The sequence below is a fragment of the Lagopus muta genome, chromosome 4 (genome assembly GCF_023343835.1).
Source record: "Lagopus muta isolate bLagMut1 chromosome 4, bLagMut1 primary, whole genome shotgun sequence".
NCBI lineage: Eukaryota > Metazoa > Chordata > Aves > Galliformes > Phasianidae > Lagopus > Lagopus muta.
In genome coordinates, this window is record NC_064436.1 from 48,986,405 (window position 1) to 49,274,762 (window position 288,358).

General features: G+C 41.3%; 3 protein-coding genes and 1 long non-coding RNA gene across 31 annotated transcripts; 3 read left to right on the plus strand and 1 right to left on the minus strand.

Moving 5' to 3' along the window:
• Window positions 1-2,210: 2,210 nt before the first annotated feature.
• APBB2 (amyloid beta precursor protein binding family B member 2) lies at window positions 2,211-151,516 on the plus strand. 16 transcript variants are annotated; one of them, XM_048941313.1, is made up of 19 exons: window positions 2,211-2,321; window positions 15,739-15,880; window positions 45,484-45,580; window positions 54,182-54,286; window positions 59,408-59,480; window positions 63,096-63,165; window positions 67,555-68,355; window positions 91,574-91,782; window positions 96,173-96,235; window positions 96,642-96,727; window positions 96,833-96,893; window positions 110,990-111,136; window positions 114,558-114,685; window positions 144,206-144,320; window positions 146,344-146,431; window positions 147,502-147,585; window positions 148,060-148,175; window positions 149,134-149,313; window positions 149,857-151,516. In XM_048941313.1, the coding sequence occupies exons 6-19, from the start codon at window positions 63,147-63,149 to the stop codon at window positions 150,022-150,024; spliced, it is 2,265 nt and encodes a 754-aa protein (XP_048797270.1). In that variant the 5' UTR covers window positions 2,211-2,321; window positions 15,739-15,880; window positions 45,484-45,580; window positions 54,182-54,286; window positions 59,408-59,480; window positions 63,096-63,146; the 3' UTR covers window positions 150,025-151,516. The 16 variants fall into 16 exon arrangements, with proteins under 16 accessions (XP_048797270.1, XP_048797269.1, XP_048797272.1 ...); XM_048941312.1 differs by lacking the exon at window positions 59,408-59,480; XM_048941315.1 differs by lacking the exon at window positions 59,408-59,480 and having other exon boundaries at window positions 91,577-91,782.
• Window positions 151,517-151,632: 116 nt separating this feature from the next.
• Window positions 151,633-184,696, minus strand: NSUN7 (NOP2/Sun RNA methyltransferase family member 7). Of its 5 annotated transcripts, none has more exons than XR_007376225.1 (14): window positions 184,615-184,680; window positions 168,491-168,616; window positions 167,098-167,450; window positions 166,636-166,694; window positions 165,234-165,364; window positions 163,846-163,998; window positions 162,335-162,518; window positions 161,348-161,558; window positions 160,573-160,716; window positions 159,738-159,839; window positions 159,131-159,245; window positions 157,580-157,697; window positions 154,875-156,652; window positions 151,633-154,783 (listed from the first exon to the last, which is right to left on the minus strand). XR_007376225.1 is itself a non-coding variant. In XM_048941325.1 (14 exons), exons 3-13 carry the CDS (start codon window positions 167,294-167,296, stop codon window positions 156,008-156,010), a joined length of 2,061 nt encoding a protein of 686 aa, XP_048797282.1. In that variant the 5' UTR covers window positions 167,297-167,450; window positions 168,491-168,616; window positions 184,615-184,680; the 3' UTR covers window positions 151,633-155,053; window positions 155,974-156,007. The 5 variants fall into 5 exon arrangements, 4 of the variants coding, with proteins under 4 accessions (XP_048797282.1, XP_048797281.1, XP_048797283.1 ...); XM_048941325.1 differs by having other exon boundaries at window positions 151,633-155,053; window positions 155,974-156,652; XM_048941324.1 differs by having other exon boundaries at window positions 151,633-156,652.
• Window positions 184,697-184,801: 105 nt separating this feature from the next.
• Window positions 184,802-186,087, plus strand: LOC125692191 (uncharacterized). Its single transcript, XR_007376517.1, has 3 exons — window positions 184,802-184,904; window positions 185,039-185,320; window positions 185,413-186,087. It is a non-coding gene; the product is annotated as an uncharacterized LOC125692191 (long non-coding RNA).
• Window positions 186,088-205,082: 18,995 nt separating this feature from the next.
• On the plus strand, window positions 205,083-278,718 carry RBM47 (RNA binding motif protein 47). Of its 9 annotated transcripts, none has more exons than XM_048941579.1 (6): window positions 236,987-237,069; window positions 237,530-237,727; window positions 272,090-273,249; window positions 274,585-274,791; window positions 276,915-277,117; window positions 277,948-278,718. In XM_048941579.1, exons 3-6 carry the CDS (start codon window positions 272,121-272,123, stop codon window positions 278,200-278,202), a joined length of 1,794 nt encoding a protein of 597 aa, XP_048797536.1. In that variant the 5' UTR covers window positions 236,987-237,069; window positions 237,530-237,727; window positions 272,090-272,120; the 3' UTR covers window positions 278,203-278,718. The 9 variants fall into 9 exon arrangements, with proteins under 9 accessions (XP_048797538.1, XP_048797534.1, XP_048797535.1 ...); XM_048941583.1 differs by having other exon boundaries at window positions 237,530-237,668; XM_048941585.1 differs by having other exon boundaries at window positions 237,052-237,069; window positions 237,669-237,727.
• The last annotated feature ends 9,640 nt before the right edge of the window (window positions 278,719-288,358 follow it).

The following is a 288,358-nucleotide window of genomic DNA, read 5'->3' on the forward strand; positions in this document are numbered from 1 at the left end:
AAATATTTTGTTATGAACCAATAATATAGAAAGGTCTCTTTACTTTCTGTTATGTTTACAAATGTGTTACTAAATGGTTGTCATAGGCATGGAGGTAGCAACTGCTCTGTATCAATTCCTTAATTAATTCCCAAAACTACAGGCACTCTCCTTAAGTCTTCCTTTCTCTGACTCCTTCTTTGAGACCTGACCTTGAATGCCTCCAGGGATGGAGAATCCACAATCTCCATAGGCAACCTGTTCCAGAGATGAAGAGGTGCAGAGGTAATAACTGCTCTATATCAATTCCTTAATTAATTCCCACAACTACTTGGAAAGTTAACACAACAGATTGCTCTAAAAGAAGGCATCTATATTTGATGAGACTGGCTGAGCCTATGCAGGCAGCATATCCACCTGGAAATGTTGCTGAGAGTCTGAGTGTATTGAGCAGCTGTCCATTTAGGATGTATACAAAATTTGTTATTTAGTTTCCTCAACACTTCACTTTTATGACTCTGCTTACTACATTACAAACCAAAGTACATTACATGGACCATGTAACTAAATGTTAATCATAATTTTAACCGCATAACAAAACCACAATGCAGTGCAGATACACTTCTCATCAAAGGAATGTGAGTATATGAGTATCTTGCCTGGCCACTGCTGCAGGAGAACATATTAATAGGGTATTCAATAATAATCTTGGGCAACTCAATAGTTGTCTTGCATCTCTTGAACAGAGGAAGTGCAAATTCCAGGGAGAGTTCGGCTCCAATATGCCTTCAAAGTCTCTTTGCATGAAAGCTTTCCCTCCTGCTGGATGATGTGCTCTGTTGAAGAGGAAAGCACCCTGATTTGCAGACAGTGGAATCTGATGAGTCACCTTTGGGTGTCTCAGAACCTCGTCAGTCCTTCCTGAATTGAGCAGTGATACATTTCAATTGCAGATAATTAGAATTATTTGGAAGGTTTTCTTTGGATATTCACCATAGTTAAGGATAGTGAAGTAATGAATTAAAACATGAGTCTTAGCATATAGAAGTATTGTTCCTTTTATGCAAGCCTAGACTAAATCATGTCCCCGTTTGATATAAATGTCAGTACTGCCATGAACAAGAAGAATATATTTAGGAGTAATTATTAAATTCCAAGTAATTATTGAAGTATAATTTCCAAGCGCTTTGCTCTGAACTATCACACCTTTATCTAATTGCTGCTTTTCCTTTTTCACTGCTGCAGTGCTTATAATTGCATGTTCTTCCCTGTTCTTTAGGCTGACAGATGTCAGTGTGGTCTTCTAAAAACACGAATATTTCAAATTAAAGATTCTATATTCCTATTCATCTTAATGGTCCATTAAATTGTAATTAGATCCTCAAAGCTCTGCTGTTACAAGGAGCATAGTTATAAACTCATGAAAGAAAATACCAAAGGCTCAGGGACGCATGGGAAGAATCACTATCCCTTCTAGATAAATAGATTTACCATTAGAAACACTGCCATAAGTTTTGAAGCAGACTTGGGCACTCTAATAGGATCGCTGAGCGTGTTTTCATTTAAGAGAAAATCAGACTGGCCATTTTACTATTGTAATGGTTTTCTTTGGCCTCTTAGTGCACGTTTGGTTTCTCTGATAACAGCACTGTATTATAACACGGACTGCTTTGCATCTGCTGTTCCACAGCCTTCATGAGTTTATCAGGAGGTGCTGGAGTGAAAGATGTGCTCGTGGTTGCATGCTTTCCACTCAAATATTACTCCATGTTAAAATCTTTGCTTCAGCACTGAGCAGTTTCTTCCCCCTAACGTCAAAACCTTGACAGGACAACCCCCCCAAATAATTGCTAAGGTTTTAAACAGTTTCCCACGAGTGTACTCATTTAAGCCCCACTATTAGCTACTCGCTGCGTCGCTGTGAATCCTACTGCTGCATCTCAAGATTTGCCCAGGGACTCACAGCCCTATTCTGTTATACTGCAAGCGTGTTTAGAGCAGGGAGGCTCAGGACTGGCCCTCCTGGCCGTTCTCCGTGCTCGGAACGCAGCCCGCACCGCTCCTCCGTGGCCGGGAGCGCCCCGAGGCGTTTCCTTGCAGGTGGGAGCCTCGGGCACCCAACGTGGCGCCGCCGCCCCCAGCCCGAGCGCCTCCGGCGGCCGCCCCGCCCGCCCGGTCCCCTGCGGCCCGCGGCGCTGGGCGGCGGCCAGGGAGGAGGGAGAGGAGGGGCGGTGGCGGCCGGCGGCCGGAATCGTTTCCTGGGTAAGGCTGGGAAGCGTTTCCGGCAGGCTGGCTGCATCCCGCTGCGGGCTTCGAGCGCCCCGGGAGCGGAGCGGCGTCAGGTGCGTTCTCCCCGCGGCAGGGCTGGGATGGCTGGGTAGCGCAGCGTAGCGCGTCTCGCGGGGTCGGAGGGGCTTCAGGTACGCGGCCGCCCGCGGTGCCGCGGCTCCGCTCTGCTCGGCGGAGCCCCACAAAAGGAGGGCCCGGCCGGCGGGCGCTGCTCGAGATCCGCTGCCCGTGCGGGGCCGCATCCCTACCCGCAGGCGGTGTGCTGCAGCCCGCGGCTCTCTGCCGGCGGGGCGAGGGCGGAGCGGGAGCGCGGAGCTGCTGCTGTTCTTGCTGAGGCTGCTGGCGGCCCGGGCGGCAGCGCGGTGCCGGCGTTCCCTCCTGCATAGCTAGGGAGCTGCGGTGGATCTCGCTTTGTTGGATGTGGGGAGGTAAAACGACATGGGAAGTGGGTAAAGTGTCTATAGAAGTAGTTAGTGTAGTTGTTATTATAAGTCATAGAATGTTAGACTGCGCTTTTTGCAAGTTCGGCTCCGGTTAAATAATACTTGAGGTTTGTATGCAGGATTGTGAATGGGAGTATGTAAAGAAACAGTCCTCAGAACAAAATGTGGACCTGGTGTAATTCCTCTGAACTTCTTAGCTTAGGTCTCATGACAATAGTGAAGCTGCTTCCATTGCGGCCCGAGAGAGAATTTGGGCAGATGAAATAAAACGAGAAATATCGTGGTTTGTATTTGTACTTGCTTGCTTTGCCTGCTTGATCACTGTGCTTTAGGTTCTTGGCGGGGCTCCTGCTTGTTAGGGAGAATGGCTGCGATTCTGTGCTTTAAATGAAAACCAGGCTGCATTCATAGTGTAGGTTTGCTAGTAAGCATTGTGCAAGCTGCTGGTAGTTTTGTGGGGTGATGATGTCTGCAGCAAGTTGTGTGGGATGTCAGTACCTGCAGCAAGTTACAGGGCTTTGTGTGAGACCCTCTGAGTTATCCCAGAGCAGAGATACAAGCTGCTGACTGCAGGCTTGCTGTGTCCTCTGGCTTGCTGATGTGTGTCTCCAGTTCATTCTAGATTATGGCACCATTCTGCCATCTCATGCTGTAGCACTTTTGAAAAGCCTGAATGAGTTGACTGTCTTGTATCTCAAACTATTTTCTGCCAGCCTTAAGTAAGTTTAGTTGAAATGTGTGCAGATGTTTTGGCACTTAAAAGGAGAGACATCCTCCTGTGATGATGACCTTGTGACAAAATCTTGGCTGAGTAACTTCTTTGTGTAGAGCAGCCACATTAAGTGTGTGGGTATTTTGTTTTTTTCCTTTGCAGCAATGAGTGTTTGATGGAGTATTTCTGGGTTCTCTTCTTGTTTTTCTGCTGTTTTAGAGAAATGAAGGTTCGGAGAGGACTCTTCAGGGGGAACGCAGGGATGCATACTGTGGAAACTTGGATTACTTCTTTTTCCTGTTTTTCCATTTTTGCAAATATGCCAGGGATCAGTGACCCAAAATGTTCATTTTTATTGGCTCCTGGGTGGATTCTGCTGTCCTTTCTTATCAGGAGGGCAGTACTTTCCTTAGGAAATACTTAAGCAGTACTGCTGAGCGTTGCAGCTGCAGGGAGTTGTGATTTGGGGGGCTGGTTAGGAGAGATTTGTACTAGAGAATGCCTGCTGTAGGGATTTCTTACTAGAGGCTGGGCAATGACTGAAACAAATCCTAGTAGCTGGTAGGTGATGGTGAGTAATCAGTGGATGACATCTCAGCCAGATAAAAAAATCCATACTGTTCAGAAGCTCTATATTAGGATGTGCAATTACACTTGGAATCCATGCTGAAAACACACAATGCTGTATTGTATTTGTACTGCATTGTATATAGATCTCCTGTGGGCAAAGATGAGATTTTGCCTTTGTCTGCTCTACTGTGAGTGGAACTTTGCAGCTGGGAGCAGCATAGCAGGAGGAGGCTTGCTGGGTGTGTTAGCTCCTCTCAGGCCACACTGCTGCCATCCTACTGCTGTGAGCAGGTGAATGTGGTGGTGAAGGACTGGTGGGATAGGTGAGAGCTCTTAGGGAATGCTGGGTGCTTCAGGTGGAACAGGTGCAGAGGGTGACTGGGGAGGAGAAGCAGCAGTGTTACCAGAGGAGGTGAGAAAAGCCAGGCCTTTTAGCCAAGCAAATGAGGCCTGAGAGAGGGGATATGATTCCAATCTGCAAATACAGCAGGGATATAAACATTAGAAGAGGAGAGGAGCTATTTAAACTAAAGAACAATGTTGGCATAGGAACAAATGGATGTAAACTGGCATGAGTAAACTTAAGCAGGAATTGAGACGGTTACTTCCCTAAATGGAGTGAGGTTCTGGAATGACCTTCAAATGGGAGGAATGGAAGCAGGACCCCTGACTGCCTCTTAAAGATATATCGAGGAAGTTTGTCATGTGCTTGGCTGTAGTATTAAAAGAGAGACTTGGTGACTCAGGAAACCTTTTCTGTACGCCTGTGCTAACTGGATATACATTTTCTGTGCCAGTGTTTCTTATTTTAAAAATCTGACATTCAGAAATGACATTAAAGTAAAATGCTTGCTTTACGGATTGTATCACTGCTTAGAAAGCATTGCAGTATGCTTAGTGGATGCTTTCTGAAATAGTTTTGCAAGTTTAGGCTTTTTTCCTCCAAAATGCTATGTGTTGACTTAGAGTAGTATCTGATCAAGTCAAAACTTTTTTTTTTTTTACATCAAAACTGTGCAAAAAGAGACAATTCTTTAGTCTATGTGTGACCTGTTTGAGCTTATCCTTCAGGTTAAAAAATAAAATTCAGAAAACATTTTTATTAGCTGAAGTAATTCACAGATTCTCAAAAACAGAAATTGAAAGGGGTGGCAGATCCAGATGGTGTGAACTGAGAGCAGTGCTCTAAACTATGCTGTGGTTAGAGGACTGAGATGAATGAAATGTGAAGTAACTTTGAAGATAGGTCTAGTGTATGTCATTGTGCATGGGATTTGTTTCACTTACTGTTTTGCAGAACAGCTGAGAGTTATCTTAAGTAGTGGTTGCAACAGTTCCACTTGTTCAGAAGCCTGTAGACCATTCTAAAAATATTGTGTGTGCAATACTAAGTACAACCAGCTGCAGATGCTATGCACTAGGTCCTATGACTCTCATAAGTACATGACAGCTTCTAGAAGATGTAACAAATGTAAAAATGGAAGAGCAGCTGCAATGAACGTACCAAGGATTAGTCCAGTGCAATGGCCACACAGGATGTGATGCTGCCACAGGGCGCTCAGCTGGTCGCACCTCTGAGCAACACCTCTGAGATGCCTCTGAGTGCTCCTGCATGCTCCCCTTCCCTTCCTGTGTGCTGTGACAGAAAGCAGCCTTGTGCCATTGCAGAGAAGACCTCTTGCAGGTTGACTTATACTTTAGGCTGATTTGTGGCCCACTGAAATCAAACATGAAAATTCCCTGAGGAAGAGTGAAGATGGGTGCATTTATGCTTTTCTGACTTACATCCCTTGCAGAAGACCCTGGGACACGTATATCTATATCAGTTCTTCTCCTGGCTCCTCCAAACCCTCTTCCCAAGCATAAGGGTGCTTTTTGCTGTGTAACATTCCGGTCTACCACCCCACCAAAAGCAGAGATCTTCTCATTGACCTCCTGCTGCCCCTCTGAGCTGCTCTGTAGGCTGATGGGCTCCATACCTCATGGGCAGCCACCCCAGCACTACTGGGCCTGTTATCCTGTCCTTGTCTTGGTATGGATCTGAACAGAACATTGCTATCCTCAGAGCTTTAAGAAACAGGGGTTACTATTGAGAATGCTTTGTGTGGTGTCCTGCTTGAGTCGCCCTTTTTAAAAAATATATGTTCTGCAGGGAAAAATAGGAACAGGATGACCTTATGCAGAACCTCCTCTATATGTGCTCTCAGAGGCTCTGGTTGTTCTCAGCTGGGGATTGCTGGAGCTGGGTACACCCTCTGCTGTTCTCAGAACGTCTGGTGGCTTTCTATCCCAAATGCTAATCTGATCTGTCTGCAGCCCCCCTGGGACCTTATTGCAGGCACCGTGACCTTTGGTCAGGTGTGCTGCATGTCTGTAGGCCTTTTTTGGGTTGTTTGAGATTTCCCTCATTCTCTTTGTTCTTGTCTGGGCTCCTTTATTTGGAGACTTAGTTTTCAACAGTAGATGAGCTTTGGTGTTATGTAGTTGCTTTGTTTTCTTAACGATTTGTAACATTTTATTAGCTTTCTGGATTGCTACCAAGGTAGTTTCCTGAATATGTCAATTTGTAACATTAAGATGTGCTGGTGTGTGATCATTTTGGAGTCCATTAGTTGTGTGAAATCGTGGTTGTACCTTTCTCTCGTACATCTTTTGCCGCTTATGTTTATTTGTTAGTTCACAGCTCAGTCTCACAGGATTATCTGGAATTCCTCACATCCCCTCCTTGTTACCCAGATAGCTGTTCCATGAGCAGTGTCCTCAGCCCACTGCTCAGACTCCTTCCTGATCTCAGGTGTGTGTCACAGGGCTCAGGTCTGAGCACAGATGGCTGCGGAACTTCATGGTGACTCCTGCTCACTGCAGGAAGAGACTGGGTACCCTTATTCTTACCGTTTCCATTTTTCAGCCCTCTTATCTGTCCACACAGGACCTTTCCTCTTATCTCTCTCACCTGAGTTCCCTTAAGAAACCCCTCACCTTTTGGGGAGGGGAATTTGAAGTCCTTTTGGAAATCCATGTAGGTTGAAGCATATGGCTGCATCCTATCCGTGTTTGGTACCTTTGAAGAACTTCGATAGTTCCAGGCCTTGTGCATCTGCAGGCTGCTGCTGAGCCTGGTGGTCCTCTGTGTGTTTAGAATGAAAAAATGAGGCTCAGTTTAGTTGAAGATCTAGGGTGGATCTCTAAGTTCTGTCTCCTGCAGTTACATGGATTTTCTTTTTTTAAACCGAAATGTGCTGAGCTTCTGTCTCCCCTGAAAATGTGGCATTTGTTTGAGTAAGTGTTCAGATTTTTCATTTCTGCTGAAGAAACACTGCATCTTGTATAACGCTGATTAGTGCCTTTTAAAGCATTCTGCATAACTGTTAGCATGATTAAAAAGATGCAGATTTCTGCTTTTATCAGTAGCCTGTGTGCTGCGGTTGATAGAAATCTAAAACAGGTCTGAGATGAATGGAGTCAGACATGGTTTACTCTTGGGTATTTCTTCATGAATGTAAACTGTTAGCTTCAGTAATAGTACAGTAAGAGTAATGCTGCTTGACAGAGAAAGGTTTGGTACAGAATGTGCAGGTTTTCACTTCTGATCTCAATGCTAGATAGCCAACGTTTCTAATTCTGGTTTATGTTGCTTTACGAATAGTGCTGGTGCTGCTGAAATACTCCTCAGCAAACTTACGTCAGGCTTCTTCTTGACAGCTTAATCATTTGGACTTCAGAATTTAAAAACCTCTGCTGAAATCTCAGTGGTGTCCCTCTGTAACAATGCCAGAATAGAGTTGTAACCTTCTGATTCAGTCATCTAGCTCTTACTGTTTCCCTGTCTTTTTCTTTCTTTTATTTTTTTTTTTTCCTTTAGAAATCTTTCTTTCCTTTGTCTTCCTTGCTGGGTTGTGTTGCACCCCAGGTAATGTATCCCATCAGACAAGCATCAGCTCTGCCTGCCCTTGGGAAAACCCTTGTTTTGGAAGCGTAAGGCATGCTCGGCTATGATATGCTTTTAAGCAGTTCTGCAGTGTTTAGTTTCTTTGTTGAAGGGTGTGGGGTTCTTTTTTTTTTCTTCCCTTTTTTTTTTTTTTTCCTTTAATGCACAGTTTAATTTTCACAGGGAGCAAAAGAAACATTTCTAAACATCTGCAGATATCCAGTGTAGAACACATGTTTAAAAAAAAACACCCGTAGGCTTGTTATAGGCACTAAAATGTGGTTCATACAGGACTGTTTTAAAACTAATTTTTCTTGTGTTCGTTAGTTGGCTGTGGGGAGAGGTTTCCTGGTATAATTATTGTGTGTAAAGGACAGATTCCAAAGGGAGAGAAACTGGCAGGCACAAAATGTTCTTTACCTTTATGAATCAACTTGTTAGAACAGAATAAGCCACCCTAAAGTTTTCCTATTTTGTTGTTGTCTGTTTATAGAAACATATAGCTTCTTTGTAGCATTTTCAGGATAGGATGTATTCCAGTCATTGAATTACAGTAACTTGGTGTGACTAATATTGGCACAAATTAGTTCAGCCTTTATTGGAAACATCTTAAGTATAATTTCACAAATGGGATGGAGGGAGGTGCTGCAGGGTACTTACTGGCTAGCTGCCTAATTTAGAAAAGTAGGAGCTTGACATTAAGCCATCCTATGTATTTAATACAGAATTTCATTATCTGGAAGCAGTAGCTTAGGTAAATATGACAACTAGTTCATTGCTACAGTGTTTACATTTGCCTTGTTAATTCTATTTGCAAAGAGGATTATTGTCAGGAAAGGATGTTTCTCTGCAAGGTATGAAATTGTGTGGCTATGGAAGATGAAAGGAAATCACAAGGCAGAGGAATATGGAGGAGGTGTTCTCTCATAAGGAGAATTCAGTGCTATCCTGATTAAATAGGGATTTAAACACAGCATAATGGAAAGATAGTTTAATTTGGTTATTTACACAGTGCAAAGATATATATACATGTGGAATGTGATGTACAGACTTATGGAGCTATTTGTCTGAAAGTAAATGCAGTAGGAAACCTAGATGATTTTGGCATGCATAGTACTTAGAAAACCTTAAGCATTATGCCATCGTGTCGCCTTACAAAGTATCCTGGGTGCCCTGGATCTAGTTTCCATGGCATACACAGAGGTGTAGGGCCAATACTCTTGGAACAGGAAGGAGGTCTTGCTGGTTGCTCTGCCTTCTCCATCCACCACCAGGGAACACCAATGGAGCTCCTGCAAGCCCTGTGATCTCCAGTGGAGCTGGGAATGTGTATTGGGTGTTAGTCCCCTAATTCTCCCAGAGTGCCACATCAGCTTCAGGTTTTTGCAGAAGACAGAGCTGGTAGGCACTTGGGTGTTAACATGAAATTGAATCAAAATTTGAAGCCTGGTTGATTCATGGACAGCTGCTGGAGTAGTGTGAGATGGCAGTGAGAGATCTCTTTGTTAAGTGGAACAAGCAGAAATAATTTCCAAAAGATAGGCTGGCTATCCTGTGGGTTGAGTCTGGAGACCTCTGCCACTGTAGATGGTGCCCATGGTTTTGCTGCAGGGAATTCTTGTTGGACGCATCACTGGGCTGGCTGATCCTGAAAGAAACAAGTATAGGGATAAAACATGTTCATGTTTCTATTGAAGTGTGTTAGGACAGAGTTAAATTCTGGTAACCCTTTTTTCTTAGAATGCTGTAAAATAATTCAAGGAGAAGTTATATAAATATCTCTTGCTGTTTTCACTAAAAAAAGTCTCATCAGCCATTGGTGCTCTCCTTCCCATTGCTGGGATGGGCGCAGGGTTGATCCCGATGGCTGCAAGATGGAAGCCTCTTTGTCTGCCTGTTGGAGATGCTGAGGAATTGGAAACATGTGCAGAGATGTAGAACTTCACAAGATAGCAATGTGCAGAGGGTGTGTGCTTCTACAAAACACAATTCCCACCAAGATTTTCTGTTCATCCAGGCTAACAGAATGAAATCATGCTTTTCATTACTTACCGTCAAGTTCTTATTAAGCTGTGAAACTTGAGAAGAAAATGAAACAGTATGAAACAAACTTTGCCCTTCAGGAAATTAAATTTTATTTTGATATTAGTTTTTCCCAAAGGTACAGATATGAGGGTCAGCTTAAAAAACAGTAGAAGTGACATGTATGCTGATGGGTAAAGAAGAAGGGAACGGTGGTGAAGATTATGTCACTTGAATCTGAATAGTGGTGAGAGCTGTGTACCTGAGAAATAAGTCATATTTTTAAAGTCCAGTGAGAACCTGCTTGCGTGGTTTTGCTATTTTTTTGTTTTTCTTTGTTTTGTGTTTTCACCGCATTTCTGGAAAACAGTGCAACAATGTGAGGCCGTCAGTATAAGGAGGGGTTTAGCTAACATTCCTGGATGTGGAAAGCTTTGTGTTTTCTGGCAAATAAGATTTTTTTTTTTTTTTTTTTTTTTTTTTTTTTTTTTTGAGGAATTTGAAGTCTGTTAGCTTAAAAGGCCATCAGAAATAAGAAAAATGTTTGAAAGCACTTGTGTATGTGACACAGAAGCAAAATAACTTCAAATATTCAATCTTTCTGCCTCAGAAATATTTGAGATTGGATGTATTGTTATATAAGTTTGTGGGCTGGTGAGATGACTACCCAAGGAGATTAAAATAACTTGGTGAGAAGACAGTATTTGCTTTAAACATGTGCTGTTACTTAAACATGTGCAAGAACTGCTAGCAAACAATGCTTGGCTGTATCAATGTGTTCTAACCTTATTTTTATGATCTTTCCATGCTGTTACATCAGGTGTTTATCTAACTGCATTTTTTGCCAATTCCTGTTTCTCCTTAGCTTCGTTTTCGGTGAATTCTCCTATATATTTCTCTTTGACACAGGGATATGTTTAAAAAAAAAAAAAATAAGCTTAATGATCAGTATATTTTATATACCAAAACAATATACAGGAAGCAGGTTGGGGTAGATATACAGGCATTCAGAAGCTAAAAGATCTCTCTTGAAGACCTACGAGATACACTCTAATGTGATAACACTGGGTGCAGATCATCAGGCAGTCACATAAGTGGTCCTGGGAGTTGGGTCTGTGAGGTCTGGCAGTGTACTGACAGCCTTGCAGCAAAATATAAGCCTGATGGAGGGATATGCAATGAATTGAAAGCAACCACAGAATCACAGAATGGCTTAGGTCTTGAAGATCATCTAGTTCCAACCCCCTGCCATGGGCATAGTTGTCACCCACTAGATCACTCTGCCCAGGATCACATCCAACCTCACCTGGGTGTTCCTAGCTTGGGGAAGGTGATTAAGGTGGGAGAATTGTTAGTCTCCTAGGGACATCAGAGCACTGTAGGAGATGTGGAGCCAAGGCAGACCAGGAGTGATGGGAAACTCAAAGTATCACTGATGCTTTTGTACCTCACGTGGGAGTTGCATTTTAGCTGTTTCCTGGCCTTTGTTGAGGGTCACCAGCACTGCCACATCTTGGCTGTGAAACACAGGTATGGCTTGTGGTTTTTCCAGTGTCTTTATTCTGGGTTGGGCAGCCAGTGGGTAGCCACAGATGCAGTGGTGTTGTGTGAACTTTTTTTTTTTTTTTATAGATAAAGTTCTTCCTAACTCAAGTTTTTTGTGAATGTGTTGAATGAAATGGTTATTCTCCTAAATTTAAAGCTTGGGTTCTCCTTCTTTGAGTTCTTGTGGCTAAAACTGTGCTACACTGTAGATCCGTTTGAAGACAGATAGCTCAAGCAAAAGATTCACTTTGAGGGATTTGGCCTGCTCCTCTGCTTCTGCTGTGTGCTTCTGAACAATCTGGAAGTGTAAGTGTGGGCCTGGAAAAAGTAACAATGAAGCTGGTTGACAGTATTCGAGCTCACATTAGGACTTAATTTGAGAAACATGAGCTTGTGCTATAAATCTGAGATTTGGGCTTGTAACCCCTTAATTTTTGACCTGATAAATCCTGTCACTCCCAGCAAGCTGTTAAGGTTCATCTCACTAAGTGCCAAGGATGTTTTAAATCCACGGATTATTTAAGTTATGCCCGTGCCAAGGTTTAAAATAAGACTGCTAATACACGGAACACGCCAGCAGTAAAACCAGGAGTGGATGGTGTGGGATCAGTTCAGGAGGCATAGTGAAACTGGGCTTTGACAGCATTGGGGTTCTTTGAGGTTACAGGAAAATATTTTTGATGTAGGTAAACACCATGGCGGGATAAGATTCTTTGCAGGAGGAGGTGTGGAAACTGGAGAAGAAAGTATTAAGCTGAACTTAGATTTTAAAAAAGACAAAGATACTCTAAGGATAGTGTGTAGTGATGCATGTACTTGTGACTCCAAAATGAAGGTACTCGTGCTCCCAAACACTGGCTCGAGGAGGATACTTGCCAGTGCTCAGGTGGAGGCAGTAGCCAGCATATAAATTGATTAATTTTAATTACACAAAGGGGCTGGATGATGAAATGAGCTGCAAGGCTCAGGAGTGAAATAAGCCAAACTTCCACACGCAGAACTAGTTGCTAACCTTGAGATAAAACTGCACTATGGAGCATTAGGAAGGCATGCTTTATACTGAGTACATTATAAGCCCCCTAATGATGTTTTGTGTGTATGTATATACACATGGATAGTTTTAAAACTATGCATTTAGTTTTTTGTTTTAAGACCTTATTTGTTTTAAGGCCTGTATTTGTCCTGAAAGATTCTAAAAGTAGCTAAATTTGATAATAAATATGATTTGTTTTCTCAGAAAAGTTTGGGTTTAGGAATGTCAAGCTATACTCCTTTGCATTTTCCTTGCAATTCCTAATGTAGAGGTGTCTGTAACTTTTATTTACTGTTTGTAACTCAGAAATGTAAGATAACTCAAATGCTTTCATGGCACAGCAGAAAGTTTAAGAAGGTCTGGAGAGATGCAGTATAAAGCTAGTAAAACAGGCAGAGCTGGATGATAACAATGAAAACAAAACCCAACATTTTCCAAGATGTTGTCTAAATGTGGCAGGCTTGGGGATGAGCAGCATTTCTGCCTTTCTCAAAAGCTTTTCATGAAAGAATCCTTTTTTCAAGCAGATGCAAGTACATGCATAAAAACTTGGCTCCTCTAGAGCAGCTTTCTATAATATGATGCAGAAAGTATTGGCATACTGTATGGAAATAGGTGGTAAAATTACTGTGCTTTTGAAATGGATGATTTGATAGTTGTGAGTCGTAGCTGCTTCGAAGGCACCACGTTATCATCTCAAGTTCAATAAAAAGCTTAAACTTAAAACAGAACAGTTACTCTCAGGAGCTCCAGCTGGGGAGAACTTCTCAGTTTTGCAAGGTGAGAGCAATGCAGCTGAAGCAGGTTGGTGCCATGGAGTGGCCACAGGAGATTAATGGGGTTAACCATTGTACTGAAATAACAGTTCAGGTCTGGACCAGTGGTGTGACCTCCACTAATAAAAGCTTACAGGGACCAAACAGCTTGCAAAAATGGGATTAGAAGTGGTCAGCCAAAGCTGTAGCTCGCTGCCTGCCTGCCCTGCTCAGCTCTCAGGAGGCACCAAGTGGTGGCTACCTGGGGTGGTTCCTGCCTCCCTGGTGAACCTGAAGTACATCATGATGAAGTTGCCCCCAGATGGGAAGATAGTTTTTTTTGTTTTTGTTTTTTTTTTTAACTGCATTAAGGCACTGAACTAAAATGTTGGATGTAGATTGTATGTTAATAGTGGTTATATTACCTGTTGCAGCAGCTGCTTGGACAAGTGGCACAGTGAAGTGGTAGGAATGCCATTGCTCTAGGTATCGTATGGCAGAGAAAAATTGATGCATGCCTTCTGTTTAAAAAAAAGTAGATGTTTAATTTTTCTTCTTTTGGAGGGAAAACACAAACTAAATTTCCATTTCTTAGCAAACTACTATGTTTTGGGATTATTGAATGAGAAGCTCTAAAAAAAGCTTGTGTTTGCTTGGGTGACCTTAACATGTTGTTTATTCTTCACTTGTACATCAGCCCTGTCTGTACTGAAGAAGTTTTGTGGATTTTCTGTGTTCCATGGTTGGCTGTTGTGTGTTTTTTTTTGTTTTTACCTTGAAACAATTTTTAAACTTCTGCATTGCTCATTGAAGTGCTGAGTTTTCATTCTTTGCTATTTCTTGATTTTTGTTTCTAATAGAACACGAACTTGTGCAGAAGTGATTTATTGCCCTAAATGGCAGCAGTTGGTGTGTTGGAGGCATGATGCTGTGTGTTTACAGAAGGAACAGGAATGTGATATGTAAGGTTTTAAAACAAATGTTGAAGGAAAGAGTAATTAAAAGCCCAAGGGGCGAATTGCAACGTAAGTTTATCCATAGGTAGGCTATGTTAGAGTGACTTTCTTTAACCTTGAAATGTGAGTTAAAATGCATGCACTGAGTTTATCAGGTCTTTATTCAAGCAGTTGTTATGGCTTGAGGTGGAAAGAGCAGCATAAGAAATATGTTTTTCATCTATAAAGGGATTCGTCACCGCTGTTAATGATGCCAACTGTGTTACTTGAAAGGTAACAGAGTTGGGGTAAGACAGGGCTGGCTGTGACGAGTGCTGTAGCCATGGCTTACCTATGGTCACTTATGGTCTCTTGTGACTGTGACTTAACCATGGCACTGAGCATACTCAGTTCTGTGAAAGACATTGTTTCAGCATCCTCAGGGCTATGGGTCCCAATGGTTTGGGATACTGCTAAGTCACCACAGGGATTTTGCTTGTCTGGGAAAATGGCTTTACGTGCCAAAAAGAGCTTGTTTATTTTACTTATCAAGGTGTAATTCTTCTGCCTTGTTTTTGCATTTTAAGCAATGTCTTAACGCCTGTAGGACTTTGATTTGTGGCCAGCTTATTTTCCTGCTGATGCTGATGGGATAGATGGGCTGAACTACTTCTCTCTGATGCTCCTGAGGCCTGGTTCACGTTTCAAAAGCATGTCGCTTAGTCCACGTGAATGTGTGCCTTTTTCCCACCTCTACTACAGGGTTTATGGACTGTGCTGCCTTTTCCCCAGAGGGGCTGTGAAGGGGGAGCTGTGTTTGGATTAATGTCTCACAACTGTGCACTGGCTGTAGTGTATGTGATGCAGCACAGCTGTCAGAATGGAGACAGAGCTGAAAGCAGTTACAAGGCATCCAAACAAAGGGATGCAGACGTGGATCTATGCTGTGAAGGTGCCCATCTCTGCTCTCTGCATAACCGCATTGTGCTTAATCACAAAAGTATCTGCTTGAATTGGCAATGCAGAAGAATTCAAGGCATGTTCTAATGTCTCATTTATGTCAGGATTCCTGCATACATTAAATATTTGGTAACTCTGCTGGTGTGTTTGGGGGAAAAGCTGGAGGGATGTGGCTTGAGTAATGCTGTGTAATTGGCAGTAAAATAGATATGCATCTGTCTGTCCTTACTGAGCTGTAACAGGAGTGGAGACATAGGCATCTCCAGGCATAGCTCCTGGGGAGACTTCTTCAATGCACATGCCTTCTGTGAGTGAGAAATTGCCTATGTAGACAACAACTAATGCATCAGTGAGTGCGTCACTGGAGGTGGTGGCACATCCAGGAGTGGGGACAAGTGGAATTCATATGGCTGGTTCTTCATTTCAGCTCTTAATGTAGATCATGTAAGATGAAGGAAGACTTCATAAATGACCTGGAATCACTGGCAGAAAAAGCTGACTAGAAGATAACTTTCTAGCCCCTTTTGAAGTAACTTACATGTTTAATCATTGTTTTTTCCCCATCAGCAATTGCTTTGTTCAGTGAGGAGGGTGAAGCCCAGCAGCTCATTGGCCATTCAAGCAGCTGCACTGATCTGGAGGCCTGCTTCTGGCATTCTGCACTGAACTGAGGCTCTTCATGTTGAAATGAAGAAACTTTCTTGGAAATGTAAGTTTCAAGGCATTTTTGGAATAAAAAGAGACTTTTTTTTTTTTTCTTTTATGTTCCCTCAGATATGTGCTGTTAGAAGTATGGTCAACATTGTGATACATCAGCATGCTTAAATGTGATCCAAAAAATGTATGTGGCTAAGTACACCTGCTTTTCATTAGTTTCTTGCTCAACTCTTGAAAAGCATTAATATTGAGATACTCTATTCCAACAACTTTACTCTCCTTAACACAAAAGTTCAAAATATGTGGAGAAGTGAAATGAAGAATAATGTGCATCATGCCAGAGCAGAGCAGAACACAATGAAGGTACTGCAACTCCTGGCACCTATTTCTGCCTTTTGAGCCAAAGTTGGCATGGGTGGTGGCGTGGTTGCTGGAGAGGGTGGCACTGGAAAGTGTTTTAACATAATAGCAAACCAATGAGCTGTATTTATAAACATAAGTATGGTAAATACGTACAAGATCATATAATATGTATATGCATGTGGTATTAGTTACTGATGATGTTAAACTCTTATTGTTAGAAAATCAATGTGTGGCACACTTGATTGTAGAAGGGTTCCTTTCTGCTTAGTGCTGCTAACTGAGGACATGTATATTGAATAATTAAAATAGTGTGGGAGAAAAAGCTTGCTTGCATTACTTTTGTGCTGTGCAGTGTTGGGATGGCTGCAGTTTATCTCTGTTGAATATGGAGATGCTAATGGCCTTCTTGACTCAAACAGAAGTTGTATAAATGAGTCCTTCAAAAGCTCTTATCGGCTGTTAAGATAAAAGTTATGCTATGGTTAATGTGAATTGCTGCTGAAGGAATAATGAAGAGAAGAAAAATGGAACATAAGATATTGTTTTAGCTCAGCAGCTGTGGTCTCTGTGATAAAGGCACATAAATCCCTTCACATGAAAAAAAACACAGTTTAGGAATTCTTTTAAATATTTTAGCCTGTTTTGATTATATATTCCTATTAAAATACTTTAAACTCTGAAAGGACGTTTTCTTCACTCTTCCCAATGCTTTGTGAAGTCCTCTGAGGGAAAAGGAAGGGAGTGTTCAGAAAACTATTTCTGACATTAAATGGCTTCTGAAATGCTGAGTAGGTAAAACCTTGAATTTATGTTTTGGGAGTAGGTGTTTGCAGGGCAGGAAAGGTTTTATTTAGAAGTGTCTGGTCCATGCAGGGCCGTGGAAGTGTGCGTGGGTCTGGGGTGTCCATCAGACTCCAGCATGGATCCCTGGCCTCGCTCTGTGCTAATGGTGGGATTGGCAGGGTGCTGTTGCCTAGCTTGGCACTGACTGCTCAGCCACAACCCATCTCCTGTGCTCCTTTCTCACCCCGTGTGCTGTCAAGCTGAACAAATTCCAGTGTTAGTGGAGCTTGTAATCAATTAGGCACAAGGTGAAAAGGATAAGAAAGAAATACAAAGGCAATAGCTGAGTGTGAAGCATCATCAGGAATTCATTAAGGGCCATGTGATTGATGGCTGCCCAGCATCTTGTTTGTGTCTGAGCAAGTTGTGCCAAAGCCATCCGTAGCGTGCGCTGCACACATTAAATTTGTTTTTATCCCCACATCTAACTATTTGCACATCCAAGGATGTTCTCTACTTCTATAATAACCCAACCTGTGTCACTGCTCTCACCCATGTAGAGGTTTCTTTTACTCTCACGCCCCAAGAATTTCTGGTCTGAAAAACCAAGTGTAGTCTGAATTTTTAGGTCTTTTAACTTCATCCTCATTTAGTTTATATCAGCAGTTTTGTACAGCTGTCTGAGGAGTTGTGAACACCTCTCACAGTTTGCACTCAGTAAGCTTTTTCTTCAAGTTTTTAAAGAAGAAAAATGTGAAGTGTGTGAATCAGACTCCAGAAATGCTTCTGTAGTGCTTGCTGTGGCTCAGTGTGATAGGGGAAACAGAATTCTGGAGGGGAAATCTGTCATTATGGCAGCAGGAATAATTTCTCATTGAGACTTGCTATTCACATGCTGCTTTTATGCTTCCTATTTCGGTCTCTAAAAGAGTCTGTGTATTATATGGTGAACTAAATGGCTTTTTAATAAGCTCGTAACTACTGTCTCCCAAACTCTGTAATTTAGACACTTAAGTGAATAATAGCACATGATGTATAATAGCATGTTGCCTTCAGTTTTCCATACTCTATTAGAGGGCAATGATGCATAAATGTATAGTTAATTAGGTCTTAATTTTCAGTTCTTTGCAGTCCACTTTGTACAGATATCTTTATTTGTATTGCACTGCAGTTGAATCACTGGAATAATCTGAGCAGTTAGACTATCCAATTATGATTGCAGTGAGGTTAATAAATGAAACTCCTCCTCCAGACTTTGGTTTTGTTTTGATTAAGGCATACAATCGCAGTAGGGAAGAGCCCTCTGTTTTTAATGTATCCTTCAAATTGGTTTAGTATATGAAAGTACATCTAATAAATCTCTGATGGAAGCCGGATTCCAAACATGGCTTGTATCTGAATGGGGATGCTGGCTCCTAGCACCTGCCGAAAACAGTTGTGTAAGGTCACCCTGGTGTAATGTAGAGAACAAATTGCATTTGCTTCTGGACAGGACTAACCTGGCACCTCAGTAGAGAGGATTTGCCGATGTCTTGGGTCCTTATGGTGGATGGGATTTCATGTTCTCAATTTTAGTGCTTTTCTTCATTCTTCCTTTTTTTTTTTTCTTTCTTTTTTTTTTTTTTTTTTTCCTCTCCCAAGATTCTTCTGCAGTGAAATGTTGAATAGATATCAGATACCTCTTTTCTTATTGATGTCCCATTTGGTTTCCCATTGTCCTGCTTCTTGCAGGCATAGCCTTTCATTAGAGCTGATGGGTAGATTTTCTGCTTGGACTATATTGTGCTTTCATATCCTCATTTTGCAAGTGCCTGCTCTTTGTTTTTTGTGTTTTGTTTGTACAAGTCCACTTGGCACCTGCATCCTGAGGACAGGCCTAGGGCTGTTCTGAAAGAATTGAAATTGAGCTGAAAGGATTACTGTTTTCATCAGCAGTCCATTCATCTTAGATTCGAGACAAGCAACTCCATTTTATGTTTGAGTATAGGTAGCTGTTTTTAAGAATTGATCTTTTTACACACAAACTATTCCTGTCAAATCTTTATTTTGTTCCAGTCTTGTAAGTTTTAAGTGGCCTGGGAAACACTTAGATCTGAACAAGCCATCTTTTACTACAAGCAGTTGTCTAAAGAGTTCTTATGATAGGGAGCAAAATCTAATGCAGCCTAGAAGTGACTGTGGAGAGGATCAGCAGGCAGTGGAGCTGATGAGAGGAAACAGTGGAGGATTTTCAATTGCATCTTCTTTACTGATGACACTTGCATCTTCCAACCACACAGATCTATTGAGTGCTGGTAATTTACTGTTGTGCAGGGACAAGTAGAAAAGAAGGAAATTGCAAGGTATTTTACATATGCACACAGTATTCTTGTTGGCACTGAACTTCTCTAGCGTCTGTACTGAAATAATTACTGGTGAATTATTTATTGATTGATATTATATCCCTCCCTATGGATTGTCTTCATGTTTTGGTGAATTAGTGAGGGTTTTTTTTCTAAGTATGGAGTGGCTTTCATCATGTTTAAATGTTTAATCTCAATGGAATTGGTATCAGGAAGGAGAGGGAACCTGGTCATCATCTTTCTGTTGGTAAAGAGGTAATGTCTGGCTTTTTAGTAGTGAAAAAATATGGATAGGGACATGCTTTTCCCAAGCCAATGTCTCAAACCAAAGGGGCTTTTAAAAGGAAATCCTGTGAAGAAGATGGGATGTTGATGACCTGGAAGATATTATGCACTGGAAAAGAGAGCAGCCTGAAAATGCAGCGATTTGGACAACAGTACTGGTTCTCTTGTAGGTGAAAGGAGCAGATATTTGGACTTGTCATGAGCATTAATACTATATAAGGAAAAGTAAGAATTTTCCTATCCGGAAAGCTGAAGGCTGGAGGCTGAATGACTTTAGTGGTCTGCTTGGTGAAACACAAAGATACAAAGTTCACTTGAGAAATGTAACAAATCTTGATGGTTTCAGCAAATCTTGGCCTTCAGAGAGAACTTTTTTTTTTCCGTGTTGAAAGTTGATAATGTTTTCTTTAATTCTGAAAGGCAGAAAAAGGCTTAGAGTTTTATTTTTCTTCAGCTTGAAAGAAATTCTTGTGGACTCCTCCCAGAGAGCAGTGAAGTGCTTTAATCCATGGGGTATTGATCTATATAAGCTTCAAGCCAGGACATTAGTTCTCTGAGAAAACAGATCTTCGCCCACTAAACATGCCTTAAATATGTACTTCCTGAGGTGAAAAGGTTGAGATGTCTTTAGCAGGATGTGCACTACTGAGAGAATTAGTAAGGAAATCATACATTCCCAAAGGCTTAATATTCAATTTTTAAAACAATTTAAGCTTCTAGTGATTTACGTAGGGGATTCTGTTGTGGAGTAACAAAAAGAGGGGGAGAACTCTGCAGTTTGAGTAGATGGTCTGTCAAATCTCCAGATAGGAGGTGTACCAAAATGTCATAAAAATCCAAATTCTAGAGCTATGTAAGAAGTGAGTCAGTGATCAGACAGCATTCAGTGGTAACAGTTTCTCTATGCAGCTCTTGGGTGCTGTTTAAGTTGCACTGTCTTCCCACATGCATGGATGTTGGAGGTTCTGACAGGCTGTGTTCTGCATGAACACCATCTCACAGATTATCTCTGGTTAAAATTTGCATTTTAAGTATCTGATTGTGGCTATAATTTTTCTGGGTCCTTTCCCAGAGCTAGACATATTTCTTGTTTCTGGAACCAGAATGGGTTTAGTAGCATCTTTTGGAGTGGTTGCACACCACATTACTCTATATGAGTTTGCCATATTGTCTTTTAGAAGGCATTTATTAGAACTTCATTAGAACATTCATTCATAGAACTTCATAGTGTCAGTTCTGTTCATGCAAGGGTGTGGAATTCGTGGTTCTGTTTTCTTTTGTGTGGTAGGGTTTTTTTGTCTGTTTTAAAACCACGGCTGCATATTTGAGCATTGATTTTTATTTTAATTTTTTTTTTTGCTGAGCCATTCCATGTCCCTTTCTAGAATTTATGGTTTAATTAAAAATCCTGTAAGGTTTTATAACTTATGTAAAAGTTAGCATTTCATGTGTATTAATTTACATTTGGTAATACTGAATTTCATTGATGTTATATTCCTTGTCCATCTATATCACTTAATTCTCCGAGAACTCCTGACAGTCCTGTCAGATCTTGCTTTACATCAGCATGTCATCTGCTGATGCTACTACCCTTCATCTCTCCCCTCACAGCCTTGCTTTCAGTTCACTGATCTGTGAAATATTCTGTAGCACAGGGGTATGGGAGACTGCTGCTCAACTCAGTTACCATGCATATTAAGCCCTTATTTTTCTCACCTTTGCCCATCTCTTGTGTGCCCTTCCCTCTTAACTGATCATCCCTTGGGAAAACACACACGGCAGTCCTTGTTTCCATCCTCTCTTGACTGAGCAGGCAGCACAGAATGTGCCTTGTTCGAAATGCTTCAGGAAATACCGAATGTTAAAGCTGCTCTAAAAAATGGTTGGTGCGTTGTGGCTCACCAGAGTTATTAGATGTGGTGACCAGAAAAGTTTGGGCTCATGTTACAGTTCTTGGTGGCACTCAGAGCAATCCAATTCCTTTGGGTTCTTTTGTGAATTCATCTTGTAAAATACATCTGCACTGATAATCATATGAGTAATGCAGTGTTGGAGGCAATGCAACATTGCAGTAGCTCAAAGAATGAAGGCAGGGTCCTGCCTTGATGACAAGAATTAGGGAAAAAAATATTTTAACTAAAATTAATTGGCTTTTTTTCTTTGGCCAGTGCTTCTCAATTGCTCTGGAAGCACTGAAAACTTGCGTGTATTCCAATCTCAAGACTTCCTTTTACTTCCTTACCAAACGTCATGCCGAGAAATACACCAACTCTGATGACTCAGGCATGAGAACTCTATTTCCTTCCATTTTTAGTTTACCTCTCATATACGTGTGCATATTCTATTTTTTTTTTAAAGTCACTGTTTGGTGTTAACACTGGGCAATAGAGATGAAAGTGTGCAGTCCATTCCATGGTGTGGAGCATTGCCTTTATTTGCTGGTTGCCATCCTCTGGTCCAAAACTGATGGGTAGGGCTTCGGTAGTTTTAGTTACATGATCAAAAAGTATATGCTTTAAAGTACAGCTTTCTGAGCATTTCTGTGCATTGTAGTTAAACTCTTGAGTGCTGAGGGCATATCAATATTAAATTTTAATGATTGACAATGGCATTTTTTAACTCAAAATGTAGAATCACTATCCTGAGGAACCAAGGCTCTGTGGTTTCATTAAATATCACAGCAGAATCCATAGAACTTGATGTTAGGATGGCAAAAGTCTGATTTAATAAAAGCACCAGTTTGTGTATAGCTCTGATTTTGGTGTGTATGAACTTTAATCTTCAAAGGTTCATAACTATTCTCTGTTCAAATGTTAATAGAAAATTTGGGGTAGCTTCCAACAATAAAATTAAACTGGCTAGCTTTCCTGTGAGACTTCCTGTGTTTCCTGCTTCTGTTTTGGCTTAAAGTTAATAGTGTTAAAAAAACACCCTTTCTTGTATTGCTTCTTTAGCCAAAATGCAAAAGCAAGAAAGCATTGCAGCAGGTTTTAAAAAAAAATAGCACTATTATGAACAAGTAAACAAATGAAAAACAAAAAACCACCTTCAGCACAATCACTTTTTTTTTTAATGATATTGGTCAGAATTTCAGGTTTCTGCCATTGTGTTTAAATAAAAACGCGTTTCTGTGCCTGCATGTTAACATCTCAGCACTTACATGTGCAGAGAAAAGGCTGAGTTTGTAAGAGAAAGGAGGTATTCAAAAGAAGACGTTCTCTATAAAAAATTTCTTGACTTGAGGAACAGCTGGAAGATTAGCCCAGGTAATGGCATGTGTGTTACTTCAGGGAAGTTTATCAAGCAGCATGTGAGCACTATGCTGAGATCAAATGGTGATTGAGTGTTAATCAATAATTCTATTCATGTGGGTCCAGTATTTTCCAGCTTTTAACTTGTTTCTGTATATAGTACTCTGATTGGATCCATTATTTCTGTTGCTGTCCAAGATAGTAGCCACTTTCTTCTTAATTTAATTTGTCTTGTCTTTGGACAGTCGATGTCAATTACTTTAGAAGCATTGAAAATGTGATGCGTTGCATCAGATTGATTCTGGCTTTTATCTGTGATCCTCTGCGTACAGTTGAGTGGTGCTCGCTCAGGGTAATTATTTCTTTCCTTTGCTTGAAAATCTTGCCACCTCACATGTTTAGCATTAGGTGATGAGTTGCAGTGTAGGTGGTGGTGTGGAGATGTCTGAAAAAGAACAGCACTTCAATTTTTGTTATAATAGCATATGCTGAATGAGAGGAAGTCCTGCAAGCAGACTCACAAAAGGAAATGTTTCATTTTATGAAGCTGGTACGCTGAAGGAAGAACTAGGATTCTACAGATTTTATTTGCTAAACCAGTACCCAGCACCTACCCAACTAAAACACTTCAGGGCAGGATTCCACGTGCTGCTTGAGATCACTTTGTCTTGTTCAGATACGTGTTGCTGGAATTTTCCTGCATTGCTCAGCCCACCCACTCTGTGTTATTGTGGGAGGATTATCAGCGTTGCACACAACGGTGCGATGGGTGCAGAGGAGGTCGGAGCTGGTTCCATGTAATTGAGTTCAGGCTAGAAGCACTGTGCTGCAGATTGGGTGGCTCCAAGCAGCCTTAAGCAGTCTGGGCCAGTGCTGCACTGGGGGTGTACGTCTGTGTTCTAAAATCAACATCAGTGTGCTCCTGTACATTAGCTGACGTTAGCTCTCCTTTTGCATTTACTGTTTAAAAGAAAAGGCTTTATAGTTTAAAAATAAAAAAGAAAAGAAAGAAAGAAAAATCACTTGTTAAGGCTTTCAGTCCTTACTATCTTTACGTTTTGACTCCAGTATGTTATAGCACTTAAATACCTGAAGGTATGTAAGCCCTACTGTTTTATAAATTTTGAGTTTCAATGGGGTAAACCTGCTGATATAGTCATCAAATTTAGGTTAACATGAGAAGGAAGCTAAGTCTCCTGAACAGAAATACAGACAATTGTATGTAAAACGTTAGGAAGCAATGTGTTCTCTGTTACAGTTTCAGAGATCTTCAATGAAAGACAGGACTTATGGTTTTTGCAGGCTCTGAGGAATGCATTCCCATATAGGTGGGGTACCTTTGAATGCTTCTAACAGCTTAATCAGTGCATAAAAACCACCCCAAAGGCTGCTTTGTTAGTGGAACAACTGTGCTTCTGTGGTATGTGTTTCTGGCTGAGTCCAGGTAGGGGTTTTCTGGAGGCCTTTTGCATTTTTTGTGGTAACCTGATGAACAAAATATTCAGACAGCACACCCATGCTGTGTTCCCAGCCCTTCAGTTTTGTCAATGATCAGCAGTCTAGAAGAAAGTATGTTACTTTCTTTTTTCAAGATATGTCTTTGACATGTGTTTTTATGCTCTGCAGTTTGTAATGTAAAGAAAAATAATGGCAGTGTGCTCTTAAAGCATTACTCAACAGCAGTGTAAACCAGATTATACTGACATTTGTGGTGGTGATGCCTTTTAGGCAAGCTGCTAGATTTGGGCTGCAGTGTTAGCAGTGTGGGTTGCTGCCTAATTGGACGTCTGTGCTAGAAGCAACTGGATGTGTTTCATGATTCCTGGAGAAGCAAAGCGTTCAGTTCCCTGGGGTGAATTTCCTCTGATTAGCTGTCAGACTCTTCGCTTTCAAAAGCTGGTTCTTATCTGATAGTACAAAACAGTCTGACTTGTCAGGTTGGTGCTGAGAAGCAAGGAAGATCCTGTTCCTGCTTGTGCCTTGAAGAAGCTGGGCACACAATTTATGAAATGCTTCTGGGAGGTGCCTGAATCCAGTTTGTTTCCCTGCAGATCAGGGACAGATGATCTGGACCTGTTGCTGCATTTCAGAATTACTCTAGTCGTAGCAATGGATAGATGTTTGTCTGGTTAGCTTATTGTGCTTCATGGATGCTCGTGGAAGTCGTTCATAAAAGCAGAATGCTAATGCTTTAAAAATACCTCAGATTTTAGAGGAATCTACATTTGTTATGCAGATTTATAGCTATAGAACCTTCGCACTGCCTACAGCTGGCTTGTGTTGTTTGTTTTTAAAGCCAACAGAAGCACAGAGGGACCATTGGTGGTGTTCAGTTCCATTTTCCTCAGGAGACTTTGTGGGTGGTGATATACAACCTCAAAATCCAAACCCTTTGTGGAGAACAATGGAGCAAAGCACTGGTGTGCTGTTTCTTATGAATAGCCTTGTTCAGGCACTTTTCTTTCTTTCTTTATTATGAAGGATTTAGCCTAGGTTTTTTGTGGTTTATTAAACCATGCTCTACTCTTTTCTCTTAAAGTAGCCTGCAGTTTGTTAGCTGGGACAGCTGAATTGTGTGTACGTGCACTCTCCTTTCATTGTAACAGCAAGCTAGAGGTATTTTTCCATCTTTTTTTTTTTGTGTGTGTGTGGAACCATAAGAACTGTGAAGGGACTTTCAGTATGTCCATATGGTTTCTATATTCTATATTCTCTAAGTAACAGTGGCATTAATTAAGTGTTAGGTCAAGTACAGAGCAGTGTATGTATGAAATTGTTGGACTGTATGGCTAAAAAGCAGGAATATTGGCAGAATCTGACCAACAAAATGAGAACTCTGACAGAAGTATGCTGCTAACTGAAAAGTGCAAAGTGATTTGCTTTAAGGGAATTAGTTCTTATATAGACATTTAAAACAGAAGTTAAGGAAGAAGGCAGGCTTTTGATGCTCACTACGCACTTTTCAGCTGACTGCATTTCTGTCAGTAATAATTGCTGTGTATTAAAGAGAAAAGTACCAGACTGGAAGAAGTTCTCAAGATGGGAAGGATAAGAGATTGTTTCAGTAAGTGACAGAAACTGTGGAGACCAGAGGAAAGGCTAAATGCAGGGAGATCATGTTGTGTTGGTACTGCTGGTGGCCTTTCTGTGGCTGTGATTTTGGGAGATTCAGCTGCTGTGTACTGCAGAGTTAGAAATTTTATACTTGGATGGAACGGTAGCTGAACTGAGTTCTGTTGTGGACAGGTACATACAGGGGATGATTTCCCTTATCTGTTAATGGGGAAGGGTGCTAATCCTTTTCTGGAGGATTCTTTTAAGTCTGAGCATCCACAAAACTGAACCTTCATGTTTGTATTAAAAAACCCAAAGATATGAGGTTCTTGTGTGGCCACCTATTCTGTCCAAATTACTTCTCTACAATGTTGTCTTTGGGACTATTGCAGCTGAAATTGAATGAGTTGTTGGGCATTTTACTGTTTGTTTGTTTGTTTGTTTGTTTTAATGTCTGAATATTTATTTCAATTCTTCATGTCTGCTACTGCTGTCTTTTCCTTATCTGCAAACTGGATATAATGGCTGTCCCTCCCTAGACATGTTTGTCTCAACATACGTAAAAATGCTTGTGTGTTGAAGTTTGCAGCTGCTTGAGAATATTAGCATGCAGCAGTGGGAGTGTACAGGAGGTGCACTTTTAAATTGGCAGTCAGAGGCAGAAGTACTTGGAGTGGAGGGGATGCCCCAGAATTACTTTGGAGAGAATGTAGCAGAGTGCCCACCTAAATTGTGGTTTGTGATTCTTTCAGGCATGATTTAACATGTCCAAGGGTAGAGGGGGGAAATATTTGAAAGCTTTGTAGAGTGCTTTTCAAAAGTTAGCGGTAGATCTTTCAGCAAAACACATTCTTGGAAGAACAGAAATTTTGAAGCAGAGATGTTCTGTGAAGAACATTCCAGAAGACTTGGTTTGGAAATACAGAGGTGACTGCAATATTGTTTGCAAAGCATACCTATGGATGGTGTGTGTCTCAAGGTGTCCATGATGTCTCCCTGTTTAAAGTCCTAAGTTGTGTTTGGTTGGTGAGTAGGAAGTTGAAATATTTTGTTTTCTTTCTGTGATGTTGAGATTAATTGGATTTCTGACGCTAAAGGAGGAATATAAACTACAGGTAGAATATGATAGGCACAGCAAAACTGTAATACAAGCTCTTATTTAAAACAAAAACAAAACAACTACTGTGTAATGTTATTCTTTACTAGCCTGAAGTAAGCATTTTAGCAAAACTGAGTGCTCAGTCACAGGCCCTCGAGTCCTGCTGAAACTTTCCAAGTGTTTTCTCTTTCCCTTATTTTTTTGGACTGCTGCCCAATGGCATTTCATGTTCTTGACATAAAGCAGTGAGGAAAACAGTGTGCCTTTGTGCTCAGGCGCTGCCATTTTGGGGGTGGGGGTTGGCAGAGGAAGTGGATGGCTGGTGCTTACAGGCCTCTGGAGGAACCAGGCAGAATGGTCCCCATTGATGGGGCCTTGCTAGTAAATACCTTCCCAGGTCTGTCACTGCTGTTTTGATTGGCTCTGTGAATCGTCTCAATGACTGAAAGCTTCTGGCTCTCGGTACTCAAGGATATTTGGTATAGAGTCTGGGTTTCCCAGCCTCCTCCCTGCCATTTCGTAGTGGTAGTGAGTATGTGAAGATTGCTTGCTGTGGGGCTGGAGGCGAAATACTGCCTGTCCTGCTGCAACCACTGCTGAATCCAGGCTGATTACGTGCTGATCAAACTTTTGGGGCAGAAGGTTTGTGCCTCATGGTAGATATTTCCACCCAACACAGGAGTAGATGACTTTGAGACAGTGCAGTCCTTAGCTATGACTCCTAGGTAGGCACAGCAAGGATGCCTGGGTTGTCTTCTGCTCAGTCTTACTTCTGGGCATCAGGAACATGGCAACGCAGGGGTCTTGCTACATGATGAGTTTCACATTTTCTTTCCTTTAATTGTAGCTATTTTGGATTGTTTCACTATGAGGTACTCTTACTGTAGCTGGTACCAAGTACTCTTACTGGACCTGGGTAGTTCTCAAAGTCCTGTGTAGCTTCGCTTGGAAGTTGTGGATGTATTCTAAAACTTGCATCAGGAAGGGGGAGGGTTTTCCTTCTCCTATATAAAAATAGTCTTAGCTAAGGAGGAAAAAAAATTCCCAGAAGCTTGCCTGAATGTAGTGGGCAATAATGGCCTGCTCAGAAGTGCTTGCTGCAGGCTTGCCTGTGAGCTCCCAGAGAGAATGTGTTCTGTCTATCTGTAGCAACTAAATGGGCAAAGTGGGAGAGAAACAGTCTGCAATTTGGAAAGTTAATCTGTGATATTTGAGGCTAAAGACAAGCTGTTGCCAGCTGCTGGGGCTGGCATCCTCCTGGGAGACAGACATTGGTGTGTGTGTGTGTGCGCGTGTGTGTTTGATTTAGTTTATTAACTCTATAAGATATGAAGGTGCAGGGAAAAAGAATGTTATGAAGTTGAGCAGTATTGTCATTTACTCTGTAATGTTAATACAAGTGTATAGCTTCATTAAAATTCCCTTCAGCCTTTGCAGGAGAGCTGCAAAACCAAGAGAAAGTTAATTTTCCTTCACTGTTTAGTCTCTTAAAACTTCTGAATTAATATGTGTGATTTTCGTACATAAAACTCACTTCTGTGCATGATTTTTAAGGAAATAGACATCGTTTTCCATTTTTTTCTCTGCTTTGGAATATTGTAGAGCAGAGGTATTACATGTTTTTGCAGATAAGATTCATCTTCCTCATCCCTTTTAGTGGCTCTTTTGCTGATTAATACCAGTGTGGTGTAGGTGTGGTGGCTGGAGCTGTTTGTATCGGGTCTAGAGTGTTTGCAGAAGGCAAAAGCTGCAGGGGAGCTGTTCTAATAAAAGGTATTTGCTTTGCTCTAGTACTTGGGCAGAGTCTCTTTTAGCAAGATAACTGACTTTTAGCAAGATAACATGACTATGTTGTTGTGTTGGAGAACTCCATCTGAAGTTACTCAGTAGAGGTTCAGCTCTATTCAAGTCAGTGATTTGTTTGCTTTGCTTTTCTTCATACTTAAAATAGTTGTAGTGATTCTGCTGTTTTGGACCATGGGGAATGAAAACGTTCAAATTATAAACTGCAGTCCTTTTACTTACCAGTTACCACAGAAATCTAAATAAAGAATGCTTTTCAAATAGTGTAAATGCAGCACATTTACAGCTCTCATCTTCTTAAAATGTGATACCATTGTTCAGGTCTCTTTAATAATTGATCAGTTAATATCTACTGCACATATTCAGACTAGAAGTGCAGTGAAAGTGTTGCATTAATACTATTTGCAAAGTATTCTCAATATGTCAAAACTTTTCCACTACTGATTTATACATCAGTTTGTTGCTGAGATTGGCAATGATAAATGAGACAGGAAAGGCTGCTTCATGCTCTTTATAGAGCTGCAAAGCACTCAAGATTGTATGGATTCTGTCGCCTGCAGAGCTGTTCTGTAATTCCAGTGGGAAATAGAAGCCAGTGACATGCAGAACAGTTTAAAGTTACAGCTAGAAACCTGGCAAACATAAGTCTGGAAATGCTCTGCTTCGTCTGTGTGCTTCTTAGACTCTCCCCAGTCTTGCTTTCTGACATCACTCATTGTATACAGAAGCTGTAATGCAGGGGAACTGGAGTTTTGAGTTACTTTGGCCTCTGCAAGAGGCATGGCACTACTCAGATTAGTTTTTAGGAGAGGAGAGCTGCTCCAGGTTTTCCCTTCGCCTTTAGAGACCTGCCAGCCCCTCTGCTTCAGAAGTACTGGAAGGCAATTTTCTGCAAGAGAAAATCCTGCCTGTCTACCTGTGTGTGTGGCAGCATGGCATTTTTGTCACTTTTCATTGTTTTCAAAGTAAACATTAATGCATTTTTAAAAGCAGTCACTGATTTCAACAGTTTACATCTGCTTCCAGTCATCTCATATAATGCAAATTACTTTCTCTCTCTCTTTTTTTTTTTTTTTTTTTTTTCTCCAGTTGCTGTCTGGCTGGTGGTAGTAACCTTGTAGAAAGGCAGCTAAGCATGTAAGAATTTTAAATGAGTTTCCATCTGGTGTTGTTTTTGGCTTTGTAACAGGAATAAAAATGTCTCGTATTTTTACAAAGTAGAGGATTTTTTTTTTCCTCCTGATAATTAGAAATTCAGTCTAAAAAGCAAAATGGAAATTTCCAGATTTCCTGAGGCAGATCGCTGAGCTGTGCCCCTACATCAGCACATTGCTGAGGGAATCCAAAAAGCAATTGCACCGTGTGACATATGGGCAAACTGGCTATTCTAATTGGTTAGTCTGAGCTAATATGGCTTTCGAGCATCTCTCTAAGCAGTGTGGAGGTACTCCTAAGCTGTTGTGTTCTTGGAATCTTCTAAATTAATTTTACTAATCATCTCTAACTAAAATACAGTCCCTAGGTCTGCATTGTGTTCAGTTCTTAGGTTGGATGATTCCATGCAGCACTTCTTTAGGCACTGACACATCCATTGCTACTTAACTTCCTGGTATAGGTTCGGAGAAAACAAGGGATAATTCTGGACTGGGAGAGAATTGCCACCTTCTTGAATTCTTTATCTTCTTGCTGTCTTGCCCTTCTGGCTCTGGCTGTATGAAATGGTTGGAATTTCTTGTCTGAGTGCTGAGACTTTTGCATATGTTGCCAGTTTTGCTGGCTTTGTCCTGTGTCCAGAAAATCAGGCATCTTTCTAATGAGCAGGATGGTATTGTAATAAGGATGAATGAGAGATGACTAATTTTTTTGTATGTTTTTATGGTTTTTACTCTGTAAAGGTTTAAGGTTGAGTAGGATTCCAGCAAGTTTCAACATTCATCTTGGCTGTGCTGGGTGTCAATAATTTTTCCATTGTTTTTCCTTCCAGCTGGCTTGTTCCTCTTTTGATCCTGTTTTATGGCTCCAGATGCTTTAGGACACTTTGGAGGCTGAGGCAAGGTTAATACATGTCTCTGGTATTTGTCCTGGTTCCTAGGCTGCGCTGTTCCAGCCAGGATGGTCAGCCTCGGTGCTCCATCCACTGTCCCTGGCAGTGGAGACAACCAGGCCAGCTGGGCCCCAGCAGTTTGATGCAGAGGCAATATAGGCATTGAGGAATTGACATACCTTGGTTGGTTCATGTAGAACTTTGCAAATGGAGCAAGCCCAGAGCCCAGGGTAGGGTTTTGTATTTGCAACCCCAACGTTGCACAGCAGTACTGGTGGCAGGGTATAGAAAGGCATTTTAGCAGACATTCAGTTTTAAGATGCCCACTCTTCTTCCTCAGTTACTGTCCCTGTGTTATAGGGTGCATGTGGCAGCAGTGCCTTTTTGTACTGTGCTCAGCTCAGGTGCCTCATTGGGGAAGGTTGCTCCATGTGGGTCCGAGTCATGTCCTAGGGACAGCAGAGGAGGAATAGCATAGAATGGATCTCGGCTACAGTGCCTGATGTCCTTCTGAGATCAAAAGCATCTGGGGAATGAACCTGCTTCATTTTTGACAGGGTGTATTTGATGATGTTTTGACTTTGCCAGAAGAGAAATAGTTGTTTCAGTTGCAATTTTACCCAAATTCTGTGATGAGAAAGAAGCTGAACTCAACTGTCTTTTTTTAACTGATCTACAATTATATTCATTTTATTTCTTGTCCAGCATTTTAAAAAGCCAACTCAGCATATCTAGCAAGTAACCTATTGGCTGTGTTTTTAAAAGCTTGCAAAAATAGTAGATGGCAGAATTGAGCTAAGCAATTCTTTCCTTATATTTGTGCTAATATGATCTTGCATTTCTTTTCCTCTACTAAGTCATCAGAATTGAAGGCCGTTCTTACTAAGGCCTAGCAGGATAAAGGAAGTTGAATTTAGATGCGATGTTGTTAAATAGTAATAGTCTAGCACTAGTTTGACTGTAACTTGAAATATGCTTAATTATGTTCAGGATTATTTCAGCTGTAAACTGATATTATAGGTTTTTTTTTTTTTTTTTAAAGGCTTGAACATGGTGTGGCTATTGGCTATTTTTCTTTCTCTCGTCACAATAAAGGAATTTATCATTTAATATTTATTAAATTTGTTATTTATTTTCATGTCTCTTCTACAGTTATCTGAGATCATCTATTTTTTAGGTTGGGGGCTCTGCCAGTTCCTTTCTTCAAAGAAAGTGAGATTGACAAAATAGTGCAGAAATGTTAAGCTGAAGATTGGAGAATAAAAATGAAAGTTTGAAGTCAGAAGCTGGGGACTTAAATGAAAGCAGAGATGTCAGTGCATGGTCTGCTTGCAAAACTTGTGATCTGTGTCCATGTACGCAAAACTGATTTAATGTGATGATGAATGAGGAATTGGAATTCTGTTGCTTTCAGAGGAACAATGCTATTGTTTTCTGTATTGTTTTATTTTTTTAAATTATTATAAATTAGAGTTTTAAGTGCAATTACTGAGCTTTGCAGCACTTGCTTTTAAGAAGTGCCTGCAATTTTGTAAGCCAGTTTGGTTCTGAGCGCTGCAGAAATAAGAGCTTCAACTGAATTGCTTCAATTATAATTGAAAGGGAGAGAGGATGAGTGGGTATTGCTGCAGAAGGTTTTCTGGGAAAGGAGTTCTCAAAGACTGAGGGACATCCTTTTAGTCAAATGGCTTTGAGTGGGAGGAAAATTAGTTTTATAGCTACACTGCTGGTGGGTAACTTTTTTTTTTTCCTTTTTTTTCCTCCTTTTCCTCTACACCTTGTATGACATTACCTTGCCTCCTTGTTTCTGCCAGATCTGGTACTTTTTTTTAATCCAGCACCAGGAATTAAATATACTATCCAGGTTCATCCTATTCCCTCTGTCCCCCGTTGCATTCTTCTGGGTTATTTCCCTATGTAGGTTCTCTCTAGAAAGAGAAATCTCCTCTTGTGTACAGAACACTGTCTCTACCCTAGCAGCAGAGTGAACCTTTTTTTAGATCTTTTTTTTGCTGAACCTGTTTGTCTTCCTCTGATGAAGTAAATATATGCTAATTTTCATGTTGATTACCTGGTGCAGTTCCTTTATTCACTCTAAGTTACAGCAATTCACCAGCTTAAGGACCTTTGACACCAGTTTGGCCTTGTGTTTTGTAGGCATCAAATGTACATTGTACTGCACTAGTCTGTCAAGTGAACGTGTTGCAAAATGTGAATGGATTTTGAGAATAAATGCTATTAATACTTCTCCAGTGTAATGCTATTAATACTTCTCTAGTGTAAACACCAGGAATACAAAGGTATTGTGCAAAACTGCTGTAGCTGCTATCGGGTTTAGTTCAATCACTGCATTTGGCAGCTGTTCTGACAGCCAGCTCTCACAGCTGGGTTTGCTGCTGCAGCCTCTGCAGAGAGCAGAGCTGTTGGATGTGAGCTCAGGTCTCTCAAGCCGTGCAAAACTTACTCTTGTGCAAATGCATCAGTGTTATACGGGCTTTTCTAAAGCATCTAAGTAGATGAGTATGCATAGTTTTATTTAGTTCTCATAGGTGCTGTCCTTTGAGGGTCTGGTTATACTCTGCAGGACACAGTGCCATTTCCTGTAAATGCAAAGGGAAACAATTGATCAGTCTTGAGGTGTTCTTCCTGTTCCTAAAACTAGAAATTACACCAGCTTACTGTGTGTTTGCTTGCAACTCAACTGTAACACAAAAGGTGGTGAGGGTCAGAACTGCACAGTCTTGAGAGATCTTGCTGTTGGAAATTGATTGTGGTATTCACCACTACTGAGCTGGGTAGCAGTTATCTGAAACACTGGCTGTGGTAGGAAAGGGAATGCTCCATATATACTTCAGCTGTGGGCTGTGGCATGTATTATTCCTTGGTTTGTAGATTGTTCAGTAAGAGTTTTATCGTTGTTAATAGTTGTGTTCTACCAAACAGAATAGAACAACTAAGTGGACTGCTTAAGAAAAATGCTCTTGCTTGAAACCATTTAAAGACCCCTGGGTTTTCTATTGGTTAAGATTAATCTTAACGTTAGCTTTGTGCTAACATTATATGCTCCACTCAAATGTGAGTATTTATTACCTGTTTTCTCATATCCTCTGGAAGGTTAAACTGATGCACACAAATTACACAATATTACTGCTTTGCATTTAGGGAAAAGAAAAAAAACTTCTGTATAGCCTTTTTCTGCATAGCTTTTTTGTTATCAATCACTTTACCCTGATTTGAAATGAAGGAAACCATAAGAATACAAAACAAAGCGTATAGCTTATGTTTACTGGGGAGAACATGTACGTGGTGTTTTATTTTTTATCAGAGGTTCTGGAGATGTTTTGCAGACTTCCAGCAACCCTGTTTCATCCTGTAAATGAGGAGCCAAGCACGCCAGAAGCAGCACGATTTCAGACAGCAAGTTGTGTTACAGTAGTAGGTGACACTGTGCTCTTCATTCATCCTGCCTGCCTCACGTAGGCTGCTTTGGCTGAAGTCCTGAAGGTTTGTCTAAGCTTGCAGAGGGGATTTGGTGCAAGAGTTGGGATGTGAGTCGCATCCTTATTTGTGAGTAAGAGGTGACTTTGTTCCTGTATGGCTGTTATCGTGTCCTACTTGCTTGATTATTGCATTATTGTAGGGGTCACTTCTTTCCACGTAGCTTGGAGCGAACGGTGGGTGCTGTCTGTGTCAGCTGCTGCATCTTCTTTCTGGATCTTCAGTGGAGGAGGACCTGTTGTCTGTGCTGAAATTAGATCCTTGCTGACTGTCTTGGAACCCTGTCGGAAATTCCTATGAACCCGTATGTGGATTTCTATGAGCTTCAAGGAAGGTTCCCCTTTCCATTTTCAAACAGCAGTGAATAATGAGAGCACAAGTTGGCCAGGATATGAGTTATGCCTGCTGTTGAGTCTGCGTGTGTCATCTGAGTCCTTAGTGCTGACGGTATTCTTGGCCTGCTGCAGGCATTAGACATGACATCTTTCAGTTAGGTTTAAAGAAGTGGCAAAGGATTATAAGCATAGATTCATACCACTTTAGACTGCTCCAGATTTGTTGTTAAAGGCTGTTGTTGACAACAGCTGTCAAAGGCTGTCCATATTCAAGTTACTGTGGACACCTGATCCTTGTCTGTGGCACTCTTGTGGCCTTCTGTACAATCTGACTGATTTGAGGACCCAAGTAAAAATGAACCCCTCGAAAAGGAGGAGGGCTTTTGATCTGCCCGGCACAGATCTGACTTACTGTGGTAGCCCTGGAGCCAGCAGAAGTGGGGAAGTTGATCCTTAAGAAATTACTGGATTACTGTGTTGATAACACTGTCCCTACCAAAGAGCATCAACACAACCCAGCTCTTATCTGGACCAGCCATTGCTTTGAAGCCTTCTGCCTGGGGTGGGGAGAGGAATTGACAGCAAGAGAGGAAGAACTCAAAGATCGATTGGGGTGAGTGGTGCTTGGACTTGGACGAGCCATAGAGATTACCGTTCTGGCAGCATCACTGCAGCGAGACAGCTGAGCCGTCCAAAGGCCAGGTCCTGCTGGAAGGGACAGTTGGCTTAAACGTAGCATAGATGAGAAACTATGATTACAGGAAGCGTTTTGCTTTGCTGAACAGCAACATTTACTTTCTGCAGATGAAGGTATATGAAATAATTCCTGAAGCTGAGGCAGTCATACCCAGAGTTTATATTGTTGAGCTCAGGACTCTTTATTCAGTTGAATTTCTGCCTGTGTGAAGTTTGACATTTCCAGCTCTTAAGTTTGTATTGTGCTTTATAGCAATACTGACTTTCACTGTTCTTGTTGATATGGGAGTAAGCTGGTTTTTAAATGAAGGTTCAAAGTTGGTTGGCCTTGCAGACTTCTTAGCTGTGTGTGTAGGTCCATGTACACCTATACATACGTATACAGGCATGCACGCACAGATGTGTATTTTTTAAAAGGAAGTCTTGGAGCCGCTGGCTTCATCCCAGGGGCTATGAATGCTGCCAACTTCCTCTTTGGGTAAGCTAGGAACAGTGGAAGTTTTTCCTTTTGGCTGCTGTGGGCTCAGCTGGGGCTGTCAGTGCTCACTTGATACCTTTTAGGCTTTCAAAGTATCTAGTGTCTAATGTTTTAGCTTCCAGCCACCTCTATTAAGTCTAAGTGATGCTGTAGCCAGGGACTTCAATCCTAGAGTTGCTGTTCTGCACTTAGACTCTAGTGGATTCTGAGATATCTTGGAGATGCCATGTGTGAGTCGCCTACAACAGGAGAGAAATAGTTTGAAGTTCCAAAAGAGTTCCAAATTTTATTTTTCAGTTATAGCAAGACCTCGTTTAGATCACAGACCTCTCTAGGTTCTGTGTAATTAGTGGTTAATTCCAGCTGATTTACTGAAGTCTTCCTCAAACTCTTATGAGTACTTCAGCCCTATTTGCTTTATTATATACTTTGTTTCTTGTTGTGGAGCACCTTCTTTTTTTAAATTTCATAATACATGGCATCTTTTGTCACAGTTTAGTCTGAGAGGATCAATACACAGAAAGCTCCGAAATTTTTCTGTCTAAGACAGAGTTATTCACATGCTTCTTGTTATTAATGATTCTCATTTATTGAGTTGGACCCCTCTGCCTCTGGTGAAGCGATCATATTTTTTAGTATATTGATTAACTTAACCATTTTGAGTAAATTTTACAGCCCGTGGCTGCTCTTGACCCTGGATTCCTTGCAGCACCTCCAACCAAGATGCTGAACATAGTTTGCATTCCTGATGCTACACAAATGGGTGTGTTGTGAATTCGTGGGCGCTAGAATGAAGTGTGTATCCAGGAAAGTCTTTTATTAAAAAAAAACAAAAAGACAAACAGCAAAGCTCAGTCTTATTCTATGCTGAATTTAATTTGGACTTGCTGTATTGACAGTGAGGTCGTTCATGCTATAGTTATATATGATACTCTTTGGTTTCTTATGGGATTGGATGGCTCTGCATGGGTAGGAAAACTCAGTAGGTGGGAAATCAGTGCAATTGTTTGGATCTAAGACCTTATTTAAAACAGCAGGATTTCATGAGGTTTTAATTGTTTCTGGTGATGAACAAGAATATAAGTGAGTTAGGGTTAGAGTGAGGGAATATTGGGTGCATTTTAATATTTTTTTTAATGTAGTTCTTTTTAGAGCATGTGGTAATAGCTGCTGTCAAGTCTGTTCTGACATGGTGTTTCTTGTGTTTTAATGTGTAAATTATTGTAGCAGTGTACGGAGTGTTTTACTGTAGACTCAATATAGCAGCAAGGTATTAATTCTTGTAGTTCCTCTTTTTGGTATGGATGTGAAGTGTAAATATAGCCATCTGGCACTGTGCATCCAGTGTGTGTGCAGTGTCCTGTGAGAAGACTTCCAGTTCAAGAGGAAGTTCATTTAGAAACTTCCTGTTGTAATGAAGTCATAGCCACCTCACACGTGTGATTTTAGCTAAAAACACACATGTCTTCTTGATGAAAACTCTGAGTCTTAAGACTTTAAGAATGGAGAACTTGGAAAGAACCTAATACTGAGCATAGTATTATAATTAATCTACAGGCTTAGTGTTGTTCATTTGTTAAACACATTATAAGTGATTGTTTTTTGAAAGAGCTTCCCAAGCAAACAGCCTCATTTATGCTTTTTTTTGAATAAATGACAAGAAAAAAGATCTTGGAATTTTTTGCTTATCTGATGAATAATTGCCACATCCTAACTTGTGAGCATGTATTGTATTTCTTAGCTGTCTAGAGTCATACACCAGCGGAAGTCATTACTGACAGGTTGTTTTTAACTAAGTAGAAGGACCAAATGCAGTCCCACAACATGTAGCTCTTTGAACATCATACTTACTATTTCAAATGAATTAAGAATATACTTGTGTGTTGCATGATAGAAGTTGGCTACATTTATGGGAATAAACTTAGAAGCCTAAAGGCAGACTTAACACTCTTCTGAAGTGCTACTGAGAACAATGGAAAGCGCTTGGTCCAAACAGGATGCAAGTGTATGATGCATGAGTAATGAGTAATATCTTGGACAAACGAGCATTGAATTTTTTCTCATCCACCACTTGTCCATGGAGTTTGCTCTCCAAGTTTCTCCTGTTCTGTTACCAATAGTTTTGTGTCTCTTGCCTGCTCTTCTGTGAGAAATATGTTTTCCTGTTAATATTACATTAGCCAATGATTTTATTTTTTCAGGAGAAGCTGCAGGATCTCTTCTCAAGCGCGTTTTAAAAAAGAAAAAAGTGCTAATTAGTGTGTTAGTGTGGACCAGCTAGTGGCATTAGCCTCATAGCAGATCCTGTGATGCAGTGGGAGGACATTTGGTTTTTGAAGGTGAAAATGAAAATGAATCCTTTCCATCAGGCAATTCCACCACTGATAGCTCTCCCTATCATAGGTGAGGAATTGGGCAAATGCTGCAGAGCACTCGACCTGCAGTCTTGACTAAGAAAAATCAATCTAAATATATTTAGCTTGGTGAGAATTCTGAGTCTGCAGCTGCTGCATTTTCTTCATCCTTTTCACTTCCTTAAGACATCAACTCTAATTGGTGAGTCAGATGGCCAGCAGAGATGACAAAGTAATAAGCTAAATAGGGATTTTTCTATTAACCACAATTTTTTCAGCTAGACATATTCCATGTCCCTCTTAAAACTATTTTGTTGTTTCTTATTTTATTTTTTAAATTAAAATCAATTGTTCTGTTTGAGATAATAGAGATAGGACAGGTCTGATGGTTACCCTAACAGTGGTCCTGCCGTAATTCCACTAAGTACATTTAAATGATTTGTTCCAAATTCTATATAGGCTTGCATGAGACCTTTTGTGGTGCAGGAAAAGAACATAGTGTTGCTGCCTTCTCCTATCCCTATACTGAAGTAGCCAGTGCTTGTAAGGGAGAGGAGATCTCCTGTTACAGCTAAGCAGCAGTTCTGCAAGAGTTTGGAAAATGTGGTCCCAGTGTGCAGACACAGTGTGGTGGTTTCCATTACTACACACTGCAGAAGTTGTAGTTAAGGGTTTTTTGATTGTCTTTTGACTGGCTGTGAAGTCAAATTTGTGAGGGCTTGTAACAGTATCATTGCAATTGATTATGACTGAAACTGGAGAGACCTGAGCCTTTTATTTTGCATTTTTTCAGTTCACTCAGTTTAAGTGAGCTGAGTCTGCCTGATCTTTCATGAATGCAAGATGGTCTCCTATTGGGCAAAATTGCTTGCGCAGATTTCCTGAATATATGAAAATAACATAAAATGAAGGGTATGAAACGATGCAGATGCAGACAAAGACACCCTTCTAACGGCATCTTAAATGTGTTGTGTGATGGCTGATGTGAAAAGCAAGTGAAGGGCAGCAGTAATGGTGGAGGCTGACCAAGCAGGACACAGAGAGGCAGAATGTGACTGGGAGGCTGGGCAGAATGGGACTGCTGAGTGCCTCGTCCCAGGTCCCCTGGGCTCTGTAGGTTGCCTGGTATGGGCAGTGACAAGGATGCTCTGAGATAAAGCATCTTCTTGCATGCTGCTTGAACTGGAGAGTACCAGAGAATGTGAGGAGGAGGGTAATGGTGCTTGGAGCACAAGTGGTAGTGCATTTGTTGGTTTTTGGGGGTTTTTTATTGTGGGTTTTTTTGTTTTTTTTTTTTTTTTAAAAAAAAGGAGCTGACTCACACAGTCTGATTGCAGTGCAGTTCGGTAGTCACAAGTTAAGACTGAGTGTGGCTCCATCTGAATTTGTCCTGATTTAGCTAATGCTCTGTGGGATTGTCTTAACGATGGGAAAGTACATCTCCTGGGAGCTGTGAGCAAAGGGCTGCCTTGTTGGAAATTGGCAATTCTGGCTTGGGGAGCTCTGAATAGAGTAAATGATGTATTTTACCATCATCTTGTGAGAGGAAATGTTGCATTTTTGTTTGTATCCCCTGTGTCCTGCAACGACTCTCCCTGTTTTGCTGGGTTCGGTCTGTTAGTGTGTGTACAGAACAGGAAGAGAAAAAAAAAAAGTGTGTTGTGCCCTAGAGGGGATGGATGGCTTAGGCTGAACCGCTGCCTCCTTCTCCCATGGGTATGATGTGTGGTAGTGACTGATCTGCATTATTCATCACCTCTGGCTGCTGCTGTGATGTGGGTGTTTATCACGTGAGTAGTGATGCTGTGGATTGCTGCAGGAAAGGTGTGTGTGACTGGAATGCTCATTGCCCTCAGGTCTTTCTCCAAGTGACAGATAAGATCTGGCCTCAAGTATGGTATGTCTGGTGAGCAGCTGAATCATTTGGAAACGCTTTTATCATGAGCAGCTTCTGGATTAGCATTTTTAGTTGCTCTATCTCTTATCTTATGTTTGATTGGTCTCTGTCACATACTGGCATGAATTCTCAGACTTTCCATTCCTCCCTTAAAAATCGATGCTTATGTGAAAGTAAGGTTTGCTTTCTAACATTTATTTGGAAAATTGTTCAGCTAGGTAAGATGCATCCCATTGTGTGGGCCATTAAGAAAAAGATCTCTAAGAGAAATTCCAGGCTGCTTTGTTTACAAGTATTGGTTAAGGTTTCCTCCTTTTCACTTAATTTTTCTCCTTATTTTCTACCCCTCCAGCATGAGCGTTTTCAAAGCATACCTATTCTGCTAGTGAAGCATTAGCAGCAGAATTGTGCTTTTGGCTTCTGTGAACTTTAAAGCTTGGGTCATGGAGGGGTAAGCAAGCAGAACATAGACTTGGTTGCCATCCACTGGGAGAGAGTGCACTGTGGGCTGTTCTGCAAGTCAGTATTGAGCAGTACATACCCTTTGGGGATCGTGCTGTGCTTTTGGCATAGTAACCTGGAGCCATCAGCCTCAGTCCAGGTGTTTTCTATAACAGTATTGTAATAGCAGCTGTTTGTCTATTCTATAGTCATCTCTTGTTTTTGCTGTTGTTGCAAGTTCAACAGCAGACATGGTTGTAGATGCTGAAAGCTGGAGGAAAAGGGTGGGCCTGGGGATTGGAAGTGGGAGGAGGGAGGTTCTTTCTGTCTGGGGGATGCTGGGCATGCTGCAAACCCTATTCCAGAATCTGGGACTTGTACATGGGACCCCACCAGTTAATCAGTCTGCAAAACGTGATTACACCTTGAATGTGTGCAGGGGCTTTGCCTGGAGGTTCGAGGCCTTATTCTGGAGCAGGGAGGCAGCGTGTGGCACAGAGGCTCCTAAGGAATGTCTCTATATGGACAAAATCGCCGTGCTGGCTGAAAAACCACTGGTGGATTTCTTCTGGAGGTGTTCAGGAGGAGCACAGGGCAGGCATCCATGAATTCCTTCTTCTGAGGTGGAATCCTGACAGGAATAAGCCCAGTGGTTTTCTTCTGCTGCTTCATTGTCTGCGATATAGCACAGCTCAGTGAGAAGTCAGAGCACAGAAAAGCAGTAAGTTGTGTAGTGAGGGGCCAAAATGACACCCTGGTGTTTGGGAATGACTGCTGGCAACCAGGAGGCATAGGCGTCATTTGACTGTGAAGGGCTGGAGTGAGGTTGCCAAAATGAGAATACAGATTTTGCCTGAAAGGCAAGTCTCTTGGCTCTGCCCTTTCTTCTCCTTCTCTGTTTGTGCAAAACTCTTAAAGAGGAAAAAAAAACCAGAACACCTTCCAATTTCCACTTTGAGCATTTTTAATAAAAAGAATCACAAAAACAAAGGGGACAGGCTTGGGTGTGATTTGTGAATACCAAGCTGTCCTCTTGCTGTCTCTTCTGTGGTGGCCTTGTGGCTGCCATGCTGTGTGGGCAGGCAGGAGACCCATCCCCATGTTCAAGCTTGACACGGGATATCCTGGCCCACCTCTGCCCTTTCCAGGAGCTGGTCCTGTCCTGGTCCTGTCCTGGTTCTGGGGCTTCTGAGCCCTTTATGCTGTGCCTTCTGTTACAGGTACCCTGAGCCAGAGTGTGATGATGGATGCTCAGCATGGGAATGAGAGCTGGCTCACAGCACTGGCACATAACATAGAGACTGTGTTTCAAAAAGCCTTGATAATTCCTGCAGATAGAACTGGGAGGTTGTTGTCCAGAATACTTTTTTACTGGGAAGGTAAAAGGTAGGACTTCATTGTAGATGGCGGATGGCTGAAGCTCTTCATTGATTGCACTTTTCAGAATTTATAAATAGTGGCATGTGTATTTTGGTGTTCACTAATTGCAGAAAAAAAATGTTTATGGACATAGTGAAACATGATGGGGTATGTTAGAGACTCTTCCCCTACATCTTCCTGACTTTCTAAAACTTGTGAAGGTTAAATGTCATCCAAATGATGCTCTCTTCCTTTCGGTCCTCTAGGGCATAAAGTGAATTAATGTGTAAGATTCTTCCTTCTGTGCGTTTGCAAAACCTGCTGTCAAAGAAGCTCCAATTTCTTTGCAGAATAAGATACTAAAAGCGTCAGGAAATTCTTGAGGCAATGACAGCAGCTTTCTCCCTTACCCCTGTTTAATGACTCTTTTTACCCTTCAGTATGTCGTGAGCATCCTTGACTTGTGTCAGACTGAAGCTCAATGTGACAATACACCTGGCAGCTTTCATATTTGAAGGAAATCATCATTCGTATTTTCTTGTTGTTGTTTAACTATTTCCACACTAATGCTCCTAGAAACTGCAGAACAAAACTCAGCTCCTCCTTCTTGCCTCCTTTTCCTTTTGAGAGCCCCCAGCAGACTAGTTACAAACAGACAGTGTGACAGTGTGCTTTCTAGAAGGAAAGAGAGAATAATTCATCCCTAAAATAGCTGACCATGCAGTACTTATTAAATATTGATGTCATGCTGGACTCTTTCTATTCTTCTATTTTTAAACTAGGAGAAAGAGTGGAAAGTTTAAAAGAGGAGTAGGTGAGATACTTCAGTCCTTGCTTGAAAGACAACTTAAGGCAGTTCACAGTCTGGTAACAGGAATCCAGCATACTCTGCACGTCTGTGCAGAGAGAACTGGAGGACAGTGCCTGTTACTGCCTTCATACTGTCATTTCACTCATCAGTGTATAGGTAATATCCTAAATCTCATGCAATCTCTTAGCTGCTTCAATTCTAAAGCATGGAAGATGGTCTGAGGGTCAAATATTGCAAATCACAGGGAGGTGTCATTAAGTAGATGTCACTGCTTTGAGAGAGCTACAAAAGTAATATTTGTGCTAACATCACAACAGGGCTGATAGCTCCCCAAATGTTTCCTTCCGGGCTGCTGTTTGTTTCTATTACTTCTAGCAGAGATGCTGTGATTTGCGCAGGGGCCTGTTGCTTGGTCTCTGAGGCTGGTTGAAGAGCAATCACAGGTCCATGTCCTGTGGAAAGCCAGGAACATCTGATTTAAGCACATATAGCTGTCGCTCCATCTCTGCAAACAAAGGAAGCAGAGCACATTGACACTGCTTAATTTGCACCTGGTACCTCAAGCTGCCAGTTGTTTATTTTATCGTTTGCAACAGAGTCTCTACTTTGTTGCCTGTGGGTGTTTATTATGTACTAATTCAGTTCTGAAGAAGAGAGTAGATTGATCACCCTGGAGGTGCTCAAGGCCAGGTTGCATGGGGCCCTGGGCAGCCTGGTCTAGTATTAAATGTAGGAGGTTGGTGGCCCTGCATGTGACAGGGGGTTGGAGATTCATGATCCTTGAGGTCCCTTCCAATCCAATCCAATTCTGTGATCAGTGCCTGCATGTTATCTGCCTTCCAATTTACTGCTTTTAATGAAGTCCTAAATAAATAATTTTGTTTTGCATAGGTTTACAAGGCAGCTTGCTGCACTGTTGGCTGTCCAAGGTTTTCTTTGAAATACTAAGATGCATAAGCAGGAAGCAGATTGTAAAACCAGTCCTGTCTTCATCCCAGTATTGTTGTTTTCAGACCTGGCAGTTTTCAAAGTAGGCAATATGGTGAAAGCAAGGGTGAAGAGGTGGAAGTGCCCTGCAGGATGTGGAGAGAAGGGAAGGACTGCTGGGATGGGGAAGTTCCCAGCTGGAAATCTAAAATGCTGATGTGCATTGCTTCAGGAATTTGTCAACATTATATCCCTCTGGATTCAAAGTCAGATGTCTCTTGTCGGAACTCACAGTTGCAGCTTCCTACTGATAACTGTTCATGTGAGGAAGAGTTCTCCCAGGCACTTTGCAGAGGCACTGCAAAGCTCACCTTCCCTGTGAGAGCTGGTACTGAGTTCCAGACTCCTTCCATCTCCTGTCCTCTGCAGGGAGGGAACAAAGCCACTGTGGGCAGTGATATGTAGCTACTGCATTTTGACAAAGGCTGCCAGTGTTGCAAAATGCCCCTAACCAAGGCTGCAGGTGGCAACTACAGCCTTCTGCCTTGGCTGTCTGTTTGAGAGCTCAGTTACTTCCACCTTCAAGAGCTGTATTTGGCATTTCAGACTTTTATCTCAGAACTGGCTGCTGAACCTACATCAGTTTCAGTAAAAATAAATAAATTTTCTCGTTTCAGACATAAAATGCTTTTTGAGTTGTTTGGTTTTTATTGAATTAAGCACTGTTTCTGTTGCAGTTATGCTAGGCTTGATCTAGGGCAAATTAAGTTTCATGTGCAGGGTGAAGAGGATTAATTGTAAGAACAGCCACATCAGCACAGATGGATGCATCCACTTGTTTCTCTCAGGAAGAAAACCCTTAGAATGAATGGGGAATAAACCAGCCCGTATGCCCGGTCTGTGGTGAGGATTGAGGTTCTCATGCTTACCCCAGAAAGTCTTTTTATGTAAAGTCATGAGCCTCAGACAGAAGGAAATGACAAGTTCCTTGTCTTTGCTGGCATGAGGATGTTAACATAATACGTGTTCTCTCTCTTACACTAAAGTCTGATCACCTGATACAAAAGTCCACAACTGTGCCCATTAGATTGGGTTAGAATATTAGCCTAATGAGCACCAAGCATTGTTCTGTTTCCTTCCTGCCCTCTGGTGAAGGTGTTTGGATTTTTGCTGTTGTTAAAGCACAGTTTTATTTGAGTATAATTTCTTGATTTCTTCAAGAAACTTTAAATCTTAAAATTATTTTTCATCTTGTTTATAGAAATATTCATTTCTTAAGTTTGCAGATAACACAATTTCAAAGAGAATGTTTTTATCTCTCTTAAATGATCTCTTCTGTCTTGGTGCTTACTGGGATTTATAGTTCTTAAATTCCTCTTAGAACAAGGACAGGAAAAAACAAATCTCTTTAAAGTGGAACATGATTTGCCTTACTTTAGACTGGCTTTCACTTTTTTAAAAAATGTTTTTGAAGCTGTACAGCAGATGAGATTTCTATTTTCGGTCTTTTGCATGTTTATTTCCCCCACATCTGAAGAAAATATAAAGTTGAATACTTTGAATCCTAGAGCATAGCCTGACTGACATCTGCTGCTGCTGCTGCTGAAGTATCTACTGATAGGGAGATAATGTCACTTCCATTGCTGTGTGGCAGTAATTCCAATATATTTTTCAAGACCATCCTCTTCATCTGAATTCACTTTCTGACTGATGCTCAGCATCTATGCATAGAGAAACCACAGGTCCATGGTGTAGAGTGCAGGGGAGTGCAGAAAATCTCTCCTTGATTCTGTCATAAACAAAAACTTGTAATATGTGATGTTTTTGCTTTGCAGCTTTCTTCGTTTCTTCATTGTGACCTGAGAGTGCCAGAGCCGAGGTACCAAGGACTTGGTGTTCCAGTACAGACTTTCCACTGGTGAGCTGGGGAGAGTAAGTCTTCTGCTGCATCTTGTATTAATGAATTAAATAAGTGCTAATATGTCTGAGAATCTACTGGGGGTGGAGAGAGAGCTCCTTCTGCGCATTTCTTGTTCCATATCTCAGATGATGTAGCCTCAAACTTCTTCCAGCATAGACAGGAGATACCATAAGTACTGGATAAAAATATGAATATTTATCATGATGTTTGTTAGTAAGGATGTCCCAGATCCTCTAGTACAAGAGAAGTAATCAGTTTCTTTTCTCTTGCATATCGTAGCTTTTTTTAGCTCCTTGTGCAAAAAAGCACTATAACTTTGCCTTCTCATGTGAGAAAGGGTTTTATGCATCAGAGGTGTCTTATGGTAGTACCATTCCTCTGTGGTGCCAGTGTATCTGCTGATGTGGACACTCTTGGTCGATCTCAGTGTTCTTTTTATAGCAGAGGTATGGTTTCCTGTGGTGTGTTTTGAATGCTTGCAATCTTTAGTAAGATAGTGAGTGCTTGCAGTTGGTCTAAGATGGAATCTGATTCAAAGATGGAATCTGAAAGCCCTGGTTTACGAGTTCCTGATTATGTGCTGTAGTTTCCCAATTAAGGTAACTCTAAATAGAATAGTGACATTTACTAACCAAAGACTTGAACGTGACACGTTGAGTAGCAGAACAGGAGGAGGAGCTGGAGGGTACAAATAGGAAACCTGGCTTTGTCAGATGCGGTGTTTGTGGCAGAAGTCATAGTCACTTTTGTCCAATCCAAAAATTCAAGAACCTATGCCCATCATATGTGGGAATAATACTTGCTGTTGAATCAAGTAGCAAATGGCTTTCCAGATGAACATGAAGAGGTGCTTGATGAGCATGAGGCAGCTAAGCATGAAGTTGAATCCAGCCCTTACAGTTCTATGATTCTGTGAGAGGTTGTAAGCAGCAATTTCCTGCTGGGGCACAGTGGTTGTGTATGACCCCTTTTTCCAGGCAGAGTTTTTCCAGAGGAAAAGCCTGGCCTAGGATTGGAAAAACCCAGGCATATGATTTTAATAATTTGGAGAGCAGTGTTTTGTTTAACTAGTTCATGCTTGATGTAACTGGTTGAGTTTTGAGTTGATTATTTTTTGAACTACTGGGAAACTAGTAAAGGAGTAATGGCTAATTTGATCAATAAGTATTCTGGGAATTCCTCCTTAAAATGAATGCTTTTAGGCTAAGGGAGGAAATAAGAGCTGTGCAGCAGAGTACCTACTTCTGATTTTATCTGACAAATGTGGTCAAATTCTGGTGAGGAGGAGCTTGAATTTGGAATGATTGACCTGTTTACCATTTCACATCAAGCTTTTTGTGTCACCTTGGAGCAGATGCGTGGTTTTGCAGTTGAAAGGAGCTCTTAAGTGTGTGTGCTTCCCCAGATTGTGAACTTTTGACTTTTGCTGAAAGTGCAGTGCTTAGACATTGCAGAATCTAGTAGCCCATAGATACTACCAGAGCCTTGATGAAACTGCAGTGCAATGACCACAGGAGCAGGACTGAGTGTGTGGCCCCAGCGGGGACACAGCCGCCATAGACACTCATCTTGCTACATAGATCAACACAGTCAGGAACACCCAGTTCCCGGTGTAATTTGTGTAAATGCAAACAGCCTGTGCCTTCCCTCAGTCCTGTCTCTAGCTGACCAGGAGGAAAGTTTTTAGTGGGAATGCATACATCCCTGGGGCCAGGGCTGGCCATGACCATTCCCAGGAATGTGGCCAGATCTCTGGCTGGAGAATTGTGCAGCTGTGCATGCTGTTAGTATTTACATATGCATCAAGTGTGCTATTTATGGTATTTGCAGCGTTCAATTGAGTTTCAAAGAAGAAATTAGAGGCAAAGGGTGTAGGGGAAGGTCAAAAGCATTTGCTCCTTTGCAGGAAGGTGAAGCTTATGTATTTAATTCATCCAGAATGCTGTATCGGAGTTCTGCTCTGCACTAACCCAAATGAGCAGCTAAGCCCAAACCTTGCTGCTTGCCTGCTTCACAGAATCACAGAATCACAGAATTGTAGGGGTTGGAAGGGACCTCCAGAGATCGAGTCCAACCCCCCTGCCAAAGCGGGTTCCCTACACCAGGCTTCTTCCCATCAAAGTGGGGAGAGAAGTGGAAAGGCAAAAGCAGGAAAACTGGTGGTCTATACGTGAAGCAAAACTATGTGTGCATGTTTCCTGTTTGTACAGAGTAACTCCATTAACTCTGCAAAGTGGTCTGGTGAGCTGCTCTTCTTGGCTCATCTGCATGTCACATCCAGCCCATGGGGTTCTGAAACAGCCCTTGTAAGGGCTGGGTTAGTGCCTCTGATGGGGTTATTGCCATCACTTGCCACTGTACATCTGTTCTCCTTTCTGCACAAAGATGAACTTGCTATCATGTAACCTAATGTGCACTAATGCTTATCTGCTTCACATGAGTGTTTCTCCCAGGCATTTTATCTTCTGACACAAAACCATAAAACCACAACATCTTGTCCTTGCTACATGCATGGAATATTTGTGATTAATGTGGCCTTGTAGTTACTTGAAAGCAGAGCATATGTTTAACACTTCTACAGCATATGCTTTAAGATTTGAAGTCCATGCCAAGAACAAACTCCAGGTGGACACAGCAATAGCTCAAGTTGTGCTTCAGATACATCAGCATCTGCTTCTGTGACCTCGTGGCATCTCTGCTGCTACTAAAGGAGTTCAGCTTGCACAGCTGTATTTCTGCTGAAGAGTTAATTTCTGTGAGATGCAGGCCTCTTTGTTAGGGGCTAAACTAGTCTCTTGTTTCAGAGACTCAGAAGAAAATCAGTGGTTGCTCTTACCTCAGATTGCATGACTTCTCATTTAGTTAAGCAGTTTCTTATTAAAAGCCTCATTTACAGAATCATAGAATCGTAGGGGTTGGAAGGACCTCCAAAGATCTTCGAGACCAACCTCCCTGCCAAAGCAGGCTCCCTACACCAGGTCACACAAGTAGGCGGTCCAGGCGGGTCTTGAACATCTCCAGAGAAGGAGAATTTAAAATTATTGAATTCAAAGCTATAAGGTTGGTGGAATCTAACCTTCACATCCAAATGTGGTCCAAAATACATATATTCTGTCATATTTCATAGGGAGGCCAGGAGCTCAGTTTCTTGTCCCATTTCAGTCGACTTCATTTTGGCCTGCTTCTGCACTTGCAGCAGAGGAGCTGAGATCTGACCAGCTTACCTGTCGCACTTGTTGCTTGGCAGATGGGGTGCAAGCCCTTTCCTGTGGTTTTGCAGAGGATCTGGAAAAGCTGCTGCTGTTTCTTATCTTCACTTGAGACTGCAAAAATAGCTACTTGTTTGTGGAAAGCTTTATTTACAAAATAAAGTTTTGTAAATAATGAAGTAGAAAATGTTTTCTGGTGTCATAATAGCAGCACTGTACAGCGGCGTGTAAAGGGAGCTCTGGGGAAGGTCTTGGTTTGCAGCACGTAGGTGGGATGGACTTGCATTGGCACTGTCATCATGCTTCATTACCACCTTTTCCAACTGGTACTGGCAGCAGAAGATGTAACAGTGGTTAGTGCAGGAAATGGCTCAGCCATTTTTAGAAACGTGAGTATGTCGTACTTCCACAAAGAAATAAATTTCTTTCTACCATTATCAACTGACCTTGAATGCCTCCAGGGATGGGGCATCCACAGCCTCCTTGGGCAACCTGTTCCTGTGAGTCACCATTCTCTGTGTGGAAAAACTTCCTCCTAATATCTAATTTAAACCTCCCCGTCTTAGTTTAAAACCATTCCCCCTTGTCCTATCACTATTCACCCATGTAAACAGTATTTCCCCCTCCTGTTTATATGCTCCCTTTAAGTACTGGAAGGCCACAATGAGGTCTCCCATCTCCCTGGAGCCTTCTCTTCTCCAAGCTAAGCAAGTCCAGTTCCCTCAACCTTTCCTTAGATGTACAGCTGTTAAGTCAGTAGAAGTGTATGAGAACACTCTATCTGATGACTCTACTACAGAACCAGACAAAATGGGAAACAAGAGTTTCTTATTATTATGTGATGCTGCTGCAGGGCTGTTGTCCAAATGAGTTCCTTGTGACTTTTAATTTCTTTCATATCGTTGGGGGGGGGGGGGGGGGGGGGAACAAAACAAAACAAAAAACAACACAAAAGCCTAACCAAACAAAACCATCAGCACTTTTTTCCCCCAAATGAAAAAGCAGGGCTGAATCGTTTTCATTTCCAAAATGCAATCCAGTTGCTCATTCCTACATATAAGCTGTATTCCTTCCTTTAAAAAAAAAAAAAAAAAAAGTACTGCTAATAATGTTAGAGTGGTGTCTATTGTCTAGGTCATGGCATATTGAGATTTCAGATGCTGCTCTGTTCGCTACACCTAGACAAAAAGCTTTTAAAATTAAAAATAATTCTGAATTATGCTTCAGAAACAGTTTGGCTGCTTTCAGTCATTTCTGGTTTCAGTTTCAGAGAAATAAGTTGTGTGGAAGGCAGATCAAGTAATCTGTTTACAAAGTTTCTTCCAAATCCTTTCAGGTGAAAAGGTGAAAGTCATGGTATGGTCTGAAAGTTGATGCTCAGAACTTCAGTTACCTTGTTTACACTTAGTATTTGTTCTCTGAATGTGCTTGTTATTCAGTAATCATGCAGTTTTATAACCCTGCCGGATTCTTGTCTTCAGGTTGTGGTTTAGATTCTCATTCACCTCTTGGGGAATTCCACAACTTGGGAACATTGGTTTCACAAAAATAAAATTAAATAATTTTAAAAATCACCCCATGGGATTAAAACTCTGGAAAGTATCTGTCATTTGAGTACTTAGCCCCATCATATTATCCAGTTCAGAACTTTTTAGATGAAGATCCATGGGGTTACTGCAAGGTAATTTTACACCCTTTTGGAGGCTGTTCTTGGACTGTATCTCTCTGATGTTAGGTATGTTCTACTTTCCAACCTAAATTTAGTAATGACTGCTTTACATGCTCTTTCTTCTTGTGCCAGCATTAAAGTTCTTGTTGCTTCTCTCAACCTTCGTTTTTCTGTAAGCCAAGCTCTTAATATCCTTGTACAAGATAGAAATCTGTTACCTTGATTATTTTCCAATTTCCTGTGTTTTCCATTAATCCCTCTGGTGTGTGAGGGTCCAGATGCTGCTGCGCTGCTTTGGATGAAGTCTGGGCATTACCTGGCACAATGGTGCCAGTGTTTTCCTAGCTGTAACCAGAGAACTAATTTGCCTTCCTCATGGATGCGTCCCACTGGAGGCTAAGCAGAGGTCAGTGCCCTGCTGATGTACCTGGGTCTCTTTCTTCCATCGTTTCCAAACACTTGCATTGTAGCTCAGCACTGACAGCAGAATTTCTTAGTGATCCCCTGAATGACTGACATTGTCCTCTGTGTTATTTCACTTAATTACTTTCCTATTAGGCTTCAGCTTTCAGTTTTCCTTTTGGGGACTGCATCTTTTTCCTTGCAGAAGAGCTTCCACGTGTTATGTCAAGCAGATTTCAGTAATGCCTTTCATGACAAGGTCGTTAATGACAACATTAATTGTAATTTTTTTCATCACCCAGTAATTTCTACTCTTTTGTATAATTTGTATTTCCCTTTTTCACCAGATTGTAGCAAAAGGTGATTAGAAGTTCCCCATTTGCTTGCAATGAGCCATTTGTTTGGACCTTTCTTTGTGTTTCCTCTTGTTTACTGTTAAGGCAAACGTTTTTTGCTTCCCTCTCTGCATCAAAGTTCTTCACAATGCCTTTGATAACTGTCCATTCCCTAAGATCTTTGAAAAATACCGTGAGAGAACTTGCCTTGCCTTGTCTGGACTGTTGAAGTTTGTGTGTCTGAGATCAAAATCACGTGTGAAGAAGGCCTGTGCTAATATCTTCTTATAGTCCTCCATTGCCACAGGTAAAAGAGAGGAACAGTTGATGCTGTGGTTCTTTTGCATTGCTTACTGGAGATATAATGCACTGATTTAAATAAAAATAGGAACTGGAACTCTGGTGACAGGAAGAATCAATAATGAGATTTGAACATAATTTTTGCATTAGTGTTTCACTTTGAAGGTAGGAAGAGTAAAGGCTTCTTGGGATAGTGCCAGAAGAAGTCAGAAGGTAGTTGTGTGAGTTGTGGTAGACCAGATGCTCTGGGGTAACCATTTAAAGAAACCCTGATGCTGGCTGTGTGCTCCTATTGCACTGCAGCTCTCCTATCCTTGCACTCCAGAAAGCAGCTGAGCTCAGTTTCACCTTGTGCTCAGCTTGTCTTTGGAAGACCTTCCAGTGATCCTGTTTTGTTTTTGTTTTCCCATTTGAACAGTTAATGAACTTTTTTAGATTAGCATATTCATCAGCTTGGAGAAAGTGTAGTGCATCTCATTAGTTAATTGAGAGCTGGCAAGCCTAGGAATGAAGACATTTTCAGGGGTTTCCAATCCTGCTTTGTCTCCACTTCTAAGTTCTGCATCCATTCTTAGAAGGACAGCAGCAATACTGTGTTTATTCCTACAGCACGCAGGAAAGATGGTGGGGAGCGATGAAATGCTGTAACAGAAACCCTGGTTGTGCTTGAAAATTTCCCACAGAAAACAAAAGCATACAGGCATCTGTAGCTTCAGAAGAAGTGAACATCTCTGATCTTGGTGTGGATTCCAAAATGGCCATTACAACCCTGAATATTGCCCACTTGTTTCAGCCTTTGCTGGCAGAGCTGTGCTGGCTGATGCTAACTGCTGCTCTGCGTGAACGCATACTCTGCCAGCGGGGCCTGGCATGGGCTGTACAGCTTGCTGGGATCTCCAACTTTGCAGTGTACATGCACAAATGTACAAACATAACTGTACAAACACTGTATGTGTGCATGCAAACACACCTTCATTAATCTCAAAATGAGCATAGTTAGATGCATAGTGTGAAAATGTTGGGATTTATTCTTCTTTCAGTGCCTGAGCTCTTCGCTGTAGCTGACCTATCTGTGAAGGGCGTGTGTGGGTTTTGAAACAATGAAAGGCATTCTCCTCCCCATTCCCAGCATAATTGTTTCCTGATATTCAAAGCCATACTTTTAAAGGCAAGATTGTGCTTTTGTCAGAATATCACCCCAAGAGTATGGGAATGTGATTTCTTGAGTAGCCATCCCTGGAGAAACTTCACACAGTGCTTCTTTCCTGCTGCGCAGCTGCTCATTACAGCTGCTGGATGATGGAGGGAGTCTCACTTGGGTGACTTCTGTCATTTCCAGTCTTTTGTCTTTTTTCTTATCCTTTTTCTTAGTCTTGTGACAGTAGGTCTGCTGGCAGTCTGTTGTATGAGCTTTGGGTAGCCAGTATGCATGTATGTAGACCTGTATTTGAGTGCACACATTACGTTGCCTGTGGGGGTCCAGGAAAGGCCAAGGAATCAGTCAACAACCCCTGCAAACCCTCATAACTAGCAGCGTATGCAGGCAAATATATACAAGTGAAAACTGATAAAGGTTTAACGTACGTTAGAAGTGTGGACGTTAGATTGTTTATCCTACAGACTGTACTGAAGCAAACTTGACCTATCCATCCAGTATTTGAACATAACTCATAATATACTTTAAAAAAAAAAAAAACAAAACACTTTTTTTTGTTGTTCTCCACTGGTGTTGGAAGAGCCAGAGTAAAGTGAACTCTTCTACAGCAGTAATAAGAGCTGCAACAAACTCTGTAAAAAAAATAAAAATAAAAATAAAAAAATAATAAAAAACAATATGGTGGCTTAAGGTGGCAGCCTGAGATGAAAGTTGGGGCAGCCTGCTTTGTGATGTATGCCCTCGGCTGCACAGGATGAATGGCTGGAAGTTTTGTCTCTCAGCTCTTAGGAAGACCTTGGCATTGAGTAGGTAGTAGATAGATAGTTGTAAAATTCATTTAACTGCAAAGATGTAAAAGTCATAAGGCATGAAAAAGAAGCCATGGGATTTCTTCTCTTCAGACTAAAATATTTTATGCTTTTATTGGCTCAGAAGCATTTTGATTGAGGTTTAGGGTTTGCACTATGTTACTCTGGGCTGACCCCAACACATGCCGTGCATTTTTTGGTCACTTGGGGATTTTGTTACTGTGGGAAAACTGATGCACTAGTGTTGGACTACATTGCTGTAAAGACAAGAATGGTTTTCAGAAACGGATTCAAAGCAACTGACATTGTGTGGCATGGATAAGTTTTGCTTCCATAGTAAATTTAGAATGTTGATAAACTTGTTGCTTACTGCTTGCTGCATGATAATTAAAATGACAGTGTTGTTAAATTTCACCTGCTGTCTGGCTGTGTTTATAGCTAAAAGCAAATTCTGTCTTGCAGTGTTTTGTTCGGATGGCACTGTGGGCCATATTAAGTTGCTGTATGACCTGAGACTTCTCTGTGCCTTCAAATTTATATAAGCTTATTAATGGAGGCCAAGCGCTAATAATAAATTTATGCTGTATGTATAGCACAACAGTTCATCTACTCTGACAGCATGGCCATGAATAATTTATGAATGTAGTTAGCCTGAAATTTGTGAGGGTCATTAGCATTTTAATGAAAAAGATACAGCTGTTGTACTAAATCTGTGCTTTCCTCCTCCCCCAGCTGAGCGTTTCGATCTGTGCTGGGAGCAGCTGACAGCGCGGGGATGTGCTGACGGCATTATGGGCAGGCGCTACCCAGGGGCTCACTATCGGCCAAGCAACTCGTGTATGTATGCAATTGCTCTCATTTATTGGTCACTTGATTGCTTTAGAAGGCTACGTTCATAAATTTTGAAGAAGTATTTATCAAAGGATGCTGACATATTGTAATCGATGCCAGCTCTCCTGTGTGTATACCCAAATGGTAAGTATACTGATTAATGTTCAAATTGCAGAGGTGTCTTTGAGAACTTTAAAAAACTAACCAGCTTGACTTGACTGAGCCTGTTGCATTTTGCTGTGTTTTGTGATCAAGGTCTCTAATTTCATTTATTGTACCATTCAGAAACTTAGCTGCTGTTTCTTCTTGCTCCCAACCCAAGTGTTCAGTACCAGATACCTTCAGATTGGCAAACAGCTTGAGCCATCACTGTGCACAATTGCTTTAACTGCTTACAACTTCGACTAACAGCTCCAGTTCAGATTATTTATGTACGTGAGGTCAATCTTATTCACACTGAATTTCCTCTGAATTATGTCCTTCTGGATTATGTTTACGTTGGGTATTAATGTTCAGATACTGTAAACGCTAACACTGGGAGAATAAATGGCTGTTACAGTTTTGAGACATTTCTGGTGGTCACCTGCAGATCTGTTTGAAACCCTTGATGTTATCTCTAGGTGCTAGCCTTTTAAGCCTGGCCTTCCAAGCATCCTGCAAGGCATGAAATCTACATCTCAGCCTAAGCTGAAGTTCAGCTTTGAAATGGTCCTTTGTAGCAACAGGTAGTAGGGTCTTTCCTATTTCTACCTTCAATAAATGGCATTTAATTATTGCCAGAAGAGCCTACAATATGTTTCTTGTTGTCTATTTTACCACCTGCAGGCAGTGAAGAACTGGCAAAGTTCAGAAATTTGCATCAGGAACGACTGATGTCAGAACTCCTTGTTTGAGGGCAAGGATGCAAAAATATCTACTACATTATAGCTTTATTCTTTTGTTTATCCAGGTTTTCCCTTCTCTTAATCTGTTGCGGTTATTAAGTCTCACTTGTTTTCTTTTTTTGTTTTGCTGATATACGAGTTGTGCAACTTCCTGGTGCCTAGCATAATAAATGCTTTGGGCATCCAGCAGTAAGAGCATTGAAACTGACCAGTCTTTGGAGAATTAGATTTATGGTAGCAGGTTAGATCCTGGGGAAAGCACTAGTGAAATGTATCATTTTGCTTTTGCTTTCTTTGCATAAATAATGAGTAATGGCAGCATCTCAGTTATTGTATTTCAGGAATCACAGTTGTTTCCATTAAAGGAAGAACATTACTCTCACTTTCTGATGTTTATTATGTAGTGTTAAGGAATTAGGGCAGTTTTAAACCTTAATAAATGACTTTCTATTTTGTCTATACATATGTGCATAGGCATACTGCTACCATTCTGTAAATAAGTAGGGAAGAATTAGGCCCGTGTGGAGTAGGGCACTCTTGGCCATTTATGACATTGACTGTTTTGTTAAATGATTTCATAACTTTAATGAATATAGAGCATTGCATACTCTTAGAAGAGTAACAGAAGGTTTTATATGCAAAGAAATATAACAATTTAAATAGAAAACAGCTTATTTGAAGCCTAGTGCTAGAAAACATAGTTGAAATGCAGATGCTGAAGGTACAGAAGAAGCAAAATGTTTAAAATGTAGAACTGAAAGTAGTGAATTTAACAGGTACCTGCTAATTTTGGGTTTTTAAATGTCTAGATAAATGTCTAGTTAAATGTCTAGTTAAAGAGCAATGATGTTGCCTGATTACTGGCCATGAAGAAAATAGTCTTGGGTGTATCCCTGGCTGTCCTTAACACTGCTTGTCTTGACTTCATGCTCAACAGGGAGCCTCCCTCCTTGCTGTTCTGTTCTTGTTTTTCTTATGAAAATTATGGATGTAAGACTGGAAAGTCTCCAGCATGGAGAAGCCTGGCTTTGTTAAAAAAAAAAAAAAAAAAAAAAAAAAAAAGTTCCCCTTCTCTTCTAATATTTACTCATAAAACGACTTTTCTGCATCGGTTGCAGTAACTCTCCTGAAAAGACAGGAATTGTGTTATGTGGTTTCAAATTTACTTTCATACTATGGCTAAAATCTTGGTTCTGTGCACTCTGTTAAAGTCTTCTGTATAACTGGAAGAACTTTCTAATGGGATGGAAGAACTTTCTAATGGGATGTCTGCATATTCTGCCCCCAGCACAATAACTTAGCTTTATTTGCTTGTAGTATTTTATATGATACTGGAATCGAAGCAAAGAATTTTGTTGGAATTGGTTGCAGTTCCACTTTGCTGTCCTGCATGCCCTCAAAGGCATGGGCACAGTATAAAACATAATTAAATGCACAGCAGTTATATTTTCTTAGAGTGATATGAAAATGCAAATTAAAAAAAAGAAAAAGCCCTTCTTTTTTGTTTTCTCTGAGGACAAGAGAGGAAAGGCAGGAATTTCTGGGCGGTAGTTCTGGTAGTCATCGACCTCTGGAACGTGCTGGGTGGAGGCACAGTCCCATAGTGGCAAGGACCTACTCACTTCTGCAGCTCTGTCTTCAGCCTTTGCTTCTGCAGAGGAGAGCACCATGTCTGCCTTGCACAAGTCACCATGGAGGGCAGAGGTGGAATTTTTTTCCAAATTATTAGGCATATTTTATTTAAAAACTGCTCAGACTAGTGTCCATGTAAAATGATTTATTGATAACATTCTGCCAATACAATTAGTAGAGTTGAAAGAGGTTGTATTTCAGAAACTTCTGATGGAAAACCTTTTGGGGGAAATAACTTTTTAATGAAATATTCATAAATCAAGGATGAGAATGAAAGGAAGCATCCCCTGTGGGATGGCACTCCCTGGACTGTGGAGGAGAGACGTTTGGGTATTGGTTCTCCTTGACTGTCTCCCATGCTAGAGCTCTTACAAACAATTCAAAATACTTCAGGGCAGAGAGAGCAGGACTGATTTCATAAACCTCGGATTTGGTTTTCCTCCAGGAATACTCAAAGTCCTGCTCTTTCTATTTCTCTTCAACTTTGCCAGGGAGTGCCCAGCTGCAGCCTGTTTTGCACTGAGGTGATCTCCCACTGCTAGTCTTCCAAAGGAATATTAGTGAATCAAAATACTGAAAAGCTTTAGCTTTGTTGTAGTAAAGTAAGGAAACAGATGCTGTGATGACAACATAAATAGCAATAAAACTCTGGATAAAACCTCAAGCTTACAGTCTTACAGCCAGTCTCAGCAATTACATCGCTATAGTGATGTACACAAGCTGGGGTGAGAACTTCCCTGGAGTGGCTTTGTACATTTGGTGTGGAACCCCTACTGAAACAATAGAAAACTACCCAAGGAAGGTAGCCTGACTGTAGAAGTGTACAGTTTCTGGTAGAGGTGTCCTGGTACCACTCTGTCAGCAAAGACCTGCCGTGTATGTCTTGGTATTTCCAGGCCTTGGTCTAAAAAGCACTTGAGTGAGTGTCACCTGAGCTCATGCTCAGGAAGGGCAGTTTTCATAAGGTTGTTGAAAAGCTGCAAAGAATCATTGCTGAGATGTGGAAAAGCCAGAAATACAGACAATTAAAGGTGTAAAATTTACAAAAGCACTCAATGGCATGTACATTGCTCTCCCAGTTAATGCCTCTCTCATTTGACTTTCTACCATTCGTAAGAATCTGTCTGGAGACTTGCATGACAATTTCTTTGCCTCTTGAGAAGTTCTGACAAAACCTGAAGATGTTCTGGATCCCACAGATAGGAAGTTAGGTCTGCAGCACTGACCTCCTTTGACTTGGAGTCTACAGAGAGAGAGAGGTTCTTTTATGAACCACATGGTGCCCTGGGTGCATAATGTCACTTCTGGTTTTTTTTTGTTTCTTAGCGTGGTTTTAAATACTATACTACGTCACTGCAATACACCTCTGGCAGTTCCATTTCTTTTTGACAACAGAACTGTTCTAAAGCTGAAGGTTTTCTGTAGGACCACACATTATGGAGTTGTATGCTGTGTGCTTGTCCCGTCACAAGAACTTCAGTTCCCTTAGTGTAAAAGCACCCTGTGACGCTCAATGAGTGTGTGGGTGGTGACAGCACAAAAGAAAGGAGTATTCTGGTTAGTACATTAGTACCTTAAGACTCATTGAAATCCATTGAAATGCTACTAGCTTGTTCTTTTTCCACTCATTTGAAGGCTTTTACAGCTAAGTTTGTAGAAACTGAGCACACTTTTGGCCATGCTTTAGAGGAATATAAATGTCAGTCAGAGCCGTTGCTTTTTTATGTTCTCCTTCCACTTTATTATGGATTGATCCATTTAGTTTATGGGGATCATAAAGCAAGTACACTTTGATTTTATTTATGAGCACGTGTTTTGTTTTATATATGAGCTCTGTGGGTAGAAGTTTCTCATTGCAGTACAACATTCTCAAGGAACTCTGCTTGCTTCGATAGCCTGAGATTAACGTTATTCCTATATTCTAGTGCCATAATAACATTTAGGAGAGTTACTATAGGGTATGGCCCCCTAAACAATCTCTCAGATGTCCGACAGCTTTAGAAGAACTGCAGCAATTGGTTCATAAACTGTTTTCCTATTTGTCCCATTAAGGTTTAGTTGAAGACGATGTGTAGCCTTATTGGCAAATGTTGAGCCTGGCTGAAATTGTTCTTTGTATGATAAACTTTACAGTAGCTTGGCTTTTAATGGAAGAACAAATTATGAACTAGAAATGTGGGTATGTTTTCAGGTTCGGTGAAACCTCTGCTCTGAAATGCATTCCGTTACTAAGAGCAAGGGAAATGTGGCAAGGACATATGAGCCCAATTTGAAGATGGTTTCAGCAAATGTATTTAACAGTGATGCAAAAATATATGATGCAATAGCTCTGCTTAGGTGAGATACAGAATGTTTTTAATACATGGAGCAGAATTCCATAAATCTGTAATTCTTTCTTCCTGATAGTCATATCATCTTATTTTATGGAACCTGGCGATCAGTGCTCTTTTCTGTTAGTAAGACTTGGACTTTAATTTTGCTCACTTGTCTCAACTTACTTTTAGTGATTTGAAGTTACTTGCAAACACTATGATTGAAATGAGGAGTTTTGATTCGTCATATTTAGACTTTTGATATATCTATATTTTTATTCTTGTCTCTTTCCGTATAGAGTTGCAGAGTCTTCTGAAAATTGGCCCATTAATTTAGTTTTCTGATTTGCATTTTTAGAGATCAACTTAACAGTAAGTACAATCTTGTGGTAATAAGAAAAAAAAATTCAAATGTATTTTGTGATCTCAGCTTTGAGAATAGTGGTAATTGCTGGTTCAAAGCTATTACTGCCAGTCTGGGTAGTTTGAGGGTAAAGAATGTTTCTGGTTAACCTTGATAAGAGCATAATGTATAACTAGCCATAAACTTATTATCTGTAATTCAGGGGCCAGCTGAAGTTGTTGCAGGTGAAATCCTGAACACAGGCCATCAGGAATTTAATTAGTAATATGCATTAATTTAAAAAGAGAACCTGAAGTGTTTGCATTCATATGCATGCAATTAGAAGCTGATGGTGCTCACGTGTATGCAGTGCTGTTTGTGGGCTTCGTGGGAACTACAGAGTGTTTGCAGGCTGCAACAGCGGGGCCACAAACAAGATGTGTGGGAGGTGGTTAAGGATGAGCATTCTTAAATTTTTTTTTTATTATTTTGTTCAGCACAACTTAGCTCATCCATCTGATCTGGTAGCGTGTCAGTTTGTGGGTTTTTTTCCCTTTCTTGCTTTTGTTAATAATGCTGTGATCTATGCTCAGTCACATCTCTGCTTTCACTGCCTGCCCCTCCTGACCAAAGGGCTTGGTGTTGGACTTGTGCCATTGAGAACAGTTGGAACACTGGTACTGGATGCTGCCAGTTCTTCAGCCCAGTTTGGGAATCAACCATCTCTTTAATAGTTTTACTTCCTGATTTAGGAGTAGTCAAATGATACAAGTTACACTGATGTGGAGGCTGAAAATTCCTTGCTCTAATTTGATCTGAATCACTGTAAGTCAGTTTATGTGCTCAGCTCGTGACCACTGATTCTTTTCCACTGTTTCATGAAGCACCTGCGTACTCTGTGTATTCTACAGAGCATGTTGGTTGCTTTGTTTCCCCAGAGACAGATTTATTGTAGCTTTCTTTTTTGTACGTTATCATGCTTCAGTTTTGGTAATTCCAGTCAGATTTAACTGCATGTTGTTTAGCTTAAGGGTCAGTGAATGCTATTTTTGTGTGGCACTCAGTACTGAAGTGTCAGAATGCAGAAGATTAAGTCTATCTTGGTGTATTGATCTCAGCTTCTGAAACCTAAGTTACAGTTTCTGAGTTTGTTCCTATGTAAGAGGAAATGAATGTGTGTTCATTCATGTAAGCTTGTTCTCTTGAGTAAAGCATGCATTTAAAGTAGAGCTCTCTGTACCTAATGAAGTCTGAGGTATGATCTTTATTACAGAAATTGAGTGATGAATACATTGTTTGTTTGTTTGCTTTAAAGAGAGAATATTAAGGCTCTGGATTTTAATTTACACACCAGGATTTTAAAAAAGACAGGTTTAGTTAGCAGATGTGCCTGTAACCACATAGCTCAGATGGCAGAAGGTCCTGATAGCAGTGCTTGCCATAGCCAACAGATAACGCACACTCCATCTCCTTGCAGTGACAGCACTGATTGTGCCTGCCAGACTATTCTATTCTGCAGGGGGTGGAGGGGGAAGGGAAATCTGATTAAAGGAAGAAAATTGAATTTGAAGAAGACTTGGTGCCTTGTTTTTTCAGTACTAAATGCAGGCTTAATCCTGATTGCATGCCGTGGATATGCAGTATATAAATGAAAGTGCTGCTCTTTGTTTCTGCGAGTGATAACTCGACTCAGGAGCACTGTGAGCAGCATGAGTTTGCCCAGGGAGTCCACAGCACTATGCTTCAGGCACACAGATATATGCTGATTATTTACATCTGTCGGTCTTCATAAAGTTATGAGGATGTGAGCAATAAATCTAGCATTTTTCTTGATATATTTTTTTTTCTCTTTGTAGGTGTTAGATAGAATCTGTCAGTGAAAGGCATCTTGCCCTTAATTCTTGCGACATGAGGAATTTGACTGGAAGGATGGGAAGAGGAAGGGAAAAAAAAGGCAGTGCCAGAGCAAACGGCAGGACTTTAAATTGTCTTTTCCTTAAAAACAGCATTTAAAGATGGATCAGCATTATGGGTTTCTGTTAATAAGAGCATCACAGGAACATATACCACTGCCAGGCTGTTGGCAACGTGGTCTGTTCCAACAGGAGAAGTGTGATTCTGAGGCAGCAGAGGCTGGCAGCAAGCCTCGTGAGGAAGTGGGAGCAAGGCAGGAATCTGGTTCCTGCATTAGCAAGGACTGGAGGGGCGAGGACAGCCACCAGGGTGGGACAGGGAAGGCAGCCCAGGGGATGCCCTGCTTCAATTATGGGAATGGAGTACATGGTCTTGACAGAGACCCCTCCTGTCCTCAGCAGCTCTGCGATCTGCATGGAGCAGCCTGCAGACAAGTGAGAGAGCATGAGCAAGCTGCTTGCAGCTCAGCTCCTGCCCTGCTCTTGTGTTCCCCAACTGTGCTGTGGGGTCAGGCTGTGGGGCTGGGCTCAGTTTGCTGGCTGTGCTGAGCTTCCTTCTCTCGTTCCCAGCTGGGCCCAGCAGAGAAGTGGTGCTGCAGTGAGCAGCGGGAAGAGAATCCCTGCCCATAGGAGCATCTTCAGTTGCTCTCCTCTACCATAACTCTTCATCCAAGTGTTTTTCTTTCTCCTTTTTCCTTCTGAAAACAGTCAGTATCCCCTGGATATTGACATTTTTGTGTAGGCAAAAAGGAACATGGTGACACTTGACAGGAAGGAGGCTGCTAGTCCCCGTTCTGATTTCAGCTTCATTAGTGTAAGTCTGGACTTCACAAGGAGGTTTTCAGCTGATATCTAGCTTTTACCATTTTGCTGGTTCTGCTTGAGGAAAAATGCAGATGCAAGAAGATTGCAGTAGGATACTTAATTTAAATTGGTGTTTTAACCTGGTATTTACTCTTTGAAACTCAAGGATTAGCTAATACTGAGTTGGAATTGTTCTCTCCACCTGATCAGGCTTTAATGAGGTAAAGTCCATAGGACCTGAGGCCGTTAGCCCCACTGCTTCATTTTGTCATTGAATGTTTTGCCTTCAGCGGATATCCTTGCAGATAGGATTTCCTTGATGCAACTATAGAAATAGTTGCAGGTGTATAGAAATGCCCTGGCTTCCAGTGTGTGCATTGTTTGAATCCAAACCAAAGACCCTAAGGCAAAAATAGCTTACCTCGAGAGAGATGGCCATGCCAGACCCACACGGGAGCCGCTACCCAGTTGCTTGTTAGAATTCTCTCCTGTTGGATCTGCCCTGCAGACTGTGCTCACTAGCTTCATGTGCTGGGTCTTATTGTGCAAGTTGTTCATGTGTTGATGTCTTACTGCTAGGTTTATCTTACAGTGCTGGAGTAGTTTCCTGAGTAAGCAAGCGAAGAATTACTGGGGAAAACCCCCGATTTTCTAACCTTTTTTTCCCCTTGCAATGTGTTGTGTAAAACTGGAGACTATTGTAAAGCATAAATTAAGAAAAGTGATGTTTGTGTTAGTTTTAATTACTTGGTCTTGTTATTATCTCCCATACTTTAATGCTTTGCAAATAGCTTTGAAAACTCCAGAAATCATCACTGCTATGTTACCAGAGTTTGTTTAGAATACTTAGCCTTTCAGGAGCTTCTGAAATGTGGATTATTTTGTATTTTCCTTTGTTTTTAATTCTTACATGGTCCCTCTTTTCAGATTTCAAATTATAATCTATTTCCTGATGCATTGCTGACGCCCCCGTGAGCCATGTCAGAAGTACTTCCAGGTCAGATCCCCTTTAAAAGATACTGCTTTGCAAATATATAAAACTTTCTCATTTTTCTTCTTCTTCCCAGGCCCATCTTTTGCTTTCATTCTGCATTTACAAATGAAAAAGAGCAAAACCTTTCATTTATTTTTGACAGCACCTTTTTGAATAAACTCTCAGTTTGGTTTTTAAAAATAATTGCTATACAAAAAAGCCTCATTTCAGTTAAAGGCAAATCAGTTTTTTTCTGTTCGTAATGGCATTTTCTGTCTCTTTCTTCAAGCTCTGTAAGTCTCATTACGTGACTGAGAAACAAAACAAATAAAAGTCATTCAAGTAATAGTGTTATTTATATTATTGTTATGCTTAATGAATTGGGACTTCTTCCTATTAAGCACATGACACTGGTGAAAGTTTATAGTTACGCTTCCATACATTAAAAGTATATTTCTGGGACTGATATCTTATGTATAGCAAGCCAGAATAATCAATGAATTGCTATGGTAGATCCTCAACCTACCAAAATGCTGTCTTAAAGCACTTTAATGTTGATAATATTTTTTCTGTTCTTCCTTCTGTACCAGAGTCCAGTCTTTATCTTCTTGAGATGCCCTGTTTTCCTTGCTTATAACTTACTACTGTAAATGTGCTCTTGCTGCAGTATGTATCGACGCAGTCATGCTTGATCTGCTTGCCCATTTTTGCTTGTGTTTTAGCTTAAAGAAAGTTGATTACTGAGGCTCTGATGGGAGCTGTTGCTCAAATTGTCTGGGGTGCAATTTGTACATCTATAAAATAGAGTGCAATAAAACCAGGTTGGGGCAATTGGAAGCACCCACTAGTCTGGCAGGGAAATGGTGTGCCCATCCTTTGCTTTGCTCCTTCCTTATCATCAGAGTTGAGCCATAATCTCATTGCAGTGGGAGCACTGACCTCTTGAATGTTGGCAGGGCTGAGATGGTCAGGAGTGAGTGAAGGCAGTGCAGGCCTTCCCAAGTGCTCCTTTTGAGAAGTTTGTTTCCACACCCAGAAATCTTGGCTGAAAAGCCAATGTTGTCTGACTGACGGGAAAATTGTAATGCACATATTGGACCTTTTGGATGCTATGTTACTGATGAAGATGTAAAGAAGAACTCTCTACAGGAATAAACTACCAACAACCACCGTAAACCTAGGAACAGAAACACATTTCAGAAGTGAGCAGCAAAGTAAAATCTGCTTATGGTGCCAGATGCTCCGGCAGATGTAACAGTCCAGGATTGAGCCCTGCTCCTCTCCTAACCCCAATCAAAGTCAGTGATGGTGGAGGGGCAGATCTCAGGCAGGGATGAAAGGGTTTTGCACGAACACAACTCCAAGATGTCACAGAAAGCCCTAGGTGGGTGCTGCTGCTTGTTTCTGTTGTCTGCCCCATGTGACTCATGGGCAGAAGTACAGGAGGAAGTTGCATTTCCTTGAAACTTTTAAATATAAAGCTGAGATAGATGTCTTCTGTGAAAAGTGACGCAAGCTAGCTTTCTTTATCCTTGTGCTGTTCTGTTCTGCAAGTTAGAGTTTCTTTGATTAAGCTTTCCCTTGCATTTGAATATTTTCCAACGCTTTACTTAATCCTGGTCTGGTAGCACTTTCTGCCCTTGAGACCTAAGTCCTGACTTTGTATTTCATCTCTTTTCTTCTCTGTTGTAGTTTCCTTTCTTCCCATCTTCATTTCTCATTGAGAGAGGTTGGTGCCAGCTGTGCCTCTTGTGAAGCCTGGTCTGGTGTGCAGTGACAGGAGGGGGTGGTGGGATGTTCCTCTCTGCATACACCTCCTGCTGCTGCTGCTGGTCTGCACAGGCTTGGGAGGCAAGCTGGTGTCCAGCAAAAGGTTCATGTGCACATTTTTCTGCTTATGATCAGAAAGCAGCCCGATTTAGTGCCCCGTTTATAAACACTGCTTGGTAACGAAAGATATCAGGTGGAGACTGGAGGCTTTGCTCCAGTCCTTGAGCCACGTGCCAGTGTTTGTCATAAGCCAGCAGGGGAGCTTCATCAATCAGATAAGCAGAAGATAGTACATGCTGCTTCAGTGTCTCAGTGAGCTTATACTTAGGGTATATTTTGATATGTGAAATGCTAGCTGCAGGAGGCCAACGAAAGATAATCTGACAGGCAAATACTTAAACTTTATCTAGGAAGATTATTTTTTAAGTAACTTGTTCAGTGGTGGAAAATAGTGGCAAACATTTTATACAACAAATCGCTTGTAGCAGAGGATGAGAATAAATGTTTCAGATTGAGGCTGTTTTATTTACTGATGGAAAAAACACCTCTGGAATGCAAAATAAAACATAATCTAGCACAAATAGGTACTGTGCAATTCTGTGAGTGCAGCAGATCAAAATTATTCTGCCTTAAAAATTTGTTCTTATATATTATTTCCAGAATGTCAGATTTTAACTGATTCAGGACAAGAATATAAAACAGTCAGTCTGCAAACATAGGCTTCTCCGTGCTTTTAGATTAAAACATGTCCTCTGATAAAACTACGCTGGATCAGGCGTGAACTTTCTATTTGCACTAGTCTACATTGTTTCAAGGTGAGATGCAGATAGCGACGTGTATTGATGCATTTGAGATATGCACTTAGAGAATTTCTTTCAGCTTTATGATGGCTGTGTTTTAGAAGTCCTTTGTGGCTAGGACTGAAATTGGCAATAGGATGTTTAACCATTGTTTAACCATTACCTAAACACAGGCTGTTGCAGTGTGCATGGGCAGTTCTGAAGCTTTTGCAATTGAATACAGAGCAGGCAATATGGGTAACTGTACTCGTTTGTTAACATTGTGAAGTGCTCCTTTTTGCTGTGTGTGTTTATGCTGATATGCTTTTAAAACCTGAATGTTTAATCTCTCGCAAATCTATGCAGCAGTCTATTCTGTCTTGTCAGATGTACAAGGATGCAGCACAGCTCAGCTGGAATGATCTGTCATCAGCTAGCTCGAGTGATAATTTTTCATTCCTAAATAAGCCTCAGACATATTTTTGTGTGCAGTATAAGCAGTCGGTGATACTTGAGAATTAGGAGCGACAGAAAGGGTGCTTCGTGCTGCAGCAGATGGGAGTGATTTATTAATTGGTGTCTTACTTGGTTGGCAGGTGTCAAAACCGGTCACTACTACTGTGTGTGTAAGTTGAGGTGCTCATGGAGTATTTGTACAAATTAGTGGGAGCCACAAATAAGCAGTAAAGTAACAAATGATGGTTTAAACCAAAAAGCAAAGTATTTCTTCATAGTCTAAAACATAGTCTAAAAATCTATTCCCTGAAGAAACTTCATATTTTTCGGAATGTGAACTGTACCTCAGCTGATCAAAATCAGAAACTTGACTATAAGTAGGCAAAAAATGGTTTCTATTTAACACTGAAATACATGTACTGCCTCTTAGGATGCACGTTGTATACTTAAGTTTGAAGCTTGCAAGCTGTAGAAATAGTGAGCCAACTTCATCTCTGAAGTGGACCTTTTTTTTCTTTTCCTTCTTTAAGCTGATTGAACTAGAGCAGGGTATTTTTTGGAGGGATCCAAAGCACTCTACCCCACCCTGTACTCAAGTACAGTTTTGTGTAATACAGTGCTGTGTCGAACAAGGGGCACCAGTTGTTTCCTCATCTTTCTATCTTCCTTGTCACTCTTTTGCTGTAGAAGCAGAGAATCATTAAGGTTAGAGAAGACCTTTAAGATCATTCAATCCAACCATCAACCCATCACCACCAGGCCCTCAAATATATAAAATAATTACAGGGTTACCGAGGAATCACTGTATTTTGAGTAGCCCTTCCTGCCGTAAGGGACCCAATAAACACCCTCACTAAGAGCCTGCAATGCTCAGAACTTTCATTACCCTTTCCCATAAAGGGGAAGAAAAAAAAAAGGAAAATTTCAGGTGTGAGGAGGCAAGGGCTGAGTGGGCAATCATACTGACAGAAACTGAAGAAGGAGCAACATCTGTGCACAATCTATTGAGAAATGTCTCTGATTTACTGCTTCCTAGTAATGGGCACCAGAGAAATTGTTCCCCTCTTGCACCCCTGAGGTAGTGGTGAAGTCCTGGAATGAGATGAGAGCAGGGTACAGCTCCTGGGCCTTGATGCATTTGCTGAGAGCTGTTCTCCTTGTCCCCAGCCTGCTGGGCATGAAGGAGCTCAGACATGAAGAAACACCTCACTGATACGGGGTCAAGCCTTCTGCTTGTCTTCTAAGCTCCATGGTGATGATCTCTTTGTATTTCTCTGCCTGTTTTTCTCTATTTAATAAGCTAAGCTGTTTTTTTGTTCTCTTACCCACGTAGATTACAGTGATTCTAGCAGAAGCCAAAATACTACATAACACAAGTGTTTCATTGCTGCCTCTGTTGCTTTCCTAGTTGATTCCGGTGTGGACGCGCTGGCGGTGTTTATGGCAAGCAGCAGCACGACGGACGTGGTGAATCGCAATGGCCCTGCCACGCCGCCCAACACCCTCAGCCTGCGCTCCTCTCACAACGAGCTGCTGAACGCTGAGATCCGGCACACCGAGAGCAAGAACAGCACTCCTCCGAAATGCAGGAAGAAGTACGCGCTGACTAACATCCAGACAGCCATGGGCCTCTCAGACCCGGCAGCGCAGCCCCTCCTGGGGAGCAGCTCTGCCAATATGAAGCTGGTGAAGAACGGAGAAAACCAGCTGAGGAAAGCTGCCGAGCAAGGCCAGCAGGATCCCAACAAGAACCTCAGCACCACGGCCGGCGTCAGTGTGACTTCTGAGAAGTTTGAAGGCAAAGAGCCGATCCCACAGGACTCCTCCAGCTGTGAAATATTGCCCTCACAGCCCAGGAGGACCAAGAGCTTCCTGAATTACTATGCAGACCTGGAGACATCTACCAGAGAGCTGGAGCAGAGCTTTGCTGCGATGGAAGATAAATCTGCACAAAACAACAGCCAGGCTTCCACCATTATTGTCAATGGGGAAGTCTTGCCCCGGAAGCAAAACAAGCAATCAAGCCCAGAGGATGGCCAAACTGCCACAGTGTCCTCGAGTCCTGAGACTAAGAAGGACCATCCCAAAACGGGGGCCAAAACAGACTGCGCACTGCACAGGATTCAGAACCTGGCTCCAAGTGATGAGGACTCCAGCTGGACTACACTGTCCCAGGACAGTGCTTCGCCGAGCTCTCCTGATGAAACAGGTAGGCAGCACCACCTGCTTAGTTTTTGGAACATGGGGCTGAGCCTTCCCAGCTGGCAAAAGGAAGGAGTAGGGCATTTCTGCTGTGTTTTTACAGGGGTGTGAATTGCATCCAAACGTGGATGCTGCTTGGCCAGCACACAGGTCCCTTCCTGTTTGGTCTTAGTGTCTTACAGTTTGGTTTGGAAAAGGCACCATCAAATGCTTTAGATAGGATCCTAAAAGCTGTGAGACCTGAAGTTTCACTGTAACTCCAAACTGCTTCAACAATGTCAGTAATATGCAAACTTCACAACTGCCATTTTATTAATAATCACCCCAGTGCTCAGTGAGTCTGTGTTCTGTGATGCACACAATTGCTTGGAGATGTTCAACTATTGCTATTTGCCTATGGATAGCAAGGAAAAGCTTTTCTGAGTATGAAGTGTTGCTTTTGAGCAAATATTTTCAGGTTTGGTAGAGATTTTAGTTTTCTAATTAAAATCTTTTTGAGCCCTCAGTCATTTGATTATATGTTTTTATTTAAAAGGGAAAGAAACTTAATTTGGGTCATTTAATTAATGCATTTCATTGTTGGTTGGTTTGTTTTTGTTTTTGTTTTTGTTTTTTTTTTGCAAAGCAGTTTCATGCAGTAATTCAGAAGTTGAAATCATGGCATATTTTGAAAGACTGGGCCCATTTACAACGTGTCTTTATTATTTTTAAAACTGCAGAGCTCTCATTTACCCTAGTTAATAGGCTTCATCATTTAGCGTTTTTTTAATATCCAAGCCAATCTTTAACGATACAACTTTGTCAAAATGAGGGGAAGCAGTGTAATTCTTGAGGGTGATGTGGAGCTAAACAAATTTATCTTAAGTTGTTTGTATTTAAAGTGATTTCATTATTACTGTATATAAGTTTTGTGCTGTTTGGAGGCTATAGTGATCCAAATTCACAGCTTCCTTATCTGTCTGTAGCATTTGTGACAGTGTACTTTGGATGTGATTGTAATAACAGTGAGTTCGGGTTTTAGTGTGAGAGTTCAGTCACAGCAGAAGGTCCCTACTGCTGTGTGGCAAATAATGGATCTTTCGATCTGTTTTGATGTGTGACAAACCTTTGCAACTGTAGAATTTTTTGTATAGTCATCTCTTCCTGTGAAAACTGCACGTGTTTTCCATTTACTGAGATTGCTGTTTGTGTTAGTATTATTTCTCAAGATATATGATATGTATGCCATCACTGGTTAACATTTTCTGGAGAAAACATCAGTGTGTTTTAGATAACAGTGCCGAGTTTGTTAGCTCTGGCTAACAAACTTGCCCAAGGCTTGACAACGGAAAAATGTGGATAGAGAATTTATGTTCAGTGAAAATTAAATTAGCATAATTCCAAGTAACTTAATTAAATAAGGGTCACTCAGGATGAGCTACTACAAGTTTTGTCTCTTTTACTCTTAATTAACGTGTTTAATTTCTTCCTTCCAAGCTGTATGTTACCATTGTGTGACATCTGAGCTCTTTTGGCACTTGGAAAAGAGAATTTTCTGAGCTCTTTAAGATCTTTCAGTTGTGCTTGGGCTTCATAGGATGGGCACCACTGGGCTCCTCGCTGCCACTGCACCTGGGCAGAAGGAAAGCATCATGTATGGTCTTCAGTCCTTGTGCTTCTGCAGTAAATGCCAGCAGCCAAAGGGAGAAAGGCATCCAGGAGAAAAATCTGCAAAAGCAGACAGCTTTAGTTTATATGGCTTCTGGGAAGGAAAAAAAGATAGAGTTTCAAGAACAGTTAATCTGTTAAATAGTGCAATGCAGCAGATGCGTGGAGAATTATTAATGTTCAGTCCAGAGATTGTATTTAGCACTTTAGCATACATAGGAATGTGATAGAAATACCATTTACCTCACAGTACATGGTTGAAAATTGCAATAGTCTGCTTTCATGTATTTTAAATTGCTTCATCTTCCTCCTCCCTCTATGAACAACTCACTGTTCAAATCTTGGATAACTGAGTGATTGAGGGTTTGCTTGCTTTGCTTCTGGAAGTATGTTACTCAAAGACCCTGAAGAATTAGTTCTTATTTTTTGTGTGCACTAGGAACACGTCATTACTGTTCAGACAAAATCCAAGGCAGGAAACTTCTTTGTGATCTAATGGAAAGGTGCTTTTGAAAGATTTGACACTTTTTCTGAGTGGGGAGGAAAAAATGAGACAAGCAATTCAACCTTCCCACTCAAGGGGGAAGGCCCTTGGCAGATGGATTTGTATCTCGAAATGAGAATATGAATCAAAGAGAGGAGTCAAAAGGGCAATCCTCCTCCTTTCGGGCAGCACTGCTGCTGAATGTGACTGCTATTGAGCACATGCTTGCCTGCTGCTGCTCTCTCAACAAATCCAGGATGTCAGTTTAATGGCTGGTTACAAATAAACAAGTTCAGCTCGGCACAAAAATGGCAGCAGTGAGCCTGGCCCTTGGGGAGGGAGAGTTGGGATCTTGCAAATGGAGCCTGCTATTCTGAAACAGTAGTGTGTGTGGGTAGAACAGCCCTCTAATACAATAAAAATTGCAGCAAATCAGGAACTAGTCAGAAAGATTTATACCAAGGGTGAGTTCTGCCCCTGATTTTAACCTGCATCTTGGACCAAATTAAAATGAATGCCCTTTAAAAGCTTCAGTTTTCCTTTGCGGAACGTATCTGATAGAGACAACAAGGATGTTATTTAGTACAGAATATGTTTTCTGTGTTCCTGAGTTTAGAAAATGATTTATGGTAATAGAAATACAGTCAATTATAGTGTAGATAAGCACAAGTCCTGTAATACAGGGGACAAAATATACTATCATTTGAACAATTGTAGGATTCCAAGTAAACATCTGACTTTAAGGAATAAGAGGTTTTGGTTCATACCCACTGTGCATCCTAATAGCCCACAAATTTAATAGCAGGTAGTCCTTGTTCTCTTGTTTTTTTTTTTTAATCCTGCATGTTGCTGATAGCTGTGTATCAAGAACACAGGTTTTATAGTCACAGACCTTGACCATTTGCTGACTGCTTGCAAAATAGTAAAGGTGACTATTGCTGCATATCAGTATTTGTACAGGTACCATTCTATATAGGGAGTAACTAGTTACATGTTTATATTCCTCTTAGCTGTTCCTGTGAGAGGATTTTGGGGAAGAAAAGGCAAGTCAGTTTAAGAGGAAAAAAATACCTAAAGGGCCATGTGGTTATTTATACAGTGTTCAAAATAATGAGCAGCATCCAGGGTCTACTGGTAGAGGGGAAACTGAACTTGAGAGGTGATCTCCTGGGTACAGGCTGTTGGTGGCACAGAAGCCACTTGCTGCTCTCGGATGTTGAGGTCAACCTTCCCTTGGAGTACTGTGTCCAGGTCTGGAGCCCCCAGTAAGAAAGACAGAGAGCTGTTGGAGAGCCACAAAGATGATCAGGGGATTGGTGCACCTTCCCTATGAAGACAGGCTGAGGGAGCTGGGCTTGTTCAGCCTGGAGTAAAGAAGGCTGTGGGGTGACCTCATTGCAGCCTTTCAGTACCTAAAGGGAATCCACAAACAGGAGGGGAATCAACTCTTTGAAATGGTTGATAACAGCAGGACAAGGGGAAATGGTTTCAAGTTGAGGGAGGGAAGATTTAGGTTGGATGTCAGGGGGAAGCTCTTTACAGAGAGAGTGGTGAGGTGCTGGAACAGGCTGCCCAGAGAGGTTGTGGATGCCCCGTCCCAGGAGGTGTTCAAGGCCAGGTTGGATGGGGCCCTGGGCAGCCTGGTCTGGTATTAAATGAGGTTGGCCCTGCATGTGGCAGGGGAGTTGGAGATTCATGATCCTTGTGGTCACTTCCAACCCTGGCCATTCTGTGATTCCCTTCTTAATGCAGTAGTTGAATCCTTGGCTTCAGTGCTCAAGTAAGTGCTCTGGCTTGAAACCCAAAGTTTCTGTGATAAAAACGGGTGATGAGCACCCTTTTGAATTTGAATAGCTAATAAAAATAGATGTATAAATTGAATTAATGTTATGGCATGAACTGTTGCTTGTGTAGCTAGAGCTAGAGTTGGTGAGACAACACAGGAAAGGGATTGCTGGAATTGCATCGCCACTGGAGTGAAAGCTGTGGAGTAGTTTGCAAGATTTTCAGGGCACTAAAAGTAGCATAGTGTCTCTGTAGTGTAGTTTACATTGTTTTGTAATGTTGAGGAATAGTCTAACATGCTTTTCAAGCAGGGCTTATTGTATCTTTCAACAATGCAGAAGACTGTTCTAAGTGTCTATAGGGAAAACTTGAGATTTAGAAAAGGTGAACTGCCTAATGTCTCATGCTTTACTTGATAAACTATTTTCAGAAGCTTTTCAAGCTTCTGTTGTTACAGAAATGCACAAGTGTAATCCCAGACCCTGTATGTCCTCTTACGGTATGAATGCATCTTCTTGCTGAAGTTCTTCTGTGCCTAGGGCTGTGTTTCTTTTCCAGGTCTCCTCTGAGACCATGGGAAGAGTTGGGTTTCAGGCAGACACATGACCAAGCAAAAAGAAAAAGGAAAACAAACTAAGGAAGGGAAATCAGAGAAGCTAATGGGAAAAGTCAGGATCCTAATAGCCCTTTCAGAGGGTGTTAAGGAAGGCGCACAGAAGAAAATCCGCCAGTAACTAATAGCAGACTAGCAGTCCCTCCTTAGGGGGGAAAAAGTTTTCAATTCATGAAGTTGTGAAAGTGATCACAAATTATGACCAAAGTTGATCCAGCAAATCTCTGTCTCAGCACTTTTTAATGGTGCATAGAACTCAAGCCAAGTTTCAATCCACCTGATTGATGCTTTAGAAATGAGTGTAAAAATCTATACGGGAGGGAAGGAAAGCCTGTTGTTACCTTTGGAAGGACTCTCAGCTTGTGGACTGCTGTTCCTTAGGGCAAGCTGAACGTTTGAGAGTAGCTGGCAGTAGAAACAGGTGGGCTGCTTGGGTTTTGCATGCTGACCAGATGCACCAGATCTGGCTAGGTGCTTGTTTGTCTCTAGTGCTACAGCAGATGTGATAGAGGAATAGTACTGCCATGCAGCAGGAGTCCCTCATCATTACGTTGTGCCTGTTTTATGGAAGATCATGCAGCTGATCACACTCAAGTTCAGGAGTGCTGCAGGGGGCAGGTATAATTTTGTGAGTCTCCCAGCTTGGAAGCAGTTCTTGCCTCACTGCCAAAACCCTTGTTGAGTGCAGATCAGAGCCTGAGCTTCTCTAAGCTGATGCAGCAATGCCAGCATTGGGCCCCAGTAGCAATGGTGGCTCTGTCTCTCTCTGTTCTTGGTGGAGGAGGAGTTGTGGGGTAGGGAAAAAAGTAGAAAGCTGAAAGATGAGAATGTGGCCTGGAGGCTGATGAGAGAAGGTTGGGGGGTGGGGGAGAAGGCAGAAGACTTACTGCAGTTAGAGAGATGAATGAGAGCCTGGCAGTAGCTGGGAAAAGCTGGACAAACCAGGAATCAGAAGCAGGAGTGTTGGTATTTATTAAATTAGGCATATGGGGCTACACAAAGGCGGTGGTAATAAAAAGGATGGTCCAAAACTTGGTTTGAATGCAGCGCTTTCTTTAAATTGGTATGTGGTCCCTGCCTTAAGGGACATGAAGCCTTTTTCATGCAATCCCATGAAAGCACATACATTTGCAATTAAGACTCAATTGCTTGATATCAATATGTGTGAAGCCCCTGGGCGCTCAACATTAGGCTGTAAATGTCCAATACCAGAATGCCACGGAACTCAAGATAATGACATTAAGAAGGCTTCCTGTACTGTCTGAGATCTGGATTTCTAAAGCCTAGCAGAGCACGTCCTTCTGTTTGCATGGTAGATTTATCCTTGGTACTTCAGAGATGAGAAATTCTCGAGCTGTGGGGGATAACAGCCCCACATCTCAGGCACGTATTTTTGCTGTCTACTTGCTGTCTCTGGGGCATTTGGAACTTAAATCCATTTTTATATGATATTATGTTATTAGGATTGTTTCTAACTGCTGTGTATTATGTTGTTAGTGTTATGCTTATTTCATATCCTGGACTAATTTATTACTCAATATGTAGTACACAATCTCAGAACTATTCAATAAAGTGTCTTAACGAAACTACTTTTTTTTTTTCCCCCAATCAGTGTTGTAATTTAACTAAACTCATCCTCCTATTTTCTTAGTGGCTTTTCAGTCGAGATTTTACAGGGTTAAATTTAAAAATTAAACACTTCCTCAGTTATTCAGATATGGTTGCGATACACTAATAGGTACAGTAGCACTGTCACTACACTGAAGTAATAGTTGTAAATCTATGGAGTTCATTTGTTTCTTGTTTGTGTATAGGTTAGCATTGCAGGATAAGATGCTCTAAATCAAAGGCTATAGCTGCTTTCATGTTTTAGAAGCGGATTTTGGCCTTTCTGTGAACCTGAGAAGTTTTCAGCAATGAACAAAAGAGCCCTTCCCTCTTTCCCTTCTCAAAATAAATGCACAACTCAGATTGCCCAAATTAGTTTTTAAATTAGAATATATTCCCACTCAGACTTTAATTTAATTTTACCTTTACTAGGCAAGAAAAAGAAAGTCAGTTGCCCTGGTCATTTTGGCTGATATGATTCTTGGCTTTGCTTAAATTATTGATTATAGCAAGGGGAGGGACTTTCTGATGAGAACAGTGCTCTCGCTAATAGAAGCTTTTCACTAAATCAATTTCTACCATTGCTGCAGTGCACCTTCAGGGAGTTGGAGGTTATCAGCCTTAAGAAGAATTTTGTCCTCAATGAGTGGATCTTTGCCATACGTTTTTCTAAACCTTTCCTTTTCACATTTATACCGGCAACTAAGGGAAAAAAAGCACCATAAATACATTACCAGGGTTGGTTTGCAGGGTGAGGGGCTGTTCTGGTCCAAAGTTGAGCTGATTAAATCTTGATGTGATTGATATCTGAGTGCTTGTGGGCTGAAAGTACTGTTTCAAAAGCTTGTCTCCTGAGCAGAGTCGGTCAGAAAATACATCACTGTCTTGCAAGCTGGAATCAATTCAGTGGAGAGTACCCTGAATGCATACGCTGCTGCAGTTTCTCTGGAGGAGACTCTCTCAGGTTTTCCTGGCTTACTAGAAAACGCAGTCATTTAAATGGTCAACATGTGGTGTTTCCTCTATTATTTCTATCTTCAGTTGATTGAGGTGGCTTTTCTTTTCTCCCACCCAAAGCACTGTTTCTTGTTAGACTAATTAAGTAAGGGTCTGGTTAAGCATAGCAGCATATTTTCCATATTTGATCTGGAGACCGATTTGGAGGTGCTACACAAGGAGAATATGAAGCTGTTGGGATGTGTACAGAGCAAACTTTAAGGATGCTGGTAGCAGATAAGTACATGTTGAACTGTATGGGAGCATCTGGTAACTGTAAGTAACACTTTCTCTTCTACTTAATCAAAGCTCGGGGTTATAATGTCTCTTAGCTCTAGGTGATGGATAGTTATTTGTTAATAAAAATTTAACATAAGATCAGTTGATACCTGACAAGGCTTAAGCTGCAAGATAAATACTGTAAAGGTGTGTTTCCAGCTGCTTGTCATTTAAGTAGTGAATTGACAAGTGATGTTTTAGGCTTGTGTTCTGTAGGACTTAAAGGTTTTTACGTAGGTTTAAAATCCATGATGAAATGGATTTCTGTTTTCTTTCTTACACGTCCCAAATAGTTCCCGTGGGGCTTCTTTATTTAATGCAGCCCAGGGTCAGAGGGGAATCTGGCTAGATAAAGTGCAGCACCTCTGTGCATTCCCTGCAGTGCAAGGTAATGCAACTTATGGTATACAGAGCGAGGTTTGGGGGTTAGAAAGCTGAGGTGTTTTACAGTCAGTACTTGATTGGTATCTCTCAACAAGTGTTGACTGGTATCTTGGACATGTTGCTGCTAATTTTTAATGGACACCACTTTAACCAGTCCTAAACCAATCAGTTGAACTTGGTCAGAAGAATGATCTTTGGTCTACACAAAACCTTACTATACACAACTTTCTGTTTTCATCTGTATTCACTCCAAAGGAATAGTAAGAAATAGTGATCTGTGTTGGCTTTTGTATTTAGAAAAATAATAAAACAAAAATTAAAATGCTTCTCATTCTTTCTCTATAGGCAAGCCAATATAATTTATCACACACTGTAGCCATAGCAGGTTTTCAAAGTAATATTTTGTGTTAAATTACCTTGTTTTCCTTCATGCTTAACTAAACCAGAATAATGAGATAATGAGTCTCACTTTTTTTTTTTTTCCCCCCCTCTGGAGCCTGTCAGCATATTAACAAGCAACTTCAGTCTCCTGACTACACAAATTTCCCTTCGTTAACTGTGTTCAAACATAACCAACACTTTTTTAACAAAGGCACATGAAGAATAGGAAAAATACATAAGAAGAACAGAGATTTCAAGACTGAGCATCCACTTGCATAGAATAAAAAGTTTGATTTTTATTTATTTAGTCATTCATGCAGAACTTGTGGTTTGCTGGGGCTTTTTGGATGGTGGCATGGATGGTTTTGTCTTTTTTTCAGAACTGGATGTGCTGGGCTTCATAAAATTCTGTTCTATGTATAAGAAATAACGTTCCTTTGCAATTATGAAAATGAATTTGTGATCATTAATAGAAAATATTTTTTCTGTATTTTTCTTGATTCCATATCATAGTGGAGTTCTCCTGAATAATTGTACTCTGGATTTTTGTACATTGACTATACCCAGTGTTTAACTTTATGGGAAGTTCCTCTACCCTTAGATTAACTAACCCTAAGATTGCTTTATAGGGAAAAGTGCAGTTTCTTAAGATGATTACGTAGGGAGTAGGTAGTTGCCCCATTGAAGTTTTACCCCATTCTCTATTCCTCTGTGACTTCTGTCCACTTCAGCTTCACAAGGTTTTAGTTTCAAGGAGCTGATCCAGAGAACAGCAGAGCACAGTTCAGCATGCTTAATGTTTCCTAGTGGAAAGCTGCCTTTCCTGGGTGTTGAGGTGCTCCTAACCTGGAAGCAATTCTTTTTAATCTTTGACAAGCTTCAGCAGCAACAATGTCAAATGAATGGATGGGCTGGGACTCAAAAACAGTAGTGGTTTCCCAGGAATAGGGTGGAGGGGAGAGGGCTCTTTCTGAAGTCTCTGCCAGAAGCAGATTGAGATGCTATGTTTGATCAACCACTTCTTCCAAATCTCATTTACTTCGGTATAATAATTATTTACCAGTGTTTTTAAAAAAGATGACAATCTACCCCTGATTTAAAAGCTGCACTCCCTCCAGAACACACCAAAACCAGCCTAGTAATAGTAATTTCTGGTTCTATTCAGGCATACAGCTTTGCTGTAGGTGAGGGATTACACTGAGCTTTTGCAAAGCAGGTCTGTTTTGTTTCCCTCAAATGCTGCTCTTTTTATTAACAGCACATTTATTTTATATCCTCTTTTTAATCACAGAAAAATGCTTATAGGTATCTTGCATTTATAAAGGCTGTTTGTTAGTACTGGTGAATAAGAATGGTTGTTTCATTTACACCAAGGAACCAAAATGAAAACAGAGCTGTAACATTTCCCTTGAAAGAAAAACACCCTGACACCAAGCAGTAGTCTGACAAGCGTGCGTCTTCCGAAACAAGAGTCCATTCAGGTCATTGTGCATCTTTCAGCATTAAGGTAGTATTCTTATTTAATTCTTTCATCTTTTTTTCAGCAGACATATGAGATTCTACGGTTTCTAGTGATTTTTTTTTTTTTTTTTTTTCCACCATCAGTGAAGAAACAGTGAATTCCTAACTGCATCTTGCATCCAGTATGTTGCTGTGATCTCCTTTCTATTAATTATTGCAAAACACAAATAAGATGAGAAACAAGCCTATAAAAACTTACTGATGTAGCTCTCTTGAACCATAATAATGGTCTTCTGTAGTAGCCTGTATTTTCAGCAGTTAATGACATTAGCTGCAATCACGTAAGGGGAAATAGGTGAAGTTAATCTCCCCCTCTCCACCGAAACACCTAAATGTATTTCTTAAGCAATGGGTTCTGCAGTAACCACTAGATCGTATCTGCTCATGGTGCCTGTTCCTCCAGCCATTTCTGACACAGTCTTTTTTTTGTTCATCAACATATTTAAACCAGGTATATATGCTTGCCTGTGGAAAAAATGTCCATCTATTAAATTGTTCCATACAATATAGTGTAAAAGTAAAAATGTCATCCTTTTAAGTAAGTGCTAATAGAAAATTGAAGGTTAAAAAAACGTAGAGGGATAATAATATTCAGTCCCATAACTCCTGCATTTCTGTTGTCCACTTTTCCAGTGCAAACACTATACTGACTCAAAGTTCAAGCTTGCAACTGTGGGCTACAGGGACTGCAGTTCAGTTTTGTACCTCACTGGGTAGTTCATCAGCTTTTAAGGATGGCCGTTCTGTCAGAAACAATCCACTAAAGGAGTCAGTGGTAAAAACTTATGGGTGGAATAGAAGTAAATTAAAAACATAACCAAAAACAGAGCTAGTGTACAGCGAGTGGTTCTCCTCCTTACATCATTTCTCTTTCAGCAGTTGGTGGTTTTGGGCTTTCAAACCTGATATGTCGTTCACATTATCTTTTAATTGCTATAGATAGACTTTTCTAACATGAATTTATTTAATCATTTTCGATCTCATTTGTACTTCTGGCATCCACAATATCCTGTGACCATGAGTTCCACAATTTAATTATGTGATGCATGAGAAAGTACTTCCCTTTGTTATAAAATTGCTCTCTGATAATTTTGTTAGGTGCCCCTTGCTTTACTGCTATAGGAAGCAGTAAATAACAGTGAATGTTCATTTCCTTTCCATCCTTGCCTTCTTCACACCCTTTGTGACTACAGATCGGTGACATTCATCCCTCCTTCCCTTTTCACTCTTCCTCCAGGCTCTACCACACTCAATGGCTCCTTCTGAAGAAGCACTTTTATATTTGTGTTATCTGTTTTTATGCTTCTTCTAGTTGAGCTACATCTGTTTTTATAATAGGGTGAGCGGATGTGCATGCACCAGTCCCATGGTAGTGCCAATGCATGTTAAAGCTGCAGGCATAAGGGGTTCTGTCTTGATCTTAGTTTCTAACATAAAGTCAAGCTGTTATTTTCAGAATTCACTATGACCTTGTTCCTTCCAGAGTAACAGAAAGTAATTGATTGCCTGTCACTTTGTGTGAGCGTTTTAAGTAGCAGTAAAGGAACTTTAAGAAATTAATAAAAACCAGGACTCGGAAATGTGTGTGGCCAGGAAACTGAAGGCTGTGCATTACAAAACATTACACTGTTTGTAACATTTTGTGATGACAGGTTGCCATGTTTTTTCCATAATGTTAATTGGTCTGGATGCCTTGAGGTATGTCATCTGCTGGAGACTTTTGTGTATTGTTTTTACTGTATGTTGTCAGATTTACATTTCCGCAAAGAAAGTGTTTGGTTTGAGGGAGATTCAGGTTTCAGAATAAAGAAAAGTTTTGTTCTTATGTTTCTGGCATATGCAACTTTAGGGAGAGTTTGTGCAGAGTTTTTTCAAAGCAAGTAGCTGTTTAGATAATGTACTTGACATCAAATAAGAAAGCAGGAGATGCAAATTGCAAGTGAGATTCTGTTGTGATTCTGCAGAACTGAAGAATTCATCCTTTTTTTCCTTTCAAATGCTTATCCAATGTGAGGCTCCAGCTAAAGACTGTTAGGTTTGAGTCTAGCTAATGCTTATTTAAGTTCAATTTGCCGCTATAGTCTGTGACACAAGCTAATTTTCTTTTGATTCTTGTTAGTGGTTATTTCACCACTATTAGTTGTCTTCTAAATTTCTGAATCTATCTTCAGTTATGTTCGTAAATCCATCCCTATGAAAAATAAGCTCAAAGTTCTAAAGCTGGTGTAACATGTAATAGAAGAATGCAAATAATGACTTGTGCTGGATGGATTGTGTTTTCAAGACATTATTTATATTTCTGAATTTGATTAATGCCAAAGATATCTGTATGTTAAGAATAAAGCTTTAGTAGAAAGCTTATAACAATGTAGAGATGGGAAATAGTTACAGAAGCCTCTATGCTATGGTGGCCCCTTTGCTCTATCAGCATGCTTCCCTCTCCCGTGAGATGCGAATCACAGAATCATTAAGCTTGGGAAAGATCTCAGATCATTTACTATGCCTACTAACCCATGTTCACCAGCATCACATTTCCATGTTTCTTAAGCACCTCAAGGGACGGTGACTTCAGTACCTCCCTGGCCAACCTGTTCAATTCATTGCCATTCTTCCTGAGAAGAAATATGTCCTAATTTCCTACCCCAACCTCCTGTGGCACAACTTGAGGCCATTACTTCTCATCCTATTGTTGTTACCTGGGAAAAAAGTTTGACCCCCACATCACCACAACCTTCTTTCACACAGTTGTAGAGAGTGATAAGGTCTCCCCTGAGCCTCTTTTCCAGACTGAACAATCTCTCAATATGACTCAGTTCACCTGAAGCAAGATTCCTTTTGAAAAGGTCATAGTTTAAAAGGAGGAGAAAAAAGTCTCGAAGCTAGAATAATTGGAATCAGGTGAGTTTAAAAGCTTCAGCAGAGGCTGAGCTCCTGGTGTGCCTGAGTTTTTCCAGAACATCGTTGTAGAGATGAGCTCTAGGACATGAGGTCTATAATGCACTGCTTCCTGTGCTCGTGCATTATTTTGTGTTCATATGCCTCTAATTCTAGGAGAGTTTTATCATAACTTCTACTGCCTTTTTCTTTGGAGTAATAGATACATAAAATAAGGAGATGTGGGAACATTGGGTTTCTGGATTTTGTGTTGAAAAAAGGAACCCTTCAGGTTGTTCTCTAACGCGCATTTGACTGTAGCCTTAAAGTTGCTAAGTAGTGCAGTATATAGATCATTAGAATCCTCTTAATGATGGTACTAAATTGGGTAGAATGTGGTAGGAATACTTGTTTTGCTGTACAAGGGAGGACTAAGTTTGAAGAGCAGCCCTTTATGTGGAACAGAAGGGAACCCAGTGCTTCAACATGCTGGGAGGGACAATGATGGGTCAGTCTTTGTGCCCTTATCTTATACTTGGATTTGGGGAGCTTGGCCCTGCCTCTGGGCAAACAGTTTCAGGCATCTCACACCTCTCTTCCTTCCCCTGTCCCACTGTGTTTAAAATTGGGTTCCAAACCCTCCTGCTGTGTGGATAAATCCATTGGTTTCGTGGTGTTCTAGAACAGCTGCCACACTGTGCCATGCATCCACATTGTCTGAGGGATGTGCAGAGCTTGTGCAGGAGATAGGAAACAGCTTTTCTTGGAGTTTTTACTTATTCTCCGAGTGAAACATTTAATTTCAGAGAGTAACTCAGTTGTAATTCAATTTTATGTTCTGTTTTCATTGAATCATTAAATTCAGAAGAAGGTCTTTTTCTGAGTGCATTTGCACAGTTCTGTGAATGAAACTATCAAAGAAGATCAGTTTCAGCCAAGCCATCCCTGGAATTGTATGTCTGTGCCACTGGCCAACTTCAGTGGCTCTTAATTAGCCAACCACATGCACAAAACCCACTTATGAGAACTTCTTTAAATCTTCAGGCTATATCAGTGTATTTATGCAATACATTCTCCAGAGCAATGCTGTCTTGCCTTTGATTCTGTACACTGTTCCCTACTGAATTTGGTAGGCTTCATCGTATTTCACATTAAGAAAATTATCAGCTTCCTGGTACCTCGCTTCTTATGCAGGTTTTTTTTTTTCTTTTTCCTAAGGTTTGTATTCTGAAGGGAAAAGAAAATGCTGACTCTGAATTCCTTATTCCACGCTCTATTTTGCCATTTCTTTCATTCAGGTTAAAAAGATTCACTAAAGCCAGCAAATTTAAACTCCTTCTATTTCTCCACTGGAACAAATCTGTTATCTGTGGCAGCACAGTGGACTCCATCGTTTCAGTACGTGACAGCAGGTGTACGGTAGTGAGGTAAGGGAATAAAATCAAAGAATCACAAAATTGTAGGGGTTGGAAGGGACCTCTAGAGATCATTGAGACCCTCCCCAGATCTGTCCTTCATGATGTCTGTCTGGTTCAGTAGCACCAGCAAAGAGCTGAAGGTCTGAGGGAGACCCCAGAATGCCTCGTGTCTTCACTCAGTCCAAGTCAAGCAGAGAGTTGTTGGTCAGGAAGTGCTCAGCTTGCTACTGTCTGGTACTTGTAAAACAGGCTTCTATGTGGACACGAAGCCTCACAGTACATTGGCTCCTGTGTGGAGAGTCAAGGCTGCTGAGGTGCTAGCACACACTATGCTGCACACAGGCACTGCCTGAAGCCCCGCAGCACTGCTGCAGAAGGTGATGCTGGCAACACAGAGTGCTTCTGACACAGACCTCCCCTCTGCTCTGCAGGCATCTTCATGTCAGGATGTCTGAGTTTAACTGCTTCTTGTGTCAGCATTTATAGGCTGAATCTTGCTGTTTGGTTTGATTGTTCCAGATTATTTTTACTCACTGCCCCCAAATGAAATAGTTAACAGTCTCTTCTGTGAGTGGCTTGACACATATCGATTTGCATTGATTAGACAGAGTCAGGCTCTGTATTTTAGTAGAAAAATGCATACATTCAGAGGAGCCACCAAACTGATTTTTCCCTGCTTTTCTTCCAAATAATTGGCAGCTGTTGCTAAGACATGAATTTTCTGGGATAAGACTCAGGGTGGGAGGGGTTTGCATTGGGAAGGCTCGGCTCCTGTGCAAATTGATTTTCCTGTGCACATGAAGTATGCTGCAGATAGTGCATGTGCAGGCAGCTGCATGAGTCCTGCAGTCCCTGGTCTGATGTCTTGTCCATTTCTTGTCATTAGATCAGACAAAAAACCCTTCTGAAACAGTACAAAGTAGTTAAAGAGCACATGCTTCAGTTTTGCTCCCTATGGCAATGTCATAGGAAAAAGAGGTACTATGCAAAAATCAGAAAAGAGATGCAAAATACTGCTGGATCATTTTAGCCCTGAAAGCTAATTTACAAGACCACTTCTACTGGTTTGTTGATGAGGAAAGAAAATATTGATCTGATTGAATTTTGTGCTGAAGAATGCCTCAATATACTGCACCATGCACACTCACCATGGATTTAGAGTATATTAGACTGCTATGTTGAACAATTGTTATTTTTAATTAAAAACTTTTGCCACCTGGTGGAAAGAACTAGTACTTCAATTAAGCAAGAAACACATAATGCTGGTCCCATACAACGTAGATTTACTAGCAGGAATAGCTTTCTAACACAAATTATTCTGATTTCCTGCAGAGTGTACAAGAAATCTTCCAAGGGGAATGGTGCACTTTGTTCACATGCTGTTTGAGGCTGTATCTCATTTAAGCACAAAGTTCTTAACAGGGCATTCATTTGTGTGATGCTCTTTTGTTTGGGTCTCTTTTTTACCCCACTGCAGAGGTATCTGTCTGTTCTTCCCTGGATTCTGGGTTCAGCTACTGTGCTGAGTTCCTCAGCAGTAGGTTGACCCCAGCTGGCAGCTAAGCTGCTCATTTGCCCCCCAGCAGGATGGGGAAGAGACTCAAAGGCAAAGTGCGGAATAGTCAAGATAAAGACAGTTTAATGGGTTAAGAAAAGCAATGAAACTAGATGCAAAAGCAGTCACTCATCACCGCCCACTAGCAGACCAATGCCCAACCCATCTCTAGCTGCCAGCACCCCAAGAGAAGAAGAGAAGGCCTTGATCCTGTGCAAGCTCTGTTCAGCAGCTGCTGAAGCATAGGTATGTTACCAGTACTGTATTGGATGCAAACTTTAAATATAGTACCATATGGGCTGCTATGAGTCACAGAATCACAAGAGTTGGAAGGGAACTCTGGAGATCACCTAGTCCAACTCCCTGCTAAAGCAGGTTCCCTACAGCAGGTCGTACAGGAACATCCTGGCAGGTTTTGACTATCTCCAGAGAAGGAGACTCTGCAGCCTCTCTGAGCAGGCTGTTCCAGTGCCCTGTCACCTTCACAGTAAATATAGGAAATTAATTCCACCCCAGCCAGACACCCTCACAGCTGACTGTTACCAGCTCATTTATCAAAAGAAAGCAATCTCTTGTGACATTATATAAAGCTTTTGTAAGAGCTGTAGAATGTGTAGAAGGCACTACTGTGCCTTCAGGCAGTGATTCCTCAGCCTTTGCTGAGGTACTCCTTCCTCCATGTCATCATTTCCTGGTGCCCCAGAGGCATGGGGCTGTGCTGTCATCATTGTGCTCTCCTCCATCCAGATGGGATGCACCTTACCAGAGCATTTCCTTGGCCCACAGCAACCTTTTGGGGGCACCTGAAAGTCTTATTTCCTAGCTTTGTCAGATTCTGCTTATTTTGTGGCTGGATGTTTTTTAGTTAGCAGATGGGTTAGTCCTTTCTTACCTATTTGGGCCCATTTTCCTAGATGGAGCATGTGGAGCTTTCTTCACAATGTTTCTGAGATACTTTTTCCTGCCCCTGCTATTAGTAACAACTATTACAAGTGCAGAAGAGCTAGTTTCTTGTAGCTTCACCTCTGGTCTGCAGGCTGTATTGCCCCAGAATTCTTCATCTTACACAGAACAGGCAGTGCTGTCCTGGATGCTCACCAGAGCCACCATCAACCAACACTTAAAGGACACCAAAGCCTTCTTCTACAAAGGCCCTTGGTTTTCTTCTGTTACTGTGCTAGTTCTTTGGTTCTTGCATCAGGATTTTGGTAGCTGAAAGGGAGAAGATACCAGGGCATGGAAACAAATGGGTTGAATGTTCTGTGTTGTTTTGTTTTTCTTTCCCTTAATGTTGACTAATTTGCTTTCCTCTCTTCCTTGAGATTAGTCATGTCTGCTTGAAGCCCCTGTATGCCTGTAAGAACTCATACAGCAGGATAAAGAGCACACCATGTTTTAAAGAAGGAAAGAATAGCACAGGTACTTAATCCTGAGCTTCTTTAGGATTTTCAAGTTGTCAGGCTCTTCTAATTATGGTTTATGTTGGTGGTGGTCAAAATGGCAGCTCATCTTGGCACAGATTGTGCCTGATGGCAGGCACGTCTGTAAATTCTGCATTTCAGCACTTCTTCCTGGAACCTGTTTGGAAATCTTCCTCTTCTGAGTTCCCAAAATGCAAGCAACTGCTTCAGCAGTTTGAGGAGGAGGACTGGGTTGGCATGACAATCCGTTGCATGCTGCGAGGAAAGATTGCACCAAATGATCAGCTTCTGGCTGTTTGTCGCTCCTTGTTGAGTAATGTTCCCCAGATTAGACAGGTTTTTCTGATTTATAACTATTTGTCCTAGTAACTTGTGTTTTTGCTGCACTTACGTCTGAGATAGCGTCACTGCAAGAAGCATGAATGCTTGGGAGAGGCTACCTACTGGCCATCATTACTGTGAATTACGAGTGGTATTGTCAGTTATGCTATAGAGCAAAGTGAGAAGAAAATTTGTCTTTTGAGTGTATTTTCCTGAGCAGCCTACATTTGCACATTGAGCCTACTTGAGGCAATAGATGTTATAAAAATATTCAGGGTCCATGTTCTTACTGTTTTGCTGTTTCATAGAGAATGCTGGCTTATCTTTGCCTTCATTCAATAGCTCAACATATCTTCCTTTCCTTTCTTATGACTTTCTTGATGTTTAGTGTGCATATGAAGGTAGGTGGAGGAAGTAATGTGCTCCCTTTAGGATAAAAGCCCAGATCTGTTGAAATCAGTGGGATCTTAAAGATGATTTCGTTTCAGATCTTTTCTTTCCCTTTAGCTTGATTTTTCTTTAGGCCCAGGAGATAGAAGGAAAACATTTTTATTTCAATATCTTGGAAGTTCTGAAGAGTAAGAAATGCTTTCCTCCACCTCTTTCCCTTTTAATAAAGCCTCTTTATCCCCTTCTCTTCCCAGTTCCTATTCATTGTGCCCAGAAATATAGCATCTGCAACATGCATATTCTGTTATCAGCCAGCAGTTTCCTGGTGCTTTCACCCAGCAATGAAAAACGCCATCAAATTTTAAGCTAGTTGCTTCCCACTGCTGCCAGAACACTACCAACAACATGCTGTTGGATCCTGTCAGCATCCCTTTCTTTGCAATTTTGCTGTTAGAAACTTTTACTTTACTAATGAGGCTATGCTGTTGTTGTTTTTGTTTGTTTTTTTTTTTTAATTTCTCTGCGGATGTTGTATGTGTACCAGCTGCTGGAATGTGAGCAATGGAAGAGCCAGAGACTGAAAAATGGATTTCTGAATTTAATATTGGCCAGACTATTTTTTGTAGATTTGGAGAACTCTGAATATGTCTGGGGTGGACCATTGTGCTCCCAGCCTGAACACCAAACATTCCAATGTTTCCAGTGTGGAAATATGCTCCTAAGAGTGGTAGATAATCAAAGTCTAGATCAAATCCTGCATTTGGATGGTCTCTCTTTTCTTTTGAGAATCGTTATAGGTAGAACAGATATAAAACAGTCTGAAGAACTGAGAGAGGTAAATGAGAAGTAACTACTTTCTGAAAGGAGAAAAGTGAGATCTCTCATCTTTGTACAGAATGGGTATTTTATTTCTTAACCTATTTAGATAATTTGGATCAATTGCTTAGAAGCATTGTTGAGCCTTGCAGGCAAATGGTCTCACTTGGTCATTCAGCCACCACACAGTGAAAGGAGCCCTTCTTTGCTGAAAAGAGGGACTGGAAAACAGACGCTTCTACAATTCCAGGTAAGCTGCATTTGCATCAGCTAGAAACCGCATTTACATCATCAGCTGCTTCCAAGTACAAGAAATTATGCTTACAGAAATGAATCTTTAAAAAACAAACAAACAAAAAAAGCCATGCTCAAGGACTTCAGTGGAGAGGCACTGACTACTCTGTCCCTAGCACCTTGTTTATCATCATTTCAAAGAGAACTTGGCTTATTTCCAAAAACAGAATATAAGAATGTGATCCTGTTTCTTACAGCATATATGTGCTTTTGGCTTCTAATTCTGTTTGACATACTTCTTTTGCACAGTAGTTTGCAATTATTAGTTTCACTATGATTCTTTCTAGGGGTGTATACCCACCTGGCATAGCCTCACATCTGCCTTTTGGAACGCACAAGTCATCAGGATATCACACAGTGCTGCACCAGCAGCCTGCAATTATTGGTGTATGAAGTCAAAACAAAACCTTTCATCTGCAAATCAGTGAAAAGCATGGAAAAGACCATGAGTTGCAGTGTAGAACTTCACCTCTGGGTAGAGAGGTACAGCAGAAAGGTTCCCAGTGGTCATAAAACGTTTGGTTTTGTTGCATGCAGGTTGTAAAATGCTACAGCAGCAGTACAGATACTTGCTTCCTTTCTCCCCTCTTCCTTTTGTGGTTGTCCCCATTTTCCAGAAGATTAGAACTGAAAAGACTGTTGAATGTAACAGTATCAGTGTGGCCCCATTTTTTTTTTTTCCTCTATGCTCTGCTAAGTGGCTGTTATTACTGTGGACTGTACAGCAAGTAGACATTTTGACTCAGTATCATACTGTTTAACAAGATCTTCAGAATTCAAAGGAAAAGTATTTTACTACCCGTCATTCTATAGTCAAATAAAGAAAATTTGTCTCCTGTAGTATGTTTCCACTGCAGAGCATTCATCTATCCTGTCAGATTTTGTACGTTGGCTTTTACTTACATCTTCCTGTGTTCTGTATCTTGTGATGGGTTGTTACCTTCCACGTGCATGGTGAATGCTTTCACCTGTTACAGAAGAGGGCAAGCTAGGTTGGTTTTCCAGTCTGTGCTGGTAGGAAGTCACAGCCTGTGAGCAGGTTAGCCCTGTGGATGTCGAGGTGTGTTTGCAAATTAGTTGTAGGTGGGACAAGGTTGCATTTATTTCAAGTAGGTTTGCACAGCTGACTTTTGTTTCCTTAATTGGCTGGATCAGTAACTGGTAACACCTGCGATCTGGCTTCCTCCTGTTCAGCTGCATTAATCAGTTGATGATTAAATTTAACTCCCTATTTTATCTGAGAACATACACAAGCATATTTTTGTATGGTTTTTTTGTTAATGCGTAATTTTTCTAGTAAATAACTAATACTCAGCCAGGTGATATTTTCTACCCTCAGAATGCACCCAGCTGTTTTACCTGATTTCTTTCCAAGTGCTCATTCATGCACAAGCGAATTTTATTATATTCTGGCTAAATGTTACACAAATATTGTTGTTTTTAGTCTCTAGATTGACAATTTTCCTCTGCTGCTAGTTCTGTACAGTTACACTTCAAGGTCACTTCAGATTAGGTATTTCTGGTAGTATATTGTTGCAATAAATAATTGTGTTGTTTCCTCTCTATCTTTGGTTGATTTGTTTAAAAGAAATGATTCAGCCACATCATAGTACCTCACAAACAGCATATGCAAATATATATGCATACACATGTATGTTTATACGACAAGGTCAGAAACAGTGTCTGTCTTCTTAAAATGAGCACAGTGACATTTCATGTCACGGCGCTGCTGAGGTATGGTTGTTACCATACAATTCTGTAAACTATATGAACCTGAACTAATGTGAAACTGTTCCTCACTGTGTAATGAAGGCTTATCATTTTTCTGTTCCAGCATACACTGAGAGGCCCAATATGTATATTTTATGAACACCGGCATTATTGTCATATTTTGGAATTCATGAACCACTTATTTAAACTTACTTGTGTGTATTTGGTCTTGTGCTGTGCATACTTCATTGTGATACTGAGATAATTAATCTTTGTACATACCAGTATTTTGCATAATGTAGTTAAGTTATTGAAAGTTTTGTTTTCTTTACACCTGGTTGGGAAAAGTGCAGGTAAGTTGTTTGTTTTGAAAATAAAAATGGGCCAGGTTGTTGGAGCAATCGCAGATATGTGTATGAACTGGGACAAGAACTCATTGAGAGCAGCCCTAAGGACTAGGACTAGGGGGTCCTGTTGGACAAAAAGCTTGATGCGAGCCTAGGCAACCAGAATTAGTGAGTGGTAACCCTGCGCACAGAGGGGAGGAGGGGTTGGACCCTTCCAACCCGAGGCATTATACAAATATGAATCTACTTCAAGACTTATAAGAACTTAGAGTCAGGAACTATGTAAGTGAATGCAGGAGAGGCTATAGAGGACATGCTGACGTGAATATTTAGTATACTTGGGAATTTTTTTAATTGATTATATAATTGCATCCGATCCATGATATTGGGGGGTGATCCTTAAAGCACTTTATTGAATTTAAGCGTAATGATAAAGTTATGTTTCTTTTCTCAGATTAACCCTGAAATTGTAAATCAGTAACTTAAGAATTGAAAATGGCATTGTGAGAAAAGTTGTCTGGTTTGTGCCGTAAAGTGTAAGAGTCAATCAAATTATCATTCCATTTGTGTGTGAGTTTGCACGTGCCTAAGTGACGACAGCAGAAGTGAGAAGTATTGAGAAACAGGTAATAGAAGTGCTGAAGCACCTAGTAAGAAATGTTAGTTGGGCTAACAATAAACTTTGAATTCAGTAAAGATGTGAAGAAGGAGGATATAGAGCAACTGACAGTATAAATCAGGAAATTGTTTTAATCTATTATCTTTTTCTGTGTTTTTTTTCATGACAAGTGAAATAAAATATTCCATAAATACGTTGTCCAGCAGTTTCAAATAACTGACCTTCTACTATCTTCCACTAATTCAATGGGAAAAGTATGGAATTCTCACCATATCAGCTTCATAACAGTTTCCTAAACAAACTCCAGTGCTTCTTCTGATGGAGTGGATTTCTTCCCATGGTCAGGTTGATCTGGAACAGGCTGTCTGTAGAGGTGGTAGATGTCCTGTCCCTAGAGATGTTTAAGGCCAGGCTGGACAGGGCTCTGATCGACCTAAGCTAGCTGTAGGTATCCCTGTTCGTTGCAGCACAGTTGAACTAGATGGCCATTAAGGGTCCCTTCCAACTCATCTGGTTCTGCAGTTCATCTACCCTCCACTGTCGGTGTTTTGAAGCCTGTATCTGAAAGCTGTGAGTGAGTTGCTAGAATAGATGAGCTCCTGCTCATTGGTACAGTGCTTCCTTTCTTTTCAGTGTTGTTTTTTTCTTTTTTTGCTAGAGCAGTTTGTATGCCAGTGTCAGCCCCTCATGTCTGCTTGAGTGCTGGCGAAACGTCAGTCCAGGAGGTTATTGCAAGCTGACAGCCCTTGGAGCATAGCACCTGGTTAACAACACATAACATAATGACACTTCCAAAGCACTTTTAGCTGGGAAGTTTTAAAGAGCACTGGCTCTCTTCCCAGCCTCTGGAAAGTATATATTCCCCAGGAGAAAACTGCCCTTGCTGAGGTACAGCTGTTTTTCACAGAGATGCCTCTGCCTTTATAAAAAGTACTGTATTTTTTTTCCACTGGTGACATTTCTTATACGTATTTGTAATCTCATATAAATTTGGGAGCGTCTCTAATTATGATATGAATTGTTGGCACATTCTTCAGTTCATAATAGATTTGTCAGCAGAGCCAGCATTTTATCCCTGTGTTGGCACTGTTGATGAGGTTGGGCTTTTTTTTTCCTACCCTATTATAAAACCAGTTCAAAATAATGTTACTTCTGACAGCCAGGGTTGTATGCAAAATGTTCATTATGTTCTTTTATTTGCATTGTTTTGAGCAAGTATGGATGTTGCAAGTAGAGCCATTGCAAGTATGGATGTTGCAAGTACAGCCACTGCAGGTTCTGGTTTTCTGTTATTATTTCTTTCTTTTGATAAGCTGATTTTGATTAGCAGAAATGCATGCTCTGCTGGCGTGCATTGACAAAGGAAAGTAGTGTGATGAAGGGAGCAGAACAGGTTACATCACAATTCCAGATATTTCTTTGTATGTTGTGTTTTAATGTACCTAAAGCTAAACGCTATTAGAAAAGCTAGTTTATCTGATGGTATTGGGTAACAGCCATATTGGAATGGCTCTTTGTTAAGTTTTCCCTCTCTTTATAGGCTGATTCAAACCACAAAGGCTTTCGTGCCTTATTTTGAGATCAGTAAGTCAAGTTTTTCTTGGTGTTCCTGTCCCTAGGAATAGTAGTACCTGCTGTGTTTTGTTTGCATCAGGTGAAGACCTATGAAAAAAAAAAACATTCATATCTTTTTAACATTGATTCATTTTCTTTTTTTTCTCTTCTTTTTTTTTTTTTTTTTTTTTTTTTTTCCTGTTCCCAGCAGATATATGGAGTGATCAATCATTTCAGACAGACCCAGACTTACCACCTGGATGGAAAAAAATCAATGATATTGCTGGAATCTATTACTGGCATATACCTACGGGAACAACTCAGTGGCAACGTCCTGTGTCTGTTCAAACAGATCTTCAGGGCTCAAGGAAAGGCTCACTTGGTTCCATTACACCATCTCCTACTCCAGAAACTGAGGTAACACGCTGTCCTGATGTGTGCTGTGTACCATTAAAAAAAGTAAAAAGAAGACATACCTTCTTGACATGTTTGAACGTTACCTAAAGTAAGCTTTAGAATATGAGGCCTGATGCTATTCCGAAGTAGAGCTTCTTGTTGACAATATATTGTAATTGCCTACTTTTCATGTGTATTTTCTAATGGCTATGCCTCATAAAGCATCCTAAACTTGGGATGTGTAGGATGAAATCAAACATCATATCTCGCATAAATAAGTCAGTGCGTGATTGATGTGAAATGACTGCAGTATGTGCTGAAGCGTTACTCCATTATATGGGTACATAAAATTTCTGCACATTATAGCTATCTTTTTGCTAGACTATTTGTAATTGCATCTTCTTTTTGGTTCACATAGTAGGAGGGAGTATCACACAAAGAATTCATTTGAGACAGCAGCTGCTTTACAGGGTAGTTGCTATTAAATAAATATCAAGTACTCTCAAGTGTAAGCCTCTTAACATCTTGTCAGCGCAAAATATCTGCGTGAGTAGATCACTGTGTTGCAGTCAGTCTTTAACTAGAAACAGAAAGATGTTCTCTCTTTCTACATGGGCTGAAAGAGCAATATATGATACTGCCTTTTAAAATAATCCTTGAAGGCACACTTGAGAAGGTTGATTGAATGTTGTATACACAGAAATGTAAAATAAATACTGAGAAGGAAGAGTATGCTTCAAAAATGGAATCACATTGGTTTTTAACGTAGACTTGACTTCTGTGGAATGAACCATTAACACGATAACAGATTATTTTGAAACGTAATCCTTTTTTGTTCTGACTTTCCAGAAGAATGTCTACAGCTTTATGGAATCAATTGAAATCTTTGTACTAGCTTTGATTTTTGTATCAGGCAGTATTTGGTTATTATTTTCTTAATGTATTTAGGTATGACATTTTTTGTGTTCTTGACTTTATTGATACATGCACCAAAATAACGTAGGTGAAAAGCAAGGGGAGTTAAGGGCATTCAAATATGTGTTACAGTTTTGACCCTGAAACTTTTATCCTGTATAGGCTTAAACATGCACATTCTTGTTTATTATTTCAGAAAGATTGCTCCCATGTGTTCACAACTGCTACTCATAAGGTTGCCAAACTTGACCACACCATTTTAGTTACAGTTCACATCAGTAAGGTGCCTGTTCACCAAACACACTGGAAATCATTTCTGAGAGAGGTTCATGCAGAAAGAACATCAATTGGTATCAATCATGTAGAAAATAAGAAAAAAAAAATCACAAATGTGCCATATAAATTCCTGCAAATTCTTCCAACTTCAAATGTCTGGATTGTATAAGTGAGGGATATATAACTTCAACATTAAGTATTTCTCTAGAATATGGACAACATATGGGCTTCAATAGGGAAGTTGTAGATGTCCTTCATGACCACCCAGAAATCAGTTAGGTTAGTAAATTGCAGACGGAGAATGCATATATTCTTTTGAATTATTTTTCTACCTCTGTTTAAAATGTCTTTGCAGTGAAAATGTTAGACCTGCTGCTAATGTGGCATATGGACCTTTAATCTTTATAATTTTCATTTCTTTAAACAGAGAATAATTATAGCAGCACAGATCTTAGTACAGTGTGAATGTATAAAATAAGAATACTTGAAGAGCTATTCTAAAATGCCATATATATGCCATATATATAACTCAAATTAAACTTAGATTTTGATGTGGATGTGCTAATGTACTGAAGAATTTGATCCAGTCAAGCATATGCATTTCTATGGCAGGATCAATGCAATATACTGTATCTTAAAAGATTATATCGAAAATAAACAAGTTCCTGATACTTTTATTAGTATGTAATATTATATGCCTATTTTAATTGTAGATATAAACTGAGGAATTCATCTCTTGAAGGTTTCTATGTTCACCAATAAGCTTCTAACATGCTACTATTTAAATAATACTGATTTTTTTACTATCATTGCTAAGAAAGCACTGCAATAAAATACCAGCACATTGATAGAATTAATTTGGAAATCTGTGTCTGTCAGTCTGACTAAAAAGATGTGGAATTTGATCTAGAATGAGGCTCCCAAATGTCTGTACCCTGGTGCTGCCATTGGCAGCAGTGGTTGTGGTGGACAGGTTCCAGTTTGAGGCTGGAGCACTTTGAGCTGTGTACTGCTGGTTCCCATAGAGCTGCTTAGAGTACAGGCTTCCAAACTGATCTGGCTTGGAAGGGCTGCTTTAGTTCAACCCCATGGGCAGGAATTTGTATTGTTTTCTTCTGAAAATCTTTTTGATGGATGAAAGGGCAATCTAGGATTGAAGATTGGTGTGGGTAGCATTTCTTATTTGTCTTAATGGGCTTTTGTCACTCCATAACAATTATTTTATCACTTTTGTTTGTGAAGCATTAAGTGCTAGTCTTGAGTTTGTTTGGGCTATTCCAGCTTTTAGGTTAGTTAAATAAACATATAGAATTATAGATTTTTTTTTTGTTCCCTGAGTAATGCTATTTTTACCCTCTGTCTTGTTCCTTCTTTATTAATTTGTTTGTTATTTATTTTAGCTTTGTGTCCCTGTCTCTTAAATGATGTGACATACAGAAACTTTGCTTCATTTGGTAGAATGTGGCTCACAGCTGAGGGCAGTCAACAAAAATAGCCAGTTTTATTCCATGCCTGGTTGCAGGCAGTTAGCATGAAGTACAACAGATACTTAGCATTGAACAGCAAGTTACAAGAAAATGAGCATGGAAAAATGGTGCTGTAATGCGCACAAATGGCACAAAGGGCTTTAAAAAATGAAGAATACAAAAACGTCTTACTCTTGCTCAGGCTGTGAGACAGTTTTACTTTTCAAGATAATTAGTGAATTTCAATCTATACCAATTGCAGGTTACACATTATGTGAAAATTCTTCACATTTAGCAGAAGTGCTAATAAACACTAAGTATGGCTAACCTGGATTATTCTTTCCCTTTCTACTCCAAAAGCTACTACTAGCAAAAGCACAAAAACAAAACCACATGGACAGGTGGTTAAAGTTCACTTAGTTGGCTCTTTTCTTCTCTGCATTGATGACTGACTTCCTTTGTAAATCCTCATGTTTTGTATGTTTTCTTCCAAATTTTAGAGAAATTACTGCCTTTTTCCCATTTCCTGTGCAGAGAGAAGGGGCTTAATTTTCAATAAGAACTTCTTTGAGGTCCCAGTAGAACGTGGTGATGGTAGTTGTCTTCTTAAAGTCTGATTCATCACACACCTGGATCACCTTTAGATGTTATTCCATAGGTAACATAATTGCCAACAGCTAATAATTTAAAAATGAGGGGCTTAGTAGGAAAAGCTAACAACCATTAATTAAGTCAGAGGCGTGTTTGGGAGGAGTTACTGTGGGAGTTGTTTTTAACCAATAATTACTCCAGGCGAGATTTCCTGAGAACGCTTCTGAGATGTGAGATCCATACTGTGAATTAATGTACTGAGTATGTGGGTTCTGCTTGGCCTTAGTGCACAGCTTGTCTTGGGAGGGGCTATTATTAATTATTATTAATTATGGGAAATCTTGATGATTTGGGGAGCTATTTGGGGGGCTTCCCTGTGGGGAAGGAGGAGGGGACAGCTCCAACATTAGTTGCTCCTCCTAGACTTTGCAGAGAAGGACAAAACTCAGATTGCCATAGTGTTAAATGCACTATTGCCTTATTAATTGCGCCACTCTGAATGCATCAGAGCTATTAGAAAGCTAAATGGAAAATGAGAGAGTGGATGGTTTGTTTTGTTTTCTTAAAAAAAAAAAAAAAAAAGTTCCTAGATTTTACAAAAGTACTTTCTCAACAAAAAATCTCTCTGCACTCCTTATTAATCCTTCTTCCCTTCACTTTGTTCCTCGTGCTTTTTCCCTAGAAAATATTTGATCTTTACCTTGTATGTATCTTCTCCTTGTGTATATCATTGTGTTGCAGTTCTAGTTCCAGTAGTATTAGTCCCTTAACAAATGTGGCAATCAAATGGAAATCCTTGTGTTTCCCCTAAACTGCTGTTTACCAGGCTGTAGCAGCTGTGGCCAACATTCATATTCAGATTTATTTTGCTTGCTTTTAAGATCATAGTTAAAGAATAATTTCATTGTTCGTTCCTAATTTATATTAACTTTCCTTGTTTCAATCATTTGTTTTGGTAAGTAACTGTTAGAAGCATGTCTTTTCTTCCCTTTCCTCCAAATGCCATGGTATAGTAATTAGCTGAAGTTTGAGGTGATCTGTTCCCTAACCCATCCTGTAAATATCAATGCTAACAACAGTGTCTTGTGTTTTTTTTTTCTTTTTCTTTTTTTTTTTTTTTTTTATCAATGTGCTTCTTCCTGTGTGAATAATTATGTGTCTAGAAACAGCCATGGAGTGATTTTGCTGTACTGAATGGGGGAAAGATTAATAGTGACATTTGGAAGGCAAGTATATTGTCAGATTTTAGAACCTTTAATACTGTTACCCTTGTTTTTTGCATGGCAGTGGCTGTTTTTTTCCCTTTTATTTCTCCATGAATGTCATTCATAACTTAGGCCGAAGTGAATGGGGGTACTGCTAAGGATGTGTAGCTCACAAACATGCTGCCTTTTCTGATCTTTCCACGTGGAATGGATTCAGTCTAAACTTGCAGGGCAACTGCCATGATATAACAAATAAGATGCCTGCACTGAATGAAATGCAGCTTGAGAATACATATGCATGCCTCTTTTCAACTTCAGCCAGAAATACTGTCGCTTCTTTGCAGGGAGGATTTAATTTCCCTTTGAAATAAGAAATAACACGGCGGTGTCCTTAATACTGCATTGACCAAACTGCCTTTATCTGTAGGACCTGCATGCAGCCACTGTGAACCCAGACCCAAGTCTGAAAGAGTTTGAAGGAGCAACATTGCGCTATGCCTCCCTGAAGCTCAGGTACGATGACTTCAGAAATTCCCATGGAGTAACCAGTTTCATATGGTGTTTTCCTTAATTTTTACCTTATTTTTAAGTTGATGTTTGTTTTTATTTTTTTAACAGAAATGCTCCACAGTCTGATGATGATGATTCTTGTAGCATCAACAGTGATCCAGAAGCCAAGGTCTGTAAGAAAATACACTGTGAGATAACAGTTAAAATTTGCAATTGTGAACATAACTTGCAAGCTGCAGAATGTCTCCTAGGTTGTGAAGTTTAATATACTCCTCCTTTTGGCACAATATAGGTTGACCATGCAAGACTAATTTTTTCAAAGGAATTTGCAATTTAAAGTTTTATTCCATTTGGTCAGGATAGTGTGACCAAGAGCCAAGAATTTGCTTGTTACAGCTGAAGAGTAAATGGTAATAACTGACCCCTTGCACAACCAAGCGAGTTTTCTGTTCTAAGTGAGAGAGAGGCTTGTTTTTTGTTACGGCTGGACAGCTTCCTGGGGCTTTCATTGATGGCAGTGGCTCTTTATTCTCAAGTTTGTCCCCTCTTTAAATACTCTTTGCTCAAGTGGCTGCTTCAACTCTCAGATACTAACAAGGAAGCTGCTTTTTTGAAAAAGGAACTTTGTATTTCAGAGAACAGAGAATGCAGTCTAGTTTGAGGATAAAATTTATCAGTAAAAATGAGACTACTATGTGAACAAGCACCATAATTAAATTAGGGCCTTCAGTGATGTAATCTAAACTTTTTGAGGAGAAGGAAGCAGCAGGAGGTTTTAAAAGCTTGTGCACATGTCTCCAGATTGGTCTTGTTGACAATTTTGCCATGTGCTTGCATCCATTTTTAAGAATGTATGCGAATCTCTAAAATTGGAAATCCAACTAGTTTAAATGAGCGCCTTTGCTGCCATACACCTGCAGTGACTGACAGGAGCAGAAGCTACTTACATGCAGAAAGACAGTATGAAACAGATTTAATAATTATAATAGCATTAACGATATATTTTAGGAGAGAAAACAGACTGATCAGGGTACTTTGTCGTCTTGATTATTTGGCTTGTGATGTTTAAATCAGATGTAAATAAGTTTGTTTCGCTTGGCAGGCTGGCAGTTAAAAAGCGAGGCTTCAGCTGCTCTCGTTATAATGACAGGCACAGTAAATGGAGTGGGGGAGTGATGAGCATTAGGTACCAGTCTTCAGAAAGCTGTTCCTTTCAAATGTCTTACAGTGTGGAAAGCATTGCAAGTAGCTGACATTTTGGTACGTTTCACTCTTCACTGGATAATTAGCACTGGGGGAGTCCTTGTGTGGAGTGTTTGTGTGGACAAAGAACACTGGTCATCATCTCCCTCCTGTATGACTAGCTGTTAAGCTACACAATTTATGGAGCTGATACCTATCCAGTATCAGCAAAATGAGTTGAAGCCAAGAGCTTGTCCACGGCAACTGGCTTTTTTTCTCCTGTGTAGGCCAAATTGTGCTGATGATGCTTACATGAGTAATCGTAGCTGAGCACTGAAACATTCGCTGAAGTGGCTGAAAGGAGCAGGACAAGAAATGGAGTAGGAATTATACAAGTGTTTTATGTTTATTGCATCACTTGAGCACTGATGTGCTATCTATCACTGCCTGGCAGGGCTGTTGCTGTTGTTCAGCAGCTTGGGCCTTACCCTGCCGCTCCAGAGGCTGAGGGCAGAGCTTCCAGCTGCTGTATGGCTATACCTTGCAGAGATGGGAGGTGGGTCTGGGAACACCAGGAAAATCTTTGCCTCTGGAAAAAAGTCATGGAAAGGCAGATGTGGTAGGAGGGTTCCTTGTTAGTCCATTTTATCCAACTTATTGTGAGAGTAAAAGAAGTGCAATAGGATTTAAAACAGATGACCTGATGCTTGGATAAATCAGATTTCTAGCTTCTTCAGCTTCTCTGCCTCATTACTTGCCTTACTGCATTGGTTTGATGCTTGCTTCTGCGTGGCAGCAAGCACAGCCTCAGAGAAGGAAGCTTTGTAACTCATTAAACTCTGTGTTAGAAGAATTTGTCAAAGTGGGCCTTGTTAGAGAGATGCTAGAGACTTTAAATCTGTTTAAGCCTATCCACGATAGTGGCCAGTACATTAAAAGAAAAATAAAAGTAAAAATGTCTTTAGGCACACAGATCAGTGCTGTCTTTCAGTAAAGGGAACTGTGCCACCATGTGGAAGTCTCTAGTAATTCCCTTCCCCAAAGGTGGTCTGCTTCTGAAAGGACTGTAGTGTTGTAAACACGTCAATGTTGTGAAAAGCATGTCATAGAATTCATGTAGTTCCTGTAAGAAAAGTTATTTACTCAGCTTTGAGCTGCACATCCTTGGCAGGTCGGTGCAGGTTTTCTGCACAGGACCATAAAAGGGAAGGGAAAGGACAAGAAAGAGGAGAATGATTAGATTGAGCTTCTCCATTTCAGTGATTCATTTTTGTAGGAATTTCTTGAAGAGGTGACTCGTTGCACTTGACAGGGATACTAATTCTGCATGTGAAACATGCACGACTTGAAATGAGTTTTGAATTGGTCCTAGGAGACAGATCATAACTTTCCTGGTTAATTTATTGAGAAACATGCATTCCTACTTGAGTCTCAAGGAAGGTAAAAAGATGCTTTTACCAATCCTGGACTATAAACTCATCTGGGCTACGTCTTGGCTTTTTTCCCTGTGCAGGTACAAACAAACTGAACCTCTTGGGAAATCTGTCTCCGTCCCTAGGGATGGGATGATAAATAGAGGAGTCGTGCAGCTCAGTTTCTCCTAATTCTATACAGAATCAGCCTATTTGACTGGACATTTGAACCTGCCTGTATTCTTTCAATTTAGGTGTGGTTTTCTGCATAGGCTTAATGTAGTCCTGTATGGATTTTCTAATTTCCTGCCCCCATATTAGCTTGTTCAGCAGGGCTCTACTTTTCACCCTTGCCATTTTAGAGTAGCTATATATTGATATCTAAGAATTGTGAAGAAGTATCTATACCTGCTGAAGTACTGGGCAATTGCTTCAAAAGTCTGTTTTCTAATTTAAAAGCCAGTAAATGTTCAGGATCTTGAAAGGAAGAAGAGATAATTTCTACATTTTGTAGAGGTACGAGATGCTGCTAACAGGTACTTGAATGTGATGATTTACCTGTAAGTGAATGGAAAGAAGCTGAAGGCATGGAAAGTGATGAACGTGGTGATGAATTGTCAAGAATACTTGGGTGTTTTGAGTGACACGCGGCTGTCTTGTGGTTATCATGAATGTAGCCTGTAAATATCACTATTGAAATAACTTTTACATAATACTAAGTAGCTCCCAAAGAGTTAAACATTATCTCTTTGATGTGTCTCTTGCTATGAAGGTAGGTGCTGTGTCTTTTGGAGAGATCCCATTTCTGCATGTTTCTTACCTTCTCCAGAAACAAATATCCTGGGTAGACTCAGGGCCGCTAGCAAATAGTCGGTCTGTCCCCATGATGATGGTGGTGGGCTGCGGATGATTCAGACTTCTGATGCAAGTGAAGAGCTAACCAGAGACAAGTAGTTTTTGTCATGTCTAGTAATTACAAGAAAGGATGAATTTTCCATGTTAAAGGGCATAATTCTTTCCCATTCAGAATAGCTTCTGGATTATTGGTGCAAACAGGAAATAGTCAAGCTTATCCAGTAGTTTCACTGTTCACCTCATATTGCATCTAATTTTCTCATGAACATATTAAGCTCTACAGAAAGCTTTAGTTCAGTCCATCTCAATTAAAATTTGAGGTTGCCACCTTCTTAAAAGATGAGTGCCTGTTTCTCTGACTGTTGTAGCAGCTCTGTTTTCTGGCTTTAATATTTAACAATGTTTGATCAGGTTTATTACTTCAAATGAGTTTTTTCCAATATTATATAGAACAGATCTAAAATATCCATCCGTTGGTGTGCATTAAAAAGAGTGTGGCCAGCAGATTGGGGTAGTGATCTTCTCCCTCTACTCTGCCCTGGTGAGGCCACATTTAGAATACTGTGTCCAGTTCTGGGCTCCCCAGCCCAAAAAAGATGGGGATCTTCTAGAAGGATTGCCACAGAGTTGATAAAGGGCCTGGAGCATCTCCCATATGAGGAAGGCTGAGTAACCTGGGTCTGTTCAGCCTGAGGAAAAGAAGACTGAATGGGGATCTGATTAATCTTAATAAATATCTGAAGGAAGGTCAGAGGAAAATGGATTAGGTCGGGCTCTTCTTGGTGGTATGCAGTGATAGAACAAGGAACAATGGCCTAAATCTTGAACATAGGAAGAAGTTCTGTGCAAGCATGTGGAAGAACTTCTTTACAGCAAGGGTGACAGAGCTGTGGAACTGCTTGCCCAGAGAGGTTGTGGAGTCTCCTTCTATGAACATATTCATAGAATATTTGGTGTACCCGTGTGATGTATTGTAGGGTGTGTGCTTTGGCAGTGGGGATGGATTCAATGACCTCTTGAGATTCCTTCCAAATAATCTTGCCAGTAGCTGAAAGTTTCTTGTGAGCAGCAGAATTATATATTGTGGGGATTAGCCCAAAGAGTACTTTCAAGACTAAACTTCAGTTCAACTTGAACACCCAAGTGCATCTTTAGAAGTGCAGTTTTTTGCATTGATTTGAATACTCAAAATAGAAGAAAACATAATATTCAGTGCACGTGGATCTTCCTTAAACAATGTGTGTGAGTGTTTCAAAACAGAGGAAATAGAATACAAGTTAAGTAGTTTCAAAATTTTGTTTCTGTTTGCTATTGGCTTATTTTAGACTTTCAGGGGGTAGCATGATAATTTGGAAATAAAATATTTTAAATAAGTAAAATCAACATAAACATTTCAGAGAAATTTGAAGAGGTTTTTTGGGGTTATGGTTTTTCCTTTGTTTCAAACACAAAAAGGCACCCTTAGCTACCTCCCCTTCTCACTTTTCAGGAAGTCATTTCAGTAGCTTTTAGAACTGCATGAAAACAGATTTTCAGTTTGAAACATCCAGTGAATAGTTGAAGAGAGGTCAGTCGCAACAATCATTATATCAAAGCAAGATTTTATCTGTCTCTCCTTCTTTGCAGCCTCTCAGTAGAAAAGGTGAGCAGTGAGGAAAGCAATTCCTGAGCTGGTTGCTTGCTTATGAATTTGGCTCCCTGCCATGAGCATTAAGGCACACTCCCAGCTGTGGAGATGCTGCAGATAAATGATGCAGGTGTGCTAAAGCACTCTGCTTCACAAGCAGTTTTAGAAACAGCAGACTGAAGCACTAAAATACATCGCTATAACTTTTTCTTAATGCTTTTTCATTTTGTGTATTAGATGCCTTGAAGAATGTGTCTGTGTATTCATTCTTTCGCCATACTGACACATACTACTAACATCTATTGTATCATTAAATGATGCTGTAAGTAATCATGTTATGATGTGATATATATACTAATACAGATTTTCATCTATATGATATTTTCTTCCACCTTGTCCTAAATGTAGTCTTACTTATAATCAAACAGAAAGATTAGTCCAAGAAGGAGGAAGAAATAAGAGTTTTTCCCAAATCTCAGCAACTGACTTTTTAATGATACAAATAGCTGCAGTAAGTTTATCTGTTACAATATATGCATAAAGGTCTGGGATAAAATATTTTAATTTCATGAGCCCTTCAAGATCCTGTGGTACGTTGCACGTCCTTCACTCCTAGAAATCCCATCTATCTTTGGGATCTAATTACATGTGAGCCTGTTCTGGTGGATCAGGACATGGATGACCGAGCAGCAGGAAGGATGTATAGGGAAAGATTTTCTTGAAGCCTTTCTCAGAAAAATGTATTAAAAAAAAACCCCATTCCTTGTGGGAAAGAAAATGGAAGGTGCTTCAAAATTTAACATAAATCTCCAGGTTTGTAGATCAATAATAACATCTTGAATTTCAGGGTATTATCAGTATTTTATTTTTTAAGATACACTATACAGAAGGGTTACATCAGGCTGCTGCATTTCTACAGGACTGGGAAAAGATGAAATATGAGCATCCTTTTGTCTCAGGTCATGCTTTTCCAAGTGCCGTGCCGTCTGTGTGTGGCACGGGTTATGTGGGAGTGCAGCACAGGCTGGCTGGAGCTTCCCACCTGCTCCTAGCAGGACTGCTGCCAGGTGAAAGTGTTTCTTACATTTTCTTATTTTTAATTAATCATAATTTATTTGGTACTTTGCAGCACAGTATCAGCTCTTTCAGGGCTAGCATACTTATGTGTATGACTTACAAAAGGAGTCCTGAGAGCAGACAGAAAGTGAGAGCAGAAGTCTCATTCATCACAGAATCACAGAATTGTAGGGGTTGGAAGGGACCTCCAGAGATCATCGAGTCCAACCCCCCTGCCAAAGCAGGTTCCCTACCGTAGGTTGCACAGGTCGGCATCCAGGCAGGTCTTGAACATCTGCAGAGAAGGAGACTCCACCACCTCCCTGGGCAGCCTGTTCCAGTGCTCCGTCACCCTCACTGTAAAGAAGTTCTTGCGCATGTTTGTGCAGAACTTCCTTGAATTCATATTCACATCCCAGGAGTGGAAAGCTCCTCATGCTGTTCTGGGATCAATAGGTTCAGAGTGCAGGAAGCTCCCAGTTTAGCTCAGCCTATGCTGCTCTTGCTGGCCTCTTTGCTAAAACATTGGTGAAGTAATCACCGCTTGCAGCCCTTCATACTCCCACTGGAGACTGATTATTTTACCTCTAAAGCAATATATAGCCTCTGCCAGCTCCAGCTTTAGAGCAAGACTGTTGGTTGTGAACTGCCTTTTGAATATCTGTTCATCATGTTACTGCTACAAAATGAACTGATCAGAAGATAAATTTGTGTTTCTCTTCAATTATTCATATTAACTTGCCAGTTCAGAGTGGCTTGGAGAAGCAGCCTTGGCTTGCCTCTGATATCACAAAGTTTATCATTCTGTTGCTCACATTTTTAATGAAAAAATGCTGAGTGTGTATTGATGTGTATATGTATTTATGCACGTTATGCATATACATGATGTGTAGTACATATACCCAATTTAAAAACAGCATGATAAAACTTGGTGGGTTATTTGTGTGTCGTGAAAACTAGATTTATGGAGGAAGTTAATCTAAGAATAAATTGAAATGGAACATGGTGTTGAATGACACAGCAGTGTTTAGATAGCTCTAACCAGTACGCACATTTATTTTGGTAGTAGTTCTCAGTTCACTGTAGAGCAACAGAAGTCTCCAGTGCCAGTATTTCTTGCATTTCAACAAAGAAAAGAGGAGTGGAAAGTAACAATTATCACTTAAGAATATAAAAACTTGAGATATACATTGCATAGTGATACTATTTCACTCCTCATGGGGCGTACAACATTCCATAGCTCTGCAGTGCTGCAGGGAGACAATGGGACAGTGAATGGGGCCTCAGGCATGGGAGGCCACAGGGGCTTGTGAATCAAGATTCATCAACTTGAGATTCATGTTCATTTGAGTCTCTTTCAACAAGTGGAATGGATCAGAAGTGTTCTAACTTATTGACTTTGGATGCTGTCATATAATTGCTGGAAAAAAAAAAAATTGCTCTTTAAAATGTTGTTTCTGCAGAGACATGAAATCTTGACAGCTCAAGACAAGTTTTTTTGCTATGGATTCATTACATTTGAGAGTTCACATAAGGACTTATTCTTTTTAATTTTTTTTTTTTTGCCTTTTTGTCTTTTTTCTTCAAGTTGAATATCATGCATTCTACCTTTGAAAGTATGTATAATAGTGCTAAGCAAAGTGCTTCAAGCTGCATTAAAACCTCTCACATCCATCTGCCTGCAGAAGAGAGCCCTCATCAGAAAAGTAAATATGTAACATGGTTAAAGATAACAAACACAAAACATTAGTTTTTAAGAAATGAATGCACACATTCTTCCTTACCCTACAAATTCCTGCAGGGCTTGTCTTTACAGACAAAGGAAATGTGTATTTGTTGGGGTCTCTTGTGTGTTGAATATTCTAGTTGTGCTCAAGTTAGTCTATAGTTCAGTTATTCTACAAGATAGACCCTAATTTGAGCTTTCTTGTAACAGTCATCCTGTGTTGGTTTCTGGTGAAAAGTGTCTGCCTTTTCTTTACAGAGGAAGCGTTTCTGTTATTTCACTATATTACAATGAAACTCAAAACACTATGTGTTGCACAAAGCAAAGTCTGTAAACCTATCTCTTCAGGGTATGAAGTCAAGTTAACTGCGGAGCATCTGAAATCTAAGCCTGTTCTTCACTGAGCTGATGTTAATTTCTTCTTCAGAACTGTATTTAGCAAAAGGGTATTAGTAGAGAATAATGACGTCTGTTCCATTTTGCTCAACTGGCTAGGTTTTTCATTTGATTCAGAAATACCATAATGAAAAGAAATTGGGATTCATAAAAATCTTGAACCAGTACAATGGCCCTGCAATGCTTTCTTGCCTTGATGGAGCACATTTGACCTCTGGCTGTGAGCCAGAAGGCATCACTGAAACAAATATTAAACTGGAAGAGAGCCACTGCTGTCAGCCTGCGTGTTGGAGTCTGAGTGTCTGGAGAAAAATGAGGCTGCAGTGTCTTGGAGAAATGAGCAAGGGACTGTCAAAGCAGAGAGTTCAGTTGACCTGCACTAGAGATGTAATTTATTAAAAAGGTTTATTTGTAGTGTTATTAAAGCCCTCCCATTTTGCTCCACAGAAGTTGAGTTTATTGTCATCTGCTTTCAATAGCAGTTATTATTTCTTAATTCTGTTGTGATTTGAAAATGTACTCTTGGTTTTGTATGATACACACATTTTCAGCAATTCAGATAATACATCATGAACTGAAAAGCAGAAATATTAAAAAATGCTTACTAGTTTTGATTCTGCAGTTTGAATTTTTGGTAATTAAGAATTTTCACGTAACAACTGAATATTTCTATGAGAAAATGGATATGCAGCAATCTGTTCACATTATTTGAAGTACTTGCTTGTTCATTAATTGCATAGCAACATCTCTTTATTCTCTTGTTACTCAGTTTAGCTTTGATCATTTCCAATACTTTCATCTGAAATCAATGCAAGTTTTCTTGATGTGTAGCAGGCAAATATATTGGAACTCATTTATTTCCCAGGATACAGTAGCTATATTTTATCTTCCAAAGCGTAAAGCAGTGTGTTAGTTTGCTTTACTTTTAAACAGTTAAAGATGATGTAAGTGGAATTTTCAGAAATGTGCTGGCTGCACAAGAAGTGGTTAATTGTGTGACCTACATGCTGCGGCACAGGCACCAGTCTGCTCAGTGGCCTGTGATAGAAGACCTTATTAGATGCTGTAATGATTTACTCGTATGTTTATCTGCAGACAGATATAACCTTTAAAAAGGAAAAGCATGAAGGGAAACAAAAGAAAATTGCTCATATTAAAGTCCTGTGGAAGTAGAGAAGAAATTAATAGCATAGATTTAAATCCCCAAGGAATATACACTCAAGCATAGTTTTTCACAGTGATACCAGCAGCAATTTAGATTGCTTTTAATCTGTGTTTTAGGCATGTCCCTCGGTTTGTTGTTCTCAAGCTGATGTTCTAATGTAATTTTTCCTTGTCATTTGATCTGGTCTTCCTGTGCCCTTATGATCCGTCCAATTTCCCATACTACTTTGACTTCTGTCTTGCAAAATTGATCTCTTGTCCTCTGCCTAGTGGAGGATTGTATTTGCTTTAGTTTTCCTGATACATTTATTTTTTTCTAACAGTGCCTGTTTAGCACTACAACAGCTAGAATGTGCTGTTGCTTGGGTGCAGAGATGCATCATGATTCCCCGTACCTGGAAAAGCTCTCCCTGGCTTTTCCTGGTGCTCCCACTGAAAGAGCTCTCATGGAGCAGAACCGTACCAGGTGGTGGAGCGGTCTGTGACACCAAAGAGCAGGAGCATGAACCACCACCATTCACTGAACTCATTCAAACCTCAGTCTGGGGGGATGTTTCAGAGCGACCTGCACTGCCAGAGAGGTTTACAGTGTTTAGATTACAGAGTTTAGATTACAGCGTTTATGAGTTTGGTTTTTTGACTACAGGCCATTAACATTAATTAGAACATTAATTAGATTTGCATCTGTGCAAACATATGCTCCCTGAAACTGGGAAAGTGGGTGGGGATTTCTGTGTTTTCCTTTCTGCTCATCTGATTCTTCATGGGGCAGAGTGTGTTCAGGTGGCTTTCTTTGCCTGTCTTTTCTTGCAGCACACCTTATGCACTGCTTAACAGGAAAAGTGAAGTCTCCGCCTGAGATGAGAGTACAAGATTGTTGTCATACTGCAGTTTAAATGTTTGCATTTAGCTGCCTCAGACATGCTGTGCTCATAAAATCAGACAGGATTTCTGAAAGACACAGTCGGGATGAGGAGCAAGCATTCTCCTTGCATTCATCCTCTGCCCACTTCCAGCCGAACCAAGAATAAAGCAATGTCCATGTGATCCCCATGCAGTGCACCATTCCTAAGTCTGCCTTTCTTCCTGCTTTGTTCTTCAGCTTTCTTTAGTTTGCTTCAGACCTAGTTTTCTTGGCAGCTCTTGGAAAGAGTCTGGGGACAGTGGATTAATGCAGGCAGGAAAATCATGTTCTATTTATTCAGATACATTTTTCCAAATTGTTCTTTTTAGACATCAAAATGTAAGATAATGCAGAGTGTCCTGACCTGGAAGAGAAAATGATATGATGTTATTTTGTAAGTTAATTGTGAAAATACATAACGTGATATAAAGGCTATTTGTTAACTCCCTGTGAGAGAAATAGAGGGAGTCTACTGTAGGCCAGAAGTTAGCTTCTGGATTACCTTGAAATTATAATTTGCCAATAATTAGCTGTGAGCATTGAGCAGGGGTAGTTAACTAGCTGAAGTTACCAGGGACGGCTGCTTTAATGAGCTTGTCAACTCTTAGCCAAGGAGAGCTGCCCTCAATGCTTTTCAGCGTGGCTGGCTGTGACTGCACGCATTAGTTCCAGGAGAAAAGAGGGTGCATTAGCTGAGCTCACTCAGCTCAAAGGCAGCATTTTTTCTCTTGGCTAGTAAATGTGGCTGATGGGAGCTGAGAAGCTGTGGTGCCACGTTACAATGCTAAGAAAGCAATGGTGCTGTCATCGCTAACTCAGCTGACCCTAATTTAAGAACTAGGTCACACCTGAAGGGAGAGACTGGGTGGATTGTTTATGTTGGGTTTTGTTTTCTTTTGTTTTAAAAAGTACCTCTAAGCCAAATAAGAAAACAGGCAAAATCTCTGCAAAACAAACAAACGAGTAAAACACAAAGTGGATCTTTTGTCAGATTTTTAAAGGTACTAGCAATACACAGAGAGGGGAATGCAACATGCATGCGCCCACTTTTTCTGCCATCCTCCTTGTGAATGTGTGTGTGTGTTATATGATTTTGTTGTCTACTAGACTGATAATAAATGAGCTGTGGTATGTAATGCGCATTACTCATATTACTTTGTGCAGAAATCTGCATGAAAGTCTATGTCTGAGTCATGCCAACATGTGTTGAAGCCAAATAAGAAGAGTTTTCTTCTTCAGGTTTGTTTGGAGCAAACAAGCACATTTGTTTGTGTGTGCTTAGAGCCACAGGCATCATGCTACTTCGTACACAGTGTTGCATCTTTCTGGGTTTTACTAAGAGGTCTGCTTTTTTGTTTGTAGAGAGTTGTTGGGAAATATGCTTTTCTGATAAAGTTGTTGTGAGACATTTAATTTAGTTAATGATAAGAGCTTCTTATAAAACACATAAACAAAGATTTGCCAGGTGTCAGAAGCCAACTGGTTTTCCCTCACGTACCTGGCCTGGACACACTGAGAGGGACTTGGAGACAGGAGAGGATCCAAACCCTTCATGCAAAGGGGGAATACGTGGAAAATGGACAACAGAGAGTCTCATTCAGCTTGCTCTGCTGTCATGACAGTGAGCTGCAAAGGGAAAGAAATACAGCAGGTACCAGCACTGGAGAATTCAACATGAGAATAAAAGTGCCCAAGGGGGAAAAAAACAACAAAAACAAACAGTTCACCATCTTTACTCATAAGAAGTGTGCTTGCTGTCAACTTGAACTGCTTAAGATATACTCCGTTCAGTGCAGCTATTTTTATCTCTAGTTTGAAACCGGCTTACATATTGCGGATTGAGATATGGAAAATAATAAGGAAATAATGTGTTTATTACATCTATTTAGTTTTTCACTTCTAAGCTGATTTAGAAAATTATCCACTCTGCTAATATTCTGTGATTCAATGCAGTATTGAAATGTATGTTAAAAAAAACCAAAAAAACAAAAAACAGAGCAACCTTCTGGCACAGTAAAAATTCTGTATTTAAAAAGCTTGCAAATATAAATATTTAGTACCCCAATGGGATCACAGCACTTTTAGCAAGATTCATGAGCATCTGATGTGCCAAAAATAATTCTGCAGTCTTACGATTGGGTGACCTGCTAATTGCTAAGAAGTGGTTGTCCGAGTACCTTGCGTAGCCCTGAAGTGAAGAGAACCCTTCAGTAGTGACTTCTCCATTATCTCCTCCCTTCTCCCTCATCTCTTTTTTACCTGAATGTCAGTGCTTTTGTGGCTTTCCAGCAGGCTGCATAGGAGGAGAATTTGCTTATTAGTTCCCTTCTTTCCTTTTTTTTTTTGGGGGGGGGGGGGGGAGGGGGGGTAGGGAGAGCTAATAAAAATGTAGAAGCATGGGAGTTTGGGTTTTTGTTGGCTGCTGCCTTAGTTGAGATGCATTGCTGTATGTGCTCGGAGCAGTTCCAGGGGTGCAGGAGGCAGGCTGCGTGCTGACCTCTCAGCACTTTTTAGGGGAAAACAAATGAACATTCAGCATCTACTTTAGCACCACATGCTGATTTCTTTACTGTGTCTCTGGGCAGGACGGGGCACTAAGTGCTGGACTCTGCCATCACAGGGTCAGCATTGTGCCCAGACCTAACAGGGAATCAGATTTCCTGAAACAGTTGCAAGTTAGTTTGCCAGAACAACATAGGATTTAAGGACACTGTTACATTTCAGAAGAAACACGTCAAAGCAGAGTACCAAGGGCTCAGTACTAATGAAGTTCAAACCTCGGTCCTCTCTGGAAAGGAGAGGCAGAGGATGAAAAAACAGATACACTACAGCAGATTTTCAGTGATTAACTCCAAATTGTCTCAGTTCTGCTTTTATAATATATGCCCCAAAATCCTGCACCTCCACAGGGCAGCATCGTGGTTTGAATACAGGGAGTGCAGCTACATGTCAGCATGGGACACCACCCCTTCACTGACTCAATTAAAAAGCTTCTTTTTGTTACTCCAGCAAAACTGGAATGAAAAGATGGGATGAGATTTTTGGTCTGCTGCCATATAAATACCTAGAAAGTAGCAGGAATTGGATATTGGCTCAGGAACTATTATTGATGAACTTTTTAGGGACCATCACAGAAGTGTGGCGTACCTGTTAGGAATGTACATCTGTTGTGCATCTTTTGCTGGCAGTGCATGGCGGCTTGAGAATGAGGTACTCACAGTGTTCTCTGGGTCAAATCTTGGTCTCTTACACAAGCTCCCACTGATTTAGCATTAAGCCTGTATTTAACCCACTGTAAAACCTTGAGAGCAAATGTGGTTTGGTTTGTGCTTGTTTTTCAAAAATTAATTTTTTTTATTCTTTACTTCAGTAAACCCCAGTAGGGTAGAGATAGGGCCACTGAATTTCTCCCATTCTGTTTTGCGTGCAAAAAGCACCGTATGTGCAAAGTAATACTGCCTTGGATTGTTCTGCCAACTCAGTGCTCTGGTTGTCTAAACACCCTTCTGCTTAAAGAACTGTATAATTAGTTTTGTGTTAAAGGTCATTTTTCATTTCTTCTGGAAAAAAGCCTCCTGCTTTTCCGTTACGATATTTTATTGTTTTGTTAGGACTTTGAATTGTTTATTGTTAACTACCTTACTTAAGGTTACTATAAAAATGATTGTTGTAATCTACAAAAAAATAATTTTCTGCTTAAAAGGTAGACATATACTGCCTGTGTACGTAGGTATGCTGTAGACATGTATCTACAAGGTAGAGATATACTGTGAGTGATTTTCACAACATACATACTCCAATAGCTCAAGATGCTAGCTTAACTTTCCTTTGTACTCTATCTATGGCTAGTTTTTCCATTATTGCTATGTGTGTGTGTTTGTCACAACAGTCAGTGTGTTGTGTGCTATGATCCACATTCAGATTTTTTTTGTTTCTTTTTTAGTGCTTTGCTGTGCGCTCTCTGGGCTGGGTAGAAATGGCAGAAGAAGATCTTGCTCCTGGAAAAAGTAGTGTTGCTGTAAACAATTGCATCAGACAACTCTCTTACTGTAAAAATGACATCAGAGACACCGTTGGCATTTGGGGAGAGGTAAGAATACGTGAACTTCAATTCTTGGAATGTGCTTCTTGTGCTGTAAAATAGTTTGAAAGAACAACCCTTAAGACAAATATTTCCATATTCTGTGTTTAGATTTCCCTATCCCAGTTAGCTCTGTTGGAACTGTTCAAGGATAGTGCTGACATGTTTGTTCCAAACTGCTCAGGACAAAAGGTACCCCCAGAGACATCCCTTTAATGTTTACATCTTCACTAGTACACATCTGTGTAGAAGCAGAGTTGTGGACACGCAAGCAAAACTGTTGAATCCAGTGGAATCCTTCTGGACAGAGGTTTTAGAGTGATGCTCTGGAAAACATTGTCACATGCTTCTCAGTGACAAAAGGGCTTTAAGGAAACCCAGACTGCTGTGACCGTGTTTCTAACATGTCTGATGAAATTGAGAATGATGGACAGATGGCTCATTTTCAGATGATTACATATCAGTCTTTCAGAAGGAAATGAATTTCATTAATTTCTCTGTTGTTTCCTCTCCAATAACTCTTGAAAGCGTTGACCAGCGTTCCTCAACTAGATGGATGTCAAATTCCCACGCACTGAGGAAAAAACAGAGAGATCAATTCTCTTTACCACTCTCTTTGCAAGTTTGTAATTCCATCCATTTTTCAGATGACAGAACTTTAATCAACTTGAAATATATCAGCTCAAAGCCATGTTTTACTTTGGTTTAAGAGTTAATACATTTTTCCATATTCTTCTCTATCAATTGCACTGGTCTTTATTCAAAACTCTTGCTAGTTTTCAAGCCAAACTGGTGAAAAGTTGTGTCCTCTTGAAAGGAATTTTTAATTAATTATTTTTAATTTTCATTTAAAAAGTAAACATTAGCACAGTGAAACAGTAGAGACACTGTGCTTGAATTGGTGGCCTCTGAAGTAAATCGCCATCTTGATTTTTAAAAGAAATCATTACAACATTTTTTTTCTGCTGACAAGGTAGTATTTCAAGATTGGAAGAGGCACAGTTTAGAGAGGAATCTGAAAAGCATGTGGTTCTCATTGACACATCACATAGAGCAGAAATCTATTACAGAGCTAGGGCAGATGGCTGCACATAGGGGTTTTAAGATTGCCTCAAGATTTATTTTAGCTAGAATGTAATGAAAGTGAAATTGAGACTAGGGTCATCCTATGTTTTCTTGATTACAAAATCAAGAAATAGAATAGCAAATCACCCTGAATAAAATTCTGACCCTACAGAGGCTTTGTCATTGGCTTTAATGTAAGATTTCCTGTCACCTTTGGAAGAAGATCTGTGTAAGTTTCTAACTTCTGCAGTTCTCTATGATGTAAAAACAAACAAAAAAAAAACTCATTTGTTTGTACTGCTACTTTGCCATGCATTACATTCTCCTACCTCATAATGTCACTTACATAAACAAGACTTACTGTTGCTATTGGCCTGTATACCACCATACATAGCACCTCCTGAAAGCTGTTGGACCTGAGTCTTTCCTGTATTCACTTTCCCTTCCTGATCCTTCCTGTGAGAGCCATCCTCAGCACGCAGCTTCAGGTCTCTGCAGCTATTCAGCCATCTGAGACGGTCATGTTCGAGCTCCCCGCATGTCTGAATCACTTCTTCATGCCCCGTGTGGTATTTCCATCTATGAAATAGCTTCAGTATATAAAGCAACAAAACTTAGCAAAATATATTGCTTCTGGCTGCAGCTAATCTATCCCTTGAGCGCTGCAAGGATAATTGACTTATGTTACTTATCTGCCCATTTTCCAATCTTTTCCAGCTAATTTGGATTTCATTTTATTACTGTAATCCCAATGTATTTTGCATGATGAACAGATTTTACCTCCTTGTAATAATTTCCTTCTGGAATAAATACATAAGTAGAAAATGGGTTCAAAAAGCAATTTTTTAACACTCGGTAATATTCCTTGCACAAACGATTTACTGCTTCTGACTTCCAAGCACATTTCTTGCTCTTTTTCTTTGTGGTTATTCTATTTTCTGTTTGGTTTCATTCCCATCCACCTATGCTATCCTAGCTTATTTTGTTTCCCATGTTTTTGTCTCATTTGCACACATGGTTACTACAGCTAAACAACATCTTTGTCTAGGCACCAAGCTGCATACCAGCCTGCATCCCTTTCCCCTCCTGCACCCCTTGAGTACTTGTGTTGCAAGCTCTGTGTCACAGTGCCCTTTGAATGATCATTAGGGGACTTGGGGCTGGGAGAAGTGATCAGTCCCATGAGAGGCAGAAAGCAAAAGCTGAGCACCTGTGATTCAACACCTGTGGTTCACCACCTTCCCCCCATCAGTGGGCAGTGTCTGCCTCTCCCTGAACTGGCCTTGAATCCCTGAGGTCAGGGTGGCATCAATGTATGTCATGTAAAAACACAAAAATCACACATCATTAAAACTTGAACCACAGTAAGCAGGCAGAGAGAGAGTTTCTGTGTCACTGAGGTGAAGAAAAAGGTCATTTCTGAAACATTTGTCAGTGGGAAGTCAGAGCTTTTCCATTCTTTCTGTTCATTTATAGATTCTAGCACAATAGAGGAGAAACAAATTACTCCATATTTAGCTCATAGTTCCCTCATTTTTATCAGCAGGAGCTTGTGTTAAGTCTCAAAAGTGGGTCCAGGATCATTTCCATGAGATTCCAGTCTTCAGCCTCTGAGAAGAGAACTATTAGATGTGGCAAAAGAAGCAGCAGACTTTTTGCAGATGCTAGCAATAGGAGGAAGATTAGCATTTGTGAATTAGCATCAAAAGGAAAATTGCTTCTAAATTTGTTTCCTCTATGGGAATAAGCATTCTCCTTGTTCTTATGCACCAGTAGAGTTAGCGAGAAACCCTGGCTCCAGGATTCTGCACTTGCTGGCAGAATTTTTGTTCATTCCTCACTACCAGGTTTTCCTCTTTAAGTAATCTTTCTTTAAAGAGTATCATATAAGTAAAAGACAGCATACAAATAGCTGTCTGTTCCCATGGCCCATTGGCTAAAGTTTATGGAAACAAAGCACGTACTGTGTGAGAGAGGGAGCTCTGCCCTAGGTGTGGATGGGGATTCATGCAAACATTTACTAGCAACGTGGTTCTTCTATATTTGAAAGAATGTATTGAAGATAGGATAAACAAATGATTTGTTGAATAACTCACTAGCTTGCATTTAAACGAGTCAAACAGTTGCATTTGAAAGTTAGCTTTTTGTGATTGGGATCTTTTAAAAATACATTAGTAGCAGAATGCTGTGTTAGGTCTTTTTCACATTGGAACTGGGCAAACGTGTTCTTAATTGCTTTTGGAACAAATGTAACTTGGCATCAATTTAGAGGATGCAAGGCTTAACAATGTAGGCATAACTCCTTAGTACTAATCAGTTTGAGAGGAGGACGTGCTCTGTAACTGTGCATTTTCTGGAGTTGCAGGGCAAAGACATGTACCTGATATTGGAAAATGACATGCTGAACCTGATCGACCCCATGGATCGTACAGTTCTTCATTCACAGCCCATAGTGAGCATCAGAGTTTGGGGAGTGGGTCGTGACAACGGCCGGTGAGTCTGCACTCTCTTTGTTCCTACTGATTTTGTGCTTTTTGTGACTTGCTGATATCAAGTACAGATATGCCAGGAGTAAGTTGCGTATCAAACCTGTTGAGCAATTGTGACTCAGAGGTAATGAAAGGATGGGCAAATTCTTCTTTTTCTTACCTGTGCTTTTTTTTTCTTTCTTTTTTTTTTTTTCAATTTCTACTTTTCGTAGTCTATCACTGATATTCTGTTTTACTAAACCTGTGTTGAACAGGCATTTCAGATGAATTCAGCTGTATGCATAAAACTGCATATGCAACTTTACTTCATTTATGTATGCAATACATTTTTTACATGGAACTATGTTTTCAAAAATGGCCCAATATTTCTCATGACTCCTCATTTTTCTGTGTCTTGTATGTGTTTGTTTCTTTGACTAAAGGAAAAGTTTGATTGATTCTCTTGTCATAAGGAGCAATCCCAAATGCATGCTTCAAGGCTTTCCTGAACTGGAGCCAGTGTTCCACTAGTTCTCATTCCTGACTGGTCTTTTGGAAACAGTCTTGCTTTCCATGTAACACTGGCTGCAGGAGCAGGATTGTGAAGGTGGCTTATATAAAGCAGGATAGCAACTTGTTTCTCTATTCCAATGAGTGTTTTGTCTATCAAAAATGTTTCCACTCACATAGAGCAATTCCAGAATTTTCAGACAGTGCTCCTTCCAAGTAGTAAGGATTTAGACACAATAAAGAACTTATGTTTTTTGTGCTTATGTTTGATTATTTGGATGCTCAGTATGAAAGTATCTATTTTTTGTCTCTGATTTTGGCTAAAATTAAATCCTGAAATTTTTTTTTGAGTACGAGATTTGGCAAAACAAAGTTTCTGATTATTTTTGGTTAAATTTCTAAAAGGAAAGATATTGTTTCTGTGACCTGATTTTGTCTTTCTAAACTTATTACTGCTACAAATGACTGATGTGGATGTGTTCATTTATTATTTATTTCTTTATTTTACTGTTTTTTACTTCCATTGGTGCAGATTTTTGAGAGATCTGGAAGAGCAAATCCAGTTTGAAATGGTGGGAAGTAAAGAGCTTTTTACTTCTTATGAATAAACCATTACAGTGCTTTGTTTGCTTTAGAAAATGAGAGCACATTTCCCTTCAAGTCAGATTTTGTAGCAGCTTGCTTTGGTCAGGAAATAAGAGCATTTTAAGGAACATCTGAATGTGATGCAGCTTAGGAAGTTAGCTTTGCTTTTCATTAATATTTTTGAAGAATTTTCAGTTCTCTTTCAAAATACTCAGATTTCTTTTGAAAATAATTGGAAAACCATTTTGTTACGGCTGTAAAATAATGTGTCACATTTATCCAGGTTGGATTCCTACTTCTAAAGGCAGAACTAGACATAGAAACATCAGTGCTGAAAGGGGGCATCTAAGAGAAATGTGTCTTTTGCCTCCAAAATGTGAACGTAAGCCCCATCAGTAGGACAGGAGCTGGTGGGCATCATTTTGTGTGGAGGCCAGACCTGCAGATTTGCCATGTTATCCTCCAACACCGATGAAAAGCTATGTACAAGGAAATAACACCTCTGATCCCATCCCTGCCTGGTTTTGTAATGGACCTGGAGACCGAAAATAAATTCCAATTCTGCTGAGATTTCTGTAGAGGCTCACCTATTTAATAAGAATAAAGTCCTAGTTGTAAGGAATATGTATATGAATTACACATCCAAGTTTAAAAAAAATAAGAAAATAAAAAAATAACCCCATCAAACCTGTTCTGCCTCTTGGTCATAAAATGTGAAAGTTTCCTCCACTGTTTACGCAAAAAGAGATTTTATTTGGGACATCAACAGTGAAACAGCTGTAGAACAGATAAACTAATCTTTTCTCGCATTTTCATCATCAGAAGAGGAATTTGGCCAATTTGTGTTGAATCCGAACACTTCTTAACTATTTTTCTTCTTTACTTCTTTTTCTTTCTAATTTTTCTTGTTTGGGTGCTGCAATATCAGCAAGAAAACACTGCTTTTTTTGTGGATTACTGTTCTGGGAAGCTGAAAAGTCCTACTTTCTGTCATGAAACTCTTCTGGAAGGTGTTGCTCATGAATGTTGTTAATTAGCAACATTTTGTATTCCAGAGCCCATATAATAAAATTTAATTAGATTTGTTCTGAAAAGAAGTTTTAAAACTGTGAAATACTGTAGAAATGTATGTTTTCCTCTATATTGACCTTTCTGAAACCCATAGTGATCCCCCAGCTCTCATTTTGAACTGCATTTTACTTGTAGTAAAATAGGGATAGATTTTGCTTTGGAAGATGAAAAGATTTTCTAATGACACCTGACCAGATGATTTTCTAAGAAATGCCATAATGAAAGATTGATGAAATAAAGCGATGTGCTGATGAAAGTTTAATCTGAGGATATGTCTGGTAACTCACCTCAGGCAGAAACATCTACTGGAAGGCTGTAATAATTTTCTCTGTATGCTACACTATTATCTTGACCTCTAGAGTTACTTTTTTTCTTTTTTTACAATAGTTGTGTGATAAGCAAAAGCTTCATTGTTTTGTTAACTTAAGCTATGCAGCGATTTTGTTTTGAAAGGTAGCATCCCTTGTTTCCAATTAATCATTTAGTAAAGTATATTTGACCTTAAGAGAGACCAGAGTAAAATTGTGAGCAAAAGCAGGTTTCTGCAAGAGAAGCTGGTGGTTGTGCATAAATATGTGCGTAGACTCTAAGCTCCGGTGTTTCATATGCAGTATGGGCATTAAAGGAAAAGACATATACTTTATCTGAACATCCTTTTGGTAGACTGTATTTCTTAGGTGGTGTGATGTTTTTTAAGAGTAAAAGCCATTGTACTTCATTATCTTTACAGCCTTCCTCCCCTTTTCTGTTTTTCAAAAGAGCCATGACATTTCATTTAATATTACTTGTAAATGAGAGAAAAATCCTAGTACTCGCTTAAATAGTTTGATTTCAAGATCAGTGATGTCATTGCCACATGAAGAATCTGTGGCACCACAGGTGTATCAGTGAATAATAGACAGTGCTGCATTTTCTTAACAATCAGTTGGCATGGATTTTTCTGAAAAAGCATCTTGGAGAATATCAGCCTCCTAATGCTGTTGAAAGATTGTTCTTTCCAGTTGTGAGCTGCAGGTATGTGCATTCATCATGCCTCAGGGTGGGTTTTGTGTCCCCTTCTCAACTGCTGGCGCATGCCTTCTGCCTCTGAGCCACTCACTAACAAGGAAGGGAGACAAGGTAATGTGCCATCAATTCTGTACAAGGGTTTCTGTTAGCACATTTCCCTGAATCTTCCTTTATCTTCATTACTTTTCAACCAATCCAAAGTCCAGCTCAACTTTTAAAATCTCTTTGAGACTTTAATTGTCTGGTGGGCGAGCACAGTGCCTTCTCTGGTGGTGTTTCACTCCAGCTGTAAAATGGAGCCATTTGCTGACAGGATTGGTGTCAGCATGCTCAGGAGACAGCTGTCACAAACCTAAACGTGAGTGGTGTGGGCATTTATAATGCTGGACAAAACACATGGCACATTTTTCTGTTCACCCACCAGCATTGTCATAGTATAATTCGCATCTGCTGTTCTAGTTGGTATGTGTACTTCCCTGGAGGCTGAGAAGGGATGGCAATTGCTCTTGGTTCTCAAGTGATGTTTTGCGGTCTTAGAAACAATGGTTAGAGAGTGCAGAAGTGTTGTGTTCCCCACTCTGCCCTAAAAGCACAGATTTTCAAAGATGGTGGTATTGAGGACCTCTTCAACTGTGTGGAAATCCATTGCCCCACTTCTTTGAACTGCTGCTGGTTTTCTGCTCCCTAGGTATAGAATCATGGAAAATCTCAAGTTGGAAGGGACCCACAGGGACCTTTAAGTCCAACTCCTGGCTCCACACAGGACCACCCAGAATTCGAACCCTGTGTCTGAGAGTGTTGTCCAAATGCTTGATCTCTGGCAGCTCAGGGCCATGACCACTGCCCTGGGCAGCCTATCCCATCACTCTGGTGAAGAATCTTTTCCTACTGCCAACCTGACCCTCCCCAGCACAGCTCAATGTCATTCCCTTGGGTTCTGTTGCTTTCAACAGAGCTCAGTGCTGCCCCTTTGCTCCCCTCTTGAGCAGCTGTAGGCTGCCATGAATCTGAGCTAAGAAAACTGTTGGAGTTACGTGAGAGCACAGGACAAGCCTGTGAAAAGATGAGGAGGGAATGGCATAAAGTGACAGCTCAGATTCCTCAGAACCTGCAAAATTTTGTTTTTTCAACAGCTAAACAAAAATGTCCTGATATCAGAAGTGTTTAGCAGCTACACTGTCCATTGGTGTCAGTGGAATCTGTGTGTATTAAGTACCTTTGAAAATCAAGTGGCTAAATATAGATCTGGGTATCTTTCTCTAGACATGCAGATTTGAAAGTTTTTGCTTGAACAGCATTTTTCTTTGAATAGTGAGTGTATTATCGAGCTAAGAGGGATGGAGATGGGTTTGGGCAAGAACTGGTTTGTTTAAGGACAGAAAGCAGTTGAATGGGGAATCTGCGGGGTGCACTGCTGCAAGGAAGGGGTTATAATCCATATTTCCTGGCTAAGGCAGCACGTTTACACAAACTACCTGAGCCCCACTGCACATCACATTGTATAGATGTGAGATTTTTGGAAAGATACCTGGCCTTAATGAGGGAATTTTAAGCTTAGTATGGACAACAAAGGTAAAGTTAGTGTGCTTGGAGTACCCTGGTGTATCTGCAATTTATCATTCTCCTTTTCAGAAAATTGTGCAAGCAACACAATATCAGGCTTCAGTGATGTATTCAGTGATGTGGCTTATAAGAGCATTGTTCAGGGAGGTGCTGAAGGTTTGCTTTTCCTTTGAGGTGATGATTGAAACCTTAAATGCATTGTGAGGTCAAGTCTTTCTCCAGTTCTTTGAGAGAAGCTTATCGAGTTGTAAGAGATAACAAGTAATAAACTTTCTGTTCCACATTAAAGGGACGTGGTCAAGAAAAGCTGAAAATAAATTAAAACTGAGATGGTGTATGCACCTGCTCTTCTGAAAAGATAACACCCTTCAAAGCATGTGTTATTCCAGCTGAACTCTCCAAACTCGGAGACGCCACGAATCAATACTACCTATTCCCTTTGGTCCGTATAACCTTGGAATAAGGACAAAAAATACAGTGAGGAATCATGTAATAGGGCATAGGTGAGGGATTATACAGGAAGAAAAGGATTGTACTGGCTTTTCTGGCCCATATTCTTTGTTGAGTTTTGTAAGTAATCTTTTCCTTTCTCCTTGTCTCTAAGCTAGTTGTATCTGAACATTCCTTTCCATATATTTTGATAACATTTTCTTCTCCCTAAACAATAGTGTAGGTGATTATACAAAGCTTCAGTTAATGTCCATAAGGCCTGACATTACTATTTGCAAGTGCAGTGCTTTGTAGGAAGGGGTGATAATACAACATGACTGTGAAGGGGATGTAGTTAAGCAGGTGAAAAAGCTGTATGTGTGCATTCTTTCTTTGATTAATGAAAGTAGTTTGTTTTAATTTCAGGATTTAACCTAACTGATAGAGTAGATGGAAGGTGAGTTAAAATACCGCCATACTAACTTGAAATAAGCACCTGTAGTTTTGCACTGAGTGGACAGTTTTAAATTAATAATGTCTTAAGCTGTGTGTGGGGAGCATCCCTCTATCCTTCTGCCTAATTCATTAATGGGATGAGAAATGATTTTGCGTGACAGCAAGAGACTTTTTTAGGGATGAAGTGCTTGTGACTGATGAACTCACCATTTGATAACAGCTGAGAAAAAGGATGTGCTTAGGGAGAATCTTGGCCACGGAGCTATAGATATTTGGTAACCTTTGAAAAACTTGAATGCAGGAACAGCAGCTCAGAAGCACAGCAACAGTGGACTAGCAGAAGTGAAGTGTCACAGAGGAAGGGAATTGGGACAGGCGCCAAAGAGGGAAACTGTGAGGATTGCTGTGGGAGGGGTTGGGAATGGAGAGAGGGGTGCAGAGAGCTCAGGATGATGCTGTGGCACTGCACTGGGAGGAAGTGAGAAAAATGGCAGGAGGCTGCTCTTCTCATTAGGAAAAACAGCCACTTAAAAAGTGTCAGTTGCTGCATTAGTGGCTGAGAGTGACCAATAGTGTTCAGCCAACTTAAACAGAACCCTGCTTAAGTATTTTATTACAATGTGCCTTTAGTGTTCTATATGTATTTTCTAGAAATAGTGGGAAATATGTATGTAATTTGGGAATTGCATGTAGTGTTTCTTCTGGGAGTCAAACTTGAAATAATGCTGGGAACTATTAAACTGTTAATCTTTCTCACAGTTAATTTGAATGATACATCTATGCCAGGACTACAAATAGCTGCAGTGATGCAGCCAGGTTATCTCAATCAGTAAAAATGATGGCATGCTGACTTAGTCCCTGGTTTACTGTGTTTCTCCAAATTTGTGCTAGAAAATATCCTCACGCTTGCTGTGACTCCAGCTATTAAACTCAAAGGCTTTAGGATACAACCAGGGTAATCTGTGTGATAGCCAGTTAAGTTTGCAGGTCCCCTGATAGTAGTTGGGCTGCTTGTGAAGCTACTGTCTACCATTTTGATGTGGGAATCTGATGTTTTCTTCTGTTATTCTTTTCAGTGCATGTTAATCAAGCAGGTGCTATGCCCAGGCTGGATTCCTTTATTTATCTGCTTTAACTCCATGGCAAAGCACTGATGCAAGTGATGCAGACAGCAGCTATTTTTCTGCTCCATAGCTGTGAGCAGACAATGCCTCACTGCCAGGCGCTCTGCTTGCCCTTTTTGTTTTCAGCACCCAGATAGGAGCTTGGGCCTTAAGTGATTTAAAATTAATTTATTTACTTTGCCTTGTCATGTGTATGGGTGCATGTGCAATGACTTGCTTCCTCTCAGCAGAGACTATGCCAACACAAAGTAGCATCCTCTTTCAGAAGCCATTTAGAGTCAGTTAAGGCGCCTGCCCTTCACCTGCAGTGGTACTGAATTTACACTGTTTGTTGCACTTCTCTAAGATGATATGTGAAGACCAGGTCTGTGTATATAGGAGTCACCTATGGAATAAATTTTCCTGGCAGAATTAGGTTTTGATCATCTTATAAAAGCTTGAAAATGCTTCCAATTTGATAATACTTTTCTTCCAAAAGCAAGACAAAACAAAAAGCAAGAAGAACCTACAGCATTCTTCCTGTTCAAGACTATGTAAAGACTTAGGTCCTGGTAGGAGATAAAGGAAGACTACGTTGGTGGGCCAGTGACTTACATTTTGCTGGTCTATTTTATATTGAAGCCATTCCATTTCTAATAAGGTGGGCATATAAAAACCTTTAGAGGAAAAAAAGGCACAGAAAGCTTAAGTCGCTGAAAAAACAAGAAGTGTTTTAAGAAAAATCATGTTGTTATACTTACAAGCCCCATGCTGGCTGTAAGGTTTGATACAGTTCTTTGTTAGCTTGATTATAGCATGTTTTCGTGAGCATTAACAGGCTTTCTGTCTGTGGCTTACTTGGAAAGGTCAGTGTTTTGCAAGACCTATTTACTTCATCTGTTTTGTATTGTAGGCAAAAACTTGACTTCCTAAAATGATTACTGTGCTGGGCAAGTCATTTCTGTAAAAGTAATTCAGATGAGAAAATTTCCTGTGCAGTGGAAAGGGTTTAATTTGATTATCTCTGCACTACACTACTTAATGAAACATGGGGCTTTCATGACTTGCTAATGCAGCAAATTAAAGAGCCAAAATGTGGACAGAAAATGATCTGCCTGTAGTTTTAATTTCTGTACAAACAGTTCATATACTGTACTGCAGAGTCATAGATGGGATGTTTCTGTATTTACCTTCACTGTGTAAATATTTATATCCACCTACATAAACACAGTTTTAAAACTTGCATTAGTGTTACATGCCTGATACCAAGGGAACCTGTGAAATACCTACGTATTTTTAGACCTTTAGTGGTCTTCTGAAATTTGGCATATGCCACAATAAATTAAGGTCAAGATCTTGTCTTTTGTCTCTTTCTGAGCATTGTCACAAACTTAACAGAGCTTCCCAGTACATTAATTTGGAACTTGCCTCTAAAATACAAGAAGATGTGCTTTCTGTCAGCTTACCACTTCAATTATTTAAATAGTGTATCTGCCTCAGGACTCCTTTCCATGCTTGCTACTAGCTGACTGCGATTCAAATATTTATATGCAGTATGTCCCTCTGCAAATCACAGTGTATAGTGGTGTCTTATATGTATTTAGAAAGCACTTTCACTTTAGGTTTACAATTCTGAGAACGATGTACTGGCTTGTTTCCTAATACTAACTGCACCAGAGAAAAGCACCTTTGTTTGGCAGTGGTGTTCAGCTCATTGCCCTCTGGCAATGGAGATAGGTAGCCTGTTAAAGTCTCCTTAATAGATGCAGATTGGTTAGCAAAGGCTTGCACACTCATTTGAGTAAACTAAAAGATTTTTTTCCAGTATAAAATTATAGTGTCTTAAAAAAAAAAGTTGACTCATTTCTATGCTTTGATAGTGTAACATGAATGTGTTTTTGAAAGAAGAAAACTGTGCTTGATAACACTGAAAAATCTGTGTTCATTGTGATGTTTCACGTAATTTCTATTCATCTTAATGTAATGCGATAAAAATAAATTCAATTTATAATTTGAAGGATGTATTAAATACAAAACTCAATCATCTCTAAAATTTACTGCCTGAAGTTCCCCTTTCCCCACCCCGATAAATTTCAGAGCTGACTAAAAGGATGCTCTTGTGCCCTCTGAATCTGACCAGATTCTTATTATAAGTAACGGGAAGTTTTCATTAACTTCAACGTGAGTTGGGTTTGTCCGTAACATACAGACGCGAGCTTGGGAAACCAGGGTGTTACTTAGTGTAACCAATGTAATGCCTCTGGGAGCACCAGGATAGCTTAAGCATCATTTCTTAGCAGGGCTAGGGTGGCTCTCTTGTAGAAGAAAAGAACGGGTGGAACATTGAGGAGCATATGATGAATCTTAGAAGAATACAAATGGGTTTGAGGGCTGTAAATTCAGGCAGGGTGGCTGGTTTCAGTATTTGATTTGGTATCCTGCTGATCTTATCTTTAACAGACATGAAATAAGTGAATTTTTCTGCTTTAGCCAAGCACCTGTGAAAACTGAGCTTACCCTTGTTCTGCGGTGCCTATATTGACATGTGTCAGTGTTTGGGGTGATACTGTTCTTGTCAAGGAGATGCATAAAGAGGAACAGCAGATTACTTAAGGAATAATTTTTTGGTAGCTCAAAGTGGATGGTCTGTCTGAGTCCTTGTGGCTTGTCCTCGCATTTGCAAACAATCTTTCAATAGTGAAGGTGCTTCTTTTGGCAAGCTGATAGTAGGTCTAGGTCAGTTTACTAAGAATATTTTGAATTTGTAGTTGATTGAGAAGTCTTTGTTGATTGAGAAGTTTATTTTCTGCACGTTCCTTTTGGTGCTGTCTGAAGAATCTAATTACATTTGCATGTCTCAAAAAAATGTAGATGCGCATTTAATATAAATATCCAAAGCCACAAGAAAACAGATGCACTAAGAAAGAATGTTTTTTGCATTGTCTGTATTTTATTAGGAAACTTGCCTTGCTATTGCACAGTTATTAATATGAACATGATGAGATGAATTAGACAAAGCAAACTGAACAATTTCTCGTGCCCTCTATTCATTTCTGAAGTGCATACATAGCTTCAAGGGTCTCAGTGTAAAAAAACAAAGCAAGCCCCTATGGGATATTGCCAATCAAGGCAATGGTAAAGGGTATTCATTTTGTCAAATTTGAGCCTTTACGATTCAAGGTAGCATTTCTAACTTCCCTCATCCATCCCAGCATGTGGGAGTTGTGTTTTGTAGCATATGTGGAGATTCTCAGTTCCTGTCTGAATCCAGGATTTAACTGTTATGAAATGTTCCCTCACTCATCCCTCATATTCTCTTCCATCTTTCTGAAAACAAAATGAAACGTCAGATAAATTAGAAGATTTGGCAGTGCTGTTGCTGCTTGATAATTAATGATTATAAATGATTTGTGAATGAAATTACATAAGAGGATGTTTGAGAATAGGACTACAGCTCTGCTGTAATTTGGATGTGCAGCCTCGTGTTAAAGCAGTGTTCCATAAAGCCATGCTTCTGAAGATCTGCCAGCATCTCTAGGGTGGGTCCAACAAGGATGTCAGCTGCTGGTAATGTTTACCTTTCTTTAGTCTGGCCATAGCTCTGTAATTAGGGCTGTGTGATGAGATATGTAGTGTTTTGCTCTGAGATAAATCAGCTTCTGACCATGCAGTAGGAATAGCTGATCAACTGAGGAAAGCGTGGCCCCCTTCCTGTACCTGGAGCATATGCTGAATTCTTTTACTAGGTCACCCTGCTGTTCACCACCAGAGTAACGGGGGGCCTAGACAGACCATCACTGCCCAGCGTGTGGAGGTCTGCTCACTTTCTTTGTGATGTTAAATTTCTGTTCCATAATTGTTAGCTTGGCTGAACCTTGTCTCCAGTGGGGAGCACAGCAGCCTGGAGATGTATAAACTGGCTGGGGACCCAGGAGAGCAAGCATGCATCAGCTGGGAGAGGCTGGAATGACTCATGTTGTGTTTCCATACCAGGCCTACCCCAAAACATCCCTGCTGTCTTGAATTCAGCATGTTTGGCAGTGCAAGAGTTGAATTTGTTGGGTGCTCATCAGCTGAAAGCTCTCTTGGGTAGTTTCTACCTTGCCAAGGCTGATAATGGGACCCATTGCCTGCTGTAAGCTTGCTTTACCTGCTGTGTGTAGGTACACACAGCACAATAGTGCACTATCAACAGTCCTCCTGTTCCCTTCTAAGGGATTTGGATGCAAGCTTCCTTCCTTGGCTGGCAGTGGAGAATGTGGCTTGGAATAGAGTTTGTGCTAAAGTTTTTCTACCTAATCTCTGGTAACTGTTGTTGGAGGGGAAAGCCTGTCAGCCAAACACAGTGCTGCTACTTTGACTTGTGTCAAAACTTGCGTACCCAATGAGTATTCTTAGAAACCCAGCTTGTGAAAAAAAACTTTCATTTCAGCTTCACCTTTCATTTTCTGAATACATATATGTGACCAAGTGAAATCTAAGGCATCATCTTAGAGAGCTACCACCCAAAGACTATATATGAAGAGAGTTTACTCCAGAAGGAGTAAACTTAGAGGAGAAGAGAGAGTGAGATGAGGTGAAGGGAAGCTGATTCTGGGGCTCAGTAATGAAGCCAGCATGTTACACCTAGCCATGCCTCTACTGAAAGGTGCACTGATTGTAAGTATCATGTACCAATACATCAAAACCTGGGACTAAAAATTAGTCCCAGGTTAATTTACTGGATAGCCAACTTGACACTTCAGGCCCGGGATGTAGTGTTGTCTCCTTTTTTTTTTTACATATCTCCAAGGTTCTACTGAATCTCCTTTCTTGTACTGAAGGAAGGTTCAGGAAGCAGTGGTTCTCTCCTATAAACTATTTCAGCATATTAAAATAGTGAAATTTGGCTTCCTTCTTTGGAAGCTTTCAAGTTGGTGTCTAACATTGTCTCACAAATGCTGTCACTTGGCCAGCTGGAAAAGTACCATATCCTTTAGTATTCTGGTTATTGAAAAAGAAGGAGGAGAGCAGAGTAGTTGTCAACAGCTATCAGATTAATTATCTTCATTTTCAAGGTTAAAAAGCTATGTGGAATGCATAATGGGACCAACAGTATATAGTACTTATACCTTACAGCATTTAGCCACTTTCAAGTGCAGCTTTGCTTGTCCATGAAAGTGCTACTTTCCTTCCCCACAAACGAAGTTCTGTATTTAAGTCAAGCCTTTCAAGAACTTATTTAGTTCAGTGCCAAAAGTAGTACATGGCCTTGAATTCTTGTGAGTGCTGGGCATGCAGCACATCCAGGAAAGAAGGAATTGGATCTGTTTCTTCTTAGACAGCATCAACAGATTTGTTTATTAAATTCCAGCCTGTTAGTCCCATGGAAATCAATGGAAAGCTTTCAGGACAGCAAAGGTTGCCACTTGAACATAATTCATCCTGCCAAATCTTGTGCATGGCACACAGGAAGGAGGGAAAAAGTCTCACTGGACTCTCAGGGTATATTTAGGCTGTGAACAAACATCCTGCTCCAAGTGCATCTGCATGGCTGGAAGCATTGACTGCCAGCAAACTGTCCTTGACTGCTTGTCACTCTCTCCTGTCTGCTGGTAGAACAGCCCATGTTTGTGTTCCTTGCCCTGCTTGCAGTGGCTAGCTCATGCACTGCAAAGAGACAGGTGGTGTACATTAGCCATACTGGCTCCTTGTCCATGTGGAAGACAAGGCGTGATTCCAGGAGCAGCTCCATGGGCACCCGTGAAAGAGACTCTCTTAAATGGAGAAGAGTGCTTAGCAGGGACATGACCCACCCACGTCCAGCAGGCAAGCTCTCAAGAGCTGCAGTGGTGCGGCTGAGAATGCTCACTGAATGCCCCAGGATGGGACATGGGACTCACACAGCTCATCCCCTGGCTGCTGCCATAGCCAGCCAGCAGCAGCCACGGTGTTGGCATTGCCACATGATGTTGGTGCTGTTTGTTCCCTCAGCTCCCAGAAGTGTATTTGGGGGCACCCCAGAAGTGTATCTGGGGGCACCGACTTTCTTCTTTCTTGTTTGCCAAAAGTATAAAAGCTGGAGCTTGAGAACACTGCTTTTACTGTCACTGGTACAGCAAAGCAAAGCAACCCCTCTAAATTAAAATTATTGTTGCTGCACGTGTCATGCATTTTGGGAAACAGAATTATTTGGGGCGTTTGTTTTTTATAGATCAAGGATAAATCCCCCTTCTAGTATAAGCAGGTGTAATTTCATTGAAGCAAACACTGTCATAGTCCTGTCCAATTCTTGAATTTGGCAGTATATCCTGTCTGCCTTTTAAAGAGATTTCCCTGCTGGCACTCAGCTGTAGTCACGTTGCAAACGCGTTGTGTTGCTCTGCTTGGGAAAACTGGGAGGGGGAAGAGTCCTGTGTGCTTTAGCTTCCCCCAGAGACTGCTTCTGTTGGAGTGGATTGCTCTGGGAAGTTTGCAGGCTGGAAATACACCGCGCATCGGTGAAAGCACATTGCAGAGGGAGGAGAGGGCCTGCTTGGCAGGTCAGAGTGTGCAAATGGTGAATCCAGCGGGAAGGGAGGAGAAGACACACCCACCTCGGTGGAACTGTGCCCTTCGGGGAGCACCTGCTGGCTCCCAGCTGGAGCAGGAGCACAGGCATGCACAGTCCGTCAGGAGTGGGGAGCTGGCGCGATGCGCTCCGGCTCAATGCAGAATGAATGAGCTGCTGTTCTCGGGGTGAAGCATGAGTGCGTGGCTGCATCGAGCGCACTGCATCAACCAGCTCCTGGATACACGCTGACGGCACCGGGCAGCGCCTTGAGTTGGGGGGCTGTGTGTGACCTGCGTGGCTTGCGTTGCTGTTGGCTACAAGAACGAGGTAAGAAACTTAAAAAGTGACATGAAAAACCCTCCGCCCGCCCTCTCCCCGCCCCCCCACCACAGGCAACAGTCTCATGGTAGGATTAGCCTTTGTCTCTTGCTGTATTTTCAAAGCTACGGTCCGTTAGTCTAAAGCCTCTGTGTGGGTGCCTGTAAGGCAAATCACAGCTCCTGGTGTGACAAAAGGCAAGTCAGATCTCTTTTCTCCAAGAGCTGCCACTTAAAACCTTCGGAGAGCGCCGTGGCTGGGCTGTGTGCTGAGCGGTGAGTGTTTGATGCTGCTCTCCCTCCTTTATCCCCCCACGCACTGCTCATTTGAGCAAGAAGCTAACTAATGGATCTTGATGCTTAAGGATCTTGGTGGGGGATGCTATGTATTCAGCTCAAAATTTCATGTTCTCAAGCTAGCTGCAATTTACTGACTGCATATTGGCCAGTCTGATACTGTAGAGAGTGATCATCAGCTGTTTTTACTGATAATGTTGCATTAATAACCAAATAGATGCTGTTGTTATGAAAAGCAGAAACCTTGTTTACTGCAAAAGAAGAAACTTCCTGTATTTTTCTTCAAACAGTGCCTCCATAATGATTTTTGAGTAATTCCCAGCTAACTTCTAGTCTGCTAGTCTAGGCTTCTTTAAACTCATAATTGCCAATGGAGATTGTTCAGTTTGAAATTTTTGTAGAGGTCCAAAAGTCTTTGACATTTTTAAGGGCAGAAGTGTTACACGGTGTGTAGGGATGCATGCATGTAAAAATATATTTTGTTGAGGAGAAACTGTTAATGGCATTTCTGCAAAAGAGGAAACTTCATGATTTAAATGTAATATATTGCCTTGAGGTCTCTGCTTTGCTTAATCCTATCTGTATTCATAAAGAATTTGCAGCAGGAGAAATTTCATTGATTTGCTAATTGATATATAGCTTTGAATCCTCATTATGTTGCATACTGAGGGAAGGGAAGAGAGACAAGCACATTCATCTTTTTCTTTAAACTCAGCAGCTTTGCTCTTAAATTAGGTCTCTCTTACCTTATGGAACCTCATTGCTCTCCTGTGCAGTAGTTTTTGCTTTCTTAAAGGATACTAAACATTACTGACTCTTGATATTTGTCAGTGAAATATATGAAGTGTTTTTTCTCTTAGAACTATGGCTTTAATTATGTTTTTGTAGCTGTTGCTTCACAGTTAATATAATTATAACAACTTGTGAGTGAGGAAAATAATATAATTTAGCCCTGGAGCATTTCTCAGTAAGAATGGGCTTGTTTTCATAAGGATTTAGTGGGAAGAGAAAGATCCTGTGATTTTATTAAGTAATACCAGTTGGCTTTTTTTTTTTTTTTTTTTTAAAGTACAGATTAGTTTTCCTTCCTACAATAACAGATGTATACATTAGATATCTCTATGTATGAAGTTATCTTAAACATCAATCAGTCAAAATACAGATGAAGGTCAAATGAATTGTGGGGCTAGTATTTTAGATAACGGTGTGTGCCTATTAGATGTCTCTGCTGTTTGTTGGGTTGTTAAGAGTCTGTTGGATGTCCTGTTCAGCAAGCTGTTCTGGTTTGCCATTGGAGTTGCCTGTGTTTCATGACACGAAGTAAAACTGTGTTACTGTGGACAACATTCTGATCTAAATGACATCGGAGTGCCTGATATTGATTCAGCTGCCCTGTGGAGCTTTGATTTGTGGCAGAGTGCGGACTTTGCTCCACTGTAGTTTAAAATAGGTTGAGATGAGTGAAGTCAATCCAGGTCAAAAACTTAAATTTAACAATTCTAGATCTGGGAATGTCAATTCGTTAATAAGCGTTCAGTTGAATTTCCTCTTATTAGAAAATAGCTGCTGTGTTGCTGAATTTGGTTTGGTATCTGCCAAAGAAAATAACATTCATTTTTCTTGTATTGTGCTGTAATATTAAAGGCTCCTCTACATGCTTTAGGAAGTTTCCAAATTGATATGCTAGACTATTTTTGTGTCTGAATTGAATCATTCTTTAAAAATTAAAACAGAAAACCTCATACCCAACTGGTAGATCTCAAATGATGGTCTGGTAATTTGGGGAAGAGGTGGCCTGCCATTCAGAGTTCGGTTCCTACTGCCAGAAAAAAACGTACATTTTCCCTACAAGTCAAACATAACATTTCCCAAGGAGAGGGAGAGCGATGGTCTGCGGTGGGTTAGGAAAGTCCCCCAGGAAAGGAGATGCCTGAGGTGGCCATCTGCTGCATGAAGCTATAAAGGACACATCTCTTTCATCACAGTTGCTGTCATTTAGTGTGCACAGGTGAGGGAAACAGTGAAGAAATGGTGAAGTGACCTGGGATTGCTCTGTGATTATTTATGGAGAGGGCTTGAGGAGCAACAAGGAACCAGCTTGCCTGTCAGGTATCGATGTAATGTGTAGCACCCAAACCATCAGTGTGATTTAAAAATTCAGAGCCTCTAGTCTTAAGAGTAGAATTCAATTCTTTCAGAATGTGAATTCATTTAATGTGGCAGGCTGCCTCTTATTTTCTTCTTTAAAAATAGAACCCTGGGTTATTGCAGTCTTCATAATATATGAAGCAACAGAAGGCTACATGAAGCCTTCAATTTTTAAGCAGAAATCTTCTTTGCTACCAGTGGTGAATTACTTAAAAATTGATGGCACAATCTGGCCCCCAGCAAACAAGGGATTTCTGGAGAGGGTGCTTTGCTCTGTCTTTGTGCTGTGGTGAGAGACACAGAAACACAAGGCCACAAGGCATGTTGGAATAGTCTTGATACCCTTTGGAAGGCAAAAGCCCTTAGGATCATGTATAGAAAAGGTTAAGGATTTACTGAACCCTTCAAAATATTATAAACCACTGCCAATTTCCTTTCAGTGAAAGCAGATCTATTTCCCTAATGGCATGCCTAAGTGGAGAACAAAATCATTCTCTAAGCAACAGAGAGACTTTCAGATACGCAAAAAATGAAGGTTGCTTCCTTTATTTGTTCAGGTTACATCGTTGAGGTGTAAGTAAATTTTACATAAACATTTTGCTGCTTGGAGTGCTACTGTAGTTTGTAATCACAAACCAGGAAACCAGAGTAACACCTCTTCTCTGCCTCAGCGGCTATGCATGGACAAGTATTCACAACTGTAGATAAAGAAGAAAGGCTTATGCCACACATCATTATTTTTATCCAAGTAAAATGTGTTTAGAAATAAAATCCCCAGTAACTGAAAGCAGAGAAATTTCAGTTGGTCATTATCACAAAAGAGGCTGCCAGTGCTGACTGCTGTGTGCAGTCCCACATGAGCTGTCTGGGGACTGTAGGACTTGTGGTGTGGGTGACATGTGGTAGCTGTATTTTTTTTGTTCAAAAAAGCCAACTGAGGAACATGCAGTTAGCCAGACTCCAATGGAAGCTACAGTAATGAAGATACGTAAAGTGTTAACATCTCGACAGTGTTAGCTGAGCGTGTCAGTCACAGAAGTGGTCAGGCTATACGTTTAAATTCACTCTGTCAGATTCAGGAAGTACTAATGCTTACACGCGTAGCATCGTGTCTCTTTGCTCCAGTCTGTCTCTCTTCTGAATTGCTGAGCCCAAACAGGTTGCAGAAATTTAGGTAGGGCCTCATGAGTGTCAGGTGGAGGATGTGGTTTGCAGAGCAGGCTGTTGCCACTGAGCCACACAGATTATTCACCTGCCAGTAGAGCCTGCATTACACTTCATCTTGCCCAGGGGTGCAATTTGCATGTTACTGCTGGGCCAAACCCAAGGTTTTTGGGGATAAATAAGAAGGAAGTGTCCATTGGGGCTGTCCCTGGAAGGGGTGCTCCTTTCTTGCATCTCTGGCTGCTGGAAGGTCATAGGCTGTTTTTCTCAGAGGTCTTGGTCTTTTTCCCTCAGAAATGAATCTCAAATGCTGCAAAGCAATCCTCACATGATTCTCTAGATATCATCTCCTCACATTATTGTCAGGCTCTGGCTTGACCCTTTTAACTCAATCAGTGTAGAAAAGAATATAGAGCACCATACTGAAGAACTTACACAGCTGCATTTAGGGCATTTCTGGCACTTTGAGCCATCAGTATAATCTGTCATGAAACTGAAAACTTTCCATGGCTACTTCTTAGCCTTGTGGTGCATTTCTTTTAGTGTTTTGTTTGGGGTTTTTTGGTTGTTTTTTTTTTTGGCTTGGTTTGGTTTGTTGTTTTTTTTTTTAAGCTTAAAGATAAATCATTCAACTCTATTTGTATTACCAGAATATAAAGGGAATGCAGGCAAGTAGTTTTCTGTGTGAAATTAATTCATTAATTACAAAGCACTCTGTGAAGAGCTACTGGATTAATTTGAAAGCTGTAATTAACTGGTTAGAAGCAGGCTGCATTCCTGCTTGATGTGCTTGCATCCCACTGTGTGAAAGTCCTACAGCCACAGCCCAGTCATTCCTCAATACCCAGCAGCCTGACTGATCATATTTTTCTGTCACCTTTCTGCATTTCCTTCTCTTTTTTTCTGTGTCTACTCCTGCAGTTACAATGCTGTTTATTCTGTACAACTGTACATTGCTTAATGGTAGAGGAATTAACAGATTTTCCTTTAAGAGTTTCCACCAGCAGGTCATGTTTTGTATTTAATTCTGTTACGTTCAAAATCTGCTAAGTCTAAGACATTTCTTCTCTCCCTTTTATTTATTTTTTTTCTTTTCCTCCTAAAATACATTGTATCTAAGTTGCTGAAAGATTTTTCCAGTGTTGAGCTTTGTTCTGAGAAGTAATCACTGTTTGTCCAGTTTCATATGAACACAGTAATTAGTGCATGGAGAAACTGACTATATTCTCCTGGGAAGTTAAAATAATGCTACTATGATTATCATTATCAAATTAGCATTGAAATGCAGAATCCAGGGCTGTCCATGCTCAAAAAATCTTTCACTATTTGCAATATTGAGATCTACTTTTAGCATCTTAAATTATCAAGTGCTCACGAGAGGCATGGTGAAATCTTTACTGATTCTGCAAAGCCCAGTAGAAAGCCCATGGAGCTGAAGGGAAGGTGTGAGCAGGGTTTTGGTTGAGGAGATCACTACAGGTCACCACTGGATATTGAAAAGGAGAAACTGCCAAGTTCACCACCTGGAAGGAAGCAGAGCAGAGGGCCCTGGGTTGTTTCTTCTTTGTAATGGGACTGAGGCTCATGTTTCCATTGTAAAATATCTGAGAATGATCATTACAGAAATACAGATGCAGTTCTTGTGTCTGACCTAGCTGCTTTCACTAGCTACCTTGTAGAGTGCGTTGGGCAATGAAGATACACCACTGCTCTGTAAATGCAGAAAACAGTTATGCTAAGATGAAGAAGTCCTTAAGTAGGGAAAAAAAAAAAACATTACAGGATCAGAAAGTAACTATAACAATTATTTAAATGGCTGAATCAAGCCTTTATAGAGTAATTTGTCATCAGCTTCTCTCAGGAGCAACCTCTGTTTTCTTTTGACAAGGAAAATAGGTCAGAGATGAATTGTGTTCTAAAAGCAACTGTATGCCAGCAGCTTAAGGAGCTGCAGCCTTTCTTTCTACTGGGAACTTGGCCTTCTGCTTAGAGCAAAAGAGTGAGTCCAAGAGAAAAAAGAAGCCTGAATTTGTTCTTAAATACAGAGGTCACAATTTAGAGACTGCAAATGAAGAAACAAACAAACAAAAAATTATTAAGGGGCAGGAAAAAAAACTGGTCACAAGGTTTCATTAGAGAAAGACACGTTCATACTTGAGGCCATTTTCTGTGTGCTGAAAACTGTGTACCCTGCTCTCTGGCAGCGGAGGATGGCAGCCAAGATTCCAGAGCAGAAGAGCAAAGTGGTCTTTCTTGCTTGCCTCAAAAAAAATTAATAAATAAATAAGCTGGGGGATTCTTGAGTACACTTTTTTTTAATGCATACATTTCACACTATTTTTGAGAATAGTCCTGGCTCACATTGGCTATTTGCATTCTTAATGCCTGCTGGTAGTCTCTAAAGCATCCCAAAATTTGGCATCTGTTTGCTTAGGTATGTTGGAGTTTGTGCACAGTATCTTACAAGTTTGATCAATGTATAATATGCACATGCTCAAGAAGTACCAAAAGAAAAATACTACAAAAGTATTTGAAGGAAACCTGGGAGAGGGTTAATGTTCTGAAGTATCTGTGTGTTGTTGTGCTACCTTGATAAAACTGGGAGATGTTTATGATCAAAGCATTAATAAAACCAGAATCCTTTTGCCAAGGTTGTTAATTTCTATTGGCCACCTATGTTTACTCTTGTGACATAAATGCATAACTTAATGGAAGTAAGGTTAAATGAGGGAGGATAAGAATCATAACATCTAGAGCTTCAGCAGTTCTTAATGTCATGCACTGTATCTGCCAAGCTTACTAATTTTGTTTCGGGGTATTGAAAGGGGATTTAATGTGTTTGTTTTTCCTTTACAATCTAGGTACTAAAAGGGCAAATATCTCAGTAAAATGTGAATTTGTTCTCTAGGCAAATATGACAACAGGATTAACTGTGCTTGAATATTCGTATTTACTGAATGCTTTATTTTTGATCTACAACAATTTAAGGGGTATGTGTATGTGTGTGCACTATGTTTCTAAGGTGTGAATATGAAATCTTAGTAGAACTCCATACTTCACAGTTTTATATTTTCCAGGTGTAAAAAATGGGATTTCTAGAGGTCCGTAGAGGTCTCCTTTGCGTAGATACTGTCAGTAGCTCTTCTCAAATGTCATTGCTGAAGTAGACACATGCTTCTCTTAAGCCTGAAGTTTCAAGCTCCTGGCTGTGACATGTTTTTTTGTGTGTTGAAAAAGTGTGTTTTAAAAATACAATCCAACATTTCCTTTAAACGTTATTTAAGTGCCACCGTTTTGCAAAAGGCTCATGGAGCTGGCAATTAAACCCTTAACTGTATACGTATGCATCCATGCACAGCTTCTGCTCCCACAGTGAATGGGTGCATTATCTAACCATATGCACATTTAGTTAAAACCTGACTTAGAAAGCCTGCTTTTATTCTGAATCTACTCATTAAGCCATTTCTAAGCAACAGATCCATTTCTGTAAGCTTCACAAACTCATTGAAGTCACATGTCTAACAGGAGTCAGTTCCCTTTCTTTCAGCATGCCATCTTTAGTCCTGCCCTTAAGTAGGAAGGGTGATTTTTCTGCTTCACTACTTTTTTCTCAATCAGAGCTAAGTTGGATGATGTAGGATCCCACAGGTTTGTGTACTGTGCCTGAATGATGCTCAGGTGGTCACTAGAGGTGAGCTCTTACAAGAGCTGAGTTCTGTAGTGCATGGGGAGAAAGGGGAGTAGAGGATACTGTTTGCAAGGACCTGTTGGAGGGTTGGATGCAGAGATATGCTTTGCAGCAGATGGCTCCTCAGCACGTGTCTTACACTAAAAGTTGTGGAAAGTAGCTCTCCTCTTGAGAATGGTGTTTACCTCCATAGGGACAGCACTGCCATGTGCGTGAAGTGCTGTCATGCTTTCAGGGAGGGTTGGGGAGAAGCAGGCAGCAGCCTATCTAGTTTCCCAGTGCAATTACCCCTTTGTGGAAGTGTCATGCGAAACCACATACTGTCTTTAACTGACACCTCCACACGAGTGGTCCTGTGCTTTCCTTTGCCCCACCTGAAGCAAGGCCAGCTGGTGGGGAGCTGTGTCCCAGCCAAGGGGCAGCAGCCCCCCCAAGCAGAGGAGTCTATCCCTGTCCTTCAGGAAAAGGGTGTACAGAGAGTTTGAGTTTGCTGCAGTGCTTCAGGGATGAGGGTGCCCAGGGATTTTGTACTTTTCATATCAACTCAGTGTCTTCATGAGGAGGTCACCCAGGCTGTGACTTCTGCAGTGCATGTAGCAGCACAAGTGAATTCAGAGCCTGAGCTCGTGGAAAAGGCATTCAGAAAACTCATGCAGATCTGTATACTCCTTCAATTTAAACAACGTAAAGTGTTCATGGTCTGAAGAATTATTTGTTTGTTTTCTCTTTGCCTTGTTTGTTTGTGTGCTTTAAGTAGTGTCATTTTGGAAGGAGGATTCATGCATTTTGTGTATCCATTTATGCTTACCGCTTACTACTTCCCTTTTCTGTGTGTGATATTTTAAGCTCGATTACCTCCCAGTGCTGATATGTCTGTCCTGCCTCGATAAACTCAGCTGATGCTTGTTGGCTTCATTGCATGTTGCCAAAAATACAAGCTTGAGAGCAACGGGATTCAACCAAAATAAGCACTGAAGGCAAATAGTTGCAGGACACCTAGATACACTGTGCTACAAACAAATAATGAATATTAAATGTACAGCACATTTCAGCTACTCTGTCTCATCTTTTGCTGGAGCTCTGTCTGTGTGAGTGTTTTCTAACTTGCTCTTTCTCTTTCTTCATGCTTTCGTGGATTCAGAGAGAGGTAAATGATTTTCATTTTCCCATTATTCTTTGTGTTTATCTTTGCAGCATGCACCAAACAGTGCTCATATCAGTTTGCTTGTGAATACTGTCATTCAGAAACTTAACTGCAATGAGGTGCATTTATGTCTCTGCCACCTTTTCAGCTTGCTATTAACAGTATTGTCAAGTTGAACTGTGTGTTTTTTTTTTCTGTATCTCAAGCCCTCAAGTACTAGAACAATTTGAATTTATGCTATGCAGTGGATTTTGATATTGACTTCTGATGTTTGAGTTTAGACACTATCATTCTATGTGTTCTGAAATGAAGGAAAATTCATTATAATTTTTTCTTTAAGAAAAAAAAGTTATACTGCCTGCTGGGGACTTTAAGAACTAATTTTAGCAACAGTTGGAAATGTTGACATTTAACTTCCAATTTTTGGCATTTGATTTTTGAATGCAGCTGGGTTGGTCACTTGTCCTTGGAGTCAGATGAAAAACTGTCACCAGCACGTTTGATTTGTTTGGGTGCACAAAGGAACCCTTTGGGATTCCTGACACCGCTTCCCGCTGGTGGGAGCGCACACAGCGAGGCATTGTAGTCCCGCGCTCTGCAGCGCAAGGGCTGCAGCCACGCCAGGGCCTCCTGCTCATGGAATCATGTCTCACGGATGTGGCGCGGGTTTTGTTTGCTCTTCTAAATTGTAAGGAGTTGGTGCTGGGACTGCGTGGAAAGAATGTAGCTGAGAGATGCAAGCAGATGCTCAGGTTTGCTTTGTGGAATATAATGAGAATGCTTTCCAGGCTTGACTGGTTTTTAATCAGTTCTTTAGGCAGAGTTGGCCCAGGGAAATGTTTGAACTTCCTTCATTATGGCTTTGCAATCTAATGTAGATTTCATGCATGTAGGAAGTGATGATCCTCCCAGACTAACACTAGCAGAAGTGTGCTGCAAGCAGATTCGTGGGTAGTGTCTGTGCATGATTGCTTGTTCTCTGTCTGCATAATAAAGAGCAAAGGAGAACTAGTGAGCACTGCTGATAAAGAGATTCTCAGTGGAGAGATTAACTGTTCTAGCGCAGTCTGCTCTCTTCTTCACTGAAATGTGTGGTAGTGCTTTGAGCTCAGCTTGATGTATGTCTTTATTAAATCTTCAAATATTCCCTATAAACAAAAGCCTACATCTACCAATTAGATCTGGAAGATAGAAGTGTTGTTAAAAATATCTAAATACTAATTTGTCAAAATAAATTTGCAGGATCTCCTGCAGAGAGGCTGTTTAGAGGTTCATAGGCATAATAACACGTTCATCTATTTTTAGGAAATTTAGCATTCACAGAGTGCTAGACTGGCCATCCTGAGGAGTTAAACCAGCAGTCTGTGAAGCTACCAAGTAGAAGCAGCAGCTGCAGTGGACTTGACAAGTAGCTTCATTTGTGTGTTTTCTCCTTGAAAATCATGCTGTGCAGGGTAGCCTCCCGCCCATGCATATTTCATTAATGTTGTGAAGCAATTAAGCAGAAAAAAATTCACCGTGAAAAATTGGTGGCAGTAAAATGTCAGTGGTCAGTGTCTCCGCTGGTTTTCATAGGATCTGTTGCTGAAGGTCTGTCTTCATTTAAGCTTTTGTAAAAACTGGGCTGAGGCCTAAGTTGCTGCTCCTCTCGTTGCCTTGCCGTGTCTGCCCAGCAGCTGAGCAGCAGCCGTGCTCCACTGGGGATGGCCTGTGCCCCTGGCCTTCCTCTTGCCAGCGCCTTGCCAGCACTTTGAGATGGACTGTCAAGGGCAGTCTTGGTGGTGATCCCAACAAACGTGATGGGCTTCTTCCTTGTCTTGTCCATTAAAACAGTATTTTAGCCATGTGATCATGAGATGAGGCTAGCAAGGAAGACTAGCATGGAACAAAAATCTTAACTCTGTGGTATTTGTTGGTGCACTTTGTTGACACGATGAATAGATCAGGAGAGTGTGGATATTAAGTCATACCTTGGCATAACTCAAGACCTTGACTCGTGACGTGGCCATGTAGATCTGTGTTTCTTTGAAAGGGTGGAATGTAGACCTTGGTATTAAAAAGGGGCATGGTTTGTAGCATCCTTGTGCCTGGAGAGGCAGTGGCAGCAGGCATGTCCCCTGCCCTGCACAGTGAGGTGGCAGCCAGCCTTGGTACATGGGGAATGGCTTCTGCAGCTGTGTCAGGTTCAGGATGTTGGAAGGAAACTGGAGTGGAAATTGTGCAAATAGTTTCAAGCCTGGAAGTGCTGGGCTCCAGAGGGCTGGGTTTTGGACATATTGGTTTGCGGAAGGTTTTAACAAACTAACTTGGATGTGCACAGAGCTGTGACAACGATAAGACATCAAAGAGTAACCGGGAGGCTGTGAGTTTTAGGGTTGCCAGATTAAAGCCTCTGAGTATTGCACAAAGCTAGCAAGTGACGTTGTCAAGAAATGAAGCACACTCAGCCTTTCAGCAGAGGATAATTTGCACTATGCATTTTATGCATGAATTAGAAAAACAAGCTACATTGTTCCAGTGCCCTTTCAGGGGAATTTAATAAATGCAGAACTGATTTATTGCTTCAAGGGTACGCTTTTTTTTTTTTTTAAAGTTCTGTGAGGACTGAAATAAGAAAAGACTCCTAGAAGTCTCTGTCTGCTTCAGAGAGGATCTTAACTACCTAGGCCAGAAACTCATGACCAGGATGTGTATTTGTGGACCTGCCTGCTATACTGGGTTGGAATTGGGCAGCAAGAGCTCTGCAAGCTGGAGCTGTTGGAGTAAAGAATTGCAAAGCTTTTGTACATTTTTAGAATTACCAGAAGATCTTTAAATTTTTGTAATGTATCTTTGCTGCATGGTTTCCTGCACCTAACCTTGCTTGCCATTTGTGACATTAGAATACGTGTGTCTTGGAAAAAGCCTCTTGAAAGAATGAGCTTGTTGGTGTTAAAATTTATCCCCTTTTCTTCCCGTATGACCTCTCTCGCTTTCCTTGCTTTTGTCCTTGTCTGCTCATTTATTCTGCTCTCATGGACACTGTGTTGTCTATCCACTGTGTTTGAATGGCAGCCTCCTGCCAGACGGCTCCTGACCCCACTCTGCCATTGTGGCGGCTGCTCTCCCCCTTTTTTCTTCTTTCTCTTTTTTTTCCACAACCCTCCCCTCTCCCCTTTCTCCTTTCCTTTCCACAAATCTCTGGGCAGCTGTTTGCAGTAAAGCAAAGCAAAATCTGAAGATTATGGGCTCAGGAGCCTGTTTCACTGCAGCCCAGCAGGGTGTGCTCTTTGACCCCACAGGAGCAAGATGTACATACAGTGCACACTGTTACATAGAAACAGTCATTTTCTGGAGGCACTTTTAGGTAAATTTGAATCAGTTTTAAGCTGAGCCTAGAGGATATCATTTTCTTCTTCAAGGATTCTTGTTAAAATTTGTGGTACATAAATCTGCAAAGCAATTTACGTTTTCCTGCATATGTATTATTTTAATACAGTTGTTCTAAATACCTGCAATTCAATTATCATTGGTAAAAGTAGAAATTTTTTTATTTCCAGATTCAAGGCTTTTTTTTTTTTTTTTTTTTTCTTTTTTTAATAAGGGTTAATACAATTCTACAGTCCTTTGGAAAAGTAAGAAAAGGCAGTGGAGAATGTGATGTTTTTTCAGGCCATACTTAATTGGGATGTCTCCTAGGACTGTAGCCTAATAGTGGCAAATGGCCATGACTGCTATTCAAACAGAACAGCATTAGCATAAATCACATTTAGTGTGATTATATTCATCCAGGGTTGAGCAGCTAAGTGATGCCTAGCCAGGTGTTAAATAGGTATGGCTATCTAAGTTCTAGTCAATTACTGTAGACATTTGCCAATTAAGGAGGGTAAAGGAGCAAATAAAAATGAAATTCCATTCCACTTAGCACCTTACATTATCTTTGCGGTTCTCTAATTGCTTTTTAAAATGTCTCTCGTTGTATTTTAAACTATTCAGCAGAGCCAGTCTTAACTGCTTGTGCAACAAAATGCACTTTCTATCTGTTTTCTGGCTTTTTCCAGGCTACTAATTTACAACAAGTTCCTATGTCCTGAAATGTACTAGTGGATAAGGTACTATATGTGCAAATGGTTAAAAAATAAATCCTGGCCCTTCTCTGTAATGCCATACCAACAGAAACAATCTGCTTGTGCTGTGAACTTGAGAGAATATAGAGATGCAATACACTGTTCTTCCACTAAACGTCATGCTGCTCTCCCCACTGACATGAAGGGAATTTTACTGGGAGCTGTGGTTTAAATCCTGCTAATTTCACGTGTGCCCACATCCCACGGAGAACGGGAAGACTCCATCTGGATGAGATGGGGATCTGTTCATTCTGTGCAGCTTTGTATCCTTCCCTGGATTTCTTAAAGGCTTCTCAGTTTATTCTTTCTCTTGTTTTCCTAGCAAGAAGTAAAGGCAAGGGAACGGTGTGAGGAGGTATTTGCCCTTTTCCATAAATTTCTATTGCAAGCACGTTACTCAGCACTTCTTCATTATTGAAGGGACTGGTTGCCCATAAATCTCACTTAAATGTTAATCAGCTTCAAGTGAGCTGCTGTGGAATGAAGGTTTACAGAGTAAGCGACCCAGAAGGGATCTGAAGTAGAAGAAGCATCAGAGAGCAGTCTTGGGGCTTACTTGGTATTCAAGGCTTTGGACAGATAAATTGTTGCCTTCTGGTCCTGTGTAAGGAAATGTAGCTCCAGAGTTTTATTCTGTTAGCCACGGTTTTGGGAGCAGCTACTACAGAGTGATCAAAGCCATGCCCTTCTTCCCAGAGAGCTCTGCTCTCCCTGTGCTTCACAACACCAGGCTGCACCAGGTCCCTGCTGCCAGCCTGTCTCCTGAGGTGCTTCTCAGAGCGTGGCAGGTAGGTGACTTCAGGAATTAAGGGAATCAGTGGTATTGTTTGTGCTCTGTCAAAACAGAAGTGGATGATGTGCTTGCTAATTTTGATTGATGACTTGGAAACAGCTGGTGCTGGCAGGGTTGTGTGTGATACACTGCCATTGGTTTTGAGGAGCTTGGATTCCCTTCTCTGCCTCAGCAGGCTTACAGATGATCATCTAAAGGTTTATGCATGTTCACAATTTCCATATGTAATTAGCTGATATACTTTGTTCAAGCTGTTCAGGTATTTAAAGTAAGGCACTGGTGCGTGTGTCTCAACCACCACTGCACGGGCTTTATTAGCTTTCAGCAGTCAAGATTGATGTGCTAGCTGGTGTCTCATTTGCTGCTGTAATTGCACTGTAATTTCACACAACCTGGCTTATACACGTGTCCTGTTAATTCAGGAATATTTACTGTAGCAGCAGGAACAGACTCCACTGTCTGAGGCTGAGGCCTCCTGGCTGCATGGTACACACAGCATCTCAGTGAAGGGCTACTTTTCCTGCTCCTTCAGGCTGATGGTGCCTGAGTAGGATTTCACAGGGTGAAGAAGGCATTTCCTGGTATCCCTGGGCAAATGCCAGAGCAAGCAGTAGGAGCATGAAGACATCTGTGGTGCAGAGTGCTTCCTGACATGTGTGAAGGCTTTGCCTACCAGCTCTGTCATTTCACTGCTAGGCAAAAGTCAGACCAGCCATTCATAGGCTGCTTGAACTTGGATTTGGCTGGCAATGTAATATATCATCCAAACCTCCAATACTTGCTTTGTCCCATCTTATTTTTATTAATGACAAGTTTCTAGCTAATAGCTTTTAAGCTACCAGGTGGTGCAAGTTATGCTGTCTGTGCAGCCCGTCACATCGTGACGGCCCGATCTCATCCTGATGTTTCACAGTGTTCCTTGGGCTCCAGGTTTCTATTTATTTGAATGGGGATCTGCACAGCACAAGCAATTCAGCAAAACAATGCAGGGTATACAACTACTCTTCTTGTAAAGGAACCCGTAAATCATTCATTTACACATCCTTGAAGGGCTTTTATCGATTTGAGGTTAATGCTTCCAAATAGTGATAAATAGCCATTGTCACTCCAAAAGAACAGGCCTTGATCCAGCAATGAGGTATATGCAGCAGGTTGCTTGCTTGTGCATCTTCGCTAGCCTGTGCCTAAGATCACAATCAGCATGTTTGTTTTGCATGCAATTCCAGATGGAAATCTCTATTTTATTTTCAAAGTGTTCAGGAAGGAAGGAGCCCTTCTAAAGCAAGGCTTTGCTTGTGTAGAAAAAATGCTTCAGTTATCCCCAGGATGCTCAGTGTCTCGGTGAACTTGCAGTGCAGCAAAAGGAAAGAAAGTGCTGAAAGGCTCTTGTAGATTGTGGCTGAAGTACTGGGAGTGGGGCTGGAGCTGGAAGACGTCCAGGCATCTTAACAGACAACCTCTTCTGGGATTATTGCTGTGGGGTTTGCCACAAGTCATGAGTCATTGGATTAAGACATGCCTATGTTGTTACTCCAGCACTGTCCCTTTGTAGGTGCCTGTGTCACACATACAGGCACACCAAAGCAGAGGAAGAGCTCCAACCTGTCTGTAAGCATCCAGGCAAGGGGCAGCCACTTCTTTGTTGAGAGGATTCATCATGGACAAAACCTAGTGCTGCCACACTAAATACAGGAAATGTACTGAACTTCAGGGTAGTGCTCCTGCTTCCAGTGTGGGGCTGGAAGTCCAGCTCTCCATCAGCCATCAGCATCCTGGCGTGCTTTCCTGTGCTATAGAACCAGCTACGGGTTCCTCCTCTGTGAAAGGGTGAATTAGCCTCCATCCCAGGAGGGTCATGAAGCAAATTAGCACTACAGGGAGAGTGATGAGCTCTTGGAGCAGAGACAGCCCTGAATTCAGTATCTAAATGGAACATGTCAACCCTGTTGCTTTCTTTACACCGTGCTCATGCTTTGACTTCTTCAGAAGCACATCAGCACTTAAACAGCCTGAGAACGAGGAAGCACCATACTGACTTTAGAAGACTGTACTCTGTTGAGGCGACTAGTTGGAACAGTGTAGAAAATCTCTTTCATAGGGAATCCTTATTTAACTTTTGAAAAAATAAGGTCATTTATTTAGGCCAATTACTTTGAGCAAAACTCAGCAGGTTCACATCTCCCTTATACAACCAGATCTCTAATTACTATCTGCATGTTTTAAACACTTATACAGTCCTTCTAAATGCATTCTTTTTCTATCTAGACCACCATTTGCCATTTTTCATTTTTTTTCAGCATTTAAAAGCTGCATGTGTTTTTAATCTTATCCTCTAAATCTTTCTCCTTTGCCTTTAGTAAGTATGTATTTTTCTGTGTATTTACAATTGCTTTTGGAGTTATGGGTGTTATGTTCAATAAATTGTTATGAAACTGTAATGAGCTGTTTAATTATATAGATTACTCATCAACGCTTATGTATTTTTTCATAGGTGTGCAATGTATTAAATTTGAAGATCTGCATTGTCTAAGATGTGTTTTATTCTCTAATAGCTGAAACATACACATGGTAAAGGACAGATGACTGCAGGTATTACTGCTTCTAATGTGTCAATTCATTTTGTTTGTGCAGAGACTTTGCATATGTGGCAAGAGACAAAGACACCAGAATTCTGAAATGTCATGTGTTTCGATGTGACACGCCAGCAAAAGCCATCGCCACAAGTTTACACGAGATCTGCTCAAAGGTAAGTGGATGCAAAGTCATCCACACAATCCTGCTGAGAGCCTCAGAGCATAATACACACAGTCAGCCACCTCACACTGTTAGCTTTGTATCTCTGGCAAGCAGAAATGAGACAGGGAGTTTGTAAAGGATACAAAGGAATGGGAATAGTGGAAGGATGTGCATTTAGATTTGAGGATGGTGATACTTGTATTTAATTGATAAGCATATATACAGAGAGTCATCTTGTGTAATAAAGAAGTTGTGTGTTGAAAAGGGAAAAAGAACACATTCTTTTAATTAATGATCAGTGGTGGTGTGTAACTTTGTAAATAAATTAGACCTTGTTTGAATGGTATGCTTCAAGCAGGACAGGCATGAAAATAGTTGCCAGTGTTATGCTGCCCAATTAAAATAAATCAGGGAGAAGGGGGAGAGCTAAGCTGACTAACAGTAGAAGGATCTTCGTTCCCGTAGCAGCACTGTCTGTGACACTGGAGACAACTGTTCTCTTCAGTCATTTTACATTAATCTGCCAACATTCCCTAGTTATTAATTTTGATTTTCTTGCGTGATCAGTTCATGAGTGTCCTCAGTACAGCAATGTCTTGTAGTGCTGTGACAGCACATCCTTGACAGCTGAAAAAAATGTTTAAAAGGCTTTATAGGGAGATACTTAAGCCAGAGTGCTTGAAACTGTTTTTATTTCTTTTACTGAGCTATGGATTTGAGGCTGCATTCACCTTTTTAAGAATGTGCTGACGAGCTGCCCCAGCTGGTGGTGGGGCTGGGAGTGGCAGGGGCCATTCTGGGTGATGCTGCACAGCATCACTGCAGCAGTGGTTCACTGGAGATGCCTGGACTTGCTGTCTCTCATCTTTCTCCTCCAACTCAGCTCTCACAGATTTTTCTAGCAAGTCTAGCAGGGAAAAACAATTTCTACAAAAGTTTCTTTTGTCCAGTAAGCACAACATCAAGTAAATGCAGGGGGTATCTGACTTGTGCAGTCAGAAAGGCAGGAAAGCTGTCATGTAATTGTGGCATGAAATTCCTGGCAATACTGGATCACAGAGTGACCGAACATTTACAGCTAATAGTAACAGAGAGTAAAAGAGAATGGTGCTGTTGAGCAGAGAGTTGTTCCTTATAATTCAGCAGTAGATGAAATCCTGATTCAGCAAAGCACCTGGCATCTGCTATCTGACACACTTGACCTCTTTGCTGAGCCAGGGCTTCTCCCTAAGCTAGCAAGTATCATTTTTCATCCTCAAGTGGGAATACTGCCATGTGTCCCCATAAAAGATAATACTTCCAAAATATGAAACCTAGCAATAAATAAATAAATAAATAAATAAAAGGGAAGAAAGCAAAGATAAATGAAAAGATAAATTAGCCAGAAGTATCTTCAGACTAAGTGTCATTCACTGGAACTCTAGTCATCTCTACAGCTTAATTACTATCAACAGTCATTAGTGTTAAAGAAGCAGATCGCAATTTCATATTTTGGAAAACCTCCCTTAACTTCCCTGGGACGCTCCTCAGATGTGTATTTGTAGAGAATGATCATCCAAAGTGATTGTTTGGAAGTGTTTTCCTCTTTTGTTAGTATTGTGGGAGAGGAACGTGTTGCATTTTGCATGGAATTTTTAATGTCAGACGAAACATAAAAATGGAAGAAAAAATGACATGCAGCAGAGGATAGATCAGAGAGGTACATGAATAATGAACATACTTCTCTGTGTGTTAAACATTTGTTTCTTGCAATATTACTCCTCACAATTTTTCTGTTGACAAAAATGGCTGGTTTTTTAACTCTTCCATTCTTCTTTCATCTAGTCTTGAACAGCTCTTAAGCTCAGTATGTAGATAAGGAATGGTGAATAAGCCATGGGCAAGCTGAAGTAATTTATGAAGAATAACTTGTTTAGTCATGTAGTTTCTGGCTAATTTGGGAAATTAGAGTTCTAATAGGAGTAGACTGATACTTGGAGTTACTATTTTGCAACATCTTTCAAAAAATGCTGCATTATCACTATCTTATTCAGATTATGGCTGAACGGAAGAATGCTAAAGCTATGGCTTGCAGTTCAATGCAGGAGAGGACAAACGTCACCCTTGATGTTCCTCTGCAAGGTACCATACATTACTGCTCATGTCCATGGGATGGGGCTATTTCAGATATGTTTTATTTCTGATGCTGTTTCTGACCAAAATGGTGCCTGTTGGTTGGAGAGTCTTTTAACCACTGTATCTGACTCTGAGGTGGTATTGTATTAAACATTTTAATGTACTGATCCTGTTCCCAGTAACACAGTCCTGCTAAGTTATGTCAGTTTGCACATTGTCTTTTATTTTAAAATACAACTTTTGCAAACACAGTTTGTCATGCTTGTGGCTACTTGCATATATTGTCCAGTTCATTTCAAAGTACTTCTTGAGATGGCACAGATCAGCCAAATCTGCCCTAAAAGCAGAATGTGCTCCAGTTAATCACATGGATTCACATAGGACTGCTCCTTGCAGGTTTCAGCACGGTTTTGGCAGCTTCCGAGGCAAAAGATACAAGTGGGTTGTCATCTACCTTGAGGGGCCTTTGCACACTCTACTACTGCATGGCAAAAGAAAGTTGCCTTTGCATTCATTATTAGTCAAAACTTATTAGCTGCTGTTTAGAAAATTGTCCAGAACAAATGTACCATGTGTTAGCTTTACAGGAAACTAGGTGCTTTCAGATGCAGCAGTTCATCCTGATTACCTTACTCCTAATCCATACATCAACTTGTGTAATTTTCTGCTAGACAACAGTATTGATTACTCATAGCTTGTGTTGAACATATTAAAATGGATGATATTAAAAAGGTTCCAGATTTTACATAGTTATGCAGTAAAGAATAGGTCTGTATGTCTCAAAGGCACATTCATTTATATTTTTTGTTTTTGTTTTTGTTTTTTTAAAAATATGCCAGTAGCATAATGTGACCCTATTTTTAGTGTAGATGAAGAATTAAATGATGCAGCATTCTAATTCCCTTAGAAATTATTTGGTATTAGTCTTGTCAGAGGGAGTAGAGATTTGTTTTAATTAGTACAATGCCTTCAGAGTATAATTACTTGATAAACTGTTTTAGGTTATTGATGAAATGAAAGTGTTTTTCCGAGCTGTGAGTAGCAATAAATAGAAATCTATATTTGTTCCCATGCAGTAGATTTCCCAACACCAAAGACAGAGCTGGTGCAGAAGTTCCACGTCCAGTACCTGGGAATGCTACCTGTAGCTAAACCTGTGGGTATGTGTCATATATTTGTGACTTCAGAGGGAACTTGCATAAACTCTTAAGGGCTGGATTCTGACTAGCCAAGTGTAAGAGCATGATTTTGGAATGGGAGCAGTTCCTGAACTTCGGAGTCTTAAGAGCCAGAGATGAAAATGTCTAGCATTCAGTGCTTCAAATAAATGTGTGTTGTGCAACCAGAGTACTTTGGGAGCTGGTAAGAAAGCATTTTCTTTTTACTGCTTTCTCCGAATATGAGCTTTGTTACTAATGAGAAGGGCCTTAGATAACTGAAATGGTGCAGCAGTTAAACAAGATGCTAATGCTTTTTTAGTATGCCAGAGGCACCTGATTTGCTTCTGCAGATGATGAAAACCAGCTTCAAAATCCATCACCATATTCATTTTACCAAGTTCAGAACAATTTACTACTGTGTACTACTGTGTGAAAATAATATTGTTTACTCATACACATTTATTTCTGTTTTAGGAATGGATACCCTGAACAGTGCTATTGAAAGTCTGATGGCTTCCTCTAGCAAGGAAGACTGGATGCCAGTTACCATGAATGTTGCTGATGCTACTGTCACAGTCATTAGTGAAAGAGTAAGGCAGAATGTCCTGTTCAAAACATGATTAACACAAGTGCTGAAAACCAGGAACTCATGAGCAGGTGTCCTAAGGCGAGCTCAGGGAGGCCAGAAACCTCCCGTGGAGCAGAAGGGCAAAAGCTCGCTTGATCTTGATTTTCAGTACGAATACAGACCGTGAAAGCGGGGCCTCACGATCCTTCTGACTTTTTGGGTTTTAAGCAGGAGGTGTCAGAAAAGTCATGAGCATTAGAAGAGAGTGTTCATTTTTCCTGGACTTCATTTCCTTTTTTTGCATTTTATTTCTTTGCAGGGCTGTATCACTGTTTTACAACTACTTGTGTCAGCTTCAGCTTTATTTACCATTCCAAGCATGTCCTTAGAAACATAAACTATAAGTAACCTTTAGATGCTTAAAACGAACACAGTATTACCCTTCCTAGAAATTTTGAGTGTAAAATGTTGTAGGTTAAGCTGTAAGGAGCAATCCTAAGTTCTAACTTGTATTTTCTTTATTCTTTCTATGAAAGCCAAGAGTAAGACTACAACTTGTGTTTCACATCACTGTCCTTTAGTGGAGCATTTTTCATAGAATAAAATGAAACTTGCAAAGAATGTTCCACATCTGCCTCTGTTGATTAGGTCCTAAAGCCACATCTCTACATACCAGTAATAGGGGACTATCTTTAGAAGTCACAATAGCCGTGCATTTCTTCACAAAACTGCCACATCCATTTTAAACATGCAGTACTACAATGCATGATATGCTTCAGTTCTAAGTCTCAAAGCCATTGTGTTCTACTGGTAGCCTAGAAGAGAGAACTCAGCTCAGGCCTTTGCACACCAGGTATACACAGATTGCAGAAGAAGTTTCACTGTATCAGTGTTCTCTCCCTACTTAATCAACCTAACACTGAAAGTAAAACTGCATAGAATATCTGTTAGTAATGAACAATCATTTTATTCATAACCAGAATGAAGAGGAAATCGTGGTGGAATGTCGTGTGCGGTTTCTGTCCTTCATGGGAGTAGGCAAGGATGTTCATACATTTGCCTTCATTATGGATACAGGAAACCAGCATTTTGAGTGCCATGTGTTTTGGTGTGAACCAAATGCAGGCAATGTATCAGAAGCTGTTCAGGCTGCTTGTATGGTAAGTGACTTTCTTGAAAAGGCATCTAATAGTACTTAAATTTTCTACTACTTCAGTATACGTATTTACAAATGTGCAGTTAATTTCCTGAGATATAATTTGCAATTTGGATTCTGATATGTCTGGTAAATTGAAAATAAGCTTGAAATGTTGAGCTAGTGAACTCTGCTCCTTTAACATCTGATCTCCTGAACTCCTCAACACCTGTGTAAGATCTGTTCTGTAGTTACAGAAGTTATCTAACACTGGAAGAATATTTCTATGTAACCCAGTGACAATGTAGTGAAAAATAGTCCTTGTTTAAGAAAACTTATTTTTCAATTTTCAAAGTGGGTTGTTGCTGTGATGTAGTATTTGTCATGTATTAAAGAACAGTTTCTGCTAAAAGTCAGACCAATATCCTATTAACTTGATCAGGGTTGTTTGTCACAGTCAAAATGAAAGTTTGACTGTATTTCATGAGTAAGTATTTTAAATGTATTTTAAATGCACTGAAGGTAATAGCTACAGTAAGGAGTGCAGAATGCTTCTGCTTTGTTGCAGTTACGGTATCAGAAGTGCTTAGTGGCCAGACCTCCTTCGCAGAAAGTTCGGCCTCCCCCACCGCCTGCAGATTCGGTGACCAGGAGAGTCACAACCAACGTAAAGAGAGGAGTGCTGTCCCTCATTGACACTTTGAAACAGAAACGCCCAGTCACCGACATGCCGTAGCTGCGTAAGAGAGAAGATTCTCCTAACATTTAACTGCAGATAACAGTAGCTACACTAAGGGAAATGAACTGATGGTGTTTGGCCTTCCATTCCAAATTGCTGATGCTTTGTCTTAAGAGAATTTATCCGTATCAAAACAATGCTAGACAAGCATGTTATCTCGTTCTTGCCACCATCGTTTGATATGAAAAGAAGCATGAATAATTTTTTTCCTGTCAGTAAGTTACATCATGAGCAATGGAAGGTCTGTTTGATTGTAAATAAGTAAACATTACCTGAACTCACACAAAGAAAGAGTATGGCCACGTCCTTCCTAGTGAACTCGTGCTAAAGTCCTTGGAGTGAATGACGCTTGAGTTGATAGTTTCACCGTCTTGAGCTGGATTTGTCACAAACCAATCTTAAGTCCTACAGCACTTTGGTTCTCAACACTGGAGTAGATACCAAGGATCAGCTACCATTGAATTACTGCAGATTAAATACCAAGTTTTTTATTTTTTACAGAACTAACCTGTTAATTTTAAATTGTTTGTCAGCATTGGTCTGCCTGACACTCACGTGAATCGTTGTCATTTGATCTCTGTTTGTACATTACAGTTGTAGACAGAAATTGTTTGATACCAAACCAATGCTGAAAAATCTGGGAGTGTTTTCTGTAATTGAGTACAGGGTGATCCATTGAAGCTTTTCATCTTTAAACATACAGATGCACGTGTTGGATGCTAAGTATGTCATCCCAAATTGTCATTAATTGATCAAAAATACTGTTTGTTCCACATAGAGCTCACACTGACCAGGAGAGAGTTAGTCAGCAGTTTTACTGTCTTAAAACTCTCACAGAAGCAAAAATGTTACAGATGTTTTCTATATGAGTGTTTGATCAAATGTTCCATTCAGTGTTGGGTTGCACTACTCCCCCTCTGAGTTTGCTGCTAAATGGTTGTTAGCATGCCGCAAAAAGAACAATCGTGTTTCTGATTATTTACTAAGTTCAATGGAAATTCTTTTAGTGGTCTGTGACAAAATCATGAGAGTTGTTTTCTAACAGGATGTTGTCGCAAGTGGGACAACTTCATGTCAGTGCTTTTGCTCCAAAGGTCTCCTGTAATAGCCTTGATCCACACAACTGCAGATTCTGACAAAGTCAGCACAGTAATGCCCCTTTAAAATTTTGTCTTCTACTGATCTTCAAATGCAGCTTCGTCTTTCTCTCTTTGCCATCTTCTGTTTAGACCTGCAGATTGGTACAAATTTTGGAAATGGAACATAAAAGATATTTTTTACTAATGTTAAAAATGTTTTGCCTGCATTTATATATAAGTTCCAAACTGTATCTGTCTCCCAGATCTGCAAATTTGGTCATGCAGTAATTTTAGAAGGACACTGTCAATGTTGTTTTTACAAGAACCATTTTTTTTTTTACTTTACTGTGCCAGAGATTGTTATAAACAAGATTGTTATGAGCAAACAATGATTTTTTTTTTCTTATTTTAAAAAGTCAACAGCAATACCTGGGCAAAACATGTTAAGAATACAAGGGGAAAGAGTGATGATTCAGGAAATGCCTTTATTAGAAATGTAGAAGAATTATTAAAACACATTTAGCCTGATGTATGAGCGAATGTAGTGAAGGCTAGCCATGCAGCTGTAATATTCTAAATGGAGTTCTTCAGAATACCTTCTAAGGAGCTGATCCTGCACTATGTTCAAGAAATGTTTAGATGTTGTCCTGAGGGACATGTTTTAGTGGGAAATGTTGTTGATAGGTGGATGGTTGGACTGGATGGTCTTAGAGGTTCTTTCCAACCTTGGTAGTTCTATGATCTCAAACCTCTGCATAATAGAATTTTTGCACCCTGGGCAGTGAGGTAATTCTGTCCCATCCCAAGTCTCACGTTCCTGCTGCTTGGAACCAGCTCCATTGCTTGTGCAGTTGGAGGAGAGAAGGCCAGTCTGCATAACGTGAGTAAACTCCAAAATTGATCCAGCTGGCCACGTGGCTGTGCAGATGACAGGGAGAGCAGGAGGGGAGGTGAGGCAAACCCTCCCCTTTCAGCAGTAGCAACCTTTGAACTGCCCATGAAGCCAGATTTTGAAGTGTGGAGATGACAGCTTGTGTACTGGCTTAGTCCTGTTTCTCCAGGTTCTAGTGCTGATCCCACTTAAGTCTGATGGGAACAGTGTAAAAAAAAAATATTGCTTCCTCTCATGGCTGCTATCAAAATGCAGTGTCTCACAACGTCGCTAAGCGAGATCATGAATTTGAAGGATGTTTCCTTGTTAATCAGAAAACTACTGAATCAAACTTTGTTTTATATACTGAAAATATTTTGACAGCGTCTTTCTTTTTAAAGCTCCAGGTGGAAACTCCAGGATTTTTATTTGCTTTACAACAAAGAATGTTTAACAGTATAATCGAGTTCAGTAGTGTTGTCGACACAGTGCTGCTTTTCCCCAAGAGAGAAACAGTCCAAGTTTAAACCAAACCAACACTTGGGAAACAGCAGTGTTAAGGTAAGAAGCTGTGTCAGGAGTCTTTACACATCTGTGTCGACAAGGCTCTGAACACAGAGTTTTCACTGGCAAAAATGTGCCACTGCAGGAAGGGCTGAGGGAAAAGAGAGAGAAAGGTATTGGGAAAGCTGTAGGTCCCCTGAATTTCTTGTCTGTTACCAAAATGCTGTTGATTTTGCAAATAATTAAGTAGTTTGCTTAATGGGCCAAAATATTTGGCCTTTTGGCTTCAGTAGAACTCCTGAGTTTCTAAAAAGTGTTAAATATACACCCAGGTGTTTGTAGAATCAACACCTAAAATTGCAGAGCTCGTTGTCTTTTATCAAACAATGTACTGAGGCACTCTTTAACCATGGCTAAAAATGTGTGTATGGCATACACGTGTCTGAGTAACTACCACTGTTTTATTTGATGTTGTAGCAACCCTTCAGTTATCTATGCATTTTTTATAATACCCAGCGATTCTGTAAGCAGGCAGCCATGCATTCACTATGCCTTGTATGTCTGATGCCATATTTTAAATTAACCTGTTAAATACAGCTTAAAATATTTTTATTTTATTTATTCTATTTTTACTGAAATATCCTGCATTATGATGTCGATGTATTGTCTTTACTGGACGTGATCTTGTAACGTTCTCTATGCTGTATACTATAGGTTGCCTAAAAAAAGGCAGCTTTGTAATTATTTGTAGTCACATTTTTATTGAAGTCTGTAGAAAAATCATGTAAAGCGAAGCTAATTTCTTATTTTTTTCAATGCAAGTAGAAACTAGAGGTAAGTATCACACATCACACGTCATTAATGCGCTCCCTTGCAGAAGCAAGGAGATTTATATTCACCATCAAAAATGAGAGATAAAAGCCTTTCTTTTGAAATCCGCAGTGCTGGCTGTAGGTTTTCTTTAAGTCACTGTTTCACTTGAAGGGGGGAGAGAAGTGGTGTGGGAGGTTCAAGGCTACAGAGACAACTATGGGGACTTTAAATAGGAATAACAAAAATTGCACAGAAGCGGCCTAGGACCAACTCACAATAACACCATGCATGGAGATACCTGTGCCTGCTGAAGCAACATGCCCTTTTGTGACAGGAAGAGAGGCTCTGGAGTGTCTGACAGCTTATTCCAGGTCAGGTCTGCGTCATTTCCTAAGAGTTCTGCATCCTTTTATTTTTAGTCTTATCAAGTATTTCATAGATGAATATTTTATTAGTGATGTACAACTGTTGGTAAAGCATCCATGCAAAACAGCGCTTTTTTATTTCAGCAGCTCATGTGGGTTCAGCCTTAAATGCCATTATTCCTTCCTTGGGCAAGTTAATTCATATGTTGCTAAAAACTTGTGCTGCACAGTCAGCAGAAGTAGGTGGACCCACACCTACTGGTTATTAGCAGAGCTCAGCCTTGCATAGAGCACCCAGTTGATGCTGAAAAGTGCAATTTCCCCTGCTGTTGTCCACTTCTACACATCTAAATGTAATCTGTTCTGAGAATAAATTTGGCTGCATAAAATGATTGTCTCAACTGTTGCTGGTCCAGGGAACTGGGAAATTCTTTCTTTTCTTGTTCCAAATTGAGGGAAGGGAAAAATATATGATGGCTGTTTAGAGGCAGTAGCAGTGCCATGGAGGTTTTTGTATGTATAAAACTGAATCAGTGGCTTCTAGTTGAAAATTACAAATACTTAAGTGGAATACTGAGAACTAGTTATGTATGATACAGTTTTACTTCACTTTATTTTTAAGAAGTGTTTAATTGATCCTTCAGGCTCCTATCCACGAGCCATTTGAAGTCAGTATCAGATGTTGCCAGCAGGTGATGTTCGGTGCTCACCAAGCAAGCTGGTAAACCTGCTGAACTAAAATCTTCCCTGCTAGCTCTTCTGTATTCTAGGTAAGATATCAAGGTCACCACGCGTTTGGTCTCCATAACATCTGATGGACTCAGCTCCCTCAAAACAAGATAAAAGGCCAAGTGTGGAACATCACGTGTAAGCCCAAAGCATGTTCATTTTGGAGTCATTTTAATCAATATTTAGTAAATGAGAGACACTGGGCTCTATTTTTAAAAATATGCAAGTTCACTTCTCTAATTTAAGGATCTCTTAAGCTTCTTTTAGGCATTTAACAACCATATCAAAAAAAAAACAAACCCTTCTTTCCATTCCTTTTGTCTATTACGTAGAATCCTCCTTGAAGGTGGTTTGAAAGAATGTGGGATTCTTAGTTTTTGTTCCAGTTCTATACACTGCAAACAAACAGGTCGAGGTAAGTATGTTCAGAAACAAAAACAAAGCTTTTCCTTTTATTGGACCAGGTGAGGAGCGTAGGTTACTCACAGCGATGTACTGCAGGTGAGTGATACCTCTGAGTACAACAGGCGACTCTGATTAAAAACATGAACAGAATTTTTCACTGATTCAGTGGAGTAGTAATATTTATCTGATGAAGAAGCAGCAGTTCTCTGTGCCAATGGTGTAACACATCCCTTCTTCTAAAGCTTGTTCGTCTACGTTGGCTGATGTGGACAGGAAGAAAATAAAGATGTTAAAACATTTTCTCTGCATGGGTCTAAATCCTTAAGATTCCATATCATATTGCTGACACTTGGCGTGTTTACATTGAATAAACTCTTACCAACTGTCATAACGAACAGTTGCTAACAATTCCTGAATTACTTTTTCTGTTCATACTGCCCATATTTAGTACTAAGTCACTTATTACATTGTGCTCAGACAAATGTAGATATTCACCATTTATTCTGCATTTGTTAGCAACAGGGAACAGGTTAGGTTCCCACTGCTGATTTCTCAACAGTGGAAAACTTATTCAGTCCTTGTGTTCACTCATTATTCAAATAAATAGTTACACTATTTATAAAAATAACTTAGATAATAGCAGCTTATCTGATGTGAAAAGAGCTCTGTTTTGGTTGATGTTACTAAAAATACTGAATTGACACGATAATGCATAGTAATATTTATGTAGTTTCCCCTTATAATATTTTTAAGCACCTGTGAATGGAAACCAAAGGAATTAATACTGGAAAGCCCATGGGTTCAAATGTACTTGGCCAGCTGTTTGTAGAAAAAAATCACATCCAGCTTGAGAGATAAAACTGAACTAACTTGCTTACTGTGCAAGGCTCGGTTTCTGTGTGTCACAGCCCAAAAGGTAATTTACAAAAACGGTGTGCTGTAACTTGTCATTTAAAAGTCTATAGCAAATAGCTGCAGTATTTTTCACCTGACTCCCCCAGTGGTCTATCAGCCTTACGCGACTGAGCTGCATTTACTTTAAAATGTAATTTTTGGTTTTAAATGGCTAACATAGCTATTTCCATGCAACCAACTGAGAATTTGTCTCATAGTAAGACTATAATGAATAAAGATATATTGCAATCTACGTGCATGAATAAATACATACAGGAATCTTTACCTTTCTAAAAAGTTAGGGGAAAGTTTGAAGATTCTTACAGCCCTGATTGAGAATTTCTGAGCACTGTTGGTTTGACCACTTTAGACACGGGTTGAGGAGGTTCTCTGTCCCTCAAACTTCTATTCCTCTGTCTGGACTGGAGCAGAGAGATATGAGCTGGCATCCTGTGTTGGTTTCCTTGCGGATGTCCATATGGTGATATCATTGGAGGAAAAACTATTTCCACTAGCTTCACTGCGACCATTTTTTTACATTCTGCACGTGGCTTGACCATTTTTTTACATTCTGCACGTGGCTTTCTAGCTTGTGTCTGCTTTCTGTGCACCTTGACAGCAGATGTGTGCTTTGGCACTTTAGAAACACCTGTGTCTGAAGCTGGGTTGATGGTAGGTTTCTTCAGCTGAATGTGACCTCTTGGTTGGTCGGAATTCTTTTTTTTTCGTTTGCTTTCAACTTTGGATACTACAACTGCAGCTTTCCTGTTAGATACAGCTTCAGGGTGAGGGACCGCAGCAGTCTTTGGCTCTATGCGAGTACGAGTAGCATCACTTCCATGTTGTGCTTCTTTCCCTTGCTTCTCTTCTTCCTTTGATTTACCTAGAATGCTGTCTAGTAGTAGTCCTTTTGCTGCAGCTTGAGACAAAATATCTTTAGCGGACACATTTTTGGAAGAGTCTGTCTGCAAATTTCAAAGGAAAGAATAATAAATTGAGGAAACAGCTGTAAAGTCAATTCAGTAAGCCCAGATTCCTCAGTATTTACTCCACAAGAAAGGCATGGCAGAATCACTGTTTGCTCAATAAATAAAGGCCCTGACTGTTGTGTTAAGTGCCGTCTGAACATTTGCTCTTCCAGAGACTTTGCCCTCTACGGGCCAGAAGAGGGAAAATGAGTTCTGGACTTCGGTAGACAAGTGTCTGCACAGCATGATTATTTAAACCTTATGGGCTTGGAAAGCTCCTCCCCCCTTTTTGGTGAAAAAGCTCTACTGCTCTCAGCCACAAGATGAAAAGCTTGACACTCAAATGCAAATCATCCTTCTAAGGTCTTTCCTCAGGAAATCATGCTAAGGCTTTTCTGTTTACTCAGCAAAGTTTCCCTGCCTTTCAGCCCAGATTTGCATATAACTTAGTTTAGAAAGGAAACATTCCTATCCATTTAATACAAGTTGTAATGCAGTCTTAATCCATGCTGGTGACACTGCCTGCTTGCATACTGGCACATCCTGATGATACATACAGACCTAACCAATAACTTCACTAGACACCACTTAGAACGAATCTAATCCCAAGCTGTCTAGCTCATTCCAAGGTTTGATACAAACATTTCCTCCTAAATATTCCTTGCACAGACCTAGATAAAGAGATTGCTCTGACCACAACTGCTCCAAAATGAAAGTACACGTAGAAGAGCTGTGTTCAGCCTAAAACATTGTGCACATTTCAATTGAAGGTACTTCTAGAAAAGCTGTAGCTTTGCTCACCAACTCTTTGGTTTTTTCAAGAAATCTTAAAAATTAATTATTTTCACGTGTTCCATTTATGTATTCCTTTTGTGGAAAATGACAATTGTTCTCTTCTGTGATTTTAAATTTTAGTTTTCTTACCTCTCTTGCTATAACAGCCAGAAAACAGCCGCTGGAAATTTCCGATGGTTCTATTTTGAAAAAAGAATCAGTGCTGGACTCTGGGTTGGAGCAAGCAGGAAGAACAGGAGGAATCAGTCTGACAAAAAGAAAGAAATGACCAAGAAATAAGAATATACAAGGAAAAAAAACACGGATACATTAAAAGTGATTTGTAAAGCATGTCTTGCAAATGAAAGTTTTATAAAACCTATCTTCATTCTTTTTTAAAAAGAAGGGCTAATCAAGACATGAGAATTAATCTTTTGAGAGTTATTTTCAATATTAAATTACATTAACCACCAGATAATGAATGTATATCAACATAATTAAGAATTGCATTCTTTCTTGAGTCTGCCATAGCTGGATAATCGAGTTGTCCAGGAACGTGGGAATGCTCTGAAGGCGCTCAGCAGTACATAGAAATTATAAAGAGGTTGACTTTGAGTCAATAAGTGTATGTTCTTAATAAATAATTTAGGTAAGCTAGATATCCTATTTGCCATACTCAACTACCAGGGCTCCAGCTGTTTTTTTTTTCAATTTACTGTTTTGTGATGCATCAACAAGGCAGGAAGGAAGGAAGTCTCCTTTTCCCACATTCCCCCTACACTCCAGCAACTCCCAGCTGTTACAAAACAGACGGCAGTGATTTGGTTCATGAGGCCAAGAACAAGTCTGTCACAAGACAGAAGAGTATCTGTGATGATCCCAAAGGATATTTTATCAGCATGACTTGTTTCTTTCAGAGCTGCTATACTCTGAGCACAGGTGCTCAGAATTTTTCACTGGGTTCTGTATTTCTAGTAAACTGAGTTACCTCATGCTAAGAGAAATGCATGAGGAACGATGATAAGGAATACTTACATAAGGAAAGCTTGAGCTTTCACCTTAAGACAAGCATGATCACACTGTATCTCATTTATGGTATTCTGTTACTGCTTTGTCTACACTGGCTGCCAGCACCTTCATGGTACTGGGACAAAAATCCAAGATCTGTGCGTGACAGTGAAGGATGAGCTAATTACAGAATCATCATTTATGAAGTTCCACCCATCCTCAGCCACAAAATTGCTGAGTTTTGCAAAAAATTCCAATGCACTTTTACGTTGCCTATTATCTGTGATCATCCAGTATTTCAAAGCAAAAGTGTGATGTGGTGCTATGACAAGTTTCATGATATTTCTACAAAACACTGAAGAGGTTTTAGGATTTCTGAGAAATTTTCTTATGGGAGGTTTTTTGTCTCAGACAAAATTTTTTTCCTGAAGAAAAAAAAAATCAAAGCTCCTGAAAAAAAACCTTTTTTTTTTATGAATTATTCTGTGATATAAAGAAATATAAGTTCTCTTCTAATGGGGGAAAGCAATAAATGAAAACATTAGGAACAACTTAATGTCTCTTATCATCGAAAAGAATGGAATCAGAGACAGCTGAAGCTGATATTGTTAATCTAATACAAGACACAGGTTGGACTAGGTTAAGAACTATGCTACTTCAAGTTTTATATAGACAAAACTATTCATAACATACCTGAATGGTTTTAGTTTTTTTCCTTTCACACAAAATTCCAGTGCTTTTTGCACTACTTGTTCATTCTCTTCTGGGTAAACTGAAGAAGTGCAGTAAACAATAGATTGTACTTGAACTACAAAAGAAGATTTTAAGAGACTTCAGTGTTAAAATCCTTGAAACACAGTGGTTTAGTAAGGACTAAAACCAGTATGAAAATTATGCTTTATGCTATTTTTACCAATAAAATATGCTCTCCTGCACGTGAGCTTTTTAACAATTGAAATCTTTTCAAATACTGGCAGATTTCAGCACAAATTCAGGGCTGTCTTTTCACACATCTGCTAAAGAAAAGGCAGAAGAAAGTGGCAATTTGAAGATAGACTACATTTACAACTTAGCTAAAATGAGCCTGACTCATGCAGTTGTTTATGCTGTTGTATTAATGGCTGGTGAATATCACAACACAAAAACCCTTGCTTGAAGAAATCATTATTTGGAGGTTAAACATTTACTGTTAACTCATAGACTAATCGGTGTATCTTTAATGATATAAATCTGGTTGTAGTACAATCAAATTGACAGTATAAGAAAATCTTTTCAGGAACCTGCCTGCCAGCACACTTACATTTCATTGCATGCATCAACTCATTCAGCTGCCTCTCAGCAAGAATACAGAGTTTATCCTTAGACACAGATCCTTGGTAGAGGTCTTTCAGCAATCCTGCATCTATATACAAAGAGTTGTCATTTATTAACATGGCTGCTCTTGGTCTTGTCTTAACATTCAGTTTGCACAAAAGGCTTGGGTAGCAGACCTGATGGTCACTGGTACAGTGAGAAGGCAGGCCTTACGGATTATGATACCACGAGTGCCTAAGCAATTCTTTCCTTGTCAAGTTTACCTCTAATTGCTACTGCCTCTTCTTTGTTTCTGTTTAATGAAAGCTGAACAATGAGTATTACAAATAGTCATTAAAGGAGTGTGATTAATAAAAAATCATGTACTCGTATATTGACATAAATTTTGTCTTTTTGCTTGAAAAGGAAGGCAATATATACTCTTCTCCCCAGAATAACCCTCAAACTTCATGCCACTGACTTGAAATTGCCTTCACAAAATGCTCCTAGCCCTTCAGTGCCACACAGAAAGATTTTGTTTTCTTATTAAGAATTCTAAAGTAGGACAAATACATCCTGCTCACTTTATATGGAAAAATCTGAGTAATTGATTATACATTATTCTCTTCTGTTTTTCCATTGTAGTCTGCATATATGTCAGACACAGAGAATTATGCAAGTCATTAATATATCTTTTATAGTAGTTTAAAGGAAGTTTTGTGCGTGTTGTTTGTCTTTTAAAAAGATTACATTTTATCAGAGCAGCTGTATTGTTCAAATCACAATAGCTAAGGAAATATTTCTACCAGAAAGCATGCATTAGCTATGGTATCAGAAGTTACCTCCATGTTCAGTCAAAATAAAATCTATTGGATTACTAAAACTCAGCCCAGAGCACTGTGGTATCAACAAAATGACTTTTGCGTTTTGAAGCCTGGGATCTTTCAGTTCAATCTCAGTGAAGTCTTCATGCAACAACTGAATATCTGAAATAAAACAAAAAGGTGGGGTGGTTAACTCAGCAGTTCAACACTAAAGCAAGCCTGCCTAATTTTAAAGTGATGGGGTTGAAGAGACAGCAATGTTACACAAAATTCCACAAAGCTACAGCCTGCTCGACCAGACCCCCCAACATCCCACTGATTTCAGGCAGACTGAGTGATTAAGCCTTAGCATCTTCCACTGAAGAGACTGCTAATTGGCATTGCCATCTTGTTACTGTTTGATCACATCTTCTGGGTAAACTGGACAAATGTATAAATTTTGGATTAGCAATCTCAGAAACAGGTAGAAATCAACCTGAAAAGCAACAGACAAGACACCAGATACACAGATGCCGCAGTTTGCAGATCCCAGCCATTACACAGGAACTACTTATGTGGAGAACTTCACTGTAACATCTCAGGAATCTGGATAATCTGCAACCTTGTTGAGCCTGATTGTAGCTAAGGAGTTGTCAGTTCACTCTATGACAAAAATAATCTATTACTACCCTCCCAAATCTTCAAAGAAGGGATCTCTAAATTCTGATAGATTTATGACCCGTTTATAGTTATCACAAACTCCATCAAAATCTATTTACAATACCTTCAGCATACCAACTGTTTCAACACATACTTTTGCATCCCATGTGACTGAACAAGTCTCCCAGTTCAGCTGCTTTTGCAGAAGTTTTTACACCACAAACAAAAACTGTGGATGTGCTGTGATTTCTCAGTGCCGACATATGAGCGACGGTGAGGTGGGAACCCAGGTGAGCCACAATAACATCATCATCTGTACTCAACAGCGCCTGCACAGAATGTACAGCAAGGCTGCGAGACTTATCCTATAAAACAGTGAAGCAAAAATTCAGCGTTACCAACTATTTGGGTTTCTCTGAGCATCAATCTTTTCCAAATTAGGAAATTAATTCGCTATTTTCATGATAAATAGAGAGGAGAGAAAAAACTAATCACATACAGTGGCTAATATGGAATTTTTAAGAAGACAGAATCAAGCATCTCAAGTCAAAATCACTAAATTTCACTTAAATCAGAAGGCTCTGGGCAATGCGATCATGGAAGGTGCTCCTGCCCATGGCAAGTTGGGTGGAACTGCATTTTTAAAGGTCCCTTTCAACTTCAACCTTTCTATCATTCCTGTGATTCTATGATCCTTCTAACCTGAATTATTCTGTTCTGTTTATCATTATCCCATCAGAAATATTCATAATATTCCTCTTCAGCTGCAGGACATGAATATTTGCATACTGTCATCTTCTAACTGGGGATAATGTACACTGAGATACACAGAAACTTTCCTCATATTTTCAGAAGTGCAACCACATTTTCAATCACTTTTGACATTTTTAAAATTAATTTTACATTTTATTATTGTAACTGTAATTATGAATTATGAGTACTAATATTGTCATGCAAATCTTAATAAATGAACTCTGTTTCTGAACTTCTGATTTTTAAACATGTCCAAAAACTTCTCAAAGTATGTTTCTGCCTGCCTGATGTAATAGGGCAGGCACACAGCACATGACCTTACTTGAATGTAAAGCATCATTTTGTTTTGCAGGTTGATATTACTCACTCAAGGGTGGCACCAACTCACCTGCAGTAAGAGCTTGCAATCTGCAAATAGATCTAAATTAAGCAGTTCGTCTTTAAGAGAGGAAGGGAAAAACAAGACGTTGTGGCAATGCTGGTCCAAACAGTATGTGTAACCGCTCAAGTCTGACACAGATTCAACTTCAGTGAATCCCTTACTCTTCAGATCTCTGAAGACATCTTGAAGGCTGTTAACATACAGTTCTGACCATTAAATGTACACCACCTTCATAAGCAACATAAGTCACACTGATGTTGATCACTGACTTTTATTTCTTCGATGTCTACACGGGTGTACACATCCCTACACCTGTGGCTGCATAAGACATACTGCATCTGTGTATAAAACATCTGTATAGATTACACACACACACGTAAAATAGTAGTACTATCTGACACAGGAGGGGAAATCACACTACTGCAGGCTTTGAGGTTCTTGTTTTGACTCCTAAGTTAGTAAGTGAGATAACACAGATGAAGAAGGAGCTGTGTGTCTCCAGAGAAAGATTCAAAGCAGCAATATATAGATGTCCTTGAGCTCAGGAGACCCTGTAACAAATTTACTGCCAGAATAGCTTGGTTCTTCTAATTGCTTTCAACATATCCCAGTTTGCCAATGAATTTAACAATTACTATCTGAAGTAATTCTTGTGTGAATGTAATAAAGGCATAAATGCTGAGGTTTGCAATTCAAATATCATGAAGGTTTAAAGGCATATATACCAAAACTTGAATGTTAAATTGCAGTTTTAGACAGTGCTATGAGCTTATGTGGTGTTTCAAAGGTAGGGTCAACACTGCAGCCTTTAAATCTCAATCTGAGCTAAAGGGTGAAAGATTGCAGTCAGACACTTTTTCTTAAGAAAACCATAACCACCTACAAGCACAGAGTATTGGTCCAAGACAAAAGTATTAAAAACTCCTGAGTACATGATAAAATGCATTATTTGTAATAACAGAATGGATAACGAGACTGGAAACACCAGCCTTACACGCTTGATGACACAGTGAATGATGATTAAAAGAATCATTAATATTTGACACAATCTTTACATAATAAATACTGCTTCGAAGCATTTTATCTGTCTTAGCACCCTCTGCCAAGGTTATTTCTTATACCAATATGCACAGAATGGCTTAGGTAGGAAAAGAACTTGAATATCACCTGCTTTTTACAAAATTTTCTCTGATTTTCATCACGGAATTTATTTGCTCTTGTAGGGAGATCAAGTCAGGAAAAAAAACTACTTGTTTGGTGAATATCCTCGTAAGAAATAGTCTGTAACAAACTCTTTCATATCTTCCATTTACAGTTCATTAATACAGTTACTGCAATATATAGAAACTTTAAAACAAACAACCAGCATAGTCCAACATTGTTCTACTAAGCAGGACTTTTATAAGAAATTTAAATTACCAGCAATCAACTAGCCAGGAATTTTTACAAGAGTACAGCAAACTATCCGATCACATATGTAAAAACTAAAACATTAGATGACACTTTTAAGATGTTACCTGGTCTTCAATGTGTTTATCCAAGCACATAAAGGCAAGGCAGAAGCTCTTTGTTCGTGCTTCCTTATAGTTTCTGGTAGAAAGTGTTCAATTGAAAGAGCATCATGCTTGATGCGACATCTTGCTAGTGCAGCTGCCAATTTGATCCTAAACCTAAAAAATATAGTCATAAGCTTACTATGTTTTTTAAATGTTGGCACCGACTACTTACAGGCAACATTTCTATTAAAAGTCTCTTGCTTGGATATCAACAGCGAGATCTCGCTTTGCAAGCTCATAGAGAAATATATAGGTGCAGGTATTTTACTGCAGAGCAGATGGCTGAGACTACTGCCTTTCAGTATACACAGGTCTGGAATTATGGCAGATGAATACAAAACAAATCTCCAAAAGTTGTGAAAAATAAAATATTAAAAATTGGAGGGGGAGAGAAAATATGGATTCAGAACTGCAATCTACAGAATATAATCACACTTTTGCTGGAGATTCAATGATTGAAATATAAGCATAAAGAAAGGAGACCTCTAACAAGTAGAGAAATGACAGAATTGTGATGGCAGCCAGGAGGTGGTTTTGTTATTACATGAAAACGTCAGACTGAATATTTCTGGCCCTTTCTTCCCAAAAGCTTTATGCCTATTTATGATGTGTGATACTTCAGAACAAATAAAATTTATTAGTGTTAAGATATATCACTGCCTGCCCTCCTTGCACATAGGGTGCTCCTGAAATTTTAGGGCTATTCTACATCTAGCAGTACAATTCTGTCTAAGAAATGGCAGAGACTTAGGAAATGTACACTTGAACACTCCTTAAAATGTTTATTTTACCTATTGTCTTTTTTTCCCTCTCTAATTACTTAATACGCATTTAACAAACTTTCATAATAGCAGTATTGCTAAATAAAGGAACGCTGTTCCATTCTATAACCCTTTGGCACTTGACTATTACATTCACATTTTTGAGTGTAACATTTATGATACACATTGATGCCTTTTGTGCAACGTATTTATGAGTGTTTAGCAAATGTATGGTGAACTATACAATTTATGAATGAGTGTAGATATATTTATGAATGTTTGCCAATTATTTCATTTATTTTTTCCTAAAATTATATGAAAGTAGTTTCAAGAGCTACAGAATAAGCTACCTATTTCTAGTAAAATAATTTGCAATATAGGTTGTTAGCAATGTTTTTCTTATTACAGGAGTAAGAAAGTTTCCCTTCAAATCACTTTCTCATCAAAAATTAAAAGAAATTTTGCGAGATTTCAAGATAAAAGGTATCTGCAATATTCAACGTCAGGGGAAAAAAAGCAGTTGCTATAAAATTCTGTATTTCTGCTATTATATACCACCACCAACAACAAAATTCTTAGCACATGTACCTGAATAGAAAATTCTCTATTTCCTGAACTTCTGCTATAGGTTCCTCCTCATCAGATATCACTCGTGCTTCAAACTCTCTGTCTTGCAGGTCGTAAAGCATCACAAGAAGCAGGCTGGTTAATTCATCCGGCTGCAACAGAAGAACAGCTGAATAGAGAACAAGGCACTTTGCCTCATTTCTGGAAAACAAAAGTCCATATCAAGCAGTAGTCTCCTGTGTAAGACACAGAACAACTCCAATGAAACACATTTTTTTTCTGTCAGTTTCTTTCAGAGGATTCTTTGGGTATAGTAACAGATGAGCTCAAGCCATTACATCACAAGCATTCAAAACAATGGTAAAATCTCCTTCCCATGCATGCCTGAACTTAGGCAGCAATTCCTTCTTAAAGACAGGCATTACCAGCGCTGCCATTACCCTTGGATACATCTTACCTTCTCAAAAGTATGACTGATACAAGCTAGAAAACTCAAGTTACTAGAAGCACGCCATCAAACACAAAATGTAATTGCCTAAGTCTCATCACCTTGCAAAAACAAGCTGAAAATCAAATGTTACTGCTGGATCATTTGCCTGATCACATCAATCTATGCAATTAACATCAGTTCAAAATAATGTTGTAATTATCAAAAAGCATCAAAGGCACCACAGAACAGAATAACAGGTTATTCTGCCTTCTCCAGATTTTCTTTTCATAACACAGTTTGCCCAGGAAATGAAAACTGGGTTCAGTGTTTCCTTTTGTCTGATATGGTTCACTCTACACTTTCCACTCACAAGATGATTCAAGTGGGATGGAAAGCACTGAGTGCTGTTCTTTATTTTATCCAAAGCACCACTCAGTGTAAAGACAAGGGGAACCAAGTTAGAATCCAAAAGCTTCACTTTGCTTCTTCAAAAGCCCCAGTCTCTGTACTTGGGCAATCCTTGCTCTTTGTACTCACTAAAACCGGACAAACCATACAATGCATTCAACAGAAAGCTTCACATGAAAGAGAAGAGGACAAAAAGATCTTTGCCTGCAGGTTTGGTTAGGATGCTCCTGAGAGCTTGCAGAGATTTTAAACTACCTTGTCTTGTTCAAGAAATAGGCAGAACCCAGGAGTCAAACTCCCTGGACAAGTACCACAGTTGCTGGTATCCTATTATGTGACTTTTCCTGGCTCATGGACAACATCACACAGCTAGTAATACAGTGCAGTAAGCATTATGATTCATTCTCAGTTTCTTTCTCTGAAGATAATTCCCAGCATTGGGATGCAACATCAAAGAATCTCACTTACAGCTCATCTAGAAGACTGGAGATTCATAGTTTGGACAACTAATGAAAAAAGAATAGACATATTTTGATCTCAGGTTACCATATGGAAAGAACTGTCTGAAATAAAATGTTCACTTACTATTGAATGACATGGGTAAGCATGACTGTCTAGCAGTATTTCTTCAAGGAGATCTTGATCTGGGAAAAAAAAAAAAAAAAAAAGAAGAAGAAGAAAACATTGACAAGTTGTACTATGAAATACTAAATTATATGCAAGAACAGCAAATATTTACAAAATAGTAGAGAAAAATCTGAAAGTTTGAACATCATAAATATTAAGTGAAAGTTTACTCATGTACAGTAACAACTCTAATTACCTTAGAAGTACAGATTTTAAATGTTTGATTCTATAAAACATAACAAACACTTAGTTATATTTAAATATTTGAGGGATACTACAAGTCTAGTACTAAATCACTACTTAATTTACAAAAGATTACCCAAATCTCTGTCATCAGGCAGAAACTACATAGTTTTATTCATGTACTTCTCTTTGCCACATCATTTCTACTGACAATTCTTGGAAAAGTTTAGTACTTACATTTCAGAGCACTGAAAGCGAGTTCGTAAGATAAACGCTGGGAATACTCATCTTTAAGAGTCAGCATGGGAGATACTGAGTCATCACCATATTGCACTAACATTCTATCCTTTGGCTTTTTATTATGAATGCTGTGAAAAATCTTAGCTGCGTTTATGTATACAGAATCATGACAGACATTCTTTTTAATCAGAGTCATTGTTCTTTTCTCAGCAGCTCCTTTTTCATCTGAAATTTTCTTTTCACTCAAGTTTCTCAAGTATAATTTCTAACATCCTCATGAAAAGACACCAAGTTACTTTTAGAACCCGGCACTTCTGCAGTTGTTGATTGTGCAAGTGCAAGTCACAGTCCTGAAAAAAAAATCCAAAACAAAATAAAAGTTTGCATTGAATTGTGAAATTTTCTTTCACTAGAATACTCTTTTACCTTCATTTTCAGGTTTTCAATAGAATTCATTTGTTTTTAGGCACTAACCCTGCAAATACATATATACTTGTGTAAGCCTATCAACTTCCATACCCTAGAGAAGTACTTTTAGTAGTTTACTTACCTTATTTATTTTTACTAATACAGATACAAGGAAGACTGGTTACTCGTTTCCAAGAATCTAGTGCATTATAATAAATAACCCTAAAGAGATTATAGAGATCTGATTTACCCTACAGGCTTTGGTTATTGTACTGTGCATTTATGACAATGCTTAGAAGCCAGGTCAAATGTTCAGAACAGGGCTAGCTATGCCAAGACAAATCTAGTGATAGAGCAAAGATATACATACATTAGTTTACCTGTCTAGGGAAGAATACTAGAGAACAGAAACACAACAGAACCACGCTGAATTGTAACACAGAAAAATAGCTGTGTGTATTTTAGCTCCCCTAACATTTGAGAAAAATTACATGCCTCTTCTCCTGTGATAATACCTGCTTAGCATCCGGTTTTCCTCTACCCTTTATTCTTCCCATTCACACAAAATGTACCAGAGAATGAGGAAAGTAACACGCTGGCTGGGAAGAAGGCGGATCGTAAACTGCTCCTTCTCTAGCAGGCAGCCATGAAATACCCCTGGCTAAGCCAACAGTCCCGAGCTCAAGCTCTTTTCCCAGCCTTGGTGATGCTCAGGCCATCTCCCCCCAACCTCTCCAAGTCTGGCACAAGTCAGCATCTGTCCAGGACAGCCCGTAATTCCCTAGCAAATGGCTCTGAAGTACAGCTGGGAATAAGTAGAGGAGGGAGAAAAGATCCATTCCATTTGTCTGTGGAAAAAATGAGTGAACCTCAAGCAGATTACTCAGTTGAGAAAGGAAAAATAAAGACAAACATCAGGTTCCCAAAGATGCAGCTCAGGACAACGCTGGTTGTGAAAAAGGACAGGAAAGAGTCTTCTCACCTTCTGCTTCCAAGGCATAACCCACTGTCCCAGTTACAACGATCAGGAAGTTCTGTTAGCACAGCAGTTCCACGAGTATTACCCGCAGCATCACAAAGCAAGAGGGACATTGGTTGTGGCCATTATCTGTACAAAGGGATGTGAAAATTTCTTCTGAAATCATTGGTATGACAGAAGCAGGCAGCCTCTCTGCCCGCAGTTACTGTTACCCAAGGACAAACTGCAGCAGGAAGGTAGGAAGGCTGCAGGCTTCCAGGAAGAAAGCAGCGAGCACAGAGCTGTACATAAGCTGCATGGGAAGGAGCGATCTGCTGAACACCTGCCTGCTGCCCCCATGGGACACCCACCCTGTACAACTGCCTTGAGACCAGCAGGTTCAAACCTTTAAAGATTCTCCAACCATCACTTCCCAGTACGAGAGACACGCTGCCCTGTCAGCCAGCACACTTACCGATGGAGAAAAATGGGCACGGGCTCCTCCAGCAGCCATGGGAGCGAGCACCTGGCTGGCCCTGCTGAGTCCCAACAGCCCACACCTACAGGTGCCAACCCAGCCTCATGCTGCCAGGTCGGACTGCACCACTCTCCAGGGCTGGGTGGGGAGGGCAGAGCTGGGCTTTCTCCTGGCAGCTTCTGCTTCCCCAGCTCCCCTCTGGGAGTGTGCCGTGGCAGGGATGAGGCCGCGATGTGAGGGGCTGCAGAGGCAGAGCTCGTGCTGGAGCTCTCTGTGGTTCACATAAGGCACCAAAAAGCCACAAAGCAGTGCCAAGAACCGCCTTGGCAACAGCATGCGTGTGTCCATGGGAGCTGTGTTTCCCAAGGGTTACCATGGCAGGAGCTCTGCAGAAGACCCAGTCTCTCCGTGGCAACAATGTCTCTCACTCTCCCTTTCTTGTGGTGTCAGCGGTCAGTGGTTTTTTTTTTTAACATTTAAATCCCCAAACAGCATGAATTCCTGTAAATTCAGTGTCTGCTTAAAAAAAACACACCTTATCTACACTTGGATAGATAATTGCATTAGAACATCCCAGTGTTGGACAGGGTTGGGAATCCTGGAAATACACAGGAGTAACCCCATTTACCAGCCCTATCACTATCCATCTGTACTTGAAATTAGCAGCTTGCTCTTGTTAATTGCACAGGTGTCTTAACTATCTCAACCTCTGCATTGATTTGGTCTTGAAGGACATAGACAGATCAGGCCTTTATTTGCAGCCAGACTTTCAAATTGTTTACATCAAGAATCTTTTATTGAAATTACTCCTAATAATAAGTGAGCCATAATCTTGCAAAAAATACACTTCACTCCTATAAACCTTGTTCACTTTACACTGCTTTATCACTGCTCTTAAGGGCAAAATTGAGATTCTGTTGAATAAAGGAAAACAGTAAAAAAAATTGATTTGGTTAAAATCCACGTTCCAGACTAAAAAAAGGAAGCTGAAAAGTGCAGAACAAGAATTATTCTTAGTTTGCTAATAGTTCAATTGATTTTCTCTGTTTTGGATCTGCTGTGTGCTCTGGAGACGGTGATGCTGTTACTACAGCAGCAATTGCAAAGGCAATCATGCAGACTGAGTAAACTTTGCATACAGCAGTTCAAACAAGTATTGGATCCCTTCTGATGAAGGGGAGGAGTACGTGATGACTGTGTTGTTCGTATCAGTGAAGAACTACACCAGCAACAGCATAGATGGAAATGAGGTTTTTCTGCTATTTCCTTTTGTCCGAATAGATAGGGCAAGACTATTTAAAAGCCTGACTGGAAATGACTACCTGATTTCACAGCTGTTTCTGTACAACTCTCACAGTCAAGGTACTATTTATGAAGCATAGAGGTGATCCACTGCTCTTCTGCTCACCAGGGCAGGTGCTGCTGGCCATTGGCTACAACAGGCTGCTCTCTGGCCTCTGCAGTACTCTGCAAACTCCACGCTCACTTTCTGCTCATATTGCATTTTGCCAATTACTGCTGTTTTTTTTCTGCCACTTTTTGTTCACCCTTCTTTTCTGCACTAAGGATCTCCTGTGCAGTGATGGATCTCAAGTTGCCTTTTTAAAGGCAATAAGAATTTCTTGTACTAAAATAGTTCTGAAAGGGCTTAATCCTCTCAGTGGAATACATCTGAATTCTTCAAAAATATGCTACTGAGACACTAAATCATTTGCAAGTATCTGAATAGTTTAAATATTGAAATAATTTCTTCAGATTCATATGAGCAGAAAATTGAAGAAGGATTAGAGAACAGTTTTCCTATTCAAACATCTGATGATTATATGAAATCATTACAAATGTTCAAATTAAAGCATAATGGAGTGGGACATGGCAGAATGAACAGGGAGATGCTGATGAGGATCTAAAAATTCTCTTCTTCTGGTAACACAACGTATGCACTGTAAAGCACTGCTGCATTGGCTTAGGCAGAGAAAGGTGTTTGAAAGCAGATTGCTTGGACTAGAGGAAAGTGAACTGCTACCAGAAAATAGAAGCAAGCAAATAGAGCTAAAAGTTGCTAGACAGAGGCTATCAAAGAAAAAGGAGCAGAGAAAAATGCAGCTTCCTATCGCAAATAAACAAGGCAAGAGGCCATCATTAGTAGCAATTATATATTTTGGCACTGATGACCTTAACTTTCCAAGATATCAAATGGTATGGTTAAAATTTGTGGTAAAAACACAGCCAGTGTATTTATTTATCTTTAATTTCATTGGTTTGTAAGTTATGTATGTATATTTCTTTTTTATTATTTACCAGGAAAAGTGCAAGTCTAAGTTCTTTGGTTCTGATGGTTATGAACTGGAAATAATATAACAATCTTTACTGCTAACCTTAGGATTCAACAGTGATTTTCTATTCACAGATACTTTTCATAAACATTTCCATCAGAGGCAAGAGCTCCTTTTGGCATGAATGGATAATTCTCAGAATAATACTGTTCAACAGATTAAAGTTTGACTTATCCATACAAAATCTTCTAAGATGTTGCTAAAATAAATGCAGCAGCATTTAAAACAATATTCCTTGAATTTTAAAACAGAAGAGCAACCAGTACAAATATTTCCTTCTGTAATCTAATTACAGCTCAAATGTAAAGATCTGATTGATATGTGTCACATCAATTGCCAATATTGGCAGTATATTAAGAAAAACAAAATTGTATACAAGCAATAGAAAACCCTTTGTACAACACAATATTTTGAGTTGTGTATGTACTAATAAAGCTGCAAAGATGTTAGCCAGAAACATCCAAGAAGATCCAGTAAAAAAAAAGTAAACCACACAATTTACATCAAAAAAAAGTAGTGATCATACAGTTTGCCAGTATGTAAGAGAGTTTGTTTTTGTTTTTTTTTTTTTACCTGTCAGGGACAACATGTTCAGGTTTTAGTGACATAAACAACTCATTTAATCTTCGTCTTGTACAAAGGTGAGCATATCTATACAGAATGGAAATCCCTGAAGCTATAAATACTTAAAGAACTGAAGCTTTAAAGATTTATGTCACTACAACTGAAAAAATTACAACTGAAAATTATAACCTGCCTTGTTAGAACGATTTTTGTGGAATGTGTTTAACGAGGCAAACAACACTATTTTCCTCCTTTTTCCTGTAATTTAGGTTGAACAACAATCCTCCAATGTCTACAACAACAACCGGAGCAGGAGTGGACTCCTTTGTTCTTCCCCAGTACCTCTGCATACATAACAATGGAAGTCAGAACAGATTTGGGCTAGTAGGATCCTGGCAGCCCTCCCTCTAGAGATCAGTATTCATCAGACTGAATTTGAATACTCCTACTGAGTTCACTGATACAGGATAAAGACTGTTACCTTGTGCCTCTGCCCAGTTAACATCCACCAACGATGTGAGCCTGAGATCCTTAGCACATTATGCAAGTCACCATTTCCATTCCATTCACAAGGAAACGTAAAGCATCCAGTTGCATAGGAGAACTGACAGTGGGAGGTTACACACATTTATTTCTCCACTCCAGTCTTTCACTTCCGCTGATATCCCTCTCATGGTGAGAGGTTCAGGTTTGGTACATACAAAAATCCAAATTAACTGCTGACCACATCTCTCCTCCGGTCTTTCTTCTTTTACAGTAGTCATGTCAAGATGAAGGTAAGCTATAAATAAGACATTAAGATATCTCTAAATCTAAATCAAGTGAACACACACCTACTGTCCACAAGTGCCCATTTTTTCTAGGTTTAATTTTGTCAGCATAATCAATGATAAGCCCAAAAATCCTCCTGAACATGGCTTCCTCCCTTTTCCAGAGAGGAATTCCAGTTTTCAAATTCCTTCAGTCTCCAGCTGAGGCTCCTTTTACTTACGAAACCAAGTGGAGCTGTCTGCCAGATCAAACAACTCTGCCTGTTTATACAAGGGCACCTGTGCCTGGCACTGGGGTGATTCAGCAGATGAGCCCTGCATCCCAATTCTCTATCCTTTGTCTCACTATCATCTAGCAACATATTTTTCAGTCAAGGTTATTTTCATGTGCCTCTTAAAAGTTTAGACAATGTTAAAAAAGTGAAAATTGAAAAGATGGAGATTCCTACTTCCTGGGCTCAAACTCTCACCAGCTTGTGCATATTACTGCAGTCTTATTGCAATCTTGTGGAGTTTACTGGATCAAACTATTAACTGTAAGCTAAGTCAGAAAATGACTACCTTCATCATTATTTGCCTGCTTTCTTTTCATACTGAAAATGATCCATTGAAGAGCTAATGCTCAATTGAACGCCAACATGCCAACTTTGCCATTGAAGATGCAGGACATCTTTGCTACAGAACATCTTTCTGATTAAAAGCATTCACAGTGCCTGCACAATATCTTTCTCTGGTGATGAAGATGAGCCCTGCTTCAGAAATCTCAGGTATTACTCTGCAGACATGAACATTTTAGAGAAAGCTGTGATTCTAACTCTTGTTGGAATAAAGGCAACCATTTTAAACCTCAGAAGTAACTTAACTCAGCCCTGATCATGAGACCATCCCATTATATCTGAAATATATTTTATGAGAGATAGGTTCATGAGTACTGCTTTTTGAGCAATATAATTTAGCTGTGGATACTGTGGCAGTACACGTGCATCGCTGGATCTTCAGCTGGAAATGAGGTTGCTTATTCCAATGGCTACATAAAGGATCAAGAAACACTGCACTGCTGTTGCTTTTTACCATCTGCAGGTGACTTAAGTGTCTTTGCATGAGATATTTCTATTCGAAATGCTTTATCATAGTCACCTAACAATAATGACAAATCAGTCAGTCAATAACACATATTGACCATTTTTTTATTATTATTATGACCATTCCATTCTGCAAAGTACTTTTTTACCCAGCATTCATTACCCAGCAGAGATAAGGAAAATGTCCTGACAAGTCACAATTACATTTTCATATTGTTGAGCAAACAAAAGTGATACAGCCCTCCCAACCATGGAGGAAAAATATTCACTCAACAAACAGAGGATCCATAGGAGTATTCATCAGTATTAGGAAGGTAAAGAAAAACATAGACTTTTTGTATCATAGTTTGCATTCTGGTCTTTTGCTGGAGTTAAGTGTTGCTCAGGACATAACTTGAAATTAGATGAAGCTTGTCACTGGGAGCCTTCTGTCTTGACACAGATTGGTAGCTCTTTTTAGACCTATTGTCTGTCACACACATAACCTGCATACTTCAATGACTTTCAAAATTGGCTTTTTATTATCTAACAGCACAGATCCTGCTAAGGCTTGGAGCCTGTCCTCACAGTGCCCATCCTTTCCTTTATGTTCCTCACTGTATACCTTTTAAGGAACAAAGAACATCAGTGGCCTGATATAAAATCTGGCACTTACCCAGCCAACATTCCACACTGTTTAAATACACTGCAAAATAGGGCAGGTATTAGAAAAGAGCCCTTCCATTGTTTTCATACCTCTAGTAACAGCCTTGTAGGCAAGAAATAGTACATATGCCTCATGTAAGTGATCTCATTGTTGAAGCAGATAAAGACATACAAGCTATAAGCTCAGAAAAATCATTTTAAAGGCTGCTGGTAGGTTTCAGTTTGTTCTACAGAGACTGAAGGCATCAATCCAGTACGGAGTTTGTCAACATAGACAGAGAAAGACAGCTTTTTTTTACCCGCAACTTTACATGAAAGATTTACAGTTGCTCTTACTGTTCTTATTGTCAGATGGATTGGGGATGCAATCTTGCACTCCATGATTTGCTTCTTTGTATTACTTTGTTGATGTTAGCGTATAATCTGAGCTGTTAAATTCATTAGCTTTAATAACGAGGGCTGCAAAATTCAAACTGTGTGTCATTGTGATCATACTGGCTCTCTGAAAGAACAACTTACTGAAATAAGAATACCACTGTGCTTATCTTCTCTAAATCAAAACAACCATATTGTATCGAGTCCATGCAAAATTTCACTGATGCTGGATTTGTATGCCAATCTGATTCAAGTCAAAGGACTCGTGCGCATTAGCATTTCAAAAGTGAGTAATCACGCTCAGACATTATGAGATCTAATAGAAGCTGTTGAAATTAGATGTGGTATTTTTGATGGAAAAAAATAGTATTAGTCAAAATACAACAAGGAAATTAAAAGGAAAACACTAAACAACAAATTAAAAAAAAATAAAAGCACATTGTCACATTTACCATCCATCTCATTTTTTCCAAATCTTTACTATTACAGGATTCTTTTTGAAGTACTCATTTTATTTCACTAGTGTAGGGTATGATAACATGAACTTGTAAAAAAAACATAGAAAGCTGTATTTGCTGAGTTCTTTTGACTGTTATAAAGCTCAGTGGTAGTATTGACAATAGAAAGACTGTGGAGCTCTGAGTTTTGACGTTGTTGATGAGATGAATCTCTATTGGTTTGATATAAACTTAATTTGGAGGTTTTGCTCTTGATAGTAGTTTTGTATGTGCCTCTGAATTTCCCTGTACCCATAGAAGCATCAGTGAAAGGAAAATAGACGGATGCAAAGTGAAACCAGATTTTTTTTTCCCCCCTCAAAACAAAACTGTAAATAAATTTATACTAAAATTATAGGACAAGACCTCTACTTTGTAATCTTTCTTTTCTAGTTTTTTGAATCCCCATCTTGTTCCTTCAGATCAGCTCCCTTCAGCTTCAGCAGCGTATTAATGAACACAGAAAGCCATGGCTCACCCAGTTCAGGCTAAAACTCTATTAGCTATAAGTCTGAATTAAACACGTCCATAGAGCTGAGACATTTCTTCATTTATTCATTCAGACAACTGGCATTTATGAAAACTGATAAGAGTTTCTAGAGCAAACGAAAAGCATTTTACTTTTGCCTGAGGATATTCACCAGCAGCTTCATGACAATTAGCGTATCTCAACTTGGGGTCTGCCAGCGGAAATACCAAATAATTACAATGAGGCTAATTTGGGTGATATTTCTGAGATTAACCTGAACCTTCTATACAGGCATCAAGTTACTCTTGAGAAAGATCCCAGGTTTAGTCTCTTTATCTTTCAAGTTAACAGTGCAAACAGCCAGGTGACAGATTCAGAACTTGGAGCAAAATTTCTCATATTCCTTAAACATACGGTGGCTCTGATGTTTGGCAATAAACCCCACTGATGTGAAAGTTCCCACCACTTGTCGAGAAATTCCAGAGGAAAAACATTATTCCAGAACTTAGTTTTCCCACATTAATACAGATTGTTTTAGATAAACTTTACAATTCTGTAACACTGCACTAAATGTACTGCTCAAAACATGAATATAAATTCAATGGAAGATATCATTAATCTGATAATGTTTGATCAGACAGCTCCATTATCAGACTGCATTAATGCTATATATCCAAATTCTCCTTGTTGTCTTTGTATCTCTCCCTGTTGGAATCCAAGCCCTGGAGTCAAATAAGATTTCCCCTACTCTTTGAAAGTCTTGGATCAAAGCAATGAGTGACAGCTGTGGTCTGAGAGTAGAAAAGCACTCATTTTGGTAAGAGTAGAGATACAGCACATGGTAACAACAGCACTAGGGCCAACTCCTGAGATCCAGATCTTCTCCCAAAACTAAACTAATCATACAATTCCTGGCATTAGTTTTTGCATTCAGCCCCACACTAAAACTGCAGATCTAACTCATTCAGGTTTGAATGATTTTTAAAAGTATGATTAAAAGCCTTAAGCTTCTTTCTAGCTGAAATTAATTTAATCAAGGCATCTCCAAGCTCCACATTCCTATCTCTTGTTTGTTGTCCCCTCCTACCCTCCAGATTTCTGGTCCACTGTTATCATTTCTATTGCTAAGAAATAACAGCACCTGCAATCAGAGGGAATAGCATTGTTACCAATTCAGAAAACTCACAGGAATTGATGAGGTCTGTCAAGTGGGTGCTCAGTGTTAGCTCAGGGATAACTGAGTTCTGTTCCACTGTTGTGAAGCTGGGAAAAGAAACGATGGCTTAACTTAAGCTATTGTGGAAAGTGGTTCAAGCTAAGCTGCAGGTTTTCATGGATTTATAGGAAATGCCCATATATTCTCTTTCATCAGTAGAACATGCTCAGAGAGGGCAGCACACAGCTGGAAGCCACAGCACTGTGGATCTCCTATACTATTTTCTGTGACAATTTTGTCTGATTTCTACCTTGTCTTTGAGTACAGCCTCTTTCCCTACAAGCTTTTAATGGAGCTGTTTCATGGAGCTTGGTCTCATTTAAAGCAGAGTGAAGGACTCCTCATTTTGAATCTTTCTCAACCTACCACGCACATAACATTTCAGCATGAAGTTTAGATAAATGCATTTCTCCTTGTAGTTTTACAGATGCATTTTCTATTTAAGTCTCAGAAATAGTTCAAAACATTGAAGTGCTGGGTGGCTAATAAATACAAGAAAACCAGCAGAAAAATAATTTTGTTGCAATTGTGTGACCTTTCTCCACCTCTGGTTGGATGAATATGCCCAGTTTTACAGCAGCAGAGAAGCCATTTTAATTAGATTTTTAAATTATATTTTGTGGACCTGTGAAGGCTGAGGCAAATAGAGGCCAAAAGATACCCTATCACAGAGAAACAAATCATTCACTGCCAGCTTTCTGGTAGAAAAGAACTTTCTATAGCCTGACTACAATGCAGGAAAAAGCATTGCAAGCTCTATTGCAGAAAGAATGCTTGTGTGAAGACTTCTAAGAGGCATACTGAGGTTCTTTATATATTTGAACACCTTAGGAAAACATCATTCTAGAATTTCTACATCAGGAGCTTTATATGCAGTTTTCTAAAGTAAAGCCTTGCTTAGCAAAGATTTTGTGATGTATTATGGCATAGCTAAAGCTAGCACATGAATGCTTTCGTCCTCTGGATAAATAGTACATGTTAGTCTTCAGGACTGACAGCTCAGCACTTTCATCACCTTTCCATTAAGAAAACATTTCATGTAGGAAACACTTATGGGTCTGCTATTTCTGAAATAGAGCAGTAATCACAGCTAAGAAGCAAACATCTCAGACATTGTTTCCTCCTGCAAGTGGGTCATGAGCCTAAAAATTTAACTACAGAGAGCTGAATGTGTAAATACATTCTGAGTCCTAGCAGTAGTTAGAAACTTACATGCCAATAGCTGTTTTACAGAACTATATTTTAAGCTTTTTTTTTTTGTTAAACTTAGTGCTGCAAAACTAGATATTTGTGTTGGTACTGATGAATGTGTATACCACTGTTATTATCAAGTCATTGTACTATTTTTTCTTGTCATACATAACAAGCAAGGAGCCAGAAGGAAGTATTTTTCTGCCAGAAGGATTGAGGCGTACAACCACAATATTTTAACTCAGCATTATCATTATGGCTTCATATATTTTCAGGCATTTCCCTTTACTAAAGGATGAAAGGCTTCATTCAGCTGGGGAAAATGATTTGTCTTGGCAGTTACAGCACAGAGTACAAGGAGCAACTCCTGTACTTTTTTAAGGTCTGCATATCTACAGTTTGTCCACAAAGGGGAGTTGTAGGAACAAGGCAGCCAATTTCTTCCAAATTTAATCCTGAAGAAAAATGCCTGCACTCACTGATAAGGCAAATTCCCCTCTGTGTAAGTCACTGGACAACAGTTCAAATGTAGAATATTCATGAGGATCTCATTTACTATCTATCTTATTCTCAGTTTTGCTTAGTTCTTAATTATTTATTGAAGTATTTTGAAACAAAGAGACAGAAGAAAAGGAAATTAAAATGGCAGCTTAAAATCATTGAGTGTGCATGATAGTAGATATCTTATAACTGATAAAAGTCTAGATGTTAGCACATAATATTCACCTACTTTATATATTTTCTACTACATACATTTCAAAACATACAAAATTATGTTTTTATATCTTGGCTAATATGCTTGCTCTTTTTCATGGAAGTTTTACTATCCATTTATCCAGCACAATACTCTGTCAGATTTTGCAGCAAGATGCCTGTGAGTTTGATTTCAGTCCTACCCCTGTAACTGCAAACTCTTTTGTACTTTTTGAAGCATTAGGAATGCAAGTAGACCAAAGAAGTAATGGCAGCAAACAGACAGCTTACTTGCTTACAGTTAGCAAATGCAAAGCTCTCTGTATGACATCGGCCTTGTTCTTATCAGGTTTATCCAACAGCTTCCCTCTGGCTAGGTTTTGCCAGCTGGTTTGATTGTTATCTTTGTTCTTCTTGACTTTCTAAGCACACAGTGTTACAGTGGTCTTTTTTCACTCCTCCCTCACTAAACATTTGTAAGACCAAGACTTTATCTTATATTCATCAAGATGGGCATCCTAATAACAAGGAAAATGTCTGTCCAGCTCCTAAAAGTATTATACATTCATAGAATACCCCAAGGCAGAACAGACCTATAAGAATCATTGAGTCAAACTCCTGGCTCCATAGGACCACCCAAGAGATCAGAGCATTTGTATAAGAGCACTGTCCAGACACTCCATGAACTCCAGCAGCTCAGGACCACAATCACTGCCCTGAGGAGTCTGTTCCAGTTCCCAGCCACCCTCTGGTGAAAATCCTTCCCCTAGCACACAGCTCAACCCTCCCCTGATGCAGCTCCATGCTGTTACCTTGGTTCCCATTGCTGTCACCAAACAGAAGAGATCAATAATACTCTTCTACTCCCCTCTGCTGTGTATATCAGCCTGGCACGTTCCTAAACACAGATTAAGAACTAGCTGAGATGAAATTTGGCTTCTTATCTGCCTACTACATCATACGGTCATCAGGTATGTCAGCAACCACTTCACTGAGTATAAATTTGTGTAGGTCTTGCAACAAGAGAGTTGTAACCATCTAGAATTGTTTCATTCATATTATGGAAAAGAAATCTCCTTTTCAAATAACTGGCAAGCCTAGACCAGAAACTTATCCTGCAAACATCTTAAGCCAGACTAGGTTTAACATTAGACTCTCAGCTTCCTTTAATCCAAAAGATGAACTTCTGGCAGGTGTCAGTGTGAACATGCTTATTTGTTTAGAGCTATTCAATCAAGTGCAAATGGGAAACAGCCACATGGGTCAACCACAGAAAAGCCTGCAGAGTTATGCGAGCCTTGAAGAAAGACTATGGAGGGTGGATCCTGGCTGCCTTTGCCTCACAAGGCAGGACTAGGAAGCTTTCATACCAGAAGTTGATGTAGGGAGACCATGGCCACACAAATGCCATATTAAGTAGCTTATAGGAATTCTTCAACATCTGCCTTCCTGAATTCCTGATAAATGTAAGATATACCACTAAACTGACTTTAAGAAGTAAACTGCAGATCCAGTATCTTTGAGTATCTTTTTGGAGGAACTATTCTGACCACCTTCAAGAATCCTAGGCTGCAACCAGGAGAAAGCTGAAGAGTCATCAGAAAACACATGAATTTGGTTCTACTTCAAAGTCCAGGTGAGAGCCAGGAATTAACATGAGACATTATCTCCCTTGTACTTTTTGTTCCTTTTTTTTTTTTTTGCCTACTCCCAAAACAGAACTTATCTGCCACCCTTTTTAGACTACAAAATTTGATTTTCCTTCCCCTTTCATCACTTGTGCTTTTTTTCAACTATTCACCTTATCTCCAGCATGAAAGGTGGGGTAAGTTTTGTCTTCATTTAAGTATAGCTCCAGGCATCCACTGAGAACACTACAGTGATCCTGCTCCATAAATTTAGGCTCAGTGTAGGTACATTTTAAAGGTTTGTGGCCAGTAACTGTCTACCTTTGAAAGATAGTTATTTGTGTTGCAAGATTCTAATAAAAAGTAAGGGTTACAAAATTACAGGCTAAAACCACTTAAGGCTTGGACAAACACTTTAACCACTGATGTTTTAATTATTTAAATTGACAGGATGCAAACAGGAAGCATTTTTTTCATGACTCAAAAATAAATGTACATATGTGAGAATTATGTGGTGTTCCATTTACAAGATAAGTCACATGTCTTCAAATATCAGGTGATCTATGAATCTGGCTTGGATCACAAATCAAAGGCCATAGAATATATGTTATATTATGTTATATATAGAATATATGTAGAACTGTTTTCTCAGGTATATATATCTGCCATTATGTTCCTCAAGCTTACTATAGATTGCCTAGACCTAATAAACCAGAAAAGCTTGGATTTAGCACTGAAAGGATAACAAATATTCTTTTTTGATATGTATTCAGTTAGCAAGAAGATATCTCCATTTGAAGATGACTCTTGTTCTAGCAAGAAAATTTAGAACAGCAGCTTGCTCAGTGGTAGAGTTCCTATTCCCTTTCCCCCCCTGAAAATTGTAAATTTCTGCTGAGTATTTACTAGTTCTTCATTTTCTTCACTATTTGCCCTTTAGCTCACTGATAGGTAATTAATAACATATTGGGATTTCAGATATTTTTATTTGTAACATGGCTCTTGAGGGATCATAGCTAATGTGGACAACACGTTTCCCAAGTTATTATGAGAACAAGGTTATTATTCTTTAGAATTCTCAAGCTAAGTAGAACATTAATGATTTCAAAATAAGGGCCATAAATTACCTCCCTACTAGCACTTATTTACTTGTTCATGTTGTTTAGTAGAGTTCTCTGGTGACTAACTGTAACACAGTAGAAAACACAAGATGGCTGAGCAGTAAGGTCATAGGCCACAGCAAGTGAGAATCTGCCTAGATATAATAACAGTAAGCCCAGAAATAAGAGAAAGACACTACTTACATTCATAGGGTCCTCAGATAACCAGTGATCTCCAAATGAGACACCCTTACATCCGCTGCCAGCCCTTAAGTTAGGTCTGGGAATGGGTGGATCCCGACTGCACCTCTTCCATTTGCATGCACATGAGCTCCCCTAACTTGGCTTCCCACCAGGTGCTCAGTCACTGTTTGAAGCCATGACTTAGCATCTCCAGTACACTAACCAAAGAAGTTAGTTTTATGATCTGGCCTCATAACATTTTGCACTTGCAATTTTGCTCTGACATAATGAGAAACAGTGCGTGGCTCTGTCAAAATATGATCATGTCTTTCAACATTATTACCAGTACAAACTGGGGGATAAAAGGATTGAGTGCAGCCCTACAGAAAAAGACATGTGGGGAACTGGTGGATTAGAAGCTGGATGTGAGCCAGCAATGTGCCCTCACAGCCCAGAAAGCCAACCGTACCCTGGACTGTATCAAAAGGATGGCCAGCAGTGTGAGGGAGCTGATCCTGCCCCTCTACTCTGCACTGGTGAGGCCTCACCTGGAGTTCTGTGTCCACATGTGGAGCCCTCAGTACAGTAGAGAAACAGACCTGTTAGAGCACTTCCAGAGGAGGGGATAATTCAAGAGATCGAATCCCTCTTCTGCGAGGACAGGCTGAAAGAACTGGGGCTGTTCAGCCTGGAGAAGAGAAGGCTCTGAGAGATCATGACTGTAGCCTTTCAATATCTAAAGGGGAGCTACAGGAAAGAAGGGAGCAGACTCTTTAGCAGGATCTATGTTGATAGAACAAAGGGAAATGGCTTCAAGATCAAAGAGGACAGATTTAGAATGAATATAAAGAAAATTCTTTTACGGGGTTGTGAAGCACTGGAACAGATTGCCTAGAGAAGAGAAGGCTGATTCCTGGAGACTTGAGGCAAGGCTGGATCAGACCCTGGGCAACTTGATCTAGCTGTGCTTGTCCTTGTGCATTGCAGGGGAGTTGGGCTAGATGACCTTTAAAGATCCTTTCCAACTCTGAGGACTCTACGATTCTATCAAAATTACTTGTGCATTCCTTAAATCACTACATACACACATGCATGTACACTTATACACATTCAGGAGAGCAAAGGCTTTGCTAGTTTAGCAGGAGCCATTGAAATGTCACTTGTTATTAAATAAAGCCTTAAAGTGCACCTAATAACAGTAATCTCTACCGAACTTCCAGATGCATTTTCATGCATCATCTGTATCAACATGCCTCCTCTTTTTTTTGCCACAAAATTAGCAAACCACACCTTTTTAACATGGAGGTAAGGTAGAACATAAGTTTTTTTTGAGTGGAATTTGGGGAAACCAATTACAGTAACACCCAGAAAGCTTTTAGTGTTCTATAAAGCTGTGCATCAAGGTATTTTTTGTTTCTGATCCTAACAAAGCAAAGCTGCGGATGTACTTGATGTATGGAAGGGTTTTTTCCTCATTCTCATACTGCACAGAGTACAGCGTACTAGCTTCCTACTGCTGTCTCAGTTCTCAGTTCTTATCCTCACACCAGTAGTGCCCTTGTCTCAGATTGCTTCTGTTTACAGGTAACACGTGCTACCTGTTGCCATGCAACTTGCTGCCCTTCAGAAAATCCTTCAGCTCCCCACTCCTCCAGCATAAGGCTGGGTGCCAGCAGCTCCTCACTTCACAAGTCCCAACCACGTAGGTTGTGTAAGAGCATGGCATTGCACACCACTGCCTTGGAGGGTTCTGTGGAGGTAGCTCACTATAGGACAGCGAAATCTGGATGGGCAGGTTTCAGATCTGTTTCTCAAAGCAGTCATTAGTAGTCAGGAGTGAATCAATACAGCATAAGTTACTGAGCTGCCTGAGTGGGCTACACAACCATTCCTCCACATTCAAAAATGTGAAGTTGAAACTGCAATCACCACTACAGTAACCCACATTGTAATAATTTGAGCTTTTTACTTTGGAGGTCCCCATTAATGGCAACATTACAAATGGAGATTTCCTAAGGAAGAGCCCACCTTGCTAGTCTCTTACTCTCCAAGTCAAGAGAAGGTGGTTAAAAACCACTGAGAAGTTGCAACACCATGAACCAGCTATAACCTCTTCTGCTAAAGAGAAAGGGATTGAGGAAATCAGTGCAACCTTTTTCTGTGCTAATCTATGGTGTATTTGATCATCACTAAGTGTACCCATTCTTCTATGTTGGTTGATCACAAATTTTTAGCAAATATGTCTGTCTGATACCATGCATGCAGAGAAATAATAGAAAACTATGTTCCTGATCCTTCCCATAACTGTTTGCCTTTGTGTTCTTTCCCTTCACATCCCCCTCACTCTGCTTTAAACTCTTAGACTGGAACTAACATTATGCTGACTTTGAGATAAGCTGTGGTACATAAAGGAGTTGCTAATGATGCCGAATAGGACTAGTAAATTATTAACTTCACAAGGTGGAATGAGACAGGCTTCAGAAAGTTTCCCAAAATGCTGAAGTGCATTCAAGTTCATCAAAGTGTGGCGAGCTCATGAAAACAATGAAGACACTTTAAGTCAAAAGTCAGGAACATCCAGTCAGCATTATATTATGGCAGAATTTTGCCTTGCTGGACAGCACAACCATCCCATGAGCAAGGAAAGGCTGTTATACTACTAATTAGTGTACTTGAGTTCCAGTATGTAGGTAGGAAATGAAAAGGGGTAACATGCTCAAGGAGCTGTGAAGGAACTCACATAGCAAAGCTTCCACTGACTGTATGTGATGCAGAGAGATACTTTGAGGTAGGGAAAACCTGCCACTTACCTGTGTACTTTAAATGCAGTAGTAGCTAAATAGATACATACAATAGGAAAGGTGTGATGACAAAAAGGACTGGCACAATAGAAAGGTACTATAAAGGAAAGGAAGATTGCTCACCTGTACCAGAAGATCCTAGATCCACAGGGGAAAGCTTCACCAAGGAGGGAATCCCCAGAAAGAAACCCTTTCTCAGTGGCAGTCAGCCCTTAAATGAGTTCTAAGAGAGGTGCAGCCAGGCTCCACCCCTTCCAGGCACACAGGAGAATTGCCTTCACCTGTGCTTCCAGGGCTGATTGGGTCTTTTCCCCAGGTGCTCAGTCAGTGGTTCAGGCTGTGACTCAGGAATTCCCCTACAGATGCATTTACACATTCTGTTTTCTGAACACTGTCTTGCCTCCAAAATGCAGGTTAGTACACTCCTATCACACTGGAGAATCCACATGGCCTTCACGATGGTCTGTAAAGAACAACAGAGGTGATGATAGGGTTTTGGGTTATTCTGGAATCTTACTCAGCACCCTATTTCATTTCTCTTTTGCAGTGTCCCTCCTTCTGCAAGGACATTTCCTTGGAATGGCAGCTGTGGCTGAACTGCCAAAGCTGACTGACAGCTGGTCCTAGCCTTGAACCAAAAGAACTGCTTCCAGGAAAAGCATCCTGTTCTGAGAAATCACATTCCAAAGCTCATGAAGAATTGTGTGTGAGAATCTCACACTGAGGCATATGACATTTCTTGGCGTTACCGATCTGTTTTCTGAAGTTCAACATGTCCAAAATCTTCCATTTTATGGATTCATTCTTTTACTGTATTTGTGGAGGAAAGGTACAGAATTTCTTGACCTGTTTTGCCTGACACTGATAGTCTCAACACATGCTCTTCTTCCATTAAACTTTATCTTCACCGCTTTTGTATAGGATGTTGCAGGATGTGTGACAAGGACTTTGCCACTCCACTGGATCAGAGGAATCAATCCTAGAGCTGTCTTAGAATAGCTTGCTTGTCTGCATTCATCATCTATCTTTCAACAATCAGCAGAAAAGAGAAGAAGCCGAGTAATGCTGCTGGTTAGAAGTTTTCTTTACTGTTCAGTGAAAACAAGCACATAGCCCAAAGCCAGCTGAGAGGTCTGAGAAGAGTGAATACAGTCTGCAAAACTGTAGGTTCAAAAAAAAGAAAAGTGACAGCATAATTTTTACAGCCCTGAGAAGTAATTTAATAAAGGTATTGTGTGTCTTGCATGTCTTTTGTCTTTCTTTCAATGAAGCTTCCCCAAGTACTTCACAAATACTTTCTTTAGCTGGGGAATTTGACACTATTGTTTAATACAATGATGTGCTTGCAACACTGGAAAGTAATGTTTTTCTACAAGGAAGGGATTTTTTTTGCATGGCTGTGTTTTCACTTTTTGCTGTGAGTGAGGTGATCTATACCCAGGTCAATGCTTTGGAATGCTTTTAAAACATGTTTAAATAAAAAAAAAGAAAGAAAGAAACAAAACCCCATCTTCTACATTTCCTATATAGCAGATCCCTTTTACTCCTTTGCAAAATGCCAGGAGCCTAAACAAAAGGCTACCTATAAACAGAACTATCAAGCCAAAAATGGCCCTACTGAGCTTTTATTCACCTGTTCTGTTTTTCTGTAGTCCTTCATGAGAGCCATATTTCTGAGATCTGTCATTCATACACTTTATGGGAATGGCTACCTGCTTATGGGTGTGCTGAATGCCTGCAGAAAAGTGAAGAATGATCATTTTAAAGACATTTGTAAAGGCAATATTAAGCTTGGTGTTTTGTTGGTTTTCTTTTTTCCCCTCCATCTAGTTAATGGTATGGGGTACAGGAGGCCTTGCAAGGCTTAGTGTGTATTGTTCTGCTCCCGAAGTGTTTCTGGAATGCAGGAAGGCTTGAGTGCCTGCAGCTCCCTCTGCTCCCCGTTCCCCCAAAGAATAATAATCTACCAGTGACAGCTATCCACAGAGGTCTTGCAGGAAAGCTGAACTGAGTAAGGACATTGCATATACAACATAACACCTGCAATGGCAAAGGAACACACCACTCTTGGTTTTGATTGCCCTGACACTCTAATGAGTTATATCATTTTTATGTGATGTGGCCCATTTTGAGGCAAACAAGGTCACTTCTATGTAAACTGAAGCTTGTGAGTTATGTTGTTTCTGCAAAACATAAGTCTGATTTAATAAGTTTGCCTTTAAAAGTAATGTAAATAATTATTAATGGATGCTTATGGGTTTGTTTTGTTTTGTTTTTACACAGGATTTAAATTTGATAGGTGTTCTCTGGCCTCTTCATTACATTGTCTGAGTTCATATTCTGCTGAGTACTCCTGCTTCTGAGCAGCTCTGCCATGCCAACTAGTTAATAAAACAGTGCTAATATTCACTCTGAAAACCAGATGAGGTAAGAAAAAGTGAAAGGAAAAGGAAAAGAGAGCCTTCCGCTCTCTCTTCTGCTTCTCCCCAGATAGACTTTTTTAGCTCAGAGAAAGAAAACAAAAGGCCTATCTTGTTGTTTCATATAGTCATAAAACAGAGTTTGTGGGATGACACCATGGGAGTTCATCTGGGATAGCATCACTGCAGAAGGACTACTGGGCAGCCTGCCAAAGGGTTTGAAGGTACATTTAGGTCCTTAAAAACAAAAAGCCATCATCATCCTGGTTTAAGGGGCAGAAGGAGCCAGCACCTGGCAGCTGTATCACTGCAGGATACTCCTGAGCAGTTCCTCCTGGCCCTGGCCAAGTTGTTCACACGTGCCTCCAACAGGAGAAGGCTGCACAGGGAATCTTGTTGGCTCTGGGCTGCATCCAAAACTTATCATCTCACATCTCTGGGCTGTGATGCAAGAGGTCTCTCCCAAGACAAGGCACTGGGCTCCTGGGTGTGGCAGAACACCTGGATGTGGTAGAAATCTCAACTGCCCATCAGACTGGAGACTTGGGATCTCAGCTTGCTCTGGCAGGGCTGTGACTACCATTCCTTCTCCAGGGTATGTTTGAACGCAAACATGCCCATGCTCTCACTGCAAGAAATATTTAGAATAAAAAGATTTCCAGGCTTTTATATTTCCCCCTAAGCCTTATCCATTTTCTCTTGATTTTGCCAGCATCTGTTTGTGCTTCTGTCCTGCAAAAGTTTTGCATCCCAATATGAGTGTCATTAGTGTCTGCTAGTAATAATTTGGTGAACAATGTGGAGAAGAATATAAGAATTTTCACAAAGGCACTGGTTTTCTGCTTTTTCCTAAGGTAATGGCTGGGATTTGGCCTGTGGATTCAAAACACCAGGCCAGAATGCATGGAAAAAATTACAGAACTTTTTTTTTCAGAATGCCTTTCTCTTTAGGTAATTCAAATGAGATCAGATTCCAAACATGAGGTTTGTATAAGACAACAGGCCCAGATGAAATGTGTGTACTGGAGACATCAAGTTCAGCTGGAAGGAGTTTGCAAATGGATGTGTAAATCAGCGGAGACTCAGGACAACTTCCCAATACAAAAATTTTGAGATGCTTGAAGTTCAGAAAGCACTGCTGGCTCTTTCTGTTCTTCAAGTCAATGGACGCTGCTGACGTTGTAGAATATACATGCAAATTGCAAGTGGTCAGGTTTGACTGCATTTCTCATACCAGCCCCATGTAAGCGGAGTAGAATACCTGAACCACTTGCTGGAGCTTGGTGCATGCCCCTTGCAAGACCTCACAGTTAAATGCATGGATCACTCTTCATTTCTGTGATGTTTTCAAATATAAGGTGGCATTATATAAACGAACAGCATTACTCAGCAGTTTTCCACAAATAATAGGCACTTTATTAAAAAAATTCCAGTTCAGCTTACAGCTTAACCGCAGTCATTGACAACCCTCATTAACAACAAATGACTACTTTTCAGAGAATGTGCATAATATTGAAAGATCAAGTCTGTGACTGACATACTTTGTAAAGGTCTTAAAAATTAGGTACTTCAAGTATCCTCTCTGAGCTTGCATTAGGAAGGAAACATCTGTTGAGTTGCAGATCCTCTTATGAATGTAGTTTGAAGTAGCTGGGGTATTTCTTTGCTGGTATAGTTTATGACCTGAGGAAAACAACCTATTGATAGTATATAGTCTAATAGACAATAAAGAATTCTTTTGCTGGTAGAATTGCTAACTCGCTGGCTTTTACTTGAGCAGGCTAAGTCATTCATTTTACACTTCTTAAAACATAGCTAAACTGGCAAGATCTTTAAGCACCATCTGTGCTTGTACTTACTTAAAAGATAAAGCAGAAGCATCAGAAAATCCTAAGAATATGAAAAAAATAGATTTAAAATATCTAATAGCCTTTCCTCTGCCTTTTACTTGTATGTCTTCCCTCACAATCAAGAAAAATGTAGGCATATAGGCCTCATTTTCACATTGAAACGAATGATTTGGCTGAAGCAGAATGTAGTATTGTGATGTTTTGGATAACTGAAACGTAGATGTTCTTTCTACTCTTATTCTGACAGCAGTACCACATTTGTGGTGGGATCATTGCTTGGCAGTGTAGCTGGAAGAGAAACTGCTGGGGAGGGATCTGGGGTTGAATCATAAAATCATTAAGATTGGAAAAGGCCTCCAAGATCATCTTGCACCAAGTGCAACTGTCAGCCCATGCCCACCATGGCCACTAACCATGACCCTCAGTGGCACGTTTGCATTTCTTGAACACCTCCAGGAGCGGTGACTCCACCACTTTCCTGACCACCTTGTTTCAAAGTATTACTACTCTTTTTGAGAAGAAATATTTCATAATATCCAACCTGAATCTTACTGGTAAAATTTAAGACTTTCACCTCTCATTTTATCACTATTACTTGGGAGAAGAGGCTGTCACCCACCTCACGACAACCTACCTTCAGGCAGTTGTAGAGAGCGATAAGGTCACCCCTGAGCCTCCTTTTCTTCAGACTAAACAACCCCAGCTTCCTCAGCTGCTCCTCATAAGCCTTGTTCTACAGACCTCTCAACAGCTTCGTTGCCCCTCTCTGGACACACTCCAGTGCCTTGATGTCTTTCTTCCAGTGAGGGGCCAAGATAAACCAGGTGCATATTAATAAATTAAAAAATATATATTCTATAGGTCAGAGTTTAGAAAGCTTTATGTCTTTATGCAGCTACAATCCTTCTGTCTCTCCTGCAAGCACTGATATAAATGGAGAAAGCATTCATTTCTTTGTGTACGAAAACTGATTTTTTGCTATGGTGTAAATACATCCTCAGCACAACAAAGGGTGGATGTTTCTGCCTTCACAAAAGAAAGTCAGCAATCCACATTAGTTGAAGGTAGTGGCTGCACTTCATGTTGTTTTTTTTCTCTTTTCCAGCAACACATCGTTCCTGGAAACGTCTTGTTCTTAGAATAATCCTGGCAGCCAAGGAGACAAAAATGGCTGCCTGCTGGCTGGTGTCCCTGATGTTCTTGACCTTAGCGGGCCACCGGTGCTACCATTTACACGGCCTTCCTCTGGGGACTGGAAGTGCTGATGGCTTTGGTAACTCCTGAATCTTGAATCCATCGTTTCTCTTTGAATTGTCAGCAGGGAAAAGCACTGTTCTTCTCCCAGTTTTTCCTCATTAATTTGATGGAAAATTAAGTTTGCAAATGCAGCTTTTATTCTCAGAAAGAAGGAAACTTCTAGAGTAAGATTTAAATTCATGTTGCCATTCCTGCAATTAATCCTAATTCAAACCGCTTTTGTTAACTAATAAGTAACATTAAGAAAGTTTATTTCAAAATTTAGGTACCTGGATATTACAGTACCTACATACTTCAAGCTTATAGGCTACAGCTAACGTATACTTTTGGTCACACTTTATGAGTGTATGAGGCCATTTTTTGTTTCTTTTCCAAGATCTTTAGTAAGACGTTACAATAGATCACAATATAGGTGCTGTTTCTAAGCATTATGGACTTAATCTTTCATTCTGCTTATAAATCTACGATAATATTTCTTTCTACTTTGAATTTTATATGTTCTCCCATTTTAGAAATATGACATCGCATCTTCCTCTCTGTCTTTGCAAAGAATGCTATATGCTGACAGAACACAGGCTGACCTCCTCACACATTTTGCATTTTCAAAGTTTCTAGAAATGCATTCTATAGATATGCCCCTAATTTAGATTAAAAGTTTTATTCTTAAAGCAATTAGCAACTTTGAATATTTGCCTTTTTCCCCAGATGTGCTCTTTCATTGCAGATCACAGGTCCAGTCTGCTTCTCCACAACAGCAGCAAAGCAACCAATTCCTATTATATCGCCACAACTGATTTTTGTCTCTTTATCAGGAAATCTTTTCCCTTGGTTTAGCTCACTTGTAACTGAGCACCTGGAAAAACTCATGCTAAAAAAATTAAAAATAAAGCATATATATTTCAGTGTAGGCTTTGGTGGAAAATCTATTCACACTCAATAGCACTTGTACAGTTTGCCACCAGAGAATTAGGAGACAGTGGCAGAGAAAAAAACCTTTCTCCCTATGTAATGGATGCAGAGTGGTGCCCAGGAGCAATTCTGACAGCAGTGGACTGCATGGTCCTCTCTGCTAGCAAGCCAGCTCAGCGCAGCACCCAGGCCCTGACTCTCCCTCTCACTCCTGGCTGTGGCCATCTCTCTGACCAGGGCAACACCACCTGACACCTCAGAGCTTCTGAGCATGCTAAAGAATCTAAAAGAGAACTGTTTCCAGGAGAGAGCACAGGAATAATTCTCAGATACGCTGTTCCAGTACCCCAGCGTCATTCATTGTCTCAGGTGGTCAGATTTTACTCAAGGTAGCATTTTCTTCAGCTCTAAACAGGGATTGAAAACAAAAAATAAAATTAACAAACAAACAAACAAACAAACAAACAAAAGAAACAAAAAAACAGATATTACAAAACTAAATCGATCAGTTCATTAATTACTTCTGGACAGCCAGACTCCTCCAGCACCTTAAAGCTTCAGCTCTGGCCATACCTACTGTGCATGTTTGCCCAGTGTATCATGCAAGTGCTGCATCCCTTCTGTGATCTGCAGCACTGTGTTTGCAGCTAACCAACCTCCTGTCTGCCTGACATACACGCTCCCAATCTCCATCAGCTTTGACTTCTATCCTGTTTATCGTGGGGAATGAACACCAATCTGTTTGCCATCTAGTAGCCTCAACTCTCCAAGATTACTCCCAGTCGTGGGAGTTGTCCCAGAACACCTCTTCTGTTGTGAGTGCATTAGCCAGCACCTCTTTGAAATGCAGGCTCCAGGTGATTGACTTCCAAGTAAGAGGAGCTGAATGGGTTTAGGCAGATTAACATTCTAGCAGTGAGTGGCAGTCATTCCAGAGAGCTAAATCAAATTCTCAAGTGCTCATTAGCAACAGAAGGGGAAAAAAAATTAGTTTGAGAACATATAAAAGAATCAACACATAGTGAACAGATTTGGAAAAGTCTATTTTCTTCCTTAGACTTTTTCATTGATAGGCATCTCCTTACAACATCAGATCACGTGGCACTGCTGCCTGGCATTTTTTTATAACGTGGAGCATGAAGATACAGCTGAACCAGGTTCACTCCAAGTTCAGAATCAGCCTGGTAAGGTTTGCGTGGCACATCACACATTAGCAATGCTGTATTTCAGCAGCAAGCTGAAAACTGCTGCAGCTCCCATTTGCTGTCTAGTGTTAAAAGAAGTATTAAGCATCCCTGAGTAATAAAATAAAAGCCTGCTGTGATGATTTCACTCGGGTCATCCAGGGCACTGCGTGTGCTCATAATAATTTGTCTGTTTGGAGTGTCCTAATAGAACATAATTGCATAAATTGTTGTGTGGAGGAGGGAAAGAGGATGTTCACCACTTAGCAATCCAGACTCAAAATACTGCTCTGGCTCAGGGCATGCAGGGACAACGGTTTCATTGCAGGTCTGTAGAGGTGTGGCAGTGCTAGCCATTTCCCAACAGCATGCTGGCAGTGCTGAGCAGTACTGAGTAGCACTGTGTCTGCTTGCTGGCACCCATGGCCGCCTGGTGACATGCAGCCTCCTGCCAGTGCTGGCCTCAACTTCTGGTGACCCATGACATAAGCATGAGTTCTGAGCCTGAGTCTTACAGTGAGTGAAGTCGTTCACATTAATTAAAAGTATGTAGCATTTTTTCTTAATGCTTGTTTTCTTAGAGTTCCAGGAAACGTGCAGATTTTTTCAGTTTGGGTAGCCACACTGCAAAAGTTCACCTGTTCTCACTAAAAACATTATAAAAGACATAATCAGGAAAGATCTGAGATGATTTGCTACTCATGCTGTCAAAGAGAAATCACCTCTAAGTGTTAAGGTGTTCCATGCCCAGCACGGCACTGGAGACATCCCCGTTTGCCTTTCCCACCTCAGGCTCAGTTGAGGGAAATCCTGTCTCATGCCCTGCCCTCCCTTGCTGCTCAGTGCACTCCCAGAAATATTTTCTCAGCCCACTGCGTGTAGACATAATGAGTCCAAAACATTCTGTTGAGAAGCTGCTGGGCAATGTCCTGTGTCTCTGCTGGCCTGGAAGGGAAGAAGGAAACAACTGAGCCATGTAGACAGTCTGTACCCTTCTGTTATGGGCTGTGGGGTCTCTTCCTTGGAGATCTTCAGAAGCTGCCTAGGCACCTGCTCTGATGTCCCTGCTGGAGCTACATCTGGGCCAGAAGGACTCTGCCAGCCTCAGCTGTGCTGTGCTACTATGAAAACTGCCTAAGTGTCAGATTTAAACCAGGAACTCGAGGCGGATTCCTGCTCCCAGCTTTGCTGGGCCTCTGAGGCTGCATCTCCTCCTTCCCTGTGTTCCCACTCCCCACACCAGTGCTTGGCACCAGCAGAGCTCTGCCTCTGCACAGGGAGCATTCCTAAGGGAAGTGCCAGGATGCTGGTAATGGAGTCAGTGCGAGACCTGGAGGTTGCTTGTTTCCTGACCAGCATCAACATTTTCACATGTTTTTTGAAAGCTTCTTTGGCTTATTAAAAAAAACAGTGGAGAGAGTAACTTGTCAGGAAATACTTTTGCTGACTTGATGTGAGGAAAATACTGTTTTTATCCAAAACAGCAGAAGAAGCTGAGTAAGCCACTTCACCTTCCTTCCTTTCCTGCTCTCCCTCACTCGAACTTCTGTCTCTGTAAAGGACATTTCTTCAACCCCTTGACATCTTTTCTAGCACCACTCACTTTGTCCTTTACAGCTTCTAGAACCATTCAGAACCTGATAGCAACCTTTCAATATCTGAAGGGGAGCTGCAGGGAAGGAGGAGATGGACTCTTTAGCAGTGTCTGCTGTGGCAGGACAAGGGGAAATGGTTTCAGACGAGAAGAGGGGAGATTTAGATTGGATATAAGTAAAAAGGTTTTTTACAGTAAGGGTAGTGAGGCGCTTGCACATGTTGTTCAGAAAGATGGTGGATGACCTATCCTTGGAGACACCCAAGATCAGGCTAGATGGGGCTCTGAGCAATCTGATCTAGCTGTAGGTATCCTTGTTCATTGCAGAAGAGTAGGACTAGATGAACTATGAACTTTAAGGGTATCTTCCAACTGAAACAATACTACAATTCTATGAAAACAGCAGATACCTCTTGAATTGCCTGCCTTCAGCCACCAGAGAGGAGCCCAGATCCACTTGTGCACAAACCATCACCACCAACACCGATGAGTACAGGTCCCCAGGAGCTCCTGCTGCCACCACCCAGGCACAGCCCAGCCTCCCTCTGGGACCCATCATGCACACACGGCCATTACAAAGTTTCTGCAGTGCTCCAAAACCAGAAGTCAAACTCACAGAAATCGAATCTTTCTTCCTGAGGCTCTGAATCACTCAGAAGCCTGAAAGTCTTGATAGCTTTCAAGCAGCAGTTTTGTGGACCTAAGCCTATGCAGGAAAGAGCTGCATACTGGAAAACTCTTGAAGGAATTTGAGTGTTTTCTGCTAAGAAGCACCATGCATTGTCCTTGTGATCACTATTAAAAAACCACAATCCTAATTTAAAAAAAAAAAAAAAAGACAAGAAGCACCTTTGTACTCGCGGTCCTGTTATTTTACTAGTGTAGATGTATATCTTTCCTGCCTCCTTTGTATTTTTAACTCCTCTAAGCCAACGCAGGTAAGAAATGGTGAAATGAATCCATTTCCTTATGATATCGTCCATGAGCAGGAGCTTCATAAATCCTAATTACATTCACCTGCACAGACCACTCTGAAAGCTCTGTGAGCTTAAGGTGCTCCCCTGGATCATTATTAGCAGTGGTGGTGAGCAGGCAAGTATCTGTCACAAACAGTGTGTAAATCACTCGTGTTCCTTTTAGGTTGGGGGATGCACAGGGTAACGTCTCAAAGCCTCTTCCAATGAGTGTGTGATAACAGGAAAAAGACGCTTGTGTTCCCAGCAGCCCACCATTTGCAGGACTGCAAACAGCAGCAAGGGAATCGCAGCGAGACATAAGCCTCTTCTTACTTACAAGCAGAGTTCGCTGACAGGTGTGCAAAATTGCAATGCAATAGCCCCAAAAAACACTTTGCTTCACATACAATTTTCAGGAATAGCTGGTAATTTTCTTCCGAAGTATTACTACATCTTACTTTTACTATGAGTTTGTGGTATTTTTTTCTAACAGCGTGCTTCCTGTTGAAGATGATGCTTTTTGTGATAGCTATAATGTACAAGACTGCAACTGGAGCTTGGGTGGCAGCAGCTGTGCCACATCCCTAGGTTTAATGCTGCTTGTCAGAATTCAGCACAGGTGATGGTTCCTATGTGGCAGCTGTTTCTCAAGAGCAGTCAACAATTTCCTTGCTTCTCCTGGCAGTGCCAGGGGCTATTGAAGTTGAGTTAGGTGTCTTCACCTGAACTACATTTGGCAGTGCTCATGCGATACTCTTTGTTGCCTAAACTCCAGCTTGCACTGAAGGTGTAGTAACAGCTGTGAGGGAATAGGCACCTCTAAGAGTCCTCTAGGTTATTGTGTTTTGTCTGCCAGTAACCTTTTCACAGCAGCTCTTGTTGTCTGCACTTGCTTTGGTGCAGTATCTGTGACTGCTTTCTCTGCAAAGGGTTTGTGATTTCCATCACCTACAAGTTAAACTGATGAATTCTGAAATAAACTGGGGCTGAATGGATCTGCCAGGGGGGAAATAACAAAAGAAAATAAAGAAGTGAAAGACGGTAGAGATTTCAGAAATAGAAGAAAAATGAATTAAAGGACAATACTGTGCTGAAGAAAAACTAAAAAACATTAAAAAGCACCTTGGCTATTGTGATAGCAAGTGCTGCTGGTAACCCTATCATACCAGCACTGACTTGGCGGGAGAAACGTCTGCTTCTGGGTGTACTATACTTTTCTCAATCTATTTTGCTTGCAATAGTTCTGTCCACAATGCCAGTAGATGTTTTGTCTTTGTCAAGGTTACTATTAACAAACCACAAATTACTAAGCTAATAGTATTAAAAAAACAATTAAGGCCTATAAAATTCATATAAACTCTCTGCTTTTGTAGGAACAGTTTGGCAAGAATGGTGGAGTCCATTACTCTCACGGCGTGCTTCCAAGCAGCGTAAGTCATCAGGCCTTTGGCAACTTCTGAACAGAGCTGGAAGGGAATCTGGGAAGCAGGTCAGTGCAAGACAGTAAGAGCTAGCTTCAGGGTTTTTGGTGTTTTTTTTTGTTTGTTTGTTTGTTTGTTTGTTTTTGTTTTTGTTTTGTTTGTTATAGATGAAGGAGATATTTGATTTTAAAGCACTTTGATTAGTATTAGGTCTGCTGTAGCTGAGCTGAAGCAATTCCTTCTGATCTAGATTTCATTTTGGTCAACTTGAAGAAGACATAGAAATGTTAATCCAGCAAATGAACACAGACAGTTAGCACCAGCTTATTTTTGAACTGCTAGATTAAATGTAACCTCCTCATCCTCTTCTCCATGTCTCCTCCTTATGTGTGTCAATGATGTACCTCTACTACTGCCAGGACCAAGAGAATAATGTAAGAAACAATATTTCTGCCAGTGCAGAACCACATTTGTTGGTAAGAAGCTGTTTTGGAGCACGCAGATGTGTTTGTTCTTCTCTTACTAAGACTAGTTTCTCTTCTAGTGAATCCCATTAATCATCCTGATTAATATTTCATCAGGATTCCTGATAGGAAAACCTACATGGTTATCACCATCAGTAATGTAGCTTGTCTCGCTGTAGAACTGGATGGATTTGGTTGTGGATCTGGACATTGTTGTGCAAAGTGCCGCAAAATGTGGATCACACCCCACTTTTCTCCCCACAGAACTTACCTTCTGAATAGAAAATGCCCTTTGCATTGTCAGTCTTCCTCAGAACAGAATATGTCTGGACTGGAAACTTTATACAACTATAATTACCTTTTTGTTATTACTTATATAAAAGTCAAACCAAGAGTGTCTCTGACCCAGTTTGTGACTGCATCACAAACTCTTCCAATTACTATGTATAGAATGAATCACAGAATCATAGAATGGCTTGGGTTGAAAGGGACCCAAAGGATCATCAGGTTCTAACTCTGGTACCACAGGCAGGGTCAGCAACCCCCAGATTTGGTACTAGACTAGGTTACCCAGGGCCCCATCCAGCCTGGCCTTGAACACCTCCAGGGACAGGGCATCCAAAGCCTCTCTGGCCAGTCTGTTCCAGCATCTCACTACTCTCTCTGTGAAGAACTTCCCCCTGACATCCAATCTAAACCTTCCATCCTTGATCTTAAGAGGGCTCAAGAGAGCTATGTATGTGTCAAAAGTCAACAAAAGTCCAAGTCATACCATTATTTTGAACTTGTTCTTTTTCTGCATGAATTGATATGTGCAATCCTCATCGTTGCTTTAAGGTTTATGTCTTGAAGAACAGTGAATTGCAACAAGGTCTAAAATAATATATGAGTATTAGTGGGCTGTGGTTTTTATTTATGTATCTATAGCTTTCAGTTTTCAGGCTGGCCTGGGGGAATTTTGCTTTTATACCATACCTTTTAATACCTTTTCAGCTAGGGAGGATTCAGTTCCACTTTAGAACAGACTTGTCTGAACCCTCAGATTAAGCCGAAAAGGTGCTGGGAAATAATGAAAAAAAGGGAAGAAATAAAAGGTACAGATGTTCATCATGGAGGTACCAAATGATTCAAAATCAGCTGTGAACTGTTTCTTTATAATTTTCTGTGGGCAGGAGGAAGCGAATCAAACTGGGACTTCAGGGCTCCTTGGAGTGCTCCTGCCAGAGCTGCTCCTGTTCCTGGCCTGCATGAGGCTGACAGGAAGGCAGAGTGTTCTTAACGGTGCTACACCTGATCGAGACAGCTTGCTTAGTTCCACTGTGTCTTGTGGTACACATTGTTCTTCAGCATCACGTAAATTATTTTTGTTATTGTTTATTTTGGGGGGGAAAAAAAAAAAAGGAGCAGAGAAACTTGTGAGCTTGAAAATTTCCCTGTCACCCAGCCTTCTGTGCAGGCTCAGCAGCAAGGTGTGTGGGTATTCTGCCCTGCTGAGCACCCTGTCCATTCCTCTTGCTGGTTCATGACCTTCCTGGCACTTGGCTCCATCCTTCTCCTCCCTACATGCATTGCCAGGGTGTGATTTCTGTGCTTTCTTTGCAGCTGGCTCAGCCTCAGCCCTTGGGATTTTCTCACCAGTGCAGCTCCTCAAAGCCTGAATTACGGACTCATAGAATCACAAGATTGGAAAGGACCTAGAAGAACATGAGTAGTATTTGATCAAAGGTGGTCAAGGCCCTGATCCCCTTCTTTGTTTTTTTGTGTTTTGTTTTGTTGTTTTTTTTTCAATCATCTCAACATCTCATGTGGATATTTTAAGGAACTGCTTTGAAAATGTGTTACATCTCATGGATGGTGGTGTGCAACAGCAGCCATGCTTTCTTGAACGCAGTTATCAGAGAGGTTTAGGCTTTTCTGTGATGGCTGGTAATTGAAACAAGGGCAGGTTCCAAATCTGAGCATCATCACAGAGCTGTGTTGAAAACCAAGACAAATTGTTTAGCCTGAAGGAGGCTCAGGGGAGACCTTATTGGTCTCTACAACTGCCTGAGAGAAGGTTGTGGCAACAGGGGGTTGATCTCTTCTCCCAGGTAACTAGTGGTAGGAGGAGAAGTAATGGCTTAAGATTGCACCAGGGAAGTTCATGTTGGATTTTAGGAAACATTTCTTCTCAAAAGAGTGGTGATGCATTGTAACAGGCTGCCCAGAGAGATGGTGCAGTCACTGTTCCTGGAAGTGTTCAAGAAATGTGTAGATGTGGCACTGGGGGACATGATTAGTGGACACGGTGTGGATGGGTTGATACCTGACTTGATGGTTTTAGTAGTTTTTCCAATCCTAATGATTCTATGAAAAGCATGAAATACATGAAATGCAAAAATAATGACAATTTCCTGCTGAAATTCATCTTTGGGCCCTCTTTCTTCACCTAAACACTATGTGGTTGGAAGACTGGAGATGGCCAGGGGCTCAGAAGCTGTGAGATGGCATGCAGGACAGCAGGCAGTCCATGGCATGCAGGCAAAGACAGCACTGTCCCTGGGAAGCCATGCAGGGAGAGAGTCCTACTTGCAGCAACCTACAGAGCCTCCCTCCAATGTAGTGTGATCGCTTGCTGCAAACAGAGAAACTGCTCCAAGATCTCCTGTGTCCAAGAAATCATGTGGTTTTATATTCTTGCAGGTAATCGGAATAGCAATAAATGTTCCTGGCTCTATTAGAAGTGATGATTCAAAAAGGACAACAAAAACAAACAAGCAACAAAAACCTAATCAATCTAACAAAAAACCCTTTAACATTAAGAGTAGGGCAGGAACATCGTGTATCTGGGTGACCTTCCTGTTTCAGAGGCAGTTTCCCCCTGTACAGCCCTGCTGCCTGCATGCACACTGGCTTTTTGTACATCACATGTTACTGCTGGAGCACTTCTCTGTATCCAAAATGCAGGGGGTTCAGCTCTCATTATTTTTGAGTCACTGAGCTACTTGCCTGCGCAATTTCTGCTAACCACCCACAACTATTATGGGATGTATGCAAACCCCCCTGCCTCCACAGGCACAGACCTTCCTCCTCCTTCTCTGACCTCTGCACAAGCTCACACCCACTGAGTGCACAAGTGTGTACATGTGTATGGCAATACCTGCTGCTTCTTGGGGCCTCATTAGAGAGACAAATTGTGAAATTAGGCAGCTCCTTTTGTTTTCCTTTCCCTCGTTGCAGGGATTAACAAATGGCTGAATTCTTGGCTTGATTTCTTTTGTGTTCTTAGAGCTTGCTTCAGTATGTAACGATAATTTCCTGCTGAAATGCTTCTGCTGCACTTTGCCTGTTTCACTTCCCTCCAAAAAGAAGTGACTGTGGAGCACATGGCACTCAGGACGCCTCTCAGCCAGGGTTAAACCAAAACCATATCACAGTGTGTGATTTTACCCAGCTTCCAATTTCACCAGCTGCAGCTTCCAGTTTTGAGCTAGAGAAAGATTTATTTGTTGTGAATGCTATGCCCAGGTTTTAGCCCATGAATTCATGGCTTTCCACAAGGCAGAAGACATCTCCAAGACCCCACATGCAAACTATCCACCCTTTTCATCAGAGAGATTAAGAGAGAGGAACAATGTAATGTACAGAAACTTTTATCTAATCATTTTCAGGTTCTCACTGGATTATAAAAATCAGAAAACTTTTCCACATATGTGAGAGATTTCAACACAGTAACACCAGAAAGGACAGTGATATTATGTCTGTGCTGGAGGAGGTGTGTTAAAGCACAGAGCTGCCTTCCTCCAGAGCCATACTAAAAGCGAGAGGGATGAGGAGCAGCCGCTCGCTGCATTTCCCAGCAGCTCTAAGGTTAGAGGTGCAGCCTGGGTTATCTCAGGGCATATTTATGTGGAGCAGAGGTGTACCATGCACAGGGCCTGAGCTGAAATGCCCTAGTGTGCCTCCCCAACTCTCAAGGCCACCAGGAGTAGCTAGTGGCCAAATGCAGCAGGAACACAGACCAGCTGTCCCCACTCTCCTGGGCACAAAAGACAAGATAGAGCCTCTCCTATGGAAACGTGTCATTGTTTTGACATCCCTGGTACTGCAGCTTGCTCGGCGAAGCATTTAAGAACAAGTCAGCAGTAGGTTTCTTACTTTTAGCTTGGGAACTGTATGAGGTATTGGGGTGCTAACTGTGGAAAAGTGAGTATCTTTGTGATCTGTGTTGGCACTGCCAGAGTTGTGGCAAAGCAGAGTGCTGAGATGGGCAAAAGGTGAGAAGGGCTGGGACACGGAGGGCTTAACTGAGAGTTTGAGTGTGGGAAGTGTGCAGATATAAGGGGTTGTTGGGAGGAGAGGGGAGGTCAAACTTCCAAGCAGAAAAGAAAGACACACAGGCTGGGAAATCACATCAGCTATCATCCCTGTCATTCAGATTATCAGGAAAAATTCAAGCTACTCTGAAATTTCTACACCTAATGAGATGAGGTGTCTTTTATTTTGGAAATAATGGTATTTCATCAGCTGCTTTCAGGAATGCTCATCCTCCAACCTTTAGCTCTAACATTTAAGTATGGAGTTAATTGCAGCATGTTTTGCTTCCCAAATTTATGTACAAATGTCTAATCGTGTACTGGGAAATGTTCTGCAGAAGAAAGTTTAAACAAAAACTTAGAGTTGAAATAGAGATTTTTTAACTGCTTCTTTTTTTAACAGAAGTAAAAATATTCCTTAACTCTCCAATCAGTTTTCTGTTATTAAGAAACATTTCACTCCCTGAGTACCACACTTCTCACTTGTGATTTTCATAGTTTCCCACTTACTAAAAAAATTAAGAGAGGGGGAGGTTTCATAATCTCCTGAATGAAATGCAGCCACCAAACCTTCAACATGTGGTTTCTTGCTGAAATAAAGTCAGCTCTTGGCAGTAATGATAAACTGTAAAATAGTTATTGCACAACTGGCACCATAATAAGCCATGTTCAGAAGGAAATGTTACCAACCAGGAGAACTCCCCCAAAGCGCCCAGATCTATAGCCAGAAATTTTGTATTGCAATTTTAAGACCAGTTTTGGAGGACACCTTCCTTGATCAGATTCTGATGCCTTTAAAGATTAGCGCTAGTGGCCTAATCATGCTGCACTTAGCTGAATTCTCTTTGCTATGGACTCATTAAATTCTTTTATTTTGGTTTGAAACCCTACCATGGCTTGGCAGAGCAACAGGAAATCTCTGCTGGGTGCTCTGGGGCTGTGACTGCTCTTCCGTTTTAACCCGCAGACTGGGGGTGCTGCAGAAAACTGCAGCTATTCCTGTCCCATATGAAGAGCTCACAGCCCACTAGAACATTATGTCAGCCAAGAGGTTGGGACTCACAGAGAAAAAATATTCTGATATGAAAAAAAAATGGCTCAGTAGATCAATTAGATGTTTAGATTAAACATAAACTAAAACAGACCTAAAACAAAGTGGTGACAAGCTCTACAACTCATCATAAATTTTCAGGAATGCTTTCATCCCACCTCATCCTGTGATAGGTCCAGCACCTGATGGTAAAGAGAAGTTGGATACAAGGAGGGTGAATTAAATACAAAGAAAAGTTCTTTACAGTAAGGATGGTGAGGCACTGGCACAGGTTACCCAGAGAGGTGGTGTCTCCCCATCCCTGGAGATACTCAAGACCAGGCTGGATGGAACTCCAAGCAACCTGATCCAGATGTGAATGTCGCTGTTCATTGCAGAGGAGTTGGATCAGACGACCCTTAATGGTCCCTTCCAACTCAATTCTATGATGGTTCTGTGATGATTCTAAGAGACTTTCCTGAATCACTGCTGTCATCTGGATGGGTGTTGCACACAGAAAGGATAGTAGGCTTCAAGAATCGTCTGTCAACTCTTGCCCTTTATTTTAACGTGGATCTGTAAACCCAAGAGTGATATGAAATACACCACTTACTGCCACCAGCACTGTGTCTAGTGTGGCACTACTGCTCTAGCCTGGATGCCCATTAAACAGCTGTGGGCAGATGCATCATACACATCCCTACACCTGCCCAGGTATGAGGCAGGCATGGTGCCTTGCAGTCTCATGTGGGCCTATGCTAAGTGTCTGTCACATTGAAAGAGTGGGTGCTACCTGTATTTTGATTGTCAGGTGAACTATTGCCTGGCATTTGCTCTAGTTGAATCCCTATGCTATAACTCCTTTACCTGCAGCTGAACTACTACTACTAGGGAAAATGACAAACTCTTCTTTATCTTTGGTAACTCCAAAGCAAACCCAACCCGAAGCCTCCACCAGAAACAAAGGCATGAACTCACCTTCATAGAGGGAATTGAATTCTCCCCAGCCTGCCCAGCAGTGGAAGGATGACCTGCAGTAGGATGGCTGGCACAGCCAGTACTACAAGGGGAAGTTATTGTTTTCCAGCATTCTGGCTAGAACTACTCTTGCATTTTTTGGACAGAAATACATCAGTCAAAGAGCTGAACTTCTAACAGTGTGCCTTACAGAAGCTGTCTCTGTGCTGGTGCAGACACACCTCTTGGTAATAGAGCTGCTTCCTGGATGATACATTCATATTTCTTCCCAATTTCTATATCATGTTTTGTATTTCAATGAAGAATCTAATTTAAATGAAACAATTTGCACATGTAGGCAGAAGGCTTTTTTTTTTTTTTTTTTTTTTGCCAACAACTCCTGCTCCTCTGACAGAGCAAATAGAGCATAAGCTGTCCCTACATTGGATTTGTTCCTACAGTGGATTGCCTGGCCTTGCTGTTGGACAACTGGACCAGGTTTTTGAGGAAGATGATGCTAGAATACTTCAGAGATGTCACTACCACTGAGACAATCAATTTGCTTTTCTGGACTATTTTTCTTTAGAAAATGTAATTGCAGAATGTTCACAGCTAATATTGAGTTCTCATCTCAAGAACCTGATGGCAATTTCCCCTGTGATTATTTGCACACTGATACTGGTAAGTTCTGAAAGATTTTTTATTCTTGCCCCGTTTGCTAACACTGGAATTGCATCCCTTTATCAACTTTTGAATAAAGATAGTTGGAACTTTGCAATACTTGGCTCTTTGGCTTTGTTGTAGTGGTTTGATTCTTCAATTCCTGCCCAAAGCATAACTTTCCTAGGGAGTCAAGTGTGGCTGGCTTAAGTAAAGCCAGTGGAAGTTTTCTCTTCTGAAAAAAAATAAATTGAAATTGCAGTTTAGAAGGACAAACTGCTTTCAAAAACTGTAGGTTATAGAATATTAATAAAGCAGTATACGTATTCTCAGCTCTGAGTATTTCTTTCAAAAAAAAAGGATTGAGAAGAGTTATCATAAAAATTAACAGGAATTGAGAAGAATTAATTTTTGTCACAGCTTTTATCCCCACTACTATATATTTAAAGATGTGACTTACAGGACTGCTGACCTTCTGCTTGCGGGGAGCTTTGTCCACTCTCCTGGATAGCTGGAGAAGTGAGGTGCTGGAACAGGCTGCCAGAGATGTTGTGGATGCCCCATCCCTGGAGGTGTTCAAGGCCAGGTTGGATGGGCCCTAGGCAGCCTGGTCTAGTATTAGATTTGGAGGTTGGTGGCCCTGACTGTGGCAGTGGGGTTGGAACTCGATGATCTTTGAGGTTCCTTCCAACCCAAGCCATTCTATGATTCTATGATCACATCCCTCTGCCTGGCCATAACTCACAGAAGCTAATTTGGGGGGAAAACAACAGTTTCCAGTTCCAGTTGGTTTCATCACAAACTGAATTGGATCTCTGCTGGTTGGTTCCATCTGCCATAAATAGGTCTTGTGCTCTGTCCATGCGTCAAAGCCCACAGCCAAGCACAGATAGCAAGGGGGTGGCCAACGTTGTGGTCCCACTCCATTATTTCTGTAGGCATTCAAAGCAGCTGGCAGAGGGATCACTCAGATGTGAAAGGAAGGCTCGGCTGCTGTTGTTACAAACCGGTTTCCCTTTTGTCCCTTCTCTCAAACCAGATGTAACCACAGAACCAGAAAATGGTAAAATGTGGCACTCCTTTGAGCGCAGCGGTGGGCTGAGCAGATCAGAGAAGCATAAGGGCTTCTCCCCCAGCTCTGCTGGCTGCTGCCGGTGTGTGCGGCTTCGTCTTCTCTTCAAACCTCCGTCTGCCCGAGGGATGCAGATGGCCGAAGGGGAGACTTTCCCCTGCCTGACAGTAGCCAAAAAAAAAAAAGAAAAAAAAAAAGCACCGGCATAGCCCTTGAAGATAAAATAGAATCGCTACCTCCCGCAATATTTTTGGTAAAGCTATTCTAGAAGTTCGCTTCCTTCCTTCTAGCCTTTGTATCTCTACAGGTTTCCCTCTATTTTTTTCTTCTGCCCTCCTGAAACAAGAGGAATGCACTGGCCGGGAGCCAACCAGGGCTCAGCGCGGGGTAACGTTTCACTTCAGATTTACGGGAAGGTGTTGGGAGTAAGAATCTGGTTTGGTGAGTTTGGGGCAGGGAGTAGCCAAGAGACAACCTTGCTACTGTGAGCACGGGGAGAAGGGGAGGAGAGGGGGGGACGACAAAAAATAAAACGGCCCCGGAGCTGGGGGAGATCCCGGCTTTTACTCCCCGGGGTCCGGGAGTGCGCTGAGCTCCGCAGCAGGGAAGAGGCGAGCGCTCCCCAGTCCCAGCCCAGCCCCAGTCTCAGCCCAACCCCGGTCCCAGTCCAGCCCCAGCTCCGCGCCGCTCCGCGCAGGAATGTGCGGCTTAGCGCAGGGGCTTTGGCTGAACTGCTTGAACTGCTGAGCGCGGGGCTCTCCCCACGTCCTACTTCTCAAAAAGACTTCTTACAGAAAAAAAAAAAAAAAAGAAAGAAAAAAAAAAAAAAGTACAGTGAGCCAAGAGTGGAGGCTCGGATCGGCTGTTGCTGCGAGCGGCAGCGTTGCGAGGAGTTGCTCAACTCTCACTTAGCAGCGGGGCCGGAGGGACAATGCGCTAAGACGCTGCCCCACGGCTTCGCCTTCCCCGGATGGTGCCGGCGGCGGCGGGGCTGCAGGTAGGTGCCGCGTTTTGCTCTGTCGGAACGGCAGCGGAGCGGGACAGAAGTTTGCTCAGACTGCACACTTGGGAACACGGGTCTTTATTTATTTTGGTGTGTACATATATGTATATATTTTGTGGGCGGGAGGCAAAGAGAAAGGGTTACGAAGGAGTTTCGGGGGTCCCTTCTCATGCCTCACTGCGAGCAGGTGGCAGACGAGGGGTGGCAGCAGGCAGTAACCGAGAGCAGGGAGAGATTCACCTGCGGGCGAGAAACTCAGAAACTGAGAGGGACGTTCGTCCGTATCAAAGCAAATCCGCAGCCCCCGATGTCTCTGGAGGACCTTTCAGAAGGAGTGTTTGGTTTGTTTGGCTGTTCCTTGTTTCCGACACAAAGCACGGCAGCGTGTGCGGCACACTCAGGGCTGGCAGGTGGGCTCCGGCTGCTCAGCGCCGGCAGCGCAGCAACGGGATCTGACCTGGGAAAAGTTTCTGATGTCTGTCTTCAATGCATGGATCGACCGGGGAGGGGGTCAGGCCTCGCCTTTGCTCTGAGTGTATGTGCCTAGATGGGAAATGCCGGGGGCTTCTTATTCGTGTTGTAAGTAATTGCTGTGAGTTGCTGTGAGTTTGTCGTTGTTTTGTTTCAGGGGGAAATCTGCACAGCTCATTTCCTTTTAGGAATTTAAAATAAACCTTTACGCTGAGGCAGTAAACAGACCGCGATATCCCTCCTAACGTTCTCAGCACCAGAGGGCAGGACTGCGAGATGGGGCTGCAAGGAGCCCCTCGAGGCAGCGCAAGCAGCCCGCCGGTGCTTCCGAGCCCCCGGCACGGTGCGGCCCGGCCCGCAGCCGCCGAGCTCCGGGGCACCGAGGGTGCCGCGGTCCCGCAGGGGTCGGGGCGGAGCAGCGCGGAGCGGGCTGCCGCTCCCGTCCCGGCGCTCCGATAAAGCCGGCCCGCGTGTGCGGCCGGCCCGTGCCAGCAGGGCTGACGGGCCAACGAGCTGTCTGGGAGATAAACGGAGAGAGACAAATACTCTCCTTGCGCGCTTGGCCTCGCTCTCTCCCGTTCTCTTCCCAGCACATTTCCCATCCCGCCCTCCGGTTTGTTTTAACCCGCTGGAGCCGAGGGCAGGTGCCGCTGCCCTGCATCCCCGCGGTGCTTCCTGTGCGGCTGCCGGGCACTGCGGTGTCCCGGGACACGGCACAACACAGCCCCGCGCTGGGGGTTGTTAGGGAAGCAGTCGGAGCTGACTGCCGGGTCAGTACAGTCGCTAATCGCGGCAGCCTGGGACGAGAAATCTTTGTTTGAAGTTTTAGAATGTGAAGGAATGCGCTGCCTCCAATAAAGCGGATTTAAAAATGTCGAGAGCCTTGGAATTAAAGTATTTAATGTAAGCAGCAGAGATGGCAAAGCCTTCGGGTAGCACTGCTTCAATGAGAGCTTGCACTGGGGTCTGCTGTCAGGGTTGGGCACAGTTTCAGGGTGTAGCTGGGCAAACTGTAGAAACAAAACAAAACAAAAAAACCAAACCACTTGGATATGAAGCAGAACAGCCTTTGCTAGTAGCTGTTAAAAATGTTTAATCGCAGAAAACATTTATGGCAATTCTTATTTCTGCCATCATAGAAGTATTATTGGCTCTGACAACCAAACTGATTGTTACGGTTTTAACTGCATTCTGAAGCCGTAGTTGTTGGATTGGGCAACACCGTATTCAAAACGTACTGAAGTCTTATTTTTCTTAAAGAGCAATAGGGAAAATGGCCTGAGGGTTACTCCAGACTGGGTCTCCAACACACGTGTGCTCACGGCACTGTGGGTGACAAACTCAAGCAGATGTTGTAATCTTATGGGTGAGGCAGTAACTTACTTTTAGCTTTTCATTCAATCTGCTGGTGTTGACTGCCTGTGCGTGATCTCCCAAATCACCAGTGCTCTGATTTAGTGAGAAATTTAATACTGTGCTTTCTGTGAAGAAATGGTGATAGATACCTAAGTCACCAGATCCCCTTTGTGCCAAAACTAACAGATATCAATAACTTTGATGAAAGTAAAAATCAAAAATTTGCTTTTTAGCATGGAAGTAAATCTGATGGTTTGACCACAGAAGGGCAACCTCTATGTCTATATATCAGTGTAGGTAGCTGTCTCCTTAGTCAGGAGTTTAGATCCCCAAATCACCAATAGCCTGCACCCACAAACCCTCTCAAGGGTCACTTAGAAATTTGTTTTGTACGGGGATTTTTAGGTGCCATTTTCAATGTTCTAAAGTCGATCCTGCAAACAGGACATTTTTTGCACTTCACTTTGGAAGAAGGAAGGACTCTGACCTTTATCTTTCCAGTGAGAGGCCTAAAATAATATTTCTCTTTGCTTGTCTTTTGTGGTGGTTTTTGTTTTGTTTTTTTTTCCCCAATGAAATACTTCTGGGTACACCTAGCTCTTGCCAAGAATCAGGAACATCATCTCAGTAGCCTTGCAGAGACAATGTAGGCTTTGTATAGCTGTGGCTGTTGGGGTTTTGGCGACACAGTAACTCAACAGAGCAAAGCAACTTCTTAATAACTGCAGAGCTGACTACCTGATATTTGAGGGCATTTTTGCCCTTTCCAGCCTTTCATTTACCATGATCACAAGCAAGCTTTCATTTGAAAAGAAGAGAGAATTTTTTGTTATGTATTTTTGGAGTCAAAGTATATGTTTTACGAAACATACTTAGGGGCTGGATGTTGCATTTTACCTAGTTAGGTCAGATAGCAGAGGCTAAATCAGTAGGGATGGCTCATTTGGCACGACACGGAAAAAAACTACAAATGCATGAGAAATCTCTGCCATGTGGTATAAAAGAATCATGAGACAACAGTAACTTTCAGCTGTTTCTAAAGCAGGCAAGGCTTTAATGGCCACTGCAAAATGAAATGCTTTCTGTCCTATCTATCAACACAAGGACCATCTCGAAATCCACTCTGCAGAAGCGCCACTCCAAGTGATGTCATTCAGGGTTCATAATTGGTGTTTTGCCCCTGAGAAATGATTGAATGTTCTCGAATTTTACCTTGAAATAAACTGAAAAACTTTATTTTGGGTTGTTTCTATTTTTTGTTTTGGTTTGGTTTGGTTTTTTTGGTCAAAGAAACCCATAGCATTTGAGGGTGTAGGTTCTGCACCAGCAAGTTGAGGTCTTAGTAGAAGCAAAGGAGTTATTAGTTACTGCATGATCATAATCCTAGAGTTCCTGACTGAGGTGTTGGTGCTGTGTGCACTCAGATGCCACTGCGTTAAATGTGAGAATTATTGTTAGTAAGAAACAATAGAGGGGCCAGGCGGGGTGGAGCACTGAGAATGGTTAACTGGCTTGGCTGGCAGGGGCGTGAGTGCTGCCTTTGGATGCTGTTGTGCTATTTCAGCAGCACAGGGGCAATGTATTTTATTTCTTAGAGAATGGAGAGCTGATGAACAAGCACAGAAGTGAACTGTTTACTCAAGGCATAAGGCTATGAAAATGACCCTTGTAATAGCATTTGGAAGATGACTGCAGTTATGAAAGCCAGAGAAAAGGATGTTCCTATCATGGAGATCACAAAAGGTCAAGAGCCCAGAATGGAGTTTTAACTGTGAGGATGGGTAAAATAAGCAATATTTTGGCCAGGGAAAGAGAAAGCTTCAAGAGGTTTTGGCTGCACCTTGATAACAATGCCTTCTAAACAAGAATTGTGCCCTGTCTGGCATAAGGACAGTAATTGTCACTAAGGAAATGAGAGAGATTTGGGATATCCCATGAAATACCACGTGCTTTATGCATGTTGAGCAGGAAGCAGTGGCTGGGCTTTGAGCAGATAACAGCAAAAGTGGGGGCATCAGTTGGGTTAATAGTGGTGGGAAAGCAAAGCAAAAGGAATTGAAGTCTGAGGAGAATTTGTAATTGAAAGCAAAAAGAAGTCATCAGGGCTGGTGGAATGGACATCACAGGAAGTCTGAATGATGGGACTAATGGGGAAGTCTAATGGATGGTGCTTGAACCACTTGAAGGTTAAAGCAGGAAACTCAGCAGTAAAGAGCCTGGAGCCTGAACAGGGCATATCAAATGAATAACTTATTTCTGAGCAAAAGAAAGGAATCAAGGCAGCAGAGGGAGGCTGTAGAAGAGGGAGGTGAGGGTTAAGATAAATCATTGACGTGAACTTGCCATATTGTGAGGAAAAGAGGAAGACAGAGAATCAAAAACAAAGGAGGAAGGTGGAGGAACTGGATGACCAGGAGATGCCTGCATGGCATGGAGGAAGAAATGAGAGATCTTCACAGAATGAGTGAGAGGCTGGGGAAAAAGGTCAACCCACTGGGTACAGTCTGGTGCCTGGCAGGGAAAATCTGAGAGGAGATGCTTGGTTAGGGTTGGAAAGTCTTGCTGTTAAGCAACAAGCAGGGAAGGGACCTGGAGGGAAGGAAGCACAAAAAGGCTGTGGGTAACAGGTCCTTAAAGCTAGTGTGTGTGCTGTAATATGCACAGAAATAGTGGATATGAGGGCTGGGCAGGTAGCACGCAAGGCACAACTGTGGGAGCTTTCAAGGCTGGAGAGTGGGGAGGTGCTCGAGTGGGGAAAAATGGCACCAGCAGCAGGGAGGGGAGGTAGAGGCAGGCATGAGTGCACATGCAGAGACCTGTTCCCAAGGTGGTTTTACAGTAGAAGAGCACATTCAATTCACCTTAATAAAATATTCACATTGTTACTGTGACCTTAGGCCTTGTCCAAGCCATGTGGGTACTTTTGGCAGTAAAATTCCTGTTGGCTGTGGATACTTCAGTTTCCCTGGAATTCACACTCTGGTATCCATGTCTTTATGTGAGTGCTGCTCCTCACAGGCAGCACTACTCTGCCATTAGGATTCACATTAAAGATGATGCTAATAAGGTACCTGAAGCTCAATAGATCATTGCAGATAGTAAATCTGTGAGAAGAGAGAGATTTCATTGGTGACTGTATTCAGTCTGTTGGGATTGCAGTAGTCTGTCCTTTACTTCTTGGCCTTGTGAAGTGGGCAAGAACAGGCAAGGCAACTTGAATGGATGGAAAGCTGGAAGTGCCTCAGGTTGGACAAAGGTGATCTGCGCTCATTGTTGCTGCCCTGTATTGTGTCTTATGGGATTTTATGGCATAACCATGTGGTGCTGAGAAGGTTGTCTTCACCCCAAGGGCCTGCGGTGGCCCAGGAGGTAGACTGGTGTAGAACTCCCTCCGGGCAGAGATGTCCTCACAGCTACTCCCACAGTTCCATGGCTTGGAGCTCCGAATTCAGCCCGAAAGCTAGCAATTAGGCAGGGCTTTTGAAGGAGGAGAGCTGCAAGGCAAAGAGTGCTTTGTGGCAGGTCCCTTTACATGTCCTTAAGTTGTGCTAATGGCAGTTCAGGTTTGACATTAGGAAACATTAATTCTCAGAAAGAGTGGTGAGACAGGATTGGCACAGGCTGCCCAGGGAGGTGGTGGAGTCACCATCCCTAGGAGGTATTCAAGAAACATGCAGATATGGCACTGAAGGACATGGTTAGTGGACATGGTGGCAATGGGTTGGCAGTTGGACTTGGTGATCTTAGAGGTCTTTTCCAACCATAATGATTCTATGAGGTCAGGGTTTACTCACAGGCAAGCAGATGCACTGAGCGAGCATGTTGGATGGTGAGACCTGCAGAGTGCAAGCAGGGGATAACTAAGTGACTTCCATAGGAGCAAATTATATTGAGCAATCATAAATAACAAGGCTTCCAGGTGCTCCTTTCACACATTGAAGTACTGAGTGTTGTCTTACCTGCATGAATCCCAGGTCAGGCTGGGTGTGCATAGAATGACTGGTCCCAGACACCACAAGGATGGCTGGGCTGTCTGGTATGTGAAGGTGCCTCTTGGGCTGTTCCCTGACCCATGGCTCACTCTGGTGTTCACAAGTCCTTCTTTGAGATGTCCTTCAGAGTTCAGGATGTTTTTTCTCTTGATAATTTTTTTTTTCTGCAAGTATCTCTCTACAAAGTTACACTCTCAGAAAGCAGTAAGACAGACTGACAGCCAGCATTAGTTTTTATTGTCTGCTAACTATATGATTCAAAGTAACAAAATTCTTGTGGAAATTCCTGGCCATCAGCATTGCCACCTGCCTTGGGAAAGTTTACTGGCTCCCTGTCTGGATGATGTATGGGGCACGGTACAAAGCTTCTCGTGGAAGCAGAACAAACTGCCAGAAGCCCTATGTGCAGTTAGGTATTGCTAAACTGAGACACCGCTGGCCTTGGTGGTTGACATTCTCCTCACAATGATAAAAGCCCAGGGAAAGGATCGGTTTTGCTTGTGGAACAGTTCCAGGGTGTTTTTTCTCTCTTGTGGCCTTTCTTATACACTGCTATCAGTGATTACTGACTGCAGCGAGCTCAAAGTGCTCTCGTAACCTCTGTATGTGAAGTGGACAAGGTTTTGGTAAATTTAACTTTGCAGCTGTTTGGGGAATATCTTGTTTCTTTTAACCAGATGTAGGTTTCTCTGTGTGCGCACAACTGTCAATGCAAATGAGTATCAGTGCTGTATTCTCAATTCCCAGAGCACTGCCCTTCAGCTGTCAGTGTTTGGGTGCCAAATGTCTAATTTGGTCTTGAGGTATCACTTTTCCATCACTATGCCATCATTTCCCAACAATAGATAAGAAATCTAAATATTTTTCTCTTCCCTTGTGAAACACTAGAGATGTGTTCTTGAGGAGTGCTACAGGAGACAGGCTGTTGAGGAGCATAGTGCTCATATGTGAGGGATGGTAGCAATGCACTTGCCTCTAGCATGAAGCATTTCCCTTCTGAATTTTCCAATAGACTCGACAGTGTTTTGTTGTGTTTCTTTTTTTTGGTTTGTTCGTTTTTAATAAGTAAGTTATTTGGATTTCCAAAGAAAATGAAAGCAAAACTGCTGATTTGCAACATTCTTTCTGATAGGCAGAGTAACAAACCTAGTTTTATGAAAAAATGCCATGTATCCAGAGACCTGTGAAATCCTAGAAGTTTAGGCTTGTAATTAAACTTCTTGCTGGTAACGGAGAAAATCAGGTAAAGGTCAGAACTCACCATGAATACTGTGAGTTCTCAAGGCACAGACTGTACAGGGAAACCAGTGTGCTGTAAGTTGGGATGGAAGTTTACATATCTTTGGGCACACCTTCATATTTTTAATATGCAGGCAACTGTATGTTTCTTGGTCTTGCACTCTAATCAGAAAGGATCCTGCTGTAGTTTTGAGCTGTAATCATGCTGCCATGGGGCAGGCACAAGGCTATCTGCCCCCATGTGCAGTCATGCCCCAACAATACCCACAAACGGGTCAGACAAACCCTTTCCAGAGCTATGGCAAGTGCAAAGAGGATCAGATAAGCTTAGTAGTCATTGTGCAACTTTCTTTCTGAGCTCTGGATTCAAAGCAAAACTCAGCCAAAACCACAGGGCTGAAACTCTGGTGGACTCCACGCATAGCACGCAATATGGCAGCCTGCACGCAGCCCATACTGCTGATTCACTGCTTCCCCATCCTTCCCTGCCTGCCTTCGCCTTCCAGCATGAGTGCTAGTTTCTGGAGCTACTGTGTTCTTGGGTCTCTCTGCCTGCATATACTGCTTATCTTGGGTCTGTGAGTTTGGTTCCCTGGTCCTGGCACAGGATGGGTGTTTGCAGTGATGCAGAGCTCATGTGGGCATACCCACACTTAGGTCAGTATTGCATGGCTGAACACAGAGCTGCTGAGGGGAAAGCAGAATGGGTGGACCTCCTTTCCACCAAGTTTGGGAATGCTGAGTGACATGGAAGGTGAAGGAACAAGGAAACAGGCTGCTATTTTCACTTTCTTTCTACATTATCAAATCTGGGTTCCAGATGCAATGCCAAAATTCAGAGGGATGTTACCTCCAACCAGGGGAGCACAGACTTCATGTCTCCTAAAATAAACACTACAACATAAGCAGTGTGAGAACACTGTTTCACTGCTGCTTCTATAGATCCAAACCATTCCTATTGCATTTCCTCTTCATCTAATCTTATCTATTCTGTGTTGCAATCCTCGCTGCGCTTCCCTATTTCCAAATCAAAGCACAGTCTTTCTGCAAAAATCTGAATGCTGCCTCCATTTTGAAACGTGGCCTGTTTTAAACAAAAGGCATCAGTTTGTTAATTCATCGTTAATCCTTACCTGGAAAGCAACTGGTGCCAGAACAGTTGTATTCTCAAAGATCTTGCTAATGTCAATCACTGTTGAAAAGTTTTCCTCTGAACTCACGCACACTATTGTTTGTACATGTGCAACAGGGTGTAGAACGAGCCAGACAAGAAGAAAATGAAATGCATACAAATGACAGGTTCTGCAGGAAGGGCACCAGCACAGGGCTTAGGAAACCCAGCTTTGCATCCCTTCCTCTGCAAGATGATTTGATCCTTTATGAAAAATGGCATTTAAGCAGAATATAAGCCTTTGAATATCACAGTTTCCATGTACTTTGTGAAGATTTCGACTGTTCATACCCATCTCCCAGAATACACTCTTACCCTGCTGTCTGAGCAAGACTTTAACTGTCATAGCAGTAGGAGGCTGCTAGGTGCTCTGCTGTTTGACAGCAGTATTTAAGGAATCTAAAAGTAAAGGCAGCAAAGAGAAAGGTGCTGGGGCTTGGAAGGTCAGGCTGGATGGAGGAGAAAAGAAAGGGAAGGAGGAGAAGAGGTGTGGTGGTGGGAGAAGGAGGCTGCCTGGAAAAACTGACAGGCAGCAAGAGAAGTGATGGGAAGATATTGTTTGATGAGAAAACTCAAATGGGGGGAACTGAGAATTGCTGGCTGGGCAGGGAGGCAGCAGCTATGGGACCAGAGTCCTGAAGCTGCACCTATCTGAAGTCTTCGTGCAGCAACATCTCAAACACAGACCCTCCGTGTGACACACACATCACTGCGATGACATAGGGTGGAGTTTGATTGTGGATCTGTTTTGTTGTGTTTTTTTTTTTAACCAGTTTGAAACAACAAAAAAACCAACGTATGAGCTTTGGAAGCAATGCACAGCTGCATCACAAACAAACAACGCTGTGTAATTCAGATCTTGCCAGATTTATACACTGTGTAATACTAATTTTCCTTTAGTGGTATATCGTTACAGTATGATCCATTCCCTTGGAAAAATTCAGTACTGGGTTTTGTTTGTTTGTTTTGCAGGGCTCTTGCCTTTTAACCTGTAGGAGGAGGAGGGTAATCAATGAGTAGTTTTTTGTTCAGTGTGTAACTTATTCTCTCTTTCATTGCTTTTGTCTGAAAAGAGAATTATTTCTCCTTGGCTTTTTATATGGGACTCATCTCGTTAGCATTTAATTACTTCACAAACAGTAATGAGCTAATCCACAATAACCACTTGATACTAATTTACTAAAAAAACAATAGAGACACAGAATGTAGATTAAGAAGTTTACCCTTGTGTTGAGTGCACAATTTAAGATGCCAGAGCCAGACACAAGAAGTTTTTATTAGTTAAATGTTTTCTACACTGGGAAGTGTACTTTAGGACTAGTTACAGATTAATGTCAAGATTAACAGGCTATTTTGGGTGAAGTACAAAAAACATATTCCAATAAGCTGAATTGCTACTTCCACTTTTCCCAAATAAGTTTCAGACTGACATTTCATTTAAAAATCTGATTAAATTTAACCATAAGAATTGGGTAGATGATCCAGAAATTAAATGTTTGATTTGCAGCAAAACAAATTTCCTCTTTTTGTGTGTTTGCAATCTAGAACTAGCAATCTACATCAGTCACACTGCTCGCCTTATGACTTCCCAGAAAACTGAGTTTTGTTTATGATTCCCATTTTTGAAGTGCATTTCCTAGTGAGACCGCTCACAGCTCTCATCCTCTCATCATCTGCAAGAAAATTGCAGATCATAAAATGTTCCCACACCAAAATAAGGAACAAGCCATCAGTGACCATCTGTACAAAGTTTGGTTAAAGTGACTTGGCCAGTGATAGACAGGAACTGGGTGCAAAGTGAGGACAGAAAGACTTATCTAGGGCCAGTTTGTCTGCCTCCACTGCAAGTTCCTTTCTCGCAGTTCATCCCCTGCAGTGTCTCTGTGATAGCGGGGATGGCAGCCACTTGAGCATGGCTGTGAATGGACCATCTGCTGTAAGGGGCAGGGGTAGTGGGATCTGGTTTGCAGCACCTAGATTCCAAATACTGGATGCTTGGGACATCTGGTAGGAAGAGTCTGTGCGGGGTGCATGTCTACGGGCAAGTGGTTTGGGAACACCAGCCCCAGGCCACTGTGTAGTCTGGAAGAGAAACCACGAGAAGAGACCTCTTCAGCATTGTTGCTTTAGGGCTGGAAAGGGGGAATCTCAGGACCAGAGAGCCACCGAATTCAGCCCAGCAATGCAGATGACTGTAGTATTTTCCACTGACACTGCTGTGGCTGAAAAACAGCCTGTGGAAAAGATAAATGTGTCTGGTGACCTTAGCAGGGCAAAATAAGAAAAGGAGGACTAAGGCGACTGGGAGGGAAGAGGCTACAGAAAACAAACTGTGGGACAGGTGTGGTGCCCTGAGTAATACCTTTGTGAGGTCTCCAGGCATGAGATATTTCCTTCCAGAGAGAACATTGCCAGCACAACTCTATAAGAAAAGCCTCAGTGACCTGAAGAGTGCAGGATCCAAGCTTCTCTATTAATGTTAAATGTCCCAGTGCAAACTAGCAAAAGTTCCTTCTTCTGATATATTCTTCTAAAGCAGGAATGGACAAATGAAAGATACCTGTTGCACTGGGTGCCATGGACTCACCAGGAAATGGCAACCTTTGTTCAACCAGCATGAAATCTGCAGTCAGAAATGAATCCTGCCCAGTAAGTGTTGAGCATGAGGGTGAAACCTACGGTTCCTGAGTGGGTTGCAGTGCAGAATCACACTGTAACATTCATTGAGTAAACCCAGGTTCTGAACGTGCTTATGACAACTAGTGGGTGGTTGACTCAGAGGCAGAGAAAAGGACATTAAAAAGAGAGAGAGAGAGAGAGAGAGAGAAGGAGGGATTTGCTTCCCTCTACTAGGCAACATGGTGTTTAAACTCCTTTCCCAGCCAGGTGTGGTAGCAGCATGCTCCCTTTCACACACCTGTGCACACACCCATGGGCACTTTCTCTGTTTTTCTGCAAGGTCACTGGCTTTGAGAGCTAAAGTACATGGTGGTAGTTTTGTAACACGCAATGGCAGCTTTTCAAAAAGTGCAGGTCTGATGTTATAATTATATTTTTGCCTATTCTTCTGCTCATTTAATGAAGCATTTGTAAACTAAGCAAGCCTGCTACTTTTCATATTCAAATCCTTGGTCAGATCTGCTGTGCAATCTTTTGTGCCAGTCTCCTTCTCCTCCCTCATCTACTCTCCTGCTTTCCCACACCAACAGAATTAGAAGTCATATCTGACCACCTTACTGGGTACAAAAATTTCTTTTTGCATCCATGGTTGTATTGCCTAAACCTACCTCTGGGAGAATTATTTCACATAGAGGTAGAAGTTCTGGGCAAACTCTGCTGGCCAGATTTTGCATGTATTAGTTGTATGGTACATCACAGAGAGAAAATATAGCCTGTATTTTGTGTGAGCATCTCCAGCCTGCAAGATTGGCTGTCTCACAGCAGCTCACAGTCACAGCTGTATGATGGTGGCAGGGATTGTGTGTCTGAACCAGTGATGCCTGGCTATTTGGAATTTGTGAAAATCAGCATGTGGTTTTCTAGCTTTCCAGGCTGATTTAGCATCAGCACCCTTGGAGATAACCCACATTATTAGGGTTGTATTTGGGCAAGTTTGTTCCCTTTGTATTTTTTCTTTGTCTGAACTTTGATTTAATATTTCTTCTCCCTCTCTGGTTTGGTTGCTTTGTGTCTTAGCGCTTAGAGATTTCCTGCCAGTATACTGCTAGTTTTTAATGAAGAATTTCAGCAACGTCTGGCGTTTACAAGTAAAAGCCCTCTTCAGATTTTGACACAAGGAGTTATATGAAATTACTTCTAATCTCTTTATCCTTGTCACACCACTCTGCTATGCAATAATACACCAAAGAATTTCCAGAAAGCAAAAGCTGGCAACTTGCAATACCTACCTACTAGACTGAGAAAAATAAAGAATTCAATCTGCTGCTTTCCTGTAGCTGCAATATCTGGGGGACAAGAGAGGAGAAACTTGGAAAAGATAAATACTTTCTAGGTTGTTTTTTAATAATAATAACAGCTTAAAAAAGAACCTTGAAGCCAAACAAGCCATTTCCCTCAAAAGTTGAGATCATGTTTTGAAAGTTAAAAAATGAGGCATTTTTGTTGTCTTTATCATGGTGGCTATCAGCAGTACAATGTTAATCCCTGTTAGAGTGGCAAAGCTGCAAAACAAATAACAGTATGTCCTTGAGTGCACCAGTTATATGCCTGACAGGTTTTCATTTTTCACTCTGTTGCGTAACGCTGGCATACACAGACGACACGTAGCATATGAAAATTTCTGGGTAGGGCTTGATCCTCCTTCCATTCAAGTCAAGGGCAATATTCTTCCAGTTCTCAAAAGATGCAAGGTCAGAGTGTACACTGCAGTCTACTTCACCCGGTTTGAAGCCAGGCAGCTGTGTTAGAGAAGAGCTCAGCTGTCTCCTGCTCCAAGCCCAGTCCCACATGAGTTTGTGCAAGGATTTCTTTTGAAATCTGATGGCAACAGATTAGCTTTTACCACTTGCCCGTTGTGTTCTCAGATTTTGTTTCCTTAAAATAATTTTTTAAAAAGAAAGAAATCCCAGCCAGTATTTCCTCCTGAATGAATACGTGCAGAAACCAATATATTGATATCGTTCTACTTGGTGTTTGTCAGTCTTAGCCAAGCACTCTGGGTAGGTGTTGCATGATTTAAAAAAATAAGATGAAATGTGGGTGGAACTGAAAGTGCTGTTGCTATTATTCATCTATTTATGCCGTCATACATGTGTGATCAGACAGTGATCTTGTGCAGCAGCCTGGAAACCTACGTATTGTTTGAATCATCCTACTGTAAGAGGGCCAGGAGATGTGTTATTTAATCCTTCTACTAGATGAGCAGGACTGGTATATACCAAATTGGTATTTCTCACCTGCAGCCAGCATCAACCCACACATCTGATGAAACATCAGCATGGAAATCCTTAACTGTACTTTTTTTTCCTTACAATATGCAAGATCATCAGAATTCCAATGGGAGGAAAACTGTGTAAAATGAGTAATGAAAAAGTGAGGTTCTTACACGAATAAAACTATCTGTTTGTATTGGGTTAATGAAACAATCTGATCTGCATAAAAGTACAAATTACAGGGAATACACTTCCATTTTTCAATTTGGAGCAAGTGATGTGGAAATTGTAGGGAACAACTGAAAATCACAACAGAAAAAAAAAATGAAAAAAAAACAGAAAAACACAAACAAACAAGCAAACAAAAATAACCTGAAATTGGTTTTATTTTGTGAAGAAAAACAGGGAAAAAGATTATTTGATTCTTTTCTATACGTGTTTCCAAGGTCAATTTGTGACAGGAAAAAAAAAAGAGAGAGAGAAAAAGGCTGCCTTCCCAAAAGAATTAAAGAAAGTAAAGATGTGGCATTAGCATTTGATGGCCAAACCATCAAATTTGCACATGGGTTCTTAAGCTCTGTAGTAATGTACCTGTGACATATGTCGACCGTCCAAAAATGTTAGATAAAGATCTGTTATCACGACTTGCAGGCTCGACCACATTCCTGCTCTCATTGAGAGCAGTTCTTCTAGCTGCAGGCAGTACAAACTTGTTGCAATATAAATTATTTGATCATCTTCCTCAATATTTCCAGATGTAAAAGATTTCTTTACTTTGGTTGCTAAAGAATGAGTTCAATTTTCTCTCTCTGCTCCTCATTGGATATGTCTGCTAGTAGGTTAAACAAGCCCAGAACTGCATCTGGCACAGATGCTGTCTGCCTCCAGAGAAGGATGCTGCCTCTCCCAAATGGCTGCACCCAGACTGCATGTGAGGAGCAATCCAGAGCTCACGCCAACCCAAGCCAATGCCTGGGAGAGTGGCATTCATTCTCAGTTTGGGCAAATGATATTTATATGACTTGGGCCAGAAGCGTGCCAGGGAACTTATGAACCATTAGTTGGAGCAATTGGTTTTCAGCACCTGGAAATGCTCACTGATGCTATTTAATTCACTTCTCTGCAGGTTGTTTGTACATCTCTACCTTCCTTACTGGCAATGATCAGCAGAATGCTTTTCTTTCAAAGGCTCCCGGATCAGGTGTACATTTATTATGTCCCCAAGCAAAGTATTTTCATTCATATAAAAGCATAATTAGCACTACCAGTATTATCAAACATTATAGAACAAGACTCGTACAGGAGAATGGGGTGGATGATCAAGATAAAACCCTACCATCCGTGGGATCTCTGCCCAGGAAGCACAGTGAAAGAAGGCAAAATGATAGGTAGCAGCAGATGCTGATGTTAAGAGCTGCTGGCTGCTGTTAAAATGAACCATCTCATTGAGACTAAAGTCAAGAATTTCTGAGCAAGAATTAAACAAGAGTGCATTTTCAGAAGGGAAGGAAGAGTATGGAGGCACTAATTGCCTCTTTTGTTGTTGTTTTTTTTTTTGTAGTAAGGAGGACACTGATACACTGTGGGGTCTAAATTCCATTTTGCTTTAATCTACCCCTACTGGGGATGCAGTTGCAAGCAGTTCATTATAAGAAGAAAACAAATGATTTCTGATTCCCTTGGAAACACAAAACAAGCCAATTCTTTATAACTGAGTTCCCCTGGAAGGACAGAGTAGGAAGTCATTACTGGCTCCATGGCTGGTCAGCATGACATTAATGAGACTCAGCCACTTGATCAGCTTAGTAGCAGTCAAATCTTCCGATGAAAATTGGATGTCATAGTGTCTTTACCAAGATTCTGTGCTATTTCTATTTAGCGGTAGACTGAAAAGGTCTATGTGGTAAACATAGAACTGTATAAGGTATGTGCATTTCCTTTACATGAAGAATGCTGGAGTTCAGACTCATTCAATTAAAGATGGTTTTCAAAACAGTAACTTCTGTAGTGGAACAAAGTATTCCCATGCTACATGGCAATAATAAATACAAGGAAGACACTTTTATTTTTCTATGGAATATGCCTGCTGGTTTAACTACATTTGAGACTTCTGTTTTCACAGATTAATTTCTATTATCCACAAGTTTCCCCTGTGCGTACTAGGGTGGCATTTTTAAGAACTAACAGCAACAACCTTGTTTCTCAGTTATGTCTAGTTTAACTAACATCTAATCCTCTTAGCTTTTATACCTTCACAAACAGGGATTTATTTGGCTCAAAACTTTTAATTAGCCCAATCACATGGAGCAGGCATTTAAGAACCCCAAGGCAAACCCGTTTCAGACATCAGAGGTGTCTCTCAATCAGATTCTGAGAGCTAATTCTGGGAGACCTTTTCTGCAGAACTTGAATAACAGGGTGGATGAGTGGTTGGCACCCAGTTTTTCTGCATAAGTGGGCAGCATTCTTTCATGGTTTCTTGCCAGCTCCTAATAGTGTGCTGTTACCCTTTGTTAACTTCCATCTCTGCTCTCCTTCCGAAGCAGCCTCTCAGTTTGTGCTCATAAAAATCCATCCAGCTCTTGAGAAAGAAAATACCTTCCCATGGATTTCATAGAATCACAGAATATCCTGAGTCAGGAGGGATTCACAAGGATCATAGAGTCCAATCCCCAGCTCCACACAGGACCACCCAAAATTCAAACTCTGTGTCTGGGAGCATTGTCCAAACATTTCTTGAACTCTGGCAGCTTGGGACTGTGACCACTGCCCTGCGGAGCCTGTTCCATGCCCTGTGGTGAAGAATCTTTTCCTAACACCCAACCTGACCCTCCCCTGACACAGCTTCATGCCATTCCCTCTGATCCCATCACTGTCACCAGAGCAGAGCTCAGCACTGCCCCTCCACTCCCCATATGAAGAGCTGTAAGCTGTCATAAGGCTTCCCCTCAGCTTCCTCTGCTCTGAGCTGAGCAAACCAAGGGACCTCAGCTTCTCTACATACATCTTGCCCTCCAGATCCTGCCCTGTCTTTGTTGCCTTTCTTTGGTTGCTCTCTAATGGCTTTAAGTCCTTCTTATGTTGTGGCACTCAAACCTGCACACAGCTCTCAAGAGAGGCTGCGCAGCACAAAGCAGAGCAGGACAAACCCTTCCCTTGCCCAGCTGGTAGTGCTGAGCTCAATGCACCCCAGGGTATTGTTGGCCCTTTTGGCTGCCAGGGCACACTGCTGACTCGTGTTCAACTTGTCATCAGCAGAAGCAACAGATCCGTTTCTGTAGAGCTGTTCTCCAGACACTCATACTCTGGTCTGTGTTTGACAGGACTGCTGAAGATCCAATGGAGTGGGCAAATATAAATGCAGTAACAGGCTGAGCGAAGAGATCAAGAATTGAACCTACTGAACTTTTGATCTCAGTGATATGAATTACTTGGGCACCATGCAGGTCATACCAGTGAACTATGGGGTCACAGCTGCAGACAGGCGATTCTGGGAAGGAATGCTGATGACCATGGTACCTGTGTTCCTGCTGTGCATGAAGTCCAGGGAGGAAAGGGGTGGCTAATACAAAGTGAAAGAATGGACACTGGTAAAAAATGAACAAGAGGGGTGCTTGCATTATATGCTAAACATCTAATTATTAACTTGAGACAGAGATAAACTCTAGGAGGGATGATTAAATCCAGCCTGATATGATAGAGTTCAGTGGCTTTGGCAGAGATCTTGTGGAGATAAGCGAAGCGCTATAACCGCCCTGCAGTTATATTGAGGAAAAAAGATGAGCGTGATAGTCTGAAACTAGAGAGAAAGACTACAAGCAACAGCTAGCAGGTCAACCTTGTTGAACTCTTCCAGGAGTAAAACCCTCTCTGTGTCTGTCACTGCCAAGTTCTCAAAATGCCTGTGCCCGTAGGAGTGATGTTGAGCAAGACACCCTCATCGAGGGCGTTGCCATGCAGATATTTTTGGCCTCTGTTTTCATCTTAAACTCACTTTGGAACATCCCAAAACACTGTCCAATAGCAGAAATCTATAAATAATTGAGAAATAATCTCAGTTCCATCCATTTAACTTCCTTTAAAATTGCAAAGAGGCGAGCCCTCAGTATCTGCCACTTATTCTAGCTAGATCTAAAATCATTTTTAAAACAAATCATTAAGATGAATGGATGCAAAACCAATAAAAAATATGTTGCCTAAACAAGATCTGCATGATCAGGCAGAATTTCCATTACAAATCACTTACTGAGCAAAGAGAAGCAAAACCATGGAGTATTAAAAGTTGCTCCTCAGTAAGCCAGCTTTTAGAAGAAAAAAGGTCTGATCTCATCCTGAACTTTAAGCTGTCAGAGGGCAATTGAAAAGCTCATAGGGTCAAGTCAGTTGGGGCATATATCTCAGCAGCATCAATTGCAGACATTTGCAGACCATGATAAGTGTATGAATGCTCACTGTCTTGGTCACTTTCATGTTACATTATTTCATATCATCATTCAAAAATTCCACTTTCTGGCTGACTCTTTTAGCTAACTGGAAGTAAAATATGAGCCAAATGAAAATCTGGAAGAATTACATGATGGAAGAGAAACGATGTCATGTAGCATAACAAAAATCTAATGAGTGCACCTAAATAATGGAGGAATCTTAGATTTAATAGCCTACATTTAATACAGCAAATAAAGCAAAATCTTTGCTATTTCACAGAGTACCAAGACAAGAGCAATTGTGGGAACTCAATGAAACCTGTGAAATTATCTTTGGAAAAATTATCAAGTAGATGGGCTACTTGAGAGCCGTTCAACAAAGCTGCAAAGGACTTAATAAATCCAATGTTCAGAAAGAAGATAAAATGCAATACTCATCAGAAATGGACCAAAACTGTGACTGGGTCAAGACAGAACTCTTAGTTTTTCCAAATGTTTATTCAATTTTAGGAAAATACATGATTTAATTTATCAATCTAAGTCCCCAGATGAGCACTCCTGAGGGCAAGTATGCCTGTTGATGTGCTCTTTAAGGTCACAGGTTGCATTTTGGGGTCAGACAACTGCTTCAGGCTCACTGTGTTGTAGGTGTCTCGAACACTGATGACCAGTCCAGGAGGTTGGATTTCTACAGATTAAATATTTAGGATCATTAGCACACACCAAGATTTGTGTGGCTGTTATGTTCAAGAAGTTCAGTGTCCAACCAATAAACGTGGGCTGAAGTGTTGTGCTGAGGATATGTAATGAGCCTGGGCAAAAAGAGCGTTTTTCTGAATTCCCTAATCCCTTGGAAACAGGCAGCCAAAACATAGGTGTAAATGCTCAGCTTCTAGCTGATAAGATCAGGCTCATCAGCCTGGAAAAGAGACCACCAGGGGGGTGAACTGACTCAGGTCTGTAAAATCCTGAGTGATGTGGAGAGGGTAGGTGGGGTTTGTGCTGCTCACTGCCTCTTCCAAAGCAAAAAGTAGCAACTGTTTTCAAAATATAGGAGCTGTTCTCAAAATGTAGAGAGATATTTCATCATACAACACAAAGTAGATCTGTGAAACTCTTTGCCAAAGGGTGTGATAATTGCAAAAGGTTTTGCACGCACAGAAGGGAAGACTGGGCAGGTACTTGGAAGAATGATCCATCACTGTATGGCAAGTAACATCAGTCTCAAGGAGTGCCCTGAGCTGAAAATGGTTGGAGTCTGGAAGAGGGCTTGAAGGAAAGATCAGACATGCTTGTCCTGTTCTTACTCATCTCCAGGTACAAGCACATGGTCACTGCTGTGTATTACTGAGCTACATTGGCCAGATTAATGGGCTATGTGGACCCACAACATTAAAAAACAAAATCAAACAAAACAACAAAAAACAAACATAAAATGCCACTCTTTTTTTTGATGGTGAACAAATTTTGTGCTAATATTCTGCACTAGCACAGATTGAGTAGGTGAATTTGAAGTGCTCTGCCTTTGTATCTGCTCCTGAGTTGGAGGGTGGAGTGGTGCTGGGAGTGCTGATCCTATAGTACTCGTGGAGAGAGGTCATTCCAGCAACCACACCATGGCTACAGGTACTGAATGCAGAGTAAAAGAGCAGGACTCAGGAGCAGGAGGAGTATTGCATGAAGACATGTTGGCTGGGAATCAAGCAAAATTCAGGCTAAACTGCCTGAAGCCATGCTACCCAGATGTATGGTACTGCTCAGTTAGTTATGTTAGGAAGGCTTTATAACTCTTCAAACTAGTCTGACAAATCTGTCTTAGCCAAGAGTACCTTTTTCTCTGGGTCTCCTGCTCACTTTTGTACCTCTTTCTGAGCACAGGGAAACTCAGAATTCTCTGTGCTTTCTTCTATGAAACTTAAAGAATTTTTGCAGAGGTTCTAGATTTAAAAATGGAGCCAATAAACAAAACACCCTTCACAGCAATACATTGCAGTTGTATTCTACTTGTGCTTGACAACGTTAGGAGGAAACATTATACTCATTAGTTTAAATAACTTGCTTATCTTCAGGCCACCAGAAAAAAATAGCATTATTTATCTCCCTCTGTTATACTGCAGCAATGGCCAGCACTTTGGCAAAGTATATTGCATCACTGCTATTGCATTGCCTTGAAGTGTGAAGAGGTTTTGAGTGTCTGGTTCTGGCCCACTGTGTTTTGTAGATTTGTAACCTGAGTGCTGTATGTTATGATCCAACATAGTGCTAGGAAAATGTGTCATGAAAACAGAGAAAAAATAGAAAAAATCCCTCAGGTTTTCCCATTGCTTGGGAAAAAATAGTTTTTAAAATGCAAGAGAAGTGATACTGCTGATTTTGTGCATACAGCTCTGCACAAATGCATGTGGTCATCAGCCCTGAGTTTTCTTTCTGTGACAGCAAGGACTTGGGGTATATTTTCTTACCAACTTCTGTACTGCCTCCAATACAGATTTTTATAAGTAGTTTTGTAAATAACATTAGCATTTTTAAAGTTCTATGAAATGCTGTAGAGTTTTTGCTCATGTCTCAGAGAGGATAAAGCAATTTATTTCTGGTATTAGTCATTTTCCTTAAAAGTCTGCTGAAAAGTATTCTGATGCTATAAAGATAAGCATTGTGTAAGAGCACATCTGACACGGTACAGCTATGTTGACTGTAGTTTTAGGTTTAGGGCCCCTGTCTCGAACCAAAATCTGATATCAGATGTCTTGGTGGATTCTGACCTACACAATAATTTGTGTGATTGAGCACTGCAGTTTTTTCTTTAGATTAGAAATGGGAGACATTTGTGGGACTGGGGGACATGGTTGATGGGCATAGTGGTAATGGGTTGAAAGTTGGACTAGATGATGATAGTGGTTGTTTCCAACCTTAATGATTCTATGATCCTATGATTCTACAACTTAACTTGGACATTGCTTCCACATCTCAGTCAGAAAGATAAACAGTCCTTAGGCACACAGGTTTTTACAGGAAATTCACAACACGAAAGGAGTGAAACCTCTTTTTAGAGAGACTTACATTCTCATCATTACCTTCTTCAATTGACTGGAAAAGAACCAACATAAAACTTAATTTCTAAAAATAAGCACCATGGAAATATATATAGGATATGCTGGCTCATCCCACGAGGCACCAAAGGGGGCAAAACAGTGATGCTATCCTCAGACATGGGACATGTCAGACTGTTGACCGGAGATGAATCACCTACAAACACCCTCTGGCAGCTTCAGCAGAGCCTCATGAGCTTGTAGAGCTCCTGATAACCAGCAGCACTGTGGGTCCCACAGGGATGGATGCAGTTTTGTTTAAACAGTGGCAATTCCTCAGCACAGTCCTGGAATTTTAAATTCATTTCTCTTTCCTTTCTTCCCCTCCTTGTTGTCAGTCCAGAGATACATTAGCATGAGTGGGAGATCTGCACACCAAAGGAGTTACAAGCTAACGCTTTGTTTTTTGCTGTTTAACAAAGAATACCACCAGCAAGGCCTAACACCCAAAGCACTGACAAGCACATGATAAAAATGGAGTGTTAATCCACGTGCCATTTTCTGCAGAAGATCACTGCAGGCTCTGCAGCAGTCTGTAGGCTGATTCACATCCTGGAATTTCAAGCTAATACGTGGTGTGATCCCTAACAACCGCGCCTGGTACATGCTTTGTTTGGAATGTGCATGGATAGGGTTCAGCACTGTAAGAAAAAGCTGACTGACATTGATGGTTTACTTAACCTCAAGCCAGTTAAATAGTATTTGATCTATTAATGAAGTTGCATTGGTCAAGAACTAGAAGTTGGCTCCGTAGCTGGGATTCAATCAGTCGCTGAACTGCAATGTCCATCAAAATAGCATCTAAGCATCATACATGCATGTTAAGAACAGAAGTAAATCTAAAAGATTTGTGTGGTTTTTTTTTCCTCCATCTGTGCTTTTATTTGTTTGTTTATCTTTGCTGAGTTGCCCTTACACGTATCTAGCAGTGACCTTGTTACAACACGCCACTGCCTTCATTCCTGAAAGAAGCTTGGCATGAAAAAGTACTTTACCTTTTCCCTAAATGTGCAAAGGGCTCTTCCAGCATCCTCCTGGCTATGGTGGGAAGAAACACAAAGGTGGGGAAACAAGTGTCCCCAGTTTCTCTCACACAGGTGCTCAGGACCTGGAAAATATCCTGCAGTAACCCTCCTCACCAAGGCTCAGTCAGACCCAATGCCTGGTGAGAAATAAGGTGTTACATTTAGTGAAGCAAAAATAACTGGCAAATCAGAAATTTACAGACACAGCCTAGAACAAATAACAAAACAATGACATCAAACTCACTACTCTTTTTTTGCATTGGACATGATCTCATTCTCCAGTGTCCTTCAGTCAGTAGTATTTCACAGAATCACAGATTCATGGGGCTTGGAAGGCACCTCTTGAGATCATCCAGTCCAACTCCCTGCTAAACCAGGATCCTGATGGCAGGTTGTGCAGGAAAGCATCCAGGTGGGTTTTGAATATCTCTAGGGAAGGAGACTCCACAGCCTCTCTGGGCAGCATGTACCATTTCACGCTATGTTCTCCTTCAGAGCTGTCTGGAAACCAAAGGAGGTGTAGATACTGTGTGAAAATATTTTAGCAAATGAGCTGGGATTCTTTCATGTAAGGGCTGTGCAACTGTAAGCCACTAATAGCATTTAAAAGCCCACAAGTATGTAAATGTAATATGAAATACTGACTATCCCTGTGCAAGACTTCAGGATTATTCCAAATTACCAATCAAGTCCAGGCTTAGAATGAGACAGTAGGTTGCAAAAGAAAAAGTGCAATCCATCATGAAAAGTCACATTTTCAGGTTTGTAGTATCATCGCTTGTTGACATTGCTGAAATACTAACAACTTGTTTGGTTTCAGAAATAGGTATTTTATTAGTACTGAGCAAATCTCAAACAGCTGCCTTGCAGTCTTTCCTGAGACTCTTTGTAAGATCCTTCTCTTAATCCAATAATGCTTGGAGTGTTGGTAGTCATTAAAATATGATTTGTCATCTCAATTCACAATGATCTGTGACATCCTTTTAGCCCTCTGAGTGTATGTTATTTCAGAGCAATGGTTTCAGTACACCTATTTTTCTGTGTTTAAGAAACAAGAGAATCTATCTGTCAGTGAGTGATGTGCAGTGCCACAAAATGACCCAGGCAGGAGTGCAGAACACAGACAAAACTTCAAATGCCTGGAAAAAAAAACAAACTTAAATCCACGTGGAATAAATAAAGCTGTGTTGAATTTGATACATCTTTTCATTTCAGGCATTTAAATTCTCACTGGAGACCATTCTGAATCCACACAGCTGAAGATCTCTAGTACAGATGTAGGTCAAGTCAAAAGCAAACTGTTCTTCTCAAAGAGGTTTTATTCAAGTAAAGCAGAAGTCTTACAAGAACAAGCTGCTCCCAAGCGTTCCTCTGTCACATGCAAAGGTTACTTAGAGAAAACTGTGTAATTCCAGTTCTAATGTAAATCAAATCCAAACCTGCCAAATCAGAGTTCTAGCCTGCAGGTGAGCTGAACTGAAACCCAGTCAACCGCAACTGTGCTTAAAAATAGTCAGCACTTTTTCCCCCTGTAATGAATGTATCCATCAGCTCCCACTTTCATATTAATGGGTAGCAGAGGATTCAGCTATCGAAATGCAGCATCTGCATAATCTGAAAGCTTGCAACATGAATTTTGCAGAATCTTGTGAAAGGCTTTTGAATTGTAAAAATGGATGTAGGAGTAAAATACATTTTATACCTTGAATCAGAATTTTCTCACCAGTCACACTGCAATCCTCAGGACAGCTATGTTGCACAGATTATTTGGTGCAGAAGTTGCCATTTACCCCTGCCCTCAGAAAATGCATCAATATGCTTGCTGAAGGTGGTATTACAGATTTACCCTTAAATAATTTCTTTGCGTGGAAAAACTGATCCAGTGAGTCATTTGAGCATTAATGGAAGATCTAAAAAAATAGAAATACCATAAAACTACTCTGGGAAACTGATACACTAGCTAAATGCTGCAGTTTTCTGGTACAGAACATTGTGTTATTCAGTTCTTCAGCTTTCATACAATGGATGGGAACACTGCAAACATAAAGTATTACTGGTTGTGTGTGCATAGAAGTAAACAATATTCTGGTTTTAGCCCTTACATAGGAAAAAAAACAAGTTTAGCAACATATTTTTATTGCACATGTGATGTAGAGAGGGTATTGCTGGTTCTCCTAGGCTCCTTTTATGTGAAGATTTTTAGTAAGTAAGAAAATCTGCTTGAAGCTATTTCTGTCACAAACAGGAAAAAGGCGCATTGTTTCCTTCTTGCTGAACCGTTACCCCTTAGGTTCCCACTCCCCCTTCCCCTGGCAGGATGAGCCCTGGTTCCCTCCAGCCCTCCCCACTGCCCTGTCAGCAAGACAAGCCTTATCCCTCTGTGAATGCATCCCAGCTTCCTTCAGCCCAGCTCCCACGTACCCATCAGTGTTCAGCTTCTCAACCTTGCAGCTCTCCACCATGAATTACTCTGGTCACAAGCATGGCCCCAGCCATTCAGTTCCTCCTAGGAATCTTGAAACACTTGAGCTATCTCCACTTTGACTTTTTCATCAGTGGCTCTTGGATGGTCTGTATTCCATCAGTTTGACCCAGAACCTGCTTGTCCCACCATTGCTTTCCTTTCAGAATTCATGGATTTACTTTGACTCTACACACAAGGTGCTTTCCCAGTTGTTTTCTACCTTTCCTTCCAACTACCACCACACAATTCCAACTACTATCACCCAGTTTACATCACCTGGTCCTCTTGAACCACTTCTGTATATCTCTTAATTTCTCTACAGACAATTATCAAGTCCTGACTACATCCCGAACTTCCTAAACTTTCTTCATCTTTTTGTGTTTGCCCATCAAGCTCCATCCTAGCCGCACCACTTCCTCTAGGCACAAATCTCATCTTCCTGTTCTTTTAATTGGCGATGAGGTGGATATGCTGTAAGAGGCTGTCTGCTGAAGCTTAGGGATATTTTGAGGTATGGAGATAATTAAGAGCTAAATAATAGCTTCCAAATATTTAAGTATAGCCCTCAGGATCTGGTCTTGCAGAGATCTGTATCAATATGTCTGCTGAGATTGTCCACTCATCTTTCCCACTCTTCCTAAGTTTACCACTGATGATACTGTCAGGGGCAGTGTCAAGAGCCCTGCTGAAGTCAAGGTACACAATATCAGCTTCTCTTCCCTCATCTACCCAGATGGTCATGACATCACAGAAAGTTACCAGCATACCAAGCACACCCCTTGATGAATCCATGTTGACTACTCCTGATAATCTTTTCTTCCACTTGCTTGGAGACAGCATCCAGAAAAGTTGTTCCATCACCTTACCAGCAACAGAGGCCAGGTCGACTGTCCTGTAGTTTCCCTGCTGTTCCTTCTTGCCCTTTCTGAAGAATGGAGTGCCACTGGCTTTTCTCCAGTCCTCAGGCATCCCTCCTGCTCTCCATGACCTTTCAGAGATGAGGTAGAGAGGAGCCTCAGTGCCTTTTAACAGGGAGTCACCCATTGCAAACAAGCAGCATTTCTTTTTACTGTATCCATTTCAAGCTGCCAGTAAGTTTTTTCATGCTAATCCTGGTCATAGGTGTCCATAGCTGTAAGAGCTTTGTATCTGTTTCTGGCTGGAGGGTGGTGATTGAAGAGGAGCCCTGCTTTTGTGGGTCACCAGGGACCAACATGCCTCCTCAGTGGTTTCTGTTGTTGGAATATGATTACTAAACAGCCTCTCTCTCTTTCTCACATGCTTGGCTGTATCTGCTGGAAAGGTTGATTCAGTCCTAGCTTTTCCATTCAGTTATAAAATCTCCATAAGCGTTATCTTCCTCAGCACTATTTTTAAATAAAGATGTTACTTGTCTCCTGGGGTTCATTCAAATCAACTAGCTGCACTTGTGGAGTTCTATAAAGATGTCACATGTAATCAAATGTTAGGCATGGAATTGGATGGCAAATATTTGCCTAAATTTAACATTGGGTGCTAAGGACAGTGCTAAAAAGACTGCTTACTCCTAGAATGAACACAGGGTTCTTTCAGCCCAGAAAAGTAGAATTAAAGCATTGTTAGCAACATATTCATTAGAAATTCTTTGTTTTTACTGTTGCACATACCTAGTCCAATCTCCTAGAGCATTTTAAAACCTAATGTAATATGTCACTAGAAAGACAGGTGGATAGATAGACAGATAGATAGACATGCATGCAGGTAAGCAGCAAATATTTTTTAATACAAATACTCTCCTGTATGAAATAAACACTTTCTTTTTTATCTTAAAGGAACTATACAGAAAAAAAAAGTCCTGTCCCAAGCTGTGACTTGTATGAATCTATTTTGCATGCATTATAAACATATTTAACAAAGAAATTAATTAAATCCTTAACTGAAACATAAGCAGAAGAAATCTGTTTTCATATTAGTATACTTTAAAAAAGAAAAATAATAAAAGCATTATACTTGCATTACAATTGTTTAATTTTACAAACTCTTCCACTTTCTAAGCAGCAGTCATAGACATCTATAACCACATTAATCTTGAAACTCTCACTTTCTATCTGTTCCCCATGCCTAGCAACACATCCCTAGAGTACTAGCACCTGGTGGGAAGAAATCCATGAGGTCTCTGCACTGTTCACTGCAGGCATGTGAAACCCCTGCGACCCAAGGCCAGGCTGATAGAACACAGGTTTACCTTGCCTGCATGTGATCTACACAGTGGTTCTGCAACACGCTGAGGAGCGTTTCTGTCAGTGCTAGTGCAGTATTAGTGGCTCTGCTCCTTCAAATGGGAGCTTGCCAGGCAGCTACATCTCTAGCAGTGAGTGCATGGGCAGACACAAGTGTGTTGAGAAGTGCACCAGGAACATCTCCTAAGCACCCAAACTGCATAGAATCCTGACTGCCTGGTGAGAAAGCCAACTAAACCAGCACTGCCAAAGCCTGAATCCGAGGTTCTCCTTATTCAGTAACTATCAGAGTGAAGACGCAGAAGCAGCTTAAGTGGGGGAGCTTTGTATTAACATCAAACCCATGCTGAATGCATACATGTGATTTTAAGCTGTAGCTTTTCTAACAGTCCTTTCCTACACGTGACTATGGGTGGCACCATGCAATGCAGCAATACACGTAAAAGCGGTCAAACAGCTACAAAGAAGGGAGTTTTTTGAAATATTTGTCTGCAGTAAAAAGTTGCTAAACCACAAGCATAGTGTGTTTGTACAAAACAGAGATAAAGTCAAAACAGAGAGCTCTCAAGAAAGCTTTGGATGATAAGGTTTCGAAATGCCATTTTTGCGTTTCTGAATGCAGCTTCCTTTCAGAAATTTTCTAACTTGGCATTATATAATTTTCTACATGCATTGTCCATTCCTTGGTTAGCCAAGTATCTAACAAATCAGCTCTAATGAAAGTGTTTGCAAATATTTTTTTCTCACCAGTATTCAGTTTCCCTGTGAATCACGAGCAAGTTTTCCTACATATCTTGAGTATTTTGTAAGGTCTGTTCCCTCCAAGAGAACAGCAATGACTGAAACTGCTCAGTTAAACATAGCAAAACAGCTCTGGGATCAGCCAGCAGAGGCATTTTGTAAATAGTTCCCTTGTTACCTCTTTCCTCTTGTCACTGGGGGAGCACTTTGTCTGTCCAGAGCTGAGGACTCGTTCTGTAATAGATGAAGATCTACAGTGCGTTTTGCTCAGGAAGCTCAGCCCCAAACACTAAATGATGGATGAAAGGGAAGGCAGAGCAAGGCCATGCAGGATTTCTGAGAGCTCAGACGCCCAGCCAAAGGCACAGCTGGAGGGAGAGGTGTCCTCATGCATGCCACCTTCAGGCCACTGCGGAAAAACTCTCCCAATGGACACCTCATTTCTCTGCTGCTTTCCAGTACTGTAGAGATCCTCTAAGATTTGCGGGGATGACTTTCCCCTCCCACCTATTTCTTTCACAGCAGGCACCAGCAGTCCCTCTGGCCCAGAATGGGGAATGCAGTTCCAGTTGAGGGCCATCAGCACAGCTCCAGCATCTCTTAGGAGCTGGCTTTGAAACAGCTTAGGGATGGGTCTGAACATATTCCTCTATGCACCATGTGCTCAGGTACAGGAGGCTGTTAATGGGAATATAAAGTGTTCAGTGTCTCTGCAGCAGCCCCTCTGGATCTGCCTGTGCTGCCTCCGAAGTGAGTGTTACCATGCAGGATGAAATACAAGGGAACTGGAATAAAGTTAAATCGTGCTTCATTGCACTGAGTACTGCAGAACAGAAATTTCCCTTGTGTTATCTGATCCTCATGTTTTAGTTTTGTTGTTGATCCCTTTGTTAGGGTTGCTAACACTTCACTGTTTTCTTGAAAATGCTTGGTCCCAAAAGCCTATGTATTTTAGGTGTTTTTTTCACTTTTAGTATCCATATCTTTTACTTTGGTTGCTCCCAAGCCAGCCCAAGAATATACCGTTTCTGTACTAAATTAACATTCGACTTTACAGTCTGTATGCTTTGCAACCCAGCACCTCCTCCATTTGCAGTAAGTAAATACTCAAGTGTTACGCTGCCCTTGAACCCTACGATATGTGATAAAGGTTGCGCACCGACGGGAGAACAAAATGCCAAGTTTCTGTGGGTCACAGTTCCCTCTGGCAGTGGTGTGTTAATCACAAACTTGCCCTCAGTTATTGGTGAAAGCACAGTGAGGGGAACTTTGGACCAGATGACAGAGTCAGGCTTGGCCTCCTGAGAAGCATCCACCTCTCTGGGAGCACTTAATTTGCTGCTGTGAAAAACTTCGAAAGAAGAAAATAAGGAGATGCTTGTTAGGCTTGGGTTGGACAGAAGGTGCCTGCATTTGTTTGAGAAGCGTGGGCAGTGATACCTGCGGGTCTTGTTGCAGGCTGCATGGCCTTTGGGACATTATTTTATCTCAGCCTGTTCCAGTCTGTGAAGAGCCAGAGGTATTAACACTTTAGAGAAGTACCTCACAATGGCACTTCAGTCTTCATGTTCATGTCTTGCCTTCAGATGTAACACTCTGTAAAAACACTGCTATTTCATTCCAAGGAATTTTAAAACGCATGGGTTTGGGATAACTTTTATTCAGATGGTAGTCTCTGAAAACCAGAGAAAAAGTTATAGAAGCTTACATGAATGAAAGACTGGGTTTTCAGAAAGCAGTAACTATATAAATGTACATACAGAAAAAAAAGTCTCTTTTTTCTTATTGGTTGCCAACAATTAAAAAACTTTAGTTTCTATTGTATTATAGCAGCTTGTCTATTGGGGCAGATAAGGTGATAGGACCCATCAGATTATTACTATCATATTTGTTCAGTATGGCTTGATACAGCTTCAGCTGTAGTATGGCAAAGCCATCATTTTTCTGTGGTAGCTACGCCTGGGAGCTGTGACTGCTACTAAATTTCCTTTGGTTCAATACTGCATGTAACCTGAGTGGCTCCTAGGCCTGTACAGTGCTTGCAAGCAATGCAGAAGTATTAGCACCTTGGAGAAGTGAGTAGCTGTGCAGCCTTCCCATAGCAGGCAGCAAATAGAGGCCTTGTCTATCCTACCAGCCACAGAAAATCTGAGCTGATCCCATAATATGAGCACCAGTGTGCCTCTCTGCCACTTCCAAATCCTATTGCTGCTGCCTCAGCTTCCAGCCTTGCCGGAGCCCATGCAGCAGTGCTGCTACACAAAACACAGCAGTGATAAAATCTCGACCTAATGCAGATGAGTGGGCTGCGCCACTTGAATGTCTTCTGCAGAAATGCTTCTACAGTGCAGAAATGCCAAAGAAGCTGAAAAGAGACTTTTTGGCAGAAAGGTAGCTCCATTCCTCCAGTCGTGGTTAGTAAGGTCTGTGAGATCTTGAGTTGGAGACATTCAGCAGAGAGACAGCACTGCAATGCTCTCCCGAGCTGGTCAGGCAGGGCTGACAACAGAGATAAGCTCTTTCAAATAAGGCCCCTTGTTCTGCATGGTGATTGCACAGCTGATAGCCACAGCTCTGTGGAGCTGCTGTTGGTATTTCCACTTGCACGAGCGGGATCAGTGAGGTACTAAGAGGTTAACGTGATGTGGCAAGCATCATGTTGCAAACCTGGGGAGAAGATGGCAAAAGATTGTGGGTCTCCCACTCATCTGTGTGCTAGTCACAGTGTTATTCCTCACAGTCAGGAGCAGATGCTGTAAAGCAGTTGTGAATATATATATATTTTTTTTGTCTAGAGGGAACTCAAACTGATGAATTAATTGGGCATGTGCAAAAGACATGGTCAGGTCTTGAAGTTTGTCCTGCAGCAGCATGTCTAGCTGTGCAAAAGTCCATATGGCTTCCATACTCATGCCAAGGGCTTGTCCTGTCAGCAAGTCACAGGCAGTAGCAATGGTGGTCTTACATCCCAAATGTATGAGAGATTCCCCATGTGTGCAGGCAGACCAGCAGGAGGGATGCCACGCCTGAAAACATCTGCAGTGATTGGTGGTGCAATGGAGAGCCCAGAAGGCCTGGGTGCACTGGAGCATGCAGCTTGGGCTGCAGCCACAGAGCTCACTTCGCCACCACGGCATGGTTAAGCCTTGGCAGCCATGGCCTCACTTGGGGAAACTATCTCAGAGGTGATGTTCCCCACCAGCTCCGGGAGCCTGGCACTGCATCACTGCAGCGGATAGGACTAATGAATGCCAGGCAGCTCTCCTTCTGAACGTCTGAGAACTGCAGAGGTGGATGTGGGAAGCCCCCTGGGTCATACATTCACTCCCTTCACTCCACTGCTCCTCCAGGAGCACGTCACATTAAGAATTCATACTTCTCACACTACTGTTTGAGTCTGGTTGCTGGTGCTTGTGGTGTCACACGTGTGGTGAGCTGGGTCAGTCTGTGCCCCTGCCACCCGTCATTCAGTGCAGTATGCCAGTGAGCAGAGACAGCCCCTCCAACCTCATGAGATTTGGCTGGCAGCCTTCAGCCCATGTCACTGAGCACGGCCAGGCCAGGCATGGCCCATGCCTGGAAAGCCAACTGTATCCCAGGCTGCATCAAAAGAAGCACTGCCAGCAGGGTGAGAGAAATTACCCTGCCCCTCTATTCTGCGCTGGTGAGACCTCACCTGGAGAATTGCGTCCACATGTGGAGTCTTCAGTACAGGAGAGACAGGACCTGTTGGAGCGCATCCAGAGGACCACAAAAATGATCCAAGGAATGGAATATCTCTCCTATACAGACTGGCTGAGGGAGCTGGGGCTGTTCAGCCTGGAGAAGAGAAGGCTCAGGGGAAACCTGGTAGCGGACTTTCAATATCTGAAGGGGGATTATAAGAAAGAAGGGGACAGACACTTAAGAAGAATCTGTTGTGATAGGACAAGGGGAATTGGTTTCAATCCAAAACAAGGGATCTCGATTGGATATAAGGAAGAAGCTAGTTATGAAAGGGGTTGTGAGGCATTGGAACAGGTTGCCCTGAGATGTGGTGGATGCCCTGACCTTGAAGACATTCAAAGTCAGGCTGGATGGGGCTCTGAGCACCTAGCTGTAGGTGTCCCTGTTCATTGCGGGGGGTTTGGACTAGATGACCTTCAAGGGTGTCTTCCAATTCAAAAGATTCTATGATTTGATGTTGGGAGCACCCCCAAGGGCAGGTCTCCAAGCCCTCCCAGGTCCTGCAGTTGCCCTCTCCTCACAGGGAGTGGCAGTGGCACCTTGTCAGCACCACGCACTGGTGCCAGCCCGTTGCTGCTGTCCTCTGCTTGTAATTGTTAACCTGCTGGGAACGTAAAAGCTCTGTTATTGCTGGTAGAGCTTTAACTTTGGGCACTCCCGAGCAGCCGAAGCACAGGAGCAGTGACTCTGCCTGAAGGTAAACCACTGATTATTTCTTTTGCTTCTTTTTCTGTTCAGCCTCCCTCCATGTTATTTTGTACTGTGGTTTCAGGGTACAGCAAAAAAGTCTCCTTGCTGACATTTTGTTTTTGAACTTTTAGCTGTAATTTGAATGCCTGTTCTCTTAAAGCTGGAGATTTATTTGGAAATTTGTGTACTCCCATAAATTACCTGTTCTCTCTCAGCTTTCCGCCTGGCACGCCTAGGCTTGCAAGCAGTGTTAGAACAATACAGAGAAAGGTTATCATGACTTACCTGCCATTAATTATCTATTAATAGCTCATTTACTTAGGCCTTTTTTTTTTTTTTTCTTTTTCTGTGGCACACTTATCCCAACTCAACAGATTTCCCGCTCTGTGCTTTGCTTTCCCGGAGGAGCACAGGGCAGTAGAAGTGCGCCACCCCCCCAGTGCCACGTTCCCATTTGGTGTTTGCAGGGCGGGTGGGACAGAGGCTGCCTGGTAAAACATTGACCTGTGCACCAAGCCGTGGCTGCAGAGGTACGGGGCTGCCCGAGGACGAGAGGGGAGCCTGGCAGCCACCAGCACACACGGGAGCATTCCGACTTCTCCACAGGTACTGTGCACTGCTGACCGACCTTCTCTTGGTTTTTTGGGAGCAAAGAAGAAGCAGAGGTCAGTTACAAGATTTCCAAAGACTCCCCTGGTAGAAATCTGGGGTGGGAAAAGTGCTTGGGTGGAGAAGAGCACTGTTATTTGTTGCTTTCTTTTGCCAGATACATTTGGTTGTGTCGTGTCATCTAATGCTTGGGTTGGTTAATAGCTAGTTGTTTTGGTTTTGTTGCGCCTTCATTTAAAACAAAATCTTGTGCCATTGCATTTGAGTGCTTCATTCATGGTTTTCTAATTAAGTTCATGACAGCCGGCTTCTGCTCATCTTCTAACCAGCAAGCAAGAAAATGAATCAAAGTTTCTGAAGAAAATGTGTAACTAAATTATTACAGCAAGGATGTGGTTGGTGACTCACGCTGAAAAATGCTTGCTGATAGTTGAAGGAGCTTTGCTAATATAGGCTAAGTGACTGATTTTTCCAAGACTTTTTCCTTGTAATCGCTGTGTTCTAAGAAAGCAGGAACAAAAAAAAACTCAGGATTTAAGTTCCCAGTAAAATATTATGCATATGCTACCAAGAGAGATGGAGCTGAATGGCTTCAAATAATTTCTTTAAGTTTATTCAGTGATTGAACATTTTTACCACACCGAGGAAGCTGATTCATCTATGCAGGATCTGTTTCCACGTGTAATTTCCCGGTTTGTTCTTATGTAAGTACCTATGATGAGTCCCAGAAATCACCTTTCACATCCCAGGTGACTATCAAGTGAACCCGAAGGGGATTTTTCACAGCATGCTAGGTGTAAGGTGACTGATGTGTATTGAGTATTCACAAAGGAGCTGCAGTGTGTTTTGTGTGCAAAACAAAGCGAAGGAAAGAGGTTTTTTCATATGTTTGCTTTCAGTTTCTTCATACGAAGAGTGTCAGCGTCAGGTCATGGCTGTGCTTGCTGCTTGCTCCCTGATCTGACAGATTTTCTTGATCTGTTTGCTGACTAGGCTTGCGCATTACACACTGGGCTTGCACATTACACACTTAGTAAATTCTTGGTGGTGTTATGCTGCACCAAAGTGCGGTAACACATTTACTTTATTAAAAGTAGTCTAAGCGAAGCATGATTTCGATTCTTAGCAGCACTACACCTCCTTGAGAAAAGTTCAGGGAAAAATTACTGGAGAACAAAGCAATCAGAGTTCTACAGGCATCTGCTGTAAAGAAATGAAATATAGCTCAAGAAAGATGTTGGTAAAGGCTGCACAGAGCTTCAGTTTGTTGGTGAATCCTTAGAGGTAAACCACTGATTATCACTGAAGTATGTGATCTGCATGTGTGTGATTCTTGCTTTCTCCTTCCAGGACCAGTGATCCCAGTATTAGGCAGTAAACTGGAGAGATGTAGAAGTTTCCTTTGCAGTAACTAAAGAGTTCAACTGTTACCTCAGAGCTCTCAGAGACTGAGTTTAAAAAGGAAAAAAAGAAAAAAAGAAAATCTAAAACAAAAGTGATGACAATGTTATCTCATCTGTTTTCATACAATGATAAGGTCCTAGCTGGTGACTGCAGGGAAGCTTATGTGGCTTAAATGGAAGGAATGGGACAGCTGAAAAGATTCAGTCTTTGAGCCCTGTTTGCACAATGGCAGACTGCTTTCAGAGGAGCTCCAATCCTTTTCCATCTCCAAATCAAGGAGTCAAGAAGAAATGTTATCAGATAGGCAGGTTTCAGGGCACGGGGGCCATAACAATTTAAAGGCAACAGAGAAAAAGGTGGTGCAGTGCATGCTTTATGACTAAACTAAACTTCAAACAGTTGTTGCTCCTATTACAATTTTAGTTTGGCCTGAGAGATTATTACTGCGGTATCAACAGTAAATAAAATTACAAGAAGACTGCTAACATCTCCCATGCCCCTGACACGGCTGTGGCTGTGGCACTGCGTATGTGCCATGGTGTGCCTGCGACAGTAGGGAGAAATGCAGCAGCATTTAGTGGGATGGCTGAGCCGTGCATTTATAGCTCAGTACTGCTAACATGTGTCAGAGAGGTAGGAAATATTTTTGTGGAAAATACCCTTGTCTTTCCCACTGATGGATTATGGAAGAATCCACTGCAAACACCTCATTTGGGGAAGGCCTATCCCCAGGACCACTGTCCAACATAATACTGCTAGTTGCTTTCCAAAACATCTGAGCAAATTTTCATCAGAGAGCTGACTGTGCTAGTGGGAGCCCTCAGCAGTTGTTCTTTGTTGCTACTGGTTTTGAGGCACATGTTTCATTTGTGTTTTAGACAATGTGATAATCTAAGTAACTTAGATCATTGCCGTACATAATAACATATTATTATTTGCAAAAATGGAGCAAGGAGATTTCATTTCATGGACTGCGCTTCCAGCAGAGCAGTTTACCAGGTTTTGGTCAGTTAAAGCTGTGTAAATACGATGAAAGAAGCAGGTATCATGAGGGACAGCTTTGTCTGTGGAACCTTTTTTCTGGTACACAAAGTGGAGAGGGCAGATCAGTGCTTAGCCTGGGCTGCTATGAGAGATCCTGTTTAGAAAGAAATTGGTCTTCACCCTTAAAGGGAATGCCCCCTTAAAGGGGCATAGACATTAATGCTAGAGTTATGTGTAATAAAATATCACAGATCCTACAAAGACCTTATAGAGACACTTTCCCAGATTGGCACTGTGGTAACTCTTCATGGGTAGGAAGAAGGTTTTATATTTGAAGAAATAGGCAGAGTAAAGGGATATATTAAAAAGCGGACGACCTCTGCACAAACTTATGCAGGAAATGATGCTTTCTCTGTATCGTTGACCAGTGTTTGGATGGCAAATAACAAGTGGTGCCAAAAACAAATTTTCATATAATTAAAACTAGACCTGCTTAACAGGGCCATGAAAAACTTGGCCATTTCTCCCCTGAAATTATCTTTCCTAAGTGAGCCTGGAATCACAGAGCAAGAGCATGGCTGAGGTTGGCAAGGACCTCTAGTCCTCTCAAGCAGGGACACACAAAACAGTGTGCCCATATCAGACCATATCCAGATGACTTTTGAAGATCTCCAAAAAGGAGATGTGCCTGGTCTTGCCAGGGTTACCTGGCTCACAGCTGTGCCCATCAGTACTCTTGTAGAGAGCTGCCTGTGCACTTTCCACATCCAGCAGCTCCATGGGGACTGGCAGCAACAAGCTGGGGAAGGAGCACTGAGGAAACACGTGGCTCCCATGCCATGGAATTTGGGTTCAGCTGCTCAGCAGGCAGAGATGGTGGGACCAGGAGTACTGCTCTGCCTCCTACCCAGGGCTGGGTCTCTTTAAGGACATCACCACATGGAGATATTCATAGTCACTGTTTTTTTCATCTGATACAGCAACTGTAGAAGGCAATTGCTAATGTTTTGGGCTTGGGACAGAAGTAGGTTAGAAGTAGCTTCAAGTTACTTCTGTTACTACTGTGGAAGTTCTTCTACAGCGATGCAGCTCTGCACTTTTCTGCCCATGAGTACCGGAGAAGCTTTTCTCTAGCTGCCCACTTGTACAACACCCACATGGTAGGAGTTTCTCCTTCACATTACTCTAGGAGAAATTTAAAGCATTATCATCAAATTCACTTACTTCCTGAAGGCAGAAGTATGAATTTTACCAAGGGTTTTGTGCCTTTTATAGAAGTAAGAGTTTTCTAAGGGGAACTATTTAGCTTTTCAGAGCCAGTTTGCAGAAGCATATTTTTGTGACATTGAGGTGTTTTTCCTCTTTTTGTTGCAGTGAATGAAATGATCAGGTAAAGTGCAAGCCTTAAAAGACAGTGATTGCAGACATGTAAACAGCCTTGCACACTTCCAGCAGAGCAGAAAAACTTGTGTTGCATTGAAACCTCAGCTTTTCAATTTTGCTAAAATGATGCAAAGTGTTAACCCATGAATTACAGCTGAATATGAAATATCATTTCCGTGAAATGAAGTGACTTTAATTATTTTAATTACAAAAATTATTTTGTGCTGAATGCATGCGTGTACAGTTTCCAGTGATGTCAGTGAGAGATGAGTGCTAAGATCTTGATTTAGTTTTTCTTCCCTGTGATGTGTTCTTCCAAAGAAAACACTTCTTTCTGTGAGTGGTTGCTCTCAGTAGTAACTTTCATAACTTTTGATCTCACCAGAAGTCAGATGTTGCCCAGATCAGAGTGCAGCATGTAGTTGATGATTAAACATGCCTATCCAAATGAATGGCAGCCCTGCCTCCACACTGCTGGGTCACAGTGTTTCTCTTTACTTCCAATATTTAACAACAACTGCCAATAAGAAACTGTATTTGCTTACACACTGGCAGACAAAAGTAGAAATAATAACCAATACTCGCAGCAGAAATATTTTTCTAACTGCCTGACAAAATAAGGCTCTCATGCTGCAGGATCCTAACTTGCAGTTTTACTGGTCTTATGCAGGGTTTCAATGCATATCCCGGTATATGAGAGTAAGAAACAGCTGATACTGAGCAAAAGCTGGAAAGACATTTAACTTTCATACTAGAAGCGAATTGAGTTAGAGAGGTACACAGGTTGTCTCTTGTGCATCTAATATTTGGCTTACAAAGGAACACAAATTTTTCAAACCCATGTCTTTTATGGTTGTTGAGTGAAGGAAGCCATGTTTTACAGATGTGAAGTTGCTATTGGCTTTTCATCCTTTCTGATGAGCTGTAAGAACACTCATCATTCCAGCCCTTCCTGTCTCTTACAAAGATATTATCAAACAGCATGGCACTATAGCAGTGATGTATTTTCATAGCGGTCCCCAGTAAAAGTGCACATCTTGTTTGGATTTCTAAGCAGCCCTTAGATAGACTTCAGCTGGGATCAGGCCAAGCTTTACTGAGCCAAATATTGTCACCACAGTAATGGGGGTGCTTTGAAGGGAAAACTGCTGTATTAACATTCAGTAAGGTGCAGAAATAACTTTTTCTAACCCTGTCTATGGCTCTTCTCCAAACAGTATTTGAGGCAGCCACTTCATCATTTTATCATGTTGTTCTTCCATTTGAACAGCTTGCACAGATGCTCAGGCCATACCTGTAGTTAGCTTGATGTAGACAGACAATCTGTAAATATCTCAGACATTAATGACTTGACAGTGGAAAGTTGATGAGTAGGCAGCTCGAGCTTGAATTTGTTGGGATTACTCTATCTGTTAGTGTTAATCAGTGAGGTTGGTAGCCTAAATCTTGATTTTGCAAACACTTCTCTATTTTGCATAGTGTTTGTTCCTGCTAATACTATCCTTGGGAACTACATAACCATTACTGCATGCCAAAGGAGCTTCATCAGGTTATGATTATGAGCAAATTCTACAACCGATCCAGCCCTACCTGACTGGGCCCTTCACAAAACGTAACAGAAAGGATGGAACCAAGGGAAATCTCAAGCTGCAGTACTACGAAGTGATAGCATGTGTCTAAGGACCTCTCCAATTCTCTTTACACACCACTCCCTTGTAGAAATGTGGGAAGAATGCCTGGGGTTGCTGCTAGGAAAGTTTGTGTGACTTGGTGGTGGGTACCATCAGCACGGATGGAGGACAGTAGATTGAGTAGAGGTTACTAGAGCTATTATCACTGCTTTATTTTTACTTAGAACTCCTCATCAGTAAGTCTTGAAACATAAAGCTTAGCTCTGCATCAGTTATAAGTCCCTAGGCAAGGAAATATTTTTTGAAACTGCAATGCCATGGGTGGCAACATCAAGACAGTTGGAGAGGCGAAAGTAGAGCAGAAGTCTGAAATTTGGAGGAGCTGCCTATCTACACTCTGAGGTGTAGGCTTTCAACCTAAAATCAGCAAAATGCCTCCTGGTCCATTTTGTACTGTACAGTTTCTTTCCCATCTTCCTCTTTTGTCTCTCTCAGTGAGGTTCACAAGAGGATAAGATGTCTTGGGAAGTGGGAAGTCAGTGGTGAGAGACCCCAGCCTCAATTGTTTCCAGTAGGAATGGAGAAATGAGGAGAAATCTGACCACAGCCATGAAACCTTAAAACTGAACTCGACAGTCATTTGAAGAAGTACGATACTTTTCTCAACCAAAATGTCAAAGAAACTATTAAAACAATGTCAGTGCAAAATGTTACAGAGAATGAAATCTTGGTATTATACATGTGAATTGTGACAGATATCATCAGTGACTTTCTGCTGGGAATATAACTGAGTTTAATTCTCAGAACAACTTTAATAGCAACAATAATAATAAAAAGATAAGACACATAGCTAAGGAGTATTCTTTTCCTTTCCAGGTTAAAGAGTACAAGCAAGTATTTTCCAGAATACTTTCTGAATAGAAAAATTTATTCTTGATCAGCTGGGGTAAAAAACATCCTTCAGATTCTCTACTATCGCTGTAATGACATATAGCTCTAGTAAAACTGGAGTCATGCACAGCTCTAGATTATTGTGCCAAGCTTTTTTGTTCTAGGTAGTTATCTATTTTCTGCTGGAATATTTTGATTTAAATTGTTGGTGAGTTAGTGCTGATGCTGGATGCAAATGCTGTGAATGTCACTAACTGGAGTAACACACATACCTAATCTAGTTGCTGACAACCCTGCCAATGGCAGGGAGTGGGAGCTCAATGGTCTTTTGGGTCCCTTCTAATCTAAGCCATTAAATGAATCTTTGATTTGAGCCATTTTCAAAGTGGCTGCTTTCTGCACAGTGAAAATGACTTTCAGATGAAGAATTTGTTTCTTCTAGGAAAAATTGAAAAGTGAGGAGTCTTGATAGCAAGGTACAGAAAGAGGTTTATTTTTATCTTAATGATGACGTGTGCCTTTATGGAAGAACAGAGGGAAGAAATGGAAATTAAGTCTGGTTAAGGAGACAAAAATGTATTCCAGTTCATTTAATGCTGTAGGATCAGCTCTGATCTTCATTTGCATTTCAGACAAGGAAGTTTCAATAAAGAAATCATTGAATTACTTGGGAGTGTCCTCAAGACAGTATGAAAGCACAATGAAAGTACAGCTCTGCTGTGTGTTGGCTATAATGACATGGGGGTTACTGGGAGTTTTGTCTGTGTTTTGGGAGAGGCATGTAGGGTCTGATTTGTAATCTTAAATACTTTGTAATCGTGTTAATATAGATGTGATGTAAACTGTTTTTAATTGCTTAATGATTTTACTGGCTTGGTAATCTAATTAAAGGTCTGTTGTACAAAAAAAAAAATGAAGAAGTAGGTTAGAAAGAGTACAGTAAGAAGAACTTATCTTGAAAGAAGTATGCAGAATTATTGTTCTCTCTTAGAATGTTGAGTGACTGTTAGCAATACTGGCAAACTCCTGTTTCCATGAGCTCTTCCCTTTCCCCCCCATGGAAGCAGGCAGCCCTCCTGCTCACTCATATGGACCAAGGGGCTCTGGCAGGTCCTTGTGAGCCCCAGTTGCATGCAGCAACACTTTGTGACCAGAGTCCAGGGTTGCTCTGCTTGGCAAGTTGCTAACTGGCATGCAAGTTTATCAGAGAGCTGAACTTTGAGGCCTGACAGATTTGTTCTTGAATGTAATGGGGAAGTGTGTAAAAGAAAAAAAAAAAAAAAAAAAAAAGAAAAATATTGAAAAATCTTATTTTGCAGATGTCAGACTTTGACAGCATTTTAGGATGTCAAAATTTGGCAACATTATGAAAGTGGAATTGTGCTAACATGCCGGCCTACAGGGGATAGGATCTGTGACTTCTCTTTCCTTTTTCTGCTTGCCCAATCCAGTTTAAGGGAGTTTTCTATTTTGGTTAAACTTGGCTTTTCCAGAGATGCAATTATGTAAATTACTTTCAGCTAATATTGTTGTACTGGAGTCCAAATCATTTTTAAAAGGGGCTTTCTAGTTCCTACAATAGTTCCTATCTTAAGATGGCAGGCATCTTTTATAAGGGAAGCGAGAAATTGAAAATCTCTGTTCTGTGTCACTCAGACCATTAGCGTGCAAGATCCACAAGTTTGCATAAGGGAGATGAAGAACATCTGCAAGGATCGAATAGATTTCCAAGCAAGCCAATGGCCAATGAGTGCAATCTCTCTTGCTCTGACTGCAAGAGTTAATGCTCTGTACTCCAATATCTGCAGACCTCAGAGATTATGGCAGTTCCTGATGGGGCCATTGCACACAGTTCAGCAGCTGGAGTTTGGTCCTTCCAGATTGAACTTGCCCCTGATTTATTAAAAAAAAATAATAATTAAAAAAATCACTTTCTTTAGTGTAGCATCTTTAAGACTGTTAAAAAGACTGTTAAATATTTTAGCTCCTGGGGCAGTTTTTTGAAGCCTCAAATGAGTATCATATTGGCAGTACTTTTATGTGCAATGGATTTTCCTATTTGCTTATGAGCTAAAAGATTTGGGAGTAGCAGTTTTTAGTCAAATAGCTAATTTATAGTGAGTATAAATTTTCTTTCAGCTCTGTCAGTAAGAGACAGAGTCAATTTTTATTTCTTTCTTTTTAAGAAAATTAATGTGGGGTAGAATAAAGAAGCTGGGAGATTTTTTAAAGAGAACTATCACCAAAATGAATGTATCAGCCTGGAGCATCTGTTCAAGTCAGCTTTCAAACAGAATACGTTTCTGATCCATGCTCTACTTCCTCTGGCTGCTCATGTGAAAAAGAGCAGACACAAACACCAGGAAGATTTGGCCCATGCCACGGGCCCAGAAAAAAGGAAGTGAGCAGCAATGAGCTGGGAGTGTAGGGCTCCATCCATACATCTATCACCAGGTTTGGGTGCAGAGAGAGAGCAGTTCTGCCTCGCAGAGGAGGACACATCTGGGCACACAGATGTTACCCATGTTGGATGGTTGGTATTGGAAAAGAAACACTCAAACCTTTGCAGTTTCTCAGATTATTAAATGGCAATTAAAATAATTCCTCATGTGTAAAATGCAGTCAGGTAACAGGGCATTCTGACTCATTAAATGAATGCCTGTCAAAGTTTTCTCTCAGGGTGTTCCACTTTCTTGCTTGTTTCAGGATGTTAAACCACCACTTGCACCAAAATCTATGAGCCAAATATTTGGTGGGTGAACAAACCAGGTTTCCAAAACACAGCTGTGCAGTCATCTGCCAGTTGGATGGCTCTTCCTCCCACCCCAGAGCATTTGTACAATAACCTGTTTCTTCTGCACAGCCTACCATCCCCAGGGCAAAACGCCTTGTTAAAATTTGATTGTGAAATACATCTTTCCCATTTACCTGCTATCATTAGGATGTTTTCATGTACAAGATGGATGTAACAGCACAGCACTTAAATTGTTGTGGTTGGTGGTTTGATGCTCAGCTACAGACTATGCTGTGAGGTGTCTATTTGTGTGTGCGTGTGTTTGCACTTTTGTACCAGGTTTCTTCGTTTTGCAGGGTTGGTTTTCAGCACTTGTGTGGGCAGAATTGGGCACAGCACCAAAGAAGGGCAAACCATCTTCTGGGTGCTTGGCTTAGCAGTGCTACCTTGAGAACAGTGTGTGTACATGAGATCATCACACTGAGTGATGGGGAGTTAGATGTGAGTTTCTTTAAATTTGTAAATAAAATAGCCTTTTAGCTATATGCCCAGATTTCAGATCAATGCTCCACTTCTGAGCAACCAGAAAGAGAATAAGTTTTTCCTCACCTGAGCTTGAGGCAGGTTTCAATAGAATCATACAAAGTTTCCTGGAAATAGGAGAGTCAAACATTTGTGGCTTGCATCTCCAATTTCCAAAGTTATTTCTCCTACTGGATTTGTGCTTGGAGAACTTTTGTAACCAGTAACTTTCACTAGCATATACTAAAAGTTCTGCATTGTGTAAGGGAAAATAAAACATAGTTAACAGGTGATTTATCCCAAGGCATCAGCTGCTGCCTAGACGAGCTGGAGCTGAGGAGGACTGCAAGGCTGAGAGGCCTGCTGACCCCAAACATGACCCTGAGACTATCACTGCTTCCCACTTTGGAGTACAAACCTGTGGGGAGAATATGGCCGCAGCAGAGTCCCCTGGCTGTACAACCATCTCTACTGCTTCATCCTTTCCCATGGAGCATGTGTCAGATTCATGGGGGTAAGAAGAAGCCTGTAATGACCAAGATCACTCCTTATCTTCTAGCAGCTCCCACTATGAGCTGCTATCTCTTTTGCATGAGTGGTACATGGTACTGCTCTGTTAACTCCTTCAGAACAGGCTGGCTCGTCCCTAAGATGCTTATCCTGAGACTTCTCTAGCAGCTGTGGTGTTCTTCCTAGTCCTAAGGTTTGATTAGCTTTTCTTGTATGCTTTTGATTAGCTCTCACCACCTGAAGCATAGCAGAGGAGAGTCATGAAACTGAGGGTATGTGTTTGGGACACAGAACGGAGTCATGTAGGGACATCTCAGCATGTAAATTCTGCATCAGGTCAGGCAATCATGCCTGGCACAGCCTAATCCATTTTGCTTGTTGATGGAGCCACATCTGGGCTTTGTTTCAAGAACTAGTTGGTTCCATCCAAAAATGTACTCAATAACAGACATTTATAGAGTGTGAGTGCTCAGCAGACAGGGCAGAGCATGATCTGCAGAACTGAGCATGATGCAGATGCACAGAGTGTGTGGGACCAGGGACCAGAGTACGCAAAGCATTTCCCCAACAGAGGCAATGGAAAGGACATGTGTACCCTCTTCTGTGATCTTTCTCCAAGCCAAAAGAAGCTGCAGCACAATAGAGATCCAGCCCTTCCTCTGCTGGTGAAGTTTTCAGGCCTCAGTGGATCTAACTGGCTTGAGCCAGGCAGCTGAACCAGCCTTCTGTTTGGGGTAGAAATGCTCTTGGACTGCCTCAAGCCATGTTCTCCTCCAGAGCTTCACTCTGTGAGAGCACAGTGTGACCCACATCGCTCTCCCTTCTAGAAATAAATGTGATCTTCCCTCAAAAGGGAGTATCTGCCCTGCAGCTCCTCCACAAAAGACGAGCATTTGAGTAGAGGGTAAAGAGTAGAGGGTTATGTTGTGACTGGTTGAGATTTTTTTTAAACCAAAACACAGTTTGGATGGAAAGTACGCATCATTAGAAACAAAAGTGTTGAGAAGAACTCTCTGTTTTAATTTGACTTTTGTGTGCAGTCTGTAATTTCTGGGCTAAACCATAAGAACTGCTCCAAAGCAGTCAGGAGGATGACTCCAGCAGCAGCATACATTCTGACTACAGCACCCAGGGCTCTTGCCTGCATCTGTGCCACTGGAACAGAACGCATTTGTCTTCCCCACACCAAATCTCCAGCTGTCAGTTCCTCTTTCTGAGCCATGAACTCGCAACAGAGTTTGTAAAACATTGCACTGCCAGTATGACAGGCACTTAGGAACATTCTTGACAGGTAGTGATAGATTCTCTCTGCTCCTATTATAAATCTTCCCATGTTTTCACGTGGTTCCTTATTTTCTTTGATAAGCCCAGACTAAATTTATGGTTATATTCATTCTGTCTGTACAGTTGAGCAAGCATTGGCTTCCCTGCTCTGATGGGAAACAAGAACATTGTTTGGTATTAAACAATACATTGTTTTGGTGCTTTTGCTGCTTTTGAGAATAAAAACATCAGACATAAAGCCCAATAATGGGGTAATAAATAAACTGGTTTTTCCTTTTGCAGAAATAAATATACAACAGCGCACTGCATGTTAGCTTTCAGAGGTTTCCAAAACACAAGCCAGACAGCTAGTGGGATTGTTCCTTATACATCCTTAGTAAAGGATATATCTCACTCTTCAGATTTCTATTTGTCATAGAATCATAGAATGGTTTGTGTTGGAGGGAACCTTTAAGATCTTCTAGCTCCAACCCCCTGCTGTAGGCAGGGGCACCTGCCTCTAGGTCAGGTTGCTTAAAGCCCCATCCAGCCTGGCCTTGAGTGCTTCCAGGGAGGGGGCACTCGCAGCTTCACTAAGCAACCTGTTCCACCATTTTAGGTGTTTCTTACAGTTTTATTAGGTCGGTTCTTTCTGAATATGTCTCCTTTGTTATTATTACCTTAAAATTAGCCACTGATATATAAAGCAACTGAAAATGGGAGAAAATATGAGAAAAACAACTCTTTCAAACCATCACATTCTCTCTGTGCAACGAGCTCTTTCTAGAAAATGAGGGAAGGAAGGAAAGCAGCTCTCTCTGTAGCCAATAATTCTACAAATGAACTGAAGGAAAAAAAATGAAAAAAAAAAAGCAGCACATCTCTCCCTTCCACCACTGCAATAATCAGTTTTTTTAACTCTTGCTATATGGCATCTCATTGGATGTTCTCACTATTTCTATGACTTTCCAGTAACTTTACATTTTTGTCTGTAGTATTCTTAAAAAAGCTTAAATCTAGTGTTACTGAAGGAAGAAGGACCCTTTCCAGAAGCTAGCTTATACACTTAACAGTTATGCATTTATTGAGTTCTATGCTTAACAAAATGAATAGGTAGCACAGACTGGGAAATTTGGTTTGTACTCAGGGTTAGAATGTAACTGCGTACCTTTTTTGTTGCGTAATTTTGTTGATAAGGCTTCTGGTAGTTGGGCAACGTAATGATTAAACTTTGTATCTGAAAGATAGAACTTCTGTGCTTTTTGTTTATTTGTTTGCTTTTAATATGTTTCCATTTTAAGTCAGACTTCCTAGGACCAATACCTAGGCACTTGCAGAGTTTGCAAAGGCCTTGATCATGCTTAGCTCCTTATCTCAGTGTGAACTTGACAGACAAGAACTGAAGGATTTAACATCATTATAATTGGATGATCTATGAGTAGAAGGATTTATTAAGTCTGGTTTTCTACAGTGCCTCTGTAGAATGCAGAGCAATTCCATCCCTGTCCTGTGTCCTCGGCTTGTCCCATCCTCCCTCCTTTTGTGTCTCTTCTTTGCTCTTTCCTGTACCTCTTCCTCTTCAGCTGAGCAGATCTGGAGACTGTTGCAGCGCATTTCATTCAGCATGGCTGGACATTGCCTTTCAGAGCAGGCAGTAGTCCAGCCAAAACAAGCTCTCACTTCTTAATTTCATTCCTTAGATTTAGCCCTTGTTTTCATGAAGCTGGCCAGCAGATCTGAAAGTTATAAACAGAGAGAATGGGACTGGCAGTCATGGTGCAGTTTTGTACGCCTGTGGTGGGGCACATGACCGTTTTTAGAAAAGCAGACTGAGAGCACCAAGTGTTCATCACAAACAGGAAGAGCATGCAAGAGAATCATGGGAATCATAAGCAAACAGGGAAATTAACTGCTATGCAAAGACAATGAGGTATATTCATTGCCTTCTTGTCATGGTTTCAAAGAAATGTGCAGAAATGCATTTTTGCTCCCTTTCCAATTTTAAATTTTTGAAGCAGTCAGCACCTGTGAGCTCAAAGTTTCACAGAAGCTTTGTGAAATGGCTTTAGGCATTTTACTGTGAGTTGCTGCTGGACTTAGCTCGCTTCAACATGCTGACCCTTGGCCAGTTGAGGTAGGAGAGGTGCTGGTTGTTCTTAGTGAAACGTGATCACAGCATACTCATGGAAGAGCCTTTTGTAAAGTGTGTCTCAACCAGCTCTAGTCATCATTCAGTGTCTGCAAAGATAATTTCAGTGGAAGAGCATGTAGGAGTGTGAGTCTTGTTGTTACTCTTTGCCCTAAGAAGACCTCTCTGTGGCTGAGGTCTCAAAGCTGCAGACTGGGTGCTGAGGATACCACGATGTGGTGGTACCATGCACAACATGGCCTAGCTGCTCACCCCACCTCCAGCCCCATGGTAGCCCTACACAAGTCCCAAGCCTGCTGCAGCTGGCAACCGAGGAGCAACCGTAGGCTATAAACTGTATTCAGGCACCATTCTTCAAGGTGATATTATGACTGTGGTTACATTTCCTATAGCTTTAGCAATGATGCAGATGCCATTGGGAACCTGATCAGTGTCTCCACTTTCCAGTGACCAGTCCTAGATGACCTACCAAATGTTATAATCATTGATAGAGGAGTAGAAAATTCTTCTTTCAAAGAAGTCTGTCATCCTAGTCACCAAATACAAGAGACTGCTTTAGATCTTAGAAACACTGTTTCTATCTTGAAGCTGACTGCACTCCAAGTACAACTGAATATCTTCATTAGAAACTGCCAGTCACTTGGAGGCTCCTGTCCTTGGTTGTATCTGGTAGCAGTAAGATTCATGGATGGCTTTCCTTCATTAGTTTAAAATGTACTGCCTTCCAGCTTCACTGGAGGAAGCACTGAAATTATACAACTGTTAATGTGTGGAAATGACTCACAGCCAGTGCTGGTGTGTGGTCCAGGGGGAAGGGCTAACCTTTTCCAGAGCTTCATGCTTAAAACCAAGCATACAGTGAGAACGTGCTTAGTTTAGCTTCCTGTGATGTGGGCACAGATCAGGCACTAGCCTGCATCTGCAGTGCCTCCCAGAAGTCGTGTCCAAACCAGTGTGTCTCCCCCACCACCACCTGTCCTTCTCTTGCTCATGCAAGTAGGAGTATCAACTCTCTCCTTGTTCCAGGTCTCAAGTGGTCCACGGCTTGCATAGCAACCATCACACTGTGCTCAACAATTACTCCTTCAACATTATGTTTAATCTTCTAAAGAGATCAACAGCAGGCCAAAAGAAATCTTTTCATGTGCAAAATGGTCTTCATTTTTCCCAAAAGATCATAGAATTTCCAAAGAATCTCCATTAAAATGACACAAAAGCAGTCTAAAGCCTCAGCATCACCTTATTGCTCTTTGTTGGTCTTGTGGTACATCCTCCGGATAAGATTTTACAAAGAACAAAGTTCAAAATGCAGATACTTCATCACCTGGTCACTTTATATTTTCTTGGAATGCACTATCACCAGTTCCATAATGTGAATATGAGAAATAAATTGAACGACTGATGTAGCATCAGTGTCCAACATGATGTCAACATTATGTCAATCATGATGATGAGGCACTAAGAATGAGTTGGCTTAGTTCACATTAATAAAATTTCCACCAATCAAAATTTGACCAGCTCCTCACCGGCACCCCTAAACGAAGCAGCTAATTACTTTTATAGATAGAAAATAACTTTTTAAAATTTTAATACATATGAGACGTGTTCAGGCCTCAGAGGTGATACGGAATTCTAAGTAGCTGGGCAGGTGATGCACAGATGACAATCTGCTAGTTGCTACATTAATCTGCACACTAGGCACTATGTCCACATTCAGAGGTTCCATGGTAAATCATGTTATTGAGTCAGACTGGGGCGGCTGGAACAGCTTGCACAAAAGCACCTTCCTTTTTCTTTAGGAATAGTCTGCAGTAACATAGTGGGAAGAGCAATGTCTTCAAATGCAGATATCTGGCTACCTTTAGTGGTGTTCTGAAGATACATACAGCCATAGAAAGGTCAGATTTCAACCATCTCAGATGCATGCAGACTGTAGCAAATTTCACCAATGAAATATGTTCCCTTTAAAAATTTACCTTGTATATTTGTGAAAAGGGTAAAGGGTAAAAAGTCACTGCCCTTTTTGTTCCTGAGATTTTAGCTAGTTCTTCAGAAAAGAGACTGTCTCTCTGATATTAACATCATTTATCACCTGGTTAACCTGCTGACAGACTGCCATTTCCTGTATAATTGCAAAAGCTACCTCACAAGCAGCTATGGTTTCTGTTGCATGGTGAACATTATTTATGTCCAAGAGCCAAGGACAGTAGTTCCCATCAGTTACATCTCTACTAATGAATAAAACATGCCAGGGTCTCTTCCCTGGACAGAAGAGCAGCACAGCACACAGTATTTTAATGGAAATCTTGTCCTTCCTCCAGAAACAAGGTGGATATACACCTCATCACCTACCCTGGGCAGTCCCTGCCCCATTCTCTTTTGAGACTGTGCCCAGGGCAGTGCAAGTAGGTTGGCCTAAAACATTTTCAAGGAGCATGCAAGCAATTAACAATGTAACTTCACATCCCAAAGCCAAGTTCTGTATATTTCCTTGTACAGATGTAGGCACAGAGCCCAAGGGGGCTAGATAGAGGCTCAAGAAATTTTGTTACAGTGAAGGAGTGGGGGTACAGCCCCAGGTACCAATATGTGAGTGGGCTAAGTTCTTCAGGTATCCACCCTGCAGGAGACAAGAAATATGAGATATCAAACACAGCAGACCTGAGGGTACAGATGTTGCTCAGAAGAGCTCATTTTGTCCCTCTATCCCCCTGCGTTAGCCAAAGGAAAGGCTTCTTGCTATCTAAGGATTTTTTCGTATAGCTTCTGAGTCTAACTCCAAGGATGTGGTTAATGCCCTCTTTAAAATACAAAGTTTGGAAATGCCCTCTTTAAAATACATATTTTCCATTAGTAATAGAAAATATGGGGATTTGGTGTGTCCTGGATGGGATAGGATATACTTCCAACTTAAGCTTTGTGAATGACAGAGGATGCTAGGTCATTGTAGAAACATTTTCTTAAGCAAGGAAGGGAAGGAACAACTTAACCAATGGATTTAGTACTTACTCCACTCAGACCATTCTTCTCATTCCTAACCATTTCAGCTATTATTGGCCTTGAAATAGCAGACACTTTGCTTATTTTATCTTGTCAAATATCTGTAGAGGTAAGTTATGTCAACAACTCTCTCGGGTCTTTCTTTGAGAGTGAAGTGTTTTACAGCAGAAGTGTAGTCCCATAAAAAAGTCACCATACGGTGCGATTTGGTTACCACTGCCCATTAACACAGTCCTTGACCACTTTCAAGTTTAATTAGGGCAGCTCTACCCAGCAAGGTGACCTGGGGCAGCTCTGGCTGTTAGAGGTATGACCTGCCAACAAGGCCATGCCAGTGGTGGGCCCCATTTTGGGTGCAGCCATGGAGGTGAAAGTGCTCTTTTACTGTTGGAGAGTGTTTGGTTACAGGGGGTGGTTTCACTGCTGGGTTGCAAAGTTCATCCCTGGAGTTATACTAGCATTTCTGTGCCACAGTAGTGATTCTGGAGGGATGTAGCTCTGGGACTGCATACTGCAGGTTTAGTGAAGTAACTGCGGATAGATGGGCAAACCCATCCTACTTCCTTCACTATAGAAGCCAATCTTATTCTTGCAATTGAGTACTTTTGGCTGTAGTCCTTAAAACAAAAGGAATCTTGGGAATGGAGTTTCTGATACAGCTCTTGCCTGCAAACAAGCAGCCTGGCTCCTGCCTCCATCTCAGAGGAGGCGGTGGGTGGGGAGGAGCAGGCCAGAGGCTGCTATGGGGAGGAGCAATCAGATTTACACTTGGCCGCGTGGACAAAGTGCATTGTGATGAGGTACCAGGAGGTGGGACGGCACTTCTGGCTTGCCTTATTACACACTGTCACTAAGAGCTTCCCTCAACCTCCCTGCCACCCCAGCATCAGAGGCCAGGTGTCTGGGTGTGTCATCATCTCTCAGTCTCAAGACAGATTCTAATGTGACTTGGTCACATCAGTGTTCTACCATAAGAAATGAAGTTCATTCTAGCTCTGATATGAAGCTCATCTGTTTAACACTAAGACTTCTCCAGTAGTGATCCTCCTGTGCAAATAGGAGTGCAGACTCTGCTTAATTCACATTCTGTACTCCTGACAACGTATCAGCATTCCATGACACGTCACTTCTGCCATAACGTAAAAGCCAGGAACTAATGAATGCAGGCAAGCAGTGTGTGTGCATGGTGTAGCCACACAAATGTTGAGACAGCAATAGAAAGGTGAGGAAAGGTGCACAGTGTGCCTGTGGGGACGATGCACTGGGGCCTTAAATTGGCATCACCAATTTACAGTATTTGTGAAAATATGCTGTGAAATGGTCTCAAGCAGCCACATCAGGCTGGTGAGCACTAAACCTTTTTCCCATAGAGTGTTTTATTTACCAAGGGACCAAAAAGCAATCATTGAATTAATCTCCCTTGTAGATATATCTATCTAGAACCCAACCTGTATTTATTTTACTGGAAAGCAAACATCCTACAGAAACATAATGGTTGTAGTAATATAGAAGCTCTTCAGGTTTTAATGGTTTCCTTCCTTCCTTCCTTCCTTCCTTCCTTCCTTCCTTCCTTCCTTCCTTCCTTCCTTCCTTCCTTCCTTCCTTCCTTCCTTCCTTCCTTCCTTCCTTCCTTCCTTCCTTCCTTCCTCTTTCTTTCTTTCTCTCTCTCTCTCTCTCTCTCTCTCTTTTTAATGTCCTAATTGAAAGCAATAACAACCAATGGGCTTATTCAGTATCTATCTGCTTAAATTTCAGAACTTAAAACCCACCTTCAGGCTTTAACAAAAGCACAGAATCTTACATGGGGAATCCACCAGGGAGTTCCTCTGTACTGACGTTCCTTGCAGAGTGACAACTGAAGTGTTTGCTAAAATGAAACACAAACTTTGTATAGCAACAATTCAGGTTATCAGTCAGGGCAACTCTGGCTGCCCATGAACCAGAGATACTTGAGATTAAAACACAAAAGGGGAAATCCTGTTGTGGCCACCTGCACAACTCCACAAGCCTCTCCTTGGCAGGTCTCAGAGAGAATCCCACCTCCTACATCATCAGCTCAGCTGACCTCAATCAGTGACCACATAGCAGCTTGTCCTAGCAGCAGCAGGATTTGTAACTGCTGCTCTCCAGGAATCTGGCAGGCTTATGTGGAATGACAGTGCATTTAAAAGCACCTCCAAGGACTCTAGTTTTTATCTGGGAAAAGCTTCTGGTTAAAATCAGAGCCAATTTTACTGGTGGGACTCCACCTCCCAGGCTGTGACATTGTCCTCTCCAGTGGAGACGTAGGAAGTGGCCAGGGCTGGCAGACAAGAGGGGAGTCTGCCTGTACAAGGGCATTTTCCAAGACCCCAGTGACAAGATAAAGGCCAAAGAACTGACGTAGGTTACACATTGAGACAGTTTCAGTCTTAGAGAACCTGGAAAACTGTTGTCTCTGAGCGTTGTCCCAACCGGGTGCCTGAGCACCTCTGAAAACCTCTTGAGATGATGTAGTAAATCTGTTTTGAGACATATAATACATGTGTTTGAGTGTTGCATATGATCCATTCATTAAAAAAAAAAAGAGAAAAATGTTTTGGTACCTATTTGGGGCTGCATATTCTCAATATTCTCAACAATCTTACCAGTTTTTGGTTTTTAAGTCAGGAAATGGAGAAGTGTGTTTGCACAATCTCATTTCATAAGAATGAGAGCAAAATAACGTTACTCATTTCAATAAAGTGCCGTTGTGTCATTAAACATTCAAATAGACAATAAAATTGTTCTGCAAACCCGAGGGAACCGGTTAGACCAAACACAAAAAGGTTTTGTTAAAAAGACAAGGAAAAGAAAGAAAAGGGGAGAAAAGGGAAAAGAGGCCGCTAGCGTTAATGTTATGAGGTCCTGTAATCTAGTGGTTGGCAACCCTGCCCATGGCAGGGGTAGGAACTAGATAACCTTTAATGTTACCTTCAACCTAAGCCACTCTATGACTCTATTATCCTATTTTTTTGTGGCTATATAGTGGCTGACCTAGAGCATATATGTGAATATACTGATAAATTGTAAAGACTTCTCAGAGACTTCGTGGGTTGCTCATAAATTTATGTGTCCTTTTGGTGAAATGTTTTAACTGGCACATTCCCTTTTCGTTCCACTGCAATTTCTAAGTAGTCTCTGAAGATCAAATGTGACCATAAAATTAAACCCTCTGCTTACTCCTTACCGTTTCTACTCCTTTCATGTTCTCACATCTGCATCATCACAGGATGCCATGCTGCCAACCTGAAATCCTTCCTGAGAGCCTGTTTCTTACCATGCTTATCAAAAACACTAGCTCTCACCCCATTAAAGACCCTCTCCAACAAAATGACGAGCCTGTGATCAGTCTCCAAAAGCACTGGGGTTGGATCTTTGTAAAAATCCCAGAAAAGCACTACCAGTACTCTAGTAGGGCTTTTCATCCTGTGGAACACATCCAATTAGCAGAAGCAAGTGCGTGTATCTGTTCCTAGAAAGGACAGGTGAGGGAAAACCCACAGTCTCCTTGAAGACCTTTTATTGCATCAGGGAGTAGACCTCATTTGATCCTCATCAGCACGTTCCAGTGTATCTCAGATTTTTTTCAAGTATCCAGTTTTTTCTTTCACAATGTTCAGAACAATTATTTAGGAAAAGCTTTTCACATATAATCCCATGCAGGAAAGAGTAAGAGAAAATAGAAAATATTTTGGAAAGAAAGCATGAACCAGATGGTATGGACAATTCTCTGTTGTTTTCATTCACATGAGATTTTGCCCCTGCTTAGCTGTCAGTCATAAAAAAAGTGGAAACAATTGCATATTTATGGTAGTACTGTATTGGAGGGTGACACTGTCATTGAGTCAAGCTGCAAATTAGAAGGCGAGATATGCTTCTATGCCTACAGCAGCTCAGTTGTGCTGTATGAGGAGCGGAGCATGCGTGCACATACAAAATCTATCCTCCATTCCACTGGGATGCCTGTGCTGTTAACCCTTTTCCACTCTGGCTTAGATGTATCCCTCTCATGATGCCAGCGTCATAAAGAGGTATATGGAAAGTCATATAATCACTATTATGGTGTGTATGAAGCCAAGGGGCTCATAATGCAAGGAAAGCTGGTGGGTACACAGATAAAAACATGCACAATTCTGTCCAAATTTCTTAGGTTCCCACTAAAAACAACTTGCAAGACAAAATAATTTATTTTCAGTTTCTGCCATTGAGAATACCTCTTATCTGCTGATTTTCACTACTTTAAATGATAGTGGGGACAGATCTTGGAAATGAACAACAAGGTGGAGCTAAAAGTGAAAGTGTAAAAGGAAAGCCAAGAGCTTGAGCCACCTCCCTACACATTCCTGATTCACATGGTATGTTGAAGAGCCTTCTAAAAGTGAGCGTAGTGCATTTTAGCCCAACACTCTGCTAGCAGAAGTGTGTTCTCAGTCCACTTATCACGCTTCTCTGTGCATTCAGGTGATAGGATTCACTTTGTAACGCTTCTAGTTAAAAATTAAGATCAGCTTGTTTTCCAACAGAAAAATGTGAAGTCAAGGGAAGAACAGTGACTTTAAAAAGATAATGTGATTGAAGGGAGTTCTGTGAGTTTATACCAGCTAAATGCCAGCTTCCCCGCATACATTCATGAGACTGAAGCACGGGACAGATTTTGGCATAATCTCCTGGATTTTATCCCCAGATTTGAGACTGATTATTTCTACATTCATGGGCAAACCACTGAATTTTCATGAGGCAGCTTCCCTGCCTGCAGAGCATCTCGTGACAGATGAGTTACGTTTGCAGAGAGGAATTCTGAAGATAAAAAATCCATGTAGTACACTGGGACTGTAGGCATTCTGGGACCAGGATCCAGGCTGCAGGTGTGTTTGTACAGTGCCTAACACACTGTGGCTGCAGTGCTGTGGATAAACAAGTCTAACAGTCAGAGCAGACTGCTAGCAATTGCCATTTGGGTTTGCTCCCAGCAACCATCACAGCGATGCTTCTTTTGCCAGTCTTTGTTGTCCTCTGAATTCCTCTCTCCTGCATGGGACCTTCTAAATTTTTTAGCTGTTCTCTCTATATTTTTTGACTCCTCTATCCCTTTTCTGTCTTGACCAGCCTGTCAATATGTAGTATTAGGAAGTTTCTACGTTTGGTGTGTCTAGACTAAGACACTCAGAAGATAAGGACAAATAATTGCAAAGGACCAACTGATACCATCTGACAGCACTTTCTCCACAGAATCCACCAGTCTGTCCCTGGGAGGTTCAAACACTTCTCTTTTCTCACTGGGGTGTCCTGGTGCTGCTGGCTGCAAGCTGCTTGGCTAGAGCTTTGGAATGAGCTTTGATTTTTGTACATAGGAAAGACAGAATGCAGGAACACCAGCTAAAGAACAACCAAACTGCAAGCTTAAAATTACCGATAGGTAGGGTAGGAATATAGGACTGTATGCATGTGCATGTGTGCACGTATATATAAATTTTTTAGCCGGGCAGCTTTTGATTTTTGGCTTGATACAAGCATGATTAAACACGGATGCACTGTAATTATGCTCTTTTTAAGAAGAATTCATGGAATCTTCAAACTATCCCACTATACAAAACTATCCCAGCAATTGGGCCAAGCTCTAGATCTTGAGTGAAGCCACTCAAAAATAAACCATGTGTAGCCTCTTAGGGAACTTTGCACTTTGGGATCCCTTGAAGCCTTGAGAGAAATGGCTCCCACTCCTCCTTGCAATACCCTTCCTTTCTGAGCCATCGCTCCAAGGTCATGGCACAGCCCACGTGGCCCTTTGTGGAGCCAGTCTGGGCCAGGGCAGTAAGCTGCCGTCATGCTCCTGCGACACGCCGCTTGCTTTCTGTCTTCCCCAGGCTCAGGCAGCTCCCAGCTATGCCCTGCGCCCTCTCCTCCCACTGGCAGTTCTGCTTGCTGCTTGCCAGCCTGCCGGATCCATCATCCACGGCATGTTTCAGTTTGGTTTCTCCTCTTGACCGCTCAAGAAGGTGTGTTGTTTGCTTTGCCTAAGTGCTTCTGGGGCCTAGTGTCCCGTTGTTATGTACAGACCATTCCTGCTGTCATGAATCATGTTTTACCACCCCTTTGCCTTCGCTTCTGCACCAGGCTTTTTTCTTCCAAGCAAACACATTTGAGTTCCGTGTTTGCAGCTGAAGTGCTGCGCTCCAGGTATTCAGCACACGGCTCTCGCCCCACGAGCCACAGACCACTTTTCTTGTGACTGAATGCAAATGGACTCCATGCAGCCTGAAAACAATTTTGCCAGACACGTATGAAGAGAAAGATTTTGCTGAAAACTTTGTGCCGTCAAACAAAATATGCCCTTTTCTTATCTAATCTGTTGTAACTCAAGATATTTGCACAACGCCTTGTGCTAGGAAGGAGTTGTTTGTACATGTTTCACTCCCTTTTCTCCAAGTTTTGAATTTTGAATGAAATCTTTCTGCTCAAATCTCTCCCCCAGCCCCCATCTGCAACAACATCAAAGTTTCTCTTGTCCATTCTTCCTTAAGGTTTGGCCCAGCCCTCTCAAAACTCATTAGCTTCGTACTTTTTGCAATTAACTTTCAAGCTGCCACTAAGAGCTCTCGGTGTCTGGCAGCGCTCACATCTCTGTTCCCTTCTGTCCCACCCACTCGGCCTCAGCCCGAGAGCCCTTAACAAATGACTCCCAAGGAATTTAAATGGCTAAGACTGACTGACCAATAAAGCGATGCATAATCCCCATGAGCAGGTCTCACAGCTCGTGCCATTAGGAAGAAGGACTGCTTTGGTGAAGGCTCGAGCCGTCAGCCTGTTGCACTTGGATCGTGGGACCAGGGTGGTAAGGTTTTCTGTCTGCCTCTGGTTTTGTGGCTGTTTGGGAGTGGGCATTTGTCAGTGCCAGGGTGTTGGATTGGGTTTTTTTTCTGCATTTATAGGGGCTTTAAGAGCTGTATGAGAAGGAAGCAAAAACTTCTAAGCTAGAACTATGAGCTGTTATGAATACCTACCAGAATTTGTGTGGCAACTGGCATGGCAAATATCAGAAAATTGAAAACCAAAATGCCAATGTTTTAGACAGAAGATAGAAAATAAATTCAGATTTCAGAGATGTTCTATTACTTTTAATGAAGTGTTAGATAGCCATTTACAGCTGTTTTGTGCTTTATTTTCAATGGGATTGTCTCTGCCATTTTCTTTCTGTGTTGACTGATAGTGTGTTTGGCTCTTGTATGAGAGAAAGACACCAAAATGGAGCTTTAAAAGTGGATTACAGCTTTAGGCAGAGAATTTGGAGCTTACAGCTTGAAGATGGTTAGAAATAAGCAAGATACTTATATGCAAGCGTTATTCATACAAATCAATGTATGTAACTCCAGCACAGTGACTACTTGGTAACATGTTAAGAGAATGAAGTTTGGTATTATTCTGTTCACCTTTTCACTAAGTAGCCTGTAAAATGTTTAAAGGTTCTATGACATAGGACATGTGATGTTAATCTGTTCACCTTTATATATTTATTTGTTCATTTATTACTTTATTGAAGACAATGCTGATAGCAACAGTAGAGTTTGAACTTAAAACCTGGAAGAAAAAAAAAAAAAAAACAAACAGTTGACTCTAAAAAAGCAAAAGAGGAAAACATATAAGATTCAGCTGTGTACATCTTAACATAACATTCAAATTGTTCCTTGCCACAAGGACCGGACACAGCAGCTGTGTATCACGGCATCCTGTCCTGAGTTGGGTGGCTCTGGAGCCATGTGCAAAGCATTCCATGAGCGTCACACAACTGACCTTGCCATGGATGGCAGCGGGTGCTCAGAGTGCATGAGGGGTGTTGCAGGAAAACTTCACTTGTGTCAGTTTCCATTGTGAACTGGTGGCCCACGCTGGTGCCGGCTGGTGGTGCCGATCCTAAGGCCTTGCCAGGTGCCTGAACGAGCTGAGAGAGCTTTTAATTAAATGGAGCGAACACTGTTAATCTAACTGCCTGCAGAACACATATATTTTTGTTCACCTAGAAAGGACTGCAGGACTGCATCTACAAAAAATCTGTTGTATCGTTGTTGGTTTGATTATTTTTCCATGCGTTTCTCTTTTAGCTTTGTACTGTATAACTGAATTAGTTAATGTGATGGATAAAAACAAATAGTTAACAAAGCAGGAGGCTTTTTGCGAGTCTTTTTAATAATTTCTCTTCAATTCTGTATTTTTGGTTCAATTCTTTGTTGAAGAAATTGCATTGAAACAAATATTGCTTGTCTTCTTTCTTCAGTCTTTAATCTGAAGAAAAAAAATAATCCCAGTTAAGGTCAGCAAAAGGTGAATCTCAAATGGCACCTGTCTCAAATACCATTTCTGTCTTGAAATGCACAAAACCATCATTTCCAAATGATGGGTATTTTCAACCGAGCTGCAATTTCAATGGACTTAAATTGTCTTGAATTAACTCAGCCCAGAAGCAGTGCCTCCTGAGAGAGTCCCTGCCTTCGTTAAATATTTTTTTTTTAATTTATAATATTAACCCTGGGCATGGGTAACGAGTACTGGAAATCTCTTCCTTGTACTTGTAAACCTTGTTTCTCAATTTCAACCCAAGGTTCAAAGGTTTGTACAGATCTCTTAGATCAGAGGTCAGGTACAAATTGCTGCACTTTGCAGCTTCGTTCTGCCGATATGACAGAATTTCACAGCAGAGACGATTACCTTCCATCCCCCCTCTCCTCCATCCACAGGCAACGCCAGGCAGTTAAAAGCATGATATGTACAAGCCAGCCATTGGTACCTGAGTTTAATAAATAACTAACTGAGTTTCAGTGGTGCAAGGTGCACGTTATAAAAAGGGGTCAAATGTCAGTGCACAAGGAAAAAACCATGCAGTCTCTGACTAAGCCAAATGCTTTGAGTTTAATGTGCTTTCAGCTGCAAACATTCACATCCCACTCTGTGGTTCTCTCCATGCTGATTTTAATTTCTGTAACCTGGGGGAGAGGGAACACAAGTTGGGCCACTATCAGTTTTCCCTTAAATCGCAGCCGAAATCAGAGCAGCAGGCTGGGCACCCAGCAGTGAACGTGTTGTCGTTTTGTTGTAAACACAAAACTGTGAGAAGTTCAAAATAACAACAGCATGAAATATGAAATATTAGTTAAAACTGAAATTTCTTACACTATTGTTCTAACACTGACATAGTAAGTAGTTTTTGTGTAAACAATCCACATGCCATATTCAGGCACAGTATTCTACATTCTAGTTACCAGCCTATCTCTACATCCAGAGTTCAGCAAAGCATTTCACAGACACTCACAGTCGTTGAACTAGGTAGCCCTCTTACATATATGTATAAATAGGAATTGGAGCCATATGTGTCTCTTACAACTCAGAATATTCTATGATTCTATATAGTGTTTCTTTTTTTTTTTTTCTTAGAAATAAGAAGTGGAATAGATTAATGTCTTATCTTTCCTGTATAGCACTTAATAGATGATTCTACTTTTGTTTTTGCTTTTCAACTGCCAAAGATCCCTTCTAAAGTCTTTTTTATGGCAAAAGCTTGCAAGCTCATAGTCACCCTAGCTGAGACACTTCTTCCTCTCCTGGGAAGTATGCGCTCTAAAGCAGATTGTTGGTGACACACTTTTCTGTACCAGATTCTCTGTAGAGAACACTGTTCAACTGCATTTGTGATAAACTGACTTTGGAAGAAGTTCTCCATTCATTCCAGCTCATCTACAGTAGGAAATACTTGTTACACACAAAGTGATGACGTTGCACTTTATTTATATGTCATACACTTTCCTGTCTGACTGTGGTAATAGACTTTGTGGACTAAATTGAAATATGTGAATCTGTGGAGAAGGGAAGAGTTGTGTTTCCTGATTTGGAAAGCTGATAAGAGTGATTATATGACTCATCTCTCATTTTCTTGGCCTTCTTCAACACATGGCTTCAATATTGTGTAGGATAGTATCTGCAGGCACAGTCAGTAATGGCTCTATTGAAATACTAAGAGTTGTATAATTATTTTGAGTTGGACTGGGTAAAAGATAGGGCTGGGACAAACTATACGACACAAAGGTTACACAACTTGTTGGGACAAAGTTCTGAATGGCTTGCAGCAAAGTGCATTATACAACGAGAAAAGAGACTGGGTTTCACTTACTCCAACTTTCTTCAGAAGTGGTTTAAGTTGAGATGGCTGCTGTCACACTGGGGTAGGTTAAAACACTCAAGAAACACACTCTCCATTAACAAAATGTACATTGCAGAAACAGAGAAATAATAAATGTGTAGCTGAGATGCTGTAGGTGTTGGTAGTGCTTTGGCAGATACCAGTAACTTTTTCATCAACGTCACAGGCTGAGCTCCAGACTCAGGAACCTTTTCTGGCTTTATTAATTGGGTTATCATTTTTTAAAGTTTAGATTTGCTTTAATAGTCTTTCTGTGGCTTCTAGACCAGGAGGTCAGATGGTTGAGGAGCCTCCATCCTTGTGAATGATCACTCTTGTGCATTGATAGTGCTGATGGATAATACTAGTGGAAATTCTGACAGGCTTTGTAGGATCACACTCCAAATTAAATATGTCTTAAAAGGGTGTAGAAAGGGTTGGTAACTGAATAAACAAGAAGTTGGCACAATACAAACTTATTATGTAGGGGAATCATAATTTCAGTTGCATTTCTTTTTCGGTATAAAATTGCTGTGACACAAGATTAATTTAACTACAAGAAGTGATATAATATGGCTAAGAGAATAAGGTCTGTCAGAGCTATTACTCTTAATGATAGTGATGAAAACGAGAAGCTTAACCTTGGAATCCTAGTCTGAAGTTGTAGCCAGTGACCGACTCTGTAAATTGAGGCAAATTCAAACTCCCTGACTAGAACTGAAGTTTTAACCAGGGAAATTCCAGCTTGTTATCTTTCTGAATAATTTCAGATGTTTTCCTCATAAGTAGGTGAAAGTAATTAAAGAATAGATTTAGAGGAACTTTACTATCATTTTTTTAACTAAATGTGCTGATTTCATTGGTGCCTGGGGGACGTAATCTGTCCCTGCAAGACTTTTAAGGCAGGGATTGCAGCAGTACTCCTCAGTGTCTTACAAATATATTCATAGAAGCCATTAGTCCCACAGCTGATATCGATGAAGTAGTGCTAGATGCTGATTGTGCTTCTTTTTGGAAGACTCAATAAAAAACTGGAACTGTCAATCAAAAAATTCAATCAACAGTTTTTAGCATATTTGGAATTAAACTAACCACTGTTAACATGCTTGCACCACATAGGACAAATGTAAGCAACTGAGAATTGTGTACAGATCCTTTCTCTGCAGGAGGCACATGCTGAAAATGACTCCTCGAGCCCATAACACTGACCTAGTCCATACCAGGAAAAGACAAACTGGTTGGAATAAATTCATAGTGTAAGCCTGAAATGTGTGACAGGACCCCTGCTGGTCAAGATCCCTGATGTCATCACCACTTCTGCAAGTGGGAATTTCAGCTGCTGGTTTCAGGATTAATAGGTCAGACATTTCTTCTGTCCTGGAAAACTTTATTCAGGTGTATCACAGACTCATAGAATCATTAAAGCTGGAAAAGACCACTAAGATCATCTAGTCCAACTATCAGCCCATCCCCACCATGCCCAGTGTCCCTCAGTGCCACATCTATGTGTTTCTTTAACACCTCCATGGATGATGACTCCACCACCTCCCTGGGAAGCCTGTTCCAATGCCTTACCATTCTTTCTGGGAATAAATGTTTCCTAACATGCAACCTGAACTTCCCCTGGTGCAACTTAAGGTCATTACCTCTTGTCCACAGATGAGAAGTCCTCAAAACGTATTAAGCAGCTCTTCTCTTCAGATTGACTCTTCCTAATACAGTCACCAAGTCTCTAGTATTTGTCTTAGTGACTGTACTCTAATACTCCCTGGCCTTACTTCTGTACATGTCAGTCTGGCTTAAAGAGAGATGGGTGAAAAGATCTGACTTGGCTAAGAGGTATCAGCCACTTCTGCTACTCTCATGGTTCCTTTGTCTCTACAGGGACCCACAAAGCTCTCCTTTAGTCCTGGTGGTGAGATTGCTCACACAGCCAACATGTCCTTATTGATAACTACACAGGTCTGATCAACAAGTTTACTCTCCCAAGCTGCTCACTGTGTTAGCCACTTTCTCCTCAGACATCTGCCTGAATGACCCAGAGCAGGAAAAGTCACCTCTTCAAAACTTTCATTGGGCATTTGAGCCTGGGGCAACTTTTTCACCCTGCTCAGTTGCAGGTAAAGCAATGTGTCTGACACGTTGCAGATAGCCATCACAGTCTGTTGGCCTCGAGTGTTTCTTCTTTGTTAAATGTGCAAAGACATCATCCATCCTTCTGCTGAACAAAGATGTTTTCCCTGGAGACCTTCCCCTTTCTGTAAGAACAGATGAGAAAAGGTCTCTGACCAGAAAGCCAGACCTAAATGACCTGCTCCCTCTTGCACCAATGCAACATGGGTCTCAACTTCAGACTTTTGCATTTTTGTGAGTGATAGCAGGTGGGGAGCCCAGCTCTTGTCCACCATGGATAACCATGGTGAGGATTAGCATCTGACCGCAGCAAGCAGCAGGCAAAACAGAGCCAGAGGCTATGGTGAGGCGTGTTCCTACAAAAGATAGGACTTTGTTTCACCACTAGTGTGGGAAGGAGCCCTGTGACATTGTATACACAAAATGAATGTAACAATCCCTGGAGTCTTCAAGGGCAGGTTCCATGGGGCGCTGGGCTAGTCTGATCTAGTGGGCAGCAGCCCTACCCACGGCAGGGAGCTGGAACTGGGTGGGCTTAAAGGTTCCTTTGAACCCAAATATTCTGTGACTCTGCAATTGTATGTGAACTTGCCATGAGAAGAGTCAACTTTAGAAAATACAGAGATTTAACTGCTGCAGGAAGTCCAGAGCTGCTGCTGCAAGTCAGCAGCAGGATTTCTATTTGCCCTTATTACTGCAATGTAAAAAAGTAGGAAGGTCACATTTGAAACAGTAGCTGATATTTCACTCTGTCAACATGGTGTATTTAGTTAAAACGCTGATGGCTGACCTTCCCTCCACAGCAGCAGAGGCTGCAGCACACAATGCGAAGCTGCAGCAGCTCCAGAAGTAAGCAGGCTGACGTGTCCATGAGGGCACATTCTGTATTTTCAGCAGGAATTTGCACAGTCCAAAGCACCCAAAAGGGCCATCATAGTGACAGCTGGCAGAGAAGTCAAGGCTTTCCCTGGGGAGGGGTCTGGTGCCTGAATGACCCAGGCACCCCACCAGCTGCAGGTGAGGCACAAGTGTCCCCTGTTCTTGAGGAAAGCTCTGGGTGGGATGCTTCACGCACTACCTAGGCTCAACATGAAGCAAATGCTAAAGATGCTTGGATTCCACAGGTGTCCCTGGGTGCTCCTTTCTGCTGTGGTACCAGCACCTGTTCCCATGCCCTGTGACTGCTGGTGGCTCTGTGGCCAGTAGAAGGCAAAAAGCAAAACTGTATGGGTGAGTTAATGCAGACACAAACAAAGCCTTTCATAGGAAAAAGGAGGAATTTGCAGCAGTTGCAGCCACGAAGACACCAGTTGTGTCTCTGTGTGTGTAAAAGTCTGTTTCATCATAGGTGGCTGAACAGAAGTGCAAGTGGCTGCCTGGGGTGACGCTGAGTGCTGTGTGAATTCAGGGATAAGGTGTTACAGGGACTGCCTTTTCTTAAGTGATGAAGTCTGACCAGTGAAGCCTTCTAGGAAAACAGTGGGATTACTTTGCTTTGTATCATGCAGTTATTTCCCTTTTTATGTCTTAATGAACTCTCAGTATATAACTAGCATTTTTTTGCCTGCGTCCTGGGTACCAGATGTAGAAGATAGACTCATTGTCATCCCTTGCATCTGTAGACCCAGAGATATGTCTTAAAATGCAGGTGGGCTTCTTCAGCCTCAACGCTTTCAGCATCACAGGCCACCCCAGAGACAAAAAGGCCAAACCTCCTTAGCCACAAGAAAGAGAAAAAAAACAACAGCAGAGAGGGAACAGCTCTTGCTCCCAGCAGGCACAGAGGAAGAGAGACTTTCTGCTTCCTCTTGTATCAGTGACCAGCTCCTCTGCAAGTCCTGGGGCATTGCCTTCTCACTGCAGTCCTGAGCTACAGTTCTGGCAGCACTTGGCCCCACGCTGTTGTTCCTCAAAGCATGGTGTTCCCATTTAATGAAAGAGGTGCTTGGTACTCATAGTATGCTTTAGCTCAGACACTGCTGGTGTAGTAGGTTTTCCATTTAATATTCTCAGCTCTGATAAAAATAAATAAATAAAAAGAAAGGAATTAATGTTTAGGTCAAGAACTATTTGCACACAGCTTACTGGTAGCAGAGTTTCATAAGCAGAAGGAAGTGAAATCTGACTGGTTTCAATGAAACATGTACATCTGAGAGTTCACCTGCAAGTGAAGGATAATTCCTGCACACAGAGCTGAGCCAGAAGGGCTCAAGGCTCTCAGTATGCTGCAGAAGTCAGTGGACACCTAACTGAGCTTTGAAAAATCAAGCAGGCTTTACCTTTTTCTGAGAAAAAAAGAAGCCAGCCTTGTTTCAGTCTGGGTAATAGGTCATTTAAAAATTGGTCATCTCCAAAATGCAATCTTTCTCATTATAAATTAATACTTTTTGTCTGTCTTTCTGCTTTATGAATCTTTGTCATGGAGATCAGGTGTAATTTCTTCTTCATAGGCTAGAAACCAAGCTCTCATATTTCACATGACATCACTTTTTAACATAGCTTAAACCACTGACTCTGCTCTTAGCACCAGCCACAACTCATGGATGCACAGGAATCCCTCTGCATTTACCCACACTGCTAAACTCGCAGCATTAACTCCTGCCCAGGTACACCCACAGCACACGGTAGCAAGTTTCCATGAGCACTTAACTGCAGACTAAAATCATCCATCAACAGTGCTGAACACTTCGGAAAGAGGTCATTTTGCAAACTGTTTTGTTGAGAGTGACTACTTTTCAGCGTGAACAGGCAAGGTAGTGCTGGCAGCACAGGAGGCAGTAAGAGGAGAAGGGAGCACTCTGTCTCTCCTGCACTTTTCCTCCTCAAAACAGGTGATCTCTGAACCCCGTGAAGGTGTTGGCAGTGTCAGGTGGCAGTGACAGTGACAGTGTTACATGCGTATTTATGTACATCAAGCAGGGCTTGAAGGGCCTTAATAAGTGTAAAATGGATTTTATGTTCACAGTAAGTTGTTCAGTAAGATAACGTCTGCAGCTGAGGTGGCCATCAGCATTTAGCAGCACTTTCAGGTACAGATTCTGATATTAGAGTTCAGGAATTGGGCTCCATGATCCCTATGGGACCCTTTCAACTCAGGATATTCTATGATTCTATGATTAGAGATCATCTTGCTGGTGCTGGGGGACATGCAAAGTGCTGTAGGACAAGCTAGTTCCTTGACACCACGGGCAGCCCCAACCCAATCCCAGCAGCTGGTTCTGTTGGATCAGGGAGGCTTTGCTCTATCTCCGCCTTCTCCACCCTCCCATTGCGTGTCTGTAGCTTTCTAGACTTCAGCCCCACTTCTGAGCCAAACCCACAACAGGATACAGAGACTTTTGTTTTGTAAGTTGACCTAAAACTGACAGTAATGATTCATTTTTAAACTTACCTACCCCTGAGATAATAAGTAATTCACTTGCCAATGGGTGGCCCATGTGAAGGTAATGATTACTCCCTGGTAAAATGCCTGCTTACCAAGCTTTGATTTTACTCAGGGAAAGGTAAAAGCAGATCTTTAGGAACAACTTGTCAAGTGTAAAAAGAAGATGTTTTTCTCTGCTTTAATTTCTACTAATGATGTGAAATAATTCCCAGAAGTAAAACCAAAATGGCTGGCTCTGACACGTTAAAAAGAGAATCGTTTTTATAAATTACATTTAAAAGTGAGATTCTATCAAATCTGATGCATGTCTGTGAAAGGCCTGGCTTCAAAGAAATTGTGATTTCTGAAGGAAAAATACTGCCTGGACATGACTGTCACTATCGATGCCCCTCTAGCTTCTCTACCTCCCTCTTTGCTCTCCATATTCTTGAAAATAGAATGACTGTTCCACACCAGGAGCACCAGTGTGCAACACCCATGGCCCAAACACACCAGCAGGATCAGACCCTGCCACAGACCAAGGCTCAGAGACGTATGGTTTCCTAATCCCAAATGCAGTTTCAACATGCATGCATGGTAACCAATGCAACACAAATGATAAAATTGTTGTCATTAAGAGTATATATCAGAGTCTTTGTGGAACTGCGACTAAATAATGCCATTACATGGAACAAATAAATTTGGCTGAAGCTTTATCCTTTATTAGGATACAGGCCATCAAACACAAACTGTGGCTATTTCTGATGGTGGCCTGCAGAGTTTCCTACAGGGGCCAGTGCCCTTTGACAGTCAAAATAAAGCAGTCATTAATGCAAATCGTGGCAAATAAATGAGGGAATGATGCAAAGGCTGATGGAATTGTAAATAGAAATAAGGAGGTACCAACTGAGGAGCACTCAGTAGGTGGGACCTACTTACCAGGAAGTCGAGATATGGCTAACACAAGATTGTGGCACTTAGGAGTAACAAACACAAGACTTGCTTGCTGGGTTCTACATAACCCCAGTGAGCAATATCTCTGGAATGACTTGGGATTAGAAATGACAAAGAACTCAGCATGCTTCGCTTGAGAGGAGAGTGGAGAAATGGGCCTCGTGAGACAGAGGAGTGGGGAGAAGAGAGGCAGGTGGTCTTCATCCCTATGTCCAGCAAGGGTGAGAAAAGGCAGAAAGTCTGAAGAATGTGGAAAGAGACACAAACACAATTCCAGTGAAATAAGGACTAAATGTGAAGGCCAAATAGAGTTTGGCCTGCAAAATTTATTAAAAAGAGGATAGAGTTGTAGCTTGATGACACAGCTTGAATACCATCGTAAAGCAAAAATAGAGGAACTGAAAGACTATTTACTCAGAGAAAGGTTTAATGTAATGCTAGCTGGAAGAAAAGCCAGACAAATTCTCAGGAGAATTTTTGTTTTGTCTTCTTGTCAAAGAGAATAATTAACAAACAAGCCTTAAAAGGAAGTGCTAGGCTCTGCAGCTCCTTGATGCCATAAAATCAAGGCTGGGTGTTCTTCTGGAAGATGTGTTTTACTCAGATTAATGTTACAAGACTCAGTGTGCCAATAACAATACAATGTAAAGGTCCATGTTATATACAATCACTCATATTAAATGTTCTGATGGTCCTTCCCAGCTTTAAAAGGCCATGAATTAACTATTCTAAGTCCCAGTGTCATTTTTTATTTGTGCTCAGTGGTAGATCCCATTGTCCTGCAGTCACGGTTGTCGGCATTTTCAATCTCCTGTATTTCTGCATTTCCTGCCTGGATTTAAATGTAGAATGAGATTTCAGAGATTTACTCTTCCCTTGCTGGCTTACAGGGCTGTGCAGCCAATTGCAGGCTGCCTGTAATAAAGAAGTGATTCTCCTCAGCTTTTCTGAAGTGCTGGTCTGATAAGAAAAGAGACAAGCACACCACACACCATACCACAAGCAGCAGGCAGCTCAAAAGCTTGCCAGGTTGTCCTTTGCACAAGAAGATAAGAACCATTTTTCCATGGTGTGAGGGTGTACTTATTATCTCCTACTTGACTGTTCTTGTGAAGGTATAGATGAGCCAGGGGCTGGCACAGAATGGGTGCTTCTCATGCAGTCTGGTATGGCTCTTTCATCTGCTTTTCTGAAGCCTTATTATCTATGTGAAAATGAGCTTGCAGAACTGCTGAAGGTCAAAAAGAAAGGCTGGTATTCTGGTGGCAGCTAGCAGCTTGTAATGAGTGTCTGCTTCTTCCTTCGCCCAGGTTTTATCAGGCTTTGAATGAGTTTGACATCATGACCGCTGAGGACTCTACTGCAAGGATGAGCAACGATTCCACCAACGTGAGCACCACGAAAGTCCCTGAAGGTGTGGCCGGTGCGCCCAACGAGGCGGCCCTGCTGGCACTGATGGAGCGCACCGGCTACAGCATGATCCAGGAGAACGGGCAACGCAAGTATGGCGGCCCACCGCCTGGCTGGGATGGCCTGCACCCTCCTCGTGGCTGTGAAGTCTTCGTGGGCAAGATACCCCGTGATGTCTATGAAGATGAGCTTGTCCCCGTGTTCGAGTCTGTTGGCCGCATCTACGAGATGCGCCTGATGATGGACTTTGATGGGAAGAACCGTGGTTATGCCTTCGTGATGTACACACAGAAGCATGAGGCAAAGCGGGCTGTCAGGGAGCTGAACAACTATGAAATCCGCCCAGGCAGGCTGCTGGGTGTGTGCTGCAGCGTAGACAACTGCAGGCTCTTCATTGGAGGCATTCCCAAGATGAAGAAGAGAGAGGAGATCCTGGAGGAGATCGCTAAAGTGACGGAAGGTGTACTGGATGTCATTGTCTATGCAAGCGCTGCAGACAAGATGAAGAACAGGGGTTTTGCCTTTGTGGAGTACGAGAGCCATCGAGCAGCAGCAATGGCCAGGAGGAAGCTCATGCCAGGAAGGATCCAGCTGTGGGGACACCAGATTGCTGTCGACTGGGCAGAACCAGAGATAGACGTGGATGAAGACGTCATGGAGACTGTTAAAATCCTCTATGTGAGGAACTTAATGATTGAGACCACAGAGGACACCATTAAAAAGGTCTTTGGGCAGTTTAACCCTGGCTGTGTAGAGCGGGTGAAAAAAATACGTGATTATGCCTTTGTGCACTTTACAACCAGGGAAGATGCCATCCACGCCATGAATAACCTTAATGGTGTCGAACTGGAAGGCTCGTGCCTGGAGGTTACCTTGGCCAAGCCAGTGGACAAGGAGCAGTACACTCGCTACCAGAAAGCAGCAAAAGGAGGGGCTGCAGCAACACCCGAAGTAACTCAGCAACCTAACTATGTTTACTCTTGCGATCCATACACACTAGCGTATTATGGATATCCATACAATGCCCTGATAGGGCCCAACAGAGATTACTTTGTGAAAGGTTAGTAAGCACAATCAGGGGATGCGATGGGCAGATTTGATCTGAGGCTGGTGTGACCCTAGGTCTGTCTGAAACAAAGGACAGCTGGTGCCTGGCTGTTTTCTTAACCACTCTTTTAGAGGTCTTTTTGTCATATTTATATTCCATTTCATTTTAATTTATGATCTTGCAGAGATAAAAGTTAATATACAGGCTAGCATCAGAACTACACAGACAGAATAAGCAAACAGACCAGTTATGGGGTGGAGAAGGGAGGGACCTGGTTTTTCTGAGCGTTGTACTAACACTGGCCAAATGGACAGTCTTTAGGTTCTGATGTCTCTTTCCAAAGAGCTGCATCCTAGGTATTAGGGATCATGGCAAAGGGTGCTCCTTCTGCCTTCTTCTAGAGGTGTGGGTGCAGTGAGAACCACCTGGTAGACCTCAGCAACCAAAGGGAGGGGTGTCAGGGAAAGCCTGAGCTCAAAACTTACCAGATGTCATCTGTCCTCTACATTAAAATTACAGCAGTGCTGCATCCTTCATAAAGCCTATTAAAAACCATTTGCAGAAGGAATAAAATCAGTGCAAAACAATTATTTTATTATGTATACTTTAATCAGTTGTGGATTACAACCATTATAAATAAACTGCAAATGCGTTATTCGCTAATTCACTGAAAAGACAAACAAAAAACAACAAACAAAAAAACAAACAAAAACTAGTGGCTATTACTGTTATTATAATTATCCTGTACTTATAGGAACTATAGTTTCCTCAAATTTATTGTGCAATTGCAAACAAGAGGCAGAGTACATTAATACCACAATTTCCAAAATACTGTCATAAAGTGCGTGGTGTTGGAGAGGGGTAATATTCACATGTACAGAGAGAAAACAAAAGACATTTATAAAAATAAATTCAGTGGTGTGACAAAGGTGGTTAAAGACCAGATAAAGCTCTGGGCTATCCCTGCATTTCTGAGAGGTTGAGACTCCTCTGGAGGACAGCTGAGAGCGGAAGCTGTTTCCATTGCTTAGACACCACCTCTGAGGGAGCCTCTCTCTCCTTACTGTCTGTATTATACCTGAAAAACTGGACACAAAAGTTGCATCAGTACAAAAAAGCAGTTAATTTACCCTCAGAAATGTCAAGAGCAAAACCTGTGTAATCTTACTGGGTGCAACCAAAGACAAAATCTTTTTTTTTTTTGTAAGCAAAGTCACTCAGATCAAACTGGCTCCAGCAGTCTCATTCCTAGGCATGTGCCTCCCAGTTTCCCAAAGTCTGTTTGTATTCCCCACATTGCTGCTACTGTTTGTTGTTCACCATCTTTTTCTATGTTGTTATCATAAGCAGGCAGCATACGAGGTAGAGGGCGAGGCGCAGCCGGCAACAGAGCCCCAGGCCCCCGTGGCTCCTACCTGGGGGGATACTCTGCTGGCCGTGGCATATACAGCAGGTACCACGAAGGCAAAGGAAAACAGCAAGAAAAAGGATACGAGCTAGTACCCAACCTGGAATTACCAGCTGTCAACCCAGTAACCATTAAGCCTGGTGCAGGTCAGTATGTGCAATTGGGTAGGCTACATCTGCAGGATGGGAGGAATGTGGAGGTGGCAGGAGAGTTCTGAGACCATGGTCCAGGGCCGGCCCATGTGGCAACCCTGCTCTCTCCAAGTTTCTAAACTGCTAGTTTCACCCTGGGCAATTTCCCAATCCAAATTTCCAGAGCTCTCCCCAGTTCAGTTTTTGTTTCTCTACAAGGCTGGGAAGAGGAGCAGGTGCTTTCCTACTGCAGGAAAGTCCCTGGCTAAGGACAGTTCCTCCACCACCATCAGCAGCATGGGGAGTAGTGTGGGTGTCCTACTTACAGTCACACAGCTGAGATACAAACTGTGCTCTGCTGGGCTATGAGAAGCAGGCCCAGGGTCCAGCAAATTTTAACTGCACACCTAAGCAGCATTGAATACTACAGTTGCAGTAGTTTACCAGAACAGGTTCCACACTGCCAGTGCAAATTACAACTGTCATCTAATGAGGGATGAATCCTTCGTAACAGAGGGATGAGATAATGTGAGAAGAAGCATTGAGAAGGAGTGCTGTTAAAAGATCAGAGCCAAATCTTTAAAGGAAGATCTCTGGCTTCCAGAGAAAACTACCCACTCACAAACAGAAAATATTACCATTATCCGTGCTTGTAAAGATAATTCAGCTATTACTGAAGGATGACTGAAAAGCTGTCAGTTTTCTCCTTGAAACACACACTTGATTTTACCCTAGTATTTATCAGTGATGTCCATGTAGTGGTGTCCATTTGATTACCAAACAAAAGCCTGATTCTCAAGATTAAGTGCTTCTACATTTCCAGCACATTCAGATTCAGAAGTCTTCATCTGGTCTTCCCCTCTACCACTGCTCCAGCATAGGCCCTGAGTGCTGAAGCACCATGCTTCTTTTTCCCAGCCAGATGAGCTGATCAGTTAAAAAGGCCATGTGCAAGACTGACCTCTGTTATCAAAAGGAAACTACTCTAAGATCACCTATCAGAATGGAAAAGTAGAGGTGTATCAACTCTGGAAACTTCTACCTCTTCAGAAATATCTCAAAGCTCAATTCCTTGCAAATGGTTAGGAAACTTCTGAGACATCACCCCAGTATCACAGCTGCCTGATTCTGCTTTTCTGCCAGAAGACACTACAGAATAGAGCCTGTGAGCTCTCTGTCTTTGCATCAGTGGGGCATTACCCAGGTTATTTAAAGCAGTGAAAAAATTGGTTTGAGCTGACCGGGTGAAAGTGATCTATTAGTTACCCCATCTTCCTTGTGAACAACTATCCTGCTGAAAGACTCAAGAACTGAAAGCTGAACTGCACGTTATGAGGCAACAACAGAATTACAAATGTGATTATTGGGAATGCCCAGCAAAGCATATTTCTTCCCTAAACAGTGCAGTGAAACTCCATATAAGACCATGTACAAACTCAGGATCTCTGATACACACTCTGATTGGAGCATTTACCTTTTACCTGAAAGACAATAGCTCTGTGTATTTTGGATTGTCCAATTTTGGCACAAGGGAGAATTATAGTAAGAGTAATTTCTTTTTTAGTGATGTTAAACAGATTGATACTGAAGCAGAAAGATAGGATATTAATCCAATTTAGGCCTGGGAAATGTATAATAATACATTAGCTGGTATTTGATACCGTTGGCCAAAGGGTAGCATATAGACTGACCCAGTTTCCTGGCTGCTACTTCTACAGTAAAAACAGCACCTTTTTTTCCTGAAGCAGCCCCATGTCCTTTGATATCAGCGGCTAGAACAGAGATTTTGCCAGGACAGTAGGTGCTTCTTGACAGTAGGCCAGGGAGAGAGTGATGATGGTCAGAAGGGGCTGCTTGAATCCAGAGCAAGGCCCTAGCCCTGCGACAGCCATGTCAAGGGGAGAACTATGGGGAAGAGCAGACAGCACCAAGCCCATTACCACACACATTTCAAGAGCATTGGCTGTGGTTCTTCAACCTGCAGGGGGGGGCAGACTTGCCACCGGTCCCCAACTAGCTCGTGAGACTGCCTATTGTGGTGGGATCTAGCAGAGCCAAGAGTAAGGCTGTGTGTTCTTTGAGAATAGGCTCTGGAGACTCTTCTCCAGTAGGCCTGATGTGTCTGGTCTCTCTCCTAGTGGCCATCCCTGCAATTGGTGCCCAGTACTCCATGTTTCCAGCTGCACCACCGGCCAAGATGATGGAAGATGGCAAAATCCACACAGTGGAGCACATCATCAACCCTATTGCCGTCCAGCAGGACCCAGCCAGTGCAGCAGCTGCTGCAGCAGCCGCAGCCGCAGCAGTAATACCAGCTGTGTCAACGCCTCCCCCCTTCCAGGTGAGTTCAGCACAGACACCCCAATTCCATATGTTCTGCTCTGCATACCCAGTGCAGGGGAAAAGCTGCCTACAGCACTCTCTGACTGATGCTCTTGCTTGGTGCCTGCTTCTGTGGTACTGGGCTGTTGCTCAAGCATGACCCCACTGAGATCCTCACATCCCACTGCAGCTCTTGGGTTGATTTCTACTCCCATTACTTTGTCCTTTCCTTCCAACATGCAGAGAAGTTCATCTCACATAACCTGAGACTTTCCCCCAGTGGTTATGTCTGGCACCTGAGCCATACGCCTGCCTTTACATGGAAAAACTTCCTTGGTAATCCAATCCAAACCACTCAATGTGTCACAGGAGAAGAGCAGGCACCCCAAAAGTGCTGTTCATTTGACCTGTCTTAGACATCTGCACTTTGGACAGTTGCTTTTACTCTATGAAGGACCCAAATTTGGTAGGAAGAGGAGAGTCCCCAAGAGGACATCTCACTGTAAATGCAGTAGACAAGGACAGGAAGATAGACAGTGTGTGCCCTGTTGAGTGAGAGAGATGAGTGAGATACACAGGGTAGTCTGGATTGGGTGCACATGAAGGGTATCCAGTCCGACTGGTGCCATGACAATGGGGAGCCTGTTACAGTGCCTGTCCACATTCTGGTGAAGAACCTTTTCCTAATCCCCAACCTGACCCTAGCACTAGGCCTGCTTGTGCTCAAGGACTGTTTGAACTATGCATGATTTGGCTGTGAGGCTGCCCACTGTGGAGTCAGGAGTTGGACTGGATATCCCTCATAGAGTCCCCTCCAACTCAAGACATACTGCAATTCTCTGATTTCAGGGCCGCCCCATAACCCCAGTGTACACCATGGCCCCCAACGTGCAGAGGATCCCCGCTGCCAGCATTTATGGGACAAGTTACGTGCCGTTCGCAGCACCCGCTGCAGCAACAGCAACGATAGCCACTCTACAGAAGAATGCCGCCGCTGCTGCCGCCGCCGCTGCCGCCTATGGGGGCTATGCTGGCTACATACCTCCGGCCTTCCCAGCTGCCACCATCCAGGTGCCCATCCACGACGTCTACCAGACGTACTGAGACTGTCGGCAGAGAAACAAACACTGAAGGAACACTTTACTATTTATGAAGAATGCGCCTGCTGCAGGAGAGTAATGTCAGGACTCAGTAAACTGACGCAGAACCTGAAAGTGAAGAATGTCACAGAAAAACATGTTCAAAATGTTTTCTACGCTTGAAGTTTTCACTAACTTTTTTTAGGCTATTTTTAAAATTTAACATGCCTGTATTCATACATTTCTAAACGACTTTGATGCAGCCACCCGTCACTTATGTGCCTTTATACGCATCACAGTGGGGTTGCACAGGGTCCTTTTTTTTAGCAGTTATATTTTCAATATATTTGTGGTATGAAGGTTATTTTTAGTAACTACTGCACTCCAGAGATGTCTATTTTGTAGTGCCTTTAATAATATATCAGCTATATATTAAGAAGCACACCCGAGCAGCTAGGGAAAGTTTAAACGATATATTTTGAAGAATATATTCAATATTTAAAGAATACATTCCTTAGATTTTTTTTTTTTTTTTTTTTTTAAAGAAAAGAAAAAAACAACAAGTATCTTATTTAAGAAATGTTATACTGGAAAGTGCAATTTGAAAAACGTGCAAGACCTCTGCGTTTTTGTGCTGGCATTAATACAGTCTGTTTGCTACTGTCTGAAATCAAAAGTAATTCATATTGCCTTTGTAGGAGGAACAGAAAGAAGAAAGCCTCCTCACGCGAAGCCCTTTGCAGTGTGATTAGCAGGCTTATGATGCTCAAAGGAAAGGCTCAGAGTTTTCCTCAACAACTGGAATTTTTATTTATTGAAGCTACCTGTAGTTCAGCCTTGGAGCACGCGCAGATACGCGCACCTCACATTTTGCGTAAGACGTCTCGACTTCGATCTTCATCCAGTATAAAACCCAGGCTCTTTTTAAATGCTCTTTATTTTATTCTTTGAAGTATATGCTGTAGTGACTGAGAATGTATGCTGTTGTAGGCAAGAGCACGCCCACTCCTGGCAGCAGGATGCGCGGTGCTACTTACCCATAGCTTCATCACGTCCCATGAGAAATTTCCGAGGTACTGGGGGTGGTGGTGATACTGGAATTGACACAGCAACGCTGGCGTCCCTCCTGGCCTCCCTTCCACACCGACTCCAGCTCCCGCATCTGGAGCTCTGTGTGCACATCAGGGATGGGAAGGATTGGACCCAGCCGTTTTAAGATGTAGAGCTTGTAAATACCTTTTAATATACTTTTTAAAAGTCATTTTATGTTGCAAATTTACATGGTATGTGGTTTGCCACAAAACAAACACAGTTTATTTTGATGTTGTTAAAAAAAAAAAGTTTGTTATATTAAGGAGTAAATATATTATTGCAGTGTTTTGTGGCCTGTTTAAAGGCTTTTATTTAGTAGTGCAGTGAATGTAAAATATGGTAAAACGTTAAAGAAATATCTCACCCATTTTATGAAGTGTATCAACTCTGCAATCACAGCTCCAGCGAAGGGAGGTGTGGAGCAGGGAGTGAGTAAACAATTTTGCTTTGCTTTTAGTGGTATAAATACCAGCTGAAGGGGTTTCATATAAAGTATATTTTGACAACAGAACCACTTTCGGATCATCTCCAGCTTAGTAAAGTGACCTTTTAATGCATATTTTTCTTGCCTCAAAATGGAGCGGTTGTTTTTAGGTGCTCTTACTCAGCAAAGCTGAGCTCTATTTAAACCTGTCCAACTGCTATCAAAAGCACTGTGAGGAAGTTAACCATTAAGTCGGACTCTGACCCTCCGTGCCCCTTCCCTGGAGGCTTTTGCCATCTGTCCCACCGCTTCTGAAAACAAAATCCTTAGCCCCCAAACCCTCATCCCAAACACCGTGCCTGTTTTTAGGGTGAGGGGAGGTGAAGCAGACAAAGCCTTGCCAAAAGACCCTGGCGGGAGTACCCAAAAAGTGCTGGGGGCTCCAGCTAAGGCTTTGTACAGCTCAGTGCTAACTGCCACCATGGGTCACAGCCAACCTCAATGTTGTCCAGGCACTGCAGGCTCTGCTATCCCCTTTCCAGCTCCTCCATCACAACCATGACCAACCCAGAAGAGTGTCAAAGGGCAGTGGTTGTTCTCCCAACCATCCTCTCCCCACTGGCCCCTGTTGCTTGCATCAGGGACAGAAAGAAGCCCAAAGAGGCGAGCCCCTAGGCCACCACGCCAGGGCAGGAGCTGGCAGGACGTGGGAACGCAGCCTCCCACCCCCATCTTTTCCACTTGCTTCTAAACCATTTCATGTACACTACTACTGAGGTAAGTCTCATAACTTGAAATGTGAACATCTTTAGGTTAAGAACAAACTGTTCAAAGAAATATATATACATATTATTAAAAAAAAAAACTAGTGTGCCTTATTCTTGAAAGAGCTGATATTTTAGGTGTTTTATTGTATCTCTGTTTTCTGTATTGTCAGAAGCCTCTGAATTTATTTAGTTCTTGCTCCATTTACGGTACATTTCTAGGACATAGTGAATAAAGCATTCTATAAAAACAGAGACTGTTAATTTATTGTAACATCCTACTGCCAGGTGGGCTTCCCTGGGGGCAATGTGCCCCCTCCTGGCTGGGCAGGTTCTCGGGGCAGGAGGGAAGCAGGGAGCCATGGCCAGCATCCCCACAGGCTCCTTGGGAGCAGAGATGGGCTGAAGGACAGTGCTAACCCCAGCACATGCACTGGGTACCTCCTCAATTATCCAGCAGTTGTGGATCAGCCTAAATCTCTTCTGAAACCCAATTTAGAATCCATGCCTGGATGCAGATGGAAGAGCTGAAGCTGCTGTTTCTCTGTGCTTTCCACTCACTTGCTGGACAAGACCACTACAACCCTGGGCAGAAGCTCTGGGAGCTGGCAATGGGGTGCTCTGTTAAGAGAAAGCCCAACATTATTAACCTCTCAGCATGCTTCAGCCCACAAACACAGCCCTTCCATGAAGAACAGATCACAGGACTGCACTTCCTGGAAGCAGTCCTACAGACTACCCGTTTGTTTCTTTGCTGTAAGCCCATCTGAAGATTGTTGGGTGCATACACCAAGCCTTGGGACAAGGGCAGTGTGAGGGAGAAGAGCTAAACCCTAAGGCAGAGCAGAAAGGTTACCACTAGTGAATAATCCCAAAAAGGAGACCAGAACAAATACTGCACAAGCTTCTATATCCTTCATTAGGACTAAAGTGTATCTGCAACTTCCTGTCTTTAAAAGCATCACTTCTCATAATGCAATTAAGTCAAGACATCCCATGTTAATGTCTTGGTTTTCCTGGAAGATACTAATAATGAGACATTTCCCTACTGCTTTTTTGTTTGTTTGTTTGTACTAGGAAAGTGGTTTTTGCTTGTGAGTTTTGTTTTTTTTTTTTTTAATTTTTATTTTGTTAGGACTTGGGAACGGGTAGAAAGACACCTAATTTTGCTTGCTATGTCTAAACGTTGTAAGTTTGGTTTAGGAAGTCTGTGCATTCCACTAAAAATGACCAGTAGCGGGTCTCCATATCTTACTTAGTAAAGGGTTAATTGTCACAATGCTAAAAGTAGTTTTTAAGGAGATACAGCCACATCAGAATTTTACCTGTCAGGCAAACAGTCAGGTCAAACAGGAAGACTAATGCCTTTCCTGCAGCTCCTTCTTGGCCTCTCCACTCACCACCCCTGTGGGCATCCAGCTAAGCCATGCACTTCACAGACATCAGCTTTTTACAAGCGTGATGAAGGACTGATTCTGCCTCACTAACACATGGGTCTGGTTCTCTCATGGAAGTTTTCCTCTTCCCTTTATCTATCCTAAATTAAAATGAATCTACACAGCATGCTCTGACTTTCTCTGAACAGACATTTCACAAGAGAATTTATTATTTTCCTAGATTTATGGTTTCTTATTTCAGCTTTGTAAGATCATAATTAATGATTAACCCATCCAAAGCTCAAACATGCAAGTCATTCTGGAGATATTAACATAAATAACACCAGAGAAATGCAATCATGCTTTTAAAATGACCTTGTTGATTCAGGAATGCCAGGAGCTCCAGCGAGGCCTTGGGCACTGCAACAACTCAAAATGTTGCTGAGTTGATCTCATTCCCTTTCTGACCACATTTCTTGATGGTCTTGAAGAGCAGATACACACTGCTCTAGCTGGTGTCAACTGCAAGTGCTAAAAGCAGCTTTGAATTTTTTTTCAGAGAACAGCACACATTGATATCACTGTGACACAGCAACCGTATAGACAGATTAACAAGAAATTCAAGTGGACTTGCATCTCTCTGATATTGCAACATCTTATATATAAGAACTGGAGCTCAAAGCATATGCAAAATGCATTTTTAGTGCCTCTAAAAGGTATACACAGGATCCCATGTCCTGCTTTGTGACTGGTGCTACTCATGTGGCTTTTCTCTTCCCAGTCCTCAGCAGCTACTGGCAGAGCTCACTGCTCTTGATGCCTATCAGCCTCAAAAGTGACCCATCATGCTGATCTGTAAAAAAAATAAATCCAAGACCTACCTCATCGCAGGGGAAAGTACCTCTGCTGTGCATCTGAAAGTCAGCAGAGCCAGGTTTTATGCTCCAGTGTGTCAGTGAAATGCTGAATCACATTTGACTGAATTTTAGTGTTATGCTCTGCTTAGAAATGAAACTGCACAAGGGGAGTTACAGGGAGAAGCTGTAAGCAAGGAAATGAAAAAAAGCAAGTTTGTGGCACACAGTCATCCTCTCTTAACACAGACAGACTGCACCATCATACACCACTCCAAAGAGCAAAGAGAGTATGAAATTTTTTTTTTTCATTTGGTACAGACCAGACTGTAGAAGTACTCCCTGTCAAGTTGATGAATTAGATCCATTTTTTTTTTCCTCCAGACGGAAGGCCAGGAGATTAATGGTTTTCTGACATAAGAAGACAGAAGCCCAACCCAGCAGCAAAATTACAGATCTGCTTGTAGGAGGTGTGCAGTCAAGGGCTAACTCTTCATTACAAGACTGGGCAGGAAACAGTTCAAATGTGCTTGGATCTGTCCCATGTGCACCAAACAGACCTGCGATCCCAACACGATGACATGATGACAGCTATCACAATCTGAAGAGGCTGCACTGGGAGCCCCATGATGAAGGAAGCTTCTGCTCCTCACAGTCCCCTTCTACCACAAGGGAAGACCACCAGCCTGCGTCCATCCCTGCTAAAAAGTCCTGCTATCAATCCCATGGGTTACTATGGAGGCAAGATCACAAACTCAGCTCTCGGTTGTAGGTTTGTGCCCACTCAACTGTTCCTGTGCCTCTCCATGTGACGAGACTGTATGGTGGTCACCAGTCAGAAACGGTGGTCTGCCTGTCCACGGCTGTACTTTTACTTTGAACCATGGCATGCTTTTATTCCTTTTTTCTAAGCTCTTTCCAACAAACACATTCGATTTTTGTCAGAGGTGAAAGACTCGGGCTGCACTTTGAGCCTTGTACATGTTTGTAATGTCACTGAAGATCTGTGTCAGCTTGGCCGCTGACTGCAGTCTGCTTGCTTATGGGAAGTGGGATGCCACAGTTAACCAAAAGATCTCACTGAAGCATGAAAAAATCTGCAAACAGCCTACACAAGCCATGGGAGCGACCTCAAGCCAGCTAGCTGAGAGAGAGACATGTTTAAATCAGCCAGAAGCAAAACAGCCAACATTTATTAGCAGATCCTTTGTTCCAAAGCTTTGAAACAATATCTGCAACAAGCAATTATCACTCCTGTAACGAATCTGCAGGATATGGACCAGGGTATCTTGCAATCACTCAACAAGGCATGCGATAACAAGGGATTACTTATTAAACTTGTACACAGGGCATCCTTAGTTCCTCCAGCGTTTGACTTTTTAGTTGCTGTTCCTTACTGGAGGGTTTTCCAGCCACATGGATAAGTGAAGGATTCCCTTAAGGCCTGAATTGACGCCAGACACTCTGGCTGACCAGCTTTTGTGCAGGATGCAGAGGGACACATCACAGCCAGCAGCTGCCAGCTGGTCTCCAGTCTCACTACAGAGGTACCTGCAGCCCCCAGGCAAGTATCACTCAGACTGACCATGAAACTCATTGATGGGGTAACATCCTGGGGCCTCAGTCTGTGGGAGAGCTGCTCAGATAAGGGTGGGTCAGACTGTGGCAAGGCAGAAAATCATTCCACACCCTCAGTTTGGGCACACATCCCTCCCCACTGAAGCTGCCCCAACACAGAGGGTGTGTGCAGGGCAGGGCTGCCCACCCATGCACCCAACTACATTCAGGGCTTTCCAGAGCACTGGCCTGTCAAACTCAGGAGTTTGGCTGGGTAAGTAGGTGACATTCACAAAGGGCAGCAAAACACCTTCAGCTGTTTTGTCTGCTTCTCTCTCCTGAGCATTGAGAAGGGCACCGATAGGAGTGCATTGGCTACAGATCCCTCTTTCCTCCTAGCAGTCCAAAGGGAGATACATAGGAAGGCCAGTCTCATTTCTGCCAACAGATCTCATACCAGTGTTCATGTCAACCCTCCCCAGAGACCTGCTCCATCTCAAGCACAGTTTTTTCCTCATGGCCCCACAAAACAGAAATGCATACAAAAAATCATTCTATTTCTATGTCCAAATTCTTATTTCTCTTTTAATATACTGAACATGACATACAGCAAAGAAAATCTGGTTCCCTTTAGGAGATGGGAATAGCCAAATACACATAAGCAAAGTAACTGAAATTCAAATGAGGAATTATATTCACTGGTGAAGCAAAAGGGATGTTTTTCCAACAGCTTTGTTACTGAGCAGTGCCATATCCACAAGGTGACTAACACCACCAACAGGGGTACAATCATTACAAATATCATTACTGTAGGCATCAAAGGCACAATATGAAGAGCATCACAGTTTAGGAAACTGTTCCTTCTTACCCATAGTTACCATCAGAGGCTCATTCAAAGCCCATCACATGCTTTTCCCTAGAACAGTATCCATACCCCATCCAAAAACGCGCTGTCAATCAAACTGTACATTAAGTAGTTAAACACACTGCAATTTGCAGTATGCTTTTCCTGCTAGTTCCACTTTTCTCATATGAGGGTTTCAGTGGAGCATAGACACCAGGCTGGGTCCCCTACCAGGGCTGTTCCACAAGTGCATCAGCTCAGACTTTACCTGTAATAACAAAGACTTCAGCTGCGCACAGTGCCAGCATATATTCAGCATTCAGCATTCACAAACATCACTACCACTCAGAAGCAATGAATAAACACTCGCCAGCTGCTGGGCCTGGCTTCAGAGAGATCCAGCCACAGAGCCCAGCCTAGCGAAGCCCCAAGACCTGCTTCCAGTGTGAAAACATGAGCCTGCTGCCTCTCCCCTGGGGTCAGACAGCACTTTCTACGCATTCCAGTATCTCTTTGGAAGCACCAATGAAAAAGGCTCTTTGTAAGAAAAGCTAAATAGCTTACAGTCTAATGCAAGAGCCCCACAGGGACAAAAGAATCATTCAAATGAGCCTGCTGCAATTTGTATTTGGCAAGAAGAATCGAGTCCTTTTCAGCACCACATGGTCTCAGAGCCCCAGATTCCCTTAAACCCAGCACACCTCACCAGCCCAGTCCCAAAGGCCAGCCATGACCTGCCAACATCACCCCCACCCCCAGGGCAGAGCTGATGGGTCTTTCACTAATCGGTGAGATCAGGATCCCACCTGTCTGGCTTCCAAGACAGCTTGGTATGCTCTCTGATGGCTTTGTTACAAGCTGGGCATCTGATTGTGTTCCACAATTTTGCTTTTGTATGGCTGAACAGGAATTTTTTCGGGTTGTTTCTTTTTCAGGTTTGGACTAGAACAGCACCGAGGTCTTAAAGGATTAGATTTAAGAATAATAAATGATGCATTACGTTCAAAAAAAAAAAATCCACTCCCTGAGAAAGCAAACTTCCTTGTCTTTCTGTGGTGTCTTTGTGAGCAACAGAGAGGGCAGAGAGAATAGGGAAATGTACAGCACTTGGCACTTGGCACACCTCAAACCAGTTTTTCCACATTTTACAACCAGCTCTGGCCATGTGACCTATGTGGAAAGATAAACTGAGACAATTAATCCTCTTTTTTTTTTTTTTTTTTTTTTTAACCACAAGGAAGCAAAATTTATGTGGTTGTGATCATTAAATTACAGTAAATGATTTGCCCACAAGAGAGAAAGAGCCATGGTTTAAAGTGGAAAAGCTGAGGAAGGGGAGCTGCATCACAGCCAGATGTAGTAGCCTGAAAACCCTTTCAGGGAGCTTCACTTTCGCCCTGGCTGGGGCATTTAGGGAATCAGCCCTGTAACCTTCCTGCAGGTGAGGGCTGCCACTGTTTGCTTTTGCAACCAGAGTATTAACAACCACTTTCCAAAAGTCCAGCTTTCCCATCTGCCCTGCTGCAGCAATTACCCACAGGTAGAAAACTGGGGAGTAAAAACATACTGCTCCACCAAGCAGCAGCACTCACAATTTTTGCTTTGTCTCCAGAACAGCACCAACTTTCAAAAGCAAAGCTCAGCACTGGGGCAGGAGAGCCAGCTCAGTGCGGGCTGGGTGAGAAGCAGCCATACTCCTGTTAGCACACAGAACTGCTCTGCAAATGATCCACAGGTGCGAAGGGCAGGTGCAAGAGTGCCTGTCACTGGAGATTGTCCCCTTCAGTACCCAAGGCTTGCACACTCTGTGATTTCTGACAACTGCAGCTCTTTGCTTTTGTTTTTCCTGTTTGGCTGTTCTCCCACACTCTTAACATGTACCAATACTTCCTTTACGGCAATGCTAGTTTGACTGTTTAAACAGTTTTTTTGCTATAAGCTTGTCAATTCAGGATGCAAGGAAGCCTTGGTCTAACCAAGATAACAACCAAGTTTGAAGAGTTCCTTTTCACTGCTGCCATGGGACATGCCAGTCAAGCACACACAGAGGCAAAGCAGAGTTCTTCATCTCAGGTGCTATAGCAGCACGATGCCCACATTTGCAAACCAGAACAAGAGCAGGTGAGCCATGCACCCCAAGCACCCAAGATGCATGCTCACCACTAGGAGAAAAAACTGCCATCAATGCTGCTGCTGGCTCAGCCAGCCCTGGGACAGGGCTCAGGGGAGAATTGCATTTGGTCAGGCTCAGCTTCCTGATGTGGTCTGCCACATCCCTGTGCAAACCATTGCCTTCTCACAGCGAGGAGGCAGGAGCAGAGCCACAGAATCATTAAGACTGGAAAAGACCACTGTTGATCTCCAAGTCCAGCCATCAGCCCATCCACACCATGCTCACTTACCATGCCCCTCAGCGCTACATCTACACAGTTCTTGATCACCTCCAGGGACAGTGACTCCACCACTTCCCTGGGCAGCCTGTTCCAATGCCTCACTACTCTTTCTGAGAAAAATTGTTTCCTAATATCCAACCTGAACCTCCTTTGTACAACTTGGGGCCATTCCATCTCATCCTACTACTAGTTACAAAGGAGCTGACCCCCACCCTGCTACAACCTCCCTTCAGGTAGTTGTAGAGAGCAGTGTCTCCCCTGAGTCTCCTCAAATGGATGGTTAAGTCAATCCCTAAGTCCTAAAAGGTTTTAATCTCCTAGTGAGTAGAAGGGAAGCTACCAGTTGTCTGTGAAAACTTTATCTATGTGTACTTCCAGAACATTTTCCCTTGGAGTTGCATGGACAAGGTCACTGCCTGGGCTTGGAACTACGCTTGGAGGTCTCAGATCTTGTCTCCCAAAAGTTCTCCACTTCTGTCACGTTGGAAGGGAAGGCAGAAGGAAAGAGCGTGCGTAAGTGAATGTGGGAATTCACCTCCCAAAACAAAAGATGAAAGCTAGTCTTTTAATGAAATAAGAAGGGGGAAAAAAATGAAGGCAAAGTAGAAAAACCTGCAAGAGGTCAACAAAGGAAACAAAGGGCAGCTTTATGTAACCAGCTAGTTCACTCCAGAAATTGTAGGGCTGGCTAAGGCACTGCTGCCCGGGTTTTTTTTAACAGAAATTCTGGATAATACATACATACAAAGGAGATAATGACAAAGAACCCAAAAGATAAATATAAGATTTAATAGTAGATGAGGCTTGGAAGGTTGGAAGAAGGGAGAAACAGGTCTCTTACCTCTCAGAATGCAAGGAACCACTAAGGAAAATGGAG

Bases quoted from the DNA above. Each gene is read 5' to 3' on its own strand.
- APBB2 (XM_048941307.1), top strand. From the start codon at position 54,241: ATGGGCAGGCGCTACCCAGGGGCTCACTATCGGCCAAGCAACTCGT. The intron at 114,686-144,205 runs GTGAGTCTGCAC...TTGTTTGTGCAG, and splicing joins GTGGGTCGTGACAACGGCCG to AGACTTTGCATATGTGGCAA. The intron at 149,314-149,856 runs GTAAGTGACTTT...GCTTTGTTGCAG, and splicing joins CTGTTCAGGCTGCTTGTATG to TTACGGTATCAGAAGTGCTT.
- NSUN7 (XM_048941327.1), bottom strand. From the start codon at position 167,296: ATGACTCTGATTAAAAAGAATGTCTGTCATGATTCTGTATACATAAAC. The intron at 163,999-165,233 runs GTACATGTGCTA...TATATTTTTTAG, and splicing joins ATAGAGAATTTTCTATTCAG to GTTTAGGATCAAATTGGCAG. The intron at 159,246-159,737 runs GTAAGTGTGCTG...CTTCTTTTGTAG, and splicing joins GTTGATGCATGCAATGAAAT to TTCAAGTACAATCTATTGTT.
- RBM47 (XM_048941581.1), top strand. From the start codon at position 272,121: ATGACCGCTGAGGACTCTACTGCAAGGATGAGCAACGATTCCACCAAC. The intron at 273,250-274,584 runs GTTAGTAAGCAC...TGTTATCATAAG, and splicing joins CAGAGATTACTTTGTGAAAG to CAGGCAGCATACGAGGTAGA. The intron at 277,118-277,947 runs GTGAGTTCAGCA...CTCTGATTTCAG, and splicing joins CAACGCCTCCCCCCTTCCAG to GGCCGCCCCATAACCCCAGT.